The 288,358-nt window shown below is 37.6% G+C and overlaps 2 protein-coding genes and 1 long non-coding RNA gene across 4 annotated transcripts; 1 reads left to right on the forward strand and 2 right to left on the reverse strand.

The window, feature by feature from the left end:
* Positions 1-1,794: 1,794 nt before the first annotated feature.
* Positions 1,795-172,570, reverse strand: SKAP2 (src kinase associated phosphoprotein 2). 2 transcript variants are annotated; one of them, XM_027573528.1, is made up of 13 exons: positions 172,258-172,570; positions 162,735-162,840; positions 162,122-162,147; positions 152,873-152,980; positions 75,947-76,024; positions 74,818-74,901; positions 60,570-60,694; positions 59,636-59,699; positions 59,159-59,296; positions 24,984-25,061; positions 19,307-19,419; positions 4,375-4,476; positions 1,795-4,013 (listed from the first exon to the last, which is right to left on the reverse strand). In XM_027573528.1, the coding sequence occupies exons 1-12, from the start codon at positions 172,322-172,324 to the stop codon at positions 4,384-4,386; spliced, it is 1,080 nt and encodes a 359-aa protein (XP_027429329.1). In that variant the 5' UTR covers positions 172,325-172,570; the 3' UTR covers positions 1,795-4,013; positions 4,375-4,383. The 2 variants fall into 2 exon arrangements, with proteins under 2 accessions (XP_027429329.1, XP_027429328.1); XM_027573527.1 differs by lacking the exon at positions 172,258-172,570 and having other exon boundaries at positions 1,795-4,016.
* LOC113911224 (non-specific lipid-transfer protein-like) lies at positions 16,159-19,294 on the reverse strand. Its single transcript, XM_035723262.1, has one exon. It carries the CDS (start codon positions 16,851-16,853, stop codon positions 16,425-16,427), a length of 429 nt encoding a protein of 142 aa, XP_035579155.1. The 5' UTR covers positions 16,854-19,294; the 3' UTR covers positions 16,159-16,424.
* A 10,205-nt stretch (positions 172,571-182,775) lies between the features above and the next one.
* Positions 182,776-186,325, forward strand: LOC113911225. Its single transcript, XR_003516404.1, has 3 exons — positions 182,776-182,913; positions 183,603-183,712; positions 185,707-186,325. It is a non-coding gene; the product is annotated as an uncharacterized LOC113911225 (long non-coding RNA).
* Positions 186,326-288,358: the final 102,033 nt, after the last annotated feature.

Below are 288,358 nucleotides of genomic sequence, written 5' to 3' on the forward strand. Positions count from 1 at the left end.
CACAGCAGAATGTTATACAATCAGGGGTTCTAACAGATGTTCTAGAACTCAACTATAAGGCGGTGAATGGGAATGTTGAAGCTGGGGATGTCTAGACATTCCTTGTTCCCAAACCAGAGGATGGACTATTTAAATTATGCATTTGAGGGTAGGTTAAGTTTGTAGAAAAATAATAATATACTCCTGATTTGTTTCTCTGTATTTTGGAATACTTGGGATTTTACTCACAAACTAAGCCATTTTAACAGATGTTTTTATGTTCCGTATATTCATTCATTATATTCCTTCAACCTCTGAGCCAAGTTGTGTTTTCTATGGCTTGATCATGTTTTCAACTCCACCACCTCCTTCTTTATCACATAGACTGTTTTTCAATACTCTTCAATCTCTTGAACTCAAGAGAAGAGTCACTTCTATACAGTTTGTGTCTCTAAAATTCTATTCAACTGAAATACAAACGACTTATTTATTAGAAATTAAGAAGTACTTTTCTTGATTTAAAAATTCTCAAAATGCTTCACTCAGTCTCAATGATGGAAGTTCAAACTTTTTTTTTTTTAAAGATTTTATTTATTTATTTGACAGAGACACAGCAAGAGAGCAAGAGCAGGAACACAAGCAGGGGGAGCAGGGGAGGGAGAAGCAGGCTTCCCGCCGAGCAGGGAGCCCGATGCCGGGCTCAATCCCAGGACCTTGGGAACATGACCTGAGCTGAAGGCAGATGCTTAACGACTGAATCACCCAGGCACCCCTGAAGTTCAAACTTTTAAACCATGCATATGCTAAGGTCAGTTTTCTTATAGTGGCTCAACTGCAAATCTGGATCTCTACTATAGAACTCAGTTTTGGGTTCTGTGTTTGATCATGGCCCTGGAAGGTACTAGCCTCTATGAAGTGAACAGCAATCGTTTAGACTGGAGAAATTACAGGAAAGGTAGAAATCATAGGAACTATGAGGGAATCTTGACTGGAAACACTTTAGAAACGAATGAAATCTCTACCCTTTATGAAAGGCTACATTCGACATGTTTGTACACTAATAGCAACCCACCCCCCCACGTATATAGATTTCACTTACAGATGGTTGAAAAGTAATTTTCTATGATCCTATGATACTTTATGTAATTATCTGTAATTAAATTAACACAAGGTAAAAACAGTCAACTTAAAATAATATAAAGTGTTCAAGACAATTACTAGGCTAAGCAACATTGTTTTTTGTAAGAGAAACTGTCACATGCAACAAAGTGGCAAAAACAGAATGGCGTGAGCTGTGGTTAAGTGTAAATCCTATAGCAATGAAAGTCATTTGTATTATCCTTACTTCTTTGAATAAATTCAGATGACAGCTCTATTTCATTTCTTCATTCAGTTTGGAGGCCAGATGGCATTAGAATCATTTACTTCACCTTGTTGTGCTTAATTACTACAATCAACACACTATTTTCCAAATTAATCATAACAAAGTAATTTCATTAGTAACACAGCAGGCTGTTGAATTATTAGCATCATAACAGTTTGCAAACAATTAAACTTTATTTGAACCTTAAAAATTTGCAGAGTGGAACATTATTGTAAGATCTAATGGCAATAGAGTACAAATTCAGTACAGAGCAAATAATCAAGCAAAATGCTATATAAAATATGACTTACAATCACCTTTGAAAAAAATTAGCTCTCTAACTGTTCATAGAAAAACAAATAAAAGCTAAGCAAACATAATGAGAACATAGCAATTAGCATATTTTCTAACAAGCCATGTTGTTTAAATGCACATTAATGATATTATTATGATCTTGAAGAGAGTGTGATATATTGTCAAGGGTGTAAAGAAAACTTTCTCCCTGGTAGTATACAAATGATTTCGCCAAATGAATATAAAGTAGTCAGGAGTTGAAAGTAATGATTATATTTCCCGTCACTCTCATTTTAAATCTTTTGTTTCCTTTCTTATCTCCCACCTATATTCAAGTTAAACAAGAACAAAGGCCAGAGGAGCTCTGGACAGAAGTAACACTTTATATCTGTATTGTCACCATTCACAGAGACTATCTGGCTTGGAATTGTTGGTCATCAGTTGGCAAAGGACTCCCTCTCCTGGATTAACTGTAAAAGGAGGCAAAAATCTTACATGCTTTACATTCTGCTCAAGTTTGTGCCTGAGTGGGGGAGGGGTTGCCCAGGGGTTGAGTATGCAATGAAAAGTTGCTGCCACCTACTGGCCCAGCACTGAAATCTTCACTTAAAGCAGAAGCCTGAAACCTGTATCCATAACCGAAGACTATACGTTCAGGGGAAACCCACAACTGCTTTTTGCTTTTCAATCTCTCAGACTTTGAAAAAAAAAGGCCACTAAATTGATCTCCAGTTGTCTCACTTTCGTCAAGATGATTTCAATCGACCCTAACGGCTCTCTATTAGGAAAAGATTAACGAGTATACAAATTAATTTCTGAAAGCTTTAACTTGACAATGTCTAATTTACGTAAACTAGAGTTTACCCACGATCCCGAAAGCTAAAAAAAATCTATTTCATTACGTTTGAACTCTGATGATCACAGTATTAAGAAGACAATGGTAAAATATAAGTTCTGAAATATTGCTTATAGTTTTCTATAAATAAGGGGGGTTAAATATTATCAGTACGTTCACAGCTAGAATCTTTATAAAGCAAAGATCTGGAAAGTTCAACAAAGGTAGTACCCACTAATTCAATATTAGGTGAACCTATAATGATCCAATCAGCAGTGCATTTATATATATATATCAAGGCCACAGATACCTCGTCAGCACTTACAGTCCCTTTGATTTCAAATATACATGAAAAGGTAATGTTATAATTGCACAAAGCTTGCTCAGGCAGCATAGCATATTCCTCCAAAGTCAGACTCACACTACCTTTCCACTCACCTGTTGGTGTATGGTCCCACCATGATTACTAGGCTGTCCCCTCTGAGCCCTTCCTTTTCTTTTCATTGCTCTGAGAAGCACAGAGGAAACTCACCTCTGGAGTTCTACTGTTTTGTGGTGGGACTTTATTTTATTTATTTATTTATTTATTGTGGTTGGACTTTATTTTATCTTATTGTATTTTATTTTGTGGTGGGACTTTAATAGCCCAGCAATGATCAGGCAGGATAAGACAGCGCTCCATTAGATCTTCTTACTTTGAGAATACACTGAGATTCTTTATGCTGCTGTATGATGCAGAAGGGGCTGTTTTATGAATTTTTTATTTTATTAAATTTAAACAAAACTGTGGTGGAAAATGTTGGCCAGCCCATCACTGAACCGGGCTGTTTGTTACTGATAAAGGGTTTCGCACACACCGTGGTTCTGGGCTACACGTGTGTCCCGGGGACCAGCACGCTACCATCTGCAATTCTGTCATTCTTTCTTTCCTGTGGCTTTCTTTAACATGAAGTAAAAATCAGTAAAAATTCTTTCATGAAAACATGTCACTGTTGTGTGAAAAATCAGTACTATGATCGATCGTCTACAAAGTTTTAACAAAGCCACATTCTTTAGATAGCATCTACCAAAAGCTTGCATGATATATTCAATTAAAATTTCCATGAAATTATATATTACATTCTAATATGTAATTGACATGCACTCTGAAGAGAAATTACAACTCCTACTGAAAGCAGCAGTGACTGTGAGGTACATATAAAATCGGGCTGAATTCTTCACACAAATCAAATGAGTAAATAAAAACTGTATTTACTTCTTCGCAAAACAGCAACAGGTACAACTTTACTGCTTGCCTCTAATTTACATTAGTATTCTTTATTTAATTTTATATCAGAGGAATATTATAGTGAATGCATAAAATAACACTCAAAGACAAATGTTCAACAAAACACAAAAAGGTTTTCAGCTGCCACTCATGCTCTCAAGATGATTCTAAATCCAAAGCATTTACCAGACCAGCAGGAGAATCTTCCTTTTCTGTAGGTAGAAAGGGAAAGCTGCATCTGAATTTTTTTTCTTCAGGCGAAATGTTGATTTTTCCTGCTTAGAAAAAAAAATACACTTTTAGGCAAGGAAAAATGAATATTTACTCAACATTTTGTCAATTCAGCTCCTCAGAAAGGCCAGAAAGAGTGGTATTTTACTCAAGAGGAGAAGGTTTGGGAAAACATCCTGTTATTAGCAAAGGGACTTTCTCTAAATAATCTATTTCCAAGGTAAATTCTATGAAGTTATTTTAAAAATTAAACTAGATTTTTTAAAAAAAGAAGAAGATGATGTGGGAGCATGATCTTTGTGCTATCAGAAAACTACAAAGACTTTTTAAAAGGCAAAGACTCATAACGCAGAGACCAAGAGAACATATGAGCTATTACAGAATATTGGATTAAAATGTACTTACCCAGGACTCTCAAATATCATACATCTCCATTATGTAGGCTTTCGGCACCAAGCCAATGGCTCCCTTCATTTCTCCTACCCACCAGCCATATCTATTGTATTCCTAATTGAAAACAATATGCAATATTAACCTTTAGACTGGTATAAGTACATTGTTGTTCATATGCAACTTCTTAGAAATGTTATTTATTTTTATAAAGTTACAAGAGCTTGAGCTGCAAATTGAAACATTTTAATCTTTTTTTGTTTGTTTCTGGACACTTAAAAATGCTGTTAGGCAAAGATTTAAATTAACATATAAGACAAAGCCTGTTTATTACTCTGTATAGAACACAGAAACAGTCACTTGGGATAAGAACCTAGCAAATGGAACTACATGAAGAAGTCAGCTCCCTAGGCCCATTTCCCTTCTCCCTCCCTCCCTCTCTCCCTTCTCTCTCTCTCTCTCTCTCTCTCTCTCTCTCTCTCTCTCTCTCTCTCTCACACACACACACACACACACACACACACACACACACACACACAGCCTGGGGAGACACCTTTTCTGTGCAAACACCAGTGCCAGATGCTTGCTATAAGGTTACAGCCAAGATCCTTAGGATATGATCTTGGCCTTCAAGAAACTTATCATCTAGCAAGGAAAGAATTATTTTTTCACAATAAACTGATTCCTGGTTATCACGTTCGCCTGACACAATAAACTGATTCCTAGTTAAACTCGTATGACTGAAAATTATTTAGAACGCAGAGCTATGCCCCTTCTTAAGAAAAATCTAATATGTGAGTATAGATATTTTAAACAGATAAATGAGGGACTAAGAAAACACTAATAATATCCAAAAATATTTGCTTTATGAGATAATTTTTAAAGGCTCCTTTTAAAAAGCTTCCCAAAGGCACTTATTTTTAAGCTTTCACTAATCAAAAACTACATTAGATAAAGGATGGGTGGTAGGAATTTGAAGGTGGTGTTAGGTTCACCCTTACAGTGGAAGATCAATAAGAAATAAAGTATCTCAAGTTATAAAGGTGAAATATTAATCTAGCTGTAAAAAAGAGTGATTGATGAGTCACTTTTGCATTTACTTTGCAATGTGAGATAAACCTATACCTGCATTTCTCCCCTTTGCCTCCATTGACAGATGCACCATTGCTTTAGGAATCGTGAACACACTGCAACGGGTCTCATATGTCTGCCAGATTGACTAATGTATTTTTATCTCAAATTTATTTATGTTTAGTGAGATACAAACAAAGTAAAATGAATTACAAGTTTCAAGAATAATATCTTCCAAAAGCAATACTCTGCAAAAGCACTGTAGGACCCAAATTTAATTTTTCATATAAGATAAATTTTTAAAATCAATCCCCAAAGTAATTCAATAGGTTATGATTTTCCAACATCTGAGTCATAGATAAATGTGCATATGCATATTGAGTTACATGTGGGGAGGGAATGTTCATACTGGCACAGACTTAACATCTGTATTGATTAGTATATGCTATTGACCATCAGAAAGGAAAATCATACAATTCCTCAATACAAATGTAGCAATGTTAGCATGTGTGTATTGATATGTAGTCTATCAATAGAGAGAATACCAGGTTAAAATCTATATGTGCTTTTTAAACAGTGGGTTGTACCAGAATCAGGTTTATTGGAAGAATAAGGTGGAAGGAAAGGTTGGGGGGGGGGCGGTGGTCAGGCTAACCTTACACTTCCTATTCTAATGAGGGCACAGCTCTGGCTCATGAGGCAGAGGACTCAAGATTTTAAGTTTTAAAAGTTCAATGTTAGAGTGAATTTTTTTGTGGATAAAACTATCTACGTGATGAAAATAGTCTGACGCCTGAACTCAGCGATGGTGACTATAATCTATGTAGGATCTATTTATCAGAAGAAAACACAAACTTAACTGAAAGCTATGATTAGCAACCATTATATCTTAATAGGTACCTAATAAAACTGCTCTTTTCAATTTTTAAGGCAATGAATACAATTAGGGCCTAATGCTTCACAAAACAAATGTATTTAACCTTCCTGAGGCAAAAGGCCTACACTGTAAGATTTCAAAATGGATGGTTAACAGGGTAAGTCTGATATGAAAGCTCTTAACCAATGCCAGTCTAACATTTTTCAAAAAATTGATTATTTGTAAAGAGTAAAGGAACTGCCCCCGCCCCCAACAGGCAGACAGAACACACTCAGTGTGAGGGTATATGAAGACCCAAATCTGCTTTCCAAGAACAGCCCTCAATCTGGGGCTCGAGGCTTAAATAATGCTCACATCACTTTATAATACTCCGCTTTGGTTATAATCTGTACTCTCAAAGAAGGGCATATTATTGTTCTCAAAAAGCTCACTGACATCCAAATTTAAGAAACTGATTTCCAAAGAATCATTTCACCAAAGGACCAATGACATACTTCACACTTGAGATAATTCTGCCTGACGGTCACTGGTAAGATTTATTAAACAGAAAGGACAGTCGGAAACAGGAGGGAGGAGCTTATTCAGCTGCAAACACATCCCTTAAAAGTAACATTCTAGGAAAACATAAAAGTTTCAGACTAAAATAATCTTAAATGCTTCACTTAATTTAAAATAACTCAAGAGCACAGGAAATTTGCTCATAAAAATACTCTAAAATGTCACAGGTTTAAATCAGAAAAGGGTAAAAAATCAGAATGTTTATTACTTTACATTTGTAAAGAATTCCATAGAATACTCCTGTGTGGAATTAAGAGGTAAGATAAAATAGAGTGAGGTAAAAATCTAGGAGGCAAATTTATGGATTTACACTGCGGCCATTAGAGTATGTCGACAAGATTGCAAACACAGAAGCTTTTACTTTTATCATTACCATCCTCTGTATGAGCCTCCTGAGCAACATGAATCCCAATTAAACCATTTGCAGCCTATAAATTGGAATGAAGATGCTTCTTGGAGCACGGTATTCTAAACTTGAGCCTCAAGATTCAATACCATACAAGCTTTCCCTTTGAAGACGAGAATCGGCCTCTTTGCCTTCCCTGTTTCCTGTGCCCAAATAAATGTGATTGCAAATGACATATTACAGTGGGAAATAATGCAATCCATACAGTGTTTCCTTACCGTCCACATACCAATTATAGTATTGTTCTAAAAGTCACAGGTGGGTCATTAAAAAAAAAAAAAAAGATAAACAGTCCTCAAGCCTTATCTTGTTATTAAACAAAAAAACAAAGAGACAAAACCATACCAGGCTGCCATCTAAATCTCTGAAAGGTTAGGAAGCATCATGTCATCTTTATGGCACAAGAGATCTCAGGTACAAGAAGGTCTGCCATCTGGTATCCTTCACCCTACTCGGCTCTTAACATCAACTAAAACGCTAACACAGGCAAGTGACTGTGCTTCGGGAGGACTGATAAAATAATGAAGAGTCCTTTAATCTACAGGAAACCATTCCAGTCAATTTATAAGAAATATTGCATCCCTTTGTAGGACGTGTAATTATTTTCTATTAATCATGTGCTATAAAGCTACATTATGTGGTTATTCTGTTATCACTAGAAAGAGGCCTGCAGTCAGCTTCTGACAATGTTAGGTAATTACTAACACAAAGCTTCTTTCTCCTCCCATAGTAATGCTATCAAGATCCAGAGGTGTAGTGATGCTTATTGTATAAAAATAATACTCAAAAGAAATTCAATATCTGCAAAATGGATGGCTTCCAGGCAAAATGTAATGTGGCAGTCAAAGAAGCAAAAAAAAAAAGCCAAACTTGCCCAATAATCCGAGAAAATAATCGGAAAGTGGTACGGCACTGTTGTGCTCTAACTCCTCTGTTTTCAATTTTCCTGCCATTAAAATAGTTTTTGTTTTATTTTGTAGTAAAATTTTCGGCCTCAGCTAATAGTTACTAGGCAATAAATGCAAGCGATTATGTAACTGGGGCAGGGAGAAAGGACGAGCCCTGATCATGTGAAACCAGCACAACACCTAAACATATGTCCATCTTTCCTCATTCACTACATCTTTGCTCTCTGCCAGTGTAAGGCCCCGACATTCACTGGAATCCTTCTCAGCACCATGATTCTCATTTCTCACGTGTGTTACTCCACTTTCTGCAAACTGTGGGTAAAAGAATGTTGCCTTAAGAGAAACCTGAAACACTTAAAAAAATTTCCTGATATGTACTACCCCTTCCAGAAACTAGTTACCAACCTGTCTGAATGCAACAGGTGTTAGAAAGGTGGAAAGACTACCTGTCCTTTCTCCAAACATGTATCCGTGCTTTGAAACATACTACCCTTTTGCAGAAATGAAGTTAATTTTATTCACAAAATATAAAATGCAGAGTTTCATAACCAGTGGACTTGACCATTGTTTTCCAAGTATTCACTGTGATAGTCTCAATTTTTCATAAACACTGTGGTAGTATGAAAACTAAATATCTATTTAAAATACAGAAATCCTTTCTTCAAGCCTACCTCTTCAATCTCTTCCTTTTTACTATCTCCAACTAGAAACTTTGTAAGATTCCTTTCATTTCTCATACCTGTCATTTCATCCCTGAAAATGCACAACAGCAACCTGACAACCCCAGTGTTTTACTATTATTATCTACATATTAACGCCTTGAATCTTCGTCTCCTGAGCTGATAAATGAGGAAATCGACACTAATCCTCTCTAAGGTCCTCCATGATGTCTGAATACCATCCTCCATGAACCTGCTTTAAGACACTGAGTCTCTTAGCAGCTTATGGAAATCAACCTCATTACTTTAAAATTCACTGTGCAGGTGTGACTTTGAGTTACGCTAATTCGAAGAATTACTATTTTTTTCCTCTCTGTACTGTGCGCTCCATTTTGCAAGCAAGAAAGACAAAGGACAAGCAAGGAAGCTGATAGTAAGAATTCAGTTATTATAACAAATTTTAGTTTATATTCCAGAGTGAAGACACATTTAACTCAAGTTTCTACACAATCCACATTTATAATACCGCACAGCAAAAACTGCTATTCGGTCTGATGATTCAGACTGCTATTCAGACTGATGGCAGGCAAAGAAAAGATCGAATCATATTCAGTAGAAAGTGGCCTTGGTACTCGGTGTATTTCACTAACCAGTAGGAGACTCCGTTAAACGGTTCTCAGGCTCACCCACCTGTCTATTCCAACTGTCGCCACTCTGCTCCAGCCCTTCACCGCCTGACCCCGGGTTACTGCATCATCAAGTTGGCTTCACTCTTCTTCCCAGAAACCACCCGTGTCCGTTGCAAGCATGGCTCAGGCACTTACCCCAGCTCCCCAGTACAATAACTGTAAATTCCTCTGCTCGGATCTCTCCCCCACTTGCTAGCAACGTTCTCTCACTGCTCTGGTCCACACGGTCCAATCTTTCACGCTACACTCCTTCCCACCTCTGCACATGGTGCCTTCCTCCCCAGGAAATGGCTCTCCTCCCTCACCCAAATCCTAACCAGTAACTATGACCTGACTCAAGTTACCCAGCTGTCATGCATTAGCCTCCAAATTATTTAATCTGCACTTACATCTCTCATTTCAAGCTGAGCATTTATTCCTCAGTGGATTTTATGTATGTTAGTTTTGTCCCTTCAATGAAAATACAGTACAAACTCACTGAGATTAGGGCACTGTCTTACACTTGATCTGTATGCCCCCCACAGCAGATGGATAAAAGGTGTTCAATAAATGGACTGGGTGAGGAAGCATACTCTGTCTTGATTTTTGGATGATGCACCAGTTGACAATCCTAAATATTTTCTTAAGAAGTGTAATTTCCAAAAGGTGTATCTTTTCCTTTGTGTCTATCAGACATATGTGAAGAATTTTAGCAATGACTAAACAAAGTTTGTTCTGAAGTGTGTTTAGCTTCACAATCCGAAGTATGTTGTTCCTACTGGGGGCAGGCTGCTGTCCACCATGTCTCCTAATGCACTGCATAGGACACCTTGTCTGAAGAGTTCAAATCCCATCTGCAGAAAGAAAGGTATCAGTCCCCGACACAACTGGTACCAGATAATCCCAGTTCTTTGAAGAACTGAATTCAGGTGAATTTACTGTATGTACCGAAGAGGTGAAGACAGAACCTTGCAAAGGTGGAAACAGGGTGGCAGGTGTAAAGGACAATCTACTGGGTTTTCAGCTCCTCATTGTTCTTGTGATTATTTTCCCAGAAGTTCCAGAATCTTTTTTTTTAAGATTTTATTTATTTATTTGACAGAGAGAGAGATGGCAAGAGCGGGAACACAAGCGGGGGGTGGGGGGGTGGGAGAGGGAGAAGCAGGGCTTCCCGCCGAGCAGGGAGCCTGATGCAGGGCTCGATCCCAAGACTCTGGGACCATGACCTGAGCCGAAGGCAGACGCTTAATGGACTGAGCCACCCAGGCGCCCCTGGAAGTTCCAGAGTCTTATGCCAGTTCTGTTACTAACTAGATATGCAACCTTGGGCAATCCCCAAGTTCTTTGGGGATGATTTTTTGGGGTTTCTATTTCCAGCACTCTTTGAGACTCCACAACAATCCACTTAACATAAATCAGTAAGTCTCATTATTTTGCATTTGGACTCTTACCCCTTTTGTAGTTGGCTGCTGAGAAGCTCAGGGCTGAACTGGAAGTTCAAGTGCCCAAACTCTAGTCTTTTAAAGTCTCCACAGGGGTAGTCTTTTTCTCCTTGCATCTTTTATTTATTTTCCCCAATTATGTTGAGCCTTGAGATTTCCTCACCTATAAAGCAAACGGTGAGCACTAAGGTTCCCCTAACTCTATGACTCCATCATTCTAAGTTCTTTTAAGCATTCAGGATTATTTCCCATTTTTACCCGTATTTTCACAAACACATATTAACATATATCTGCTATGATATTAGGTATTGGGGATCCAACAATACTTAAGACACAGTGTCTACCTCAAAGAGTTCAGGGTCAAGAGAGAGAAATCGATACTCCTAGTCCCCATGTAGGTGTAGCAAAGTAGAAAGAGTGAAAGCTCTAGGGTCAGATCTGCTCTGATTCCAGAAGAAGGTACTTTCTAGTTGGTATCCTCAGGTGATTTACATAATAACCTTGCTGAGCATCAGTTTTCTCATCTGGAAAATTATCACACCAGAGACTTCATAGGGTTATCTTACGATCGGATGAGTGAAAGCATATCGAGTGCCTAGAAAAGGACACTGCAGGTATGCAACAAACCCTTTTTCATTTCCTCCCTCTCTCTTCCCACTAATTATATAGCAAAATACCAGGGCAACAAAAAGTGTATGTTGGGCTGCACTGCAAGGCAATCTGATTATTACGAGCAGTTCTCCACCCTGCCCTTCCAAAAGGAATCTGGCCTTTAAAGGGATGAGGAGGGAGACATCTCAAAGGAGTAAACGCTGCTATACATACATTAAGGGGGTTCCTGAGTTTTTGGGGTGGGGGACAGAAGGGCATAAGAGATCATGGACTTTTCAATTTCAGATTTTAAAAAACATTATGAACATCATGCTGTCTTTAGAGTCGTTTTGTTCTGCTTCTGGGTTATTCCATGCAGAATGAAACCACACAGGCTTGCAGCCTGTAGCCACCCCTCACTGCCATTTCCATTCTGCCTGCATCTCTGACACCGCTTTCTGGCTTATCCTTGACCTCTTGAGCCACTGCAGGGGCTGAGCCTTCCAGCCTGACTCCCAGAATCACCTTCCCCTTTCAGCTGTCAACATTTTCCTGAAATGCTCATTCCCTTTCATGTAAGAGAAAAGAGGGAAGTCCTGAGACATGTTCATGCATAGATAACAGGAGGGGCCCCATAGCTGAGCCAGAACATCTTCTCGGGAGGGGGAGGGGGGTACTGAGCAGTAGGTCTGCCTGGTATGAACCATTGTACCCAGGACGTTCCCATACTGACAGCGTGGAAACGAAATGCCATCAGACCCACACAAATGCAGTCACAAGCACAGAAAACTCCTTCTACCTTCCCCAAAGGCTGGAAGATAGAATAACACTTTGGGACCTAGCTTAGCATCCACATATGTCCTATATTGAGATGTCCTAGTTACTACTCAGCAGTTGCTCATGCTATTTGTGGCACACTGGGTCAGATGGTCACAAAGGAAAAACTAAGAGACCTGAAAAGTAACTCTGCCAGTAGAGCTCGGCAGGACTTTCATTTTACTTTCCTTCTCTAGGAGGTTTGAAGCCAGAAAAGCCCGAGGAATGGAATCTGTCCATTTTCACAATGAGAAACAAATGGTCAGTGACAGTCACAATTCACCAATCACTGAAAAAAGTCACAAACAGATATAAAGAGAGGCAATGCTTGAACCTCCAGCCAATACACACTAAAAAAAAAAAAAAAAAAAAAAAAAAATGCCCCTTTACTGCACATTAAGTGAACACCGTCATCCTATATGTCCTGTTTTTGACTTAATAAGAAATTTCTCAAAAAGCTGCGGTGCGTGATTCACACGTGTCCTAGACTAGATAAAATATTCCAGGACTCTTAACTTTCTTGTTTTTCTATTACTACCAGACAAAGTAGCGTGCTTCTTTCCTGCTGAAGCATAGCTCCCCTGTCATTAAGTCTCTAAAAATAATTCATTGCTTTAAAAGTAAGAATAGGAATGTGGTTAGCAATTTACCGATGAGTACAGATTGAAAGATAAACTAATAAAGGGTGTAAATCCAGAACAGCAAGTAAAATGACATAACCAAAGAGGTATGCAGGGCAATGGAATATGCCTATAGTTATATAACCTGGATCCTGCTATTAAAATTCTAAAATTTCATAAACATACTTCTACGAAAATACTATTAACTAGGATATTATGTCCATGTTTAAGGTGGTAATAAAAGTGAAATGTAACCTAGTAATGGAATTTGACACAATTTTAAACAAACTGATTCCTTTAAAAAAAAAAGATATTTTTACCTCAAATATGATTTTCCCCCATCAAATTAATCAGAAATCGGGCTGTGTGTTTCAGAATTAATTCACTAACAACACAGGTCTCATTAAAATTACAAATTCCACTTTCATCCATTCCTGTAAATGTGCCCCATTGTTTTAGGGGAGAAAAAAAATTTCCTCAATCTCCGCTGAACTACGAAAGTAACGTTTTAATACATAAAAAACAGCAGTGAGCCTATGTGAAAGGAACTATATGCAAAAAGTTACTGGCTCTCCTTTTTAGGTAAGCAGTACTTAAATTTATTATTAGTGAGCTTCAAAGGTTAAAGCTTAGAAAATGCCACTTTGAAAGAGAGGCTAGCTCAGCCAGGGGTCACATGACAGCTGCTAAGTGCAAAATGTTACAAAGGGAAGGGGGCAGGGCAGGTTATCTGCTTACTCTTCTTTATTGCAACATTGGATTTTCACTAAAAAAAAATTTTTTTAAAGGCTAAGATTTGTATAACTCTCAAAAGAGGCCTGAAATAAATAAATCATCCCCAGGCTGACTGAGCACAGCTGACACCCTATCAAGGCTTCCTTGCAAAAACAGAGAGAGGACTGAATTTTAAAACCAAACTATATTTCGGGGTGCCTGGGCGGCTCAGTTGGTTAAGTGTCTGCCTTCGGCTCAGGTCATGATCCCGGGGTCCTGGGATCGAGCTCCGCGTCGGGCTCCCTGCTCAGCAGGGAGTCTGCTTCTCCCTCTCCCTCTGCCTGCCTCTCTGCCTACCTGTGCTCTCTGTCAAATAAATAAATAAAATCTTTAAAAAAAAACCCAAACTATATTTCTATAGTGAATTTTAATGAAGACAGCCCAATCGTCAAACCAGTTCCATCTTTTTCTGTCATTTCACTTACAAAATTAAGACCCTCTTTATTATAATGCACACCATTTTTAGTCCTTGATTTATCTAAATTTTGTTTATATTTAAATGTATTTTTCTTAAACTATCTTCTGTTGCCTTTTTTAAGAGTATCTTCAGCAATGACAACCTTCTAGAAGGTAAGTTAGATCAGTGGTAATTAAATATTGCAAAATGTAGCTCAGTTAATTTTGAAAAGAAAGTTGTATTTTTTTTTTAAGATTTATTTATTTGAGAGAGAGAGTGCACACATGGGGAGGGGCAGAAGGAGAGGGAGAGAGAAACTGTGGCAGACTCTGAGCTGAGCGCGAAGCCAGACTCAGGCCTGATCCTACAACCCCAAGATCATGACTTGAGCCAAAAACAAGAGTCAGACGCTCAACCAACTGTGCCACCCAGGTGCCCCAGTCATATTTCTTTAAAATCTTCTAAATGGCATTATTTATTAGAAAAGTTGTGACATTAATTTCTCTACAAAGTACACATTTTTTACACCTCTACAAATATTGTTATTAAGATGCCTTTAAAATGTATTCTTCTTTATGTATACAATGTTTACATTTAATTCAGAATGATGAAAAAATTTATGATTAATGCTAATACTTTATTAACATGAGCTAGGAAAGTAATAATCCATAGCTAGATTTAAAGTTGAATTTATGACATCATTTTGATTGTGCACATTAGCTGTAATTACCTGCACCACTCATTCTGAGCCACTAGATGGTGTAAAAAATAAATTAAAATGGTAAAATTTCATTCTATCACCATAAAACCTAATGTAACTCTGAGAAAGATGAAACAGATTTCTAAACTTACAACAATGCTAGTGGCTTCTACACTAATTGTACTTTTTAAAAAAATCTGTCTCTCTACCTTGATCTAGAAACATGTCCTTTTGAGCAATTTTTCACTCTAAGGACCTTGAGTTCCGAATTTACAGTAGTATTAAACATTCAAATTGCTGTCATTCACATATTAAGTGAATTTATGATATTAATTTATGGTCTATTTTGGCCAAAGTTTTGATAAAAACTGGGAGACTAAGCCTATAAAAAATTTATTACAGTCTCCAGAGATTCTTATCTGAAACCATCCCCCCAAAATTGCAGAAGCAAGAATCTTCACAAACATATACTGACTCCCAAAGCAACCTGAAAACCAATAGCCAAGATATCGAATAATGGCCCAGAATTTGTCCACATCCCATCAAGGGAGAGCTAAGTGTCCTTTCTTTTTACCCTCACCAAGATCTACCTGGTTGATTCTACCAGGTCCACCACTGAATAAATACTGGTATTTTTTTTTTTCAGGAAGAGCTATTTTAATTTTCTATTAAACATTCTTCCAAAAGCATTATTTTATCCCGTATCTTACTGAGTTGTAAGAAATAACATTAGCATTAGAAAAAAAACAGGAAGAAAGATAAATCAAATGTGGATAATTAAACTAAACTTATATGGAAAAGGAAAATGAGAAGAAAGGACTGAGAGCTTTACAGATAGATACTTTGAAAACTGTGCATCTCAAAGCAACCTTTATTTGTTCAATTTTTTTAACAACAGCGTTTTACGACCAATACACTGATTTTTTTCAAGAAGGAAAGTCATTTTAAAAACATTTTTATTTTAAGAATAGGCCTGCGTTCAGCTGTAGATTTTTCCCGTCCAAGCTCTGATCAGGTTTATTTTGATTTGGGGAAAAAAAGACCATTTTGATGGCATGAAAAGCAAAATTTAAGTCTTTTTTTTTAAACATCTCAGTACAGAATTTTAAAAACTATTAATGGAAAATATATTAAGGACATTAATTCACAACAGTAATTACTACTGGCCAGTTCCTGGTATTCAGCTTCTCCCCTAGTTCTCCAGAGGAAAATTTAAGTTGAATCTTCAGCAAAATGATCTTTGATTATACTTTATAAGCAAAATGAGAGCTTTTGTTTACATAGTTTTTAGATTTTGCTGTTCCTGATTTTATTCTGAAACTCAAGTTTTACCCCAAACCATAATTACCGCATGAACTTTGTAATGCACAGTTTTGTATGCAATTCAGCAAGCAGTAATACACCATTGGGCCCTGTCTACCCAGAGCTTAGGAGAAACAGGGCCAGGCACACCCATTTAAAAACAAATCTCACACTATTTGCCAATGTGTAGTTTCCGTATAAGTTCGGACAATGAAATATATGGATATGTATCTATATATCTCATCTTAATTTTCAAAGGTAGGCAAAGGGAGTTCTTCACAGCTTAGCTTTGCCTGGCTGAAGCTGAAGATTTTGTAACTTCATAGCCAGACCCATGTTGCCAGTAATTTTCAATTTGCCTTGAAAGAAGGCCGACTGAGGATTCATTTTACCAGTCATTAACGCCAGTAAGTCCGAGTCAGCCATTGTGATTGTGCAGTCAGCCTTCTTATCTGAGTTAGGAAGCACCGATCCTTTGCCATTCTTCACATCCACCACCCAGGTGGCTTCTTTACCCTCAGGGCCGTCCTTCACCTTGAAGGCAAAAATACCACCGATTTTCTTCACAAACTGTTCCCCTTCCTCTTCAAGCTTCTTCTCAGTCTCCTTAAAGACATTTGCCTTAAATCCATCATCTGCAGAGCTAGTTGGAACAGCCTCAATTTGATGAGTTCTAAAAGAACTGGCAGCTTCAGGAAAACCCATCTTATAGATCGTCACAACCACAGCTCCTCCAATGCCTAAATTATGCTGCAGAGCAACCTTTGCACCAGGAACTTGCCTTTTTTCTGGATAAATACTGGTATTAAATCATTCAGCCAACAGTGATAAGGTGCTGGCTAACAATGTCTTGTCTCTTCTTTCAAAAACCAAAATGAGCTCCAGATACAATCATTATTTCTAGGAGGCCCCTCATGAAATGATGCTGCCTGTGGAACTTCGAGCCTTGTGAAGGGCTGATTGAGGAATTATTTTGGGTACACAATACCCAAATAATAGCATTTAGACATTTTAGATGGCACTATACTCTTCCTTTGAGCTGGACCACCACTACCCTCAGCTCTATGATAAAGCTTCACACATAAAATTACAATCTCCACAAAACAGGTTTGGGAACAGAAATTACCTACACTGGGATCCTAGAAGTATGATATACACCTAGGATTGTACTTTTAACTTTATAATAACAGAAAACTCTACTTGTCTGACAGCGTGTCCTAGAGGTCGGTACTCTGAGCTTTTCAGCAACACAGACACCTTGACTCATAAAGAAGGCTTTAAGAACAGACCCACGCTGAAAATAAGTTTCACATTTTACCATAATAATATTAAGACTATAAGCCATTTATCCCTGTAGTTTGGGATTCCAAGTGGAAGCTAATCAACCTTTTAATTTTATACACAATTGCAGCTAAGTTGGTGAAAGTAACTGTGAGCTGAGTAGATTTGAGGAATAATTCCAAGAAACTATCTTGAATGGAAATAAACCAGTTTGGTTTCTATATTAAGTAATTCACTCAAAAAAAAGTGTTGTCTTAGGGGTGCGTAGGTGGCTTAGTCAGTTAGACGTCTGCCTTCAGCTCAGGTCATGATCCCGGGGTCCTGGGATGGAGCCCTGCATCGGGGTCCCTGCTCAGCGGGGAGTCTGCTTCTTCCTCTCCCTCTGCCACTCCCCACTGCTTGTGCTCACTCATGCGCTCTCTCAAAAATAAATAAATAAAATCTTTTTGTTAAATAAGTGTTGCCTTAACTCAGGACAATTAAATGCTCCATAATAGGCTTAATCCAGGAGTTGGCTCCCAAGAACCAAAACCATCTTTCCTTAAAAAACACAAACACACTAAGGAGCAGAGGACAGAGAAAAATAAGTGAGGAGTCTTAGCTCTGAGCACCCTAACTAGCAATCATCACAGCTGGCAATATTTACTTACTAAATATTTCCCACCAATCATCTACAAGTGCTTCCATAGTATTCCTCTTGGATTCCTGGTGCTTGGCATGGGCCCTTTCTGCCCCTTGTAGGTACTTTATAACAGTTTCCAATGAGAAGCAAAAGAGAAAAGGAGAAAACCATGGTCTGGGAGTCAAGATGCCTGGTTAAGTACTGTCTCTGGCCCTTTCTTGACCCAAGTTTCCTTATCTATAAAACCAAGAATAGGTAGACGATCATCACTCAGATTCCTCATTCAAATGCTCTATGATCTTCTATGTTATGATTTTATCCACCAGCCATCTTGTGTTAAGAGTCAATAAGTGACCGTATTTCCAAATTCTCTTCTGCATCTAGCAAGTCATACTATCTTTCTGAAAAGTACAAATTTTTCTCTAATCAAGAAACCACATTAAACTCCTAGACTTATAGAACATCTCCCTACTTATATTTAAATAGTTTTCATACATCATTTGTTTCTAAAATAGCTTCATAATGTAGACTAAGGGAGTTTTTTTTATCCCCATATCATAGTAGGGAAAGTTAAATATGAAAATTAAGGGAGCTCACACATGTCACCACAATAAGAAACATGACTTTTAGATCTAAGGACAGAAAGATTTTCAATCATCCAGTATATTAAGAGGCAGAGACACTGATTTATATATATATAAGGATGAGTTCGTAGCAACAGACTCTGCCATTATGTTTACAAATACAACTATGTTAAACTTAAAAAAAATCACCTAAAACTGTCTGAATAGAAAAAGCATTGCTTTTAAATTGTCGGAACACCAATGTATTTACATAAAGATGAAAAACTTCTACTATAAACAGTGTTTCCAGTAGTGAATGGCAGACAAAACCAGAATAAGCACACAGAAGAATAAAAAGGAAGAGGAAAGAAAAACATAATAAATAACCTAATACCTTACAATGTTAACTTTCACATAAGTATATTGTTTCTGGAGAAGGCAGTATGTGGATGTGAGCCAAAGGCTGAAATGATAGGTAAACACACTGTTAAGTTGAATCCTGTTATCTGATTGTGTTTAAAATTTGATTATATTTCACTTGACAAAATAATTAATTATTGTGAACTCCCAATTGTTAACAAGGACCTAGAGGAATTCCAATTGGCATTTTTCCCCAGTGTTGTAAACCCAGATGCATAAAGATCTAGCTTTGTGTTCACCCTTTACAGTTGTCATCTGGGGCGTCTTCTCACCTTGCTAAGAATGTAAATCACATCACCACGTTTAAATGACAACTCATCAGAAAAAGCTCCTGTGCAGTCCCACAAACCCTGGTAAAAATTCGCATAATCGGTGCTTTTATCTCCTAGGAAGAAGAGAGAGAAAACATGAGTTAGAGCTTTTGTGTAATGGGCCCTTAGTTAAGATGAACCAACAGAAATTAAAGGGCCGCCTCAAACCACCAAAACAGGCGAAAAAAATTCTGTCCTGATTCAAAGAACATTTTATTACATTTATAGACAAATCCTACTTCTTACAGTGACTTAATGAAGGACTGTTTTCAAAAAGACCTCTTTTGGAATGTCCCTTGTTTTCTTTCTCTCCCTCTCTTGTTTTATCTAAAACCTGTACTTGCAATGTGTTCTCATCAAACCAGCACCTAAAAGTTCCTTCCCACTTATTTTTGATAATGGACCTAAACCCACTCGCAACATGTGTTGAAGGTGAGTTGGCCACACTGCACGATGAGCAATATCCGCGACATGTGATACATGCATTGTGAAATAACCACCTTACAGAATTTCTAAAAATTACCAAAAAAGACAGATGAAGGGAAGGAGAAAATAAGTTAGCATTTGGGATGCTTCATAAACAATAATAAATAATCATGAAGGAGCCAATAGGGCACAGATATAACCCAAACTAGGCAACAATTTTTGTTCAATTCTAAAACCGCAAGCTGTTTAGAGGAAGAAGATAAAGTGGGAATGACATAAAGGGTAATTCCAGGTCTTATCTTTGGGGACTTTTGTACCGAAAGCCTCTCAAAGTGATTTCTAAAATATTTGAGCAACTTTGCAATTGCCAATGCTGAAGCTGCATTTTTCAAGATTTCTGTCAGCCCCAGTTTAGGACATTATGCTCTGAATAAACATGCAACATACAGTGGAGTTATCAGCTCATCCTTCTAACAGCATAAGCACAATGGATGTGATGTGCTCAAACTGCCATACAGACCATTAACTGATTGATTATTTAGCGCTCTCCGCTCTGTAATACCACAATAAACCGGGTAATAAATGCTTTGTCACTTATACAATGTGGCTCTCTTGAAACACAGCACAGAGTTAAATACACTGGATGCTTTTGTTACACTGAGAACTGTTTCCTGTTTTTAATTTCATGATAATTGAGTTTTGATGAGTTCACGCAAGAAGAATGCAAGTAATATCAATAAGATGTCCGTGGATTCACTAACCAGGCAGAACATAGATGTGCTGACAACTTCCATCATTGGAATGTCATCTTTGAATTCTGAGGGGATAACTGTGCAGATGCGTGCTGGATCGGGGTTGTCATCTTAGTTTTGTTATATGGCTCTCAAGCAGCAGGCTCCTTGGCAATGCCAACACAAGCAGGCACGTTAGCGGGGCATCTGAGTTACGCACCTGACACCACGCAGTTTGCGATTTATACCAAGTGGTAAAAGTTTATCGGAAGTTCCAAAAATTCTAATATCTGAAACATGTTTTTAAAGCCAAAAAGGAAATCTGAATAATGTGGAGGGCGAAAATGTAGAAAGATGACACTTTTCAATTGTACTTTAAGAAAATAAACAATAACTAGAATGCACAACCTAGCAAAATCCTATTAAAATTTTCCTCTCCTGTTTTCTAAAAATTCAAAGGGGGGGTAGGGAGGGAGAGAAAAATGGAGAAATGAAAGGAAGGAGGGGGGAAGGAGGGGAAGAGAGAGAGACGGACACCTTCCTGACCGCTCCACTCCAGCATCTGAGCACTCATCACTGCTACCAGCGGGGATGTCTATGAGCCTGGGAATCCGACCAAGAACTAACAATGCTTGCGGCCACCCCTCATTACATTTCCCCCCCAAAGCACATATTAAGTAAATTCTATAAATGGACACTAGAGGGCACTCTGGCTGGACAGATCACGCCAAACGTTGTCAATTTTTTCTTTTAGAAAGAATTACTTAATAATAAAGTGACTGATTTCCTTTAAAAACCACTTATTTAGACAAATAGAGATTTAGAAGTTGAGACATTCTAGTCAGATTAAATCAACTGCTAAATGGGTCAAATGTTGCGCCCCATGCAGTCCGTCAGTGTCAGTTTAAAAGTCAAGGAATTAGAGCACAGAGAGGATGACATCATTTCACATGCAAGGCCCTCCCCCACAGTCACTGGCCAGGAGGTAAAAGGATCTAAATAGCTGGTTTCCCCAGTCAAGGCTCCTGTGTGTTCCCCATGCTGCTTAGCCTGAGGCTTGATCCAAAAAGGTTAAAGAAACAAAACTTGGGCTAAAACTGGAGAAGTTTTGGCTGAGCGAGAGCATCCCAGTGCGTTCCCAGCTGTCCAGCCAGCTCCTCTTCTTTCAGATTCTCTCGCAACAGTTTTTCATTCAATAGATTTTCAAGAGGTGGGGGAAGAAAGAAGGAAAGAAAAAGTATATGGTGATTTCTACCACATAATCCTTATCACTTTGGGGGCTCTCTTCCCCTCGATGCGCTTGGTGAAACTCCCATTAACACTAATGGGAGTCAGAGGAGCACATGAGGGGAAAGGGAGACCCCCACCGTGTGCAAGATGCATCTCTCCCTAGATGTGCATCATGAGCATTTCATTAAATCTCACTGCTGTAAAGACGCAAGAGCGCTAGCGATTTGGCAATACTGAGGAAAAGATGCATTTTCTACTGTGCTTTCTACAATCTCGATGATGATGTTACCCAAAGACCAACCTCATTTCTGTGTCCCATATGTGAGCTGTGTTAAAGAATAATAAGTTCTTTATGTCACACGACTATATGTACACACAATTTACCATTCCGTCTATTTCAGAATGCAATACTAGTTACATAAAGCAGAAGAACCACGACTAAAGAGAAAACCTGCCAGCATAGATTTATTAGTCTTACTCTCCTCGGGAAAATAATGTTAAAATTCTGGGTATGAAGTCTAGATACAAAAATTGGGAATTATTTTATTCCTCCGAGAGCAGCAAGCTTCTCTGGTTTACAATTTTTTAAATTTTAAAATTTTAAGTGTGGCTAACCATGCTCAAAAAATTACCCATGGATACAGCCTCAGAAGCACAATGAACTCACAAAAGTTAGCACTGTTTGCCTATACATTGAAAAATAATTCGTGTAAAATATGTTTTTAAAAAACAACACAAAAATGGCACGGAGCATAATGCATAAACCACAGAGAATCATATATTCTGAATACAAATACGTCTGCATCACTGCATGGACTAATCTTACCGCATCATGATCTGTGGTTTCAAAATTACAAAAAAAAAAAGCAAAAAACAAAACCCACCTCATTACATTTCTTGTCCTGGGAGGCGTGAATGGTTAAAAAAGAAGGGAAAGAAAGAAAAAAATAGCCATCCTAAATTAGCCAGGCTGTGAAAGATGTAAACAATGTATTTGCTCCTGCTTTTGAAAACATACAAAAACAGATCTTCGGGCAATAACAGAACTGTCAGGAAAATATAAGCTAAACAATTGAAAATACTTTTGCAAAAACCAAAAGATTTTAAAAATATGATGACAAGCACTGAAACATTCAATAATAAGATAATGGAAAATCTCTGAGTGGTCTTAAAGGTTTAAAAAGTATTTCAGAAAGGTAAGCATATTCTACAGTGTACAAATAAATCAAATGAAATCTTTATTTTGTGTATATATACTAAATATATGTAAGACACATAAGATTGAACGTGAAAGAAGTTATAAGAAATACAAGATTATGTTTTTGTTTATGTATTTTACATTCGTCTGAATTTTTTTCTCTCTTTTTAAGTAAAATCGGTCAATGTGAAAAATATATAACATTCTTGAGTAAGGTTAGAAGTTCATGTCATGTGATGCTCAGCAAGATAGTAATACCCTTGTCAACTCACTGCCCTGCACAGCAAACAAACTTCTAGTGTTACATCTTTGACAGCCTAGAGAGAGCAAAGGTCACTGCGATGCAAAAGCATTAAAACTGTTGCTTGAAAAGAATTTCATGTCACTGAAGATAAGAATTATTGCAGTGCTTTATGGCTATTGCATGGAAAGCTAGATCTACTTACTGCATTCCTTTGAAGAAAAACGGACTTTTTTCTTCCTTCCCTCAAAGGCAAAAATTGGAGAGAGAGTTACTTTAAAAGGATTTTTGAAAAATAGGATTGCTTTAGGCCAAAATACTTATGTTTCTGGAAGGAATATCTGTATATGTCTACCTTCTACACCTGCACTGAAATTTAAAAAAAACCAAAAACCTCTACGCTTTTGGCAGAAGCTTTATGACACATAATAAAACACGCAAATTACTTGAATTACTATTGGGTGGCATCCTCGGGGTTATGCTCAGCCTTTGCGTTTTATAGCTGCATCTTACAGGACCACAGCACTCACATCGAATGCCTTCGTCCTCACTTCCTTTCTGAAAAAAGCAAACCAAAACCTCATGCAGCAACCTGCCCCTGCTTTCCTGTCCAGGCCCGGAAACCAGGCCTGTTTCCTTTCCACGTGTCCCGGTAGGAAGGCCTGGGGAAAGCCACTTCCTGAACACACACTTCCTGTCCGCCCAGCCTCTGACAGCTAGCAAGAGTGATGTATGAACGTATCAGAGGAGGGAAGGTGACCCTCAACGCCAGCTCTTTGCAGGACATGGGATGATATGGCAGACCTTGCCCCAGCTGACACGCGGCTGTGAAGAGGTGTAAAAGGCCCGATAAGAAGGCATTCCCCCTCTCTTCTTTCCGTGTAAAATAATTGCTGGTTTATCAAAGCTAACCTCATGCTTGCACTACAGATACAGTTTATCTCCTGCTATTTGGAAATAACAACCCGCAAAAAAAAAGTTGCCCATATCATGTGATTCTGTACATAGCATGTATAGTTATTTTTCCAGTCTCAGTCATAATTAGTACTTGGGGCCATGTGCCAAGTGGAAATGGATAAGGGGAATATCCTTCCTACCCTTCTAGGCCATCAGTGTCCTTTTCCAATTTTTTAAACTGCTGTCACTGGACTCTGGCATTTCTTACACCCAATTCATTTGCTTTCTGTGTTAATCATATGCAATGAAGATATGCATGGCCAACATTTAAACAGGCTGCAGATCAATTAGCGGTCTTAAGTTTATCTGATTTTTATCAAAGAAGACAGAGCTGTGGGTCGATTGTCAGAGCCTGTGTCAAGTTGACCTTTTCAGAGATGTCTACATTGCCAGTCCCCTGGGCAACTTGTTGTCCCCTGTTCGTCTCTGAATGGCAGAAGTCTGTTCTGCTCAAGCACAAAGTATACACAGATGTCTATATTACATTCTTAGAGGTTTGACAGCAACTGCATGTTGTATCTATAAACTGTCCTTTAGCAGTGACACTTCCTCAATGATGATAAGCTAATTTATGCAACTAAATCTCCTTTGTGCAGAAATGAAAGCTAATTGAGTCATTACAAAGTAATTCAGGAAGGAATACCTTGTATAAATTGGCTTACTTTATAAATCCTTCTCCAGTGGTTTCCCTGCATCCTAAGTGGGACTAAGCAGCTTATCAGCCATAAGATATCCAGATCGAACCAGCCAACTTCGGGGAGCTGTGTAAACATCTTCAGAGCGGTAGGAAAGTGACTGAAGGGAAAGTGAACAAAACCAAAAGAAGCTTCCCCAGGAAGCCACACCAGCCATTACCTGTGGTGGGATGGACACTGTCCTGACTCATCTTCCTTTGTCCCTCCACTTTCGCAGGAACACTGTCCTCTTCGTCTTCTGTAAATAAGCAGAAATGGCACCCTGAAGGGTTTCCTCAGAAAGAACAGAACTCACCCCATCTTATGAGCAAAACTGAAAGTTTAGAACATATAAATATTCCTTCTCAAAGGATGAAACCACTCAACATTCACATTCCTTTTTTTAGTAATCTAAAGCTGAACAAACAAACCTCGAGCTATTTCCAAATAGCAACCCTACCAGTTGGCTTGATAAAATTTAAGATACGTACGAATGCCACACATACTTTAAGTACTTACAGAAACTCATCTGGAACACTCCTAAATCCAGACCGGCCCTGAAATCTGGGGAAGGAACACCCAGCACTATATGGACAGACCCACATTACACTGTGGCAGGAGGACCACGGACAAAACCAGGGTCCCTAAAACACCAGTGTGGCCAAAAGAAAATGTGTGATATAAAATAAAATAAAATACAGTTAACCTGTAAATCATTTCTTGAGTATCAGACACTTCATGTGTTCCCATTTGATCTTCACAGGAGAAGACCAGAAGGATCCTCACCCTTCAAGGCAATTCCCCCCAATTCTACTGAGGATCTACTATGTGCCATAAGCTATCACAGATGTTAAGATTTCACAGATCATTTTAAATCCTCCTTTTACAGATGAGTAAATTGAGGCTCAAAAAGGTAAAGAAACAACCACTGTTTGTGATTCATACTCAGGCTTGTGATCATGAAGTCGGTGTTCTTTATCCTGCAATGTATTCAGGGCCCTATGTTTGTTATTCCCACGCTCTCCTATCACATTCATTTCCTCCCCCCCCACCCCCAGTTACAAGAAGAAATAGGAGAAGACTAAATGAGAAGAGTTTTAAACAGAGTCAACAGACTATATTTAATTATTTTACATTAAAGAACCGTTTATTACATGTCCATTTTCCTCACCTAAGGATTTATACACACTTTGGAAATATTTAAGGCAGGACATAGGAACAAAATGGCATGCCCCCCCAGAAAACAGAGTTCAAAAAGAATACTTTCAAGAAAAATCAAAAATGTTAAAGTAAAATACGCAAAATATATAAATATAGCCATTATGACTATTAAATAATTCAACCAAGAAATCTTCATTGGATATTAGCTACCTGTAAGAGAGAGGTTCTACCAGGGAGGCAAAGACAGTAGGGAGCTTCTGCCCTCAGGAAGCTGACAGCCTACAGGGGACAGAAGACAGTACCTAAAGGAAAATGGGGTAAGGAGCATCGAACCTGACATGGGAAGCACAAGGTTCGGAGGACGGCAGAGAGGAAACCACGCAAGGGGGAGCGCCATGAAGGCTCTGAGGTGTGGAGAAAATCTGAACAGAGAGAAATGGGAGGGAGGAAATATCTAGACAGAGGGAGAGTCATAAGCAAAAGAAAAAGTGCAATAGTATCCATTTGGCTAAAGAACGCAGTACTCAAAGAGGCAGAACAGGATGGCAGCTAATGCTAGTGGTTTGGGCCAGCTGTTGAAGGGCCATAAACATCCAGCTATGGACTTCAGCCTTTTATTTGGTGGGCAGTAAGAGCCCCAGAAGATGTTCGAGCAGAGAAAGGGCAGGACCAAAACTATGCTTGAGGAATGGTCATCTGATCTCATTGTCCCAGATAGCCTGAAGGAGGGCGTGGGGAGAGAGACCACTCAGAGTCTGGCTAGAGGGGAAGGAAGTCCTGAACTGAAGGGGCAGAGGAAATGGAAAGGAGCCAGTTCTAAGAGGGAAAGGAACTAGAATTGATGAACTTTGTGCCTGCCTGGATGTGGAGGGCTAAGGGAAGAAGAGCAATCGAGAAAGGCTCAAGTTTTGAGCTTAGGTAGCAGCAAAATGAGAACATCATTCCTGAGAAAAGAATGGCCAAGATAAGCTATATTACCGAGGGAACACAGGAGCTGTGTTTCTGATGTGAGAGATTTATTTATTTATTTATTAAAGATTTTATTTATTTATTTGACAGAGAGAAAGACAGCAAGAGCAGGAACAGAAGCAGGGGGAGTGGGAGAGGGAGAAGCAGGCCTCCTGTGGAGCAGAGAGCCGGATGCGGGGCTCCATCCCAGGACCCTGGGATCATGACCTGAGCCGAAGGCAGACGCCTAACGACGGAGCCACCCAGGCGCCCCTGATGTGAGAGATTTAAATTTATTTATTTGAGAGAGAGAGTGCACACATGGGGGGAGGGGCTGAGGGAGAAGGAAAGAGAACCTCAAGCAGACTCCCCGCTGAGCACAGAGCCGAATGCAGGACTCCATCCCACAACCCTGAGACATTAACCTGAGCCAAAAACAAGAGTCGGAAGCTTAACCAACTGTGCCACCCAGCGCCCCTCTGATGTGAGAGATTTAATGTACTGGTGGGGCAACCCAGAGGAAATGTCCGGAGGCAACTGGAAAGATTGGTAGAGAGGTCAGGAGTACAGATGCAAAATTAGAAGTCTCATGCAAGTTTTGAAGTGGTGATTAATAAAATTCAACATTTAAATCAAGCTTGAGAGTTACTGTATTTATAAAACCAACATAGAACTGTTTTGAATTTCTGTAACTCAATTCAAACAAAATAATGAAAGCTCCAAAAAAGGGAACCGCTGGAAATATTTGGTACTTTATACATATTAAGTTGACCCTAATGTTGGCAATTTAATATGGTTCGGTCAAATAGTAATTAATACAGAAAGACTTAATAAAAACCTAATACTAAATCCTGTCTTTTTCCTCTTCAACAAGTTATCTCACTTATGCCAAACCACAAGGACCAGTTATCACGTATGAGTGAATAGGATGTTTTCATACAAATTTTAAAGTTCTTAAGGACATTTATAGTAGTCATTTGGTCCAACCTACTTATTTTACAGATGGTTAATTTTTCTTAAAGGAGGAGAAAACTTTCCTTACTTTTCCCACTTTCTCTTTCCCCAGCACTCCCTCTCCTCCAACTGGGTCACAAATCTGACAGTAAGGAGTAAATTCAAAAACAGTGAAGGGTGCTTGCCCTCACATCAAAAGCCATGACCACAACAATTTAGGGAGCACTAATTTTGGCTCTCAAGAAGACACAATGGGATGTAGACTTACCACCCAAAGTTAGTGTCAAGATATCACAAAAACTAATTACAGTAATTGAATGGAAAACTCCACTCTTGGCAAAGTAAACAATGAGCTTTGAAGAATTTATTACTATGACTTTATTCTTATTTTATTTAAATTTAAGTGCCTATAAATGTACACAATGTATTCTTAAATTACCAGAATAATGATATTAAAATGTTTACTTAAGTATCAATATTTACTGAGAAGTATCCAAACTGAAATCCATGTGCGATGCTGAACAAGTAGTATTTTAGAGGAGGAAACGCTCATTAAAGAAACTTCCTTTCTCCATTTCAAACCTATTTTTAGGTCAAAACCTTCTGTATTTCATACATCAGTTTTTCTTAACAATATTCAAACAACTCATTTTATCTTGGGCTAACAATACAAATAGCTTCCATATAAAAGAAAACAAAATCAAATTTGGGGTGTGTGTGTGTGTGTGTGTGTGTGTGTGTGTGTGTGTGTGTGTGTGTGTGTGTGTGTGTGTTTTAATCTTAGGGGGAAAAACTCAGACTGAATCTTGAATAGTCTGGTACAAGGGAGATGTTCAAAAATATGGAGTGAACAAATGGATTCAAAATCATGAAAATAAATCCTACTATGTCCATTTATTACCAGAGAAAAACTCTCCACACCACTCAAAAAATATATAAGGACAAATGAAAATTCTAGGCAATAATCATCTCCACAATATATTAGAAATATACACACATGTTTTATTTAGGTTTATTATTAAATATACTTTATTTTGGTGTTGAGTCACGATGTCATTATACAATACTAATTAATACCTCAAATAGTCAGTGTTTGTGGGTTAATATATTCCATTCAACATTTTAATAACAGTAAACAAAAACAGCTCAGCTATGCGGTAAAATCCATCAAACCACACAGATGGTTATAAGGTTTTCATTATGTGGTTTCCATAGCAATCATATTGCAAATCTGGAAGCTTCTTGCAAATAAGCAGCTTGTATTTACATGCCTCTCAGCTGCAGCGCAAAACTCTTCAACATGTGAAGTTATTATTCCAATCACACATTGTTAGAAGAATCATCAGAAGATTTTGTTGATCAGACAAGATGAAAATAACAGTAAACGAACTGCAGAAGATAATTCAAACACAGTCATACATTTACCAAACTAATCAGTATTAGAAATATTCTGGCAGTCATCAGAAGGTTTTAACATTATACCAGCTCAAAAATATGGAAGTTCCAGGAATAATCAGATCCCGTGGAATCCAAAAGCTGAACTCCACTCTCCCGTTTTCAGAAGATGTTTGGTCTTCCTTCTGAGTCGAGCAGAGAAAGAAGGACTAGCAGAGAACTGAGTCTTCCCAAATCTTTTTAGGATGACTACATTTGAGGAAATGCTTATGTGGGAAAAGTCAAGACCTTTTCTTTTTTTTCCCCCTGCTAGATTAATCAATTTAATTTACAAATTGATCCAGTTCCATAACAGATGGATTATTACCCTAATAAGGATCACAAATCTGTCTAGCTATGCAGTTTTTACAAAATGGCTATTTCTTGCTTACTAATGTTCTTTGTTTAAGGACAAAATAACCCAAAGAGAAAAGTGATAAGCAAATGACACGTACAGCTGACATTGCTTGAAAAAGCATCAAAACAGGGTGTGTGACAATTGCGGAGCGTCTGGAAACTGATCTTATCACGTCTTCCAGGGAGAAGAGGACAACATGAGAAAATCTTTCACTCACACACAATGATTACCTTTCTAAGTACCTTCAGAAAACAGCTCTGCTGAATTACAATGTATTTTAAGAGACATAAAACACAGAATCAAAAGCTATGCTCTGAAATAAAGATTGAGTGTAGATCTCTACCTGCCCTGACTTCATTGGATTACAAGACTGTATGTTTGTCTCACGAAAAAGTTAGTATTTATTGCTTAAATGTTCATGCTGTATGCATTTATATCCATTAGGTAACTAAATCCTCATAACAATTCTATGAGGTAAGAACAGGTACTTTGACCATCATTTTATGGACACAGAAATGAAACTTACAGAGCTTGAAGAACTTGCCCAGGTCCACACAAGCAATTAGAACAGGGATTGAAACTCCAGCATGGGCGGCTTCTCTCTACCGTCTCTTCAGTTTACAGATGGATTGTTTTCTAAAATTTCATTTGAATATTGGCTGTTTGTGGACTTGGAAAACATTTTCACAAAAGTGGGCAAATTCTATTCTACCATTGCATTGTCTGCGAAGGACACCTTAAGGTAAGCAATCCTTGCAGTGATGATTTAGAAACAGAATTTCAAGTTGGAAAGCCCCCAACACACATCTCCTTTCTGTTGCCCCGCTCCCCTTCCCCACCTCTCTTGTCCACACCCTCCAGTGCCCGGAAGGCAGCGCACAGTACTCGGTATTCTGTAAAAGTCTCTAATGCAACTCATAATTGAAATATTTCAGTTATTTCAAAAATATTTCATTTATCTTATTATGAAATAATATTTCATCATTCTTTCTAGGCCAGCCGGCTTTTCTTTCTCGTTGTATTTCAATAACGATTTCAATGTCGACAGTTACGGAAGTCTTTTTACAAAGAAGTTCCCCCGAAAGAAGTTCACCTGCATTCCAGAACGACAGACAATCCTGCACATTTCTCCAAGGGTTTGGGCACCACAGTGTTGCAAGCAAGATGTCCCCGGCTGGGAGAAGACGGGACAGACGTGATAGGGAAAGGAAGACCCCTGTGGCCAGACCCAGCAGTATGGTGTAAAGGACGCAGAAACGCAGGGAGGATTCACACAAAGGGCACCTCAGCCCCTCTTCTCGCTCAGGCCCTGGGGCAAGCCCCGAAGCTGGCAGTAGGGGTGAGACAAGTGGAAGAGTCGAAGCGGTGTGGGCAAGGGAATTCAAACCAAGACAATGTGGGAAAGTGAGTTCCTCAGGGGCCTATAAATCCTGGACCACTGGTAAGTTAAAATATGACCTTCTAAAGGATTTTTCTATTTAATAGACTGACATATATTTTATAGCAATAAAGGATGTATCGTTTTAAAGACAGAAGCATGTGCCTTTTAGTATGATATAAAACTTTAAGAGGAACAGAAAGATAAAGACAACTGAAATGGTATATTTAGAGTCATGTTTACTATTCTGGAAATTGAGGCAAACTGGGGCCTACTGTTAAAGTTCTCCTACCTTGAAACTGTAATTCTCATCTCTGTCAAGTACAAAGAATAATGTCTACCCCATAGCACTCTGAACGGGATCTGGGCAGGACAATGACATAATCAGATTTTTTAGGGGGGAAAAAAAAGGCACAATTGGCATGCAGTAGCTAGGTCATTACCTTAGGAGCTAGGTGTTTTGCATACACTTATGAATTTGGCAACCCAGAAGGTTACTATGATATCAAAGGCAACCAAAATAAGCAATAAGTTATTCAATCATATGATCTAATTTTCAACCTTGACATTTTATTCTTCCAGGGTTTGATAGGAAAAGATTATCATTGCACTTCAAAAGCAAAAATAAAAACCATGAAGATTATAGTACATTTCTGTACTATATTAAAGTTAATGATTTATACGCAAATCTGAAAATGCAAAAATAATAAATTGTCACAGACATTCAACTTGCTAACATCGTGGTTGGGATGTTGGGGGAAAAAAAACCCTCAAATTCAAGCAAGAATCCCATTTGGCAGAATCTGGAGAAAATCTTCAGGAAAGAAACCTTAGATAGAATCTAGTTCAACTTCCTTCTTTCATTAACAGGGAACCAGACTCGGGGTGCCGAATGACTGGACCAAGGTCATGCAAATGGCACTCTGCTCCTCTCTCTCTGCCCTGCCTTTTATGCAACATGCACTGCAGACATTTCTGGAAAAGTCTCTGCTGCTCCCGAGGTACTTCTCTATTCAGAAGCAATCTTACACAGACTTGGTCATCCACAGGCAATGACGGCAAGCAAAGAAAGCACACAGGTTAAAAAACGTTTTAATAGGCCAGATTCTGTCAGTCAGAAGTGACTGTGAGTCAGGAAATGATCCTACTCCCAGAGGGTGCTAGACATGAGGAAACAATGAAATGGGGCTCTTCCTTGTCCCACTATATTATATTCACATACGCCATAATATAAAATTCTCCTAACTACTCTATAAAGTTCAAACTCTTAGCTTTTTAATTAACATTTATAATAAAACCTGCAATATTAAAATTCTTTCAACCCAGGAAATGTCAAATTATTTCTCAGTTACGATAACCTCAATCTGGCTCTGGATTGCTGGCACAATTATAGTTTGCTGTTCATAACAGTTGTTTTTTAATTGAAATAAACCTTTTTTTAGTATTCTTGCTACAAAAGCAGTATCTGTTCATTGCTGGAAGTCAGACAATAGAGATAAGCAAAAATATATACATATTTTTAAATCATCCAGGACTTATCCATAACCACTATTAACACTATTAAACATCTTCTCCTAGACCACCTGCACTCAGTTTCTGGTTTTTCTTCATTCTCATTTTTAATAAGAATATCCAAATATATACATATTTCATTATCCCCCGCATGTTTCTTACCCAAATGTATTTGCATTTTATTATAACCTGATTTGAATCTCTTTTTAGAAAGTAAACTATTTCATCTCAACTTAGATTTTGGCTTAAATTTTATTCTGTGAAAAAAATACTATCTAATGATAAATAGGGTGGTGTTAAGATCATTTCATTGTAACTTGGCTGTTTTGTAAGGATCTATAACTGTCTGTTCTAACCTTAGGAAAAAAGCAGACAGACGAATGCAGAGCTCATTTGTCACAGGCTTTGCGCTGCGTCCTGCTTCCTTATGCAAATACACTCATCTTCTTCCTGTGCATTGCACCTTACCCTCCCCTTTTCAAGAATCTAGGGGAAAAAAAGCACAGGGACGTAAGAGGAACCACCACCCATTAGACTTATTGGTTCCATATCCCTTGTAGCAACAGTGGTTTCAAGGCTCTTCTGGGAGGCGGAGAGTCTATGAGGTCAAAACTATTTTCATAATAAAATGAAGACATTTGCCTTTTTCATCATGTTAACATCGGCACGATTTTGCAAAGCAATAATGGGGAAACTGCTGACACCTCAGCATAAATCACTGCAGGGGCACCAAACTGTCACTGTCTTCTTCACTGCCTTGCACGAGCATTAAAAACAAACAAGCCAGTTTCACCTATGAATGTCCATGATGAAGCCGTACACATTATTATTTTCATGTAATATCAACCCCGAGAACATGTCTTTTTAATACTCTGTGTGACAAAATCAGAAGAGTGCATTAAGCACACTTCTGCATTTCCAGATGTGCAAGAGACTGAGCAGCAAGCTGAACTAGTTGCTTTTTTTCATGGAATACCATTTTGACTTGAAAGAATGAATGACAAACTATGGTTACTCAGACTTGGGAATGTGGCAGATATTTCCTAAGTGAGCTTGTTGTTTCAAAGAAAACAACTGGTGTTTGTTGCCATGATAAAATTTAAGCTTTCAAGCAAAAATCAGAATTTTAGAAACTTAGACCTGCCACTGTGAGCTTGACTGCTCCCCAGTATTTAAAGACTTTTCTAATGAGATTGGTAGTGATATTAATGAATGTAGTTTTTTAATTTTGCCAATTTTTGCCAATATTTGGAAGTTCTGCATAATGCAGTGAACCAATATTTTCCAAATGATCAAGGCACGATGTTATAAAAACATGCATGGTAAGAGATCCATTCAAAGTACAAGACAGATCAGACCCATGAATTTTAATGTAACAAAGAATGGAAAGTTCATTGATACCGTTTTGGATTCCAGCTTGCAACTAACATTTAACTACTACTCCTCCAGTTTGAGTACAGTATCAAAGAAGAGTATCTACAACCTCCTAGGACTATTAAAACACTTCCGATTTCCTACTGGAGAGCTGTATGAGGCTGGGTTTCTCCATATGCTGACTGTACTTACGCCAAAACAACTTATCACAACAGAGTGAATGAAGACGCAGACTTGAGAGTCTAAATGTATTCTATTAAAATAGACATTCAGGCGATCTGCCAAAATGTAAACCATGCCTCTCTTTTCACTGATATCTTGGGGGAAATATAGCAATTTTTCCTAAAAATATTTTATGCTCACATGTAATGGGTTTATCATTGTGATTTTTAGATTCATTAATAAACATTTTTTATATTTCGGGCGCCTGGGTGGCTCAGTTGGTTAAGCAACTGCCTTCGGCTCAGGTCATGATCCTGGAGTCCAGGGATCGAGTCCCACATCGGGCTCCCTCCTCGGCAGGGAGTCTCTTTCTCCCTCTGACCTTCTTCCCTCTCTTGCTCTCTATCTCTCATTCTCTCTCTCTCAAATAAATAAATAAAATCTTTAAAAAAAACATTTTTTATATTTCTCAGTTTTAATTTCTAACATAGTAAATACTGAGAGGCATAATCCACATAAATAAAGCTCTGTGGGTTCCTCAGTAATTTTTAAAATTGTAAAGGGCTCCTGAGACCAAAAAGGTTCGGGAAAACTGCCCTATGTTTTCTTTTTTAAGTTATTATTCAAATTCCAGTTAATATACAGTGTAATATTAGTTTCAGGTGTACAATATAATGATTCAACCCTTCCATACAATGCCCGAGCTCACCACAAGTGTCCTCCTTAATCCCCACCACCTATTTAACCCATCCCCCACCCACCTGCCCTCTGGTAACCATCAGTTTGTTCTCTAAAGTTAAGAGTCTGTTTCTTGGTTTGCCTCTCTCTCTTGCTTTTTTTTTTCCTTTGTTCATTTGTTTTGTTTCTTAAATTCCATCTATAAGTGAAATCATATGGTATCTGTCTTTCTCTGATTTATTTCATTTAGCATCATATACCTTCTAGATCCATCCATGTTGTTGCAAATGGCAAGATCATTTTCAGTGAAATATCTAAACATTGTTGACCGACAACATGAAAAAATTGATAGCCTGCTAACCCAGAACAGTATTTAACAATTATTTTATTTTCCCAAAGCACACAATCTCAGGACTGAATCTCATTATACTGTTGAGTCATATTGAGCTGTTAACCAAAATCCCTATATGTTTTTCCCATTTGCAGTGAAGCCAAGTCTTTCCTTTCTCATACCTGTGCAACTAGATTTTTGGAGCAAATGGGATATCCTATTATATGTCATCTTGTTAGATTTGATCCATAATTTCAGTCTATTGAGAACACAGCCTGTATATCTTCATCTAGGCATTGATGAATATGATGGTACGACAATACTGAGAAGCGCTAAAGCATTCACAAAATTAATTAATCAGCATCCCTTGGTGCTATATAGTCAGTTATCCAATAGTGTTTATACCCATAAAGATTTCATGAAAATCCTGGCCAAATGCCTCACTTAAGTCTAGTTATAGGTCTGTCATTTCCCTGAACACAGGATGGGTTCTAGTGATCATTATTTCATCTTCTAGATGGCAAAGAAGACTCTCTTTGATGCCTTATTTTAGAGTCCACTTCAAAGTTCCTAAACTGTCTACCGTTTGCAGAATCCATCTGTCATGGATAATGTGGTGCTCCTCCTAGATGCACTCTTTATCTGCCAACACAACCATCCTCCAGTTACTGGGACCCAGACTGCTGCTGGCTCACAGCTGTGTCCCTCACTAGGAACTGTCCTCAGCTACAGAGAACTGCCTCTCTCAAGATTACACCCCTCCCAGAAGAGCTAGGAGCCACTGATTAGCTGGTATGGGGACATAAAGACATGCCCCTTTGCCTTAACAACCTTGAAGAATCATCCCAGACCCAGAGCTCCCCAAGAGTTCGGCTGAGGCCTCACTCACAGCTGCATTGTGGGTCAGCTTCTCCCGTCCAATTCTGCCTTCTTCGCTTTCATACTAGGGTATCTCCCAAGATACTTGCCAATAAGTCTTCTACATGCAACCGTCTCAGAGTTTGTTCCAGGAAACCCAACTTAAGATCTACTGCAACTTTCTACTCTTTTTTGAAGAGTTCACTATTTAATTGCTAGACTCCATACTTCTAGCATCTCTCTTTTCCTGCATGTTTCCTTCAAAATCAGTGACAATAGTTCAATTACTTCATTTACAACTTGTCTTGTGATGTAGTCTTACGTAAGCCAGAAGGCAAACTTAACTCCTACTCATCTTTAAGACATGGCTTAAATGTCCCCGAATTTAGGGTGCTTTCCCCAAACTCCTCCAGGCAGCTGGGCATTCCCCCTTTGTGATCTCCCAGCCTTGGTACAGGCCTCCATTATCACTGCTCTCATAGAGAACTGCAAATATTTGTCTACCTGTCTCCTTTTCTTCCGAGTGTGCACTCCCCCACCAGGCCTAACAGAGGAGCTGGAACAAACTCGATCAGCATCAGAATTTGAATCCAGGCAGTCTGCCGCCAGAACCCAAGTTCTGAAGCACTGTGCTTTTTCTTCCCTTTTGACGTTTTCCATGAATGTTTGATGAATGAAAATCAAATGGATTTTGGTTAGCTGGGTATTCTATTAGAATCTCTTTGCCTGTCCTTAGCTTCTGTTACCTGCCATCAATCTTATCAAATGGAGGATAATTCTTGGCAGAAAAGGAGCAAATAAAATAGAAACTGATTGTTTTCTTGGAAATTACTGCCCCAAATAAATTTCAAAAACACAGGGCAATTATACACCTTTTGTTACACCTAGCATAATTTACAAATTTCAGCTCTTTTCATGTTTTCCTTGGTTATTTGGCCACTTCAGTGCTTGGTATATAACCCTGTAAAATTGCATTAGTTGGACAGATTATAGCACAAAGACACTGATAGAGTTTTGTTTCTCCCCCCCCCACCTTTTCCTCACTGCAATCATTTCTCATTAAATGCTATTTTAAAATACTTGTCTTTAATACCATGCATTTGTACCTATTCTTTCTTGGAATTTTCTGGAATCTGCCTTGCTAAAGTCTAGGCAAATACGTCTGGCTGATGGCCAGTTTTTTCCTCATTGGCTATGATGGATTCTAAGATGACAACTGCTTTTGTCTAATTTTTTCCACAGTTAAATCTGGAGATGGCAGCAGTTTCCCTATTTACTTCCTATATCCTTTGGCCTCCATTGTTTCGTCTGCTACTCCATGTTTAAAAGTCTCCCTGAAGAAGGAACAAGATGCAGTGGTAATGACTGCTTCATGCTTTTCCTTCCTCTCTATGTTCTCACTGTGAGCTCCTCTTAGTTGAAGATTACTTGTTGCTAAACACTGAAAAACCCTAACCCTCCAGATCCCTGGCTCTGTGTGTCCCAGGCACAAGCAGCTGAGGATGAGCAGAAAGTCATCCTTGGTCTCTCAGTGCTGTGTGCTCAATTGGCTGAGCTTGCAAGTAATAGTTACCACCTGCTTAGAAGCCCTAAATCCAAGGAATGGAAGAGATTGAGCACACAGTCTTGAATATTTAATATTTATAGGGCAATTATCAAATAACAGCCCCACTTGTATTTTTCTATTACCATCACATGCTCCCTCTGTGATATGTAACTTCCAGTTTGGGACTAGATATTATGAACTACATCAATATCTCTGGCATCCCACCATGGTGTGCTATTCACCTAGAGAAGTGGTTTTCAAACTTCAGAGGGCTTATTAAAACCCAGGTTTGCTGGGGACCCACCCATAGCGTTTCGGGTTCAGTAGATTTGACATGTGCAATTCTAAAAAGTTTCAGCCTGTGCTGCTGGTCCTGGGGCCACATTTTGAGAACCACTGACATAGAGGCATACCTTCTGAGGCTTTCTTTTACATAGGAGTTCAATGGTTTATGTGTTCTATCATAATTTGAATATAAGTTAATTAGAACATTGTATCTTCCAATGTTACTTGCCTTTTAAATTTCAAAATATAGGCACACCTCACTAAATAATTCTAGTGTTAAATTAATTATAATGAAATTAGTCATGCAGAAATTAGTCCCATATCAACCCCAACAGATATAATCGAACTATAGAAATGCAAATAAAATTTGTATTCCAGAAGTTCATTACTCTCTTTTGCTAGCTTGACAAATTTAGCAAACTAATTAAACTCTCTGAACTTCAGTTCTCTCAATCTGGAAAACAGAAATACAAAATTTACTTGAGAGAATTACTGTGAGAATAAAATGAGGTAAAGTGGCCAATATAATGCCCAGTGTGGTGAAGATTTACAATCAAGTGATTATAACAGCAACCTGAGGACTGTCTACATACCAAGCACCACACTAGCCGCTACATGCATAAATGTCATTCAATCCTCAAAACCCTCTGAGGAAGGTATTGCTCTTAGTCCCATTTTGCAGATGAAGAAATGGAGGCATAGAAACATTTAACCAACTTGCTCAGCACTAAGAAGCAGCGTCAGAATTTGAATCCAGGCAGTCTGCCTCAACCCAAGTTCTGAAGCACTGTGCTTTTTCTTCCCTTTTGATGTAAGACCTTGCACAGATCACTTGTTCTTGTGTTTGTTAATTAATTAAACAGCACTTGAACCTATTGCCATAACATGTAACTTATGAGAAAGTTAACATTCATGATGTCATATTGACATATATTTTTTTCTTAAACACTCTTCAATGACAAAATAACTTGGCTAACTCTGACAGCATAAAAAAAATAGCTCCCTTGAAAAATAGTGTACCCTGCTAAACAACAGGAGAAGAGTCATGTTTGTAATGGCCACCGAAAGTGAAAAGCTTGGCATTTGCCCCCTCCATTTTTCTTTCTGTTGGAAGGCAGCTTACAAATGGAAAAATCATCTCCCATCACCTCTCCCTCTCAGAGGCTGAATATGATGAAGAAACAGAGGAAGGCCAAGCCCCCGAAGCAAGCAGAGCCGAGAGCAGCTTCCGTCCTAGCCAGGAGCCGAAGAAGATTGATTAATCCTGAATGAGATAGCTATAGTTTCTCACCAGATTTGACTGCAGGGGGACATGAAAAATGCAGCAAATTAAAGCACTTTACATAATACAAAAGAATGGCACTCTTGAAATAAAAATTTCCATGTACCTAGGAGGGGCTGTGCATGGACTTTCAAAATTATGTTTTTATGGCAGTTTCAATTCTAAGTTAAGAGGTATTTTTTGACACACACATTTATGATAAAACGTTACAGTGTCTAGAAAATGTAAGATCCTGCAGAACTAGTTTATTTCTGTAGAGAGGAGCTGCCAAAAGGAGCAAGATAGAAGCTGCAGGGGGAAGAAGGGGAGGGTAGGCCACAGAGCTCATTGGACGGAGGTCTTGGTGCTCACTCCCGCAAAATAATACCTGATGTTCTTTGAAGTACATAAGAATAAAAATTTGAGCTAAGAAAAAACAGCCTACGGGGTGCCTGGGTGGCTCAGTTGGTTAAGCGACTGCCTTCGGCTCAGGCCATGATAGGATCGAGTCCCGTATCGGGCTCCCTGTTCAGCAGGGAGTCTGCTTCTCCCTCTGACCCTTCCCCCTCTCATGCTCTCTCTATCTCATTCTCTCTCTCAAATAAATAAATAAAATCTTTAAAAAAAAAACAGCCTACTTACAGAACTACTATAAGACCCAGCTATTCCACTTCTGGGTATTTATCCAAAGAATACAAAAACACTAATTCAAAAAGTTACATGCACCCCGATGTTCACTGCAGCATTATTTACAATAGCCAAGATATGGAAAAACCCAAGAGTCCAAAGTGTCCATGGATACATGAATGGACAAGGAAGAGGTGTTCTGTTTGTTTACAACGGAATACTACTCAGCCACAAAAGAGAATAAAATCTTGCATTTGTCACAACATGGATGGACCTTGAAGGTATAATGTAAGTGAAATGAGTCACACAGGGAAAGACAAATGCCATATAATTTCGCTTATACGTGGAATCTTTAAAAAACAACAAAAAACGGGGGTGCCTGGGTGGCTCAGTCAGTTAAGCATCTGCCTTCGACTCAGGTCATGATCCCTGTGTCCTGGGATCAAGTCCTGCATCAGGCTCCCTACTCAGCATGGAGTCTGCTTCTCCTCCCCCTGCTGCTCCCTCTGCTTCTGCTCTCTCTCAAATAAATAAATAAAATCTTAAAAAAAAAAAAAAACGAACAAAGAAAATAAAACAAACAAACTCATAGATACAGGGAATAGACTAGTGGTTACCAAGGGGAAGGAGGTCCACTATATCATGGTGGATGGTAACTAGACTTGTAGCGGTGATCACTTTGTACTGTGAATTATAAAGCTGCACGCCTGAAGCTTATTACATAAGAAAAAAAAGGGGAGGTGAGGAGCTACACTTGCTCAGTTTTGTCTCCCTAAAGGGAGAAACTGAACTCTCATTTGCAAAGTGTCTTTTACTTGGATTCCAGAAACAAGGCCAACACAAACAAAATGTCTGCTCTCATGTAAAAGGGCCCGGGTATTTTTAATGTACATGGCAGGCAAACCTGGTCATACTTTCTTAAGGTCTCACCCAACAGTGGCCCACAGTAACACATGGAGTAAACGTATCCGTTCTGGAAAGACAAATCCTTGCCTCCTCAGGGACCTCTAGTCTACACAGTGTCAGTGCTCTCAAACTAACCCCCAGCTTATTTTCCAGTACGACAAAGCATTCTTGTTTTCCCATCCCAGAATCACAACTGTGATTAAATATGACGTCTTACAAACTTTTCCTGGCATTTTTAGTTAGAATAAAGGTTGTGCTGTAATTGTGTATATTGAAATACAATTTAGGGTTTATTTCTACCTAATTAAATCATGCAATCAAACATGTAAATTTAATGACCTGTCCAATTCTAGTACTTATTTAAGGGTCATCCAATGTTTATTGCCTTTACTTAGAGCAAATCATGGATTTAAAGAGAATACGTGAAATGACATATGAACTTTCCTGAACAGCCTAATTAGGAGAACACTGTTAGCTACCTGAAGTGGTTTAACTGCATGACTTATTTACACCTACTCTAGCTAAAAAAAAAATAGTTATCAACCAGCTACTCTGGAATTCAGATTATAAACAATTTTAGCCTCTATGATCCTTACTTAGCTTTAGAAAATAATTCCTGGATTAAAAAACTCTAAAAGAAAAATGATCTCAATATAGTTCACTTTCATGAGGAAATATAATATACTACTTGGCGTGTGTCCACAGGAAAAGTCTGGCTCCCAGATGCTTCTTGCCAGCCCACAGTGGATTTCACGATGTTTAAACAACTGACAACATACACTCATAGCACTGATGACACAGTGACCAGAAATGCAGCGGGAGCCTGTCTCCTGGGTATTTTCATATACTGAAAAGTAGTATCAAAACAATACAAATCACAGACACACTTCACTAACCCAAAAGATTCAACACAATTCAGTTAGGCTTTTTTTAAGTAGATGTCACCAAAATTACATACAAATTTACTAGTAAAACTTCTACTAGTACAAGAAACACAAATGTATCAATGCTTTTTATTGTATTAGTCTTCTTAAAAATGAAAAATACAAACTCTAGCTTGCTTCCTATATCAAAAATCCAACAGATGAACTGTTTCCATAGCTCATTCATTATAATCGTACAATGTATGTTAATATCCATGATCTCCTAGAAGCTGTAGCTGTTTCAATTAGTATAAACCAAATGAAATTCCCAATATTTTACGACTTCTGACCTCCAAAAACAATAACATGGTAAGACCAAAAGGTAAAGTAAAGCCTCAAATTCTACCACACCCAAGTGGTAGCCTAATTGCCTTACCTATATAAAATGTTCTTCATAACTGGCCTGCAAGTGTATCATTAAACTGGAACAATACGCTTTCTAACCAGGAAGATTCTGAGTAAAATCTACTTCCTACTGGAGCACATTCAAGCATAAACAAAATACTGTTCATATTTAATATGAAATCGGCTGTCACAAATGTAGCCAACAGTGAAAAAGCCATGATACAAATAAAATTACTTTGTGTGATTTTTCCTATTTCCAGATGACAAGTTTCTTGGAGATGATATTCTCTCTCTTAATAACAAACAACTTCTGTCACATAATGTTTATGCCACGTAAGTTTTGCAAATCAATAGTGCAAAAACTGGTTTGACTTTCTGGGATAGAAAATGATTGATCAGCATAGGGAACAAAATATGTTATTTAAATTAGAAGAACTTCATTTGATTGGAATGGCAACCCCATTTTTAAGATATAGTCTCATGTAACCACATTAACCTCATCTGACATAACCTCAAATATAAACACATATTATTCTTCACTTATAAAACCAGAGCATACATTTGGATTTGGATGGGTCTCTATGTTGATATAACTTTTGAGTAATTCTTTGCATATACAAATGTCACTTTTTGTCTAAGTAGTAATCAGCAGCCATTTAAGATCTCTTCTATCACAGATTTAACAAAAATTGTTTTCTTTATCAAGAAGCAATTAATAGAGTATAAAGCCCATCAGTGCTCAGGAGAAAAATATTAGACACCTCACATCTGCCTAGTATATGCTCAAGTTTTTGTTTATTTTACTGAATTAAAGTATATGAATTAAGGACTTATAATTAAGCTAAGTCTCTATGTTGTGTATCTGCAGTTACTAATTACTTATGACTAGGAATTCAGCCTCTAGCAATATGGTCAACCAAGCTGAGACAGACCTGTCTCTCCCCACTTGCTCAAAGGGGAATAATGACCATTTGTAGGGTGGGGTTGAGGCTGGAGTTTTACCATCTTCACAGATACAGGAGACATGGCCTTGGGCCCATGAAAAGCAGAGAGCTGGAAGTAAGACCCCCACCAACCCAGGGAAACCACAAGGAAGCTTTTTGTCTTTCTAGGGCTCTGGATGGTGGTGGTCAGAGGAGGAGGGTAAGGGTTTCCTGTGAGAAATCAAAACCCCAGGCCTGTACAATGTGAGATCCAAATTTATACTATCCTCAAGTGTGTTTTTCCCAAGCCAAGAAATTTAACATAAAAATTGTGAAACTCCTGGGGCTCTGGCAGAAGCAAATGCAAAAGCATTATGCAGGACCATTTCCAGAACCCAGGGCACACAGCACGCCTGCAGGGGCAGGGAGAAAACCTGCTAAGCTCACAGTACTTGGAGCAAGGAGAAGAGAGAGACACCCAAGTAAACAGGCAATTCCTGTGTGGCCAGCTCTAATAGAGGTCAACACAGAATGCTGTGGGACCACAAAGGGGGGCAAGAATAAGGATAAGTCCAAGGAAATGTAAATCTTTATTTTCAGAGCACTGCTAAGCTAGAGATTCAAAGCACAAGTTGCACTGGTCCCTTTGCTTTCGCCCAGTGAAGGATTGATCCCGCGTGAATATTTTCTGGGGCTTTGGACCATCTGGTTTTTAATGTCTCAAGCAATGGGGTTTCTTCCACCATTTCCTTTGGAAAGTCTTTTTTTGTTGTTGTTGGGGCAAAAAAAAAAAAAAAAAAAAAAAAAGGTTTGAATTTTAAAGGGGCTTGGCAGTTGTTTTTAAAAGTCTTTTTCTTTCCTGTTAACTCTTTGTTAAATCCTTTCATGAATACAAATTCCCCTTCTCTCCCTGTGCCGTGAATATGCTATCATCTGGCCTCCTCCAAATACACCCATAGTTACCCCACCTGAATGTTTTTTTGAAAGGGTCTTCATTTAATAAACTCCCTGACCTTGATCATTTCACTTTCATCTTCAGAATGCTCCTTAGGTGGTGTTCACAACCACATTTTGTTCACTGGGTAGGATCCTTTCAGATATATCATCTACGGACAGACACTTGGCTTTGACCACTCTTTCTTATCAGTCTCTCTTCAGTCTCTGATTACTTCTCCAAACTATTTCTTACTGAATATTTTATATTGCTATTTAACAATCTCTGAGTTTTATAGGTGGGTACTGTTTCCCCAGTGCCTAGCACCGTGCTTGACATAGAACAGCTATCTAATAAATATTTGTTGCATGAATAATTAATAATAATTTGTTGCATGCGACGCGGATGGAACTAGAGGGTATTATGCTAAGCGAAATAAATCAGTCAGAGAAAGACAAATACCATATGATTTCACTCATATGTGGAATTTAAGAAACAAAACAAATAATCATAGAGGAAAGAAAGAGAGGCAAACCAAGAAACAGACTCTTAACCACGGAACAAACTGCTGGTTGTCAGAGAGGAGGTGGGTGGGGAGACGGGTGAAATAGGTGATGGGGATGAAGAAGTGTACTTGTGATGAGCATCAGGTGTTCTATGGAGTTGTTGAATCACTATATTGTATATCTGAAACTAATATTACACTGTATGTTAACTGGAATTTAAATAAAAACTTTAAAAAATCATTTGTTGCATGAATAATGAACAGTTGAACTGCTCACAGAGAAGTTAGGCTTTTTTCTCTTTTCTCATTTCATTTTATGTTTCATTTCCTTCACTGCTCCTTTTCCGTTCATTTATTAGAATTTTAAATGATTATTTCACAATACCTTTAAATTAATGCTGGGCTCTCAAGAAATATTAAATAAACAGCTAGGCTCAAAAGCTCACATATTTTCAAGTGTCTAGACATGTATATCTACATGTTTTAGGGTTACTGCCTCTTACAGCTATGCCTTAAGCAATATGTAGAGAGATTACATTTTATTATGAATATGAATGACCTTCACCTTGACCTGCCTAATCAAGCTAGGTTTCCAGGAAGAACTAAGATGTAAGGTGATTTCTGAAAGAAAACACAGGCTGACCAGGGAAGTGAAATGAGGTTATCTGGTATATGAGAGAGTCTAACAGGCAATGTGAAATCAGGAGCAGGACGTAAACAGTGGGCTGAGAAAAGGAGCTTGCTTAATTGAAGGAAAGGGTGTGGAGCGGAGAAGGGAAACAAAGGACTTAATATAAGCCAATGGCTGGTACCAGGAGTGAGCAAACTGAATCTTGACCACAGCCTTCCTCTTTTCTAGACCCTCCAAGGACTCTTCCACGCCCACCGAATCAAAGCAGTGGCTTGAGAGATAATTTTAAACACTTTCCCCAAGCATCTACCTAATCACTGATTCTTGACCTTGGTTTCACTATCCCTTAAGCTGCTTATGCAACTTTCCATATCTGAATTTATTTTTAAACATGAAGCTCATCATTTCCTTACTAGTTACATTAAACGCTGAGTTTTGTCCTTGCAGATGTCAGCTTTAAAAAATCATAGTTATGATCCTGTGCTCTTTAGACCTACCTACTCTACCTGTGGTCTTTAACGAATGAGTGGGAGCAAAGGAGAATGTCATTTCCTGGGAAATGTCTTGCTTGAGATGACTAGCCTACCACAGGGAAATGGTAACTCAAGTTGTTCCTGTTGCTCACAGTAGATGATCTATCTTTAATGGTACAAAAGATTGATGATATTAGAGCTTTTCATCACTCAATGTATTATATTTCACAAATTTATTTATTTGAGACTATGCTCACTGGAACAGTAAGGTTAGATTTTAATGAGGTTTGGGAGATCAGCCATACTTCAATATACCACTGATTGTACACTGGTTAGTATAATCATTCTTTTCAGGATTCTGCAGTAACTCGTGTTATTAGGAAAAGAATCATCATGGAGGGGGAAAAAAAGAGCTTCTCTTAACTAAAAGCCCCCTCTACCTTAAGACTATACTATTCAGATATTATTTATAGACTTCTTATGAGGAGGGCACTTGTCCAAGTATTATTTTAGGGAATACCAAGAAATATAAAGTTTGATCCCTGCCCTCAAGGAGCTTGTAAATATAATAAAGACATAAAGATCCATCCATTTGTTTGCTTGATATATGATGACATGCAAAGTAATACAAGATTTCTAGAACAGTGGATAACAACATTAAAAAATGCCACAAAGCTGTGTGTGGTTCGTTTTCAAATGTATGGTGCTATAGAAGTTAAGAGAAGCAGGGGTCACTTAATGCTGGGATGGGCAGAAGAGGCTTTATGGGAAGATGGGATTTGATCCGAGCCTGAAACGTCCGGAAAATCTGCTTAGAAACTGAACCAAAAGGAGAACATTCCATACAGACGGAAGTATATGAACAAAAAGTAAAGGATGTCTGGGGGAGAATGAAGGGTAAGCCAGCTTGTTGAAACTGGAGAGTTGGTGGTAGTGGAACAGGGACTGGGGTAGAACGTGAGGCTTCAGTCAGCCCATGGAGAACCTCTGGGTGCCAAAGTAAGGGAAGGGGTAAGGGATTTGCCCTTTGGGAGCTGGAGAGCCAGTCAACGTTTTGTAGCAATAGAAGATAGGATTTATGAAACTTCTGATTTCTGTTTTTCTTGAAAATATTTTCCCCATTAAATGAAAAATTAATGTTTATAAAGGAGGTTCTAAATTCTTTTATATATGCTGTCTCCTAGCATCAGCTGAGACATTCTTGATAAAAATGTTAATGCCCAGAAGGGTAGAGGACATGGTATCATAATACTGTATTTAGTACTGTACCATAATACTATATTGTGTTAAGTATTATACCATTCTATATTTATAAAAATACTGTTGTGCCCAATAAATATACAGAATCTTCAAGGGAATTTTGTTTCTTTCTTTTTAAGATTTATTTATTTATTTTAGGGAGGGAGGGGCAGAGGGAGAGGGAGAGAAGAACTCAAATAGACTCCCCACTGAGCTTGGAGCCCCATATGGGGCAGGATCTCAGGACCCTGAGATCAGACCTGGCAGAAACCAAGGGTCGGATGTTTAACCGACTGTGCCACCCAGGAGCCCCAAGGGCATTTTGTTTCTAATGGAAGAACCGCAAAGGTTCTACCTAAGTGGGTTTAGAGAAAATACTATATTTATACCAAAACCATAGAATGGTGTAATAAATATACAGAATCAATAAGAGTGTTTTCATTGTTTCTGATGGGTGAATATAAAGGTTCTACATGGGTGTGGAAAGGGAAAATATGGCCAAGGTGTAGAGTAATACATGTATTACTCTACATGTAGAGTAATTTGGAATAATACTTTGGAATACCATTGGACTTTGGAATTGGTAAGAGTGTGATTAAGATAGGTTGATAGATATATTGACAGATCTACCTATATATCTTTAGTTTGGTTTTTTCTATACTTAGATATTCATATATTTGTTTCTCTGATTAAATTATAGCATATTTGAAGACAGGGGCTATTTATTCATCATCTTGGCTTCCACTCTATATCTTGTGGCTAATGAGATTATATTAGATTATATGGTAGATTTGATTGTGGACTGGGTGGATGGAAAAACGAAAAAAATCAACCAAAAATTTTATCCATATGCTATTTGAGTAAATTTTTGTCTTTTAATTACTTTATTAATTCAACATATTGGTTTAGGACAAGGTACCTAGTGCTATGTAGGTGATGAAGGCATGGAGATGAAGCACAAGGCAGGAATAAAGAATGTTCAAGAATTCAGTTTGTCTGAATAATGGGTCTGAGCAGTGGGAATGGGAATGGAAAGGTAAATGTAAGTCACATCATGGAAGGAGCTCGGGCCTGGCCAGTGAGCTTGGACTTGATTCCCTAGGCAGTGAAGACCCATAAAAGTTACTGAGCAAGGGATTACTTTGACCATGTTATGTTTCAGGAAGTTCAGTCTGCTGGCAAATGTTGAATAGATTATTGGGTTGACTGGTGAGACAGACACACACACAGGAAGTGGCGAGAACTCTTAGGGGCTCCGATAATGCCCCAGGTGAGGAATTACTGAAGCCTGAGTGGAGAGCTGGGGATGGATGATGCTTTGCAGGCAGAATCAGTAGCAACTGGAAACTGACTGGATTAGGGGAGCGGAGATCAAGGAAGGAATCAAGGACGGTTTTGAGTTTTAATTTTTAAAGCCTGCATGACTATTAATGCTGTTAACAGCAATAGAGAAGAAAGGAGGAAGAGCAGTATTAGTAAGTCAGATGCTGAATTTGATCTTAGGTACAAGTTTGACATGATGGCCAAAAGTCACTTGAAATATGAGGCCAAAGCTCAGAGGAGAGGTCAGATGTGAAGATGAGATTTGATTGGTATATTACCCTTTCTGGGGTCTTTTGTACATGTGTGTCAGTAAATGCTCACTTGATAGCTAAGGACATGTTTCTGTTGAGAGGCAGTATAGCTGTGGGCTAAGAGTCAGAATGCCTACATTCTAGTCCTAATTCCACCACTTAGTTTCCTTACCTATAATATAGAGACAGTAATAATACCTAGGCCATAAAATATTTCTACTTATTAAATGAGACAATACTTAGGAAAATACCTGGCACATACTGTTAACCATTATTGTTATAATTACCATACCACCTTTTAATTCTTTTGATGAACTAGCTACTCAGTGAAGACAATTTACTTTGCTCTAAATGTTTAGATGTTAGTCTAGATGTTTTACTTTGCCTGCATTTTCAATCCTATTCTAACCTCTCTCTGAGTGGCTACCAGTGGCCCACCTTGCTGGTTCTTTCTGGTTCTGGTTTTCTTGGGGTCTTTGCACCTGTTCCCAGTGCCTAGAAGGTGCTTCGTTTGCCTTTTTGCTCTTACCAGTTTTATCCAAGAGGTTTCAGTTTAAATGTCACCTCTGCCTTAACCACAGACTGCAAAACAGTTGCTCCTTTCACACCTTCCCCTCATCTTCGTAGCACTTAACTACAATCCGTAATTATCTTAATGGAGACAAAGTCTGCTTTTTTTTAATGCCTAAACCCCCAACAGTTAGAACAGAATCTGGTATGTAACGGGCTTTCAATAAATATTTCTTGAATCTATTAACTGAATGCATTATAAGAAGAATGTATAATGAGAAGACAAAGTACAAATAGCAAAAAGCTCCACTATTAAGGAAATACTGGATAAACAGAAAAATAATTTGAAACAATCAGCAAGCATCAGGAAATGAGGCAATCTAAAAACAGTGCTGAGATGCTTATTTATAAATATTACCTATAACAAGAAAACGAAAGGGAAAAAGCCAGAGGAGGAGACAGTTTCAAGAAGAAAGGGGTGCCCAGCAAAATAAAATTTCTGGAGGTGAATTTGAGGACAGAAACCTAATGACTGGGACAGTACTGGTGACTTTGAGGAAGCTGTTTTAGTTAAGGGATCAGAGAGGGAAATGAACCATGAGGGACTATGGACCCCCGGAAACAAGCTGAGGGTTTCAGAGGGGAGAGGGGTTGAGGGATGGGGTAACCCGGTGATGGGTATTAAGGAGGGCACGTGTTGTGATGAGCACTGGGTGTTACACGCAACTAAAGAATCGTTGAACATTACAACATAAACTAATGATGTACTATACAGTGGCTAACTGAACATAATAAAAAAAATAATTAAAAAATTTAAAAAAAAAAAGGAATACAAAGTCAAATTGCCAGGGGTTAAAGAGTAAGCAGGTGAAGAAACAATGGCTCTCCAATGCATCTTTATGCTAAAGAGAAGCAGAGTTAGGTTGTACATTCTTGCAGCAGGATCAGGAATATGGAAAGAGGCCCAGGCAAGACGCTGAGAAGTTTGGGATCTGGTTCCAAAGAGAGCTCAAAATGCCACTCTGCATCTGAATTTCCTTATGTGTCTATGAGAAAAATTGCCCGCCCCATCTCAACTCCTGTAATAAGAAACAAAGGGGCTAACAGAGACATAAGTATAAGGAGTTGCTATTTCTTTGTAGAAATTCTAATGAAGTTCTAATAAGGAGGGACAAATCTATAGAAGAATGTCTTATTTGAAACAAAATCAAAGTAAAATTTCACTTGAGTTTAAGTTAGACTGGATTTTTTCCCACTTTGTTAAAGGCTTGCATTTATTCAACTGTAGCACTTGCCAAGGCCAGATATGAAGAGTGCTTATATTTATCACTGACATTTTGTTGAACTTGTCCATTCTTATTAATCATTGCTTTAAAGTAAGCAACTGGGTACTCTTAGGAAGTTGATATTCCCAACTGACCTATCTGCAAAAATAGCGAAGACTTGATGATCTCTTGCTGCAGTCTGTCTCTATGGATATGCGTGTTCGTGTGGGTATATGGATGTGTGTATATTTTTTTTCTGGGACCTAACGAAGTAAATACATTTTTGTGAAGCTACTACAAACTTTATCATATTCTATCTTCTGAAAGCATGGAGGAATTAAAAACAAAAGCAGCCTCTTATCTGTTTATATTCTACTTGGGAAGTAAATCATATCTGCAGAATGAAGACTCCAGTTAAAAAGGCTGATACAAAGGTGATTAGAAGCTCTATCTTGAAACTAATTCTCGAGATTTCTTGGTGCTAAAAGATAAAGTACTCAGTTACGTACAGATACAAAACCTACAATGTGAATATTTCACCTTCTGGCACAGTTTTAGAATTCTGCATTTAAGGTTCACAGAAAAATCTTCGGGGCGCCTGGGTGGCTCAGTCAGTTAAGCGTCTGCCTTTGGCTCAGGTCATGATCCCAGGGTCCTGGGATCGAGCCCCACGTAGTGTCAGGCTCCCTGCTCAGAGGGGAGCCTGCTTCTCCCTCTCCCTCTGCCCTTCACCCCGATGCTCTCTCTCTCTCGTTCTCTCTCAAATATACAAATAAAATCTTAAAAAAAAATTCTTAATGGCCGAGGCCCATGAGTGTGATTTTTCTTCTTGCTTTACAAATGTCAGCATTTTAGTCTGATGAGAGTGGCTGACATTTGCATAACTTTTGGGTTCAAAATTTTAAAAAATTCTGATTCTCATAATGATTATATTATATTACTAGGATATTCTAATAATTATTCTAATGGTTCCCGAGGCAATGTAAAAATAAATATGTGTGTCCAAAAATTTAGAATTTGGTGGCTAAATGATTCAAATCATCAATAATTTATAATGAATCTATTTGGTTTTTTAAAAAAGGAATCTGATCTTTTTCCAAAGGGTCCTTATCACTTATTAGATCTTCCTTTCCTTCTTTTGTCTCTTTAATCCTTTCATTTATTTTATAGTCTTTTTCCATCTTTTTTAATAGTGCTCTCATCTCCAGTTCATTAGAGAGTCTCCCATTTGTTTTACTCACCACCATATCCCTCTAAATAGAGTTCAAGACCCACGCCACAAGTTTTTATTTGTACTATTTTCATTGTCTTTCAGAACTACATATTTTGTGATTTTCATTGTGATTTCCTCTTCTAATTCATGAGCTATTCAGAAATTTATTTTTCAGCCTCCAAACACAGGGGCTTGGGTATTTTTAACTACCTTTCTAGTATTGGTTTCTAATTAAATTTTATTGCAGTTAAAGGACACAGTCTGTATGACACAGATTCATAGAAATTTGTTGAGCTTTTGTGAACTTATGTATGGCTAATTTCCATAAATAGTCTACATGTACTGAATATCTTTTTAGACAGATTAGATTGTTCATCAATTCTTTTTGGTTCAAATCTTTCATACACTTACAAATTTTTTACCTCCTTGGTCTACCAGTTTCTAAAAGTGTTATGTTAAAAATCTCCCATTATAACTGAAGATTTGTCAAATCTGTCTTGATAAGTTTTTGCTTTACAGATTTCAAGGTTGCGCAGTTAGGTGCATTTAAACTTTATCTTTTTTTATCATTATTATGTGGTATCAGTCTATAGTCTTACTATTGCTTTATGCCTTAAATTTTACATTGTCTAGTGTTAACATAGATAGTAGCTTTGTTTGAACAGGATTGCCTGGTTTATTTATTTCCATTCCCTTACTTGGAAAATTTCTATGTGGTTTTGTTTCAGAAACAGCTCCTCTAAGAAGATTGCTGCTAGATTTAAAAAAAAAAAAAATTCCAATGAGGATTTTGACTGGGTGGTACTGTCGGTTAAGCGTCCGACTCTTGATTCCAGCTCAGGTCATGATCTCAGGGTCGTGGGACTGAGCCCTGGGCCAGCTTCTGTGCTCAGTGGGGAGTCTGCTTGAGATTCCCTCTCTCCCTCTCCCTCTGCCCCTCCCCACCAAAAATAATACATAAATCTTTTACAAAAAATCCAATGTGATAATTTGTCTTTTACTAGATTGAATTAATCAAGTTCTATTTATTGTAATTACTTTTACATTTAGGCTTATTTTTACCATATTGTCTCTTTGCTCCTTGTTCTTTTTTTCCTGCCTTCTTTTGGATTTAAAATTTTTTTCTGTGATCATCATTTATTTCCCTTCGGCTGCTTTGGGAAATTCAAGATTGCATTCCTATTTATTGAGTACTCACTTGGAAATTTATCATGCATTTCCTAACAAAGACCACACTTCTCAGTACCTCTCTCCTCTAGCGTCCTGAACAACACTTAGCATGCTTTCACTCCCTGTGCCTCTTGCCCCAGCTAAATTTTTTAATTGTTAGCTAACTTTGGTTTTACTTTTTTAAATTGAAAGAAAAGGCTCATATAAAAGTAATCCCTATGTTGGCTAACTGAACATAATAATAAAAATAAATAAATAAAGTAATCCATAGTTAACGGTGCTGACATATTTTACCTACGTCTATGTCCGTTCTTGTTTCCTACATCGCCACTTCCCCTGTATTCACTTTCCTTTTGGCTAAAGTACCGAGTGAGGGGCAGACCTGGGATTCAAATGTATGTTTGCCCTCCAAAGTCCTTGCTCTCTATCATCACAAATTACCTGGCCACAGATATAAGGAAAGGCATTCAGTGCGTGCAGGGCAGGGGCGGAGCCCGAAGAGAAGAGGCAGACAGAGAGGAAGAGGGCAAGTGCAGGATGGCTTGTGCGGAGGCATCACAGGCATGCTGACACGATCCCCGGGGAAGACGGCATTCCTCTCTCCGGAAAGCCAGGACAACAGACTCATGAGTCGTGAAGAGGGTGTATACACACAGGTCACAAACAGGCACAGGAGATCGGGGGTGCAGTGGTAAGTCAAGGCTTGGGCCGGAACGGGAAGGAGCAACCACACCCATTTAGGGCCCGGGTAGGAAGGGCAGCGGCTTCCAGGCACCTGGGCACAGTGCCTAACACAGAACAGGTGCTCAAGAATATTTATGGAAGGGAAGAAATGAAAGCAAGGAAGAAAACAGAGGATGGCAATGGAAAAGGGAAGGAAGGAAATTAAAAGAATGATAAAAGGAAAAAAGTAATAGTGGGAAGAAAATAAAAAGGAAATGAAAGAGTAGAAGCAAGTAAATGAAATAAAGGTTCTCATTTTTAAAATGTTAAAATGTTACATGCATTTGTACATTTGTAAGTGGGCCAAAAAAAGACAACAGATTCATATCAAACTGTTCACATCTACGTAGAATAGAGGGTGACTTGCACTTTCTTTTGTGCACATCAGCAATAATTAAGGTTTTTCCAATGAGCGTGTACTATTTTGAAAATAAAGATTTACATACAAGTTAAAACTCAGCAAGAGCAAAAAGGAAATGGACAGAGAATAAGGAAGCAGCACCCCGCATGGCTTGTTGGGAAGCACACTCAGGTGAGCCATCCACCCTCTGCCTCATGGGGCTGCCTCATCACCTCCCTGCCCACCTCAGGGACAGACGGCCTTCCCGCCATCTCAAGCCCATGAAGCTCTGCAAAGTCCAAGCCCAAGAAGGGAGAAGGGAGAGAAGTCCCAGAGGTGTCAAAATTCAGGTGGCCCTGGAATTGCCGGAGACTACATTCTCCCCGCTTCCCTGAATCCCTTTCAGAAGATCCAAACCTTCACCCGCTGGTCTCACTTCGGCTGTGGCAGAGCAACCTCATCAGAATATTAGAAGCCATGTCTCTGTACAAGGAAGACATACACATACAGTAGCAAAAAAGACTCTTCCTTCACAGAGTGTGTTCATGCAAATAGAGGAAGTGCTTCTTTCCTTTCTCCTCTTTCATGGTTTTCTCATTCCTCTAAGACTGACAGAAGTTCAACCTCTTGAAGGAAAGAGTGACAGGCAAGTCCAGCCCATCCCTATGACCCAGAACCACTGAATGTAATCCTAGTTTTATCTATGTAAGGAAGCCTTTGTTTTGTCCACAAAAATAAACTCATATATGGAGCATGGGTATGGGTTCTTATCACTCCAGAGATATGGTTATAAACCAAAAGCTGTCTATTACATTCCCATGAAGGGTTTTTCAACCTCACCACTACTGACATGTGGGGTCAGATAGTTCTCTGTTGTGGGGCTTGTCCTGTGCACTACAGGATTTTTAGCAGCATCCCTGGCCTCTCCCCACCTGATGCCTGTAACACATATACAACCCAGTTGTGGCGACCAAAATGCCTCCAAACACTAAATTGTTCAATGTACCCTGAGGGCCAAAATTTCTGATGGCTGAGAAACACTGATGTAGCTCCAAGTTGCAAAAACAGTTTAGTCTATCTTCCTACCGACAGTCATATGTTTTTTTGCAAGCACACAGGTATTTTGGGTTTTAATATGTGCCAAACCATCTCTTGGAACAAATTCACTTGCAATGCCAATGATAGAGAAAAGCTACATGACAGGCACAATGTATTCCAAAGCTTCATGCCATATTATGAAACAAACAACATAAACAACATTAAAATCACATTTATATTCAGCAAAGATAAAAATATAAACAATTAGATGTGTGCAGGGACCCTCATTTATAGCTATTTCCCTTATTTTCTAGAGCTTCAGATAACCCTCTTAGCAGAGTTCAGAGCTGAAACCACCCCAGAATTGACTCTAATCTAGTTATATACTTGGGGAAAAATATGTATCATATCATGTATTAGGATACTGTATCACCACACTTAATAACTTTACAATTCAGTACCAGGGTTTAAGAAAAAAGGATGCCAGCCGGCTGCCTGGACTAACAATGTTAAAATGCTGAATATATGTGGTTCTGTGAAAGTCAGCTGGCATCTTTCCACTACATTCCAAAGAAGGAATGAGAAAAATTCTCTGGTGAAACCAGGACCAACCATGACTTACAGTGATGTTAATACCAGAGACTCCAGAGCCCCCTGTAATCTTGATATTAACTTGGTACTACGAGTGATAATGATTCAGTAGGAAAATAAAGCTAAAATGTATTTTGAGGGGGGTTGTGACCACTCACTGACTTAAGTTAGCATTCGTATCCACTTGCCAGAGACTGCTCTAAATATAAGGAATGGAATGCTGTTCTTTTTTACGTATACATAATAGTTTTCATCGAAAAAAATTTACAGCTGCATTTTACTTTATATTCCATTTCGATACAGACAGTTGGAATGAATACATTTAAAATGTATTTGAACGACCAAAGGATAAAAACATCCTTTGTTTCTGGCTCAGAATAGTTCAATCTGTCATTACGGGAAAAAAAAAATGAGTTAACACTTAAAAAATAGGTTAATGGAATTAGAAATTTGTCTTCCTGTTTTATTTTGCCCTCTCTCTTCCAGTCCACTTGACAGAAGAATTTCAAATGCAATTCCCCTAAAAGCTAGAGATTTAAGGGGCTGACAGGCAGTTACTACTACTCTTGTTACGGGGCCGATTCTATTCAGTCTATCTCTTTAAAAAGTCTTATTGTTGTTGCTGCACAATTTCCTGACTTTTGGGTGGGGGGGGTGGAATCAAGTGACGTGGTAACTAGAAGAGAAGAGCAAGCTGGGCTGATTTGTGTAGCCATTCCCCAAGGACCGCTCTCCTCTTTCAAGATTCAAAAATCAAACAAAACCGTTCTTCTGTATTTCTAATGAAAAAATGAGCACCGACTTCTGAAATTTGTGCGAAGCCGAATGAACTCATGACTATTATGAAACCGTCTAACACACTTTGATCAACATATGAGTCGTGCCAACACAAATATGCCACAGTAATATCACTGTGTGAGCAAACCTGAGTGGCCCAGGCGAGGAGGTGCCAAGACATAAAAGATGTCAAAGCATTAGTGTATCTGAAGAAAAGCCAGATGCCTTTCCTACTCCCCAGAAATGGCCCTCTTTCCACTCTTCCGTACATATGCATAAATCCCCTACGCACAAAGAATGTATTCTTATTCTTTGGCGAAGCTACTTAAAAATTAATGAACAAGAAATTAAAGAGAAGCTGCTGTAATCAAGTTCGAAGACCCTCACTGAAAAACAATCACAATGAGACCATTCACACTCCCAGAGAATTCAACACGTTTCAAGGGATATTTTGCAATACGATTTTTTAAGCAATGTTTTCTTCTTATTATTAAGGCTTAAACACATTCAGGTTTATTTACATTCAAAAATATATATTCATTAGGGTAAGAGCTTTACTTTCTCAGAAAAAGAACTCTGTGACTTAAAGTAACACGTTGAATACTTAGATTTTCCTTCAAACACATTTGTATGCTCCATCTTTCAACTAAGAGGCTTAGTTTTCAACTATATAGAATGGACAGAAAATTGTGGTGAAATAGTAGTATTAATTCATTCTTGGAATTTAACCAGTCAGACCTCCGAGATATGTCATTCTTTGTACAGAACTGAAAAAATAGCAACAGTTTGTGAATGTGTTCACTGCTCTTCCACTGCCTTCCCCTCCTCTCAAAATTGTACTCATATCTCACAGAAGTGAAAGCAACTCCCTCCATGCTCATCCTGAGTGAGAGATCCTTTTTTAAAGGAAGAAAAGCAATTTCCTAGTTTCAGATATTTCGTCAAACAAAACCTCAACAAACTCTGAGAGACAGCTTGAGGACTTTCACTAAGAAAAATCCCCTCTGTAGTGGCTGGCTCAGACTCGACAGACTTGAACTGTGCAGATGCTGAAGCGGTTCTTGGGTACACTGGGGAAGAAAGAAGAAGGAGACATTCCACAGCTGCCTAGCCCAGCTTCCTTCCCAAGGGCACAGCTGCAGGCTCTATCAAGCTCAATCACTTTGTACAGCAACTGAGATCCCAGGCAGGGGCAAGGATTCCCAGAGCAGCTTAGATTTCTTCCAGTACCTCAGCAAGAAGTAAGACCACTTAAAGAGCAACCAGATTTCCAACAATTATGTGGCCCCAGGCCAAAAAAAAAAAAAAAAAAAAGGGATGAAGCAGAACATCTGTAGTGAGGGAAAATAAAAGATGTTTCATATTTTTAAGATTTCAAGCTACTTAAAGGAGATCTTCCTTGGGCCTTTGTTAGGAAGAGGACTACGAATATTCAATCCTTACTCCTGACTGATAGTTTTCTGGAGGGTGGGGGGTGGAGTGGTGGATAGAGGATGGTCAAGTTGAAGAAACACAGAACTTAATGAGCAGTCAATTCAACAATTATAATGTAACCCATTCACTGCAGGGTTTTAAAGGAATAAAAGGTGTATGACAATAATACGTTCAAAGGTACCACTTCCCTCCGTTTTATATCGGTATACATTCTCACAAGCTCTTGTGAACATTTTTAAAAATAAAATAAATGTGTTAATGATAGGGTGTGACCAAAAACAAGAGGTCAGAAAATATTCTTCCCAACTTGAGGATAACTAATACTATGGCAGATGCCATTTCCCTAGGATCAATCAGAAAGGAAGGGGCTATAAACATACAGTTCCATTAAAATAATAAAAAGGTACAGATTACTATTCCCCACACAATTATGCTTTTAGACTAATCGTCTCTAGGGTAGTGAAAAACAGTATGTAGATGCATATTTGAGTACTTTTTGTAGTACTTGAATTTATAATACCATTGCAATCATTAATTCTTACTTGATCAGAAAACCATTCTTATAGTTTCATATAAGCACTTGCAAGAATTTACTGGATACAGTAATAATGTTACAATTTATTGTGGGCTTGTCATGATTCGAGCAGTGTAATATTATCATTCCCCCACCATGATATTATCCCCATTTTACTGATTGAAAAAAAAAGAATTTTAATAGATGAATATGAAGAATTACAGATGAAGGAAAAGACAACTTTTAAGGTCACTGAGCTGGTAAATGGGACAGCCAGAATTTAAACTTTTTGACTCTAAATTCCACGTGCTAGTTATTACTATGCTCTACTGACTTCATTGAAAATGATATTTGTATGTTAATTTGGAACATTTTGAGTATTTTTGAAATCAATTTTAAAGGTTTATACTATGTTGTTAAATCATTCTATTCAGCGGCCCCTGCGTGGCTCAGTCAGTTAAGGGTCTGCCTTCGGCTTGGGTATGATCCCAGAGTCCCAGGATCAAGCCCTGCATCAGGCCCCTTGCTCAGTGGGGAGTCTGCTTCTCCCTCTGCCCCTCACCCTGCTCGTGCTCTCTCTCGCAAATAAATAAAAATCTTTTAAAAAATCATTCTATTCAGAGAAAAACAACTTCTCTGCATGAGATGTTGGTTAAATCTCACATTGCTCAGAATCCCTTTTTCTTCTCTAACTACTGATTTTTTAATAGAAAAAAAGTTCATTTCAACCTATAGCATTAGTAAGGCAATGATTCCCTGAATGTGTTCATATTCTAGGTACCCTAAGTTCGTGATACCTCTTCTGTTTTAGCTTGACCCTCAAAAATACAAGTCAAATAGCCAGTAGACAATTAATTTTATGTTATGTAACAGATACTGAGGCATATAAACACTAAACAATGCCTAAAAATGTAGAATAAGAAAACTTATTCATATTGATGATAAAATATCAAGTGAGAAAACTTCAAGCCTCAAAAGGCCTTTGTTTATAGTACAACAATATTTCTCCAAGACAATGCAATATACCGCAGCAAAGAGGAATATATGAGGCAGAAGTTGTTGACATATGGGGTGTGCACAGAACTTCTGGTTAATGAAAGTTCCAAGATATATAAATAAAAAATGATGTGTGAGTTGGTGGAAAAAACTGTAAGGCAAGTCAATTTTTTAATTAAAAAATTATGTAGCATAAACAATGCTAATGAGCCGAAAGTCCCATGAGATTAGGACTGTATCTGCTCCATTTTAACATTCCACTCACTTTTCATAAGTGTACATCCACTCACTTGAAATACCTCAAGCAGAACCCTTTTCATAAAATAGAGTTTTGAGGATTTTCTTTGTCCTTGTTTTTAATAGCTCACCATTTCCACTCAAGTTGTCAACTTGATAATACATGACATTAGGGGGAAAAAAAAAAAGCCCTAAAAATCCTTAAATGAATCACCAGATGATAAATACCTGGAAGTTCTTCATAAATTTCATCATCAATTGGTTGGCTGCTTGCTGGTGGGCTGCTGGTTGGTAGAGGATGGTCAACATCATCATATAATTCTCCTCTTTCATCATCATCTTCAGGAATAACATCAGATCCCATGTCTGAAAAATATGTTGCACAAGGCAAATTTTTTAAGAATGCAAAAGAAATTTTTCAAAACCCTATTTTCTAAACAAATGCAGCCCAATAGAGTCACATGCTATATCCTTAACTTGAAGCAACTGATTATTACATAAATATGCGAATTGCAAAGTTGCCAGTTGGTACTTAACAGAAAAAACACTTTTATAAATACGAAGTGAACAGTCTGTATTAGTACTAGCCACATTCCCTTGGTCATTCTCATAGGAGTCGATAATCTTTTGTACATGCAAATCCAAATTCGTTCAGTTATTCAATATTTAAAGACTGCAATGACTAGTTCGATTGATTGCTCTTACCTTGTAATACAAATTTCAGCTGCTGTACCCATTCTTCGGCATCTTTGGGAGAAGCTGCTGTGAACTAACAAAAAAATAAACAACAACAAGAAAATTCACCACAGTGGAAACAAAAGGTATGTCGCATTCTTATCACTTCTTTAAGACCATTAGTAATTCTTTTCATGTCTAGTACTACTTTTCTTGCAAGGATGCTTCTTATAATGTACAGTTAATTTTGACAAATTTACGTAATTGAAGTAGAGGATGATGGATTTGAAACTCCGTTCAGGAGCTGGCAGCTGTGCAGGAAAAAAAGCTGCTTCCCTTCATCAATGTCAAAGACAGAACTGATGAACAAAATTTGCCCTTGACAATTAGAAGACACCCATGAATTTCTTCAGACTGCCGGGTACAGTCTTCTTAAAAATGTTCTTGTCAGATTCCAACACACTACCTGACAACTTAATTAACTGGCTTTCAACTGCAATCTCAGATATTTAAAACTTATTAAACATACATTCCGTATCGACGCTAGCTGATAGCTCCTGAATCACAGAGCTGATATGTGCCTTTACCTTCATTTTCTCCCACAACCCTAAGCAAGAAAATACGCATTAACATGCTGATATTTTTCTTTTGATAATTTTACTCTTTCTGCTATGTAATTCGTTTAAGAAATCATGTAGTGCTATTAAAAGTTATAAAACGCAACATGTGAAGTAGCTGATAAATTACATATTCGCTTGTTCCCTTTCAAGAGAAGATATCACAACTAATCTGAAATTTTTTTAAAAAAATGTACTTCTTATATGAATGTTCACTGTATAAAATCAGTATCTTTTATTATTATTAACATGTCAGGGAGAGTTGTTTTAACAAAATGTTAATGGCTTTATAAATGAAATCAGAACATTTTATCAACTTAATTTCAAAACAACACAAAAACTCCAACCTGATAGATGCGTTTATCAGGAGCAGAGATTTCAAAACAGCAATCTTTCTTTCCATCCTTCCTGAGAGTGTTATTCATTCTGACGTCGTAACCATCTATTGCAAATTCACCTTTCTGTTGCTTGTCTGTGGAAGATAAAACGAAAGTCAGAATTTCATTTTCTGCAGTGAATATAAATGCCCAGTTGATTATCTTTTATTTAGATTTTCTCTGTCGATTCTTGAACAGGTATTTTTTTTGGTCATATTGTTTTCATAGTATTTAATGTTTAAATCGTTTCTAGATATCACTTCTAGTTCTAAAATTACAGAAGTATTTGGGATGGCTGGGTTCACAAAGGATATCTTAGGGACCAAGAGGAAGTCCACAAATAGCCTGATTCAGAAAGAAGTATGGCAATAGGACACTTTGTTGCAGGGAAAATCCAAGAACTGGAACTCAGAACTTGCTGGACAAACCTACTCCAAATCCATGGCTCTCTCAGATTTATAAGCCAGTGGGAAAACCTGGAGCTGAAAACCCACTGGGCTTTTTTACCACCGTCCCTTCTCATTACCACCTTCCAACACCCCACCTCCAAAAAAGTCTCTAAAACACGGCTCTTCTTTTAAAAAATATCTCCTAAATGGGTACAAACTGAACTGTAAATTTAAAAAGCAAAGCAAAAAAACCCTACTAATTATAAAAAGCTATGAGGGGAAAGCAAAGCACTTGGATGGAAAGGAGAGGTAAAGCAAGCACGGAAGCATTAGTTGCTGAAACAAATCCAAAGAAAAGCAGGTTTCTTAAGCAGTCAGTGAACCGGTAAGCTAGTAAAGCATGGCTGAATCCCACATGATGAGGAGACAAAAGAAAAGACAACTTGAGCTTTAGTCAGATATTATTTTCAAGACAAAGGAGGAATACAACAAAGGATTTAAAACTCTGAGACTGAGATAAAATTAGTCTGCTTTCCGACTTCACCCAGTTACACCATTTTGATAGAAAAGCTACACCACTATAGGTTTACTTCCCAGGTTCACTTGCAATTTCCAAGATCATGAGTAAGGGCAACTGTCTTACTGAGCTCAGGGGAAATCTAGAAATGCTTCCTATCATGGGGTGGAAGGCTCTCTCAGCTCTGTGAACCAATAAAACATCTATCTCCTTTTCTGAATACACTAATTTAATGGCTGAAGTAACATACATTTTTTAAAAAGTTATTGAGGGACACCTGGGTGGCTCAGTCAGTCAAGCACCTGCCTTCGGCTCAGGTCATGATCCCAGGGTCCTGGGATGGAGTCCTGCATTGAGCTCCCTGGCTCAGCAGGGAGGCTGCTTCTCCCCCTGCTGTGTGCACTCTCTCTCTCTCTCTCTCTCTCTCTCTCTCTGACAAATACATAAATAAAATCTTAAAAAAAAGATTCATTTAAAAAGTTATTGAGATTATATCTTGTTCAAAACATCAAATGAGGGGGAAAAATCTGAATTAGAAATTCCTGACTTAAATCTGAACATTCTAATCATATTAAGTCATCATTTTAAAACTCTCCATGATCTAAAAATTAGAAGTTTGCCTTATGGAAAAAGTCTACAATGTACTCTATGATGTTCGGAAAAAAAACAAAACTTAGAGCAGCATTTCCCAAAGTGTGTTTTATGGGAAATAAATAGGGTCTATGATCAAATAAGTTTGGGAAATACTGAATTAAAAAGAGCTAACCAGGCTTTGTTACTCCAGGCCTTCTTGAGGCCCTTAATATATTTACATATTGATTACATTTCTATGAGAAAGATAGTATGCAGCATTTCACAACATGATTTGTCCATGGAACCCTTTTTTCACAGAACTTTTTATGGAACTGGTATTTCCAGGACATATTTTGCAAAATATCTAACTAGAAAAATACTACTGGGGAAAAGTATTAAAATAATAAATGGTTAAGCACTGTTGCTTAACCTTAAATTCTCAAAGAAGACTAAGTCATTCATCCACTCATTGGAAAAAAAAATCTATTATCGAGCATTTAAAACAAGCAAGGGAGCATTACAGGAATGGTGAGATAAACTCTAGTAACACCTTACCATACCTTTCCCACCTTCCCACTGCAACACATACACATAGGATACAAATTTAAGTGCTCCAGGAATATTACTCAGTGATCCGCTAGATGGGCAAAAGATTTAATTTTCATTACAAAAAATGGAAATAATCAGAGGCCAAACAGTAAAGCCACACAGAACAATTTTGAGAGATTTCTTTAAACTTTCCAGGAAAAAAACGGATTTTCAAAGACCAGATGAAAGAAGGTGGCTCCCTTGCTGCACAAGGGCTCAATTGCTCTAATCACTTGGTCCATCTCATCTAAAGCCCATGCTTTCTCTCTTTGCTCTGGGTCTGAAATTCTTGGCAATGTAACATCAGTGGGGATGGAAATGCATAAGGAGTGGTTTACACCTGGAGATGTAAAATTGGCACAAAGACTGAGTTTGGAAGAACTGCAGGGAGCAGGAAACTTTCTTGTGCTAGATTATCTAGAAATCAGACAACCAGGCAGCCAAATGAGGTAACCTCTCCTTAGACTAGCAGATCCACTTTAGATAAAACCTCCAGGATTTATGCTATAGGGCCATGTCCCAGATCTTCTGTTAGAGTCTAAGAGGAGGACATGAGCAGCCTCTAGTCGGATGAACCAGAGAGAGGCCACGAATCCAATCTAGAGGTAAGCGCCCCAATTACAGAGACAAGGATATACAACCTCCAAACATAAGTAAAAGAGGGAAAGCAAACAAAGGAACACATGTGCCATAAAAATACTATGTGATACAAAAACACAGCATTCAAGAAGTAAAAAGCAAGAGCAAAGTAGGAGAAACAGATATAAATGATTGTTCTGTATCCTTTATAACGTAAAAAAAATCTAAAAGAGGTGAAAGATAAAACAATGTAATATAAAAAGAGAAATCGCTGAGACAGAAATTGGAATGGAGCTGATAAAATAAGGGGAAAATACTGTATAAGGAAATGAAAATGCAGCAGCAAAACAAATGACTTATTAAAGTGATAAAAAGTTGAAAATTTTGAACACTGTTGAAAAATCAGATCAGATACCCCTAAAACTTTCTACCCTGGTAGGTAGGAAAAAAAAAGAATAAAGGGGAAGAGAAAAGAGGAATGTGATGGATATGAAAGACTGACAAAAACATAAGAAAAAATGGGTGTTCCAGAAGAGTAACAAATAACACAGAGCCAATAATCAAAGATATAACAGAAGAAAACCTCATTCAGCCAAAGACAGATCTAGGTCTACAAAACAAAAGGTGGTATTTTCTAAACAAGTAAAATTAATAATAAAAAGAAACAAATACCTAGACCTATTCAGCTGATAGTTGAATATTTGGGAATAAATAATCATATATGCATCCAAGTGAGGGTAGAAGTATGGGACCAGAAAGGTTGAAGAGAATGAAGGAAATTCATAACTCTTTCTCAATAGCTTTTGCAAATGCATAACCATTAAGCAGCCTTTTTTCTTATTAGCCAATGTGGGACAGAAAGTTCAAGACATGAAATTGGCGTAGACACAGCTTTGATAAGACTCTGCTCTTCTCTCTTTACATTAGCATCTCCTCCAGATAGAGAAAAGGAAGAAAACCATAGCATTATATGACAATCCATATAGCAGATATTTAATTTAATATGTTATATTTTGAGATTTACATAAAAGTTAATTTATATATAAGTTATATATATAAATTATATATTTATATATAAGTTAATTCCACAGTGCCTTCTAGAATAGTTTCAAGGACACCTGCTGGCTTGAGACAGACTGTTAAAAAAAAATAGTAACATGCCAATCAAATGGGAAATAAAGTCATATAAGTTATTTATCCAAAACTGCAAAAGACTAATAAATATTGCATCTAAGTGAACTTCCCAAATAGCAGAAGCTTATTCCTTTAAGTGCCAAACACTTGTAAATGTTAGTCGTTATAATAGAAATCTTTCTGAAAGATATACTTCCCTGACTTCTCAAACAATTCCCTTAAACATAATATAACATTTTCTTGATGATTTAGTATTAATTTGAGTATTTAGCTTTTATATTATGTTATAACACATTGATGCCCTCAGGATTTTTGAGGTGTTTGTCCCTCTATTAATTTCCCTCATCTTCTGTTTCACACTTTAACCTTGTCTATATCATGCTGTTCGGATTTAATGTCTACAGAACTGAAGTCTGCCAGGAGAAACTAGATAATAAAATCTATTAAATCAGTAACTTAATTTTACACAATTCTAACTCAGTAGGTTCAAGGTAAAAAGGAGCTGGCTCTAATCTCTTACAAAACAAAATGCGTGAGATTAATGATAGCTATTTCCTTCTACTTTTTCACTGCCTTTTAGGTTTGCAGCTGTTTTAGGTCTCTTAAGTACACAAAGACAACTCACATTTCCTGAGCTCCTTCTGTAGGCCCAGAAATTTAAACATATCTCATATATACCATGAAATAATTCTAAGAGAAAGAAGGTATTTATTATATCCCAGCACTGGTGGAAAAACGAACCTTAAAACAACCAATTTGCTCATGGCCACATCACGAGTAGACTGTAAAAGCCAGGACCCTAACATAAGGGATTCCAAAGACTTGCTTTTTTTCAACCATTTCACCCTGTCTCCTAGAAAGATGTTTCTCAAAGTATATTTGAAGAATCACCAACTATGTTAGATCTTGCATGCCAATTAAAAATACAGAAATGGCTACTACTTTGCACTCGCTGTATGGAAATCTCTGGGAGTGGCTCCAGGAAACAAAGTTTCAGTAAGCATCCTGGGTAATTTTGTTGTTTTTTTTTTTTAAAGATTTTATTTATTTATTCATGAGAGACAGAGAGAGAGAGAGGCAGAGGGAGAAGCAGGCTCCCCACTGAGCAGGGAGCCCGATGTGGGACTCGATCCCAGGACCCTGGGATCATGACCTGAGCCGAAGGCAGACGCTTAACCATCTGAGCCACCCGGGTAATTTTGTTACACACTAATGTCTGAAAAACCACTGTTCTAGAACATGCAGTTTATGAAATCTTCATAGAGATGAACGTTATCTTGCATTTCCTCCTGCAACTTGGGTCCAACCTTCTCAGCTTGCTTTATGGGCTCCTCTACCTTTGCCTATCTCTTAAATAGCCACGATGCATTGTATTTTTTTTCTCATTTTTTTAATTATGTTATGTTAATCACCACACATTACATCATTAGTTTTTGATGTAGTGTTCCATGATTCATTGTTTGTGCATAACACCCAGTGCTCCACACAGAACGTGCCCTCTTTAATACCCATCACCAGACTAACCCATCCCCCCAGCCCCCTCCCCTCTAGAACCCTCAGTTTGTTTCTCAGAGTCCATAGTCTCTCATGGTTCATCTCCCCCTCTGATGTCCCCCCCTTCATTCTTCCCCTCCTGCTATCTTCTTTTTTTTTTTTTTTAACATATAATGTATTATTTGTTTCAGAGGTACAGGTCTGTGATTCAACAGTCTTACACAATTCACAGCGCTCACCATAGCACATACCCTCCCCAATGTCTATCACCCAGCCACCCCATCCCTCCCACCCCCCCACCACTCCAGCAACCCTCAGTTTGTTTCTTGAGATTAAGAATTCCTCATATCAGTGAGGTCATATGATACATGTCTTTCTGATTGACTTATTTCGCTCAGCATAATACCCTCCAGTTCCATCCACGTTGTTGCAAATGGCAAGATTTCATTCCTTTTGATGGCTGCATAATATTCCATTGTATATATATACCACATCTTCTTTATCCATTCATCTGTCGATGGACATCTTGGCTCTTTCCACAGTTTGGCTCTTGTGGACATTGCTGCTATAAACATCGGGGTGCATGTAGCCCTTCGGGTCCCTATATTTGTATCAGGAACACAGCAGGGATGTCCACTATCACCACTGCTATTTAACATGGTATTAGAAGTCCTAGCCACAGCAGTCAGACAACAAAAAGAAATAAAAGGCATCCAAATCGGCAAAGAAGTCAAACTCTCACTCTCTGCAGATGATATGATATTTTATGTGGAAAACCCAAAAGACTCCACCCCCAAACTGCTAGAACTCATACAGGAATTCAGTAAAGTGGAAGGATATAAAATCAATGCACAGAAATCAGTGGCATTCCTATACACCAACAACAAGACAGAAGAAAGAGAAATTAAGGAGTCGATCCCATTTACAACTGCACCCAAAACCATAAGATACCTAGGAATAAATCTAACCAAAGAGGCAAAGAATCTGTACTCAGAAAACTATAAAATACTCATGAAAGAAATTGAGGGTTCTGGGGGGGGGGATGGGTTAGCCTGGTGATGGATATTAAAGAAGGCACGTTCTGCACGGAGCACTGGGCGTTATACGCAAAGAAAGAAATGGAAAAACATTCCATGCTCATGGATTGGAAGAACAAATATTGTGAAGATGTCAATGCTACCTAGAGCAATCTACACATTCAATGCAATCCCTATCAAAATACCATCAACTTTTCTCAAAGAAATGGAAGAAATAATCCTAAAATTTGTATGGAACCAGAAAAGACCCCGAATAGCCAGAGGAATGTTGAAAAAGAAAAGCAAAGCTGGCGGCATCACAATTCCAGACTTCAAACTTTATTACAAAGCTGTAATCATCAAGACAGTATGGTACTGGCACAAAAACAGACACATAGATCAATGGAACGGAATCAAGAGCCCAGAAATGGACCCTCAACTCTATGGTCAACTAATCTTCGACAAAGCAGGGAAGAATGTCCGATGGAAAAAAAACAGTCTCTTCCACAAATGGTGCTGGGAAAATTGGACAGCCACATGTAGAAGAATGAAACTGGACCATTTCCTTACACAACACACAAAAATAGACTCCAAATGGTTGAAAGACCTAAATGTGAGACAGGAGTCCATCAAAATCCTAAAGGAGAACACAGGCAGCAACTTCTTCGACCTCAGCCACAGCAACTTCTTCCTAGAAACATCACCAAAGACAAGGGAAGCAAGGGCAGAAATGAACTATTGGGACTTCATCAAGATAAAAAGCTTTTGCACCGCAAAAGAAACAGTCCACAAAACCAAAAGACAACTGACAGAATGGGAGAAGATATTTGCAAATGACATATCAGATAAAGGGCTAGTATCCAAAATCTATAAAGAACTTATTAAACTCAACACCCAAAGAACAAATGATCCAAACAAGAAATGGGCAGAAGACATGAACAGACATTTTTCCAAAGAAGACATGCGAATGGCCAACAGACACATGAAAAAGTCCTCAACATTGCTTGGCATCAGGGAAATCCAAATCAAAATCTCAATGAGATACCACCTCACACCAGTCAGAATGGCTAAAATTAACAAGTCAGGAAACGACAGATGTTGGCGGGGTTGCGGAGAAAGGGGAACCCTCCTACACTGTTGGTGGGAATGCAAGCTGATGAGCCACTCTGGAAAACAGTAGCGAGGTTCCTCAAAAAGTTGAAAATAGAGCTAGCATACAACCCAGCAATTGCACTACTGGGTATTTACCCCAAAGATCCATTATATTCTAAATCTTCCTCTCTTCCTGCTTCATAGTTTTCTCTGGGCAACCTCGCCCAATCCTAAGGATTAAACTTCTATCAGTATCTTGTGATTCATAATTCCATATTTTTAGTCTAGCTTCAGGATTTTATATCCAAATCTCCATTTGCTCACTATACATGTTTCACTTCTTTAATGTCTTATGGGCACAATAAATATAACACTCCCACAATGGAGAGCATCTTATCCCAACTCCCACAATGCTTGTGATCTTTTTCGTGTCCTCCATCTCAATCAATGGCACCGCCATTAACTGAAGGCTCCAACCCAGAAAACTGAGCATCATTCTTGATTTCTTCCTTTCTCTTCTTCAACCACCCCTACATTCTCTCCCTCCCCCCATTGCCACCTATTTTTCCAATCAGTCCTATTTTTCTTACAAATACGCTTGCTTTTTTCTCTTTTTCACTGGCTCTCAGAAAATATGCTTGAGGGGCGCCTGGGTGGCTCAGTCAGTTAAGCGTCTGCCTTGGGTTCAGGTCATGATCCAATGGTCCTGGGATCGAGCCCCACATAGGGCTCCCTGCTCAGCGGGAGGCCTGCTTCTCCCTCTCCCTCTCTCACTTGCTCATTTGCTCACTCTTTCTCTCAAATGAATAAATAAAATCTTTAAAAAAATTTTTTTGGCAACATCTGCTTCTTATATTTAAGAAGGCCTTTCTCCTTAGTGAATAACTCTTGTTATTTCCATAAGTATTAATGCTTATTAGTAGGAAAAAGGAAAATATGCCCCTTAATACTAAACCTTTCCATTAAACTTCATCAAACTGATTAACAACTTGCTTTAGGCCCTCAGGTAAAGATATATGAACACTTTTCCTTGTTTGTACAGCTCACAGAAATACAGATGCCAATGCTAATTCAGCCACTTGAAATATACTTCTGATATTTTGAGTTATACTGCGAGGAAATATCAAATTATTACTATTTTAAGTGAAAAATACTATATGCTATATATATATATATTTGTTACTTGAGGGCCCCAAGTGGTTCTGAGTAATAAACACAGGCAATATTTATGAGTCCAAAGGGAAACACTTTAGTGAGAATTAACAGTGTGGCTCATATGGTATGGTAGCAGGAAATTTTAGGTATTTCCAAAACCTTTTTTTCCCCCCTTTAAAATAAAAGTACACCGCAAGCATAAAAATCAAGTGGTGTTTGTACATATTTTCAACCACAGGTATAAACTTGGTTAAAAAAATAAGGTAGCATGAGGTAGCAGTGAATGGGGAATAAATAAATTACAGGCATTTTTGTAGAATGGGAATTTAAAGCCCTGTTTCTCCTCTTTTTGGCTATACCTACTATTTTCCTTTACAACCGAAAATCAGATCATTATGATATGGTCTGTTAGACTAACATAACAGAGAGCTATTGTTAAGATAAACATTACACAAAGAGGATCTTACTATCCTATACATATGATCCTCTTGGAGCCTCCTATGATAATTAGAGAAAAAATGGAGCTCCTGCTATTTATGCAAATGACAGGAGCTAAAAGCATGTGCGAGAAACCGCAGCTCCGTCATGTACATAAGGTGTTAAACAACCTCTCTGGACTCTCAGCTTCAGCACACATCTTGCCTCCAGTTCACCTTCTCCTGACAACTGTCAACATGATCTTTTTTTTTTTAAGATTTTATTTATTTTTTTATTTATTTTTTTATTTTTATTTTATTTTTTATTTATTTATTTCTTAAATAAATCTAAGATTGTATTTATTATCTGCAGTGCAGAGGGAGAAGCAGGCTCCCCACTGAGCAGGGATCCTCATGCGGGGCTTGCCGGGACCATGACCTGAGCCAAAGGCAGATGCCCAACTGACTGAGCCACCTAGGAGCCCCTCCACATGATCTTTCCAACATCCAAGCGGAGTTTGTCATTCCATCTGCTCACCTCCCATGCTCACAAACATTCACTGTCTCTCACACACAGGAAAGGACAAACTTCTGCCTGGGGCACATAACAACCTGACCCCTCCCTTCACAAGCCCTCATTCACCTACTGCCCCAGTGAGCTGGCTCCCACATATCATCCCATTTTATGGGTCCCCTGTGCCCATTCCTCTGAGCCAATGTACTGATGGGTATTAAAGAGGGCATGTACTGAATGGAGCACTGGGTGTTATTCGCAAACAATGAATCATGGAACACTACATCAAAAACTAATGATGAAATGTATGGTGACTAACATAACATAATAATAAAAAAAAGAATACCTGACACATATGTGTTCAAAGAAAATCTACCATCTATAGATTTATGTAGATATATAGCAGTACACAGTTTGACTTGAAATGTGTCTACCTTCAATCTATACATATCTTCAATCTATAGATATATTTTTAAATCAAACTGTGTCATCATTGCAAGCCAACCTGACTTGTCATATATATATATACATACATATGTAAAAATGTCATATATATATATACACACACACACACATCACAGTTCGTTTTTTTTTGACAGGCATCCATGCTAGCTTATTTTATTTTTTTATTTAAATTCAATTAGCCAACATATATAACATTAGTTTCAGATGTAGAGTTCAGTAATTCATCAATTGCATATTAACACCCAGTGCTCATCACATCACATGCCCTCCTTAATGCCCATCACCCAGTTACCTCATCCCCCCACCCCCCTCCCCTCCAGCAACCCTCAGTTTCTTTCCCATAGTCAAGAGTCTCTCATGGTTTGTCTCCCTGATTTCTTCCCATTCAGTTTTCCCTCCCTTCCCCTATGATCCTGTGTACTGTTTCTTATATTCCTCATATGAGCAAAACCATATATATCACAGTTTCTTTATCCATTCATCTATCAATAGACACTTAGGTTGTTTCCATGTCTTGGCTATTGTAAATAATGCTGCTGTGAATATGTGGTGAGTATATCTTTTCAAGTTAGTGCTTTCATTTTCTGCAGATAAACACCCAAAAGTTGGATTGCTGGATCATATGGTAGTTCTACTTTTAGTTTTTTGAGGAACCTCCATACTGTTTTCCGTAGTGGCTGCACCAATTTACATGGTATAATAAATAACTTTTGATGTACATTTTAAAAGACTTGATAAGACCAAAGCTACATGCAGCTGCTACATACTGTATGGCAACTAGAATTTTCTTTAATTGGGGAGTGGAGGTAGGGGCAAAAAAGCCTGCTGAGTGGGAATAAAAGAGAGATACTACAAACTAACCACTTCTCTCTTAAAAGTGGGAAGAGATAAGGTTCATAATCCTGATTCAAGATCATATAGAAGTTAAATAGAAAAAATACAAACAAAAAAATACAAAATCCTTAATATGACTCTCAGTAGCCCTGTGAGGACCTTTCTGGCCGAGCCTAGTTTAGTGTCCTCCTAAATGATCCTGTTGATCCAGTCTCTATTCATTCCAATTCATCCTCCTCAATCCTATCACGATTACTTCCTAAAACCCAAATCTGGTCATAGAGCCCTATGCTTAAAGGTCATGTTTAAGATAAAATACTCAGCAAGGCCCTTATTCTCATAAGGCTCTTGTCAGTCTGATTCAAACCCACTTCTTTAAACCTGTGGGCTCCCTTCCCTCACTCACTCTGTGCTCTAACTTGATTCCAACTCTGGCATCATCTGAGGCCTTTTACAGCTCAGAATCTCTACTGTTCCCCTGCCCGGAATGCCCATTTTATCCTTCTTTATCACAAACTCCTACTTGTGCTCACTTTGGCAGCACATATACTATCACAAACTCCTACTCATTCTCTAAGGCCCAATGAAGAGTCCTCTCCATGAGGAAGTATTCCCTAAGTCCCCTAGGCAGTTAGCCATCCCTCCCTTGTTAGCCAAAGATATATTTAAATCACTTACTGTACTGCATTGAAATGAGCAGTTTACCTACTCAGGCCCCTCCTCGAGTCCCAGGACTTCCTCTTCCTCTCCCCGACTGTGAGTATCTCTAAGGCAGGATTATCTCTGAATCCCCAGTGCCGAGTATCTACCAAGTATCCAATAAATATTTATTCAACAAAAAAATGAATAAATGAGTGAGTGAATGAATGACTACCTTGATGGCACCCTGAATAGCTAAAATCTAAGAAGTTTGATGACTAGAATTTGTGACAGTCGAAGGAAGAAGAAAGAGATAAAAGGATGGATGTGATTTCATAAAGTGATAAAAGATATACATATATATTACTTAAGGACTACAAATGACCATGAATAATAAATACAAATATTATTTATGGGTACAAAGGTAAGTGCATTATTTACCCTAGAGGCTGGAACTATTCTTTCTAAGCCATTACTATCCTGATGGGTCAAACGTTTTTTGGCACATATAGTAAGATAAAATGTGAACTATGCATCTGTCAAACAGTAACAAAGAACAGTTTAACCTAGAGTAAGTGGTATCAACTCCTACTGTGCCTCTATAATCCATTTATCTAAATCCTACTTAGTTGGAGGATTACAGTTCTCATATATCTAAATAGCTCTAAAGTTTAGCCAAATGGTTCATATATATCTATCGTAAACCAGGCTGTACAAATCAGCTATCTGGTTTCACAAAAGAAAGTAAAAGTTTCGTGTGACACATACATTTTCCTAGAAAGAAAAGGATACAAAGGAAGGAAATTAGGATCATGCCAAACAAGCAATTAAAAAAGTGTCCAAAGACAGATTTTTTTTCTGAGTCCCCAAAAGAAGAACTGGCCAAAAATTCTAAAGGAAGCAGCCAAAAGAACCACTAAAAACAAACCTAAACTCTCAAGGGAGACTTCAGAGTAACAGGGAAAAGTTTTATGGAAATATACACCAGATCCTCAAATATCTACATAAAAAAAGAACACTAGAATAGTAACTTTTAAGAAGCGGTGGTGGTACAAGTGGTTAAATGTACCACAAAATAATTAAAATACAAATTACAAAGAACATTCTTACCATAAGTTCTCATCAAGTAAGAACAGAAATAGGAATTTAACTAATAACCCCACAAAATAACTAGAATTTATTTACTGAAATAAATATACTTATTTGAAATAACTATAAACATCCCTTAGGTTTTGGGAAAACTCTTGCTAATCTTTGACCTAACAGTTGGTATATATCAGTGAGGACTAGGAGTAGATGAAACAAACAGTATTCATTGAGGCTTAAAGAAATTAGAAAGGAGAAACCTAACTGAACCAGAGTCACAAATATGTGAAACCTGCCTCCCCTAGTCTTATGAAATAGAGGATATTTCTTTGTGGAAAAGTAAGATCGTGCTCTCAATTCACAATGGTGTACCAAATTATATTTGTCATAATAATGTATGTTTATGACCTATGGTAATCATAACCAAACTCAGGCTTAAATATTCTGACAAAATCACCTACCTACCCTTAGCAGAAGAAAGAAGGCTGCCTGATGACAGTTGTTCCTAGTTTACACTTCACTGATGCCATTATTACATTTGAACATATTGTAAGTTAGTGACAGACTGCAAACTAGCCACTTAATTCTTAATTTGTTAACTCCATTAGCCAAAAGGTGAGCCCAACTTCTAGCATCACCTACATAATTCAAATTTATCTGAAATGTGTACAATAATCATATCTATATAGTTTTATAATAAGGAAAAAGCCTAAAAACTGCAAGTGATAGCAAATGAAACATAAATTTCCAAACAACGCTGATAAGTAAACAATTCCACGGGAAAGCTGATATTCAGTGATATTGGACTTCTATGCCTTTTTTCTCCTTAAGTGTCCTTTCTGGAAATGAATGCTATTTCTATATTACCTTTACTTTATGATATTCAACTTCTGACCTGCTTTTCCTAGAAAAAAGCAAAACTAAGAAAGCTTACATTCTTTAAATTTCAATATTTTATGGCTTTATCTGTTCAAATACTGAGCTTAAAATTATGTGGGCTGTAAGAGATGTATTAATTAGCAGGTAAAGTTGCAAAATGTATCTTATTGTTTCCAAATTAATGGTTAGAGCATGGACTCCACCATTATGCCTAGGCTCAAATCCCACATCTGCCACTTACCAGATCTGTGACCTTGACCAAGTTACTTAACCTCTCTGTCCTCAGTTTTCCAAACAGTAAAATAAATAGAGCTAATAACAGTACCTCCCTCACAGAGTTGTAATTAGACCAGTTAATGTCACCAAAGTGCTTAGAACAGGAATCTCTATAGAGGTGTTTGCTGTTGTTACTTAAATCTGTGAAAGAAGCTGAGCAAGGTGTCACACAGATTTCATTTTATCTGAAGTTTTCTTTTAAAAATATTTGAAAGAATAAAATTCCTTTTCCTCCCTTCTGAACTCTCACAGCCCTAATGATCTTAACTTTTCTAGAAATTCTACAATAACCTGGATGATAAATATTTCCTAAAATGGAAAAGCCACAGAGATTTTCATCTCTTTCGTAATTCAATAAAACACAATTGTGTTAACTTTGAAGGCATTCTAGAATTTGGAGCATTTGGCAAAGAGTGAAATAGAATTATAAATTAGTCTCAGACTATAATTATTAAAATTCTCAGTTACTCTTTCTCCCATTGTCTTCAGTTTACTTTGTTATTAAAATGGGGGTATAAAATGGCCCCTAAAACCCTCCAACAGAAGTTGATATGACTTAATACCAATACTACCTTTATCACTTCCATAATAATAGAATACTGTTTTACTAAGAGCACACCAGCGTTTCTGCCATTCAAATCCCAGGAAGCTGTGATCTACAATAAAGGGGGAAAAGGAACAGTTTAGATAATACACATTACACATACAGCATAAATGTAATGCCATTTCCTTATTATAAAGGAAACGTTTGTTGACATGATTTCTAAGATTTCTGTTAGCTCTAAAATTCTATGACTAATTAACTTGTATCTTCTTCTCCAAGAGACAAACAAAAACAAAGCTCAAAGGAATAAAGTGATCAGGAGACAGGACCGCTACACTTGCGGCTAACACAGTTTCCTGACAGGACTGTCCAAAGGGCATGGGACAACATAGTTTTGAGACAACAGATTCATCTGGGTCTCATTTTCTTATCTGTTATAAAAAGGCGGGGAGGTTGGGGGGACACGAGGAGTTGACCTAGATTATTTCTATTATCTCTTTCAGCTTTAAAATTCAGCTAAGAAAACCAAGGAAAGCAAATGGAATATAAATAGAAAGGCCCAAAGGGACTACCTGTGAGAAAAGCAAAATGGTAATGAAGATACTTTCTGCTTTCTGTTTCCCATATAATAACAACACCTCCCTCCATATTTAATTTCCATTATATATTGGTGCTGAAAGAGTGAGACCATATGGTCAACTCCTGATTATCATAGCCAACGGAGAGGAACACTGAATGGATAACAAAAATGGCAGAAAATATGGCAGGCTTGATCTGAACCACAGCAGACATGGTGTGCGCCAGGTCAGGTGCAGGATAACCTGCTGCTCAGCTGGGTGGCAGAAGGGTGAGAAATCCCAACCTTGAGAATACTGTCATGGCCCGCAGCCTTCCTCTAAGAGGCAGGAAACAGCTCCTGAATCATTTACAAATAACCAAGATTGGCAACTAAAAACCTGACCAAATGTTTCGTTATCAAAAATTATTTAGAGCTAAAAACTATATTTTGTGGTTGGGATAATGTTATCAGATTTTCCTACAGTTTTAAAACTCTTCAATCCCCTAAAGAGAATACTGGCTCCACATGTATACTGCACACATGTTTTACGTAAGGGTAAAGCCATTTTTAGATTTTTCATTAGAATCTTACAGTTTACCTTTTCTGCGTTTTTCAAGGTAGCCAGCCTTTAAAACAAAAGGAAGGTCCTGTGCTGCAATTGGAGGAAACTGGTTTCCTGTGTGAAGTAGAGGAGGAAAAAAAAGTAGTGAGCAATCCATCTTAGAAAAACCAAATACCAGATCTCATTAGGTTCAGTGTACTTGCAGTTACCCAAATTAATTAAATTCAAGTCTATTAGCTTTGTTTCAGATCCATTCCATAAACTTGTCTCTCTCCTGGAAATCTCAAGAGAAAAAAAGTGTTCTGAATTCCTATATCTTAATATATTATAATCCCCAAACACAGTAATATTATGTAACTAGATGATCTATCTCTACAGGGCAATACTTTACGATCTACATTCTCCAGGGAAAGGATCAGGAAACTATTATCAATAAATGCTATAAATCCCTGAAAGAGAAGTTAGGAATTTCAAATAAATCACATAAGCTTCTTTCCACTTACATTAACTCTTAAAGTATTTTAATGCTTGTTGACTCTTAACCTGCATATCTCTATTCCTTCCAAGTAAAACATAAAATGATTTTTTCCCCAAAAAATCAAATGCTAAAATTTGTTTCTATGGGTACACAGCAAATACAGAGAAATCTTGTAGACGTTCAACTGAATGCTTTAGGTTTTTCTAGGACATTTCAGAGTCCAAAATTAAGTAAAACGATCTAATAGAGGGATGCCTGGGTGGCTCAGTCAGTTAAGTGCCCAACTCTTGATTTCGGCTCAGGTCATGATATTGAGGTCCTGCGATTGAGCCCAGTGTTGGGCTCTGTGCTCAGTGCAGAGTCTGCTTGTCCCTCTCCCCCGGCCTTTCCCCTACTTGCGCAAGCGCTCTCTCTCTCTCAAAGAAATAAATATTTTTTTTAAAAAGCTAATAGATCTATCATAAACAAATATTAGATACCTACAAAAAATTGAAAGATTAAGGCAAAAGTCAAGCCAGTTAGAAATCATATATTTATGGTCATGAATAATAGATTATTCATTAATTTCCCAGTGTTCAATATTTTTACAAATGTCATTAGAACTATAATACAGTTATCTCAGCATTTTACTGGAACTCTAACAAGTGAAAACAACCAACCTAATGAAAATTTTTATGGAATATACCCAATGGAAATAGCGTCAATATAGTTTATAATTTTTTAGAAGTGTTTTGATAAATTTACTATATACAAATTCATCACAGAATTACCAGGTAAGTTTCTTTTTAATAATATTATAGGAATCACAGTAATTATAAAATCACAGATATTTTTCCTTAATAAACTTTAGAATTAAAGCACCAATTTCAGTTCCATGGTAGACCAATCTTACCCAATAAACAAAACAATATCATTAAAATATATTTTAAATAGTGCACTGATTTCGAAATGTATATAAAAATTTTAGGGAGAGCTAATATAAACATTTGACTAGTTGTTCAGCAAATGTATCCATGTGTCTTTTTTCAGAATAAACTTGATCCATACAAAGGTAAAAATTTTTTACATAAAATATTTTATTACAATATTTTGTATTTAATATTTTGTACATATGTCAGTATTCCATGCATTATAATTCTGTATAAAGGTAGGAAATGCTTTCTGTTTTGTTTCCTGTGTCTTTCCAGATGATGTCCAGTATCTTGTAGACATTTCTGGCTGCCTAAAGGGTACATTGAGTACTTAGCTTTAGGAAACAGTCTATAAATGAGCTTCAGTTCCCAGAGCTATTACTGGCTCAGAACTCATTATTCCACAAGTACAATTTAATTACATTTTACTTAACATTTGCACAAACAAAGTTAGATGTCATTTTCTCTGTTTCTAGAGAATATATAATAGATACAAACACACAGAGTTGCAGACACTTTTTTTTTCCTTATTCTAAAAAATTTTAAGTACAAAAATTCACTAGTATACCTGGAAACTAAAACAAAACAAAACAAAACAAAAAGACTGTGTCCTAGCAAGGCAGAGAAACCTAAACTTAACTGGGATATAAATATTAAATAAAATGGTTTTGTGCTATAACAGATACCTAGACAATGAGTTTTACACTGATACTGACTTTAAGATGCATGGTATAGGTTACAGAGGTCTGTGATGACATCCCAGCACTGCAAATCTGTGACTTTCCTTAGGTCACTAAGCCTCTTTGGGTATCAGTTTCCTCTTCTAAAACATGAAAAACTTCATTTCTAAGGCCCTCTCAATCCTAGGATTCCATGAAACATAGCCACATTCCTGTTTCTCCTGTACTTTCAGTAACAAATGGCCAAGATCTAAGACGGATTCAGTTTTCAAAGATATCAAATATGGAATCTGTACACAACATATTTTTGGTAGAGCAACTGATAACTCCCTTTAGATCTAGCAAAGAATTGTTTTCTGTCCTTTCAAAGGTTGATTCCTAGCTAGAATCTTGGCCTGGAAGATCTGTGAAAGAAATATATAAATTAAATATTTTCCATATCCTAATAATTCTCCCCTCCACATGGAAAATTTGGAATTTCAAATCTTTTTTGTTTTTTTTTTACTGGCAAAAATTATTATGTATTCAATGGATATATCAAACAACAATAACCTTTAAGAAACTAATCACTACAGTAACTAAAAGATTGCTAATGATGTTAGCTTAGCATACTCCTTTCACAGAGCTTATTTTCTCACTTCCCATTATTACTCTTTTCAGAAAGTACTGACCAATGATTTGCAAGTTCTAGTGATCTCTAAGGCTAATATGACATTTCCTTTTTTAAAAAAAAAATAGGCTCATATCATGCTTAGACACAAAAATGGTCAGCTTCCTATTAGTAGGACCACAGAATTCCCAGGGCAATGAAGCCTTGGGGACAAGGCTTTAAAGACTGATACAGTGACTCATGTGATGACACTGGGGGCAAAAGCAGAGGTTGCAATTCACAGGTTTACCATCTGTTGGTCTCTCTGCTCCTTTGCAGAATGGCAAGTCACTATGAAAGCCACCAAGCAAAAACTGAATAACCATTAGGGTAATTCGAGTTTGCCTTTATTAACTCTACTTCTTGAAATGGAAATTCCAATAGCCTCATGAGAGTTCCACCATGTCTTCAATAGGTCTATCTGAAACCAAAGAAGACAACAGCTATATTCATGCAGGAAATGCTTCATGAATATGACCCAAAAGATACCTAAGGTTCTTGAGTCCAATCAAAAGCTTCTATTTTATATCAAAAAACATATACATATAAAAAAACCATATATATATATATGTTTTTATATATATATATATGTATATATATAACCATATATATACATATATATATATGTAACTGTGGCTTCTACTAATTATCTTAGAAATCTACCAAAATATGTAAAATTCAAATGGCAATCATAGAATAATTAAGGGAATAATTAAGAATCAGAATTAAGAAAAATCTGAAATCAAGTATGTTCATCAATATCCACTAAAATAATAGTCAAAATGCCATAGAACAAAAGTATGTGGATTACAAAGATACAAAAGTAGGGATCCAAAGGGGTACGTGCACCCCGCTGTTTATAGCAGCAATGTCCACAATAGCCAAACTGTGGAAAGAGCCAAGATGTCCATCGACACATGAATGGATAAAGAAGATGTGGTATATATACACAATGGAATAGTATGCAGCCATCAAAAGGAATGAGAGCTTGCCATTTGCAACGACGTGGATGGAACTGGAAGGTGTTATGCTGAGTGAAATAATCAGAGAAAGACATGTATCATATGACCTCAATGATATGAGGAATTCTTAATCTCAGGAAACAAACTGAGGGTTGCTGGAGTGGTGGGGGGTGGGAGGGATGGGGTGGCTGGGTGATAGACATTGGGGAGGGTATGTGCTATGGCGAGTGCTGTGAATTGTGCAAGACTGTTGAATCACAGATCTGTACCTCTGAAACAAATAATGCAATATATGTTAAGAAAAAAAAAAGAAGATAGCAGGAGGGGAAGAATGAAGGGGGGGAAATCGGAGGGGGAGATGAACCATGAGAGACGATGGATTCTGAAAAACAAACTGAGGGTTCTAGAGGGGAGGGGGGTGGGGGGATGGGTTAGCCTGGTGATGGGTATTAAAGAGGGCATGTTCTGCATGGAGCACTGGGTGTTATGCACAAACAATGAATCATGGAACACTACATCAAAAACTAATGATGTAATATATGGTGATTAACATAACAATAAAAATTTTTTTTAAAAGTATGTGGATTATATTATCCATAGAATTATACTATCCTTACCATTCACTTAAAAAGTGCTTCTTTTAATTATCTGGATTGGGTAAAATTGAATATGTATTGAATTTTAAATTTAGCTGATTAAGTTCTAAAATAATTTTTACAGGAAGTCTTAATAAAAAATGTTACTTACATTAAAAAAAAAGGTGCTTCTTTTACTTTGGATTACAAATCAAAATTTGAACTACCTAAGTACATGTCTGAAGACTGCTTTTTTAGATAAATTTTTAATATAGGAGTACTGTTCCTAGCTCATAAAATTAGATGGAAAGAAAAGCTCTTTAAGATTTTTGATTCTTTGGACTAATTTTTTAGACCATGACATACCACATTTTTATAATATATTAAAATTATTTTAAAAAATTATTTCTAATGGAATTAAAAAATGTTTTATCTAAAAATTCCAGAGTTACTGATTTGTGGAAACCCTTGCAAGACTCCCTCAACTATTTATAAGGATGAAAGCATAACAATATGTTGAATCAGTCATTTAAAAATAAGGTTCAATATGAGACATTTCACTTGGCAACAAGACTATTTCATATAGTATTTATATGGGCACCCTTAATGCTTTTATATTTTGGTAAAGGCTGTTTTTAATAATATATCATTAAATAAAAGATTTTATTTCTTTTAAATAGAGATGGTAACTATTTCATATGATTGGTTTTTTATTTTTTATTTTTTAAGTAATCTCTACACCCAAGATGGGGCTCAAACTAGATCAAGCGTCTTATGCTCGAGGGACTGAGCCAGCCAGGCATTCCATATTTCACAGAAAGATTTTAAATCAAATTTTATCTCCTATATAGAGTAACTTCTCTGTGTCTGCCTATATTGTTTTTGTTTTTTGGTTTGGTTTGGTTTGTTTTAGTGGCTTAAAACAAAGCAAATTTATTATCTCATAGTTCTAGAAGTCAGAAGTCCAAAAAGCATCTCCCTGGGCCAAAATCAAGATGTCAGCAGGGCTGTGTTCCTCCTGGAGGCTCTAAGGAAGAATCTATTTCCTTGCCTTTCCAGCTCCCAATGTCTGACCTATTTCACTGGCTATTGTCCCCCTTCCATCTTCAAAGCCAGCAATGGCCAGCTGAGTCTTTCTCACAATGCCCTCTCTGGTTCTGATTCTTTTGCCTCCTTCTTGAGGATTCTTGTATTTACTTTGGGCTCACCTGGATAATCTCCTTATGTTAAGGTCAGCTGACTGGCAACCTTATTCCACCTGCAACCTTAATTCCCCCTTGCCAGGTAACAACATATTCACAGGCTCCAAAAATAAGAATGTGGACTTTTTGGGGGGGGCTGTTATAGTGTCGACTGCATCCCTGATTATACATACCAATTGGCTACTGGTTTTGTGTGTGTGTGTGTGTGTGTGTGTGTGTGTGTGTGTCTGCCTCTATCTTAATCATCTTTTCTGTCACAAGAAAAAAATTAAATTTAGAAAAAAAACACCTTTTTATAAAGTCCGTGATACACAAATATTTTGAGAAAATGGATACAAGCTTAAAATGGAAATACTTTTTACTTCAGTTAAAAATAAAATTCTAGGGCGCCTGGGTGGCTCAGCTGGTTAAGCGACTGCCTTCGGCTCAGGTCATGATCCTGGAGTCCCGGGATTGAGTCCCGCATCGGGATCCCTGCTCAGCAGGGAGTCTGCTTCTCCCTCTGACCCTCCCCCCGTCATGTGCTCTCTCTCTCTCTCACTCTCTCTCTCAAATAAGTAAAATCTTTAAAAAATAAATAAATAAAATCTAAATATACCCAATTTTCACAGATACTCTAAATAATATAAAACATATACAAGTATGAACTGAATTTTAATGTTCATCTTTAACACAAAAAGGTGCCCCCAATCTGATTCTGCATCTTAGAATTGTGGTTAAAACCCTGGGTCTTGGATTCAAATTGCAGCTTGACTACTAGCTCTGTGATGTAAATAAGTTACTTAATTTCATTAACTTTACTTTTCAAATCCTTGAATGTAAGTAATAATGGAGAATTACTGTGTGGATTTAGGAGGGTAGTACTTAAGATTAAGAAATGTGAGTTCCTATTATTACTATGGCAATTCAAATTTGCCAAGTCCAGTGTTCCATACATAAGAAAACAAGAAAGCTGAAAAAATAAACAACTACAATAAACCCTGAAAGCCAAGCACCTTTTAACAATGCAAATTCCTTTCCAGCTATAGATATTTGACAAAAAAAAAAAAAAAAATCTGATGCATGAAAAAAATATTTGGTGGTACTGTACATAGTAAAAATTAGTATAAATGAAAAGGAACACTTAATTCATTTATTAAATAAATATTTATTAGTGTATATTATGTGCCAGGCCCTTTTCTAAATATTATCTAAGATAGGTAGCCAGTAAAAATAAACTCAACCTATTGAAATTTGTTGAAAGCATTTTAAAAGTAAAGTCAAATAACTCATGTATAAAATTTAATGAATAACCAATAATTGGTCTTCCTCCTTCCCTACCTGTACTACCTCTGTATGAAACACAACCTTTTCATATCCCTAGACTATAAGTTCTAAGCATTCTTTTTTAAAAGCATCATAATTTAAATAACAAATATATATAAACAAATATTAGCATGGTTCAGTAAGGTAATAATAACTGCAACAGCTAACATTTATTAAGCCTTTACCACAGGTTAAACATGATACAAGTCATTATCTCATGTCCCTCTCACATAGCCCCAAGAAGTAAGCATTATTAGTTGCATGTTACCAATGGCAAATCAAGGTCACACACAGTAAGTGGTGGAACCAGGACCCCACATCTGTCCAACAAAGCCCACTGTCAAAATGCTATGTACTATCGTTGAGGAAATAAGTGAATGTCATCTACAGAAACTAAAAGACAACAATATTGAATTACTACTCTGTGGCATTAATCACAATTATTTAAAATTAATTCCTTAACAGAATGATATATTTAAAATATTTAATTTAAAATTTAAAATTCTAGGATGTTTGTTTCACTTTCTACAAGATTTTAGTGAAGTCAATTTTGCTTCCTAAACATGTCTTTCAAAAGACTTCCATTTTGGTTTAAACACACACACACACAAACATGCAACAAATCAGTAAAGGGAAAACAGATATTTATGGAAGGAAAAGGAGGCTCTTTTTGCATGAAGTTTCCTTTAGCAAATTAGAATAAAATAAGAAATGAATATAATTTAGACTGAAATTTTTAGCTCCTTTCAATTCAACTATGTTTTACTTTCCCATAGGTTGTAGGACAACTTTTTTTGCAACCTGATTTATGTTGTGAGCTTTAAAGTATAAATTTTTACAATTATTTTCAGAATATGAACATTTTTCTAATTTGCAATATTCTAAGTTCATTTTTATTCATTTATTTTTCCTATTTTGTGTATAAAAAATAGAACCATTAATAATATAAGATCATATCTTAAGTGTCTGAAATAGGAGTATGCAGAGTTAGAATGTCTCCCAAATCACACAATAAGGCATATGTTTTTGTTTTACCTTGAAGAAAGAGAACACATATATAAACAATTGTTATTCTACTCCCATCTCCCAAAAGAATATTACTGAGGGGTGGTTAAAATAAATGAAAATTATCTAGTATGAAAACTATCAAATATGAAATTATTCTGAATTAACATTCTGCTTACAACCCTATTCTGATTACTTGATTACCAAAATGGGCTTGGTTACTAAAGTAAATACATTCCCAAACATTCGTCATGCAGGTATTTATTACCTATTTCTATTTAAGAAAACTCTCTAATTTTTATTTAAATCAAAAAGCCTTTGGCATTTCACTTCTTCTGCCAAAGTGCTAAAGTATCCTCTTAAAACACATGGATGTTTTTCCTTCCTTTCTCTCTCTCCCTCTCACTCTTTCTCTCTCTCACAAACACAGACAATTTATCCTCCTTCTGTCTGAAACAGGTCTTTCCACAGGTCTCTTTTTTCAATATAGGTATGAAATTAACACATTCTTATCTATTATTATTGTTCATTTAGTAATACACTGCTTCATTACCCCCCCCCAAAAAGCATCTTACATGCATTTGTACAGATACATTTGGTATGGAAATTAAAACAAATAGGAGAAAATTGTGTGTATACATAGAGAAAGCAAATACCTGAATTTAAAAAATGTTAATGCTAAGTTTCTGTTGAAAAATCTCCTGCTGGCCTTATGGGTTTTTCCCTTGTAAGTTAATGACTTAAGAAATCTAAATGAAGGATATAATAGGAATTATTTGTATTATTCTTGAAACTTTTCTATAAATGACATTATTTTAAATTTTAAAAAATAAAAGTAATCAATCAAGGCAAAACTAGGAGTCAGGGTAGAACATAAAACAAGTTGGAACTACAAAGTTATTTACATTTAGTGGGAGTGGGCCAAAAATTGTTATAAGCTTTATAACAACCAACATGAAAGAAGAAATAATAAATTATGTAATTCATTACCCATAAGATAAATATAGATCATTGCTCAGGGAGGAATATATAACAACTATTCCTGGTTCCTGGTACTGAAATGAGAAAAAAATCTTTCCCATGTGTTTTCAATGTCCTCAATAACATTGTTACAGTAAGTAAAATAAAAGTTTCACAGGGCTGCTTTGTATACCATTACTCATGTCAAGCCAACAGCACAATACCAAAGCAAAATTTACTAAAAGCAATTCTACAGAGCACAAAACCTGGTAGCCCAAATATACAGCTCCCAAACAGCTTTGTTAAACTCAAGGATAAGACCTAGAATACCTACAGGAATAGACACCTTGCACATTTTTCAGACAATCCTTCCAAAATACTATTTGTCTTCATCAAACTTTTGGTAAATATTAAATCCCAAGCAGAAGATATGTTCCCTGCAAGAAACCAGCACAGCCCTTTTATGTTACTACTTCTGAGCCATATCCCTTAACAATCACCCAAGCTGGGGATGATGTTGAGATGCTCTTATTTATAAATTTATATGTAAATTTATAAAGTATAATAGCTTTACAGGGACATATGTCTGGATGAAGATCACCTTAACACAAAACAAATCAGCAATTGCTCATAAAAGTTCTAACTCAGGGCCAGAACAATACTAGCTTGCAAAAAGTTTAAGTATATGCCTACTTCACATAAACAAAACATCCACAGAGCAACATGTTACTGAGAATGATAAAATGCCCATCTACTTTTTAGTATAAACTGGTAATAATATGTACACCTGGGTAATTGAAAGAATTAGAAAGCATTGTTATCTGTGTAACAGAGTAAATTACTAAAGAATAAACATTAAAACTTCAATATTAGAAGAGTTGATATATCACATTTTTTTCTAGTGTCTGAAAATAAAAGCACATCACATGCTTAATCCTCTTTATGATCCTTAGCTTCAGAGGGGAATAACTGTTAACAGCCATATGTGAGACTGGCCAGGGAAACATTCATGTGGCACCACCCATGATATTAGGCTAAAATCATGGATTCATAAGTTTGTCTTTTTCACTAGACTTTGAGCAAGTGATCATAAGATGGTGCTTCTCAAACTTAAGTGTGCATCAACATCACCAAGGGTACTTATTTAAAAGGCTGAAGCACAGGGGCGCCTGGGTGGCAGAGTTGGTTAAGCGTCTGCCTTCGGCTCAGGTCATGATCCCACAGTCCTGGGATCAGGCCTCGTGTCGGGCCCCCTGCTCGGAGGGAGCCTGCTTCTCCCTCTCCTCCTGCTTGTGCTCTCTCTCACTATCTCTTTCACTATCTGTCTCTCTCTCTCAAATAAATAAATAAAAATCTAAAAAAAAATTAAAAATAAAAAAATAAAATAAAATGCCGAAGTACAATTTTGAAGTAAAACGCCTACATTGCTCTTAGTGGTATGTTTTTAAAACTTCATTTCATACTTATAGGATTTTTAAAAATATGCTCTAAGATAATGTTCAATGCAAAATCAAAAAAATGTCAGTAAGTCAATAAAATACAGTTCTGCAACCAGCATAACGCTGAAAACAGAAGGGAAATGTCAGATACATAAATGACCATGAGGAGGGTGATTTTTATTTACAGAATATCTAACTTCTGAGTCATTAAAATAATTTTATAAAAATGTAATACCTCTTTCACCATAGCTGGCGCGGACCCCACAGATGAGGAGTAGGGGCAGAAAGAACGTACGAGGAAACCGAGAGAGAGAGGCAAGAGAGCAGGAAAGGGCCATCACAACTGAGGGCAAAGAGGTCATCCTCCTTTCTCCTCCCCACCCTAATGCCTCCTTAATAACACTCCAATTTAGTCCTGAACTTTGTAACAACCAACATAAAGTAAGAATTACAATAAAAAAGAGAAAAAGAAATTGGAACGGATTAGTATGAGAAGTGCCCATTTTCAGGCACATGATTTCAGCATATTTTTCAAAAATGAGTACCCATGATATAAAAAAATTGACTGCCAAATATAGAAACTGATATTTACCCTGAGTTAGACGTCATAAGGCAATCCAGGAATCTGCTCGCTGTGTGCATTATCCCGAGCCCAGCCCGGCTGTCCCTGGTCTCCTTTCCTTCCCGTTAAGAGTCGTCATTACCAGAACAATTTCACCACTGAAGTTTAAGTTCTTGACTCAAATTAAAAATGTCAAATTAAAACTCTGGGAAGGAACCTCATTGAATAAAATGTGTGCTAGCAACACGCAACAACTGATGCGACTCTGTGAAAACAGACGGCCTCTCCACCCACCTTGAGCACCAGCCTAGGGCGGGTGGGCTGTGGACTTTCACTGCAATGAGGCTGCCAGTAGTTACCTCAGGGGCGTGTAAGGCTGTAAAACAGTCTGACTTGGGATCTGTAGTTTGTTCATGACTATCTGAAACACAACGACCTCTTAAAAACATGGGAAAAGACTTAAAATCCAAAAAATATACATCCCACTCCGACTCCATATGAATAAATGCTATGATACAACTTATTCAAAATCAATGCAGATATGGTAGGCTCTTATGATAAGATATTCCATTACACGTTTTCTACAAAATCAGCCTGTAATTAAATCATGGATGAATAGACCATGATGTGTATTCTCACCACAAAAAAAATTTCTACATACATAATGTTACATCTATCTTCCTAATAATGAGATAATAGTTATTATACAAATCAATGAATTCAATTAAGTTCCCTTCATCTGGATATCCTCAAGTCTCATGCAAGGAAGTTTTAATGTATTTTTTTGAATATCAAAATACATTAAATTAGAGAAAAGAAAGAACTCTTGGGGCGCCTGGCTGGCTCAGTAGAACCTGCAACTCTTGATCTCGGGGTTGAGAGTTCTAGCCCCATGTTGGGCATAGAACCTACTTAAAAAAAAAAAAAAAGAACTCCTCTAAATTCCTCACAGGATGGAAAATTATGGAAATTTGACACTTGGTCCAATGATCTCTCACCAACCATTAGAAATCAGGTATGGTATTAAAATTCCATACACGGATAAGAATTAGTACAATCATTAATTTGTCAAATGATGATTTTTTTCAAGGGGTAAATAGCAAAAAATATTTCAAGCACGTCACAATAGACAATGAATTCTCACAAATCAATAAGAAAAAGATAAACAGTTTAACAGAAAAATAGGTGAAGAATATAAACTAGGCAATTCATAGAATAAGTATAAAAGCCAATAAACATGAGAAAAGATAGTGTTTACTGATTTACTGTCTCTTCACCAGCTCTCCTCACCTTTACTAGAATGTAAGTCCCATGAACTCAGAGACTACACTGTCTCGTCCACTGTGTATCCCCAGCACCAAATAAGTGCCTGGACACACAGTAAGTGCTCATTAAATTTTGCTGAATGAATAAACAAACTTCACTAAAAACTAAAAAAAACAAAGTAAAACAGGATACTGCTTTTTAACTCTGTGAGACATGAAAACTAAAAAGATTAATAACACCAAACAGTGGGGAGGAAGGGAAGAGATGATACTCTCATGCATTACTTTTGGGAATGTTAACTTCCTACAGTTCTGTGCATGAGAATTTGACAATATCCTAAGAATTCAACTCCCAAGAATCTATCCTACAAAAATCAAGCACAGGTTCATTAACAGTGTATTTGCCAGAATAGATACTAAAACACAATTTGTGATAGAAAAATGGAACATGTCCAGCAAGATAGACGTAATGAAACCATTTTAAATAATGCTTGCTGTTTAAATATGCATGTGTAGATCTATGTGTATTAATGTGAAAAGGTATGGACTAACATAGAAAGATGATCATGATAAGTAAAAAACATAAGGTATAAAATAATATGTAGAGTGATAGCCCATTTTTAATTTCAAAAAATCTGATCTGATATTCTGCACACACACATTTGTACAATTCAGGAAAAAATGTCTAGAAGGACATATCCAGAACAATTAATAGTTCTTACTTCTAGGGATTTTTGTAATACAAGCATGTATTATATTTATACATTTACACAATAGAATTTTTTAAGTGAAAAAGAAAAAAAGAATGTGTACAGGTTTTTAAGTAATTTAAATTAAATCAATTTATATTATTTAAATCACAGCTAGAAAAGCTTTAACCACTAAACTAAAAGATTCAGTTTCATCAATATGTGTAGTTTTATGATAAAATAATACAGCTTGAAAACAATCCTCTCAACTCATATGAAGGTATTACACTTTGAGAACGTTCACATACCTGGCTTTTCTTCAAATAGGCCAACTCTCATGTATCCATACAAGCTTTCCCAATGCCTAGAATGTGCTACCCCTCAGTTTTCTTCTCTATACCATGCCTGGCCATCCTCACTGCCTAGATAGCTTCCAGCTCACCCCTCAAGATCTAACTCAACTCTGAAAAGTCTTCCCATTGGGACATAAGGAAACATTTGCAAGAAAACAGATTTATTAAAAAAGATTAAATGAGGGGTGCCTGCGTGGATCAGCTGGTTAAGCATCTGCCTTCGGCTCAGGTCACTCTCCCCCTGCTTGTGCTCTCTCTCGCTACCTCTCTCTCTCTCAAATAAATTTTAAAAATCTTTAAAAAAAAAAAAGAAAACAAGATTGAAGGAAGATATATTCTCTGATATTAGATCATTCTAATTCTTACTACTGATTTTTAGCGTAAAAAGTCACTTACGTGAAACAAAATACTCATTGATTGTTAATTACCCAGATATTTGTGTTTTTCCTAAAAATCTCAAATTGATTATAGAAATGTAACAAAACAAAGGCTTCAAGACAAACTCTGTTCTGGGAAAAATACTGATGGATTTTCAGAAGTCCACATGTACTAAGCATGTTCTTGGTTGGAAAACAAGCATTTATAATGAATTTAAATTTTTTTCCAAAATGAAATAATCTAAGTTTTTTGATATTACAAAAATAACACAATAATGTATTTTGTGTTCTGTTCAACTTCAGTGTCTTCAAACTGATTCATGTAAAAATATGCACAAAAATAATTGTGCCAGGCTATAACTGGTATTCCAAATTCCACCTGGAAAATGAATTTTATGGCTATCCTATAAACTCCTAAAATCCTGAAGTTTTAATAGATATGCTGACACAACCTTAACCATAACAGTTCTAGCAACTGCTGCTATAATAAATCTGTCAGTTTCTGTAATGCCTATGACAAATCCATTAATATGAATGATGTACATTTCACACAGCACACCGCACAGCAACTGCACACGTTATGTCATTTCCATTCTGAGTAGCAAATCAGTAATCAATATTTGTAAAAGCAGCAGCTAATCCTTTGTAAAATCACTGGTTCAGTGATTGAAGAGTTTGCTCAATCTACACAGTTAATCCCTCTTCATCTGCTGAGCCCTCTATTTATCCCAGTCCCTCACAGTGCTAGCTATGGCAGATTAATACATCTCCACACGTTAAACATGACCTGACAATTGACACAGGATATTGCTGACAGGATAAGCTCTACAAACACTGGCCTTTTCAAAAGGAAGCTTAAAATTAACATTCAGAAACCCAAAGTTTACAAATAGGCTCACCAAGACCCCTTCCCAGCTCCAGTCACCTGATTTATTGAGCTCACACTCGGCAGGAAATATATCCCTATTTTTGGTTTGAAAAGTCTTCTGGCTGATTCCAGAATGCCTATTCATAAAGCATGCCACATGTTATTAATTTTTTAAGTCAAGGCAAATAGAAGTTTTCTGGCCAGGAAAAGAGGATCTTACGTACAGAAGTATTTGGAGAATTCTTATATATGAAGTAGAGGTTCTCAGCTAATGGTATTTCAAAGTTCTACACTTGAAGAAAATCTCAAAAAAAAAATATCGTCATACTTACAGCTTTGGATAGAAAGAAAGATGCATTTTCATAGTGAAAACTGATGGACAATATTAAAAATAAAGTGTTCTGCGCTAGATGAATTAGATGAATAGATGAATATAACAAATTCCTCTTTAGGAATATATTAAATTTTATTTAGAGACCAAACATAAATTTCCTTAATGAAGTAACTGCAATTCTGATAGTCTATGCATCCTTAATTGAAATGACTTGAAGGAAAAGAAAATGCAAATTCACATCAAATTAAGAGTAAAAAGTACAGAGAAAAATGATTTCCTAATCCAATATATTGAATGAAATTATTTTTTAAAGATAACATGAATAACTCCTTCACACGTACAACATCTGCTTACTTGTGTCTAATAAGGAATACCCAACACGCTATTAAGTCTTACACTTTTCATGCCTCCGGAGGGCAAGCCACAGAAAGGCTGAGAAGAAACAGCAGGAGATCAGCAAAGAGTACAGATTTTTGGGAGAGGAATGAATGAGTGGTGAGTAATATCAGTAATATCAGTTGCTTCAGAAAGGCCAAGAAAGAGAAGTACTAGAAATTGTTCACTGAATATGGAAGTTAGGAGGCTACAGTCATTTTGCTCATCTTGCTGAGGTATCAGGGAAGTGGATAGAAGCCAGTCGTCATTAAGGAATGAAACAGAGAAAGCAGAACCAAAAAAAGATCACTGGCCTTTAAAAAAAAAAAAAAGAAAGAAAAAAACACCTCAGTAGTGAGGGGAAGAAGAGAGGGAATGACAGCCAGGGAGTAAAGCATTTCCAATTTATTTTCTAATTCAGTATCTGTAGCAATAGTCCCTTTCCAAACCAAATTCCACTTTAATGCAACAACTGGTCTTCAAATTACTAAAAGCCGATATTGCAATTTTACAAATCGGATCATTTTAAACCATACTTAATAGTAATACATTCACATGTAATGTTAAAAAGTGAATTTAATAGGTTAAAAATGATGACTAGCATTTGAAAATTTAGGGTGACATCTGTAATGTAATGCAAAAATGTCTTATGTGGTATATTGCACATTTTTAAAATGCAATCTTAAAATCTAATCACTTTTCAGATATTAAGCAAAATAATTTGCTAGTCAGTTGAATTTGCTAAAAGAAGAATTATACACATCACCAAATCTTACAAGACAACTGGTTCTAATTAGCCTTACTGAAAGAAACACATTCTATGTAGAGTGAATAAAAAGACAGCAATCCTAGTTCAATAATATAGGTAATCTGTCCATGTCAAAAATATGGCACATTAGAGAAGTAAAGATGTTTGCCAACAGTTAAGAAAAATAAATTTCAAAATTCTTTTAACCATAAAAATTACTTAGAGGCTGCAGTCACCAAGGCTACTCCACACCATCTTGAAATAGTGATACTTCTCTAGTACATTTAAATTATGATACTACAAAGTTCAGTTTATGTATAACTTTGAAAAAACACATCTATTGTACAAACTATATATTTATTCATTGTACTCTTTTAGGCTAACTGTTAGTTGTCTTTGAACTCAAAGCCTCTGGACATAGGATTATTTCAGTGTTCTCTCTCATGCAAACACATACATAAAGTGTGTGGGAAGTGCACACACACACACACAATGCCACCCAATAAATCCTAGAAAAGATGTTTGACTTACTTTTAAAATCACCGTGATGTTCATAAACAGCCTATATTTTTAAATACAACAAAAATAATTTTGCAAGAAACAGTAAAAAATACCTACTGTTTAAAATGAAGGCAAATGAATGTTTCAAAGGAGAGCAATTTATCAAGTTTTTCAAAAGTTTTTCATACTCTTACATAAGACACCCAAGTAACCAAAATCATAAATTTTCAAGTCAGTTTGCCCATGTTAACATGCATAGCCAGAGAACAAAATAATACCCATATATGATCAAACATGTAACACTGGCCTCCTTAACAACAAATATTAACTGAACTAACTTGCTAGTCAAGATTTAGTAAGGAGGCCTACATCCTATAGGATATAAGGAGGAAGGAGCATTGTATGTCATTGACCACTTGAAGTTACCTGTTCTGAAGAAAACGTTATCTTCAATATGAATAGACATTTTTCCTAAGAAGACATACAAGTAGCTAACAGACACATGAAATGATGCTCAACATCACTCATCACTGGGGAGATACAATGTAAAACTACAATGAGGTATCACCTCACATCAGTCAGAATGGCTAAAATTAACAACACAGGAAACAACAGGTATTGGTGAGGATGTGGAGAAAGGGAAACCCTCATACACTGTTCGTGGGAATGCAAACTGGTGCAGCCACTCCAGAAAACAATATGGAGGTTCCGGAAAAAGTTAAAAATAGAACTACCCTATGACCCAGCAATTGCACTACCAGGTATTTACCCAGAGGATACAAAAATACTGATTTGAAGGGATACATGCACCCTGATGCTTATAGCAGCATTATCAATAATGGCCAAATTATGGAAACAGCCAAATGTTGATGAATGGATAAAGAAGATGTGGTACATATATACAATGGAATATTACTCAGCCATAAAAAAAGAATGAAATCTTGCCATTTGCAATGACAGGGATAGAGCTAGAGAGTATTATGTTAAGCAAAATCAGTCAGTCAGAGAAGGACAAATACCATGTGATTTCTCTCATATGTGGAATTTAAGAAGCATAACAAATGAACATGGGGGGGAGACGCAAACCAAGAAACAGACTCTTAACTACATAGAACAAACTGATGGTTACTGGAGGAAAGGTCAGTGGGGGATGGGTAAAATAGGTGGTGGGGATTAAGGAGGGCACTTGTTGTGATGAGCACTGGGTGTTGTATGTAAGTGATGAATCACTAAATTCTACATCTGTAACTAATATTATTCTATATTTTAACTGGAATTTAATAAAAACTTGAAAAAGAAAAGAAATGTTATCTTTAAGTCTGAGACTTCAGATTTCTACAAATATTTTCATTTACATTTTAACAAATACCAAATATTTACTTGCTGAAGTATCAATAAAGCCAGTTTTCTTGTGTTTTTTAGTCACATTAATAAGATCAAAAGTATTAAGATTTTCCATATTAGAAAATCTCAAAAAAAGGAAAATTAGTGGTTACACTGAAAGTGATCTAGCAATGCCACACATTTCTTTGTAGATTCAGACAAAAAGATATAAAGCTTGAGGGTGCCTGGGTGGCTCAGCTGGTTAAGCGACTGCCTTTGGCTCAGGTCATGATCCTGGAGTCCCGGGATTGAGTCCCACATCGGGCTCCCTGCTCAGCAGGGAGTCTGCTTCTCCCTCTGACCCTCTTCCCTCTTGTGCTCTCTATCTCTCATTCTCTCTCTCTCAAATAAATAAAATCTTTAAAAAAGATATAAAGCTTGAATTTTTTATTCTAAAGAATTATAAAAATACAAAGGCAAAAATTTTTTTCTTTCAAAATTCATCGCATTATTATGGTTCAACACACCATATCAGGAGGCATATGATGTCAATTTTTCCCAGCACAATGATGCTAACTTTCATCACCTGCTTAAGGTGGTACCTGCCAATTTCTCCCTTTCCCATTATTATTTTTCACTTTATAGTTAGTATTTTATGAGGAGATTCTTTAAGATAATATAAATATCCTGCTATTCCTCTTTCACCCACTAAGTTTCAGCATCCACTGATGATTCTTGTCTGAATTGTTTCTATCATGACTGCAAATGGCAATTTCCAAATTTTTTTTCTAATAAATGAAGATGTCAAATACTCTTTATATTGAAAAAGCAGAAAGCTAGAAAAACAACTATGATTTGGGAACTGAATATTTAGGAAACAGAAACAGCCGATTCTTGCCCTGGTAAATTCCGCAAACATGATTTGGTGTGTGTGTGTGTGTGTGTGTGTGTGTGTACATACACATGCATGCAATTCAGTATAATATCTCATAATGCATCTATCAAGAACAATTATGCAATAAAAAATAATAATAGCATAGTCATCTTTAAGGGAAGAAAAATAAAACATAGATTAGAAGTCAGAAGACTGCTAATGTCAGCCCCTAAACTTAATTGTAGGTACCTAAATGATTCAACCTTTCTAGACTTCACTTGTAAAATAAGAGACGTAGGCTAGATAATCTGTAAGCTTCCTTACAAGCAGTATTCTACATTCTGATAATACTAAAATATGTTGATTTACACAAGGATGTTTTCAAAAATTTTATCTTTATCAAATACCTTTTATGCCCATCAGAAAAAAAAATAACACTACAACTGGAAGAAAGTGTAATAACTGTTTAGGTAAGCTTACCTAATAATACTACAAAGGAAATAAAATGATAATTCCTCTCAGGAACCTTCTCATTATGATTTATAACACAGCAGTCATTATTCTATTGTTCCTGTTAGATAGTATAAATGTCCTCCAACACAGAGAAAGAAGGCACTGTTTCTGCAAAATAAGTGTTATAACTAGTTAATATGCCAACTTACCCCTAGGTATGCTAGCCGGTGATAATAAGGTTTTTAAATGATAATGAGTCTGGGACCTGAGGACTCAAACCAAAGGGTACACCAGCCTATTCTAATCAAAGAGCTTGGTTTCTAAAGCTCTTCTCCCAGACTCAACAAAGAAAACAAATCTGAACTCTTGTCCAAACCTGCCTTGATGGTTTAAAGGAGAGGAAGCCAAAAAGTAGAATTGAAGAATAAAACAGCACTAGCGTACGTTTAAGGATAAGGAGGGGATGCAATTGATTTGGACAACATTTTAGTGACCTTGCAATTAGAGAGCATAAGTACACTATCCAGGCTGGAGCCAGCTATACATATGTACATTTTACATAGACTATATAAGAATATGCATGCTTATGTATAAATATTTATAGCATAAATATTTACTAAAATGTAATAAATAATACAGCTGGATTTCTCTGTATTTGTGACTTAATATTTACTTTCTTCACCTATGAAGTAGAAATCAACAAGCTGGTTGTCAAAAAACGTACAGACCTGACAAAGTACCACAGATTTAGTAAATTCTAATGAATAAGTAAGTAATGCATATAAAACAAAAGTTGGTATCTTTATAAAAATATAAAAATAATTTAAATAATCGAAAGAAAAGCTGAAGCACTTTTATGCAGGTCACTCTTTCAATATGCGGCAAAAAAGATGACACCAGAAAAGCAGCAAAAAGAAAGTTATATTCAATAATGTCCAAGTTTGGGCAGATGCATAAGGTACTTAAAATCTAGACCATTCGAGTTTTATTCATCTTCTATTTCCACTGGACAGTGCCTGGAACATAATCATTTAATAAATGCATGTTGAATAAATAAGGGTTATTAAATAAAGATATATATTACAGGGATCATCCATTACACCAAAAGATTAGCTTTACTTTTTACGTTCAACTACAGTAACAATGGTGGACCATAAAGTCAAATTATGCCTTCTCCAAAGGAAATAAAACTTACAGTTAAGTCATTATGCACTATGTATATATCAGAAAAACCAAGGCCTACTGGTTTTTTTGTATGCAGCACTTTACAAAAGCACTTGGCAAACATTCAGCCAGCCAGAGGAAATTCCAAGTGAAACTCAATCCATGTGTGTGTTTGTTTTGTGGGAGTCAATTTTTACGGCATGTTAACTTTAATTGGTGGCAGATACAAAATACTTTATAGTTACACTACATGTTGATTTCGTTATGCATAGAGCCTAGAATATTTAACCAATAAACTTTTAACAGTAACGGGAAATCGTGCATACTTATGATAATGGTGGGTTCAGTGACAACACTTAGCCTGTTCTATAGGCTTTCAAGTAGTTTTATTAGATAAATCCACTGCTGATCTTGATGACTCAGTCTGTCATCTACAAAACACATGCCCATGTGGGATGATGATAACATTCTTCAGAAATATATTTTGTATGATTTGGAGTTTAGACTTATTTTAAGCTCCCCCAAAACAAAGGGGCCAATTCAGGTATGAATTATGTAGGCCCACAACTGGCAGCCATAAACGTCCCCTCCTACCCACTTACTATGACTGTTACTCACAGATTGGCTGAGGGCACCGAAGAATAGAATGAGATGCCCTTTTACATTTTCCTCTTCCTGTCTCCCCACTGAGGATATAAAGGTAAAAACCCTCCTTTTTTCCATTTCAGGCTATATGAACTGAGATTTATTGCCCTCCTGAGGATGAAGACAAGATAATTTGTATTAAGTTAGCATTTTCCTTAGGCATTTCTTGGCATGCTACAGGCTTTTCTCAGTTGGATTTACTCAGCATCTTCTAGCTAATACATTTCCAAAGGAGCATGAACAAACACCAATTTAATACAGTGATTCTGCAACTGGATAGCAGGATGAAGTGCTGGGCACCTTGCCACAATTTCTCCCTTTTCCTTCTCCATCTAAACCTCATAACTTCAATTATGAGCTTTATTTCAGAATAAAATATAATATTTTTCACAGTCTCTATTCCATGTCAACAATGCATGACAGTCATTATTCAATGAGCAATAAATATTTATTATGAACCTGGCCTATGTCACAAACGATGTTAGATCCTGGAGAGACAAAGACAAAGTCAACACAGGTTCTGCCTTTAACGGGCTCATACCTTGCAAGTGAACAACAGGTGATGAAACAATAAGGGTAAGTGTTCCATAAGCTTAATACAAAAGCCAAATCAAATACAACCGCAATGGTAAGACGGGGATAAGGCTACTGTAAGGTAGGACACGGGAAGCCCAGTACTGTCAGGAAAGAAGGGGTCTCCATGTCCTTTCACCTTTCATACATTTGTATCCTATGCTCTCACATTCCAAACTACTTGCAATTCTCCAATGTTCTGTCTTACAAACCAGTGATTCAGGTCTCCAAATGTGGAATCTGGAATGCTCTCTGAGGGAACCAAAATGATTGCTGGGACTTCTAGGAAGTCAAGAGTTGAAATCATTAATTGATTTGATATTTAGAAAAAAAGAAATTGTAAATGTTTAAGAATATTCTAAATTTAAAGAAAATAAATATTTCAAATTTTAACATAAAATACAGCTTGCCTGGAGATGGTAGCCATTTGGTTCCTTCAACTGAAGAGGATGAAATTCAAATACCCTCCTAAACAGGGCAGAAAAAGAAGTGAGGTGGTCGATACACTCTTCCAGATACTTGAATATAACACAAAATAAATCTAAACTATGGATTTTTCAGAGGTATTATACGATATTTTGCTCTCCAAAGAACCTAATGGGTGACAAAACTAAATTTAAAAAATTAGGGAAATAAAATTTGCTTCTGACAAAACTTGCTAAATATTAAACAAGTACACTTTAAGAGTTTTTGAATATTTGACATTTCCTCAGATGTACAGCACTTCTGAAGATTTAAATTTTTTAAAATGTTTTTATTGTTATGTTAATCACCATACATTCCATCATTAGTTTTTGATGCAGTGTTCCATGATTCATTGTTTGTGCATAACACCCAGTGCTCCATGCAGAACGTGCCCTCTTTAATACCCATCACCAGACTAACCCATCCCCCCACCCCCCTCCCCTCTAGAACCCTCAGTTTGTTTTTCAGAGTCCATCGGCTGTCATGGTTCGTCTCCCCCTCCGACTTACTCCCCTTCATTCTTCCCTGAAGATTTAATTTTAGTCTTCTTTCATCATTCTTGCCATGCCTCTAGGCACTGATAACAGAATGATCAGTCCATACCCCCAGGCAGTGTATTCTTCTGCTTATCCACAGGGTAGCAGTGTGTTTCCAAATAAGATCACCACTGTGGGAAAATAATGAGTACCCAAAATGTCTGTAGAAAGAAGCTGTTCCTTTTTTGTATACAAACCTAAGAATACTAAATAATGAGGATAACAGGCTGTTGCAGAAATCCAGAGTGCGGTGTCGAGACTAACAAACAACAAAATACTTGAAGGGAGGAGTAATAAGAAAACATGTCAAAGAGAAGCATGGATGGTATTTTGAGGTAAAAACAGGAAAACAGACTATGTTCTTGGTAAAATACTACACAGTCATTGTTTTACAATTCAGAATCTAGAAATGAACTGATTTGTATGTATTTAAACTAAAATCCTAGAAATATATCTTTATGAGCTGTAAATCTGACATGGCAATCCCAGTAATTATATTTTACATAGGTTCTACTACAACAAAGGTAGTACAGAATCCTTTTGATGACATTGAATTGATTTCTGACCACTGAGACCAAAGTCAAAACACTGCCATGCTGTAAGAATTATAGTGACAAGTCTAAAAGTTGTTATAGGAAAATCATTACTGGTGAATAAGAAAGCAGTTACTTTTAAGGGCTGGGAAAAAAACATTTCAGGGAGGCAAAATTCATAGTACTTAACAGTACAGAGCTGGGTTTAGTGTAAGCTCCCTTGGGAACATAAGTTATTTAACCTCTATTGAGCCTCAGTTTCCCCAGCTGCAGAAACAGATAGTAAGAGCACAAATCTCATAAGATTATTTTGAAGATTAAATGAAGCAAATTATGTAAAGCAAAGAATAGTATTTGACAGTTTTCCAGGCCCTTTTGTTTCCATATTCTATAATTCTGCTAATAATCAGTGCTATACACATACTTAGACTTTTAAGTACTGAGATCATCTGTATGTCTCTAAAGAGCATAGCATACTGGTCAAAGTCATGGGCTCAGGAGTCAGAGAGGGCTGGTTTCCCAGTTCAACTTCTTCCACTCAATAGCTGGATGACCTCAGGCAAGTCACTTTTCTGGGAAGGCAAATAACACCTTATACCAGGACATATATTTCTTAATGGGTCTAAAAGGAATATATTTTCTGATTAAGTAATGTAAACATAATACCAACATTACATATATACTACAGCATATATAAAATAAATTTAAAACAAAAATAAATTTATTTTCTCTCCAAATATTTCATACAATTAAAAAAACAAATGAATTACAATGATTTTTATTGTCAACATTAAAAGCAGCTAAAAAGATAATTTTTTTTAGACAATGTAATGTCTGCCTATTAAATTCTAAACTTAAGTCTAGAATTTCAAAGGACTCAGGAAGTTAAGTCCACTAATTAAAATGAACTAGGAAGCAATAAATTTGAATGGGTGACAAAATTAAATTTAAAAACAGTTTCATAAAACACAGTCATGTTGTGTTCTTAATTTTATTGTGAATAGAAATTTGAATCTATCAATAACTCCAAATAAAGTTGTGCGGGGGGGTAATAAGTTTGTAAAAACTTATTAAGAATGACTTACAATTGGTCATTAAATATCTGTTTATAAAATACAAGAATGATTCTAATAAGATATTTTCTCTACAACCTTTTTTGGCACCGTGAGTAAACCCATTTTTTCTTACAGGGAGAATACAGCCTCCTGCCGTTATTACCACAAATTCTGAACTAAGATTCCATTAATTTTATACGCAGTTCTCTATATGCCATAGATCAGAAAAATCTGAAGCCTAACTATATTCGATGAAATGTAATAAAGATAAACTGCAACTTTGTTCAGTGACATAGAATATCCCAATTAATATCCAAGACAGAAACAGTATCATTTTAGTCTTTCTCTGATCCCCAAATTGATAGCCATACAACAAAACGCCTCCATTCATATCAGTTATAAAATATACTCTGAAGTTAGGATTAGCTTCTTATTGGATAGTGAGGCAAAACTTTCACAACGGACATTGGATATCACTGCACAAACGAGATTTATACTGGAGAATCTATCCAAGTATACAACCAAGATCTAAGTTCTAAGGGTTGGTCAGGCAATTGTTACAATGGGAATTTCAGAGTGAAAGGTTGGATTTATAGGAGAAGACATGGAAGCTGTAGGCCTCTTATGAATGTTGGAAGATAGTAAGCATAAAGGACAAATGCTGATGGCTTGTGAAGAGGCCAGCCTAATAAAAGTAAAGAGCCTTAAAACACAAGCCAAGGAATTTGGACTTGATTCAGTAGGCAATCTGCAACTGCTGTAGGATCTTGAGAAAGGGAACAATTCTATCAAAGTAGTATTTTATAAAATCAATCTGGCAGGATGGAATTGGAAGCATAAAATGAATTTAAGATCTCTTTTAGTTTAGGAGGCAGCCATAGTAAGTCTTTGTGATGAGGCTCCAGACAAAATAGTAGCATTGAAAGTAGCTCTTTTTCATTCACTCTTTCCATAGCAAGAGCCTATTATATGTTGGGTCCTGTGCCGAGCATGAAGATTACAATGGGAAACAAGACTCACGGCTCTTTCTTTCATGGAGTATACAATACAGTGTGGGAGGTGGACAGAGGAACAAATAACAAACACAAATACTACAAATTGTGTTAAGTGCAATTTACAAAAGAAACAGGGATGCAAGGGGCAGAGAAGGAGACTCTTTTTAGAAAGGATGATCAAGAAGGCCTCTCTGAGGAGATGAATTTTAAGTTGAGACCCAAACTATGTGAAGGAACCAAAAGTAAGACTAAGAATGTTTTTTGGCAGAAAGAACAGCATGCATAAAAGCAGGAAAAAGGGGCGCCTGGGTGGCTCAGTTGGTTAAGCAACTGCCTTCGGCTCAGGTCATGATCCTGGAGTCCCAGGATCGAGTCCCACGTCGGGCTCCCTGCTGGGCGGGGAGTCTGCTTCTCCCTCTGGCCCTCTTCCCTCTCGTGCTCTCTGGCTCTCATTCTCTCGCTCTCAAATAAATAAATAAAATCTTTGAAAAAAAAAAAGCAGGAAAAAGTTTGGTTTGTTCAAGAAACTTAAATATGGCCAGTGTAGCTACAGCACAGTGAGGGAAGAGAAGTACAGCATAGGATGGGACTAGAGAGGAGGCAGAGACTCATCATGCAAGATAATATACATTGGCCTTGTTAAGAAACTGGAAGTTCATTTTTCAGTGTAATGGGAAACCACTTGAGGATTCTGATATGGAAAATGACATAAAATGTAAAAAACTAAAAAAGAGAAAAAACAGAAAATTTTTAAAAATTAGATATAAACAATCTACACATTCAATGCAATCCCCATTAAAATACCATCCACTTTTTTCAAAGAAATGGAACAAATAATCCTAAAATTTGTATGGAACCAGAAGAGACCCCGAATAGCCAGAGGAATATTGAAAAAGAAAAGCAAAGCTGGCGGCATCACAATTCCAGACTTCCAGCTCTATTACAAAGCTGTCATCATCAAGACAGTATGGTACTGGCACAAAAACAGACACATAGATCAATGGAACAGAATCGAGAGCCCAGAAATGGACCCTCAATTCTATGGTCAACTTATCTTTGACAAAGCAGGAAAGAATGTCCAATGGAAAAAAGACAGTCTCTTCAACAAATGGTGCTGGGAAAATTGGACAGCCACATGCAGAAGAATGAAACTGGACCATTTCCTTACACCACACACAAAAATAGACTCCAAATGGTTGAAAGACCTAAACGTGAGACAGGAGTCCATCAAAATCCTAAAGGAGAACACAGGTAGCAACCTCTTCGACCTCAGCCGCAGCAACTTCTTCCTAGAAACATCGCCAAAGGCACGGGAAGCCAGGGCAAAAATGAACTATTGGGATTTCATCAAGATCAAAAGCTTTTGCACAGCAAAAGAAACAGTCCACAAAACCAAAAGACAACCGACAGAATGGGAGAAAATATTTGCAAATGACATATCAGATAAAGGGCTAGTATCCAAAATCTATAAAGAACTTATCAAACTCAATACCCAAAGAACAAATAATCCAATCAAGAAATGGGCAGAAAACATGAACAGACATTTTTCCAAAGAAGACATCCAAATGGCCAACAGGCACATGAAAAAGTGCTCAACATCGCTCGGCATCAGGGAAATCCAAATCAAAACCTCAATGAGATACCACCTCACACCAGTCAGAATGGCTAAAATTAACAAGTCAGGGAATGACCGATGTTGGCAGGGATGTGGAGAAAGGGGAACCCTCCTACACTGTTGGTGGGAATGCAAGCTGGTGCAACCCCTCTGGAAAACAGTATGGAGGTTCCTCAAACAGTTGAAATTAGAGCTACCATTCGATCCAGCAATTGCACTACTGGGTATTTACCACAAAGATACAAATGTAGGGACCCGAAGGGGTACGTGCACCCCAATGTTTATAGCAGCAATGTCCACAATAGCCAAACTGTGGAAAGAGCCAAGATGTCCATCGACAGATGAATGGATAAAGAAGATGTGGTATATATACACAATGGAATATTATGCAGCCATCAAAAAGGAATGAGATCTTGCCATTTGCAACAACGTGGATGGAACTGGAGGGTGTTATGCTGAGTGAAATAAGTCAATCAGAGAAAGACATGTATCATATGACCTCACTGATATGAGGAATTCTTAATCTCAGGAACAAACTGAGGGTTGCTGGAGTGGTCGGGGGTGGGAGGGATGGGGTGGCTGGGTGATAGACATTGGGGAGGGTATGTGCTACGGTGAGCGCTGTGAATTGTGCAAGACTGTTGAATCACAGATCTGTACTTCTGAAACAAATAACGCAACATATTTTAAGAAAAAAGAAAAAGAAGATAGCAGGAGAGGAAGAATGAAGGGGAGTAAGTCAGAGGGGGAGACGAACCAGGAGAGATGATGGACTCTCTGAAAAACAAACTGAGGGTTCTAGAGGGCGGAGGGTAGGGGGATGGGTTAGCCTGGTGATGGGTATTAAAGAGGGCACATTCTGCATGGAGCACTGGGTGTTATGAACAAACAATGAATCATGGAACACTACACCAAAACAAATGATGTAATATATGGTGATTAACATAACAATAAAAAATTTAAAAAAGTTAGATATAAACAATTGATATAAAACACTTGAAGTCCAATTTTTTGAAAGAGAGAGAGAGAGCTTGCAAGGAGTGGGGAGGGCAGAAGGAGAGGGAGAGAGAGAAGCTTAAGCAGGCTCTATGCTCAGCACAGAGCCCAACATGGGCCTCAATCCTATGACCCTGAGATCATGACCCCAGCTGAAATCAAGAGTTGGGCGCTTAACCAACTGAGCCACCCAGGCGTACCCACTTGAAGTCCATTTTAAAAAAACAAGTAATTGACTGGAGAATCTGTTGTACAATAATCCAATCTACTAAAGTCATCACTAAAAACAGGTTGAAATAATTTCACTCTGAAGGTAACTGAACTGTACTGATTAAGCCCTAACTAGTACAAACATAACCCAGGAGTGCCAGAAGTGAGAACCAAAGGAACACACACGTACCTCTTATTCAAGAATTGTAACACCAGTAGAAAGTACTTATAAGGTACAGACTTGTGAGAAAACCACAAGATAAATTTGAAAGCTCAACTAGCCTATTTTCAGCAATGACTGACTTTGGACAAGTTGCTTAACCTCTATGTGCTGTCTCCTGTAAAATAAGACAAACTTATAGCCCAGAGTTGTTGTGTGGCTTAAATGAGTTAATGCATGTAAAATACTGAAAAGCAAGTGCTCAATAAATGTTAGCTGCTGCTTTTATTTGGTAGAGATGTTTTATCCTGCTTAGTTCAATCCATACTTCTATCATGCCTCTGAAAACCACACAATGGGTTCTGGATGACCTAAATACTTTCCATTCTTGCATAGAGGCAATCTAGACCAGGGTGGATAGTAAATATTTTTGACTTTTGGGCCATAAAGAGTCTTATCACAACTACTCAATCTATTGCTATAGCCTAAAAGTAGCCACAGGTAATACAATAATTAATGACCATGGCTGGGTCCCACAAACTGGGCACTGAAATTTGAATTTCATATTATTTTCATGTGTCACAAAATATTATTCTTTTGATTTTTTCAATCATTTAAAATACAAAAACCACTCTGAACTTACTATGTAAAACAGACTATATAAAACAGGTGGAAGGCCATGGTTTGCCAACCTAGACACTTATAATATAAATATATAACTCTTTCAGTCATAATTTCTCCATATATAAAACCAAAGTGAATGTAATAAGCTTTCCTAACTTCTAAATGTTCAAAGAGCAAAATTTATTTTCACATAAGGAATAATATCTAGCTCATGGGCTCAATTTTTTCTCCAATTTGCTGCAGTGCAACATACCAATAAAAAACCATGGCTAAAACAGTGCAAAAGGCTATGATACTAGGTTTCCTTTGGGTCTGAAGCTGTGCTACCATATGAAGGAGATGGCTACACAACTGAAATCTTACAGAGTTAACTGCAACATAAAAATTTCTATTGTGATACTAACATTGTTTACCAATGCTTATTGTACAAGATAACTAGAACTGTTGCCAGGTTTCATTAACACAACAAAAGAAGATATTTATCCAATCTCACTAAACCCCTGCCAACAGATATACTTTTAATAAAAGGGGAAGATGGAAGCTTATCCCTCAGCACATACAATCAATACAAATGTGATACAAGACAGTCTGTCAAACAGTGTGTCTTACATAACATTACCTCTGAACAGAGCAGGGTGCATCTAAAACCCAGTGGAAAAAATAATGTTTTGTGGGACTTTTCTCCTAGTAAAAAAGATGAAGTCTTTCTGTAAAAATAAAGGCATATTCGCTCACTTTGCATATAATTACAATTCGTTAGAGTAAAAATTCCATATATCTGTCAAAAGAAGATGGAACTGCAAATGCCAACCTGGGTACTCCTGCTCCTGGCAGAGATATTTGCACATTTACCTGCTACTAAACAGTCAATGAATCAATTTTGCAACAAATCCTTAGTTCAAAAAGAGGCATATTAATGGGGACCTTTTATAAGGAAGTTAGGTATGATCTCTGGGCTTTGTGTAGCTGCCATTTTTATTTCACTTAAACACTGAATCAATGACAACTCCTAAATAAAAACACAGGACTTTAAATCAAAAGCTAAGACTCAACTTTTGATAAGTCCCTTTCTGCTCATCCATCACCAAGTCCCGTGACTTGACCTCCTTAAGGATCTCCATCACAATTGTCTTGGTCATCACCTCCATCACTCCTCTGGATCAAGCTACTGTCAGCTCTTCCCCAGACCTCAGAAACAGCCCCTTGGCAGCACCCACTCTGACCACTGTCCTGCACACTGTTCTTTAGCCTCTCTTCAAACCTCAGCCCGACTATTTCTTTCTCCAAGAAGCCTTCCTGACTAGATCAGATTCCCCTGTTAGTATCATGTACCTCTCCTTTATGTCATGTGAACTTGTAAATAATCTTCTTTCTAAATGCTTCTATGCCTGTGTGATTAATGTCTAGTTTCTCCAGTAGACTTTAAGCTTCAATGGGGGCAGAGTTGATGTATTCCCAATACCTGGCACAATCCATGCACCTAACAAGAGTTTGATGATTTTACTGATTGCTATAAATGCTATAAGACATTATATCATTTGTATACATGTTGAGGAATTTTTTTTTAAAGATTTTATTTACTTATTTGATAGAGAGAGAGAGAGACAGCGAGAGAGGGAACACAAGCAAGGGGAGTGGGAGAGGGAGAAGCAGGCTTCCCACGGAGCAGGGAGCCCGATGCGGGACTCGATCCCAGGACCCCAGGACCATGACCTGAGCCGAAGGCAGACGCTCAACGACTGAGCCACCCAGGCGCCCAAGAAATTTTTTGTTGGCACTGAAGAATCACCGTAACCTGGTAGTTACGTAACTGATAATTAATATAAGGTAGTGATAAGTCTCAATCAGCCAAACGTTGGACTTACCAGAACAAAATCAGATATAAATTACCCTATGGTAAATCAAATTATAATCAATAAATATTATCTTGGGCATCTTCTAAAGAGATTGGTTAGTTGTCTTTGTTTTTATTTTAAAAAGGTAACTAAAAAAGATTATATTAAAAAATGCATTTTAGAAACATGCACAAAAAGAACACCACAATGTATCAAATTCTGCCTTTCCTGAAATACATATATTCTTATTCTAGATTGCTTTCCTGCACTCCAGACCCAAATCAAACTGCTGACATTGCCACTCGCATGTCCACAAAGCAGTCTCAAAGTAATATTTTTTAGCTCTCCCCAATCATTCCTCCTCCTCGAATTGCCATGGTGAAATGTATATTCTCCATTCATTTACCAATGGCCAACATCTAGGAGTTATCGTTGACTTTATCCTCTCCAAGTCAGTCACCAAGTCTTATCTACTCAGGTTCCTAAATAGCTCTTGTTTTCCCTCTCTTCTCCATCCTTACTGCCTTTATTCTGGTCTTCCTCCAGCGCATACTGATACTAGGTTGATGCTTTGGGGGTAAAAAAATGCCACTGCCCTAACTTGGTATCCTCCAATATTTATTTCCCTCATGACTTCTAAACTCCTTGGCAATACATATAAGAACCTATTAGGATCTGAACATGCTATTAACCCAGCATTAACTTGCCCATTCTCCCACTCTTCATCATTTAACTTTTACTCATCCTTCAAGAGTCAGCTTAAGTACCATCTCTTCCAGACGTCTCCCTCTGGATTGAAGATCTCTTCTGTAGACACCCCTCTGTTAGAAAACTTCTGGTGGTGTGCTGGCGCAGCAGGAGCTGAATCACAAGCCAGCTGTTACCATCTCTTCATAACTCTGCAGTGACATCACATTGGCTGCTTGAAACTGGCTAAAGGGACCAAAAACCCAACAGCAGATGCAGAAAGAAATCTTAAAGACACTGCCCTTATCTGACGACAACAAGCTTTACAAGAGTCCACTACCACAACTCAACTCCCTTACCCCATCTACTCCAGAAGTCTCCAGCCAGGGAGGAGACTAACCTTGGGCACCAGGACATTTCAAAAATATTGTGTAACCAAGCCTCATTGGAACCTTCCATGCTTTGAAGCCCTAAACCCCCTCCTTTAAGTTGGTATATAAACGTTTACCTCTGGCTATTCAGGGAGTTCCTTAGTACTGAGTGCTCCCACACAAATGGGAATGAACTTTGTCTTTTCTCCTCTTAATCTGTCTGTCAGTTAATACACAACCCTCCATCACCACCACCATTCAGATTTAAGTTGATAAAGGAAAGGTTTTTTTCCTCCCAACATGGCCATGGTGGGAGTATTTATACAATGAAAATCAGCAAATGTTAAAAATCAGAGTGCCCCCTCCCCGCAAGAGCCAGTGATTAAACATTGACCAGAAAATTCCTATTTATCACTCTGCTCTATAATGCTCCACGTTGCTGTCTGTGGTCCTCTGCTAGAATTTGTTTCTGAAGGGCATGGGCCATTCATAATCACCTTTGCACTCTCAAAGTCAGATTTACCTGAACAAAATCAGATGTAAATCACCATGTGCCATGTCAAGCTACAATAAAGTTACCAACATAGGCAGCTTCTAACAAAGACTAACGCTTGGTGGGAGCTCACTCCTGATAATTGAACATAACAAAGTTTATCAAATTATAGGGAAAATTTATTTTAAAAATGTTAAGTGTCTACATATTGAATGGAGTACTGGGTGTTATATGCAAACAATGAATCATGGAACACTACATCAAAAACTAATGATGTAATGTATGGCGATTAACATAACATAATAAAATAAAATGTAAAAAAATGTTAAGTGTCTAGAGTGAGTTTTTTTTTACTTAGTTTCCTATTAAAAAATGAATTCCCGTGCTTAAGTATTCGGGCAGAAATATACTCGTGTATGCAATTTACTTTGAAATCCATCAAAAAATAAGATGAGTTGAATGAATGAACGGAGGGGTGGAAGCTGATACATGATAAAGCAAAATTAGAAAAATGTTAATGATAAAATCTTAGTGGTAAATAGATATTCACTGTAAAATTCTTTCAATTCCCTGCAGTATGTTTGAAACTTTTCATAATAAAATGTTGGAGCAATGGGGCGCCTGTGTGGCTCAGTCGTTAAGTGTCTGCCTTCAGCTCAGGTCATGATCCTGAGGTCCTGGGATCGAGGCCCACATCGGGCTCCCTGCTCAGCTGCTTCTCCCTCTCCCACTCCCCCTGCTTGTGTTCCCTCTCTCGCTGTGTCTCTCTCTGTCAAATAAATAAAATCTTTAAAAAAAAATGTTGGAACAAAACCAAATTGTCATTTTTTGCTCATAGGGTGTACACAAATATTTTTCACCTACATTTACAACCTGCTAAACACTTTCAGTACACTCAAGTTCTGCATAAAGGACCATGCCCTTAGGATCTTGAGGAAGCTAAGTTTTAGATACAACATTCAAACCTTCCCCTGGTATCTGTGGGCCTGGAATGAATGGAGGCCTACATAGCATATACCTAATACTAAATATTAAGAAATGATATATCAAGCTAACAAAACTATTAATTAAAACATAGTTTATCCTTCAAACTTGACAAATACACACCATCATGATAATGTGGAAGACCAGGGTCATATTTAGAATCTTGTTTCCTGAGAGTTCCAAATCTCTTTTCTTCCTCCCCCTGACTCCATCCCATACCTCCAAGGAGCCTTGGACACATGCCCACCTTTCCATGATCTCTCCACACTCCCCTACACAAAACCCATGGTGACTCCCTATGCCTATGGGTATACATACCAGTAATATGGTCTACCTACCAGAGAACAACCCAGGGAAGAGGCCCACACAGACCTTGAGAGCAAGCTTGGGGTCATCTGGGCAGGAGTTTCAGGGACCCTGGCAGAGCACAGTTCAGAAGGTAAGGTGAGGTGACACTTATACATGAGTTGGGCACCTCCTCTTTATTCCAATGACTGGACCTGTGGGAATGGGTACAACTAGAAAAGGACCCAATCAGGGTCCCTTCTTACCTAGTGTAGAGGCTATACAGGCAATACCATACAAACAATTGATAATCACAAGAGAAAATGCCCCTCCCTCAAATTTTTCTTTTTAACTTAGAATCAGCCCCTCCAAGAGAGAAACATAGCATAAAAACTACTGACTTAATTCCATGCCATTCCCATCTACAAGTATAGAAGTGAAAAAAATATACATTAAAATGTTGTTAAAGTTAAATTCATTCATTTTCAACCAATTTTTACTAAGGACTCACCATTCTAGAACTGGGAATATAATGTTGAACAAGACAAACAAGATCTCTACTCTCACAGAAATTACACTCTAGTGAGAAAAAAACAAGTGAAGAAACAGAAATAAGATAAGTTCAGATAAGGGAGAGTGCCATGGAGAATGTAAAACAGACTAGTGGGGTAGAGAATGATGGCAGAGGTCAGGGGACTACTTTAGAAAGGGTGGTCCAGGAAGAGTGTGCTAAAGAAGTGACCATAGAACTGAAGGGTATAAAAGAACCAGTCATGTCAAGATGGCAGGATGTGGAAGGGAGTAGGGGAGAGCACCAGGCAAAGTACTAGGCAGGACAAAGTACTAGGCACCAGGCAAAGTATTAGGAACCAAGGCAGAAGTGAGCCTGGCACCTTCAAAGGGTACGTGTGTGTGCACACACACGTGTACACAGGCATATGTCAGGTAAAGGGAAAAGTCCTTAATGTAATAAACAAGTGCCTTAGCCAGACTTGGGCTATGGCCTCTGTACTACATAAATTATTTGTCTCTATCTAAACAAATACTTTCTCCCCAGAGTGACAGTTCTAGAATACTTGTTTCTCTCAGCATATAATTCTTTGACTCCATTCTAACTATGGAGTTCCCCAGGTTTCTTTTAAAGATAAGAAAATTTTATCTCTCCTCCTTCCACAGATCATTCTTTTTTAGGGAGCCACTATCTAATCTGTAATTAACTCAACACATTGCATCTCTTTTACCCATAAATAATTTTTAATCATGTGAATATATCCACATGAGATAAGAAATGAAGTAAACATAGAAATCCAAGGCCTTCAAGTAATCAGTTAAGCTCATTTTTGTTTTTATGCATTCAATGTCCAGCTATCTCTGATTAGCACATAAGTAAGAATAAAGCCAAGTTCCTTGGTTCGGGCTCAAAATTTTGCTCTAATTCACAGCCATAAATGACTTTTAACTACCTCTTTTCAAACTCCCACCAACTCAGGAATTTATATTAATCAAGACAGAATAAATATCATGTGTGGACAGATAAGAACAGAATCACCACAGCTTCAAGAAACAAAAAGTGGGTCTGATATTTATAAAACACTATGAAAAACGTTTTATTAGATTTCATGAAATGTGACTTCATATCGTTACCAAGTCATAGTAACGAAAGAGTAGGTAGATAATTAGAAGCAAGTCCTACTTTCTTATAACAGCTGTGTCATGGGCTGTGATCTTGAATAAGCCACAGAACTTTTGTATCCCTCAGTCTTCCCAGTGGTTAAGAGAAAATTGGAAAAGAAAAGATGTTACAAGAGAAGTCAGAAAGCACTTAGAGTCTTAAAAAAAAAAAAAGCTAATATATAAATCCAGGTAAAATTAGCATATCTTTCTGACACTTCAGATTAAGAAATGTCAACATGTCATAAATTAAATGATTAACCCCAAACTGCCAAAAGTTAAATTGGCCCTATGTGTTTCTAACTATAAATAAAGGGACATACAAATATCAAATACCATATTAGTCTTAGATCTCTTTTTAATGATTTAGAAGAAAAATCAAGTAAGAAAATGGATTTTTTGTTTCCATAAGTACAAAATTCAACTCTAGCTCTAATTAAATGTGGAAGTTGGAAAAGTGAAATTCTATTCATACAAATTTCTTGGAGTTTCTTCCAAATTGTAAATTCTCACACCCCTCAAAGCATATGCTTAATATCATATATAAATATACACACACATATATATGCAAATATCTTAGAAATAATCATAAAATGATATGGTATACTCCACAGACCTTCTCAACCTTCTGAATGTAGCCTCTTTGGAATCATTATGAACAGAATGTAAAACGACTCAGCACTATCTAGTACTGGTGTTGGGAATGGCAAAATACACTGCAAACTATAAACGCCAGCACTTCAAATGCAACGTGAACCACTATGAGCTACGCACTATTATTGAAATCAAAGACCACAATATGTAGGTTCTACTCTCTTAGAGTATATAGACTTTAATTTATGAAAGATCTGGAAGGCTGAGAATTATCTTTTTCCCATTATACTGACATAATTAACACAAGGGAGCTGAATTTACCTATCATTTCAAGGTAAAGGGTTTAGATTAAAGAATTTTTTAACTCAAACATTTTTACTACATAGTAAAGTTTTTAATGGTATTTCATGTCCAACAAAACTTCTATGCTAGCAGCGTTTATAAGAGCCACTAAAAGTAAGCTAAGCCCCAACACAGGTCATAAAATAACACCATGTCCTATTAAAGTAACCCTCATGTAACCAACTTTGTTTTTAAAACAGGATGTGCTTTAAATGGATGTATACTATGTTAATAACAAGGATCATTCACACACAGATACTCAATTGCTTCTGCTACATTTTCCAGAGTTGTCACACTGAATGTGCTAACATTCCAGGGTATTTTCAATGTGCACTTTGCATCATATTACCTACTCTTTTTTTAAGTGGCCACTGTTCACTTTCAAGCTTTTTCATTTTCTCAGCAAAATAATAACTCTTGGTCATCACAGGCAGCCAAATATCAGGCCTTAACCATCTGTCAACTGGCTTGAATTCAGCAAGCATGCTCCTGTAGTTTTAGTTCTAATTGTGTTTAATGCTGCACTAATTATTTCAATGGGGAATAATTTTGTACAGTCAAAGTTGACTCATTTTATAAACTGGAAGCTCCTCAGCTATAAATTGGCAGGTCTCATCCTTCATTCCTCCTAAGCGTTGTGCCAAAGGGGAATAAGTATATGGTTGCTCTGTGACCAAATGTCATGTGCTGGGCAGAAAACATTGATCCTGGCTATTAATCACTCTGCAAGCCCTCCCAGTAATCAAAGGGCACAGCTGCAATGATATATGACCAGTGTCAGAGCAGAAAGCCCTTTACAAGACTGCGTGGCTTACCAGCTGATGGCCAGTATGTACTACGGCAATGCACACTGGCCGGTCCAAAGTGCCCAGGCTAATTAATCATCACTCTAACTGTTCATTCTATCATTAAACACCTTTATTGGCTGAATTATTGGAGGATTCTTACCCCCTTAATTACTTAGGTTGGAAAAAAGAACCTTCTCACCTGGATACAAAAAGCTGCCTATTACCTGTTTCAGACCAGTGTGCCCTTTCATTCTCTTCTCCATACAGGTTTTGCTGACCCAGCAGTGAACTAGAGACTGGGAGAAAATCGAATGTTGTTGCGACTGATTTTGGTGAGGTTCACATCAAATGACTGTGGAAGAGCTGCGTAACATGAAATCATCTGAATTTAATAACATGAACTTTTCGAAATCTTACATGTGAGTTTTACATCAGGAGTTATGAAACATTTTGATACAGGAAAATATGAGGTACAGTTATTTAAGAGCAAACCAGCTTTCAGAGGAAATACTGAGAAAAGGTGTTACCAGTCATAATTCAATCAGTGATATGATTGAATCTACTGCTCTATTTGGTGCTATCTTCTACCTCAGTAAGAGCCTTCATGTATTAGTTATTTTAATAAGGCATTTTATGTTTTGATACTAATATCCTGGCATTTCTAATTTTTTTAAGGTATCCAAGACAAAACAATTAATGCTTTGGAGATTGTAAAGAAAACTTAGGACAGCATTCACTCACCCTTAACCTATATGTAAACAATTATCCCCCTTTCAAAACAATGCTAATCCAAGTAGAAAAGCATATATACAGTTGCCAAGGAAACTCAATAAGATCCTTCATAACAGGACAAACTCCAAGAGATGAAGAGTCATGTGTTGCTTCAACCAGCATTATTATGATGCATATTTAGGAATATGACCGGTATACTTGATGATAATGGCTTTAGTCCTGTAATAAAAAAAGTGATTAGGATGCACTGAATTCAACAGAAATCTTTATTTAACTGGGATGATTCTAATCAGTTTTAGAATCATGAATGAAACCAATCCAGTATCTTTAAAACAGGTTTCAACTAATAATCAGGCAGATACCATGCTTTGGGTTGTTTCTGATTTTAAATTCTTAGAATTCAAGGGTTAAAATTATGATAAGAAAGTAGTAGAATTAAAAGGCAGCACAATCATTAACACACCTACTTGAAGGATTAAAATGAAAAGACAGACAATACCAAGCACTGGTGAAGGTACAAAGCAACTGCTATTCTGATTGCTGGCAGGAATGCAAAATGGTGCGGGGATGAAAATGGTACTGAAACTTGGTATAACAATTTGGGAGTTTCCTTACAAAGTTAAACACACATTTATCATATTGACCCAACAATCCCACTCCTAAGAGAAATAAAACATAAGCCCTCACAAAAACTTGTCTGAAACATTTACAGTGGTTTTATTTATATTAGTCAAAGTATCCATCATTCGTGCATGGATAAACAAGTTGTGGTATATCCATACAATGGAAGACTACTCAACAATAAAAAGAAATGAAGTGAATATACGCAACAACATGGATAAATTGTAAGAAGCTAAACTTCCCTGGCTACAAACTATATCATGCCACTCATAGGACCTTCTGGAAAAGACAAAACTATACAGCAGAAATTAGATCAGTGGTTGCCAGGAGTTGGAAATGGAAACAAGGGATTGACTGCAACGGGGCATGAGGAAACTCTTCATAGTGATGGCAATGTTCTGCATCTGGACTCTGATTGTGGTCATGGTTACCCAGCCACCTACATCTGTCAAAACTCATCAAACTATACATATAAAAGGATGAGTTTTACTGTATGTAAATGATACCTCAATAAACCTTACTTAAAAACAAAACAAAAAAGACAGCAAAAGTAAAGAAAGATCTCAGAGCAAAATTACTTGACTCATTTCTATAGAAGTCACAAACATTTATTTTGAGACCACTGACCTGTATAATGCAAGTGCATAAATAACTTAGTCTAATGAACTAAAACACTTTTTATCTGAAAATAAGAGTTTAGTCTACATTTTAAGAACATCAATTCTAACTCTGATATAAATGAAAAACTATGAAACACCAAAATACCTTAAAACGGAGATTACTTTTCTCAACATTTTATCATTCATAGAGTTGAAAAAATTATCTGCTATAAATTATCTAATCTGAAGATAAGAGTGAGCGAGCTGCTCCCAGATCTACAGAAATAAGGCACTTTAGTTCAATTAAATGATTTCCCTGCAGGCAATGTCTTTTCAATCTGAGCTAATGACATCATTTAAGGAGGATGGTCCATTTAACTAAAATGATCTTTTACAAGGCAGACAGACAGAAGGCAATCTAAGAATATTTGCAAGGACTTTCCATATTTCAAAATCATAATGGTGAAATGGCCTACATAAAATTCTTAAAGTTACATATTAATCAATACGTTGCAGAAATAATTTCATGAAAAAAGAATGTAATAAAGCTCTTAAGAATTTTCCCCATTATTTTTCCTTTTAAGAAACCAATTCTTTCCCTAATGCAATTAGGCTACTCCAGACTAGCAGTGACATGGAGTTTGCTAGAAATGAGGGATCTTATTTCTGAAATGCAAACTTCTTTACCTACTGCTGTTTCTAGGATAACTCCCCCCGCCAGGGTCCGATAAGCTTACTTTCCCCTGACTCGAACCTTCTGCATGTGAAGTAGGCACAATTGCCAACTATCCTTAACTAGACTAGCTTGACCAGAAATTAAACTTTAATTCTCCAAGATGAGACAAAGGTATCAGGGAATCCTCCAGAGTGCTCTTTCCTTAACCCTGTGCCCTAGAATCAGAAATTGAAAGTCTTAGGGGTGCCTGGGGTGGCCCAGTTGGTTAAGTGACTGCCTTCGGCTCAGGTCATATCCTGGAGTTCCGGGATCAAGTCCCACATCGGGCTCCCTGCTCAGCAGGGAGCCTGCTTCTCCCTCCACCCTCCTCCCTCTCACGCTCTCTGTCCCTCATTCTCCTCTCTCTCTCTCTCAAATAAATAAATAATCTTTAAAAAAAAAAAAAAAGGAAATTGAAAGTCTTAATTGAACTATCCTTATATAAAAAGTCCTCACAGCTCAGTATCCAGAAAAGAGACGCCACTTCACCACCATAGACTGGGGAGAAGACCAGCAACTCTTAAATCATACATTACATGAAATCACACCACATCCTCAACAAAAGACTTCTTTTTCCTAATTCTGAGTTTTAAAATTATTTTTTACTTAACAGTATAAACAGTGACTACTATTGTATATGACCTGGCAAGGAAGTTAGGCCAATATGGGCAAGAGACAGAAAGTCTTAACCCTAAGTGAGAGACACATCATTAAGTTATAGAAGCATTTCTGCCACTAACAGGCTGTGCACGTTGGATGAGTTATTAGCACATCAGTCCTTCAGTTTCCTCATCTGTTAAATAATCTGAGAGCACTTTTCTTCTCAGAGTCAATGATTCTCACACACAGCAAAATAAGCATTCTTCATTTCTACAAGCAGATGAATGAATTATAGAGCTATTAAATGAGTCAAACTTTGCACTTGCTTATATTGACAGACTTTTTTTCTCCTTAAATTTTTTTGTTATGTTAATCACCATACATTACATCATTAGTTCTTGATGTAGTGTTCCATGATTCATCGTTTGTGCATAACACCCAGTGCTCCACGCAGAACGGGCCCTCTTTCATACCCATCATCAGGTTAACCCATCCCCCCACCCCCTCCCCTCTACAACCCTCAGTTTGTTTTTCAGAGTCCATCGTCTCTCATGGTTCGTCTCCCCCTCTGATTTACCCCCCCTCATTCTTCCCCTCCTGCTATCTTCTTTTTTTTTTTCCTTAACATATATTGCATTATTTGTTTCAGAGGTACAGATCTGTGATTCAGCAGCCTTGCACAATTCACAGCACTCACCATAGCACATCCCCTCCCCAATATCTATCACCCAGACACCCCATCCCTCCCACCCCACCCCCACTCCAGCAACCCTCAGTTTGTTTCCTGAGATTAAGAATTCCTCATATCAGTGAGATCATATGATACATGTCTTTCTCTGATTGACTTATTTCACTCAGCATAACACCCTCCAGTTCCAACCACGTCATTGCAAATGGCAATATCTCATTCCTTTTGATGGCTGCATAATATTCCATTGTGTATATATACCACATCTTCTTTATCCATTCATCTGTCGATGGACATCTTGGCTTTCTACAGTTTGGCTATTGTGGACATTGCTGCTATAAACATTGGGGTGCACATACCCCTTCGGATCCCTACATTTGTATCTTTGGGGTAAATACCCAGTAGTGCAATTGCTGGATCATATATGGTAGCTCTATTTTCAACTTTTTGAGGAACCTCCCTACTGTTTTCCAGAGTGGCTCACCAGCTTGCATTCCCACCAACAGTGTAGGAGGGTTCCCCTTTCTCCGCATCCCCGCCAACATCTGTCGTTTCCTGACTTGTTAATTTTAGCCATTCTGACTGGTATGAGGTGGTAAATCATTGAGGTTTTGATTTGGATTTCCCTGATGCCAAGTGATGTTGAGCACTTTTTCATGTGTCGGTTGGCCATTTGGATGTCTTTGGAAAAATGTCTGTTCATGTCTTCTGCCCATTTCTTGATTGGATTATTTGTTCTTTGGGTGTTGAGTTTGATAAGTTCTTTATAGATTTTGGATACTAGCCCTTTATCTGATATGTCATTTGCAAATATTTTCTCCCATTCTGTTGGTTGTCTTTTGGTTTTGTGGACTGTTTCTTTTGCTGTGCAAAAGCTTTTGATTGATGAAATCCAATAGTTCATTTTTGCCCTTGCTTCCCTTGCCTTTGGCGAGTTTCTAGGAAGAAGTTACTGTGGTTGAGGTCGAAGAGTTGCTGCCTGTGATCTCCTTTAGCATTTTGATGGACTCCTGTCTCACATTTAGGTCTTTCAACCATTTGGAGTCGATTTTTGTGTGTGGTGTAAGGAAATGGTCCAGTTTAATTCTTCTGCATGTGGCTGTCCAATTTTCCCAACACCATTTGTTGAAGAGACTGTATCTTTTACGTTGGACATTCTTTCCTGCTTTGTCAAAAATTAGTTGACCATAGAGTTGAGGGTCCATTTCTGGGCTCTCTATTCTGTTCCACTGATCTATGTTTGACAGACTTTTTAAAGCAGCAAGATCCAGGTTTGAAAAACAATGAATTTGCCTGGCTGTCAAGAAATATACCTATCCTAGGAAATTAAAACTCGAAAGAAACTAAGAACAGAGTAAGAGATTAGGTAAGTATCTATGAAGATTCTGATATATTAGCTGAAGCTGCTTAATCCAATCCTATTTGAAAATGATCATAAATTAAAAGCAAAGAAGAAAATTCCCTAAAGTCACGTGGCTCTGTAATCAATTGAGCTGCTATCCCCAGCAGGAGCCCAATTTTTTTTTTTTTTATGTGCAAAGATGTTCATCACTGTTATTTGTTTTTTGTTTGTTTTTATTTTTTAATTTATTTTATTTTATTACGTTATATTAGTCACCATACAGTACATCATTAGTTTTTGACGTAGTGTTCCACGATTCATTGTTTGCATATAATACCCAGTGCTCCATGCAATACATGCCCTCCTTAATACTCATCACCAGGCTAACCCCTCCCCCTGCCCCCTCCCCTCTAAAACCCTCAGTTTGTTCCTCAGAGTCCATAGCCTCTCATGGTTCATCTCCCCCCTTGGATTTCCCCCCTTCTTTTTCCCTTCCTACTATCTTCTTCTTCTTCATCGTCTTTTTAACATATAATGTATTATTTGTTTCAGAGGTACAGCTCTGTGATTCATCAGTCTTACACAATTCACAGTGAGGAGCCCAATTTTTTAAAGTTCACTCCCATTTTTTTGACAATGGTATAACTCATGGTCTTTTATATATTTTAGTACAGGGATTAGTAAAATTTCAACTTTTATTTATAGAAAGTGCAAAGCCTGGGGCACCTGGGTGGCTCAGTCAATTGAGCATCTGACTCGGTTTCAGCTCAGGTCATGATCTCATGGTCCTGGGATCAAGCCCCTGGTCGGACTTTGCCCTCAGCGGGGAGTCTGCTTTGAGATTCTCTCCTTCTTCCTCTGCCCCCACCCCATGTTTGCTTGCTCACACTCCCTCTCTCTCTAAAGTAAATAAATAAATCTTTAAAAAAAAAGAAAGTATAGAGCCAATATATCATCTATAATATTTGCCTCATATAATGGGGTAGAGAGAAATGTTTAACAGAGTAGACAAAACAAGGTTGATCATAAGTAGATAAATGTTTGTGTCCAATTAAAGACATTTGATCACATAAACAGAAAAAGTCCTAACAGTGTATAAGGTAAGAGCCACAGAAATTCAGTAATACTCTTGCTGCACAGTATTTCCTTCAGTTTACACAATCAAATTCCCCATCTTTTAAACTTGGCCCAAGTTCCTTATCACTTGTGATAGATACACTTAAGTAATTATACACAGCCAAAGAAGAATGTAAAAGATTCAGATGTTGGTCCTTCCCAGTAAATAATTTATTCCTTTTGATGAATATCCTAATATTAAGTCATACCACTTTTTCCCACCAGAAATCTCTAAGCTTTTTAATAAGATTGAATTATCTAAGTATTAAATATTTTAACCTTGTCTTAGATCAAAGGATGGATAAACTCTTAAGTAGACTTTTAAATTTTTCTTCTTACTAAAAGTACCTCATTTTAATAACTTTAGAAGTGGGGTGAATTTAATCCAATCAACATTTATTAGCAAGGTATAATTCTCAGCACTGTAAGTTAAATAATAAAAGTTTAGTCACCTCAACTCCATTTGGGAAGAAATGAAATATAAACAGTGGTGTTTCATTTAAGCCTCAATATTCTGTTTAGACTTGCTAAGCAACAAACACATGATTGAAACATGGTCTTATGAAAAAATACAGGAAGCATACAGAATACCATTGAAGAAGCCTAGCAAGTTGCTTAAATTTTTTTTTTAAGATTTTTTTCTACAGCCAACATGGGGCTTGAACTCACAACTCTGAGATCAAGAGTCACATGTTCTACCAACTGAGCCAGCCAGAGGCCCCACAAGTTGCTTAATTCTTAAAAAACCAGAATCTCTCCCACAACCTGGTGGCTCTTACTAATAGATCATCAGTGGTTACTTGTTTGGGGTTATTAAGGAATGCTTCTTTGTTAAATGCAAATAGCAACAAATCAATTCTATTCTCTAGTGAGCAGAGCATAGTATATCTGGGCAAGTGAGTATAATAGATTAAGATTTGGCGGAAGAAGGATAGAAAGAGATCTGGAGAAAGAGAGAGAAAATAAGTCATCTTCATCTATAAGTCAGAAGTGTTGGACTAGATTTCCTTCGTTACCCTAACTCTAAAATTCTACACTTTTTCTTAAACCAGTAATACAAATGATAAGCAAGGAAGACATATTTACAAGAAATATTTACATGATAATATTTTAGAATCCTTAACATGTAATGGATATTTGATAATGAAAAATAACAAGCCAAATTCTTAAATGAGCAAATATATGAAAAGGCAATTCCCAAAAAGTACAAATAACATGAAAACATTTGTCATTACTAATAAAAGAAATTCAACAATGTTATATGTCAGTTATATCTCAAAAGTGAGACAAAAATAAATGTAGATTAAAACAACAATGAAAGACCATTTGGGGCAAATATTTGAAAAATTAACAACCAGAGTATAGAAAAACACAATACTATAGAAAGATGTTTCTAGCATATAATATGGAAAATCAGAATATAAAACAGTATATAGAATATGAGGTCCAATACACACCAAAAATGTCTCTAGACTATATACCACAATTTTAGAAGGGATCACTTCTGTTACCAATGACTATTTTCTTCCTTATGCTTACCAGTTGTGGTGATTTTAAAATATGTTCACAAATTCCTTGACACTCTTCCCTTCAAAAGATAAAGACTAATCCCTTTCCCCTTGAATGCAAGTCAGCTTCAGTGATCTGCACCTAATGAATAGCATGTAGCTCAAGTGATGCTATACAACTTCTGAGGATAGGTCATAAAAAGGATATGCCTCTACTTGGCTCTTTCTTGGATCACTGGCTCTGGGGAAAGTGGGCCACCATGTCAGGAGGACAATCAAGCAGCCAGAAGAAAGGCCCCTGTGAGGAGGAACAAGCTTCAGCACCAACTTGTAGCCATGGGAGTGAGTCACTCTGGCAGTGGATTCTCCACCTCCAGTCAGACTTTCAGATGAACGTGGCCCCAGCTAACATATTGACTGCAGTCTCATGAGAGACCCCACGCCAGAACCATACTGCTAAACTGTTCACAAATTCCTAACACAGAAATGTGAGAATAATAAAATGTTTATGATTTACTAACAAATAAATAAGCATAAAATAATATGTTGGTTTTAGGTAATTTGCTGGGCAGCAATAAATACTATACATCTGTAGAGGGTTGTGGTTAAAAGTGCAGCCTATTCATTATTCATAAATAGCCAAAAGGTGGAAATAATCCAAGTATCCATCAACAAATGAATGAATAAACAGATTGCGGTAGATACATATAGTGGAATATGATTCAGCCTTGAAAAGGAATGACATTCTGATGCCTGCTATAACATGGATAAACCTTGAAGACACTATGTCTAAGTGAAATAAGCCAGACACAAAAAGACAAGTATTGTATGATTCCATTTATATGAGGTACCTAGAAAAGGCAAATTCATAGAGACAGAAAGTAGAATAGAAGTTACCAGGGCCTGGGGGAGGGGAGATGGGGATTAGTGTTCCCCACTGTATCCCAAATGGGTACAGAGTTTCTATCTGGAATGATGAAAAAGTTCTGGAAATAGCAGTGGTTACTCAACATTGTGAATGTACTCAGGACCACTGAATTGTACACTTAAAAGTGGTAAAAAAAAAAAAAAAGGTAAATTTTATGTTATGTGTATTGTATCACAATAGGAAAAAAAAAAGAAAGAAAAGGCAGGCAGGTCCTGGAGTAAAACTGCTCAGGTCTGATGAATGTTAGTTCCAACATTTACTAGCCATGTGACCTAGCCTCTTTATATCAGAGAGAAAAGGAACTCATTTTCAAAGAAAGAGGTAGACAAAAAATATTTATGGCTTAAAAGTAAAATTGGGAAAATTATTGGTAAGTATATTAAGAGAAAAATAAACATGAATGAAGACCCTGTGAAATCATAATGATAGTTAAGTATTAGTGGGACAATTTAGAAGTCTGAAACATTTCCTATTTGAAATAGGAAGGTTATTGTAGATTTCTGAATACAGATTCAAAATGGCGCACTTGAGGAACATAACTGCTGCTATAAAATATGGGACAAAGTAGTAGAAGGAGAAAAAGAGGCAGGCAGGTTGGTTACAGACTGTAGAACTAGTTCGAGGACAAGATCACTAAAGCCTAGGCCAAGACCACAGGAAAAAAATAAAAGGGTATAACCAAGATTTTATTCTAGAAAAAGAAATGACATTGTTGACAACAGACCAGATATCCCTAACATTTAGATTTTTTTATGTTTGATTAAAGCCAATCCAAAGCACATTCTCAATGTTTACTGAACTAGAGAGGAAATACAACAAAGGAGACCACCGTACTGGAAGTCCCTAGAATTAGGTTCTCTTCAAGTTCTGAAACAAATTAAGTGCCTCCCAAACTTGGCTGCATATCAGAGTTTCCCAGGGAGCTTTTAAAAGTTCCAATGCCCAGGTGACAGCCATCCCACCTAAATCAAAATATCTGGAGTATGTAATACTAATGGGGAGACAAGTTTAGAAACCAATCAATTAAATTGTAAGCAGAGAGATTTTTAGAAGCCAAAAGGGTAAAAAATTATGGTGTCTTAGAATACGGTAGTACTGGTGAAGGAGGTAACGAGTATTAAGAATATTCTAAAGCAGGTTAAAACTAACCTATGGTAAAGAAAAATCAGAAAAGCAGGAGGCTCAGCTTAGGGTGGGATGGGGCAGGGGCTGGGCACTGACTGGAAAAAACATGAAGAAATTTTCTGGGGCAATAGAAATATTCTATATTTTGATAGTGGTATAGGTTACATGAAGTATATGCATTTTCAAAAGTCATTGAACTGCACACTTTAAAATTTATGCATTTTGTTGTATGTAATATTTATCTAAAAAACTATAAACACTTAACTCTAATTATAAATGTGCTTTTCATAGTGGTAGAGGTTAGCAATTCTGAAACTACTTTCTTTGAATTAAAGGTTTGAACAAATGAGTAAGTAAGTTGAGAATGATGGCAGCTTATTTTTTCACTGATGAAGAAGAGTTACCAAAATGGAAAGGAAAAAGATCAGAATGTAGCCTGGGTGTTAGATTGGAATTGGGGTTACCAAAGTGAAATAATAGTTATTGGTAGGCAGGCAGGTAGATAGGTACCTAGGTAGGTAGGTAGGTAGGTGGGTGGGTCGGTGGATGAGTAGATGGGCGGATAAATAGATGTTTTAGATACATAAGCTGCATAACAAACTATCGCAAAACTTAGTAGTAGCTTAAAACAACAACCATTTCGTTATCTCTCATAATTGTGTTAATCATGCCTTTTTTAATTTTCTATATTTTCTAATGTTTTGACACCTGGGACCTTGCTGATCCTTAACAGAGTATCTTTAGGGCTAGCCAATTCCACTCCCAAGTGTGCCTTTCATATGCAAAGTAACTAATCCAAAGCCCACACCCCACCCCCCAACCACCTCTTCATCTGCTCTTATACTCCAGGCCACTAGCTACCTGCCTTAATCTTTACAGAGCTACTAGAAAAATAGGAACTGCTCCTGTGCCCAAGAGCTTGCTGAAATCATTCAAACTAGCCAATCTTAAACCGGCTTATCAGGCCTTTCTCACAGAAACTACAATAAAATCTCTTGCCTAAATCTTCCCCTCACTCCCTCTGCCTCCTGAATAATCCTCGTGCTTCCCCCATGTGGCCCTGCATAGTATGGTGTGCCTGCCCCCCTTAGGAACTGTAAGGAACTATCTTTTCAATGGCAGTCACCTCCTGATCCTTTGACCTCACCATACCTGAATAATAATAAAACCTACACTTAAAAATAGTCTAGTGGGTTGACTAGTTAGGCTGATCACTATTCTGCCATGTGATCCTGGTCGAGGTGCAGTCAACCAGAGACTCAACTGGGCTCGAACATCCAAGATGGCTTAGTCATATGGCAAAGAGTTGATGCCGGGAGCTCATCAGGAGCTACCAACCAAAGTACATGTACATGGACTTTTCAAAGGGCCTGGCCTTTTCACAGTGTAACAGCCGGGTTCCAAGAGAAGGCATTCCAAGAGTGAGCATTCTGAGAGGCCCAGAACAAAGCTGCAAGGCTTCTCATGTCCTAGCCTTAGAAATCACATGGCATCACTTCCATCGCACACTATTGGTAAGAAGCAAGTCACTGCCTCCTGATACAAAATACTGAAAAGAACAGAACATCACATCTGTAGGAAGTCTGGCCAAAAATGCACAACCCAAATCTTATCATAAGGATACATCAGGCAAACCCAGATTGAGGGGCATTCAATAAAATAACTGGTCTGTCCTCTGTTATGGTCAAGAAAGACAAAGAAAAGCTGAGCAATTGTCTCGGAGTAAAAGATACCAAAGAGGCATGATAACTAAAGGCAATCTGTGATCCTGGATGGGATCATGAACTCGTAATTGAAACAGCTGTAAAGACATTATTAGAATAAGTAATAAAATTTGACTAAGGACTATGGATAGATAATATAGTAATAATCAATGTGAAATTTCCTGATGATAATCACGCAGTGGTTATGTAAGAGAAATGTTCTTGTACTTAGGAAATACATAACTATTTAGAAATAAAAGGGCACAAAGTCACCAACTTGCTTTCAGATAGTTCAGAACAAAAGAAAAAAAGTATATATATGGAGAGAGAGATAAACACTTGGTGAATCTAAGTAGAGGGTATAAAGGAATTCCTTGTACTATTATTGTAACTTTCCTATAAACAGAAATTATATCAAAATTTAACAGGTTAAAAATAATTAAAATAGGGGAGAAAAGAGTAACTTTACAGTGCAGAAACCTGACTCACACTACATCTCAGATAGGAGATGAAGATTAACACCAACAGTGATAAGTCATAATGATAGCATATACCTCCATACGAATGATGAAAACAGCACTTTACTTTGGTGATCTTCTCCAAAAATCCAGAACCCTAGTCTAATCATGAGGAAAATATCAGACAAATCCAAATTGAGGGAAATTCTACAAAATAGATGACTCCTACTCCTCAAAACTGTTAAGACCATTAAAAACAAAGGAAGCCTGAGAAATTGTTCCAGCTAAGTGCAACCTAAGGAGACATACTGACTAATTATAATGCAATATCCTGGATAGGATCCTGGAACAGAAAAAGGACATTAGGTAAAAACTAAGGAAATCTGAATTAGGTACGGGCTTTAGTGAGTAATAATGTATCAGAAATAATTCAAATTGCTTTAAGATCAACATAACCTTCTCCTGGTCAAATGTAATCATTTTTTTCAGTTCTCATATCCAGTGACTAACCTGTTTCTTCTGTTATTCTCTAAATGTAAGCTCTCTTTCTTCTCTCTGACTTCTGCCATACTATTCCCCATCAAACCACTCTCAACTCTGTTGCGGATTTTTCTTGCTTTCTCATTCAGACCCCTTGTTCACACATTTCTATGTCTTTGATGAGTTCACAGTGTAACCTCACATGTTACAAAGATGGATTCATGTTTTGTATCTCTACTCCTGTCTTCTCATCTTCTCTCTAATTTCACACCAGAGTTCCAGGCCTCCAACAAACATCTCTACCTGGATACACTACGAATGTCTCACCACCTTTCCCATGCTCTAATAATTCTACCCAACATCCCCATTACTGCCAAGAACTGTTTATCCTTTCAAAATTGGGCCTCTAGCACTTATAATAGGAATTATTGAGCAGAGTAGATGCTCCCTAAATATTTGTGAATGAATAAATGCCAAAATCAACTTCCTTGTCATTGGACCTAAATTGAGTTCTCTCTGATCCCTCCTTTTTCTGTGTCCGTTACCTAGTCCATTCGGCTTCCTCTGACTTGTTTTTAAGATTTGACACTTTGCCCTCCAATTTCAAAATGCAAAAACCAGGACTTTTTCATCTTGGTTCTTATTTTAAGAGCCTCTCAAGTGATGACCAGATCACTTTTATGTTCTCCCCATTGACAAATCGACAAAAGCACCATATCAGCTTAAAGTGTACAGCATAATGACTTGACATATGTATCATGCAAAATGACCACCACAATAAATTTAGTTAACGTCCATCACCTCATACAGTTACAACCACAAAAAGAAAATGGTTTTCTTTTCCTTGCGATGAGAACTCTTAGGATCTACTCTCTTGGCAACTTTCAAATATACCACACAGCAGTGTTAACTATAGTCATCATGTCGTATATTATATCCCAGTACTTATTTACCTTTCAACTGGAAGTATGTACCTTTTGACCATCTTCATCCAATTTCCCCACCATCTACCCCTGCCTCTGATAACCACAAATCTGATCTCTTTTTCATACCTATCCTCGAAAAAGAAGTCCATTAAAAAAAAAATAGGGGGGCCTCCTGGGAGGCTTAGTCGGTTGAATATCGGACTCTTGATTTTGGCAGTGGTCATTGATCTCAGGGTCCTGGGACTGAGCTCCACTCCACTGAGTCCCTCATCAGCATGGAGTCTGCTTGAGATTCTCTCTCGCTCCCTCTCCCTCTGCCCCTCCCCGCTCACACACACACAAACACCCTCTCTCAACAACAACAACAACATAGGAACCCTATCATCTTGGAATTCTCTCACATAACTAGAAAAAAAGATTCACTTTTTTAAAAGCAGATGAATAAAAGGCTACTTTAAGTGATTCAAATTTTACACTTGCAAAGACTAACAAATTCTTTAAAGAAAATACAAATGTGGTGTGAGGCATTCATGTTTCACTAATTGGAGTCAGAGGCTGAAGTTTGAGTCCTGGCGTTTGGGAGGCAGGTTACATTGTACTAGGAACATGGACGCTGCAGTCAGATAGATTCCAGTTCAAATCCTGGCTTTTCCACTTTAGGAAGTGTGATCATCCTAAATCTCCCTTTTTTTATTGGCAAAATGGTATAACACTTCCTATTTAAGGATATTATGAAGACTCAAAAGTAATACATGGGAAATACCCAGCACAGTGCTTGGTACATAAAAGTCTAATAAATGGTGCTAGTAGTGGTGGTTTGCCATTAATTTGATATGTAACCTAAAGAAGCCAACTAACCACTGTAAGTCATAAATGTTCACCTATAAGATGAGGAAACAGCATGCTAAGTGGCTTTCTAAGTCCCTTCCAGAACTAAAAAGATTATAATTCCCACGGTGCTGTTAAATTAGGACAATAATAATCTCTTACTACAAAGTTTTTCAGATTCACAAAATCTGCATCGATTATCTCATTTGATCCTCAACCCCATGCAAATGGATATTCTTATCCTTATGTTAATCTAACTAGAAAGTGAACTTTAAAGAAGTCAAATTGTTTGGCCAGGTCACAAAGCTAGTATCAGGGGTTTCATCTCCTGCTTGTCAGCATCCAAAGCACATGTTCCTAAATACTCCACGGACAGGTATTAGTGCTCTAAAAAAGAAAGACCAAAGGTTTTGGTGGTGGGGCGGGGGTGGGGAGGAGACTTAAATTTCTACCTCATCTCCATCATTACTTGCTGTGTGGCTTTGAACAAATCACCTAATCTTTCTGGGCCATAGCTTCTCCAATAATATGTATGTATGCCGCTGAAATTTATTCTGATATATTTCTCTAGAGAGACCTAAGGAAGCCATGTGTACTGAAGTTTCTTTTTTTTTTGTTTTTTTTTTATCCGAGTATAGTTGACACACAATGTTACATTAGTTTCAGGTGTACAACATAGTGATTAAACTTCTCATACATTATGCTATCCTCACCAATATAGCCTTTTATTCCCATGACTTATTCATTCCCTAACTAGAAGCCTATATCTCCCACTCCCCTTCACTCATTTTGCTCACCACCCCCCACCTCTGGCAAACATTAGCTTGTTCTCTGTATTTATAGGTTGATTCTGCTTTTTGCTTATCTATTCATTTATTTTGTTTTAAGATTCCACATATGAGTAAAATCATATGATATCTGTCTTAGCCTGGCTCATTTCACTTGGCATAATACCCTCTAGATCCATCCACATTATGCAAATGGCAGGATCTCAACCTTTTTTATGGCTGCATAATATCCCATTGTGTATATATGTGATATGTGCATGTCTGTGTACAAACACACACACACACTCACATATCACATCTTCTTTATCCATTCGTCTGTCGATGGGCACTTAGGTTGCTTACATATTTGGGGGAAAAGTCAGTCTCTTCAATAAATGGTATTAGGAAAACTGTACAGCGACATGCAAAAGAATGAAACTGGACCACTTTCTAACACCATACAGAACAATAAACTCAAAATGGATTAAAGACCTAAATGTGATGTGAAACCTGCAACCATAAAAATCCTAGAAGAGGGTGCCTGGGTGGCTCAGTCAGTTAAGCATCTGCCTTCGGCTCAGGTCATAATCCCAGGGTCCCAGGATCAACTCCCGCATCGGGCTCCTCGCTCAGCGAGGAACCTGCTTCTCCCTCTGCCTGCCACTACCCCTGCTTGTACACGCTCACTCTCTCTCTCTCTCTTTCCCTCACTAATAAATAAAATCTTTAAAAAAAAAATCCTGGAAGAGAACATAAGCAGTAATGTCTCTGACATCACTTGTACCAACATTTTTCTATATATGCCTCCTGGCGGCAAGGAAAACAAAACGAAAATAAACTATTGGACTGCATCAAAGTAAAAATCTTTTGAACAGTGAAGGAAACCAACAACAAAACAAAAAGGCAACCTACTGAATGGGAGAAGATATTTGCAAATGATATATTCAATAAGGGGTTAATATCCAAAATATATAAAGAAATTATACAACTGAACAACAACAAAAAAAACAAAAATAAACAATCTGACTAAAAAGTGGGCAGAGGATCTGAATAGACATTCTTCCAAAGAAGACATACAGACGGCCAACAAATACATGAAAAGACACTCAACATCACTATGCACTGAAATCTCTGATGAACATTTAATAAAATCCCATCGGCTCCCTCAACCCCACTTGCTCCTCCCCTACTCTTGTATCCTTCTTCCCTAGAAGAAGAGAGCCAGAAACCTCTATTTGTCCCTGTTTCTCTTCTCCCCCAACAAATGGACCTATGTGTAAAAACTGAAGTTCAAAAGGACATCATTTTGTACATTACTTTGTACTTACGGTCACAATGGAAGGTGGAGGGAAGAACATAGTTAATGATAAAATAGATCTCCCTATCTGCAGATGACAATTGTTATAAAGTCCCACTAAGAAAACTGCCTTTTACCATGTACCCCAAAATAAGAAATCATTAATAGGGAAAGGACATTTGGCAATAAATGCCACCTAATGATATAGACTAATAAATACTAGTAATTTTAATGTAGTAGATTAGAGTTTTTTAAATGCCATTTCTACTATTCACAAGAGAGTTTAGCAATTTAAAGAACATTTTCCTTAATACATCAAATTCCCATAATTTACCTTATAAATAAAATGTTCGTCAAAGCCATAATCTTAATTTCAATAACGTCAAACTCACATCCTAACTTTGGCAATTTACTTGCAGGCATGTTAATTTTTAAACAATTCAAAACCATTCTTAAAAGTATTTTCCATTTCCTCCTGGAGGTCCAATTGGTTCTTAAAGGAATTGTTTCAAAGATGTTAACTGAAATTGCAAAGGGACAGCTGCTTGATACGATGGGGAATGTTACTGCCTTGGAATATCAAATCACTCAGCCTCACTCCTTTTCCCTTTTTTGGGCTCTAGGTTGCCACTAAAGTGGCTATTTATTAGAAAGTAAATACAGTGATGGTCATATTATGCATACTGATATGCCCCAACGTCCTTTTATTGGGAATTGAGAGTATTTGCCCATATACACTTTATGTCTGTGTTTAAGTCTGCACTTGCTTTAACTTTCCCTAAATCCCGAAACACGTTTCATGATTTGTTAACCGGAAAATTCACACCAATGCACTTTTTGTTGTTCATTTTAAATCATGGAAACTCTCATATCTGTCGTGAAGCTTTTGAGACAAAAGTAGAAAAAACACCCCTTAAGTTGGAAAAAAAACAAGTCATATATTCTAAATATAACATCATAGAAGAATATAAAAAATTCAACCTTGTATTAATCTTATACATGCAATTTCATTTTACCAGAAATTATGTCAACAATTTATACAAAAGAATGGATTTAAATTATATACATCAAAATATATGGGGTCGAATAGTTTTTACTTTATTGTTCTAAGGTATAGTAGGTATTCTTTTGAATTATCAAAAACTAATGCAAGAGTAAAATTAACATCATCTATGCTCATATCACTTTCTATGCCATCTTCCTTAAAATCTTGAAACTCAAGTCCTAACCATAGAGTTTGAATGAGAAAAGCCATAAAACCATGAAGAAAAAAAAAGAAAACCACCAAAAACCTGTTTTTTTCGGTACTGGCTTCCCAGGATCATAAAACTCAGATTGTCCTTCCCAAATTTATCTTTTCTCACTTGTTTCTTAACTGCTGGGTTATAAATACCTTTGTCTTCTATTAAAGACACATGTTTTCTTCTGCAGATTCATTTCTGTAGAAATATGTTCCAAATTCTATACCCACATTGTATTAGAATTTAAAATGTGACTTCTAATCTTGTATAAAGACTAGTTCCTAAATTTGACAAAGCCATAGAACAACTCCACTAACATTAATTTTCCTTTCAATATTTCTAGTTAAATTTTCTCTAGCATTAATTCTAGCTAGAAGATACAAACACCCAGAGCAGGAATATATGTACAAACGTACACTGGGGTCAGAAATGACTTCCTATCATTGAACCTGCTGGGCAAAAAGTAACAGTATGCAATTGTATTCATGCTGTGCAAAGCTTCTTGCTAATATGCATATTAAAATTCTAACCGTTGGGGTTTTCCATGCCTATTTACACTATACATACATTTATTCTATACTTTTTCAAAAAATGTTATGTGTAGGTGAAAATTTTTAAAGCCAACAACAACAACGAAAATGGCTGTAAGCCTGCTTGTATTAGAACCTCTTTGTCTATCAATCAACAATAAAGTATTATTCTACCATCACAAAAGGAAAACCTTTGGAGGCAGTAGAGGACTATGGGTTGTGCAAATGTGCAGTTGCTAAGAAGCAAATATGCCTCTCTTCTAATCAAATAGCCCAGCTCAGCAATGCCGCTGGCTTGGGGCAAGAAGCAAATTCCACCAGCCACAAACTTAGAAACAGTCTTGAATTATTTGTTGCTGACCGCTGGCTGAACCCTTCCTGATGAGCACCATCACCATTAGCCACTACTCAGTGTATTCCATCAACCAATGGCAATAGCAGCATGCTACAGCTCAGGCTACAAGAAATTGATCAAACAGGGTAATGAGACTATTTCTTCACGGAGGTTATTTTAAATGAATATAAATATTTTCTTTCTACATAATTTGCCACAGAAAGGTCACTGAACTCTCTGTGATTCCAAAGAAAAATGCTCTACTGTCCCCTTTACATATTTGAGTTAAGATAAAGACAACAAACAATTCAGAGCATTTTTGATATTAGGGCAAATTCTAATGAGCTGGCATTTGAGACAACAGATTAGCTGCAATATTTCAGCATCACATTAAGTTATCGCTAAGAACTGATCAAATGATGCTATTCTATAGAGATAAAACTAATCATGATTTACCAATTAAAAACATTTATAAGAGTACATTTTTGTTTAAAGAAAGTACAATTAATCTCTAATGTAGGTGATTGTGAGAACATGAATCATATGTGTGCCTTCTTAGCTGAAGTTATTAAAATTTGATATAATTGTTGTAAATTATTTAGTGAAGAATTCATTTTTCTATAGCCCACCTCCTCCTGCTAGACAGTAGAATAAAATGCATGTTAACTAGTCCAGTTAGCACATGAATCATTTCACTGACATCTGATTTAGCTCTTCTTACACAGTGACATTTATTGCTCCTTTTCTCTATGTACTTAAACCCAAACAATTAAACAACTGGATTTAACATCACAACATGACCAAATTACAGCAATTTAGCTGTATATGTTATCTGACATAAAATGAAAATGTTCTACAGTCCAGTTTTCAGTAGGTTTATAGATTTTAGTTTTTCAGTTTTTAGAATGTTTCCAGCATAGTGGTATTAAAATAATCCAAGCTAACTCACTGTTGAAGAACTTCAAGCATCCACATTCCAATAAGGATATGAAATAAATATTTCTAACATATCAGTATCTTGTCACTATTATAACCAATGTAGATTAATAACATCTAATATAAACTTAGCAGAAACACTTTTGTATGACTGAGCTCCCCTAAAACTTTCTAAAAGTGGTATCTTGTTTGAAAAATGAATGCAATCTAATGATAAATAAATACTTGTCAAAATGAACTGCTTTATACACAGCTGCTTTTAAGAGTTTAAGCAATAATTTTTGCTTATAATCTTTACTTTAGAAACAAATAGGTCAAATCAAATAATTCTGTGCTTTTATCAAAAATGTGTAGTTTACTGTGTAATATGAAAAAAACTGCTTGTGTATGGAAATATGTACTTCAGCAATTTTTTTAATTACTGAAACTCAGAAGTGCTTTTTCACAACTATTCCTCCAAATTGTTTATGGATGTTATTAGGCATGACAGTAAAACACCTCATCTACAAAATAAAACACAAGGTATACACAAATGGTCATTTTTCTTAATGGGATAAAGTATTGCTGGATGTTAGAAGGTTATTTTTGCCACTGAGCAGAATTTCTAAATATTCATTATTGGGAAATGACAGCAATCGTAACAGGATTTTAAATACACATTGAAATAATTTTTAAACAGAGATACAAAGCTTTGAATGAAACAAAAAAAAAAAACCCACAATTAACTTTAAATTAATCTCTCTTGAAAGGGAGGGCTGCTAAAGAACTAGCTAGAACACAATACAGAGGAGAATCTCAAGAATGACATATAGCATTTATTTAGGTACATTCTATTCTTTTCACCATAAAATTCTACCATGCTCTCAAAATGGCTAAAGAAGATTCTCTAAATAAAAATCAATAATTAGTTAAAAGAAAATCAGGATCAAGTAGCAAGAAACATCCCATCAGCTGTCTAACAATATGACAAATTCAGCAGCAACCACAAAGAACCAATGTAACTTCTGGTGCCAAGGAGCCAGATGGTACTGCTGGAAAAAATTAAGTCTACAGATTGGCAGCTCGACCCTGTGATTATTGCCCAAGGGAGGACAAAGTGGAAGAGGAGCGGGAGGTTCAGTATGATGGGGATAAATCAATTACCACCAACTCACTACATCCTTCCTATCATACCCTACCAGCAGATTTTAAATATCATACCAGTGAATTGTTCAAGGTTTAAATAGTCCCAATATTAGTTGGGAATGATAAACTAATAGGTAGTGAAAGTAAAAGATAATCTTAGTCTTCCATCACAGGCCCTAGCAGAGACCTTAACAACCTGACACAACTGCCTAAGATCCACATGCAATAAGTACTATGGTATTGTGAAAAATAAAGCTGTCTTTTTTTTTTCTATTTTTTTCTTTTGCTTGTCATTCATTGATGGCATGGGTTAAACTTCTAGATCATTTTCCAAAAAGAGAATTATGTGTAGATAATGGTTACGTATGATGGTCTCATGACTAAACAACTGACTAACATGTTTAGTAAACAAATATTTCATTTACTTTTTGTACACACAAAAAAGGCACCTCCCACTTTGTGATATCTAAAGAATGCCAAAGAAACAATAACATCTCAAGGTATGTTCAAAGTCAAATCAGGGTAGGAGAAAGATAATGTATATTGTTATTTATGCAATTATGAGAAATTTAATATGAGTTTTCGTCATACTTTTGAAATGTAAGAGGTTATACACTCAGCAGTGACTGGCAAAGTTTATGCTGAGGGAGAATTTGGGGGGTTTTTTATTACTACCCTTTTCTTGGCCTACCATCGCCTATGACTGTATACAGCCGTTTTGTATTACTCTCGCTTAAGTCGGTCAAAAATAAGATAAGGAAAATTAAGATATTAAGATACTAAAGATAAAAAATTCAGAGTATTAATTTTTTAAATCCTAAGAATATATAATTTCACAATAAAAATTGTGTTAATTCATTTAATACATGAGCAATTACATTGACAGATGGACTTTGGATGTAGTCTCAAAAACCAATCAGCAACAGATTAATTACTTTTCATCAATAAATAAATGTGATAAGACAAAAAAGTTTTTTGGTTAATTAGTTTTGTAAGTGTAAAAAAGCAAGGACTGAATTTACAAGGCTTCTAGAAAAGGATTAGTCAAATCAGTGGTACACACACTAATTTGATCGATGTTCACTGAAACCTTTTTCTATACATTTTCTAGCATATTGCAGAAGGACAGGAAATGAATTGCTAACATGAGTTGCTCAATGCACTATCTGAATCCCTGTTGTGGGCACTGACAGCCACAGTGATGGAAAAATTAATCTCCGAGGATATGCTTTATCTAAACTATACATAACTCACTTTTCCTTATCTAACTAAAATTGTGTATGTATACTTCAAATAGCTTGTTTCAAACGCTGTTATAAAACTTAAAATGGACATCAGCATTTCAACTTCTTAGGACACATTCCCTCACCATAATTTTGGGATAAATAGCCTTCAACCTTCATATTCTGGACTAAATAATAGACTAGCAATGTTTTTATAGTCTCGGGGAACAGCCAGTTTACAGAAGTGCCTGTATTCACACACTGTATTAAAATGTATTTTAATGTTGGATGAAAATCAGACAGAACAGAGAGTACTGCAGAGAATTTAAAATAATGTCAACAGAGAAGAAATAGTTCATGATACCAGACACTTCATAAAAGCTCAATGGGTAGTAAAACAGAGCAAGAAAAAAATATATTGAGGAATAATTATTAACTAAAGGAGCTACTATTAAATAAAATTCAAATATTATGCATATAAAGAACAACACTAATTTATATTTCATATATTTCTACCATCTAAAGGACAACTTTGCAGATATCAGTATCAGAATTCTAGCTGATTAGATTCAAGACAACCATAGTAAGACGTTTTATTTAATCATGAAACACATAATCATATGATACAGGGTAATTTCTTTAAAAAGAATCAAATATTTGAGAACCTGATTTTAAAAATAGGAAATGATTATTACAAAGAATAATTCTTCCTTTTACAAAATAGGATCCACTAATAGGTTCTCTTAAAAGTTACCTCTTAGTACATTTTAAAAATGAACTTGATGTATAAAATGTTGTCTTAATATATAAGTCTATAGTCACTATATATCTTGGTTTTTTGGTCATCAAGTATGCAAATATCCAACAAAGAATGGAGCCATTTAGACTTTCAAAATTATACACATTTTGATTGCACTGCTATCTCTCTGTCAAGATAATCCTGTTAATGGTTCTCAGCGTTAAGGCTCATTTTGATCAAATTCGTATGCTGTTGTTTCATTACTTCCCTATTATCTGACAGAGACAGGAAGCTAAATACAATTCACCCAAATAAAAAAGAAACAGATCACTGAAATTTAACACAGATTGTGACATGTGTGAACCACCACATTAAAGTGCCTGCCATATTCATAGGAAAAAGTTGAATATTAAATCATAAAAACAATCCTAGAGCTATCAACTCATCTTTTAGTTGTTTAACAATATGACAAGGTTAAATGAAATATTGTCAAACACAATGTAACTACCTAAGCTCAAACACAGGTTAAATTCCAAGTAATTTTGCAGCATATACAAATATTGAACCATTATATTATACAACTGAAACTAATATAATGTTTTCTATCAATCATACCTCAATTTTTTTAAATTCCAAAGAAAATTATATTAAAACCAAGTTAATCATCCAATCCCTTGGTCAACTTGTGACATTGTAATAGCCAAGAGCTAACAACGGGCAAGTCCTATGTGTGAGCAGTCATTTATCCTTGCAACAATCCTAAGAGATGCTACAAGTATCCCCTATTTTTATCAACTAAGAAATGCCAAAGAAAATTATCAAGATAAAATATATCCCCATATCTATATAATCATACTAAGGAAACAAAGTAATTAATGGCTTCTAAAATTCTATAAATTAGGATCATATGTTTAGAAGCAGAAGCAGGAAGTCTGGTGTACCTGTGAGAAAAGGTGGAGCAGGTGTCTCTATTCTGAACCCTCTAATCTAGCTCCTTCTACGATTTCTGGCAAGTCTTATCTTTCTCATGACATTCAACATGTTTAGGCAAATAAATCAATGATTCTCTATATCTCTATCCCATATCTCAGACTCCCTCTGAAATATCTTTGACTAAATTTTTCAATACTCCCTCAAGTTCAACAGGCTTGATCTTTCTAATCCACTTTCCCATTTTCTTTATAGATGGTATCACTTCCTCAAGAAAAGAATCTGAGTGTCACAGTTTGCCTTACGTCTAATCACGAAGTCTACCTTTGGTTCCTCTCTATGTTCCCTCTCTGTACTGCCTCTCCCTTGTTCCTTGTCTTCACCCTCAAGCAGACCACAGTCCTCCAGCCAGGTCCTTTTCAGACCTGTACTCCTCAGAAGTGCACCAATCCCTGTCTCTTTCCTCCACCTCCAGCTCCCCTTCCATGAAAGATTAAATTTTTACTTGTCTTATGATACATTCCTTGCAACCCCTATCTCTACTTGCTTATCTGCTATCCACTTGCTTTCTCCATTATTACCTTGGTTATATATGGTAACTGATGAGCCAAAGCAGTAAATATAAGAGATAAACCATTGGTCCTCAACTACCCAACTACCCAAGAGTCTTTGAATTAGGATAAAACTAGAATTATTTTTCTAAGGAAAATTTAGTCTGCCTCTGGTCCAAATCCCTTAGCCCACCTTCACGTATAGGTATCCTGGTCTTCTACGTAGGCACATATCCTTGATAAGCTCCTCATCTTCTTAAGAGAACATCAATCCTACCTCTCATTCTGCTGGCTAAAAACATATGACTATAAGTACCACAGAATAACTACACTCCAAGTAGTCAAAGAATATATCTTGGGGTGCTTGGCTGGCTCAGTCCAGTAGAGCATAGGACTCTTGATCTTGTTATTGTGAGTTTGAGCCCCACGTTGGGTGTAGAGATTATTTAAAAATAGAATCTCAAAAAATATATATATCCTAAATTTCTCTGCTGTCCAATACCATTCTAAGAAATATATTTGAACACAGCTGAAGAATGTACAGCTTGGCTATTCTAATTCAGGGGTCAAAAACGAAATCTCTCCAGTCACCAAAAAAGTATATGAAAGAGACCAGAACTGGGAGGGAACAGAGTGGTATGGAATGCAAATTGGAAAGAGATGGTGCATCTAAAGGGAATAACAAACACAATTCAAGTCCAGTGTTGCAGCTTATCCAATTTTTCCAGGGAAGGCAGAAATATGAATTTTCTGGGTTAGTGGAAATTTTCCAAAAAACTAACTACTGATTTGGCCAAAGTACATCGATAGGCCCAATTTGGAACTTGAGACCTCTGTTCTTGATACTTTTTATGCTATCTTAACTTTAAACTAATCTATCAGGGAGTTATGTATGTGAATCAGGGCTGACATTTTCAGTAAAGGATCAGATAGGAAACATTCTAGGCTTTGCAGGACATTTGGTCTCTGTCGCAACTATTTACTGCTGCTGTTGTAACATAAAAGCCATAGACAATATATAAGCAAATGGGTGTGGCTGTACTCCAATAAAATATTATTTATAAAAATAACAGCAGGCCAGATTTGGCCCTTGAACTGTAGACCGCCAATCCCTGTCCTAGACTGTGATTTTGGCTCCATATAAAATGACCTGGCCTAAACTGTGTTTTGATCTATCTAACACCTACGTTGATAGATCTTTTAAGGAAGAACTCCAGAGTATTACTGAGATATTATGGAAGGTTTTATCACATCAAATGGCAACTTTTTTTTAGCCTCTCTGAAATTTCATAGGTTCAAGTATTAGTAAGACCTATACTATTTTTAGGTATCTTATTTATTTTTTATATCAAAGATGGTATAAGTCAACTGATCAGTTTTCCTTCTTTGCATTGTTGGTTGATAGAAAGCTAAGGGCCAAGGTAAGTGGATGGTCTCCAGCAAAAGTCTAGAGTATGGACGGTATGCATTTGAGATATAAACACTAATCCTAGTATCATTTATTTTTCCTACCTACCCTTCTTTTCCCCATCCATGATTTCCTAACTTGTTTTATACTTTTTTTAAAGATTATTTATTTATTTATTTGACAGAGAGAGACACAGCGAGAGAGGGAACACAAGCAGGGGGAGTGGGAGAGGGAGAAACAGGCTCTCCGCGGAGCAGGGAGCCCAATGCAGGGCACGATCCCAGGACCCCGGGATCATGACTGAGCTGAAGGCAGACGCTTAACAACTGAGCCACCCAGGTGCCCACTAATTGTTTTATATTAACCTATGTGTAATATGTTTATCTTTGTTAACTTCCACCCTATTTTTGGTAAAATAATACAAATTAGAAAAAAGTAATAAAAATAAAAGGCAGATTTATTAAGGACAAATTAAATTCAAAAAACATAAAATTTTAATTTTTGTTTAGCTATGTATACAATCCTACCTTTTTATATATACGCTTAAAGTAGGCAATTGTTGGGGCACCCTGGGTAACTCAGTCAGTTAAGTGTCCGCCTTTGGCTCAGGTCATGATCCCAGTGTCCTGGGATCAAGCCCCATGTCGGAGGGCTCCCTGCTCAGCAAGGAGTCTGCTTCTCCCTTTCCCTCTGCCCTTCCCCACCGCTTACACTCTTTCTCTCTGTCTCAAATAATCTTTTTTTTAAGATTTTATTTATTTATTTGACAAAGAGAGAGAGACCGCGCGCAAGCAGGGGAGCGGGAGAGGGAGAAGCAGGCTTCCCGCTGAGCCAGGAGCCTGATGTGGGGTTCGATCTCAGCCCCTGGGATCATGACCTGAGCTGAAGGCAGACATATAGCCGTCTGAGTCACCCAGGCACCCTCAAATAATCTTTAAAAAAAAAAAAAAGTAGGAAATTGTTTCACCTACTTAATCCTTTATTTTGTAATAGTTTATATTTTTCATATTTGTAAGCCTTTATATTTTTAATAGTTTTTTTCATCTATTTAATCCTTTCTACACATACACTGCTAAAAAGAGATAAAGAATAGGACAGCCAAAGAGCAAACAGGTTAAAAGCAAAAAACAAAAAAACTTCACTAACAGGAAAGTCAGCCCTAGAGAAAGGTTGGAGATTTAAAAAAAAAAAAAAGTTAACCAGTCTAGACAGTTAATCTTCTTAACATTTTTTTTGCCTCCAGCTATAAGTCAATTCAAAATTTAGCAAGCTAAATAAAGACTTTAACCTACCACTTTAATGACATTCCTCTCCTCTAAGCAGCTACCTACTGTTGACTATGTTTCTAAGAATACTGTCTACCCCAACCCTTCATTTTCCTACCTCCCTACACATGCGTGTACAGCACTAAAGTTTAGTCATACCTTCAGAATATCCTCCCTTATTAGGTATCTGGCTTTGCCTGCCCTGACTTGCTTCACTCCTTCAGTCAAATTATCTCAGTTTTCCTTTGGAGAATGACACCTCTCCCCAGCTCCATGTAGTTTGGGTGGGACTGACCTCACCCCCACCCCACCCCCGTTTTTGGGCATATGACCCAGTTCTGGCCAATTGCAGCACCACATCCCCATGTCTCCCACCTCCCACCCACCCAAACCATAGAGATTGATTCAGAATAAGTATGACCCAAGCCAAGGACTTCTGTTACTACTATTCAGCAATCTCGCCTTCCATTAGGGTTGCTGAGTTGACAGAAAATAACTAAGACGCTGCCGGTGGCTGGTGGCCATCTTAAAGGAAGCTACACACAGGAAAGCAGGATGTGAGTGAGAATGCTCATTACAGTTTGAATGCTCACCTGGATCCAGGTGGGCACGAAGCGAGACCCCAACTCTATCTCTCTCATAGGTGAACCAATAAATTCCCCTTTCTGTTTTTTGCTTAAACCAGTTGGAGGGGCGCCGGGGTGGCTCAGTCAGTTAAGTGTCTGACTCTTGATTTCAGCTCAGGTCTTGATCTCAGGGTTGTGAGTTCAAGCCCCGCACTGGGCTCCACGCCCCAGAATAAAATGTGCTTAAACCAGTTTGAGCTGGGTTCTGTCCCACGCACTGAAAGAGTTTGAACCAATACATCCCTTTACCAGGCTGTTTCACAAACCGGAAACGCTACTCCCTCCATGTTCCACGTATCAGAAGCCTCCTTGTTCTCCCAGACCTGGCTGAAGTGCCACCTCCACTATCAAGACTGTCGTCATTCCGATCATAATGATCATCTTTTTTCTCCCTCTATGTCTTGCAGCAGTGAGTACACCAATCTGCCTTGAATTAGAGTTGATATTTACATCTTTCTTTCCTCTACTAATCCATCCTTAAAGGCAATGACATGTCTTATTAATCATTTTATTTCCCTCAAGTCTAACAAAACAAACAGTAAAATCTGTTGAATTAAACTTTTATTCCATCTAGCACTCTGCCTAAAACATACAACATTGTTACCCTTTCTTCCTACTTATATTTTAAAAAATCAATTCTTTACTTCCTATAAGACCTATTTTCTTTCAGCAAAGAAATTCTATTCTAAGCATATTAGAGGCTTATAGCATACATAGATCCCAGGATACCAATACCAAAACAAGTCCTATTCAATAAAAGAAATATATATGTGTGTTTCTTTGTTCCATGGTAAGAATTTTACTATTTTTTTATATTAAAATATTATTTTTATTAACCTCCTTTAGTGTTAAAGTAAGTGATAGTCATGTTCAAAATAGTAAAGCTTACAGCTAGTATTAAAAAGTGAGGAGAAACTTTTAAAGACATTTAAACAAAATGACACAAAAGCACATCTCTGAGATGAAATTACTTCTCTGACAAAGTCTTTTTTTTTAATATTTTATTTGTTTATTTGACAGAGAGAGAGAGAGCACAAGCAGGGGGAGCAGGCAGAGTGAGAGAGAGAAGCAGGCTCCCTACCAAGTAAGGAGCCCGATGTGGGGCTCGATCCCAGGACCCTGGGATCATGACCTGAGCCGAAGGCAGATGCTTAACCGACTGAGCCACCCAGGCGCCCCTGATGAAGTCCTTAAGATGACACTATCTGTTTCTGCTTTTTAGGCATGGAAAAGAACTAGACGGTATTCAAGCTACATTAACATTTTCCCTGGTTATTCCAACTGCAAAGCTTTGAGGTTGCACCATTGCTTCATAACAACTAAACTTGGAGACTTCCACATGAAAAAGTATAATTAAATATCTGATGAGCACACTGGAACTTGTGAGTATATTTAGACAAGAAATACGGAATTAGAATCCCTAAAATTTCTCCATGGTGAAAACTAATCTAATATTTAAATTAAAGGTGACTATGAGTGTATACAGATGAAGATACAGAGAAAGATACAGGGCTCCTGAGAAAATAACCAAAAATCAAAAATTAAGCATCCTGAGACTACTGTAATTCATTCTCTCTCCGACTCTGGATCAATGCTTCTAGCTGAGGTGAAGAGTTTTTAATAAATAAGTAATAAATACATAAATAAATAAGAATTACTAGGAAAAAATAATGGCCACATATGTGGAAAATGCAGAATGTCAAAATGTTATAAACATTTCTAAGTTTCTACTCTCAATTTCTGTACTGATGTTGTTGCAGACCAGTAACAAACAGATCACAGACCCAGATCAATCTGCAGACCACACATTGAGTAGCACTCCTTGGATAACTCACACAGCTTCTTTGTGTCTCAGTTCCCTTATCTGGCAAGACTGCTCAGTTTGGTGGCTGACACATGGTAGGGGCCAAAGAGGGGAGCCAGGAAGGAGAAGAGATGAATTCAAAGAAACAAACCAACTTTCCTTTTGAAAGCCAAAAATAGTAACCATTTTTCTAGCAATGATCCCAGCACCCCTTAGATCCTGCCCCTATAACTACACATTGAAAAGCCTAGAAAATAGGCTTAACGAAAAGCCAGTAAATCAACAAAATATCTACTTTGACTCCATGTTCTCTGAAATAATTTGTTAAAGTGAAATTAAAGAAGATCCATGTGATTATACATTTATATTTGTGATACAACAAAAACATTGCTAGAAATGAGAGGAGTGGCATTATATGCAACAACACAAAGCAAGAATTCTTTTTTTAAAGGATGCTAAAGGCTGCAGAATTCAAGATTTCGCTGAGCTGAAAAGGCACAACAAGAAAATCACTTTTTGCTATTTGCACAATTTTTAAAATATGCACTAAGCAACAATAACATTAAAGGTGAGCTAGAATATGTCCCTGTTTTAACTAGTATATTAATCTCATAACTCTTTAGAGTAAAAGAACTCAGTATTTTAAAAAATAATTTAGCCTTGAGTTAAGAATAGTTTAAGAATCTTTAGTTAGGTAAAGACTTCTTAAACATGACAGCAAAAACACAGGCAACAAAAGAAAAAATAGACAAATTAGACTTCATCAAAATTAAAAACTTTTGTGCTTCAAAGGACACCATCAAGAAAGTGAAATTGACAACCCACAGAACTGGAGAAAATATGCACAAATCATGTATCTAATAAGAGATCAGTAGCTAGAATACATAAAGAACTCTTAGAGCTGAAAAAGACAGTCCAATTGGAAAATGAAAAAGGGCTTTGAGTAGGCATTCTCTGAAGAAGATATACAAATGACCAGTATGTCCATGAAAAGATGATCGACATCATCAGTCATCAGAGAAATGCAAATCAAAACCATACTGAGACACCCTCTAATATCCACTAGGATGACTAAAGCAAAGACAGACGATAACAAGTGCTGAAGAGGATAGTGAGAGACGGAAACCTCCTTGCACTGCTGGTAGGAACACAAGATGGTACAGAGCTTCGGGAAGCAGTTTGACCATACCTCAAAAAGTGAAACTCGGAGTGACCATAGGACCCAGCAATTCCACTCCTAGGTATATCCCCAGGAGAAATGAAAACATATTCATTCACATAAAAGCTTACACATACGTGTTCATAGCAGCATTATTAATAATAGTCAAAAAAGAAAAAAAAAAACTCAAAACTCTATCAACTGATGAATGGACAAATAAAATAGGGTATATATAACCCTTTTGGGTTATAAAAGGGAATGAAGTATGATACATGCTACCCTACAGATGAACTTCGAAAACATTATACTAAGTAAAAAAAAGAAGCCAGACATAGAAGGCCACATATATTGTTGCTCCATTTAAATAAAATGTCCAGATTAGGCAAATCTATATAAAAGTAGATTCATGGTTGCTTAAGCCCATGGGGCGCGGGGGAAGAGAGGAAAAATGGAGAGTATCTGCTTAGAGAATAGGGTTTCTTTTTTGTGACAATGAAAATGTTCTAAAATTGATTGGAGTAATGCTTGAACAGTTCTGTGAACTTATTTAAAACTACTGAATTAGATACTTTAATGGGTAAATTCTATGGTTATGTTAATTATACCTCAATAAGATTACTTTTTTAAAAATAGAATACTTTAAGAATCCTAGGCTCTACCCCCAAACTGTTGATGGACTCTATAAAATCAGTCATCCCTTTTAACTTAATAACTGTATATCTTCCCAAAAGCCATAATTTCAGGAGGATTAATAAAGGAATTATTTCAATCTCATCCCCAATTCTGCACTACAAGGCACCTCTCATATGTAGGAAAAAGCCCCTCAAAAAAATAATTTATTCAAGTTGATTCTTATACTTTCCTTACAGAGACATTTTCTTTAATAGTATCTCCATTATTTTTAAATGTACAGCAGGTGTATCCCACTTTCCCTTAAGTACTGAAGCAAGGACCCTATATCAACTCTCGATTTTGAAAAAATACTTTGATAAGCAGATACCAAAGACTGTATTCCATGTTTAATCTTTGTAAAAATTTAAAAAACAATTTTTGCTTTAATCCAGTCTGTGTCTATTTATTAACAAAGCATTTATTTGCTCTTAATGACTTTCCAGGCTTGTTATCTGAGTTGTGTGTACTATTCTTTCTATTTGGACCTGTTATGGTCTTTAACCTTATCCCATTTGACTCTGAAATGAGAATAATGAGACACTGATTAGTACCCTTGTTTCATAATAATTTCAGGCCACTTTTTTCCCCACTGTTTTTTTCCAGGTATAGCTTTATGAATCTTCCAATATAGTTCAAATTCATTCAAATATTCTCAAAAGTTTGCAAGTTTTTTAGTCACTGACTATTGAGTTCATGTACAAAATGAGTGACTCCTTCCATGGGCTCATGATGCTTAGCCACAAAATTTTCCCAAGTGTAATATTTCTTTATTCTCATATTCTCATTATTTGCTCAACAGAGAAAAGTTAAGGCACAGAGAGGTAGAATGGTTCCTAGAAAAGGCATTATTCATTTATTATAAAAAACTGAACTAGTAACTGTTTTCAACATGGAGTAATCAATTCAAAAAAATGATCTACTATGAATCTCTAAAACTTCCAACTGCAAATCCTACAAAATCCAGTGAAACATATGAGTTAAACAGTACAAAAGATAGACAACACCTCAGGTACATAGCTGTGTCAAACACAGAAAGAAACATTTATCTAAGGCAATCCTTAGATAAATAGGCTGGACAGCAATAATACCTTGATTTAACATGTCCTTACTATGGGCCAGGAAGTGTTCTAAGCTCTGTGTATGTTTATCCTACTTAATCCTCATAACAACCATAGGACATGGGTGGTGTTACTATCCTCAGTTTCTTAGATGAGGAAACTCAGATAGGTCAAACAACTTTGCTGGAGGTCACAAAGATGAATAATGAGCCAGTATTTTAACCCAGACAATATGATCACAGAAGCTGTTCTCAACCACTGTGCTTCATTTTTAGGGTGACTGGAGTATATCTCATCCCATATCTGCCCCCAAAAGAATGAAACTGGAAAAAGAAAGGCAAAATAAGGCTCACTTAAGCTCTATATCCATATATCTGGATAATTACCAGGCGGACTGGATGTTCACTGTCATCATGAACTCAACTGTTCAGACCCAAACTCATCAACATTTGCAACTTCCTCCTGACCTGTTCTTCTCTCAATGTTCATATCTCAGTCGATTCTTCTAGTCATCCAATTTAGAATTTTGTCATTTTCTTTAGCTTCTCTTTTTAAAATTCTACACAACTCCACTTACCTTGTCCTGTCCATTCTCCCTCAGATGCATCTTTTCCTTTCCAGTTTCACTATCCTCATCTAGTCTCTGTTCAATTCACATCTGGCTTAATGGAATGGTCCCTTACCTCACAGACCAAGGTTTTTGTCCCCTTCAACCCATCTATATCCCACCACTAGCTAAATGCTTCTAGAATACTTTTCATCGTTAACATTCCCTTGCTCAAAAAGCCTAAAATGGATACTCATTTTGCTTACTGATCCAACTCCTTATGACAACCATTTAAAGTCCTCAATAATTAAGTTCTCCCTTGCCTAAAATAATGGAATTCTCTGTGAAGAAATAGAAACAAATTCACAAAGGTAGTGCCTTAGCCAGAGTAACTTGGTTAGTGGCCAAATTGGGACCTGAGGCAAGAGCCAATGCTTGTTCCGTGCTCCCCTTGTCCATCCACATCTCCCAATCCTCTTCAATCTCTCTAAGCCATGTCGGCCTTTGCACAATTCCTCAAACGACACTCAGTTCCAACCCCATTTCCTATTGTCTCCACTTCCTCGGCTTATCTGAAAAGCATGCTCCCCTCCATTCTTTACTAATTAAAACTTTACCTATCCTTGTTAAGTTCTGGTTCAAACTCCAATTTTTTCCATAAAACGTTCATTGAGACCAGTCTGCAATCGTTTCTTCCTTTTCTGACCTCCTAGGGTATTTAATGTCAATGCCACACATTTCTGTATTTGAACAAAGTTGATAAAGTTTCCAAATATTAGATATGGATGTATTGTACCCACAATTAGACTATAATTTTTTTAGGAAAAGGGACAGTTCTTTTCCACTGCTTATAGTTCTTCTAGAAAGCTAGCACTCACTCTAATTGAATATCTAAGATTTGCTGACACTTTCTGGACTATCTTTGACCTGTAGCCAGGGAGCATACTTCTTCCCCAAGGAATGATTTCAGCAGATCAATTGTGAAAATGTTTTAGGACAAAGCACCCTCTTGATATTTTTAGAAAAGGAACATAGATAGCACCAACCTTTCCTCCTAAAAGTTCCCTCTGAAATTCTTTGTTTGTTTTTAAAGAATAAAACCTTAATAACATTGGTAATGAAGAAAGAGTATCTTCCGTGGATCAAAAATTTTGAGTAATTCCTAGCAAGTGGAAGGCAGATGAGACTAAAGTGAGGAAGTCATAGTAGAGGACACCAGAGCCCAGGAGGACACCAAGGAAAGTGCTAGTTTCCCCAAAGGAGCCTCAGAAATCTACAAACAGAATTACAGGATGGTGAAAAGGGACACTCATTAAAGAACTATAATCAAAGCAGCTAAAACCACTGGGTCTGTCCTCAAAAGCATGCAGCATTTAAGGCATTTGAGTTGGATGTTCTGGTCAAGAGACCAAAACCTTACTGAGTCTCCATTTCCACAAGAAAATAGGGAAAATGTCTTCCACACAGGGTCATTCTGAGCCGATTAAAGGAAAATATGCATGAAAGAATCTAGTTCAGAGCCAGATTAATTTCTCAATAAATATTAATGTATTCCTTCCTTAAAGATGCTACCCCGACCAGCAGCACAGTCACCTCTAAGGAAGGAAGGAAGAGGCAGGAGGCTTCCTCTAGAATCCTGAGCAGGCTGGCATGCCTTCCTCTGAAATCAAACTGATCAGCCCATTGTCTTTTTCTTTTAAGATTTTATTTTTAAGGTATCTCTATACCCAATGTGGGGCTCAAACTTACAACCCCAAGATCAAGAGTCATATGCTCTACCAACTAAGCCATCTGGGTACTCCTGCCAGGCCACTGTCTTGAAGAACCTTTGCTTTTAGATTTCTAAACTCTAAATTCATCCTTTAGCTTGAGTTACAAACAGGAAAAACAACTGGAAACAGGAAGTCATATGCTGCAACTTCTCCAAACTCAGACAGCAAGGAAGAAAAGCCAGTTATGTGCCTAAGTCTTATGAGATACGGTGTTCTGCAAGAGCCAAAAACTTCTTTACCACGGCCTGGTGCTGACACCTGAAGGTCTGTGAGTGGGGCCCAAACTCCTTTGGGTTAAGGCATTGCCCCTATAAATATGCAGTTACTGATAAAAACCGGTTTTTGGACTTCTGCTCCAAATGTTCTTTTTAGCACCTTTTCCCACTTTCTCTCCAGAAAACTTCAGGAACCATGCGAAACTCACTTAAATAACCCTCCTCTCCACAATTTACTCCACAACCTCTCAGAATATAGACACAAAGTTTATGCTTTGGTTAATTCAATATAATGCCAAAACATATGACTGACTTCAGTCAACAAATTACTGAGGAAAACCAATGAAACCAGTTTGGTTTTTTTTTTTTCTTTTTTTTGCCTAGGTACAGACCAAACCAACTGAACAGCGTAACACATACTAGTTACTATTTTTGGAATCTGCCTTACTAGAAACTTAGATTGCTAATTACCACCTTATTTTAGGTGATTGTTTTCTCCTTCCATCTAGATTACATGTCTCTTGAAAACAGGAACTTCGTCTTAGTCATCTTTGAATTCCCCATTGCCCTGTCAGGGTATCTTGCACCCTTCCTCAAAGACTGTGTAAACAACTGCTAATTTACTGTATTAAAGATGCATTATTTTCATAATGCTGAGGATTACTACCTTTCTGATCATTCTAGTCCACTTTGTTATAGTCTTATTGGTCCTCACTGTTTTATTTTGATGTATGTTCCCATTCAATGGCATAAAGCTTAGGTGATTCTCAATAATTATGTGTTTTTATTTACTCATATATATCTTTGTATCATAAAAATATTTCACATCTGTGTACTTTATATTTCCAATCACACAATATATTATCTTGAATGTTAAAAATGTTTTCTACTTTTTATTATTTCCTCAAACTATAACCCCTCACTTCTACCAAAATACTTGAAACTTGCTATATACATTACAGAAGGACTAAAGTAATCACCTTTCTTATATTGTTATAACACACACAAGGTAACAACTGGTATACTGAAGGAACAGAAAGGTACAAAAAAAAAAAACCTCAAGTGCAACACTAATGTATGTTATGTACACAAAGATATGTGCAAATTGCAAACTAGTCTAAATTCTCAGAATAAAATTTAAAAATATGAGTTTAAGTATCAAAAATCACATGATACTATGGTAGAAAAACCCTTACCCTAAATGGTAAGTTATTAAACAATCTTTTTTCCCCTGGTTCTAAACACTGTTTCATATTCTACTGGAACCCAGAGAAAAGTAAAGCATCTCTTCCGTGGCTTTTACAAGAACAGATAAGTGCTAAACCTAATTTTACACAAAAAGGTATCTTCCTCAAAAGTTTGGTATGCAATGTGTAGAAATTTACACATTAAATGTATGTGTGCACGCTTCGATGGATTTATATCTAAGCTTGTTTTAGATGCATTGTGAGAGCTCATTATTTATAGGCATCCCAGAGATAATCTTTTTTAAAGCAATCCTTTGGAATAAGTGATTTATATGTTTTATGAATCCAAATTTTCATACACTAGATTTTCTTAAAGAAAATTACACCAAAAAAGAAAAAAAAATCATTATTTACTCTTATATATTATGATCAAGACAGCTTAGCCCTTTTCCTTAATCCCCAAGCTTTAAAAAAAATAGTTCCATGCCTAAACCAAGATTTTTTTTCATATAAACCTATGTCCTTGCAATGCCTACAGTTTTCAGTAACCTATACTTGGGAATTTTCAGTTAGGAAGATACCAGGACAGGGCGCCTGGGTGGCTCAGTTGGTTAAGCGACTGCCTTCGGCTCAGGTCATGATCCTGGAGTCCCGGGATTGAGTCCCACATCGGGCTCCCTGCTCAGCAGGGAGTCTGCTTCTCCCTCTGACCCTTTTCCCTCTCGTGCTTTCTATCTCTCATTCTCTCTCTCTCAAATAAATAAAATCTTAAAAAAAAATAATAAAAATAAAAGGAAGATACCAGGACAATAAATGACTGTTTTATATCTTTAGCTTCATTTTAGTCTTCCTATATTCACACCCTAGAGGTTCCAGATTCTTATCCACAAAGTGATTATGGTTTAGGACTGAATCAGATTTGTAACAAATGTCCACTGGGATTCTTCGACCTATCATCGACGGGTAGAGCCGATATATGTCTTCTAGCTCATCGAATCCGTTCACCTTACCTCAGGGACTTCCCACAATGCTACGTGGTTAGAAGCCTTCTTTCACAAATGACGAAAATGAATGAAAAATGATTTCAGAATAGAAAAATGGAAACCCAAGTCATTATATAGTGTCTAAAGGCTACCCTGCATCTCCCACCTTAGTGCCCAAGCAAGCATTCTAACATATGTACAATAAGGGATATTCTTCTTTAAGGTTTTGCGTTCCATTTTCTCTAATTTTATCTGATTGCTGACATGCATCATTTATACTAACACTTCCATATATCCAGCCACACAATACAATAAAACTTCTAACAGCGATCTAGTTTGGAAACCATTATGATTTGTTTTATTTTTCCCAGAAAAACATAAGGCACAAAGTTAATAAAAGGAAATTTCTAGTAAGTATGGGTTTTTATAAATATTACCACATCAAAATGAAACTAACAGCAGTCATGCAATCATGCATAAATAAAATACAGGCTCTTACTGTTTTTCTTAAAAGCTAATTGAGCATGTCACTCTCTCCTTTTTTGCTATTGTCTTAAAATGTATTTCCCCTCAAAAAATAAAAATAAAAAGTGCTTCCAAAGAGAGAGAAGAAAAAATTACAAACTACAGTATTTTTTATGCTACAAGCTATACAAAAATCTGTCACCATCTATGTTACAATTCTAGTCATCAATAAGGTACTTTTTTTCAATGCACCACTCAAAAATCAATTATATCAACTCTTTTGTATAGAGAAGCAGCACACCTTTCAGGCAACTAGTATTAATGAGTAGACATGACTATAGAATCTCCATCTGTTTCTCTGACAAAGCTGTGGCTACTCTAGTCTCTCATTGAAATTCCATTAATCTGGTGTACCAAGGCCCAATGCGAAAATCAAAACTCCATCTAACCCTTTATCAGCTCACAATAACCTACAAGTGAACTCTGCCTGTTAGCATGCAGCAAGTTATGATTTTGCTATCAATCAGGCAGTTGGCCAATAAAAAAAAAAAAAAGGCAGGCTGGAAACAGTGTGTCTGGCAGGGTTTGAAGACTTTGTTTTTGTTTTCTGTTTTCATCCCCTTTCAATTTCTATAGGGTGTCTGGACCTTGTGAGATTATGCATTATTCTCCTTGGCTGTGATTTAATTGCTACCAGCAATCAAGTCGAAGCATCACTGAAGTGTGCTTGAATTTCATTAGAAGATATAACTTATGCTACTTTCCTACAGTACCTAATAAACCATAAAGAAACCAAAACACATATGGCTTGAGGGAATAACTGGAAAATTAGGTAGCCATTTGGGAACTGAGTGAACTTTTGAACCAGAGGAACAGAGAAAAAGAAATATTAAAGGAAAAGACAGACTTAGAATGCACACAAAGATGTGCAGGTTTGACCTTTTCAGTACCTTGAAAATTACATTAGCATTATGAAAAATACATATCATGTTTAGAGTTTATAATCCATCAAGGCTCAGATACTTTGTTAGTGCCTACCATAAGGTAAAAGTCAAAAGGACAAAACAACAATCTGATTTGACAAAAGGCCTTTTGGTGACCTGTGCTAATTTAGTTATACTTATTGTTAAATGCATTATCCTTTTATAATTAATATATCATTAGACTGAGGTCCCATAATGAAGGAAAATTTATTCAGCAAGGGAAAGAGACCACATACCAAATCTATGTTGAAGGGAGAGAGATTGATATGACTAGATGACTTTCAGAGTGGAAATTAAAAATCCAATTGGTAGTTTTAAAATTAATTTATAATATTCTTAGAAGAAAATGTAAAACTATCATATATGGTATTATTTTATATACCCAAAATGAGTAATACTAAAACTTAAATTTTCAATCTGCTTAAGAATTGCTTACACCAACACTAATGAAAATGCACCTATATTTAACAAAAAACTTAATGCTATACATAAATATGTTATTAAATAATATTCAAATACTGATAATGTAATCTTTTAACAATAAATCTTTTTCATGCTATTAATGTATTTCCTATATATTTGGTTATGAAAACAAACATGATAAATTATTTACTCATAATAAAGAAAATATGATAATTATGTAAATGCATTATAATTTAATAACAATTCACTTTTTCTAACAAAACACTGGCTCTCATAGGTATTTAATTGTTGGATTTCTTAGGTTACAATTTTTTAAAGAATGTAAATACTGCTCCCTTGTAATTCAAATTATTTATGCTATCTTTTTAAAACTCAGAGCATATATACTCTATGAACATTTTGTGTGTGTGCATGTATATTCTCCTGAGTATAAATATTCTGTCTGTGTATATGTATACCCACATACTCATTTCTATCTACCAACACTTAACAGAGAAGCAAAACAAATCATTGTAATGTGTCTGAAAAACAGCTCAACTCAAACAATAATTCACTGTTTTGCCTGAAAATATTATTTATCAATTATAAAACATTTTCTAGTAGAAATGCTTTTGAAGACCAGATTAGGAAAGGTAATGCTCTGTTTCAGATAAGAAGTGTAACTGAAGAGAAATGTGCATCTTTTTAAAAAATAGGGAATATGAGAGAAAGAAATCTCTTCCTTTAAAAATAGAAATTAAATGTTTGCCAAAATGTAAAATTCAACATAAAATGGATATGATTATTATTGCTACATATTGTACAAAGTTCTGAATATAAAAAAAAAGATTGTGTTGTTCTGAATCAGTGGTTAGAATGTTTATCACTTATGCATGTACTTGACTTATCCCTGTTCTGCAATAGACATAATTTTATACCTCATAAAAGCAATTTATGTTTCCAAAGGGAATAATCTGGGTAACATAAAATGTGGAGTGCTCTGTTGCAGGAAGCATATTTTCATTCAGCAATTGTATTTAGAGATGGAACTGCACAGTTTGATCATCATACAGTGGCAGAAGGCATTATTCATTTCTGTGTCTCTGTGAAACTTTGAGTGCCACGAATTAATATGCATGGCTAATTTATCGATACACATTCTTAATTTATAACTATCTATCACCCTTATAAGGTCTCTAGAATGCAGATGCACTCAACTGGCTATAACAGAGAAAGCACACGCTACACTAAAAGCAAGTTTCATAACTTTGGCGAGTTTTTAAAAATTACAAAGAGATAATCGACTTTATTACCCATTCAATTAATACAAAACATTATAATACTACTGTATAATGTGGGGTATCTTTAGGTGACAATCAGGAAAATGAGAATGTGTATTAAAAGAAGCATCTGATGAAAACCTGTCTTAATGTGAGAAGGCAATGTAAGAATGATTAATTTAATATTTTATGAACTCATTTTATATGAAGTTTTCAAAAAAAAGATCAAAAATCTTTTTCATTATTTATAAAATAAATAATACAAGAAGCCATTTAGCAGCACAATAAAATTAAGTAAGAATCTGATAATATTAAATTAACCAACAAACTAACTAATAATATTCATACAATGATGTAAACACTCTCTTAAAAATTCTAGTCAAGAAATTTCCTAGAAAAAGAAGAAACTACATACTTAAGAAAACCACTAGAGAGAGCTCTTCTGTTCCTTAAAATGTTCTGGTAAAGGTAAGTTAACTGAAGCCTCCGCATTTACTGCTTTCTGACAAGACCACCACCTCTATGCACTGCATTGTCTTGTGTTGGAATATCTAGAGGTATATTTGATGGCAAAATATCACATACCTTCAGAGTGGGCTTCATCATCTTTATCATATCTTTCTGAGGCTAATGACATAGTATCTGGAGGACCAGCAAAAGGGTCATCATATTCTTCCCCATCTTCTGCATCACCTATAGAAGAATCACAGAAAAGCCTTTTATAGATTAGTTATCTTTTAAAAATGTTACTTTGTCAAGAGAGGTAAATTTTACTATTAAACCTAGTCACTGTCATGGAAAAACAGAGTAAAAACAGGTCCTATTTTAATGTATATCTACTGTAACTTAAATAAAGTAAGAGTTTCTGGAAGTCAGTGGACAACTGCTTATTTCTGATACAAAAGGATACAAGTTCCAAAATTATGATGGTCTCTACAAAGATGAATACAAAAAAAGTAGAAGCAGGGTAAAACAGAGTGTGTATCCAAAACAAACAAAAAAAGAAACAGAACCAAAATAATGATAACAAATAACACACAAAAAATTGGAAAGCACAACAGAGAAAATAATTCAAGTTAATTCCATTTACGTACTCAATTATTTGAAAATTTATGATGAGAAATTGATAAATCAAAGCCATATGCACATTTTATGTTTTCATGAAAAATCACAGGGTTACATTAGAGTAGATTAAAAATACTCAGTTGCATTTTCAAGAGCAGGAATCCTTTATGGGAAAAACTACTTTAAAACTCATATAACCCTTTTAAGTTCAAAGTGATTTACAACTTGACACCTTCAATTTTCATTCAGTAATATATTACCATTTTTTTTTAATCTTCTAGCCAGTTTTTCATGATTTCCAAATCCTAGGTTGGTTGGTTGGTTCGTTTGAAGTCATTGAATCCCCACAATAAAATCTTGTGGTTTGGGTTTTTTCCACATACCCATTTAGAATAATTAAAAAAAAAAAAAGAGTGAATCAGGTATTTGCTAGCTTGGTTACATATAAGCACTCATTTTTCAACCATATTCAACCACATCCAAAGAAAATTCAATAAAATTCAAAAAACTACATGCTTTATACTGTAGCAATTATCTGTTAATTCAAGAGAAAACCAGCTACCTCAAGGATTCCCAAAAAGCACAATGAAAACCTCCATGGGAATCCTAAAGAACCTACAGTATTACTTTAAGACCATGGTTGTGGAGCAGATCGAGATTAAAGCTACCAGTCTCTCCAAAAAAATATCTGTAACCTCTAAAATCCATTTAATAGGTGACACCCTATTTCTCAACATATTTTTGGTAGAGGAAATAGCCCCTTTGAAAACACCATGAAAGCGGGGCGCTTGAGTGGCTCAGTCGTTAAGCGTCTGCCTTTGGCTCAGGTCATGATCCCAGGGTCCTCGGATCGAGCCCCGCATCGAGCCCCGCATCGAGCCCCACATCGAGCCCCACATCGAGCCCCGCATCAGGCTCCCTGCTCGGCGGGAAGCCTGCTTCTCCCTCTCCCACTTCCCCTGCTTGTGTTCCCTCTCTCGCTGTGTCTCTCTCTGTCAAATAAACAAATAAAATCTTAAAAGAAAAAGAAAACACCATGAAAGTAATAAGAATAAATCAATATTCATCTCTATTTCTTTATAATTTTGGCATTTCATCAGCATCCATCATCCTTATTCTGAAAAAGATAGGGCTATCTCCCATCAAGGCAGTAAGAGCAGAAGACAGAGGACTATCTTACTGCCCCTGATGAATCCACCACCATGTGCACCATATAGGGATGTTTCTTCCCCAAATAAAATTCCAAGGACCACATGTAAATACTATTCATTCCTTAGATCTTAATTTCTTTTTCTTTTAAAATGTTCAAAGTAGGGCGCCTGGGTGGCTCAGTCGCTTCAGCATCTGCCTTCCGCTCAGGTCATGATCCCAGGGTCCTGGGACTGAGCCCTGCATCAGGCTCCTTGCTCAGCAGGTAGTCGGCTTCTCCCTCTACCCTTCATCCCGCTCATGCTCCCTTTTTCAAATAAATAAGTAAAGTCTTAAAAAAGAAGAAGAAGAAGACTAAAATGTTCAAAGTACTTTTCGGAACATTCCGTGATCCCTTACAATACTTCTCTTATGGAAAGTATGTTCTGATTTTAAATATGAGGTAAGAGAGAACCTCATAAAGTGCTAGTAAAAATATGTTCAGGCATGGAATGACAGCTCATGGAATATATAGTAGTAAAGATCACAAAATTCTCAATTGCTCTTAGTTGCTAGAGTATCCTTATATTGTCAATAAAGTAAGAATTGCTAAGGTATGAATTTGCAAAGGATATTTCATAACGTGAACTATAAAATAAATCTTGCTGTGAAAAAAAAAAGTATCAGGATACCTCAAATATACTGCCCCAACTTAGCACTTAGCATATTACACTATTATGAATATGAAAACACAAGAGTAAAACCAACGAACACATGGAAATGATTTTGAAAAAGATTCAGATGCTCAGGCTTAAATCTATTTAACTCTACATGGAAAAAAATTAAAAGTTAAAAAGTTTAGAAAATCAGGATTTGTTATCTTTTGATAATATCCATTATATGTTTTTATGTGTATATCCACGTATATACACATACACACATGCACACACTGATCTATATTTATATATGTATGCACACAGCAAAAAGATCATTATTAAAGCTATAAAATAATATTTAATGAGTTAAGAATATTTTCCACAAATTGGTTACTAACATGTTGAAGACTTCTGTGGTTTCTGTGTTAAAAAAAACTTTTTGTATTATTTACTAAAATAAAATTGTCTTCAGCTTACCATTCTAAGAACTGCAGCTCATTTCAAATGTTTTTTTATAAGTAATGTGATAATTTATATTTATCCAAAACAAAACAAATTAAATACTGCTACTGGCTTCTTTTCTTCCCCTACCCCCTTTTCTCTCCTTTTTTAAGCTCCCTTGAATTAACCCAGAAATTTAAAAAAAAAATTTTTTTTTAATCTCTGTGGTATCTATATAGGGTTATTCGCTTTTCAACCCGCATTAAATTGAAAGGACACATCATTTTTCAAGATGATCTTCTTCATTTTACTGCTGTTCCAGGGGTGATCCATCCCTTTTCCTCCTTCCCAATTACTTTTTTCCAACCCAATGAAGAGCTGTATTATAAGGACCTTAAACTGAACACAGGGGTCGCTGTTGAGTAGTGCAAAGCTTTTTTTTTTTTCCTCCCCAGGGGCGGAGAATTTGCAGCTATACCTGCAAAGACTTCTATAAATTAAAAGGTAAATGTTCAACTTGTGTTTATATAATAGAAAACTGAACTCCAAAGCAACAATGGGCATCAGGTAAACGTATCCAATACAATTTACAGACATAATTGAAAGCATTACAGCCTAATCAGACATCTAAAAGAAAAGGATGCTCAAATGAAATGTCTACAGAATCATTAGTTGGCAGCCATTCTATTACAATCACACATAATGTCAGTGGTGCCTTGAGCCTGTGCCAATGACAACAGCATAAATTTTGCATCTCATTTCTGTGGTCATAAAATTAATGATCAGTTTAAAAATACTTCTTTGTAAAAGTTATTGCGCAAAGAAAAGACATGAATGTGTCCCTGTTATGTACTCACAAGGATAATTATGGGGCTGTTGCTCATTAATACTGTTTCTTGTTTCCCTAGAAAACCATCTGATTTATCCCACAACTTTTAAAAGTTTAATTAACGATACAAAGTTAACAGTCTAAAAGACAATGATCCAAGACTTCCCTTCCTATAATTTCAGTGGCAACTTAAATATCATGGCAAAAATCAAAGCTGAGTCTTACCACAGCAGCATATTTCTCTGATAAACATTTTTAAGTTTATAATAGTTGAGTTCAAATCACTATTATCCCTTCCTCATTATATTGTTCATCATCAGTTAACACTTTCCTAAATGCCTAGAGATGGAGCCCACCAGCAGCTGAATAGTCATGATCTCTACCACCGCAGAAGGTGATTGAACCAATTTACTGCTTGTTTTATCAAACAAGTCCTACCTGAAACACAACTGGGTAAACGTTAAATTAAATAATATACCTAAAACTTAGGTGACAGTCATTCCCCCTTTACAGCATGAAAGGCAAACTTGAGGAGAAAAAGGACTTGAGTGAAAACAAATTAATTTCTAATTCTCTACTCCGTTCACTTGTCCAAATTAATGTCTCAAGTAATAACATACAACCAAATTGACAGCGTTAAGCATTTAAGGTGTCATTTCTTAAGGGAATCTGTGGTTTCATTCTTAAGGCTTTGAAAGATTTAGGTCACCACAAGGAGATTCTGTTCATAACTCCTCTGCAATCGGAGAGCTTAATAGCAAGCGTATATGAGGCGGAGCTTTAACATAAGGATATCATTTCTCAAGCACGACCTCTGAAATATACTTCTACTACTGTAGGCCCCATCATTTCAGACATACGTAACACATTTGTATAAGGCCGGAGATGGGCGGGGGGGCAGGGAGGGAGCTCAAGTTATTTGCTCAGCCTTCATTGGTGGGATTGGTTTCCAACCAAACACGCACTATATTTAAAAGGATAAAGGAAAGGAAATTAAACATCATCCAAACTTTTGACTTCTCTGTGTTCTTAAGGATTCCATCAGAGCAAACTAAAATGAATCCCTTCTTACCTAACCTTACCTTACCTAATACCTCCGGATATTTAAAAAAAGCACGTTAGTCCATTAATAAACTTAGTAACACAAATGAGGTCAAAGGAAATTGCTAAGTAAATCTATGCATATTTAACAATATCAATGAAGTCTCAAGGAGAAAATCGATTACATAATTTTTTTAATTAGAGGAAAAATATTTTACAGAAGAAAATGAGAGCTTTTTTTTTTTCAAGATTTTATTTATTTGAGAGAGAGAGAGCACAGAGGGAGAGGGAGAAGTAGACTCCCCGCTGAGCAGGGAGCCCGATGCAGGACTCGATCCCAGGACCCTGAGATCATGACTCGAGCCGAAGGCAGATGCTTAACCCAGGTGCCCCGAAAACGAGAGCTTTTTAGCTATGGCATCTAAAGGGAACTGAAAACAGTATATTCACATATTTAAGCTACAGACACCAATATTTTGCAAATTTGAAAATATTCTCTTGAAATATTTGTCTGTTAATATGTCCTTCTTTCAATAATTTGTAATTTCCTCAAAAAGTATTTGAAAACTGAATTATAAATCAAGATTTACTTAAATCAAGATTTACTTAAATTCTCTTGATAAATGAAGTTGAATCTGAGAATACACATTAATATAATATTTATTGAATGTCAGTAGACATATGTGTCATGCATAGGTATCTTCACATTATCTTAATCATTCTATAAAGATATTAATATCTAAATTACACTGGAGTAAAAAAAAAGACTAATATGCGGGCAAGATACAAGTAAAACTTTTTTATCATATACCTAATGTATATTAGAAAATTCTGTCTTATACTTAGTAACAGTCTTTACTCAATTAGTAATATATTTTCATTAGAAAAATAATTACTTTGGGGCACCTGGATGGCTCGGTTGGTTAAGCATCTGCCTTCAGCTCAGGTGATGATCCCAGGGTCCTGGGATTGAGCCCCACATCGGGCTCCCTGCTCAGCACGGGGCCTGCTTCTCCCTCTCTCCCCTGCTCGTGCTCTATCTCTCGCTCTCTCTCCCTCTCTCTCAAATAAATAAAATATTAAAGAAAAATAATTACTTCAGGTCACATTTAAGGGACTTATGACCATGTCATATGACAGGAACAAATTCTAAAATAATCCTAATTCTATTCTAAAATAATTCTAAAAATAGCATAATTTTAGTGCATGAAGCCTAATTCAGGAGTACACTCTATACTATTAGGCTATATTGCAACCAAGAAGAGGAAACTAGGGATAATTACTCCATCATGTACAATATTTCAAGGATATAAGGAGCTCTCTCTGGGGCACCTTGGTAGCTCAATCTGTTAAACGTCTGACTCTTAATTTTAGCTCAGGTCATGATCTCAGGGTCATGAGATCGAGCCCTAAGTTGCACTTCATGCTCAGCGTGGAGTCTGCCTGAGATTCTCTCTCTCCCTCTGTCCCACACCCACCCCCACAAATAAAATCTTCAAAAAAAAAAAAAAGATTCCGTCCCCCTCTCCCTCTACCCCTCCCCCTCTCTCATGCAAGTGTGCGCTCTCTCTCACTCTCTCAAATAAATTAATTAATTAAAATTTTTTTTAAAAAAGGTGTGCTCTATTCTAGATAGAATAAGCAAAATTTCAAATAAGTAACAGGGACTAGACTAAGCAAGATGGGTTCTAGTTGCTTAGATTCAAATCTTTCTTATATACAAGTAAAACTGAGGAGTTTAGAAAATCAACTGATAATTTATTCTTTTTTTAATAAATTTTTTTAAGATTTTATTTATTTATTTGAAAGAGAGAGAGAGAAAGTGAGAGAGAGAGCACGAGAGGGGGGAGGGTCAGAGGGAGAAGCAGACTCCCCGCTGAGCAGGGAGCCCGATGCGGGACTCGATCCTGGGACTCCAGGATCATGACCTGAGCCGAAGGCAGGGCTTAACCAACTGAGCCACCCACGCGCCCCTGGTAATTTATTCGAAAGTCACAATTTATCAGACCTCAATGGAGAATCTAAACTTGAGTACAGAAGGAGATATAATCAAGAATCCTTAATAAATTAAAGAAATGAAAAGGGCAGTTTTCAGACAACAGCTGAAAATGAATATAAACAGCAAATAGAAAATTAACTTAATGAACAAGCTTCAATATCTAGGAGCCACTGTAATAAAATATTTCTACAAGTTCAAATTATTCTTGCCAAAAAAAAAAAAGGAAATACTTTTTAAAAATCCTCTAAGATCTATGCAGCTCAGTGTTTCAACAACTGTATCAATTCAACTAGTTTTAAGAATTGAAAAACATCAAACTATAAATTCTATATTGTTAAATCTCAGGATAAGGGGGTAGTACCTATAGTGTAAGGGGAGGGAAGAGATATGGAGGGAGTAAGGAAGGATGATAAACATCCATGTATATTAGACAAACTAATAATTCACTAATTAGAAATGAATAACTGAATTAATTCATTTTATTTAAGAATTGTTCACCTGGTCCTTTTCTCTTCCATTAATGATATTAAAATGGTATTTAACTGCCATTTTAAAAAGATAAAATAGGTGAAATAGGAATATAAAAGTAAAAAGGAGGAAAACATCCTCTGTTTACTTCATTGTGACCCCATATTGACCTGAGAGAGAGTGAGAGAGAAGGGAGAAAAAGAGAGAAAGAGCAGGAAAACAGCCAAAAGGAATTCTGCCCAGGTCTGCTTGGATGAAGACAACCCAAAACCCCAAAGAGAAAATGTAAGAAGAAAAAGAAAAGCAGCACTATTCAAAACATACTTAGATGAATTTACTCAATGTAGAGGTCTGATACTTACTAATTTCCCATTTAAAAAAAAATATGTATCTTGAATAATCACTTTGTAACTATGAAGTCTGTACTAACTTTGCTACTCCTAACTACAGGAATAATTCTTTTTAGAAGAAATCTGAATATACTTTGAGGGTATAATGGTGTAAAATTACTCAGCTTCTCATATTTCTCCAAGGTATACATCTAATTTATCCATAGGCTTACTTTTAAGCAGGGACTCTTGGTGATTAGTTAACTCAATACTGGAGCATTGAACTACAAATGACTTGTTCAGAGAAAGATGGTGATGGGGAATCTCTGAATTCTGTTGTATTTGAACTCTTATTCCAGGCTCATTTTTCGCTTTCTATCAAATACTACAAATTTGCATTCTCTTTAGAGAAAAAGACTGTACCTCAGCAATATAATTTTAATATCTACATGTCTGAACGAGTCCTAAACCAAAATACCAAAGGCAAAGTTCCTACCCTATTATTGAATCATATACAATTATACAATGACTTCATTATCACGCTTTCTTAGCTTACAATTTTTTAATGTACAAGTAATTAAGTCACAACAAGAGCTTGATAAATAATCACTGGAACAGAGTATGTCTTTTAAGACAGAACCTATAATCTAGTATTCCTCTATAAACAGAGCATTGTATAGAAGTTACAGTAAGAATGCATAAATTCATTATTTCCATATTCAACTAAGCAAAATGCAGTATGATTAAACCCACCGTTCAGGATTAGTTGTCAAGTACAAAGAAGTGGGTATTTGTGGGGAAGAAGAGTTTCCTGCTCTTCTCTTTATTTAATAGTGCTAAAAATTTCCATATGGAAAAAAAATCTCATTCCCTCAAATCACAATGATCTTGATGATTTAATGCGAAAAGAAACTATTAAGTGAAGTTAAGTACTTGGTTTATTGAAACTGTCATTACTCTCTCACTTATCAGTTGGCAGAGACATGAATTACTCTGTGGAACTGCTAACCCCAGTTAGAAGATGCCATACTGTTTTTCCCCAAACCCAGATCCTAACTCCACATAGGTTAGCTGACCTTATGTTGTGACCCTCATACCAGCATCCACAGGCTTCAGGTCATGACCTTTGAATTAGCATCCTGGAAGTAAGGGCCATACCCAGTTTCCCTCATAGAACTGAAGACATGAAATAGTAGGAACTTCCTATGCCCTTCTCGATTTGGTTTTCCATACGCTAAACAACCATCCCCCAAATCTAAAGGAAGTCAATCAGGTTACCAGCACTCTCACATATTTTGAAAAAATTAAATTGAACTCCTCTGAAAATTTCTATAGCATACATTTATTCATATCAAAAGAATCACAGTAATAAAAACCAGCCATTGAGAGAGATTTCACTCATGTTTTCAAACAAAAATTGATACTGTTTTAAGACAATGACTCTTGAAAAACGTTACCTATGAGCAGCCAGCCACAGGCCCTCCTGACCCCACCACAGCTATAAAATCATCTCAGCTGTGTTAAATGGTGTTAGTTTGGTATCTCGCCTCTGCTTTACCGAATTATTCCATCTGTAGCTGCAAGCGTATACTTTTCTCAACAAACTTCTGTCACAGTGTGAAAAAACATTAAAACACCTAACAATGTTAAACACACGAGATTTCTGCATCAGGAGACAGTGCCGAGTAGATTCGGGATATGCTTCTTAATTTTTTTCTCAGCAGGGGGAGCTAGCACTCTCATCTTGAAAGTCTAAGTATACAATCTGGAAATTTAAATTTTGATCCCAACTATCAAATTTCAGTATGTTTTACATTACCCTATTGAACATCTCTACAAGGATAAAAAATTTCAAGGTGGACAAACTTGAGAATTTACCTTTGTCTTGGAAGTCCTGAAGATAGCTGGAAAATAAAGCAAGAATATTATATTCTAAGATGAGGGGTTGACAAATCAAAACAAGGTCTATTCATTGGCAATAATTCACACCTATTTTAAAATCTATATCATAAATACACATTTAGAGAAAAAAGTACTTCCTATCCTGAAATAACAATTCCAAAAGGCTTATGGATTTATAATAAAAGTATTTTTAAAGACCTAAGATACGGTAGTAGAATCAAAATCTTTAGTATCCATGATATACATTTATTCATTTTCATATCTACAGGTATTTATATTAAAATTCTCAATCTACCTTTGTCCTATTATTTAAACCACATACATCCTCAAATAATCAAAATAAACAGATGGATTTTGCTAGAATGCTTAGAAAAAAAATATAATCAAGAACCTTCACAAAAAAGGATAATATGATAAGCGTGTCCGTTTTTAAAAACTATTATAGAGGACATATACTTTGTCCTTTAAAACATTTAACACCAATTAAATTAGGACATAAAAAAGTAATTCTGTTATAATTCTTTATTAAAATGTTAACTACAAAGTTGCTTCTAAGTAAGAAATAATAAACAGCAAGAAAGTGACTTACGTAGACTTTACATCTTTTATCTTCTTAATAAGGGATTCTCTCTTTTCCTTTGCTTTCTTGGATAAATTTTCCCCTCTCAGTGTGTCTGCCACAAATGTTTCAACATCTAAACCATGAAATATAAGAAACAGGATACAAATTATAGGAAAGAATCATTTTTTGTGAAGACAAATAGGACAATGATTGTTTCTACCCATAAGTGTTAATATCTGCACAATTTGTTACAGTTATTTATCAATCCAAAGCATAACAGTTGAAATATGTTTCAAATACTAAGTTGGACAAATCTGCACACCACTTAGCTAATAAAATTTGTATGCTCTACTTATGCTTAGCACAGCAAATGCTATTTGGATGTTTGGCATCATTAAACCAGAGAGAAGCTCACAAGTTTTAATAAACTATGGTGCCCCATAAAACAAATTCTCTCATATAAAAGCAAGCACAGAGCTTTTACGCGTGTGTTACTATCATTTTATAGTATTTTGTAAGCTCCTGTATGAACGGGTCATTCACAATATTATATCAATATGAGCTAATGTCTCTGGCAAGGTCCTGTTTTTCCCAGTGTAATCCATTTTCAGGTATGTGCAATATTTAATGTTTTAAAGGAAAAAATAAATCCCTTCTTCTAGCCAAGATTCCAAATCAAACGCTCCTCCTTCCTACCTGCCCCACCCATTCTACCAGCCACCTTCAAAAAGAAAGGATAATCTGCTGTGTGGTTTTGTGTGTTCTTGCTTTCTGCCTTGGTATTACCACCCAGAAATATTTCTTTAAATAAAGGAAGAAGTGGCAAAAATAGATTCATCCACTATTTTAAAATATAGTAACCAAGGAATAAGACTTTCATGGCTTCATATAGCATTTCCACAAGGCCTCTTTTTTTTTTTAAATTTAGTAAACTTGTAAATTATTCTGCTTTCTAATTCTCTCTAGTACAAAATTCCAACTTGTCCTTACTGGTTTGATTTTATAATAGCCCCATTCATACTGTTCATGAACCACTGTGCAACTTTAAGTTAATTTTATATTCAGAAGTTCAAATCTTGCTTTGAGATATATAAAGGATACCATAAAAAATTTTAAAGTAGGTATGACTGTAAACATCCATATTTCAACTGAAGAGATGTATGTATGTTTTACTTTCTTTTTATTTAACTACTTTGTCTCCTAACTCACACTGATAAAAAGACAGTATCAAAGCATACGATAGATAATACTATATGTAATTAATTCAAAGCACTATAATAGTCTTTCAACTGTACTTATAATTAACCATTTAAAACCTAGTATTTGAAGTAAAACATTGTAATAGATTTTAAATTCTTGATTACAATAGTATCTTGATCCAATAAGCAAAGGTGATTAAACTGTTATCCCATACATTCATAATAAATGTATAAAGATAATTTTTCACTAAATCAATATGATAAATGAAAGAATTAAAATTTAATCTTGGAATAATTTTTTTTAAATAGCTTTCTGGTTTGAAGTCCCTTAATGACTGTTACAAGCAAGTATCAAAACGAAATGAAAGCAAAATGCCACAGCTTCTTTTTACTCAAGCTGTCCATATTTTGAAGAGGAGGACATATAGACATAATCCATAACCAGTGCAAATTAGACCCAGACTTCTAAAGTGAGTTCAAAATAATGAAACTTATTTAAAAACACACACACACAAAAGCACTCTCCCCTAAACTCTTTAAATTTTGTACCCAGAGAAACAAGCAACCTTTGGACATTCAGACATTAGCTGAAATGGAAAAGATCACTGGCTTCTCTGAGATGGTTATAATAAATCTACTTAAAAAAAGTGGAATAAGGGAAGGAGTAGCATCTCTACTGCTGATTCTTTCTTTCAACCAGACTCAGTTCTTGGGAGAATCTCTGGTACAATAATTGGTGAATAGTCTGCTTAATGTTACTTTCACTCAGTGTTTGTCTTTAATTCCCTCATCCACAAGTATTTAATTGCCTATTTTACATTTTCATTACACAATCCAAATTTAAACAAACAGGATCTATTTTCTATCTCCAGAAGCAATAACAGAAGGAATTACAGCCCAAGAGTTATTTCTTTAAAAGGTCCTTTCAGTTCTATAAAAACTCAGAAAACATAAAAAGCTGCAATGCTCTATATAGGGTTTCCTAACACTCCCAAAAAATATTTTTAAAATTCTGACCCATGCTATTTTATGAGGAAATCCTTGTTGAAAGAGTGTGAGACTGCTGGAAGAATCGTGTTGTTTGTTTGTTGAGGGGGAGGAGATTCAGAGATCTGGCAAGAGAAAAAAATCTATAGTTTTAGAGTAGTCTTGATGTATTTATTCTTAAACTAATCCCAGAAAGGGGGTTTAAGGCAACTAAAAAGATTTAATAAACGCTGATTTTTTTTATAAATTATTTCCTAGGAGACAAGAAAAGTGTAAGAACTGTTTTTGCTGTTTTCTTGTGCTTTCTCTTTTTTAACAAATAAGTTAGGAACTCTAAAGTGGAATTGATTCCTGAAATCTTAGTTTGTTGGTGCCCACAGATTTAGTCGGTTTTGAAGTTTTTGAAATCTGGGTTATTTCTTAAAATCCACACGGTGCCCATTTATTTTCGAATTGAACAGAAACGGCCTCTCCCAGGCACCGGACACCCTCTGGATGCGCGGGAGACCCTTCAGCCGTGTCCCTGCGCAAAGCAGGGACCCTGCTCGCCCAGCGCAAAGACCCGGTGAGCGCTGAGAAGTTACTCCGGGCTTTCCTGGGAGACACTTAGGTTCTGCGGTCCTCGAACACTCGACACTTGGAGTGTTAAATCCCGGGGTTCCTGTCACAGGAGCTCTGACTAGAGAGCACGGGTTTGGGGCAGCGCCCTCACCAGACAAATGGGACTGGATCTGTGGCTTTGTAGCTCAGAGCCAGGGTAATATTTCAAAAGCGGGCAATAAAAGTCCTAGACGAATCAAGCGCTCCTCTGGCTGGTTGGAAAAGAGATTTGAAGCTTTTTATTGTGCTCTGAGTAGCCCTGCAAACGATAAACTAGTGAGCGCGTTAGCCCCATTCTATCTTTCTTTAGGGGTTGTGTCCCTCGGTTAATATGTAGATTTCACTGACTCCAGACTGCCTGTAATTCGGAGAACAGCAGTAATTCGATTGCAAGAAAAGATCAGCCCGCTCCTCCCTAGCCTCTCGGCCTGGCGAGTGAGAATGCCTCTTCCTCAGAGGGAGGGGTCTCCACTCACGCACGCACGCATCGAAGCTTGGGGACCCGCTCGGCCCGCGCGGAGAAAGCACAGCTCCCGGGAGCCCCAACGCAGCAGGTCTAACCCCCAACACCACCTCGCCCGCAGCCACACAGACTGCGGGTCAGCGCCGCTGTCATTTAACCCCAGAATTAGCTCCATCTCCATCAGCCTCTGCCCCCGAGGCATCACCAAGGAAAAAAGTTATCCCAGAGACTGCAAATGTGGTGGTGAGTTTTGCTCCTTTTACACCTTAACACTGTCGAGAATAAACCTTATCTCCCGGTACAACTGTAAAGATCTGCGGCAGAGGGCCCTGAGAAGATCAGACTTACAACTGCTCTGTAGATAACTGTTAAGGTCTGAAAACAAAATTAAAAGATGACATCATGTCTTGGCTCAGCAATCTCAAGCAGTTTAAGTTAGAAACCTCTCAAAAGCCATCACAACCCCTAAGAGGCAAACACAGCACACACCAAACCACCGAATGGTATTCCAATTTCCTCTTTTCTTCTTCTTCTGTAGGAATGGACCCCCAGAAAAACTGGCCACCCCCTATATCTTCCCCCGTAGTTCAAGTGGCTAGGACAGGTATTTAATACACACACACACACACACACACACACACACACACACACACACACACACACAGAGGGGGGGGGGGTGCTAACTGCTTTCTACCACCTTCCATATGGATCACACAGTGAAAAACCTGAAACCACAAAAGGTTAGAACGGTTTTTAAATTCCTGCAAACGAAAAAATAAAATGCCACCCTTTCAAAGCTCAGTACACAGGTTCCCACTCTTGAAGAAAGCTGAGGTTTGGCCACTTGCCCTCACCATCCTTCACCAGCCAGCAGCCTAGAAAATGACTTGCTGTGAGATTGTAAATAAGTCACAAAGGTCACACCTGATGTCTTCTGCCTCCTCTCCCAACCACCCAATACCACCCTGAGAAGGCGGCTTGCCTACACACACACACACACACACACACACAGCCTCTGTGATGGCCTAAATTGTATAGGAGAGGGGAAGAATTGGACTGAATCCACTACCATTTGCTCAGCTCCAGATCAATAACATAAGTGTAAAACCAATTACACTTCACCCCTAAATGGCTTTACTTACTTAATTCCACATCCTTCTCTACTTTATGAATTGGGCCAGGTTTTACTATGTATTCACTAAGGTACTATTACCAAACTTAATATGGTGAGAAACCCAGCCAAACTTTAAGACGACATCAGAAAAAAAATAATAAGCTTTTCTTCTCTGTTACAGGGGGTACAGTCTGATCAAACACCTACTGGTAAAAACATAAAAATCAATTAAACTGGGCACATGTAGATCAATGGAGCCAATGCCCAAAGTTGGAAAGTGGCTAAGTGAAAAGTTATTGATTCTCTAATCAATGTCTTCCCTTGATTACTTAGCACTTTTACCGGTTATGGTTGAACTGTGGATTTTCCAAACATGGAAGAAGAGGAGCCAAGGAGTTCTCATAGTACAATAAGTAAAACATTCCTGAGTCTTACAATCCAATCATCTGACAAAATTTTCAAAATTGGCTTTGGAGGCGAAATGACTTATTTTGATAGAAAACTGGGCTGTTGAAGAATATAGATGAACATCTTTCACCTCTAAAAGATGACTCTTGATAAATAACACCTTATAATAATCAAAATCTTTTTACCACACATTTTCAAAGAAGCCACAGTGAATAACACATTAGTCTGAGATTTACACTATATTCACTGTTAGGCAGCATCTATTGTAATGTGCTCAGTATGTGATTGAAAAAGAAATGTAAACTCAGTGGAATGAAAAAGATAGACTTGGCTTTAATTGAAAAAGACAAACTAAGTGAATAATGAGTATATAAAAACTAGCCTATGCCACTTTTATCACCCATATATGACACTTAATCTTAAATTTATGAGAGACAACTGAAGTGTGTTTCAAATCACCAGAGGCTTTTCCTACGCTGTTGTTTCTATCTTCCTTCTAGTAATACTTTAATGCTGATAATGTAGAGATAAACCCATTTGGAAATTTTTTTCTCATTTTTTAATATATTTAGATTCCTTTCTTTTTAAAGAAATCCAGTGATAACCTGGATTGAGTAACTATAAAAACTGTACATATTATCAAGAGCCTTATTTAGTAATCTGAGACGAAAATACTTTCAATGGAAAGTGATGTTGGAAAACAAACCAAAGATCCCCTCCCAAGAAAAAGTAGGATATTATACGCTTAATATAGGCAAATAATTTTCTTAACATCACATCTTAATTCATCTATGTTATTTAAACCATAACAAGAAATTATAAATTTTTGATCCTTTGATTTACAAACACATATTCCTGTTTCTAGAAGAGAAAACCTTAGAAGCATCATAGACTGATTTCATTTTGAGTTCAAATGTCCTCATAGCAACTTTATGCTCATTAGTTATTACTGCCAAAATGGGGCAGGCTTGTTCTTGCTCTGTAGGAAAATCCAGGTGCTAAAGAAGTAGGTGACTACTGGTGACTCAGTAGGTGGCACTCTTCCCTTTACATACTCAGCCAATGCCCCAGAAGCAAATTATGGGACCCTAGATGTACCATAAATAATTCTCATAGGAAAAATAAACCCAAAATGTTGACCAAATTATAAATGGAACTTAGGAAAGGTGGAAATCAAACCATACTATTCTTAGCATTGAAAAAATTCTCCCTCTATTTCAACTGAATTGCATTCTTTACCTTGTGCCCCTAAAGGGATTATCAATTTTAATGTGTGAAGTTTAAAAAAAAAAAAAATGTTCTAGAAATCCCCAGTAGGGAAAGATGCAATATTTCTAATCAAGACTGCCCTGTGAAAAAAAACCTCAAAGTCACTTTGCAGAAACCATATAGCCACTTTGTTTATTGTTGGTTTGGTTTGGTTTGGTTTTGATTTTTCAGAGTACTGACAACCACTATTTTCTCCTGTTAGTGTTGGTTTCATTTTCTAACTTAATAAAAAGAAACTTACATCCTCTTAGAGCTTTTCTCTTCAAACATGTTGTCCTAAAACAAATTAATGAGAATGAATGAGAATATCTGATTGCAAACTACCAACATCCAGTATTCAAAGAATGATTAAACAAATGAAGGGGGTTGAGAGCCCGTAGTTCTAGTTCCTCTCACTTTCTCGCCTGCCCAGAGAAAAAACTCACATAAATCAAGATTATTCTTGCTGTTAGTCCTAGTCAAAATATTTGGATGTAGGAAAAGATTAAATGGACAAGATTCAGAATTATCCATTGATTCTAATTATCCAGGCTAAACTTGTTCTTCCATTGTTGTGAAAAAAAATGAAAGGTTGCCTGTAGTGCATAGGCAGTTCAAAATTTGCTTTTAACAAAAATCTATAACCTTTTTTCTATTCATGTAACAGAAGAAAAATACAACACTTTTATAAGAAGTATAGGCTTTCAAGATTTAATATACTGATCCCAGAGAAATATGTATCACTAACAGTCAAAACTATAAGCCCCTTTTTCAAGAGTATCATTAAATGTACTTAAGAATGATAGCATCTATGGGTTTTTGCATTTCTAGAGAATGTTTTAGAGGGGAAGGAATGAGAAGAGAGAGGAACAAATATTGAAGGGAAGCCTAAAACTGCTATAATCAGAAAGAAAAATAAAGAGAAAGAAAATAATATAAACTGATAAGAATACATTGAGCACCTATCTCTATCAAGCAGTCGAAATGTCAAACATTTAACACGTATGACATACAATGATTTGGATAATAGGCACATGGAACACAAAGGGAACTGTCTGAGCAATGTTATTTTGATAGGCATTATCTTTTGACTTTATATCCTTTTTTTCTGTAGGCAAGGATTTTAAGTGCCTGAAAAGTTTAGGTCCTTATCTTCTCTACATGGGAATTCTAGCATGGTGTCAAACATTCTCAGAGGGCTCAACTGTTAACTACAACCACCACTACTAATATCTCCTCTTAGTTTCAGAAAGTACTAGGTAATCCAGCATTCAAACCAATGCTCTCCCTCTATAGTTTTAGTAATTTTAAATCTAACCATGTACTATTACCCAACACACTTGAATTATGCAAATAATCATGCACAATCCCAACAGAATTTTTTGGATGCAAAATGTGAAAAAGCTGCTGAGAACCTTTATTCTTGAAACCTTTCCAGAAAGATTTTAATTACAGTCAAACACAAAATGTTAACATCTTTCTTTGAATAAGTTAAAAAAGAAAACTGAAAAACACTAGTTCTCGTTTCATTTCTTTAAAAAGTATAGATAGATAATCCCTCAAATCCATACCTCTTGAAAATGTCCTCTGAAAATAAAGTGTAAGCCAAAGTTTAATATTAATTTTAATTTTTTTTCGTATTTTTAATTTTCATATTTTCATATTTGTTTTTAATACTTCATGTGTTTTGATATGTGATTTGTTTAATAATATGAAATATTGAAAACATCAGTAAGATGACTTTTAAAACACTCATTTCAGACATTATGCAGGCATATTAACTGACTAAAGAGAGAGAAATGGCTAAATAGGAAGTTAGCATTGGTAGATAATTTAAATATTATGTAATTCTAAGCTTTCAACAAATTATATACATAAGGGCCAAATGAAATATTTGTTATCTATGGGAATCAGAGAATAATGTCCCATAACCTATATGTCATACTATCTGCAAAAGTATGATTATGGACCCAAACAGCAAACTGCCTCCTGTTGGAGCTCTCAAGCTTTAAAGGTGTGCACCCAAAGGTCTGAACTTTATTTCTTAAAGTCAAAAATTCAGAATTAGAATATCCTGAAAGTGGTGCCATCTACTTCTGGAGTAATGATAAACACTTCTCTGGTCTGGTTATTAAAATAGTATTCTAAACACGCAATTCCAGCATTGTAACAATGAAAACGTTAACTGTAGTAAAACAAAATCAGCACTAATGAGAAACTCTCACATAATGGAATAAAAGCTGCCTTAAATCAGTCTTTATAGTTCCTTATATTTCTCTTAGTGGTACCCATTAATGACAATAAGCATTCTTAGAGTAAAATACTATCCCACCACAAATGCATTTATCACACTGTAATCGTGTTCAGACAAACTTAAGTCTGCATCCATTCGCTCTCGGTTTTATTCTCTTGATCATATTCATGATGCTAACCAGCAAAACAGCATATTAGGAGATTTGGTCTCATAAGCAACTTACTATTTAAAATGTCACATTTTAGATACTAATTTTTGAGAGTTAAAATAAGCAACTTGTAATAGACATCTAAAAGAAACTCCTTTAATCCAGCTATTCAGGACCAATACTTAAAGGTAAATACTTGAGACAACTAAAGTAAAACAGTCAAAATTCAGTTTCTAGAATTCTGATGTCCCTATAACAAAGTGAATGATAGTAAGAATTCCAGAGCATCAGGATAGGTAAGATTTGCGCTACCCTAAAAGGACGTGTTTTCTACTTCGTGCAGAAATATACATCTCCAGATATCTAGTAATGAACTAGTAGTGGATTCGTAATATCCTCGAAGAACCGCATCTTTAACTCCTAACGTAAGTTCCTATAAATGGTCATTTAAAACTGAAAAGGGGAAGATGAGGGTGCAAAGATGAAGTACTTTCATCGTGTGACACAGGAAGTTGGACCTTAACACATACTTCCTTTTTTGTTTTCTTATGTTACTCAGGCCAAGACAAGTGGCCATTTGAGACTCAGGCCCTCTTTGAAAGTCTTAAATATGAGCGCAATGAATGTTCAAGAAAAAAAGAGAGTTTTAGAAATGACAATACCTTGCGTCCCACAACCTCTAACACCTGTAGCTCTGACATCTTTTTGCATCTTTACACCCTTCTCCTCCATTGGCCAGGCCACCGAAGAAGTACTTCTTTGACTTCTGATCCCTTCCCAGTTCTCACACACGCATTCATTATCATTTCCTCTCTCCCTCCCTCTCTCTTCTCTCTTTCTCACACATACACGCACATGACGTCCTCACGATGCATACAGAAATGTCCTGATCCCATTAGTGTAGTCCATCAAGGAGGGCTTCCCCACCATCCTCGAACCCCATTTCAACACACGCCCACTCCCCTTCTCAGACCCCTCTTCCCCATTCCCAGTCCTGCTCCCACTGGCCAGGAGACAGGGAAGCGTGGGGAGGGAGGGCAGACTCGCTGAACGCTTCTGTCCCCACCGGCTCGCCGTCCCCTCGCCCCCGGCCCAGCAGCGTCGCCCGCCCCCTTCCCCAGATCTTTACCTGCCAACAGGTTCCTAATTTCCTCAGGGAGGGGGTAGGGAGAGGAGGTGCTGCTGGGGTTGGGCATGTTAGGAAGCGCGGGGCGTGCGGGGAAAAGACCTGTGCTGAAAGGGGGACCGACGGGCTGAGGTTGCGGCTGCGACCTAGACTCAGGCTAGCGGTCCCGGTCAGGACAGCGGTGCTACGAGTCCGGACACTGCCGGGCTGGGGCTCACAACAAGGAAGTCACTGAAGCCCCAGCTAGCAGCTGCTGGACTCTCTGCCCAGCCCCGCCCGGCAGATGGGGGCGGGGCGATGGGCTGGGAGAAGACCCGAAGCGCCTGAGGGGCTCAACTGCGCATGCGTATCCTATGGTTTTCCTACCCTCGGAGAAGAGCCTCGGCACAGACCACACCCACCCCTACGTCAGGGAGCGGGAGGAGCGGCTGGTGGGAAGGGAGCCGACTGGGGCTGCGTCACCTGATCTGGAGTCTGAAGCGCCTTGCAGCCATTTTAGTTACTGGTGCGTCCACAACTGCTGACCGTTTCGCCAGGATCCCGAAAAAATAAGGTATCCGTAGTGCCCTTAAGTTTTCCGCTTAAGGGACCTCTAGCCAAAGGTTAGCCCCGCCGAAGTTTAACACCTCGCGTGGTAACCCGCAAGGACTTTTCGGCCGCCCTAAACTAGTATGGCCTTCTTTGTCCGATTGAATGAGGTAACCAAGTCCCATCTTCCGCCAGTCTTCCCTGAGAGGCCAGTCTGGAGCTGCTCCAGAGAGCTATCTCATTGGCTCTTAAATTACTTTTCTACCTAATTCTTATTGTTGGGCGACTTCCCCCACTACGAACGAGGAGTGAGAAGTTCTAGTCACTATCCTTTTGCGTTAAAAAAGAAAAAAACAGTTAAATAGCCATAGATATTACCGTCCCATCTATAAGCATCAAAAAGAAAACTGCTGGTGATTAGTAGAATGGAATTATAAAATGTGTTCACTACAACCTGATCGGCAAATATTTATTCCATGTCTTCTATCTGTAAATCTTACAGATTTTCTGTAAAACCCAAAAGACACGTTCTGGTGCCTTTAAAGTGTGTTTGTGTGTGTGTGTGTGCATGCTATATACTGTATATGTGTGTGTAACTATATGTGTGTGTATATATATATATTTATGTTCTGAATGTGTGTGTGTATTCGCCCCACCTCATATGGGAACTGCTGCCCTGATAAAGCTCTTTCCTCATGCTACTATTGTATTTTGAAGATTGTATTGTGGTATGTGGTGTGTAAATTGTTTATTCCTCTACCCTCCGACCCTCACTGGATCAATAGTCCTTAAACTTCAGTTTGCATTAGAATGACCCAGAGAATTTATTAACAATGCAGATTCTCAAGTTCCACTCCCAGAGATTCTAATTCTGTCTGTTTAGGGTGGGACCTGATTATTTCCATTTTAAACAAGCCCTCAGGTAGTTCTGATTCTAGACATCCTAAAATTTGATTTGATCACTTTAACACTTTATAGCTCCTATAGGGCACAAAATTTGTCATAACTTATCTTTCATCCCCACCTGGAGTCCTAAATTTGACATAAGTAATGGCTCTAGTAATATTTCATACAAAAAAGTCTCAGACAGTAATAGTAAAAAATTAAGTGGTCAGATGCAATGACATTTTTGTATAATTCTGTAAGAGATAAACAACAAACGCTAATTGGAAAAGGAAAAATTAGAACACGTTGAAGTCCTCTCAAAACAAAAAGTAGGGGCTCCTGGCTGGCTCAGTCAGAAGAACATGTGACTTTTGATCTGGGGGTTGTGAGCCCCATATTGGGTGTGGAGATTACTAAAATAAACTTTAAAAAACGCAAAAACAAGACAAAAACTTTATAATAGAAGTAAGACACAAAGTAACTACAAAAAACACCCCCCAGAAAACAAACCCATTCCCTAAAATGGAATCTGAAATTCCTACTCAGATTTAGAAATATGATGAATTACAGAAAGAGTGCTAGAAATTAGATTTATTTTTGGTGGAGGTAAAAGTAAATAGTCATTTTACAACGTAGGTGCTCCAACTTCTAAGAGAATTATTATTCTTAAACTACAAAATTATCTTCCTCCTTAAAGAAAGAAGAAACTATTTCATGGACATTTTATGTTAGTGAGGATTCTACCTTCCTTTAGAGTTATCCCATATAATTCTTTCTCTTGTCACATTTTTTATTAAAGCAGGCCTCCAAATGTTCCTATCCTTTGTTTCCTTCTGATAGAACTGACCACATTTTTTTCTTTATTCTTGTGTCTCATTTATTTATTTATACTCCACTCATTCCACAAAGGAATTGAAGTGATTTACTCTTGTATCATATAGACAGTTTTCTGGAGTGGATCAAATGGACAGTGTCTACACTGCTCATTATGACAAGTCATTCTTGTTAGTGAGAGACAGGAAACTATTAAGATTGCCTTAAAATACATAGCATCTAGTCCAAATAAAAAAGGCAATAACAGAAAATGGGCTTTTTGTATGAAACACATTTCCTCTACTTAGGAAGCCATTCTCAGACACAGGTTTGTGATGGATTCACTTGGGCAATGCTTTGTATACTCTATCATTTTTACTGTTTATTGTTAAAGTTACTGAAATTGATTATAAGACAGAGAAATAAAGAGAGGCTAAAAGAAATACATTCTTATTTCTCTTGTTTCCAAATGTTTCCATAACAAAAACTAGGAAGGAAATCAAATCATACTTTTCATTCTTTAAACTACTCATATTAGGTAAGAAAGAATAATAAACGAAATTTTAAATCTCAACCTGTAAGAGGAGTAACAGCTTCCCTACCATTCCACAAAGAAGAGACTAGACTCCGGGAAAAATCTCATGATTTGTCTTCTCAAAAGGAGATCCTTCAATTCAAAGAAGATGTATATAGAGATATATCGAGAGATATATAGGTATATATCCCTGGAACTAAAGCTAACCCGCTTCCTTACATTTTTCAAATTTAGTTTAGCTGAGTCAAGTATTTGCCCACAGGCCTAGGGTTAAAAGAATTTAAATGAGCATTGAAGAAGAACAATGAGCTAAAACACAATTTACTTTTTTTTCTCTGCACCTCTTATCTTCCTTTAGTTTGGCATTCTTAGTCATGTGAAAGAAAGATTATATTTTATACTTAGGCATTGTATAGTTATTTGTTTCCATATAACAAAACTTAGCTTTAAACACTAGCATCTCACATAGTTTCTGATGGTCAGGAATCCATGAGCGGTTTAGCTGAATGGCCCCTGCTCAGTCTCTCACGAGGTTACAGTCAGGCTGTAGGCTGGGTTGCGATCATCTGAAGACTTGACCATAGCTAAAGGATTAGCTTTGAAGAAAATGCAACCACAGGACTGTTGGCTGCAGTCCTCCATTCCTCTCTGGCTGTTGGCAAAAGACTCACTTCCTCACTACATAGACTTCTCCCCAGGGCTGCTCAAATGTCCCTTTGACAGGGCACCTAGCTTCCCCTGGAGCAAGTGATCCAAGAGATAGCCCAACCAAGACAGAAGCTGCAGTGTCTTAATCTCAGATGTGGCATCACTTTGCTGCTGCCATATTGTATTGGTCCCACAGACTAAGCCTGGTATGTAGAGGGAAGGGACTATACGAGGCTGGAGCTTGAAGTTCACAAGGCAGGGAGTCAGGAAGGGAAGATAGAGGAGATTCGTGACAAGCTGGAATGCGGAAGCACAAGCCGTGTTCACGAGGACCGTCTGAAACCACAGCTAGCTTTTGCTGCCTCTCATCCTGGTGGTATGGATGCCCTGCTGAAGTCAGGGTCCTTGCTTACAGAGTTAACACACACTTGCCCCAGCAGTCAGAATTGAAAGGAGGATCCAACAGAAGACAGAGCAGTTTGTCCTATCTGGCTTTTTGGCCTGGTAGCTGCTGCAGGCCAATGAGGTGAACCAGCAGACAAGTGACAACATACGGGAGCCACAAAGTGACTACTGTGTCACGTGTGTAAATCTCACACAAGAATCTCTTTTGTGACTAATGATGTTCTATATGCTGGCTAACCGACAATAATAGAAAAATAAACAAAAATTAAAACAAACTAATTAATAAGAATCTCTTTTGTGGCCCACGCCAGCCAGAAACAGACATAAAAGGGAATTCCAGGAAAAGTAGGTTGACAGATTGCAAAGCCACCAACCACACACTTGTACTAGTATATGTAAAGAGTGGATTAGACAAAAGAAGCAATTGAAATCTTGCATTTGTTTTGCAGCCTAATACATTTTTAAAACTTTTTATTTATTTATTTGACAGAGAGAGAGAGGGAGCACAAGCAGAGGGAGTGGAATAGGGAGAAGCAGGCTTCCCGCGGAGCAGGGAGCCCGATGCGGGACTCGATCCCAGGACCCCGGGATCATGACCTGAGCCGAAGGCAGTCGCTTAGCCAACTGAGCCACCCAGGTGCCTCTACCTTTTTTAAAACTTTTTAAAGCCATTGTGTCTTTCAAGTCATCTAGTAAGGGCTCTTTTAAGAATTTTCAGAAATGAAACTTTGCTTTTATTTTCTAGATTCTTATTCCTCTCTTCATTTGAATCATCTAGGGCTAGTAGGTATGAGTTTATCATTGTGTGGTGCCAGCAAGAAAAAAATTATATTCTCACTGGAATTAGCCTTCAAAGATATGACACAGAAGCCCACCAAAACCAACAGGTTCTAATAGATGCAGCTCACTAACTTGTCTTTTCAGTTTTTAGGTCGTAATTATTATTAATCGTGTTAGTATCATTTATTAACAAGATAAGGAAACACATTCATTCTCCTTTGCTCTCCATCTCATTTGCATATACACAAACATGTGCTCAGGCACTTTGCTGCCCTGGCCAATCATTTTAATATGAGAATAATAAGCAACTTAATATGGACCAGATTTGAGTTCTTAACAAGATGTTGTATGTCTTTAGGATTCCACAGATTAGGAATAAGGTAAGAGAATGTCCATTCCATTCCAGACTTGTTAGGGGCTGCCTGGTTCTCTCCCCAGGTAACATCCCTCTTCTCCCTTTAAGTGAAGTTAATTTCCCCTATCTAGAATCTCAGTGCTAGAGATCTCACCATTGTAACATCAGCTCTGATGGTAATCTGGCTCTGGCCTTATATCCTAGTTCTAGTAACTAAGTTTCTCCTGCCTGGGTTCTGAAACCAAGTCTTTTACTTTGCCTACTTTCAGTAAAGGGACTTTTTTTGTTTGTTTGTTTACTTCTAGCCCTCTTGGACTATGGCTCTGTCTTTCTCTCACAATCTTGATTTATAGTCTGGTGTTATATTCTAGGTGGATCTCCAGAACCCATATCCCTGGGTTGCATTCTGCTAATCAGGCTTGATCCCCAGAGTATGTACCCTAAGAACATGCCAAGAAAATGCTCATTCTTTATACTATATAAAGTTGAATGCAGACCCCCTTCTCTCCATGTAAACTGTTTTATTCCTCTATGGTTTGGTGAGGTTACCTTGAGCTGTGAACAGGTGCATAAAAAGATAAGAACTTTTGATTTTCCCCCTCAATTCTTTCCTCAAAATCTTTACTTTCTACCTCAGAGTCCCAATTGAGTGACCTTGAAGATTCCATTTTATTTTTGGCTCAGAAGAGACTTAACAGAGAATTATCCTTGAACTTAACCTAAGAGATAATTTGCAAGGCCACTGGTGTAATTTAAGCATTTCCAGGGTTGTCTGGCTGGCTCAGTCAGTAGAGCACACGACGCTTGATCTCGGGGTCATGAGTTTGAGCCCCACGTCAGGTGTTCAGATTACTTTAAAAAAATATTCAGTATAGGGGCACCTGGGTGGCTCAGTCGTTAAGCATCTGCCTTCGGCTCAGGTCTTGATCCCAGGGTCCTGGGATCAAGCCCTGCATTGGGCTCCCTGCTCCGCAGGAAGTCTGCTTCTCCCTCTCCCACTCCCCCTGCTTGTGCTCTCTCTCTCACTGTGTCTCTCTCTGTCAAATAAATAAATAAAATCTTCTAAAAAAATATTCAGTATAATATAAGCCTTTCCAATCCACCCCACTCTCAAGGATGACTCTGACCTGCACTCCCTGAAGTTCTATCAACCAGAGACTTAAGAGAGTGGCTGGGTAACTATCTCCCTGTGCACCTCAGTCTAGACTGATTTGAGCAATCAGGTCTTCTAATACCTGGATTAAGCACCCCTGTGGCTCTGGATGAAAGATAACTAAAACAGTGGTTTGGAATTTAAAACACCCTGAGAGAAGGCAGGTTGCATAGACCTTCCAAGGAATGGTTTCAGGACTAGCTGTGTAAAGCAAGCAAAGTCTTTATGGGTATATTTTATGCTGTGTGCCCCACTCTTTCTTTAGGATAGCCCTGGTCCCCACAACATCCTTACCAACATTTAATGAGAAGATAGTCTTCTAGAAGAATGAAACTGAAGAACATGACTGCCTTACTAATTAAACTTTGGAAGACTCACATTTGGGCTCTGAGTCTTAATTGGCTCAATATGAACTATTTATTCAATTATTTTTGTTACAGTTTTATTTTGTTTTTGTTTTGTTATTGTAGCTCTTTTCAAAAACCACGAATTTAGAGGAAAGATAATTTTCATATATACTTCTAGAATCATTTTATAGCTAAGTTGGCAGAGATTTTAGAACATTAAATAATTAGAAACAGGCCAAAATTTCTTTCTATATACAAAGACAAAACAGTAAATTGTGATCAGAGTCCTTCTTATTATTATACTACATCTATTCTCACTAGGCAATTTGAAAATACCAAGCTGTCTTCAGCAACAGTAATTCAGTGGGTTTGTGCCTAATATATTCATGAAGGGCTTTGATGGATTTGATAACCATAAGCAGCTGTTAACATTAAATTGCCATTTAATTTTTTTCAGTGACTTTCAAAGTTGTCAATATTAAACAGTAGTGTTTTACAAATGACTACTCTAAGACCAATAAGAGTAAAATTAAATAAAATTTAAAAGTCTCAACCAAATTCCCCCTTTTCTCCATAGTGTCCCACTACTAAGCAAACAGAAAGGGACAAAGAATTTTACAGGGCTTGAAGCACTGCTTTGTTATATTTGCCTATAATTTCTCCCATCCCTTCCCCACCCCACCCCAATTAATTTTTGTCCTTTTTTTCATATCTCTCATCTTTGGTTGAAAAAAAAATGAACTGAGAAAACTACTGGGCAGGTCCACTTAAATATAAGCAACCATAACTGCAGTGACAAAAAAATGAAGCATGTTTGTCCTCATCCTCCCACAAGGAGGTGAGGCATGTACTTTCTGATTGTGATTATCATTACTTTTTATTTTTCCAGGTTTTTTGAGATACAGTTGACATACAATGCGGTGTGGGTTTAAAGTGCACAATGTTATGATTTGGTATATGTGTATAATACACAATGTTTACTACAATAAGGTTATTAACACATTGAGGTGCGTGCTTCTTAATAATCTAGGTGCACCAAAAAAAGTAATGGACCACAAGAATATCTTATATTTTATGCTGATACCTTACTCTTCAAGAATTAAATAAGAACTCTAGCTCTCATATTAAAATTATTTAATTTTATTTCCTCACATGAAATAAACTTAATCTATTATGTATTATGTTTTAGAAAGCATAAATACAACACTGAAGCTATGGCATTTGCTTTGAGAAAATGGAAGTAAGCAGTTTCAAAAACTACATTAATAGTAAGATTCTTTACAGTACTGTAAACATGGTCTGTTAATAATTGCTCATAGAGGGGCACCTAGATGGCTCAGACAGTTAAGCATCTGCCTTCGACTGCCTGCCCAGGGTCCTGGGATCGAGTCCCTCATCATTCTCCGCAGGGAGCCTGCTTCTCCCTCTTCCTCTGCCTCTCTCTCTCATGAGTAAATAAATAAAATCTTAAAAAACATAATATAAAATAAAAAAATAATAATTGCTCATAGAGTAGATACATTTCAGCCAGGACCAAAGCAGAAGACTGGACAAGAAATAATTCAGTGCATGATTAAGAAGAGGCAAATATTAACTCAAAAGATTAAATGGGTGAAGGGGGTCAAAAAGTAAAAAACAAAAAAACTCCTACAAACCAATAATAAAAACACAAACTCAAGAAAACATGGAGAAGAAAAGGTTAAATAGGAAAAAGATGGAGAAGATAGTATAATATAGAAAAAAGAAACATATTTACATATGTAAAAATGCAGGGTATTATATATATGTATAAATATATACATCCATCAAATCCATGTTCAATCCCATTTCATAATATAAAATTTTGAGGGTAATTTTTTACCTTCATCCCCAAAAGCATAATTTTATGAAATTTTACTTAATAATCTGGATCTCGATTCTTGCCCTTTTATTTTTTCCTGTTTGGATGACTACTTTAATGTGATTTTATGGACTAAATTTTGGTAAGCAAAGAAAGTCAGTACTGTTGACATCTAATCCAGCCTTCACAGTTTGTGGCCTGCCACAGATATGACAATGGCACAATGAAGGACAGCAAGAATTACGCAGTTTACCATATTGCTGGACTTTGCTGTGCCTCAGTCCCTTCGTTCAGCATTCTGAAGATACATTGCTGTCTGTTGGCAACTTGCTTCTTCCTTGTGCTCATTCTTTCGTTTGACCCTGAGACCATAGTATTCCTTTAAACATTGTGCCTCCCCTAAGAACCATCTATAAGAGGAAGAAGGACTGCCAGAACAGATTCCTCTCCAGCCAGTTTGCTTTATATTGCCATGAGCATTTGATTTTTGTAATAGCCATTTTAATTTTTCTCAGAGAGGTAAAAGAAATTCTTATATTAAATAAAGTACTATTAAAATGTATACTTTTTAAAATCTAGAAAAATTAACTTGCCAGAGCACAAAAAAGGACTTCCTGAAGCATCCCCAAATTACGTGCTTTCTTTTATTATGTTTCCTCATTTTTGTATTTTCAAATAAAATACAGCCATGTACTTGCTGGGGAACAATGTTCATATGGAACATTTTCAGGGAAATATTTGTTTTTTCTGTATGGAAAAATAAATTCTGCATCTGTGATTACTGTCATGCCATTAAGAAATCTTTGTACCACACATCAACATGGCAAGGTTAAATATTTTCAAAGTCATGCAAATAACAAAAAAAGTTACTTGTCTAAAACAAAATATTATACTTTTAAAGGTAAAACTATATCTTAGTTTATTTAATATATTTGTAAAAAAAATTGTATAGCACATTGATTGCAAAAGAATACACACATATATAAAATCACTGTTAATTGGGCAAACTTGACAAAATACATTCAGCATATAATCTGCAAATAGGCCAATTTTGGATAATATCTGAAATGATTTTCTCTGGCAGATAACAAAACAAAGGTCTTTGGCTCCTCTAGATATTTTTGTGGTTCACTTTTTTTTTTTAAGATTTATTTACTTATTTGAGAAAGAGAGCGTGAGTGCAAGTGGGAGAGGGGCAGAGGGCTTGAGAGAAACTTAAGCAGACTCCCCGCTGAGCGCAGAGCTGCAGCGCTGGATCCCACAGCCCTGAGATCATGACCTGAGCAGAAACCAAGAGTTGGACACCTAACCGACTGAGCCACCCAGGCACCCCTTGTGGTTCACTTTACTGTTGTGGTTGTGTTTTTATTTTGTTTGGGTTTTTTTTTTTCTCAATTGAAAATATTTGAAAACCATTTTTCATAATTTAAAGTTTCAGTTACTTAGAAATTTTTGGTCATTTCAGTCATTTTAGCCTCAGTCAAAAGACATGACATGTAAATACAAGAAGCCAGAACTGAATGAATTAATAGAAAGCATATTTTCCTTTTCATATATCATCTCAATTTTAAAAAAGCTAATATAGAAAAACAAATTTGCCTCATGAATTATTAGTAAAAATTCTTAAGTTTGTACACTCAAATATATTCGTGTTCTTGATCTGTCATAGTGAAAGACAGTATCAGTGTTACTCAAAGTATAGTCTACTGACAGGTGCCAGTCCACAAACTGTTACCAGTGCATGGAAAGATGAACATAAGATGTGAGAGTATTTAGAAATTTTCTAGCAATTTGACACTGCCTTAATACCTCTTTTATTGTATCTTACTAAAATATCAGTCAACATGGATTAGAAATTTAATAACAAAAAAAATGTTCTGAATGTGTGATGAGTTAGGAAGGGTCACTATGATTAAACTGGATGGTTTTCATTTAACCCACACATGGTAAGTCTTAAGTGGCATTTTTTCAGAGAATCAGCACCACATAGGTACTGCATTCAAAGGCCTGCATCATCAAAAATAAATAATTGAATATAATTTTCAATGATAATTCACTCTAAAAAAGCTAAGCCTTTCCAAAGACTGAAGCTTGGGTTGCTTTTATGCATTTTATAGAACCACAACATAATTTTAAAAGTCCCAAACAAGCACCAGGCAATTCAGTTTTTAAAATTATATACAAATACAAATATTCATTGTAGTTCTATTACAGATGTATTGTTAACTTTTTTTAAGATTTTATTTTTAAGTAACCTGTACACCCAATGTGGAGCTTGAACCTGCAACCTGGAGATCAAGAGTCACATGCTCTACCGACTGAGTCATCCAGGCGCCCCATATTGTGAACTTCTGTGGCAATGGGTTCTATGTAAGTAGCTAAATGCTGATTTGCAAAATAGGAAATCTTGATAAACTTTTGATGTAAATTCTAATTATTTCAATAAAGTGTCTTAGAAATAACTTCATTTTTTTCATTAGAACTATTCAATTAATATTGCACTTCTTAGTTTTATATATGAAATTTGAAGACCATAAGATCAAAATCTGCTATTATCCATGTAGTGAAAGCATGTATACTGGGTTTGAGGAATTCCTTTATTTAGAAAAATACTCTGAACTAGCACTGTATATTTGGTAGCCATGGTGAGGTCTTCTCTAGGAATAAGGAAACTGGGAAAATAGATTGCCCTCTGAGAATTAAACCAGGAAATCAACATATAAAGGGGGTAGGAGCAGATATATGCAACCACTTAAAAGAAACAGGATATCTGTCTCCTCAGTCCAGAAGACTTGGCTGCAGCCTGATTAAATACAGAAGCCTGTCTGTCAGCCTTGCGGTCAGCCATGCAGGTACAGAAAAGAGAACCACAGAGGCAAGCATTGACAGTGATCACCCAGACACGATGGAGGAGAGAGCCTTTGCCAGGAAACTTTCATTTAGTGGGTGAACCAGGCTTGTTTATGAACAGATGGGAATAATCCAGTTGAGAAGACATTTAAAATATTTAAGATACAGGAGAGAGAAGTAATAATCTATAGCATATGTTTCTTGAGAAGGCAGGAAGTGCTGGGACTCAAAGCACAGGTGGAGAAACTGACCTTGGATAGGAAGAGAGACATCTCTTCTATTGCAACAAGAGGAAAAGAGGCCAGGATGATAGACATAGGTGAGTTTGGAGATCTGATATTAGAAAATTGAGGAACAATTCCATTTGAAGGCTTCTATTTTCTCTGAGAACAAGGCATGATCATCTATTGAGTGTGTGTGTGTGTGTGTGTGTGTGTGTGTGTGTGTGTGTGTGTAGTGAGGCAGGCGAGGATGTGGTCAGGTAGGAAAGGGGAGGAATTTCAGGTTTGATATTTTTTTTAACGTTTAATGAAGATCAGTAGCAGAATGTCTTCTTCAGCTAGCTTTTGGCTAGCATTCAATTTGACTTTAAAAATCTGGAATAGGAATATTTTTATATCTATATAAATAAAAGTCAGTGTGCTCTTAGGACATCACACAACGAAATGACTATTCACACACTCTTGAGAACAAATCATGATAATTTGTATGTATTATGATTTATGTATTTATTTTATTTCATTAGACTATAGTAGAAATTAGTGATACAACTGGGATAAGAACTCTGGCCTCACTTTACATTTCAACTGACTTGTAGAAAATGTTTTCCACTGCAATGTCTATTTGTGTTTGCTTTGCTTTTTTATCTGTTATCCACAACAAACAAAGACAGTCGTGTCTTTTTAACTGGATTTTAAATAGGTAGTGGTTTGCTCCCAGTGTGGACTCAGTGAACCCAAAAGCTGGTGTATTCGGTAGAGTTAGATTTGACTGGGAATGACAGAAAGCCCCAAGTACAGTGGCTTAATCAGAACACATGTTTCTCTCTCTGTCGTTTGAAAGTCTAGCCAGACCGTCCAGGGTGGTGTGGTGCTCAGGCTGCCACGGGACAGTTCCACTCTTATTGGCCAGACTTGGTTACATGGCAACACAAAGTCAAAGGGGTCTGGGAAGTATTTATCTGGGGGCGGTCCCACGCTCAGGTAAAAATTCTGTTAGTCTAGAAGAAGAGGAAAACAGATATTAAGAAGAGACTAGCAGTCTGCCATGGATGTTGAATATGTTTCTTCTTGCTGAATAACAGCAAGACATAATCAATGCCAGCACCAAGTTCTGAAATCCTGCAGAATGTTTAAAAAAAACAACTTTTAGGCAATTGCTCTGTCTTCTGTTTGTCACACGCTGCTAGCACCTTTACTCCTGTCTCCTGGGTGAATGTTCTTGTATGCTACAAAGTCTCAATTCCCTTGTTTCTCTGTTTGGGTTTGAGAAAACTTTTCTTCTTAATTCTTGCATTTTCTGAATTTGAAAGATTAACCATCTGTTTCAACCTCCAAGCAATGAGAAAGTTCATCTACATCTGTTTTACTTCACATATGCCAGAAATGGGTTTGCAGTATTTAAAAAATGAAATAGTAATTGTTATTAATATATTCTCATGGGCTCAGCTATAGAATCCACTGCCTGTTAGCTAAAAGCAGAGCATTATCTGAACTAACTTAACAAAGAAAAGTGTATTATTGATCATAAATTTAACTGAAATTGAACTTTCACATCTTGTTAATACAATCTAACTTTGCGTTTTGGACGTACTATGCAAAATAAGTAAATTAGAGTGTTGGTAAAAATACCTTGTTTTAAAATAGAAAGAAGTTGGGTGCCTGGGTGGCTCAGTTGGTTGGGCGACTGCCTTCGGCTCGGGTCATGATCATGGGGTCCCGGGATCGAGTCCCACATCGGGCTTCCTGCTTAGCGGGGAGTCTGCTTCTCCCTCTGACCCTCTTCCCTCTCGTGCTTTCTGTTTCTCATTCTCTCTCTCTCTGAAATAAATAAATAAATCTTTAAAAAAAAATAAAATAGAAAAGAGTTACAAAGCTTTTTATATGAAAAATTGATTTCAGTGCTCACTAATACAGGATGATTTAAGCCTTCAGTAAATTCAAAGTTAAAGCAGAATTTTCCAGCATAAAGTATTTTCAGAGAACAAAATTAAAGCAGAGATTTAAAACATTTTATTATTGCCATGTTGCTAAGGCTGTTCCTTTCTTAGGTTGGTTTCAATTTTTTCTTTTCTTTTTTTTCTCTTCCCTCAAGATTTTCCAGCACTTCCTGTAACAGTAAAAACTTTAGGAAGGTTCCTTACCACCTTATTGATGAAGATTTGGAAGTAGTCTTTGTTCTGGTTCTTCTTGCTGCTCTCCCTGACATTAACAGCTAGAGTACACTTTGAAGAAATTTGAGATGGAAATTGGGTTTCTCAAAAGTGCTTTGAGGCTGGCCAGAAGCATTTTTACTTGAGCTGCTATGTCCTATGCTCAGAATACAGCACATGATGGCCTATGATGAAGCTGTCATCCATAGCATGCTCAGCCATTAATATGTCACCATTCTAAAATAAAAATCAAACCTGAACTCTGTAACTGATTGGTCTTCATCTCCTCTAAGGAATAAAGACAAACATTAATGATTCACTTCCATTTACAGCATTCCTACATTGTAAAAAGGCACAGTAGTCTTTAAAGTATTTAATTAAAAGTGATAATGTAACACATTCTCATGCAAAAAAAAAATCAAACTGGTGTAAAGTGGGAAAAAAAAGTAAAAGTACCTTTCCCCTTCCCCAATATTATTACTCTGAATTTTAATAGGTATTTCCAAAATGCCTTCTAAAAGCTTTGTACTTATTTACATCCCACTATTCTTGAAACCTGTTTATAAATAAATGTACTTAATAACTTCTTATTCATTTGCTCAGAGCCTTTCCATATTTATTGGTTATTAATCTAATTTAGTCTCACAGCTTTCCTATGAGATGAAGATATTAATCTCCCAATTTTATAAATCAAAAAACAAAAATAAGGAGACTTTAAGTTGCTCAACAGTAACTCCATGGTGTGCTAGGAATTGAACTTTAACTTCCTACTTTGTGGTAACATTATCTAGCCACTGACCTATACTCTCAGGCTAATTGGGAAAGACAAAAGTAAAGCCTACAGAAAATTCTTAAAAAGATGTAAATATTGAGAACCTAGTAAGCATCAAGTATCAGCCTATTATTCTGGCCACCTAATTTTTTCTCTGACTTAAAGTAAAAAAGTAAAACATTTATGACCAATTTGATATTGTTTCTATATATATATGTCAATTGGGACTCATTAGCCAACAGTTATGGAGACTAATACAGGTGTCCACTAATAAAAGGCACAGCACACTGCAAACAATGCAGTTCCTGTATTTTAGAGATTCTTGGAAATGCTTTATCTTTAGTTTCACATCTCATCACAAAATCTCTGTGGTACCTGGGTAGCCACTGTGTCTAGTTGTGTATTATTACTTGAGAGACAAAAAAGCATCTCTGATACAGAGTGGTTCTAACTCTGCAAGGCTTAGTCTTGACCTCAGCTGTGACAGTCACTCTATAGAGCATCCAGAAAGTAGATGAAGCTTATGGGAGGATTAAAGTTAGAGCTCTCCTCTACAAAAAATCTGTTGGCAAAAACTGTCTCTCCCAATCTCCCATAGGCTGTCAAATCAAATTGGTGCCCAGAGATCTGGCTCAGATGTTTAAAAAAGAGGCTCTTTCCCTGCTGCTCTTACCTCTTGGGTTCACACTTGGCCTTCACATGAGTGACTCAGGATAGGAATTTGTAGTTGCAGGACACTTTTGAGTAAGAAAAATGATGTCCTCCTCTCTGTTGAACTAAATAATAACCCTATTCTAGTAAAAGCTTTAGAACTAGGTTGTCAAATTCCTATTAAATTTCATTCTCTAGGCCTTACTCTGTAGGACTAGAATTGTGTTTATTCTGATGTTCATAGTTTCTTGGAAGGTTGTCTCTGGATGAGAAGTGAAAATGTTAAGTAAACATCTTGAAGACTAAAAACAAATCATTTATTTTTGGAATCGTCAGGTAACAAATTCAAATTCAAGTTCACTTTGAAACTGAAAGTTTGAGGTCATGTGGGAACAACCTTTATGTCCTATGAATATGTAAGAAGCGAGAGAGAGGCTGAATACATAGGCTGAGCTCTCATACCAATTTTGTTTACCCCATGAAATTCCATCTCTCATCAGCAGCTCTGTATTCTCTCATTTCGATGCCTCTCGGTCCCTATTATTAAATCCTAATGGTTTCTGATGGTTTCTGCAGGATTGGATTGGGCTAGATTCAAGGTATCTAATGCAGATTTGGCTTTTCTTTGTTTAATTGTGCATTTGGATGAGAAGTAGCTTTCCTAGTAGACCTGGGAATAGAGTCAGAATAGACTTGATGTGTGAATGAGCAGATAGGAACCTGACCTTGTCTGGATGTGCTGGGGCGGGGGGAATCAGTAGCCTGATACCTAGCCACCATTTCTGTTTTCAGCTTTAACCCTGTACTGTATAGTTTTGGAGAGAAACAGAGCAAGTCCGGAATTTCAGCTCTGTCAATTTATGCCAGAACTTGGGCAAGTTATTTACTCTGAGTACCAGTGTACTCATCTGAAAGATGAGAATCAGATCATTGTCATGGGAATTGTAGATTACCTCTGTCTGCCTGGCACACACACAACAGGCATTCAGTAGTCACTATAGAGGGGCGCCTGGCTGGCTTGGTCAGAAGGGCATGCGGCTCTCGAGGTTGTGAGCTCAAGGCCCACACGGGGTATAGAGATTTCTTAAATAAATAAGTAAACAAAAACTTAAAAAAAAAAAACTGTATCTATAGGGCTAGTCAGAAAATAGTAAACATTACCAAGGTGCCAGCCAAGACATGAGACATTTTTATCACCAGTCTTTCCTATTAAACTCATTCAAATGGTCTGGAACAATAGAAACATGCAGAACTAGTCTAAAGTTCATAAGTAGAAGAAACTGGAAAGTTCACTCATCCATTCAACAAATATAAGCAAAGAAGACACCCCAGAGCAAAGGGACACCGTATTAGTACTGTGGGGCCTCAGAAAGAGATGCTCACTCAAACCCACAGAACAAATTAAATCAGTTAAGCAAAACAGAACTGACTGGAGTTCAAGTGGAATGTTAAAAAATCAGAAAGATAAAAGGTATTCTGCAAGGACAAGATGTCAGTCTGTAAGGTAAGTCATGTACACACATCACTATATTGCACAGTAGAACAAGATACATGCCACAAAATAAAGTGAGTTAAACTGCTATGGGCCTTTGAGAAAGAAAATATTTCTTTCAATTGAATTACCAGACAATATTATATGGAAAAGGTAAGTTTAAACAGGGTGCTATAGGCAGAGTGGGTAAATAGGATGTGTTTATGATATAGTGTCTAATTCAGTTTGACTAAAGCATGGAGTAAACGAAAGGGAAAAGTGTGAGATAAGACAAAAAAGGCAGGTTTGGACCATACCATAGAGGCCAGGCTAAAGAATTGGAGACTTTTTTCAGCAGAGGGGTAATATGATTGATAATGATAATAGCATTATTAATCATTGATCTAGAAGCTTTGTGAAAGAAAGAGTGGAAAGAAGAAATACCAAATCCAATGAGGAGATTGCACAGTGAGATGGGGGGAAAATCGTGATGGGCTGATTTCAGGTAAGAGCAATGGGATTAGAGGGGAAGGAGTGGACTCAAGAGTTGGGGGAACTTGCAAGTATGCTGTTAATTAGTAAAGAAAGGAGGGTAATGTATTTCTAACTTATTTTTGTTATCAAAATAAAAACATTGTTTGATTCTGTCTTTATTTTCATTAGAATAATGGACTGTTTTTAGCTTTATTGTTAATTAAGTACCTAATAAATGTGGGATGTTTGACAACCAGTTTTATCATCTGCCAATATTTTTGCATTAAGAATTAAAATAAAACACCTATGAAAAATAAATAATAAAACAACACTGTTTGACTTCTGTTTTATTCTTCCTAAGAACACTAGTCTTCTCTCGTTCTTAGAAGACGGTTCTCAATCCTGGCTGCTCAGTAGAATCCCCAGGAGAACATTTTAAAAATTCTAATATCTGGGCTCCAGCCCTGGACAAATGAATCAGAACCTCTGGGAAGTGGACTTGAGCATCACTATTTTCAAAAGTAGTCTCCCCAGTGATTCCAGTGTACAGCCTCAGTTGAGAACTGCTGACCTTGAACAAGATACATTGTAGTCTCTATAAGCACACTTGCTCACATGCTCTTTATCCATTCATTGCAAAACTCACTGAGCACATTCATGGTGGTTCATTCTTGAGTCTCAACTGAGGGATGGTTCCCCAGAATTTCTGGATGTTCAGCATTCCTGGTGTTCTCTCCCCACTCTACACCACTCCATTTTGGGAGAATAAATAATCCCAATTCCTACTTGTAAGTAGAAATATGAGAAAAATTAGCCTGAAAATAAAGTAGACACCATTGATGATAGAGAGCAAAGACAGAACACAGGTCCTTGGTGAATTGAACTACTATATCAATCAGTCCAGAAGCCCAATCTTCTACTGGACTTCAGGTTTATAAGAACCAAGAAATTTATCTATCATTCAAGCCACTTTGATTTGGAGTTTCTGTTGCCTCCAAAAGAATATATTTTCAGCGCTCTATGCTCTTAAAATAAATGGCTTTAGATCTTGTTGATCCCAAATAAAAAATGGCAAGGTACAAACCTGAAATGTGACATCTTTTATAAGATACCCAGCAACAATATTGTTGTCTTAGTGACATAAACACTTGGGCTATAAGTGCTGCACAGCTGTGAAAACCTGGACTTTGAAATCTGATGCGTTTTCCAGTGTACTCTGGCCATTTAACTGTGTTCTTTTTTTTTTTTAGCAGCATAAATTACATGAAATTTACTTATAGTGTTATTTCAGTGAATTTTCTTTTTTTCTTTTTTAAAGATTTTACTTAATTATTAGCATGAGCAGGGGAAGGACGGAGGGAGTAGGAGAAGCAGACTCCCTGCTGAGCAGGGAGCCTGATGCTGGGCTCAACCAGGACCCTGGGATCACGACCTGATCTGAAGGCAGACACTTACTAACTGAGCCACCCAGGCGCCCCTCAGTGATCAAAAAAGAAAAGCTCTAGGCTCTGAATATGCCCTTGAAATTTAATCACACCCATAATATTACCAGAAAATACTATCAAATTGTTGAAAATATACTAAAAATCCATTTCTTCAAAACATACTTCTTAAGATATAGAAGAATATAGAAGAATGTGAAAAAAAAGGGAAAATAGAACCTACATTTATATTTGCTTATATGTCCATCAGGAACCTCTGAAAGGAAGAAGTTATGAACAAGTGGTTAATTTCGAGGGGAGTGGGGACCAGGCAGAGGAGGATGTTGGGGGAGACGTGTCGCTGTATGCTTCCTACACTTTATGGCCTGTGAAGTGATGTGATTATATCACCTGTATGCAATTTTAGTTAAAACGCAACTTTAGTAAAAATGAATTTTAAAATTCTAAAATATACTTTTTACTAGAAGTACAGCCAAATGAGAACCCTACCATCTCCACTCAATGCCATATTAGACCTTTACTTATTTTTTTTAAATATGATACATTTATTTATTTTTTTTAAAGATTTTCTTTTTGACAGAGAGCACAAGCAGGGGGAACAGCAGAGAAAGAGGGAGGAGCAAACTCCCGCTGTTCAGAGAGCCCGATGCGGGGCTCGATCCCAGGACCCTGCGATCATGACCTGAGCTGAAGGCCAACGCTTAACCATCTGAGCCACCCAGGTGCCCCCATATTAGACCTTTATCTATAACAATACTAAATTAGAGATTTCAAAGTCAATTTGTGGAATGCTCTTCTTAGTGATTCAATTCTATTAGGACATCCAAAACATTAAGGTCACAAGTGACCCTGAAAGCATACAAAATGGGGTAAAGCAGTCAGAGTAAAGGGAGAGAAGACATGTTTAAAGATGAACAGAAGAGGCCGAGTGGGCATTCCAGCCCAGAATATCTGAAGAATAAGCACAACTCACAAATCTTATATCTAACAACTAGATGTCTTACAAATAGTACATGAGGATTGATTTGTTACAGCTCATTTAAGGTTTTCTGCATCATTGTCCTCCAGCATGCCCCAGCTACCATTTCAAACCAGATCTTGTTCTCTACTTTCCCATCTCTAGGGATAGACAATGGAGTCCAGTCCTAATAACAAAAATAATGATGCCAGCTAACATTAATCGATGATCTGTTATACTCAACTCCTACCAAGTATGTATTTCAAACTCATGCTGAGCATTTAGGAGACACTCATAGACCCAACCAGATTAGAAAATCAACAACAAAAAATCAACAACCAGATCACTAATAAATCTTTTTTTTTTTAATTTTTAAGTAGGCTCCACACCCAACATGGGGCTTGAACTCACAACCCTGAAATTAAGAGTCGCATGCTCCACCAACTGAACCAGCCAGGCACCCCAGTAAACCTAATTTTTTAAAAAATTTGCCCCTTGAATAGATTCTTAAGTTATATAGTACAACAACACTTTATAATGATATAAAGCTGCTAAAAATAACTGGCCAAAACTATATTAAAACATAGACTATGTAACAGGGGCACCTGGGTGGCTCAGTAGGTTAAGCATCCAACTCTTGGTTTTGGCTCAAGTCATGATCCGGTCATGAGATCGAGCCCTATGTGGGGCTCCGCTTTTGGTACAGAATCTACCTGAGATTCTTTCCCCCTCTGCTCCTCACTAGCCCCCTCTAAAATAAATAAAATCTTAAAAAAAGAATATGTAACATGATTAAAAATCTTTAAGAAGCATGATGTCAAATGGTATGTAAACACATTAACAATTACATTAAAAAAAACATGCATGAGGATGAGGCACAGACGATAACACAGAAATTTGAAGATAGGGACACCTGGGTGGCTCAGTCAGTTAAGCGTCTGCCTTCGGTTCAGGTCATGATCTCAGGCTCCTGGGATCGAGTCCTGCATCCGGCTCCCCACTCAGTGGAGAGCCTGCTTCTCCCTCTGCCTGCCACTCCCCCTGCTTGTGCTCTCTCCCTCTCTGGCAAATAAATAAATAAAATCTTTAAAAAAAAGAAAAATTTGAAGATAGTTGTATTAGAAAAGTGGGATTACAGGTGGTCTTTTTTTCCTTTCTCAAAACTTTCAATCTTGTTGTTACCCCATGTATTATTTTAACCTACATTAGCATATAGAGTCAGCTGCATCACAAGATCCAACATGCTGGCAAATTAAATAAGATTGCAGCTTATTTCTCTCTCATATGACAGTCCAAATATAAGCCATGCAGTGCTGATACAGTGCTTCTAAACAGTGTGTCTAGGGCACCTGGGTGGCTCAGATGGTTGAGCGACTGCCTTCAGCTCGGGTCGTGATCCCAGAGTCCTGGGATCGAGTCCCGCGTCGGGCTCCCTGCTCAGCGGGGAGTCTGCTTCTCCCTCTGACCCTCTTCCCTCTCATGCTCTCTATCTCTCATTCTCTCTCTCTCAAATAAATAAATAAAATCTTAAAAAATAAATAAATAAACAGTGTGTCTATTTAGAAATACTGTTACTAAGAGGGAGAGAAGGCATTTGGAAGTCAACTAGCAGTTTTTTGCCTCACTACTCCCTTCTTTTCCTAAGGGTATGAAAACCAGTTTCCAGTTGTTTATGCTTTTAAAACTGTATTAACTGCAAATTCTCCACTCACCCTTATCTAGTAACTAGTTCCTTAAATCAATGATGCTGTACCTCCTAACCGAGCACATAGTACTGCTCTTGTCACCAGACTAAGTTTTATGTTTCCCTGGACCCTCATCTGGCCGGCTCCTGCTTCTCATTCAGGTCTCTGCTCACATGGTGCTTCCTCAGAATTGCCATTCCTGAGCTCCCCTACTCAGAGCAGCCTCTCATTTAGTCATTATGTCTTACTTTGGTTGTTTTCCAGTTTATCACTACTTAAAATAATCTGTCCTTAGGATTTGCCTTCCCGCAATAGAATTGAAGTTCCATGAGAGCAAAGACCTTGTTTACCTCAGCATCCAGTATACAGCATCAAGCACAGTGCCTGACACACAGGAAGAAGACCAAAAAAAATGTTGAATGAATGAATAAATGCCCAACCCTGCAGTAACTGTAGTACTGAAAGCGCCCAGCAGGGAAATAATAAGAAACAACTCAACAATGGGGCGCCTGGCTGGCTCAGTCGGAAGAACATGGGACTCTTGATCTCAGGGTCATGAGTTTGAGCCCCATGTTGGGTGTAGAGATTGCTTAAATAAGTGAAACTTAAAAAAAAAACAACAACAACGATAACAAGATACTTGACAATGACTAGATAAAGTCCTCTGATGTTTTCTCATTGACCTGAAAAATATCAGGGGGAGAAAAAGATGTTCTGCAAGCTAGTGGGAAAATACCTGAGTGTTACCTAAATCTATTTACTCTTGTAGGACTGATTCAAGGTGCAGGCACATGCTTCTCAATAAGAATGGGATACCACCCAGCTCCATTAAACCCACTCGTCCAAACTCCTGCCCAACTCATCTTCCTGTAACCTTCAGAGTTCAAGGCAACAGGTGATGGTGTTAACAGAAATCACCCTAACTGGGACTGTAATAATGAATATCAAAAAGAATTCTAAGTGAATTGTTACTTCCCTTCCTTCCCGTCGGAGGCAAGTACAATACCCACTGAATTCAACGGTACATCTCAGTGAGAATCTGTGGGTGAGGAGAATAAAAGCACTGCCATCCGTCTTTTTTTTTTTTTTTAAGATTCTATTTATTTAGGGCGCCTGGGTGGCTCAGTTGGTTAAGCGACTGCCTTCGGCTCAGGTCATGATCCTGGAGTCCCGGGATCGAGTCCCGCATCGGGCTCCCTGCTCGGCAGGGAGTCTGCTTCTGCCTCTGACCCTCCCCCCTCTCGTGTTCTCTCTCTCATTCCCTCTCAGATAAATAAATAAAATCTTAAAAAAAAAAAAAAGATTCTATTTATTTATTTGCTAGAGAGAGAGCACAAGCAGGGGGAGCGGGAGAGGGAGAAGCAGGCTCCCCACTGAGCAGGGAGCCCAAAGCAGGCCTCAATCCCAGGACCCCGGGATCATGACCTGAGCCAAAGGCAAGACGCTTAACAGACTGAGCCACCCAGGCGCCCAGAAGCACTGCCATCCAAAAGGGTGATCTTGTTCTAAATTCAGTTTGCTGACTTTTCAACTAAATTTAGCATTATATGAATTTCAATAACAGCTCTTGAAGCATGCCTTATAGATAAGCCAGTAATAAATCCTTTAAATATGCATAGGACGTATTTGCATTGCTATACTTGCATTGCTAGCAAATGCAAAGTTAAATAAACACAAATGTGAAGAGATATTCCTCCTCCTAAATTATCAGTAATCATTCCTTAGATACTAAGATCCTAAGAGCTTACCTTAAATACGAAGATCCCACCAAGGTGTGAGGAGACATTGAGAGATTATAGAAAGTATCCAGCATAATGTTGCTAATGGATTCTTGTGCTGAAAGCATAAAATATAATTCATTACATATTTTTGACTTCCAAACATGGCACATAGGAAGCCACTTAAAAATCAAATTGTTCATATGTTATTGCCTCTGACGCTCCACAAAGCTTTGGTTTTCATAGAATCATTGATTTAAGAAATCTTTTCTTGAGAAAATAATTTTTTAAGAAGCTTGAGAACTAAAACGATCACCAGTTTCCAAAAGAGAAGTCATTATTTTCCTTGTAAACCAGACCCTCTCTTGGGTTGCACATTTGTGAACGGTGACACGGTCTTCCCAGGCACTTGGAGGTATCTCTTTTCCCCACACTCCCGGTGTCCACAGAGAAGCTCACAGAGCCCTCCTCATCTCCTCTCAACTAGGTAACAACTAATAGCTTCTTCACAGTCCCCTCTACCGACAGCATAAAATTTGAGCTCCTTTCCTATGACATTCCAGGTGCACCCCAATTTGGATTCATTTCACTTTCCCGCATCACCTCTCACTACAAACCCCCAAGCATACCTGATCCCTAAATAAGTTAAAAACCCTCAACTCTCTGTGTCATCGTCCATACCATTTGTTGAGTCTGAAACGCTGAAATACTGTTCCCTTCCTTTATTCCTTCTTCCTGTTCATCTTCTAGTGCTCAGCTCCATTGCCACTTTGTCAGTTAACTTTATCCCTATACGATCGGTAGGAACTCCTTCCACCTTGCTCCAATGACATTTTGCTTGTTTATAATAAAATTTAAAATAACTATGATTATTATTATTACGATTATTGAGGCCTTACTATGTGCCAGACACTTTGCTAAGCAAGCATTAACTCATTCAGTCATCACCATTACTATTCCATCTTATAGTGGCCTCTACAAGATTAATTCATTTAATTTTTTTTCAAGATTAACTCACTGAAAGCCATGCAGTTAGGAAGCAGGGAATCAAAATCAAGATACTCCGACTCCAGAGAGGATGTTCTCCTAGAGCGTTCCACCTGATACTATAATTAGTATTCATGCCTCTGTCTCTCCATTGATACTGTAAGCTCCTTGAGATGTGGGGTTGTATCTTTGTAGCTCCGTATCCCCACAGTGTCTAGCACTGTGTTTTGTGCATAATAGTTTTGTGCTCAGATTCTTTACTAAATAAACAGAAAAGAAGGTGTGGAAGCTTGACAACTCTTTTTTTTTTGTAAGGAAAGGACTATTTTTTTTTTAAAGATTTTTATTTATCTGACAGAGAGAGAGCACGTGCACGCACAAGCAGGGGGAGCGGCAGGCAGAGGGAGAGAGAGAAACAATCTCCTCGCTGAGTAAGGGGCCCAACGTGGGGCTCGATCCCAGGACCCCAGGATCATGAACTGAGCCAAAGGCAGATGCTTAACCAACTGAGACACCCAGGAGCACCATTGACAACTCTACTATAGTTTTCTTACACCACTCCTTTCCTACCATCCACCTCTCCACCTTATCAGACAGTTTTCACCCCAAACTGCACATAATCCATAAAGCAGAAGCTGTGGCTCTCACAGAGTTCTGAAACCCATATTAGCTGAACTGTCCTGAGAAGTGAAGCCATGCAAGTAGCACATGATAAGAAGCTTAGCAGAGCTTCGACATTTGAGAGTCCGCTAGAAATATGACAGCAGTTCAAGTTAATTTCCACACAGTCGGCAACTGTTTTGTCTAAGCTGCAAGCCTCCCAGCCCTCCAAGCATTACTAGCATAATGTTTATTGAGCAATACCAATTGCCAGATGCAGCTCAGAAAGTTGAATCAGAAGTCATCTTTACCTAGGAGACTGCTAGTTTAGATTCTAGACCTACAGAAACCTAAGAATGGGTTCATCACCTGCTCTCCCCCATACATGTATGCAATAAGCAATGCAGCAATATTCCTCCAGTGAGTCAGAGGACCCATGGATACCGCATGAGGCATTCAACAGAGATGCATTAACTTAATCAGGCTGAGATGATAGCATTTACTGAGCTGCAATACTGACTTGCCATAAAGACTTTGGTGTCCTGCACAAGTTAATAGAGTTTTTAAATGTGATTAATGTCCTAACATAGTTTATGATGTGAGATCAAAGATGTTGCCCAGGTTCGCCCTAGGAAAAAAATGTAAGAGAGGCAGAAATATAATTCTCACCTCTCCTAATAGCATCACCTTCTGCTTGTGGTATGTGCCCCCTTTATTCCACGAGGCTCCATCCCATTTCTAATTGCAACTAATCTCTGCTAAACATTTCACTGGCAATAGGCCAGTGAATACATTACATTGTTAATTTTAATTTTGATCAAAGTAATACATGCACTTCATTTAAAAACGAAAACTTGACAAAAAGCAGTCCTCTTGCTCACGCTTCCGCAGCCCCTATTTCTGTTTCCCTGTGGTAACCGCTTTCAGTTCTTTTAGCTGTGTCTTTCAGTGTTTACGTCCATTTGACAAATAATGTGCTTAGACTGTTATTTCTTAATTTTTGTATTTTAAACATTATTTGCTTCCTTCTATGGGAGGTGAGGAATTACCTCTCTTAACACATCCCCACACACACCCAAAGACATACATATATTTCCCATTCTCCATCTTCCCAATGTTAATTACAGCATACTTTTAAGCTAAACCCATAATTGTAGATTACATTATTATGAATCTATCAATATTGTTTACAGCTCAGTCATGCAATATATTATATTTCTTGTACAACTTTTCATTTCCTAAAAGTTTATATTTTCCTCTATTTTTTTTGTTGTTGTTGTTGCCTGATTTTCTATATACTTATCATCAACTCATTTCAGACTCTCCATTAGAACTGAAAACTCCTCGGGGCGCCTGGGTGGCTTAGTCGTTCGTTAAGCATCTGCCTTCGGCTCGGGTCATGGTCCCAGGGTCCTAGGATTGAGCCCCGCATCGGGGTCCCTGCTCTTTGGGAAGCCTGCTTCTCCCTCTCCCACTCCCCCTGCTTGTGTTCCCTCTCTCGCTGTGTCTCTCTCTGTCAAATAAATAAAAAAATCTTTAAAAAAAGAAAAAAAGAAAGAACTGAAAACTCTTCTCAATGTGGTTCAACACCTCATATAACCCTTCAGTTTAATTTGTTTCCTGGAGACTTCTCTAACAATTCCTCTGTTCTTCCATTACAATCTGGACGAATTGTTTTCTAGGTTTCTTGATACCTACCACTGTGGGGCTTCCTTCTGCAACATCTTGGAAATTCCCTTTGCCTCCATCCTGTGTTAGATCCCTTATCTTTTTTTATTTCATGCCTTCTTCTTTCTTATTTTACTTGTTCATTTTCATGGAGCATATCCTTCCATATTTTTCTGAAAAAGGATGCAGGGGCAGTAACTCTGTTGAGACCTCACATATCTGAAAACACATTTACCCTCATGTTTAGACAGGTATAGATTTTTTGTTTGGTAAGCATCTCTCAGAATTTTTAAAGTATTTCTCCATGGTTTTCTAGTTTTTAATATTTAACAGACAGAGAAACTGAGGGCCAAAGCACTCAGTGCCAAACAAAGCCTCAAGATCACATCTCTTTTTTTAAGATGTTACTTTTAGTTAATCTTTACACTCAGTGTGGGGCTTGAACTCACAAATCTGAGACCAAGAGGTGCATGCTCCACTGACTGAGCCAGCCAAGTGCCCCAAGATCACATCTCTTTAATTCAAGTGTCAGGAATATTCTTCCCTTATAAAACCCAGCCTTTATTTACTAAAGTGTGGAGGGAACTACTTACAGCAGTATTTGTAATTAGGTAAAGGGCTCATTTGTAGATCTAAAGCTTGAGTCAAAGGATTGAAATTATAATGGTAAAATAACGAATGATATATAGTTGATTTGAGGGATAGGACCACTCAAGTTATAGGGCACAACTTTTATTTCTACCTAATGTATCAAGCTGGTAGCATGTCCTGAAGTTTCTTGGGACTCCAGAAATTGAGTGTTTTTGTTTTGTTTTTAACGATTTTTTTTAAGATTTTATTTATTTGTCAGAGAGAGAGAGAGCACAAGCAGGGGGAGCAGCAGGCAGAGGGAGACTCGATGTGGGACTTGACCCCGGGAGCCTGGGATCATGACCTGAGCTGAAGGTAGATGCTTAACTGACTGAGCCACCCAGGTGTCCCTTTAAAGATTTTTTAAAGTAATCTCTACTCCCAACATGGGGCTCGAACTTACAACCCAAGACCAAGAGTTGCAAGCTCCACCAACTGAGCCAGCCAGGAGCCCCCAAAAATTGAGTGTTGAGAGAAAATTCTCCATGAGTTTCTCACATTTGTGCACATCTTATAAGCAGAAGCACTGACTTGCCTTTTTTCTGAACTATCCTTTCTAGGATGTATGTGTAGCAAACAGCCATGGGAGAATCTGATGTCTTGCACTGAAGCAAAGGGCAGGTTTGCTTTCAGCCCTGGAAGATAGAGATAGTGTTTCCCTCTGGAGGCAAAGGCGGACATGCTTACTGCCCATTATGAACAACTTGGGTTCCCTCACTCAAGGTTCCTCACCAGTAATACTCCTCACTGCATGTGTAGGTGTCACCTGATCCTCTTCACATTGCCCAGCAGGAGTTGAGGCTCAGGGGCCTGGCACAAATGCTGATACTCTGGCTACTGCTAGTGCTGTGAGTAATAAACTGTCCTTGGTTTCTAACCTAGGAGTATCATGTCTTCTGCCAGCACCCATGAAACTGTGGCAGGCTAACTTGTTGGCTTGCAAGTAGAATAAAATGTCAGACCCTTTGCAGTTCTTGAAAGAGGTATATAGAAAAATATATAGGAGAAACATTTTGGGGGATATATGGGTTAAAAAAGAGTTTCCTATGAAAATAATTTTTTTGGCTTGGAAATACAGATTTCAAATCCAACCATAGTCTAGAAGTCTAAAAGTAAATATACGTGAAATTTGGCTTCAACAAGTTAAATATTTTTGCAATGCATCTAAGGTGCCTATGTTTCTTGTAAGCAATATTTCTATGATTAGCATTCTCTATTTTTGCAGAGCTCCTCACAAAACGTTTATCCTCTAAGATGCGACACTTAAGAGGTAGCAAGAAGAAGGATCTCTTACAATTAACTCAAGCCTTCAAGAACTATTTCAACTATTCCTGTGGAGCCAAAACATAACAAAATCTTTCAAATGTCTTAGAAACCCTTAACTTAAACTAAGCCATAACACCAGGAAATATCTTTGCATACATGGCCTGTGATTCGTTCCTGCTTTTGGCATCCTTGGCAACACCATTGAATGCACTAAAGTCTGTGAACTCTGACCTTGTCAAGTGCTTCATGTTCAGTACTACTGCAAGTAATCTTCATAATCACATCACACTTTAAACACCAAGAATAAAACACCGTGTCAAGAAGAAAACACCTGTTTACCATCATGGACCATGTACTTCTGACCCAATGAGAAAGACCAGTTCAGAGCCCAGCATATATGAGAGTAAGTCTCTAGAACCCTATAATTCTAAAAAGTTCATTTATTGTACTGTCACCTCCCAAAGTCATCCTGGTGGAGAGGTCACTTAAGAAAAGCTCACTTAAGAAGGCTCCAGGATGGACCGAAACAGCACTCTGATGAACTTTCCTGCTAGAGCTGCAGTAAAGGGGAAAGAACACAGGCTATGGATTCAGAAGACTGCTATTCAAATTCCAGCTCCACTCCGATCAGTCAGGAAGCTTTGGGCATCGTTTTTCACCTTTTCTGAGCTCAACTTCCCTGTCTGGACCCTGGCTCTGGTAATACCCAACAAGATTGTCTTGATGGTCACAAGTTAATGTTATGTGGAAATTTCTGGCACATACAGGACTCCTAATAAATAGTTGTTGATAATAAATTGCAGATTAGGCCTGGAGCAGTGCTTGGCTTTCCAGATTAAAATGATACAGAATCCTTAGACCCATTAAAAACCTGATGTCTCTGGGGCACCTGGGTGGCTCAGTTGTTAAGCATCTGCCTTTGGCTCCAGTCATGATCCCAGGGTCCTGGGATGGCTCCGCAGGAAGCCTGCTTCTCCCTCTCCCACTCCCCCTCTTGTGTTCCCTCTCTGGCTGTGTCTCTCTGTCAAATAAATAAATAAAATCTTTAAAAAATAAAAATAAATAAAAATAAAAACCTGATGTCTCTATGTAAAGTAAGAGACATTTTCTTCCTTCTGTAAAGTGCTTCTTCTTAAAGTTAAGGAAAGATAACCCCTTTCCTAAGATTATTGTATTAAGATGAAGGTGGAAAATAGATGTGATACCAGCTAATAGACAGCCTTGAATGCCAAGTAGGGAATTTCGGCTTTATTCCATGAGGAAATCGTTAATGTTTCTACACTAGGGAGTGACAGCTTAAGGCAAATTACTCCAATAGCAATGAATGAAATGATTTGGTGGTGGTTAAAGAGTGCAGAAGAAAGATTGGTTAGGAGGCAATTTAAATATTCCAGAGCAGAGGTATCAGACATTCAGATAATGATGGTAGTATGGACGGACCTGACATGAGGTCTAAAAAATCTCTTACTGGCTACAAACTGTTCATGGAAAATGAGTAGCATTTACCCTTCTGATGATAATGTTTTTATCATACAGTTTTCCCAGTAACCACTTCACAAAATAATTCCTTCAGGTAGTTGATATTTTTACATATTAATCTTAATAACATGAATATAAAAATGTGTCTTGGCCTAAAACAGACACTTTTTAAAAAGAGTTTATTTATTTATTTATTTGAGAGAGAGAGCACGAGTGAGGGGGAGGGGCAGAGGAGAAGGAGAAGCAGACTCCCCACTGAGCAGGGACCCCCCCACGTGGGGCTCCATCCCAAGACCCTGAGATCATGACCTGAGCTGAAGGCAGACGCCGAACCGACTAAGCCAGCCAGGTGCCCCCAAAACAGACACTTTTAAGTAAAGTTTATTTATTTATTCTAACACAAACTCTTCAGTCTTGAGGAAGGAGGATAGAAGAATTATCTCAAAAAGACAAGACATGAATTTAAGAGTTCAGTGAAACAAAGTCAAAATGTAGGCTTAAGCTTTTAGTTTAACATGTTAATAAGCTTTTTATACAATGAGACTAGGAAATAGACTAATAACAGGAATGCACTGAGCATCCTATTGCAGAAGGCTCACCAGTTGCGAGGAATTGCAGCTAACATTTCAGGTTATGCAGGGCAGAAGAAATCATCTCATTATTTGTGTTCCTTTTACGACTGGAAACTCATCCTCTCAAATATTGCCATGGTTTTCAGCAAGCAAGATCATTTAGGTTCGCCATCTCAGGGGCTATTAAGAAATATTGGGTAGACATTACTAGGTTCATGTGCTTGTTTACTTCTTTCATTTTTCTCTTTGCTGACCAAAGGAAATTACAAACCATTATGTGCAACTGTGCCATCATTACAGATTTATGAGAGAAATAAATGACTCCTTTGATGGATTTAAGAATGCAGAAGGCTTAAGTAGATGCTTTCCTCAAAACATAATTCCATTTCCCATTGCTAAATCTGACCTCTCGCAAACTCCCTCCTTCTTTATAACTACTAATCCTGATGTAGAGAAAACAGAATATTGAAGAAAAATAAGTTTCTTACAACCCACCACTATAATATTCAATTCTTCAAACAAATTCGTAATTGTCAGTATCTATCTACTTAAGGGCAAGGTAAGTTTCATGGAAAAGGTTAGTTCCCTAATGATAAAGAATGGTATATAAAAGCTCATCAGTGCTAAACCATGCCCCTCAAAGTCTGACAGTTTTAATCAACTACATCTCAAATAGGAATAACTAAACATTTTTGAGTATGGAATTCTGAAATAGAAATTGGTAAGAGTTAAACTTGCCAAGAAGATGCAAAGCAACGTAGTTCCGTGAAGTATTGAACAACTGTGATGCCAAATGCATAGTTTTAATAAATCTTCACTCAGTCCTGATCAGGGAGCAGTAAGAAAGCCAATGATTGGTAAGGCAACCAATCAAGCTGTGAACAAAGCCAAGTCCTCTCAGTACTAGAGTAAAGATGAGAGAAATTGAAGTGAAAGGAGAAGGAATGTGATAGATTGCAAAAGGGGCCCACCAATGCCTCCCATTCCTGTATGTGTGCCCCATATGCACTACGCCTTTGTATCATGTGGATGAGCCTGGGCAAGCCTCCTGATGCTGACAGGCATGTGGCTCTCACTCGAGCAGACACAGAGCCACCACCAGACATAGGTAGAGCCTTCCAGCACCAGCTGAGCCAGTTTCAATGAGAGAAAACACCCAGCCAACCCACAAAACTGTAAGAAACATAGCTACTGTTGTTTTAATCCAAAGCTTTTGGACAGTGCTTTGTGCAGCCAGAGCTGATACAGAAAGTGGTCTGAGAACTGGAGAACTGGAGGGCTGCTGTGACAGCAACTTAGAATAGGCAGCACTGTCTTTGGGACGAGGTGGGAGACAGAGGCTAGAAAGGCAGCAAAAATAAATGGTAGCCAAAATTGGGAAAATGGTGCATACACTGTTGGCCGAAGCCAGACAACGGATGCATATAGTAGTGAAATAGTGAAACAATCCCAAAGCTCATGTCTATGATAATTTGGAAGACAGAAAATTTACCTAATGCATCTGTGGATTTGGCTAAGGAGCGTCCCTGGCAAAATGTTAAAGGAGTGGTTTTATTTTGATTTTTTAATTGCATAAGATAAGGTACAAAACAGAGAGATGAGCTAAGGAGGGAACTGTAGCTTTCCTGCAGAATTCTATAGGCATTATAAAGGAGCCAGGGGTTGAGAGCTTAGAAAATAAAACTATTTCATATCTCTGGTCTCTCTAGCCATTAAAGATTCTCAGAGTAAGAACTGATGTCAGGGTAAAGATCCAAATCGAGGGTGTGGCTGAAAGACCCCTCGTTAAACCACTGAATGGTGTAGGGTAGTACCTAGAATCTTCAGGATGCTGTATCCCAGCAGCCTGCCATGCAGCCTGAAGCTGAAAATAGCCCTCTCAGAAAGAGTTGGGTGATGTGCCTGTAGACTCCTAGGAACCCCACAAGTTTTTGAGAGAATTGCACTAACTGAATTCTGGCCAGCGTGGACTAAAACAGAAAGGACTGGAAATAAAAAGATTTCTCTGGGCCCCCAATTTCCTACATGCAAGAAGCAAGCTGAGAAAGCAACCCAACTAGGAACATGAGCTATTCTTTATTGAAGTGGAAGGGTGTCTCAGAAGGAGAGGAAAGAGCCCAGCAGGCATTAAACCCCCTTTCTTGGCAAAGAGCCTGGAAAGACAAGAAGCCAGAGAGTCGATTTTAGGAAAAACAACTGGCCCTAATCAAGAAACGCTACCTGCTTCTTGAGTAGAGGGAACCTAGCAACATGTGCCTGGCTTTGGACAATTTTTTTTCAAGTGTTAGCAAAAGTTTATTATTCTGAGTTATTACTTTTTTTTTTCTTTTAAAGTCATCTCTACACCCAACATGGGGCTCGAACTCATTACTCCAAGGTCAAGAGTTGCATGCTCCACCAACTGAGCCAGCCAGGCACCCCTCTGATGATTACTCCTTAAGACCTTTAGTATATACATACACGGTCCAGGGGTGAGAGCTTCGTTCCCTGGTGATTGAAGCTAGAACCACAACAAAGTAGCCCGCCCAAAATAGCAGTTATATTCTTTCTCGGATCTTAGGAAGTTGGTAATTTTGCACATTAGAAACTGTGTGAGGTTACCCATTTTAATTAGTAACCCTTGAATTCCTGATTATCAGAACAATAAGCCTGGATTAAAATTGTGCCAGTTTCACTAATTTGAACTGCAGTTTTTTTTTTTTTCCCCGATCTAATCTATACATGCTAGATGTTTTGATCCCAAATCCTCCTCAGAGCGTCCTACTTCATTTTTTATGTTGAATAGAAAGGGATTTGTGTTAGTAGTTCCTGGCGGAGAATAATAGGCTCTCTGAAATTAGTATTTATTAACTATAAACAGAAATATCACAGTTCTTCCTGGAATGATAGTTCCCTAATTGTTCTAAGTCACATCCGTTGTACACTTCAAAGGGCCACTGAGAAAGAAGCAGCAAATCATGTTAATCTGGCCCAAGTACAAGACCACAAGTTCAGGCCCAGTGTCCTTGGCCATATGATGAAGGATACAAGAAATGAAGAAGGTAGGACTTCACCTGGGAGTGTTGATTGGGTTACCTGGTCCCTATTTTACTCTGGGTGTGAGGTCAGATAACTTTAAGAGAAACTGTACCTGAAGAAGCCGCATCCAGAGAGCCTCATCCATATCTGAACCAGTTGCATAGCATAAGATCCTGGACTTCAATCCTGATACCTTAGGATAAACTTACCGGGGGGAAGGGTCCTATGACAGGAATAAGATTTTACAAGTAGGAGAAATGTGAATGATTTGTGGCCAGAAGGCAGACTGGTAAACTGTAAAAAAGAGCCACATATTCTTCCCATTCCTGAACGCAAGCCCTCTTCCCATATGACTTTACAACTCAGCCCATCAAGAGCCAGACTTTATTTTTCTACCCCTCAGATCTGAACTTGATCATATGATTTTGCTTGAGCTGATAGCACACTGCCAGCATGACATGAATAGAGGCTTAGAAAGTGCTAGTACATTGGGACTTGCCCTCTGTTGCTGCTTGGAGTCTTTCTGCCGCCATGTGGGGGAGTCTGGGCCGGCCTGCTGGGTGATGAGAGGCACCCGGCTGTCATGCCAGCTGACGCAGGCCACCTCCCATCCAGAGAGGGAAGCTCTCCCAGACCACATCCAGCTTGGCCAAGCCAGTCCAGACCAGAAGAGCTCCCCAACCCCATACAACCATGAGAAATAATAGATGTTGTATAATCCACTAAGTTCAGGTATGGCTTTTAGCCAGAAAAATTCCATGGATAAAAGAGGTTCTTCCTAAAAAAGTTTGTTCTTTGGGATTATAGCAAGAGCAGAAAAGATAAAGGAAGCTGTAACACAGAGCAAGATTTTACAGAAAAGTTTCTAAAAGAAAATGGGAAGAGTAAAGCAAAGGGCATATAATGGAGAGGAAAACAAAAGACAGTATCATTGACGCACCCAGAATTTCATTTTTAAAATAAAAGCCAGAGGGCGCCTGGGTGGCTCAGTCGTTAAGCGTCTGCCTTCGGCTCAGGTCATGATCCCAGGGTCCTGGGATCGAGTCCCGCATCAGGCTCCCTGCTCAGCAGGAAGCCTGCTTCTCCCTCTCCCACTCCCCCTGCTTGTGTTCCTGCTCTCGCTGTCTCTCTCTGTCCAATAAATAAAATCTTTAAAAAAATAAAATAAAATAAAATAAAATAAAATAAAATAAAATAAAAGCCAGAGTCCACCAAGGAATCTACACATATTCAGTTCATACATCAATAGCCTTACATGCCACGGTAGTGGGCAACTGGAATTTTCCTCCCCAGTTTAGGTGAGTAGATCATGAAATTGTGCGCATTGTTCTATAATACTAAGGCAGGAAAATTATCTCATATTTTTAGAAAAATTTTCACCAAGGAGAGAGATAAAAAGGATTGTAGCATTTTATTTTATTTTTTTTTTAAGATTTTATTTATTTATTTGACAGAGAGAGAGGCAGCGAGAGAGGGAACATAAGCAGGGGGAGTGGGAGAGGGAGAAGCAGGCTTCCCGCCGAGCAGGGAGCCTGATGTGGGGCTTGATATCAGGACCCTGGGATCATGACCTGAGCCGAAGGCAGACGCTTAACGACTGAGTCACCCAGGCACCCCAGGATGTAGCATTTTAAACAACAAACATTAATCAGATTATTTTATCCCTCTGAGTCTTCTCATTAATCAAGAACATATGTAATTAATAGATTACTTTCAACACGTCTCAGGACCTTTCTACTTGCTCTTCTGTCTGTCTGGAACACTCTTCCCTTGTGTATTTCCATGTTTTAAATGTCACCCTCCGGTGATGCCTTTCCTGACCACCCTTTTGGAATTGTAAACTGTTTCCTATTTCCCTTCCCTGCTTTATTCTTCTTTGTACTTAAAAACCTCTCATGTACTATATAACTTACTCGTTTGGCTTATGACCTCTCTCCCACTAGAATGTAAATTTCGTAAACACAGGGACTTTTTTCTGTTTCTCATTGTTGTATCCCAAACACCCCAAAAACTGACAGGCTCATGGTAGGCCCTCAATAAATATTCACTGAATGGAAGAATTGATTCTTTGGTCATTAAATTGTTCTTTGGTATTGTATTAGAAGACGCTTGTGATTTTCATTGCCAAAACAAAACAAAACACTGTGTGACCTAAATGTGGTATCCTGTTCACAGCAGTAGTCGATACTTTCAAAAGAAGGTAAAACTTCAGTATGAATTGAGCCACTTGCCCAGAGCATCTTCAGGAAATAAAGAACTGCAAAACTTCCACAATGATCTGTTTGTGCCCTGAGGCATGAGATTCTATTACCTTTATCTTAATATTCATAACTGCAGTATTATGACTGGTCATAAAATTATCTAGCCCTTTCTAATTCATCCATTGACTAAATCTATGACCTCCCAGGGTAGTAAATTCCACAGGTTGGCCATACACTGGGTGAAGAAATATTTTCCTTATGCATTTTTTTTATTCTGACTTTATATCAGCCATTAATTTTGCAAAATGAGTGACCCTTGTCTTAATATTTGGAAGACACAGATAGACCACATTAATTAGAGAAGAGAGAAGAACCATATGGTCCTCTCAATTGATGCTGAAAAAACATTTGACAAAATACAGCATCCTTTCCTGATTAAAACTCTTCAGAGTATACGGATAGAAGGAACATTCCTCAATCATAAAATCCATCTATGAAAAACCCACAGTGACTATCATCCTCAATGGGGAAAAGCTAAGAGCCTTTCCCTTAAGATCAGGAACACATCAAGGATGCCCGCTCACGCCATTATTGTTCAACATAGTACTAGAAGTCCTAGCAACAGCAATCAGACAACAAAAAGAAATAAAAGTATTCAAATTGGCAAGGAAGAAGTCAAACTCTCTCTTTTCACAGATGACATACTTTATGTGGAAAACCCTAAAGATTCCACCCCCAAATTACTAGAACTCATACAGCAATTCAGTAATGTGGCAGGATACAAAATCAATGCACAGAAATCAGTTGCTTTCTTATACACTAACAATGCAAGTATAGAAAGAGAAATTAGAGAAACAATTCCATTTACAATAGCACTAAAAACCATAGGATACCTCAGAATAAACCTAACCAAAGAGGTAAAAGATCTATACTCTAGGAACTACAGAACACTCATGAAAGAAATTGAAGAAGACACAAAAAGATGGAAAAACATTCCATGCTCATGGATTGGAAGAATAAACATTGTTAAAATGTCTATGCTACCCAGAGTAAACTATATCTTCAACGCCATCCCGGTCAAAATTCCAATGACATTTTTCAAAGTGCTGGAACAATCCTAAAATTTGTGTGGAATCAGAAAAGACCCTGAATCACCAAGGAAATGTTGAAAAAGAAAAACAAAGGGGGCATCATGTTGCCCAGTTTCAAGCTATATTACAAAGCAGTGATCACCAAGACAGCATGGTACTGGCACAAAAACAGACATATAGACCAATGGAACAGAATAGAAAGCCCAGATATGCACCCTCAAATCTATGGTCAAATAATCTTTGACAAAGCAAGAAAAAATATGCAATGGAAAAAAGACAGTCTCTTCAATAAATGGTGCTGGGAAAATTGGACAGCCACATGCAGAAGAATGAAACTCGACCATTCTCTAACACCATACACAAAGAAAATGGATGAAAGACCTCAACGTGAGACAGGAATCCATCAAAATCCTAGAGGAGAACATAGGCAGTAACCACTTTGACATCGGCCACAGCAACTTCTTTCAAGACACATCTCCAAAGGCTAGTGAAAAAAAGCAAACATGAACTCTTGGGACTTCATCAAGATAAAAAGCTTCTGCACAGCAAAGGATACAGTCAACAAAACAAAGAGGGAACCCACAGAATGGGAGAAGATATTTGCATATGACACTACAGATAAAGGGCTGGTATCCAAGATCTGTAAAGAACTTCTCAAACTCAGCACCCAAAAAACAAATAATCAAGTCAAAAAATGGGCAGAAGACATGAGCAGACACTTCTCCAAAGTTATTACTCAGCCATCAGAAAGGATGAATACCCAACTTTTACATCAACATGGATGGGACTGGAGGAGATTATGCTAAGTGAAATCAGTCAAGCGGAGAAAGTCAATTATCATATGGTTTCACTTATTTGTGGAACATAAGGAATAGCCTGGAGGACATTAGGAGAAGGAAGGGAAAAATGAAGCGGGGGGGGGGGGGGGGTGGAAATCGGAGGGAGAGATGCACCATGAGAGACGATGGACTCTGAGAAACAAACTGAGGGTTCTAGAGGGGAGGGGGTGGGGGGATGGGTTAGCCCTGTGATGGGTATTAAAGAGAGCACGTACTGCATGGAGCACTGGATGTTATACGCAAACAATGAATCATGGATCACTACATCAAAAACTAATGATGTATTGTATGGTGACTAACATAACATAATAAAATAAAATTTAAAAAAAAGGAAAATACAAAATTACATAAATTGAGCTTGCAATAAGGATGTCATTTTGGTTGTTCTGTATGGTCATGTTCCATTTATCATGTGAATGTGTGGCTGTGTTCGAAGGGTAGGAATAGCTAATTGTTTTCCTTTTAGGTTTTTACTCTCATAGGAGGAAAGAAAGGACATGTCAGGATAGAGATAAAGGGAAAAGGAGAAAAGGAAAACAAACAAGGGCCATGTGAGACCATCCAGACTGTAGGTCACTATCATTCTACTCCGGTTTTTTAAAATTGCTATGGTCTAAGATGATAAGGAAAATTGATTCAATCAGTTTTAAAGCTGAATTTTTCCTGGTAACAAGCATTTGACTACTTCTATCCCTTAGGTTAGAAGCAAAGAAGAAGGATTTGCTCTTGACAGGATCTTATTCTTAAGGCTAAGATTATCTTTAAAACCTATTAACAAAGTATTTTCTAATAGAATGCCTGCATGGGATTTGGGTGTGTGTGTCGTTTTTCATTGAAATGTGTAAGGTCAGCTAATAAGGGGCAGTCTGCTGCCTGCTGCATGATTAATCAGGTTGGGGGCCTCAGTGGGGATTAAGCCTTGGAATACACAGGGATTGTTTATTTGTTTATGTATTTACTTATTTATCTTTTAGCTTTGGCAATTCAGAACTTTACTCACTGTACTAATTACAAATTTTTGTAAGAACACAAGATCCTCATTTATATAAGGTTAGACTTTCAATTAAGTCTTTTAAGGATTACATACAGTTTTAATACAGAGCAAGAAATGGTTGGACATACCGGTGTGAAACGGTGAAGCATTTTAGCACTTGGGGTTTTTAGGTGATGAAAAGTGTGCACATGAAAAACAGTTATGATTGCAGATTATAAGATACTGTATATTAACATCTATGTGGGTTAGCACACATGCATTAGAAAAAAACCATCATAGGCTGGAAAGGATTTTACAATCTGGTCCAATGCGAACATTTTACAAAAGAAGAAATGAGTGCTTGAGAAGTGATGTATTCAAGATAACAGAGCTACTTAGTGGAAGGCAGAAAGGTCAGGCAATCGTGCTGACTTTCATCAAAGGCCAACAATTCTGCCTGTCATAACATCTTCGATAGGATGACCTTTCGACATGTGACCAAAGGCTGGTCACCTGGATGTCATTCCAGGCCTTGTCTGCTCAAGGTCAGAGAAATCTGCTCCTCTTTCTCAAGATCTGGAACACCAGAAAGACTACTGCACCTTGGGCATAATCAGTGGGAAAAGCAACTTATAAATAAATGTACAAGGAAAGAGTTGCCATGATGCTCCTTCCTCTCCGAACGCCTCCCTCCCACCGCCCCCCAAAAGATGAGTAAAGTAACTAAAGCCTTTTCAGTCATGCACCGGCAATGCATCTGACAACACTGATGAGTATGTTGATCTAATACATACTAAAATATTACTTCTGAATCTGTGATTCCAGTTTTCTTTACAGTATGGCACATAATTATAACTTTAGGTCACATGTTATGGGTCTGGCCAGAGGCTTGGAGTCATGCCACTATTGCTTCTACGATTACTAATTCTCTATTCTTGGGAGATATTTTTATGCTTTGTGTGTCATTCTGTCACATGGAATATGTTGTAATGAGTATATTTATGAGTTCAGCCATTGGGAGTGGGAACTGATGTATTATGTAGCCTTGCACCTCATGTGCAGCTGAATTATAACGCAGACCTTAACAGCCAACAAGTCTGTGTTCAGAGAAAAAAAGAATTTCCAAACATAAACCATGTTCTTGGCACTAGCCTCGAATACTGGACATTCATAATCCACAAATGCCCAGACTATAAATTTGCAAGTTGCATTAATATGGCAGTAAAAGTCACTCTTCTGAAAGCTGCACTTGTAAAATATTTATAAATTCACATGGTTGTTCCTGGCAAATAACTACATCTGTCAGCTCTGTCTTTTTGCTCCAAAAGCAGCAGGGTTGGTGTCCTGTGTAATTCACAATATGTTCACAAAAAATTATTTTGGAAAAATCAAGATCGAAGACATCTTGTTCTAAGGGGAAATATATCTGCTCCTTCAACGGTTTGGTGTTACTGTTGGATCTCCTGAGATTTTTTTTCTCATCAAGGCTTTTTCTCTGAACAAGTTTTCATTTTATTGGACTTATCTAGTTTCCAAATTAGCAAGCTAACTCCTGTGGGGTTGTCTTAAAAATCCCATATTAATACATACAACACAGTGGACTTTCTTAGTCCCGAGGTCAATATGTATCAATGCCATATGGTGAAGAAATTTTCTATGTATATTATCATTTCCTTACAGTATTTAGGAGACATTTACATAGGGAGCTGTCTATACAGATCTGTCTAAATAGTTGTCTGCAGGAGGGGAAGAACAAAAGGGGGGAAATTGGAGGGGGAGACGAACCATGAGAGACGATGGACTCTGAAAAACAAACTGAGGGTTCTAGAGGGGAGGGGGGTGGGGGGATGGGTTAGCCTGGTGATGGGTATTAAAGAGGGCACATTCTGCATGGAGCACTGGGTGTTATACGCAAACAATGAATCATGGAACACTACATCAAAAATTAATGATGTAATGTATGGTGATTAACATAACATAATAAAAAAAATTTTTAAATCAAAATAAAAAATAAATAGTTGTCTGCTTGTTTATCTTTAAGATAGGAGAAAAATAAAAAGAGAAGACACCAGATTACATTTGCACACAGATGTATGCCATCTCGGTTTATTCTTTTCAGCCCACTGTTTCTGAAAAACACAAACAAACAAACAAAAAAATTTCCTCTGAAATCATACCTACTAAGAGGCTGAGTACTTGACAACAAAATGTACTCTTGTATTTACATTTATATAATTTTTACAGATATCTAGCTTTTCCTTCCCTCTCCTCCAAGAAAAAAAAAACAATTTAGATTGTTTATAATTGAAATATACTTGTTAGACAGAACAGTTAAAGGTGAGATCAAAATTTTAAAACACCATATAGTATCATGGTCCTTAATTTTTTCTGGATAATGCATCCCCTTAAGAATCTGGTGAAACCTTTGGGCTCTTCCTACAGAAAAATGCAAGTGAGTAAACACACACACTCTACACACACATCTGCATACAAATTCAGGTGTTCACAGACCACAATACCATTTCACAGACCACCATAGAAGAAGGAGAAAGAAACTGTGTATCGGGAAGTTAGAATCAAATTATCAGTACAGCTAAGCACAGAATTTATCTCTCATCTTTGCAGCCAAAGCAAAAAGAAAAATTCAATGGGTTGTATAGGTATAGATGGCCATGTGCGTAAAGGAATACGCACCAGGTTTTCAGGAGACATATTTTAAGAGGAATTTGTCAGGTAGATGGATCTTTGATTAATAATTAAACATTCAATGAACAATGTCTTTAACAGCAGTTTTACAAAGGTGTAAACCTATTTTTCACATGGCCGTTTTCACATTGTTCCCTTAATAAATCCTGGGGATATCCTTATTAAATAGTAATTTTTATGAGCAGTTATACCAACGGAGCCTAGGTAATCCGGCTTCTGTATCTGACCTGACACAGCAGCGCGTGATTTTCCTCCCAAGAAAGCTCCAGTATCCATAAGGCACAATGTGCCTGCAGTGGCCTTTCCTCAACTACACCCAGGTCAGTGGGCCCTTCTGGGGAAACTGCGCAGATTCGCTGCCTCACACACCTGGTGGGCCTCTGGGGAAAGAAGGTAACTCTAAGCAAGGCACCAACAGATACATGAGTTAAAGAGGTAGAGCTAAAAACTACAAATAGATTAGAGTGGGACTGAAGTCTTGTCTGTCTTGATTTCTGCACATTGTGAAGAACTGTATGGTTTATGTGTTGATCTTTTTTTAGCCATAAAGCTGTTCCAGTCAGGCATATCACCTGGGAATGAGAGAGAACTGACTTTAGACCAACTCATCCATCACTGAGGAAAAGAGATACTGGTCAGGGAAACACAAAGCTAAGGAAGGAGGAGTATTATTAGATCACTAGATAGAAATGGATTGCCTGATTATATTGATCCATCAAACGCTATTCTGGTGATTAGCAGCTCAAATCATATACATATACGTATAATTTTTTTCAGAGAAATTATCACGTAGCTTCTTTAAGGCATGATAGCATGATGTCTTATCAAGTCAGAAGAGCAAAATTTCTTGATAAGATGCTTAAGACAGAAAGCCCTGGTATCATCTGTGTAAATAAGGTCAGAATAGCCATCGTTTCCCTCCACAAATGGAGGGTGGGGTTGGGGATTTACTTTGTGGGATTCAGTCAATTTTGTATGGGGCACAGTTTATGAAAAGAGGTTCCAACATTTGGGCCTGGAGGGCCTGGGCTGCATATCCATAGCAGTGCCTGGGGCAAATTCAGGGGCTAGAAAATCCTAAAATCAGCAGCCTTCTCCAGAACTTTCTTATGAGTGACATCTGGGGTGAATTACGTTTCTGTTTAGTCTTGGCCTTAGCTACAGATGTGAAGGTGTAAATGTGCTTTCCAGGAACTGTAGATTATATGGTCATGATGTAGACCACTTTTATTAGGAGCTCAAGTACCACATTTCCAGAAATATGAAGAATGACAGCAAGGAAAAAAGCCTTTAGAGCTTAAATTACAGCCACATCTAATGAACTCAGAGGTGTTTTTCACTTACCAGGGTATTGCTTTTCAACTCCTGTAGCTTAAATGAATCTAGTGATCATAACAGTAAATATGGGTTCCAAAGTTATCCCAAGAGGTATCATTAGTCACATATTACATCCTTTTCTAATTTGTACACTTTCCATGTTTCAGGGTTTCACAGGACTGCTGAAACCTCCAGAATTTCATGTTTCCCTCAGCAGTCTACAATAACCCTTAGTCTGAATGACATGTATTATTTCCTCCGCAAACATGTGATGTGGGAAGCTTAGTAAAAGATTTATTATAAGAAACGGCTCGATGTTTTATTTCCTCCCTTAATTGAATACATTATTGCTCTGTGTTTAGAAATGCTGTGTTGATGTATTACACCTTGGAACAACTATGCACATGCCATCTGCGGCAGGAAGGTTTATTAGACTACAAATCAGGATACAGATGTTGGAGGGAAAGCTATGTATGCTAAGTCATAATACATCACGGCACATTTTAAATCTGTAAATCATGGTGGTCCAGCAGGTTTTTACTTTTAAAAAATTAGATATTGGTTCTTATGAAAATGAAGGAACTAGAAACCCTCTCCTTCATCATACACACAATAGGTAAAGTGATAAGCCACTGAGGTGGTTGCTCTGTCCCTGTAGATGGGAAAAAGGACTAACTAACTTCAAAAGAAAAATCTCACCGTCTCATTCCTTAATACTAGCTTAAAGATCCATATTTAAAGTCAGCACTCAGAAGCAAAGGAGCAGATACATCTTCTGGGAGTGTAAATGATCACATATTTATTGATCCATTTCACAAATTTAAATTTTCATCCATTTATTCCAAAGAGCATTTATTGAGTACCTGTAACTTGCTAGGTGATACTGTGCTCTAGGGTTTTATTAAAATGAGACTCACTTGTATTATTCTGATGCAGGAGGAGCTGTTGGATTTCTTTTTCTCTCTAACTATTTCAAGTTCAGGCCTAATAATGGGCAAACTGCCTCCAGAAAGTTTACAAGAATATACCAACTGTTTCATTGGTCAAAAGGATTAACGGGATGAAGCTTGGCCAGTGCAGCTAGAGGATTGCTTTCCTGAGAGATGATGTGATTCTCTTCCATTAGATTCTCAAAAATATAACTAAATTGTACCAATCTTAAATAAATAAAATCCAGGATGCTCACACTTTCAAGAGGGATTCGTGTTCTGTAGATCTATTGATCTTCTGCACTCTTCTTCAAGTATCTGGGGGAATCATTAACAATACTTTGTTCTGATCTACTCACCTGTCATCCGAGGCTCTTCCAGCTCTCTACAAATACATTTGGCTTTATTCATCATATTTATTCTATAATAAAGACCTAACATTACTGGCATTTACAATTGGGAGGCTTAAGACTTTTAAAAATTAGATTATATATGCCTTTTAAGTAGGGTGTAGATTTTCAAGACACAGTGGTCTTCTCTTTCCCTGGAACTATTCAGAAGAGAGTCTGCCTTTGGTTGGGCAGCACAGGCAAGTGCAACAATTCAAGAAACCACTGTGAAAATGCACATGTCACCACGAAAAGGAGAACATCTTACTTTCTCTTAAGCAGAGTCAAACAGGTGATTATTATTAACCATCTATCACATTTGTGTAACAAGTAAGTTTCATGGCACTGTCGTGTACACTGTCTCATTTGCCATATGGAGGATGGTATGTATTCATTCATTCCTCAAATTTTCATGAATACCTACTGGTGCCAGGTATCTTACTCTGTACTGGGGACACTATGGTGAATAAGACACATTCTCAGCAAGCTTACTTTCTAGTTGAAGAGTAAGATGTAAGCCATTAGTTCATTCTAATATGTTATAATGCAGATATGATGAAGTATTGAAGCAACACAGAGTTACTGGTATCATAGTCTCATTTTACAGAAAAGCAAACTGTTCAGTAGTATTAATAGTATAGGATAGTTTTAAATATTAAGTGAGAAACTGTATTAAAGTACCTAATACAATGCCAATCCATAGTAAGGACTCCCTGAGTGTTATTACTAAAGAGGTAGCATGAGGGGCACCTGGGTGCTCAGCCGGTTAATCATCTGCCTTCAGCTCAGGTCATGATCTCAGGGTCCTGGGATGGAGCCCAGCATTAGGCTCCCTGCTCAGTGGGGAGCCTGCTTCTCCCTCTTCCACTGCCCCTCCCCCAACTCGTGCTTGTGCTCTCTCTCAAATAAATTAATAAAATCTTTTTTTTTAAGAGGTAACATGAGTAATAGGAGTGTGGGCTCTATCAAACTTTTTGTCTTGAATCCCAACCCTAATACTTAGTTGTGTGGCCTTGGGAGATAATAGAATCAATCTAGATCTCAGTTTCCCCAGGCCTAAGATGGGAATACCAAATGTAACCATTTCCTAGGGTTGTTATCATGAGGATTAATTTGACATAAATGCTCAAAAAATGTTATCTATAGTAAAGATCAAAGCTGGGAGGAGGTCTGAAAACTTTCAATCACACCAAACTCCTAGTTGGCTTCTCACAAAATACAGAGAGTATGGACCTGAAGAGCGGCATGCCCTTAAGTTTTACTGTGGCAGAGCAGAGTCTCCTGCAAAGAGTTCCAGGTGGGAGGAGGCAGCAAAGGATATTTGGCATCTTGGAGCTTTAAGGAAAAACTGCCCAAAAGAGGAGGAGAGCATGGAACTAGTGGGGATGGGGTAACTGGGCTTCAGTGGGAGTTGGAGCAGACACAACAGAGGGAAATGGCTTTAAGAAGAGAGAAGGGAGGGGCGCCGGGGGGGCTCAGTTGGTTAAGCATCTGCCTTCAGCTCAGGTCATGATCCCGGGGTCCTGGGATCAAGCTCTGCATCCAGCTCTCTGCTCAGCGGGGAATCTTCTTCTCCCTCTCCCTCTGCCTGCCACTCCTCCTGCTTGTGCGTTCTCTCTCTCTCTCTCTCTCTCTCAAATAAATAAATAAATAAATAGGAAGAGAGGAAGGATACATCATGCACACACTTTGCATTTTTTCTACCACTAGGTAAGAGATAATCTTTCCAGTATGTCTGATCCATATTTTGTAAGTGAGGGCATTATTTTTTATTAAACAACTTCTAAAATGTAATGAATAGAACTTAACTAAGTAAGAGTATCCAAAACACACCTTTGAAGATGTCTGATAGAAATATATGCTCCTTTCTCTCATTTGGATTCCCAGAAGAAAATTGTTGGACATGAAGTAGAGGCAAATATTACTCCATAATATGTGTCATGCTACTTTTCATTTTCTTTTTTTGAATGAGTGATTTAAATTTCTTTCTGTACATAATGGATAGAGAGTGGCTGAAAATAAAGTCCATAAATGGTCCTATAGTGAACATGACCTAAAAACATTAACTGTAAGAGCAATAGTAATACAACTAAGAGGCCTGCATTGTCTCCTCAGCAGAAGCCCCTACGACAAACCCCTCCAGAGAACCTATTATGTTATTTTTGAAATACATCTTCTCTTGGTCACTGAGCTGCAAAGAATCATAGAGTTTGGGGGCTGAAAGGGAAGTTCAAATAATTTAATCCAATCCTCTAGGGTTGACAAAACTAAGGCCTTTAGACAACTACTGACTTGACAGTATTTAACAGCCAGTTATAGTAAGGGCATTTCTGTCTTAATTCAGAAACAAGAGAACAATGATAGCTGCAAATTTTTACTGAACATTTATAAGGGGCTCAGCACTAGTTGTTCTATATGTACTATTTCTTTCTTCCCTCGAAATAACCCTGTAAGAAAAGTCCTATTGTAAGAAAAGTCCCCATTTTGCCAAGAAGAAGATATGAGCCTTCGAGAGGTTATTTAACTCACCCTAGGTTACACAGCTAAAAGAGCCAGAAATTAATAAAAACCCTTGGGTCTGCATGAAATCAAGGTCGAGGTCCTTAGTTATTAATATTGCCTGTGGTGACTCTGTGGAAAGGATGCTTGGGCTCTAGTGTCAACTTTATTAATAACCTGAAACATGGCCTTGGAGAGTCACCACCTCTCTGGTTCTCAATTTCCTGATACTAGAAAGAAGAATCATTTTCATCCTGTTTGCCCCACAGGATAATTGTGTGGGCAAGATGAGATGATAAATATTACACTTGTTTTTCTTTTTGTTTTTTAGTGAACTCTACCTCCAATGTGGGGTTTGAACTCACGACCCCAAGATCAAGAATTGCATACTCTAACGACTGAGCCAGCCAGGCGCCCCCATATTACAGTTATTTTAAAAGTATTTTACAAATGTAAGGAGATATCTAAAGCAGGAGAATAAAACAGTAGGGTACAAAGAGTCACTACTTTCTCTATAAGCAAGAAGGTATATGGCTGGGTTAATAGAAGACAATCAATCCATTCGCTCGTTAACATTTTTACTCACCAGTGGGCATGGAAATATCAGCTGTGACCCCAATATAAAAGCTGTTGTCAAATGTAGACAGGGAGCTTGGTTTTCTGGATAACTAAGCTGCTTCACGACAGAGTTCAGAATTAGGCCGCAGTTTCTCCACAAGGCAAACAACACACATTCACAGCATGTCGCCCAGTTTTGCTACAGTAGTGTTTCTCCAGCTCAGCATATTTGGGGTCAGATAATTCTTTGTTGTGGGAGGCTGTCCTGTGCATTGCAGGATGTGTAGCAGCATCCTTGACGTATACCCCACTCAATGCAACAGCACCCCCACAAACCAATTGGGACAATCAAAAATATCTTCAGATATTGCCAAATGCCCTGCCCCACCGCAGTGGAGAACCACTGCACTAGGACATGATTTTAAAGTAATTCATGAATGTGAACTGAGGAAATAAAAGAACTAAGCACATTGTTTTAAGTATTAAGAAATAATAAAGAGAAAAAATATGCCCCAAGCAGCCGTTATCACTTCCAAATAGCACATTACCAACTTCCAAGGTGATGCCAGTCAGTACAGAATTACACAGCAGCAAAATTAATTTGTAGAGATCTGAGGAGAAAAAGGGAATAGGGGACCCCCAAAAAAAGTAGTGACTTCCACTTTCTGAAAATGAAGGAAGGTATTTAAGTAAATTTATTGAGATGCAATTAACATACCATACAATTCACCCATTTAAAATATACAATTCAATGGGAGACACCTGACTGGCTCAGTCAGAAGAGAAGAGGGTGTGACTCTTGATCTCAGGGTTGTGAGTTTGAACCCCACATTGGGCACAGAGATTAGTTAAATTGATAAATAGATAAAAACTACAAAATATACAATTCGATGGTTTTGTTTATTTGTAGGGTTGTACAACCATCACGACAACCCAATTTTAGGACGGTTTCAGAGAATGAAGGAGTTTTAACCTGTGATTTAAATGCTGCCAGTTTAATGGGTCTCTGTTCTTGTACTAGAGATTACTGGAAGCCTCCTCTCCAGAAGTAAACATCCAAACTAGCAATCACCAAGTGGCTGATTAAAACAAGACTATATTTTATTCTTTGAGTAGTTAGCTTCCTGTCAAAGAATACATACATTGTCTCTCCTCTTTCATCACTCTCTAATAATACTGGTTATGTTATAGGCCACCATATTACATTTGAGAACATTTGAAGCAAAAAGTGCCTTAAATGAAAACTCTTTACATATAATTATGAATTTCTGCTATACATAACTATCACTAAAACGACTCATAACTAGTGTAGCATGTCTAGGCCAGTTCAGATCCTTGGCAGTAATAGCACAATTCTTTTAACAGCCAAGATCCAATAAGTAACCCTTGACAAAGCATTATTGTTTATTCTGTTAGCTATTAAACCACTCTTTGCATACTTGGATGCATAAGCATGCAAAATGGAAATTTTTATTCTAAGTTATGTGCCACACTTTGCGTATAGAACAAAAGTTGTTTAAATATATGTGGGAAACTCCAATGTGTTTTCTCCATAAGGAAAATTTATCTGTGAACAAGGGTCTAATTTAAAATTGTATAGAAAAGCCAAATATACACCCTCTGATATGCAGCTCAGTCCTGTTTCCCAACCCACCCCACCCCACCCCAATCTCCCTCATTAACAAAAAGTTGTCACAGTTCTTTAATATGACAGAATAAGAATAGTATTTCAACAAAAGATGAAATGCTAAGAAATTTCCTCCCAAAAAACAGGTTATTCATTTATTCCTGAATCAATAAGCCAGCAAAAACAGGATCCTATTTGATCTGGCAAAACCTCCTGTGCTTTTAGATTCTGTGAAAATGGAAAAGGAAAAAAGAATTTCTTCCATATTCTTTATGCATAACAAGAGTACTCATTAAATGATGTTTATATATGATGATGACAGAATGTTTAGATTTGCTTCATTGCGTGGCATTGCAAAGGCAGTGCTCTGGAGTCTTCCCCCAGTTCAATCTTAAATAAACAACAGTCCTTTTAGTTTTCAATGTACTGACTTGGCTCAAACCATGCCATGAATTAGTTTTGTATGAAGACTGCCATAAAAAAAATTAGGACAGAATGCTCCACTGGCAGTTAGAGCCAGTACAAGCTAATGCAAGCAAGTTATGCAAGTTAAAATAAACAACAGAGAATTGGGTGTGAAAAAAATATTAATCAGGTATGTCCATCTGACCGCTTTCACTGTAAAACTTCTGCGGCACAAAGCCAGTTTTTGTCAAGGTCACTTACTGTTCAGAAAAAGCTTTTCAGCTTCAACAAAAATATCCAAGAAACAAAATGAGGGCAAACAATAACATTCAAATACTGTAGGTGTGTTTTGTTTTATGCCACTCGTATGAGGCGGAGTTTTCAACCTAATGTGAGATTCCCAGATCTTTATTCCTGTCTAGAGGTTCTGTTCTGATAAGTTCAAGGGCTTCAAACAAAGAAGAGATTTAAAAAATGAATGATCACCCATATCATCAACATTTCTTTGAGGCTGTTGTTGGAGGCAGTCACAAGAACCTGTTTGTCCCCCAGACAGTTGCCCCACAAGCATTCCTCAGAATATAAAGATTCTCCTATTAGCATTAAATTGGGGCATTATTTCTTCAGAAAGCTCTTGTTAATTGCACACATGCGTCTGTCAGGATTAACACCACATTCGAGATATTTAGATCAGCCTTTTCAATCTCCATTTTATTCACCTTCTATTTGGACAGATTAGAAAAACTAAACACATTCACTCAGAGCACAGATGCTGAAGTCAAAACTTGGTCCCATCACTTACTAGTTATGTGACTCTGGTCAGTTTACACTGATATAGTAGCCTCTTCCAGGACAGTCTGAAAAATACTATAAAAGCGACATTCACAGAAAGTGAGTCTATTGGAAGTGGGAGAGCGAAATGGTAGGCTGGTAGATCCTGAACAGGGAACTGGAGCAGTCCATGCTTTCTGGGTTGTTGCAGCCCCAGGCTAGGAAGATCAACCTATAGTTTCTCAACTACAAAATAAGATTGATACTAATAGTACCACCTTCAAAGGGCTTTTAGGGGGGTTAAATGAGATAAAGAATATAAAGTGCTCAGCACATGCCTGGCACATAAGAAGAGCCTGACAGATGTTAGCAATTTTTTTCCTTCGGTCCTTAAGAGGCTCTGCAGGCAGAGAGAAGAATGATAAAAGAGGTAGGAGACCACCCAAGGCACAAGTGGGGTATGTACTGGTTGAAGAATCCTTTATCTTTGATTTACAGTGAGAATGAGAAGAACCACATAGGAGTCTGCAGTATAAGCACTAGAGCCACGAGATGAGCCAGGGACACCCTTCTAGCTTCATGTGACAATGTTCTGTGGATCTGGTTGCACTAAGTGTCCAGGAGTCCCCCACTCCCAATGTGGGTGGGCAGCCACTTTTGGATCCACATGAGCACACGGGCCAGACACTGAGCCGTGCCTAAGGTACAACTGTTTCTCTCTTCTCTAGTAACAAAACTCTTTCTTGTGTTCAGGCTGTTGGCAGAGATTCCTTGATTTCAAGAAGGTTAGGCCCCTATTTCAGTCACAGGGAATGAGCTGAAATTGTCTAAACTGATCATAGTAATCTCCCTCCCTTCTTTAGGGACTGGCCAGAGAATGGGCACATGACAGCCTGGCCAACAAGGCATAGGATAAGTCCACGAGGACAGGTTCTTTTCCCAAAGAAAAAGATAAAACTTCTCAGGAGGGTCTCCACCTGTCCATTTGCTTCCTGTCCTGAACATGCACAGGCTGACTAGAAACAAAGCAGCTCTATTCCGGCCAGGAAAATGATGCCCTGAAATCATTAGATCAACACGGTAGATCTCAGTAAAAATAAACACATGGACAATTATAAAAGCTAGTATTATTGTAACAATGGTGTGTAACTCCACTTTTTGCTTTCTTCACTATTTAAGAAACTCATACATTTAAAAAAAAGCTATTAGTCTAAAAGCTAGTATTATTGTAAATTTAATTGTTAATTCCACATTTCTTTTTCTATATAATTTAGGAGAGTAATACATTAAAAAATGATTAGTTTATGGTTTGGGTCACAAAATGTATACAGATATAATTTTGTGATATCAACAACTGAAAGGAGTGGGCACAGACCTGTTGAAGGAGCAGAGTTTTTGCAAATTATTGACGTTAAACTGGTGTTAATTCAAATTTGAGTGTTATAAATTTAGGATGTTAAATGTAATCCCTATGGTCACTACAAAGAAAATAGCTGAAGAATATACACAAAAGGAAATGAAAAAGAGATTTAAACATTTTGCTACAAAAAAATCAACTAAACACAAAAGAAGACAGTAATACAAGAAATGAGGGGGGGAAAGCCCATAAGCCATATAGAAAATAAATAGCAAAATGACAGAAGTAATTTCAGTAATTACTTTACATATAAATAAACTCTCCAATCTGAGGACAGAAATTGGCAGAATAGATTAAAAAAATTAAAATATTAAAAAAATGGTCCAACTATAAGCTATCTATAAGACACAATGGAGTTATTGTTTAATGAGTATAGAGTTCCATTTTTGCAAAATGAAAAGAGTTCTGGAGATGGATGGTGGTGATGATTGCTCAACCAGATAAATGTACTTAATATCACCAAAATGTATAATTAAAAATGGTTAAGATACTAAATTTTAGGGGTGCCTGGGTGGCTCAGTCATTAAGCGTCTGCCTTTGGCTCAGGTCATGATCCCAGAGTCCTGGGATTGAGCCCCGCATCGGGCTCCCCGCTCTGCGGGAGGCCTGCTTCTCCCTCTCCCACTCCCCCTGCTTGTGTTCCCTCTCTGTATCTCTCTCTGTCAAATAAATAAATAAAATCTTTAAAAACATACTAAATTTTATATCGTGTATCACAATAAAATTGGGGAAAAAAAGGAATGAAGTTCTGATACATAATAACGCAACATGAATAAACCCTAAAAACACTACACTAAATGAAAAAAGTCAGACACAAAAGACCACAGCTTATGTGATTCTATTCATATGAAATGTCCCGAATAGGCAAATCCATAGAGACAGGAAATAAATTAGTGGCTCCCAGCGGCTGGAGGGAAGGGTAATGGTGAATGACGGCTAATGGATACAAGGTTTCTTTTGGAGATAACAAAAATGTTCTAAAACTAGATAGTGGTGGTAGTTGCACAATTCTGTGAATATACCAAATACCACTAATTATACATTTTAATGAATTTTTAAAAATTTTTTTTAAATTTATTTGAGAGAGAGAGAAATCACAGGCAGGAGGGAGGGACAGAGAGAGAAGGGGAAGCAGACTCCCCACTGAGTGCAGAACTCGATCCCAGGACCTGAGCCGAAGGTAGACACCCAACCGACTGAGCCATCCAGGTGCCCCCACTTGAATGAATTTTATGGTATGTGAATTATATCTCAATAAAGCTGTTAAATTAAAACAAAAAAAAACTAACAACAATAAACATTCTCCCTTTACAATGTTTTTAGGACTAAAAGACTAATTTAAGATGGGTCCAAGATGAAAACTTGGTCTTCTACTTCCTCCCCCATAGTCTCCCACTACTCAATCCTCTGTCACTGCGGCCACCAGGCACTCACCTGCTCTATTGGCACATAGAAACAGTAACAGTTGAAGCAGCATAAAAACACTTTCCCAGGTTCCCACTCCCGGAGCCCAAAAAAGTTAGAGACAAACTCTTGCCCCCAGAACTGCCGCCTCTGCCTTAGCTTTGTCTAGGACAGCATTCTGCTCATAAATCACAGTAATGCAAATAGGAAACGTACAATGTTTTATCTTTTCTATGAACTAAACCAAAAAACAAAACAAAACAAAAAATTTTCCTTTGACCTTTAATATATATATATTTTTTAAGATTTTATTTACTTATTTGTTAGAGAGACAGAGCGTGGGCGAGAGTGAGTGAGAGTACAAGCAGGGGGAACCGCAGGCAAAGGGAGAAGCAGGCTCCCTGCTGAGCAAGGAGCCCAATGCAGGGCTTGATCCCAGGGCACTGGGATCATGACCTGAGCCGAAGGCAGCTGCTTAACCGACTGAGCCACCCAGGCGTCCCGACCTTTAATATATTCTTAAAGATAATGGCAATTGGGAGATGCCTGGGTGGCTCAGTCGGTTAAGTATCTGCCTTTGGCTCAGGTCATGATCCCAGGGTCCTGGAATCAAGTCCTGCATCGGGCTCCCTGCTCAGTGAAGGGCCTGCTTCTCCCTCTGCCTGCTGCTCCCCCGCTTGCGCTCTCTCTCTCTCTCTGACAAATAAAATCTTTTAAAAAGAAAGATAATGGCAATCTGAATTATGGATTTTTAACTTTCTCCCCATTTAAACCATCTTGCTTCCATTTCTCTTCCCTCTTGTTGCTAAACAGTGAAAATTCCTTTCTTAAAAAATATAAATAAGTATCATTGCAATGTTCCTTGGACATTCTAACTTTCAAAGCCACTATGTACTCCATCTTTGCTTTTCAACAACTAATCCTCAGTCTAAAAGGGGAAAACAAGATAATCCCTTATTTAAATGATCAATGGAAGGGAATTAGTACGGCAAAGCAGACAACTCTCACAACTTTATCACTCAGAAATTGCAGGATTTTTTAAAACAGCACTTCGGAAATAGAAACATGTTCATATTTTTCCAGCAAATTTTCCTGCCTCTCCTAGGCTTCTGGCATCTATGTGTCTGTTGTGGGGGCCTTACTGTATGCAGGGCACTGTACAGACACTTCACCATTATCTTGGTTCATTCTCATTACAATTCTTGTGTCTGTCAACTTAGGAGACTTCCAGTTTGGGAAGAGCAGAAAAAGAAGGTGGCCAGCTGGGAAACTGAGTTAAGGGTGCCTGCTCCAAAATACCTTCCTTTTGGTTTGCTATACTCGCTGAAATTCCATAATTAGGTTTTGAAGACTTTTCTGTCTGGTTTTAGAAGGTGGAACCTCCTTAAGCCATAATCAAACATGACCTCAGTGTCAGAGATTCCAGGAGCTCAGACTTAAAACAAGTGGACTAAGGACAAGCAGGAGATTCCAGAGAACACAATGCCAAATCTAGTGGTTTGACCCAAGAGGCTGTCCCCACAGTGAGGATCATTGGTCACAACTATTTCTTAGGAGACCCTAGTAGGCCTGCTTTCTACAATGATGGAGGGTGTTTTTCAGAGTCCCTGACTTCTTGGCTAGTTCATCTACCTGCTATTTCACTGCTTCTGACAAAAAGATTGTTTGTTAAAATTCTGTCCACCCTGTACTAAGGCTCAGAATGTTTAAGTGATGGGCCCAATACCACAGAGTAAATGGTTAGAACCAGGATTTGACCCCTCACAAAGTTGCTGTTCCTAATAACTACCCAGTGTTTTTTCCCACTATACTAACAAAATTTCAAGCAGAGCTGGGAAGTAGCCCAAAAACATTTTGTTTTGGGGATCCTCGACTACTGACTTTACTTTCCAAATATACTTCCCTAGTGTCTTCTCAAGCCCGACTTTCAGATTTTTTATTTATACAAGGGTGAAAAATGGCTCAATTGCTGGCTTTCCCAGAATAGCTGCAGTTTAATAATAAATAAACCAATAATTTAAACTAAAACAATGAAGTTTTAACCTTAGAATTTCAGGCATTATTGAGGATGGAAGCTAGTCCCAAGATTGACTAAGTGGATCGAGAAGAAATATCTTAAGTTTGGAACATATGAAAGGCACACTAAAACATGTTGTCAGCATCATATTACTATAAATAGGACCGTGGCTTAAAGAGTATTTTTTTCCAAGATCCTAATTTAAATCAGCAAATGAATGGTTTCAAGCCCCCATAACACCAGACCATTTGGTGGGATATTTTATCAGCAAATATGAAAAAAAACATTGCTATGGTGCTTCAAAGGGGGAGATAAAAAGAAAGGTTGCCGGCTGAAGTCCTTTATTCTTGATTTAAAGAAAGGAGAGGTGGGGGGAGAAAGCTCTGCTTTTTAAATTCTTCTCTGTCTAGTGTCCCTGACAAACCTGTTTGATGGGCATCAGGGACCTGAAGCAGAGCTCCCAGGGAAAAAGTAGCCATCATTCATGCTTCATTGGATTTCTATGACAGAATGATCACATCCTGTAGAACCCGGCATAAGCACATCATTATTAAGCCTTGCTTTAGCATTTCTTAACTGATCACGGATGCTGGGGTCCTTCGTGGCTCCTCTCTGCTGGCACTGTTTGTAGTTATTTGACCTTTTCTCAGTGGATAATCCACACAAAAAAGCCCTAATTACTTCCCCAGCTTTGACCAGCCAGCAGTGTGAATAATCAATGACACTCATTTCGGTATATTGCACAATCAGATGCTTGTGGTGTTTAAAGAACATTTTTCCATTGACCTGCCACAGCTGTAGGACAATTGCAAGCAGTAAAGCTGCTGTTGTAATCACAGGATGACCAAGCGACCTTGTGGGTTTAAAGTTGATGACTGGGGCCTTGACTGGGGCATCATCATGATACAAAACATATTTTGGGAGAGAAAGGAGGCTTCATTGTATGTTAATGGGACATGCTGAGCCCCAAGAGTGATGCTCTGAAATATTGACAAATCAGGAGACTCATATTGGCAAGTAAAAGTCAGTATTTGTATCTAGGGCCGTAGCTACTTCTTACTATTGTCTATAAAATAGTAAACAAATAAGATCAGGGGGGAAAATTGAACTCCAGCCACACTTCCTCTTAAGGTAAACATGAAACTAAAATTGAAGCAAGGTTTCCTGTCTAAATAGATATTGAAAAATTCCTAAGATGTTAAAATATTGTAATATACTCAAATCCCAATAAATCCCTACCCAGTCTCAGGCCAAACTTTCCCCACAAAGATCATTATTAAAAAGATATGAAGTCTGGGGCGCCTGGGTGGCTCAGTCGTTAAGCGGCTGCCTTCGGCTCAGGTCATGATCCCAGGGTCCTGGGATGGAGCCCCACATCGGGCTCCCTGCTCCACGGGAAGCCTGCTTCTCCCTCTCCCTCTCCCCCTGCTTGTGTTCCCTCTCTCGCTGTGTCTTTCTCTGTCAAATAAATAAATAAAATCTTAAAAAAAAAAGATATGAAGTCTGTGGTTCTTTGAAATTATGATTAGTTACCAAATTACATATAAAGCTGAATTATAAAATAAATTATAGGAAAATGGAATATGGCAACATTTCCAAGAGTGTGTTCCTAGGCACATTACTCCACTGAAAATCCTTTGGAGAACAGGAACCAACATCTAATAAGTTTGTAAAATGCAGCATAGATATCCTCCTTTTGGAGATATGCCCCGCATATTAGCATATCAAAGGTTCTGGAATGTGTTCCTCAAAACTACGTTGGATAGTACTATATATAGGTCTTTCTTTCCTTATTTCCATCTCATATGAAAACTGAATTTGTAAATATTGGTTCTCGACTCATAATGTCAATAAATAGACTCTTGACTCTACTTTTGAAATGCCTTAACATTTTCATAAGGTCGTATACTTACTTATTAAAAGGAACACAAAGTAAAATCAGTAAAAACAAACAAGAAAACACACAAGCAGGACAGAAACAGTTATGTCCCTGATAGAAAAGATGAAGGAAAGGAAGTATCCTAAATTAAGAGCATAACAAAAGAATTTAGGAGTGGAAAATTCCCAGATAAAAGAAAAGGAAGGAAAAGTCAGAAATAATGGCACAGACCATCCTCTCCTTTTCCAAATTCGAAGGCTGTCTTGATCTAATCTGGGAAAAGAAGGCAAATCAGCTCATTAGCATGCACTTGATGACTTACCCAGCCTGCTGTCAGAGACAGCACTGTCTAAAGACACAGTAGAGAATGAGGAAAAACAGGCAAAACCCAGTGGGTAAGCCAAGAAGGCAAATCACTGAAAAAAACATACACAGCAAAAAGACTGCACATTTGAAGGTATGATCTTGATTAATCCCAAAACAGCTGAAGCCGTCATGTTGGGGGCTCCTGGGATGTGAAACCCAAGTTTTTCCTGATACTGGCAAAGTCCAATTCATATGTGTAGAGAATGAGCTGTTCTTTAAATGTTACTTTTAGTTTCAGCAGGCATCACTGTATTTTCCTTTAGCTTAAGGCATGTTTGGGTGATATTTTTAACTCCTTCCTTTTACATGTTTATTGCTTTGTTAGAAACTGAGCTGTTCTTTAAATGTTATTTTTAGTTTCAGCAGGCATCACTGTATTTTCCTTTAGCGTAAGGCATGCTTGGGTGGTATTTTTTTTTTAAGATTTTTATTTTTATTTATTTGAGAGAGAGAGAATGAGAGATAGCACGAGAGGGAAGAGGGTCAGAGGGAGAAGCAGACTCCCTGCTGAGCAGGGAGCCCGATGCGGGGGGACTCGATCCCGGGACTCCAGGATCATGACCTGAGCCGAAGGTAGTCGCTTAACCAACTGAGCCACCCAGGCGCCCCTTGGGTGATATTTTTAACTCCTTCCTTATACATGTTTATTGCTTTGTTAGAAACTGAGACCCCAATTTTTCTGGGTCCTGAAGTACCTGGGAATTATAGTAGATCTTGTCCCTCACAGACCTTTGCAGCAGTCTCTTTCAAAGACCCTACTAGTAGGCACTTGGGTGGCTCAATCAGATAAGAGTCTGACTCTTGATCTCAGCTCAGGTCTTGATTTCTGAGTTGTGAGTTCAAGCCCTGTGTGGAACAAACAAAACAAACAGGCAGCCAATTTTTAATGCTTTGTGGATGAGGAAACTGAGGCACAGGAAAGTTAAATACTTGACAAAGATCATAGCTAGTCTGTAGCACAGTAGATCATAAAGGGCTGACTTTCTAAATTTAGTGCTTTTTAATTTCACTGAAACATATTTCTCCAAAAAAATGTCTATACAGGGGTGTCTGGGTAGCTCAGTCATTAAGCGTCTGCCTTCGGCTCAGGTCATGATCTCAGGGTCCTGGGATCGAGCCCCGCATTGGGCTCCCTGCTCCGTGGGAAGCCTGCTTCTCCCTCTCCCCCTCCCCCTGCTTGTGTTCCCTCTCTCACTGTCTCTCTGTCAAATAAATAAATAAAATGTTTTTAAAAAAAATAAAAAATAAATGTCTATCCAATATAGGGTATATAAACATGCTACACGTGTAACAAGGTATTTGCAGATATATCAATTAAACTTTCCTGAATCATTCTCTTTGTATGGGAAAATACCAGGCTTACTGTAGGTATCAAAGAAACACACACCTCACAGGAAAATACTAAAATAGTTAGAAGTGACAAATATCATCTGAACCCTATTTGTGCATAATAAAAATTACTCTTAGCCACACTGATTCAGTTAAGAAAAGATGCTTCTTTTTTCAGACCCCAAAGCCCCAGCCCAGAATCAAAACGGCAAGCTGGTCATGTTGAAAGCATTTGCCCTTAGGTTTGCACCATACAGCTCTGCTGGGAATTGTTTGGATAATCTGCACAAGGACACCTAATTTTCTTGTTTCTTGTTTGATAAAACTGCTGTACACAAGAGAGCAGCTTCCCCATTGAGGATTAGCTCCCGCATGATTGAGAAACCAATTCAAAGGAATGCTTCTCAAACTTGCAGCAACTTAGCAACTCGTTATTACTAAGATTGTCATGAAACCATTCAAAGCTTTCTTTACATAAACAAAATTTCCTTTTTCTAATCAGTCAGCATATCTGAACATTAAAGCTTGTTTGATTTTCGCAGAGTTTTGGTTGTTGTTTGCTCTGGGGCAGTTGGCCACTTTTATAAAGTTAATAGGGTTGAGAAAGATGCCATAATAAAGCTTCCGATGATGCAATGGGCTTGCTTACTAAGTATTTCCAAGAAAAGATTTTGGTCATTCACTTGGGTGTTTTATCTACAGAATGTCAAAATTCTGAATGTCACAAATATATTCTCACACATTTGATAAATGCTAAAAATTGGACTGGTTCAACAATATCAAAGTGCTCATAACATTGTTCTTTATGAAAACGTATTCCAAGTTCCAGTTTAGCCTGCCAGGAACAACTCTCTGCTCAGTCCCTTGGCTGACAATCTAGCTGATGACCCAGTAAGACAGCTCCCTCAGCAAGAAGTAGATTTTTCTTAAGAGCCAGGAACCTAACTCTAAATTTGAAAATAGGAAGGAAAATCTTTAAGGCACATACTTCCCTAAGGTAATACAAATTGTGATCCAAGAGTGGTCTGCAGATTTCCCACACATTCTTGTATAAGAGTAATGACACCCGGCTGTCCTTACTCTTCAGAGCACATGCCAGCCTTGGGGCACCTGGGTGGCTCAGTCAGTTGAGTGTCTGACTCTTGATCTCAGCTTAGGTCATGATCTCAGGGTTGTGAGATGGAGCCCAGCCTCGGGCTCCATGCTCAGTGTGGAGTCTGCTTGTCCCTTCCCACCCCACCCCCACCACCACTTATGTTCTCTCTCTCTCAAAATAAATAAATAAATAGATAGATAAATAAATAATTAAATAAAATCTTAAAAAAAAAAAAAGAATACATAGCAGCCCCACCTACTCCTCTGAGTCACAACCTCCAGCCTTCTCAACCCTACAACATTGAGGTCCCAGGACATCAACCTATTAACCACATGTTAGGGATGGTTCTAGGGCTGGAACATGTCATAGAATGAGGAACATCTTCAAGATTATATAGTGCCAGAGGTGCCCAAATTTTCTCAGTTCATGATGCTATGAGTGTGTTAGTAATTTTTTTCATAGTATCTGTAGGCCAAAAGCAATAAACAACAGCCCCATTTATTAAGTAGTTAGGCCCAAACACAAGTGTTTATGTCCTAACAACTTAGTAGCTGATTTGTTAAATGCATAGGTTAAAAGAAAATCATATTTTTCTGTTTTTTTTAAGATTTATTTATTCATTTGAGAGAGAGAGAGAAAGCACGGGGTGGGGAGGGGCACAGGAAGAAGGAGAGAGAGTCTCAAACAGACTCTACGCTGAGTGGGAGCCCAACAGAGGGCTCAATCTCATGACCCCAAGATCAGCACCTGAGCCAAAACCAAGAATTGGATGCTTAACCGACTATACCACCTCTTAAACAACCATAGTTACTTCCTAATGAGATGTGTGTGCCTGTTTGGCACTGCACATCTTAAAACTTGTAATCAAATTGGACACCACCACCTTCTTATCCTGTTCTACAGTGACCTTCAAAGCAATGGACAAAAACCCAGCTTTACAAAGATATGACATCAAAAGAAAAGTAGCATGAGCTAATGTGTGAACTCTGTCAAGCTAGTAGTTTCCTGGTATCTGAAAGATGTCAAGTATCACTGCCTTTCCCTTGAAAATTTAAGATATCCTGCAACCCCCCTGTGAGTTCACTGAAGCATCCTAAGGCACCTTAGCACATAGTTTGCTAACTGTGTCTAGACTAGTAGACCATTTCATGGATTCACAAAATGACACCAAGAATAAAGAAGTTTTCCAAGGTTATCCAGCTAATAATAAGCTAAGTCAAAACAAGAAATTGTGTTGAAAGTACTGAGAATTTACCTATGTTCTTAAATTTAACTAGATGCCACAGACCTTAAATCTGCAGAGGAAAGCTACAGATATGGAACTACCTCTCAGGGCATTCCCATCTCTGCATTTATTACTAGATGGTCTTCAACACACTGATAAGGAAACAAGGTGCAAAGAGCTAAGGGACTTGCCTAAGAGAACAGAATTAATTATAGGATGAAGAGTAGCACCTTGTCTCTGGACTGTCTATCCAGGTCTTTCTTCACCACATCACAGTGTCCTTTGCCCCCTTATCTAGATACCCTCCTCACCCCCTCCTCAAACACTACTTTCTTTCTCCTTGTTACCCCTCTTTTTGTTCTTTAGTACATTCTACTTTCAGGGACCCTATGCCTTATTAGGCCCAGTTTCTACATATAAGATCTTAGATATTGTCGTAGAAGCTGGTAGTTACCTCCCAGTGTTCATTCTTCCCTTCTTTGCATTCGAACACAAAAGTTTTTATTGGGCTATCTAGAATAAAGGTTATATTTTCCAGACTCCTTTGCAAATAGATAAAACCATATGACTAATTTCTGACCAATGGAATATAAGTAGAAGGAATGCATGAAATTTCTGGAAAGTGTCCCTAAAAAGAGGGGATGTGCTCCTTCTTCCCCTTCCTTCTACCTACTGGCTAAACTAAGAACATGATGCTTGGAGTTCAAGCTCCCGTCTTAGACCATAAGGAGGAAGTCGTATATGGAGGATGATGGAGCAACAATACAGAAGGATGTAGGTTCCTATTGATCTTGGGGCTGCTGACAAACCCTAGTTTGTTTACCTTTGGATGGCATTTATATAAGAAATAAATACATTCATATATTAGTCAAGCCACGGTTATTTGAGAATTTTTGTCAATACCAGCTAAACCTAGTACTAACACACTACTAGACTAATCTTTGTAACAATACAATAACACGTAATGTACTTTAGAACAATTCCTATAGATTTCCACTATTTTCATTTAAAATATGTAAAAACTTAGAATGCATTAACTCCAGGTACCTGTCAGAAGTATATGCAACCACTCACTGATTACCCTCTTGAGAATTAACCTATTTCTTCATGTCCTATGTTTCACATGGACATATATTTTATAAACCAAATGGTATCTGACTAAAATATATAAAGAAGTTAATAAATTTTCATAAGGGGAGAAATTCTCACATAAAATCTGTCCAGTTTAAAATCACAAATTGAACACCTCATTTATCTCCATTCCCTCCCCCAAACCCACTAATGATGGTAGAAAGTTTTTAAGACAAACCCACAAGAAGAACAACAATGAAAGAAGGGATGAAGTCACAACATTCTGGAAACTAAAGGGCAGCTGAACAAGCAATAAGACTCCAAAGAGCTGAATCCTAAACTGGCAGTGGGAATAGCTTGGAAGCAACCTAATTTGCTTATAAGAACTCCCAGAAAGCCCAGGGATTGACATCACAAATCGCTATGGCAGTCGAGAGGTGAATGTAGAGCTATTCCTTCCTCAAGTCCATGCAGCTGGACAACTGCTCCTTCCCAATCTCACCAGGAGGTTACTTCTCTGAAGCAGGTAAAACAGAGGGATTCTGGACGAGAAGAATCACGGCACAAGTGAGACAAAAGTATCGTGCTAAAAATAGGGAAATTAAATGAAAATTTATCAACAGAACTTTAAAACCCCCAGCCCTCTTGCCTATTCCACTGCTTAGAACTTGGCAGCCACATTTATATCTTCTAAGAAGAAAATGTATGATTACTTTTTGGGGAATATGACCAGCCCAACATGACAGACTTAAAGATTCTGACACTGGGGTGTTCCCCTACAAACAGCCCACAGACATCAACCCACAGTAAAGCTCAAAGTCAACAAGCTCTCTCATGTGCTTACAGCTTTCAACCGGCTTTTTAATCTCACTGTACTCACTCACCAATAGATAGGCAAGACATACCAAAAAAAAAAAAAAAAAAAAACCTCTAATGTTAAAGTCACTACCAAAACAAAGAGAAAAAAGCAAGTTGGAGGAAATAGAGACTATGCGTAGAGAAGAAAACTTCCAAAACACAAACAAGCTATCTTCTCTTATCATGCCTCAGAATGATATAAGAAGTTAACAGCCATGAAAGAAGAACAGGGTGTTCTTTTTTTTGAAATAGGGAATAAGAATGAGATCTTGGGAATTAAAAATCAAAAATCCATGGAGGAGTTGAGATCTCACTAAGAAAGGAGAGAGGAAAAAAATAGATTCATTTTTAATTTAGAAAAGATGAAATATGGAAGAGGATCAATCTGGAAAGTCCAAAGTGCACCAACAGAAGCTCCAAAAAGAGACTGGAGAAAATCACTGAAGAACTAATTCAAGAAATTCCTCAACACTGAAATATATGTTTCCATAATGAAAAGATCCATGTAGTATCTAGCCCAATAGATAAAAATGGTCCCATACCTATATACATAAATCATCATCAAAGTTCAGAATCCTAGCACAAAGAAAAGATTTTAAAAGATTTCAGATCAAAAAGGAAAACCACAAGCACACAAGATTAAGAATCAAAATGGTATCAGACTTCTCAGTAACAATAATGGAAGCTAACAGACAATGGAGAAATGTCTTCAAAATTTTAAAATTTTAGACAATTAAATGTGAAGGTAGAATAATGGATTTCAGTAATTCAAGATCTCAAAAATTTCTCAGGAAGCTGTTGGAAGATATGATCTATCAAAATAAGAATGTGAAATAGGAAAAAGAAAGATGTAAAATCCAGGAAACGAGGGGATCCAACACGGAAGCGGAGCAAAGAGAATCCCCTGAGTCAGGGGTCAGCACACTATAGCCCAAAGGCTGTGTCCATCCTGACACCTGTTTTGATATGGCCCATGACCTAAGAATGGTTCTTACTTTTTAAAGTGGTTTTCTAGAAGTCAAAAAAGAGTATTTTGTGACACATGAAAATTACATAAAATTCAAATTTTAGTATCCATAAATAAAGTTTTATTGGAAAAAGACACACTCATTCATGTATTGTCTATGCCCACTTTCGTTTTATAACAGCAAAGGTGAATAAATGTGCCCAAGACTACATGGCATAGGAAACCCAAAATATTTTTCATATATGTATCTGTCCCTCTATAGAAAAAGTTTGCTTTGCCCTGGAGGATGGTGAAGGATGATCCCAAAATAGCTATACGGTAAACACGGAGAGCAAATGGCCCAAACTAGAACAAATTGGAAGAGAAGTGGTCTCCAAAAAATAAAATTAATATAATTGCTGAAAAGTCTGAATGCATTGAAGAGATTTGTACGACTTGGTTAGGACTGAGAGATAAATTGGTTTTAACTGCACAGAAAATTAAATGAAAAATAAGAGCATTATTAAATTATTTTTTAAGTTGTAGTACAGGAAAAATAATCATTACAGTATAGTACATGGTTCAGCTGTGAATAGCATTTATGTACTCATAAGAATCATAGGGGAAGGGAGGGAAAAATGAAACAAGATGAAACCAGAGAGGGAGACAAACCATAAAAGACTCTCAATCTCAGGAAACAAACCGAGGGTTGCTGGGGAGGGGAGGGATGGGGGGGCTGGGTGATGGACATCGGGGAGGGTATGTGCTATGGTGAGCGCTGTGAATTGTGTAAGACTGATGAATCACAGACCTGTACCCCTGAAACAAATAATACATTATATGTTAATTTTAAAAATTTTTTTAAGAATATAAGCAATGAATATTAAACAAAATTACAATATAGTTATATGAAGAAAATGGGGAAACTAGAAATGTTCTAGGCTGGAATAAGAATACTGGTGACAGCCAGAGGGAAAGAAAGATAAGTTCTTATTTTCCATAGGGGGACGTCAATAGATAGTGCCTAAAAATAAAAAGTCAAGAAGTATCAGTATAAGAACATTTAGTGACATAGAGGTAAAAACCAAGAAAAACAGCCCAAAGAGTTAAAAATGACTTCCTTCAGTAATTGGAATATGGCATTATGATGGTTGAGAGGGAGGGACAGGCCTGCCATTTATCAAAGTAAGTCTTGCAGAACTATTTCATTTTTAAAACTATACGCATGTATAACCTTGATTTAAATAAAAACTAAATTTGGGACTCCTGGGTGGCTCAGTAAGTTAAGTGGCTGCCTTCAGCTCAGGTCATGATCCCAGGGTCTTGGGATCGAGTCCTGCATTGAGCTCCCAGCTTAGCAGGGAGCCTGCTTCTCCCTCTGCCTGCCACTCCCCCTGCTTGTGCGTGCACTCTCTCTGACAAATAAACAAATAAAAAATATTTTTAAAAAATTAATGTTTTAAAAAGATTAAAAAAAATAAAAGCTAAATTTGATATGTAAGCCACAAAAGAAAATTACATAGATTTCTGATTGTATGGTATGCTTCACCAGCTAAGTTTTTCAAATAATGTTTATAAACACAGTTGATTTGAGAATTTTAAACTGTTTAAGAAATAGAGATCTTACTTTACTTACCAACGTAGGGTTGGTAAATAAAAGTGAAAACATTTAAAAACTGACTATTTTTAGGGGCACCTGGGTGGGTCATTCAGTTAAGGGTCTGCCTTCAGCTCAGGTCATGATCTCAGGGTCCTGGGACAGAGCCCCGAGTAGGGCTCTCTGCTCAGCAGGGAGTCTACTTCTCCCTCTGCCCCTCCCCCATTCATGCTCGCCCGCGCGCGCGCGCTCTCTCTCTCTCACTTTTAAATAAAATATTTTTTAAAAACTGACTATTTTTAAAGTACTCAAAATTCCTTTATGCTGTTCTTCTCTGTTTAGGTCATTACTATGGAGAAGAACTTATCTAACTACTAACCCTTTCACTTGATCACATAAAACTACTTAAAAAATCTAATGGGGGCGCCTGGGTGGCTCAGTCGTTAAGCGTCTGCCTTCGGCTCAGGTCATGATCCCAGGGTCCTGGGATGGAGTCCCGCATCGGGCTCCCTGCTCAGGGGGAAGCCTGCTTCTCCCTCTCCCACTCCCCCTGCCTGTGTTCCTGCTCTCACTGTCTCTCTCTGTCAAATAAATAAATAAAATCTTTAAAAAAAAAAAAGATCTAATGGAAGGGTGTTTATATTATGAAAGATAATATGGTAAGATAGTAAATGTAAGAATAAACTATCTTATTAAATAGGTCTTCCAAAGAAGGGTATGTGCTAAGTACTTCTGGTTTCTAGCTAAAAAAATATAAACAAATACAAAATGAACACACTACTGTTACAATTATAAATAAATAAAACAATGAAAACATTGCTAGTAAGTAGACATTCAATACAAACCAAATTTGTTTTTCAGTATATTATCTTTCAAAGTCACTTAAACCTGGCACCTATTTTTTATTTTTTTTATTTTTTTAAATTTTTTATTGTTATGTTAATCACCATATATTACACCATTAGTTTTTGGTGCAGTGTTCCATGATTCATTGTTTGTTCATAACACCCAGCGCTCCATGCAGAACGTGAAACCTGGCACCTATTTTTTAAATGTCCTAGATTTTAATGAATTGTATGCAGGGCTTTTATCTGACGATATATACTGATATTTGGCAACCAATTTAAAGCTGATTTAATTTGCAATTTTATTCCCTAACACACCTACCTTGGTATTCTCTGTTTGTCAGTTTTAACATTCTTCATCTAAATGATGATGTTTGTAGCAACTAGCTTTTTAGTCAGGGAAATGGCTTACAAACTATTCCCTTTTGCATCCATTTTCTAAAGAGGAAAAAAATGCTATTTAGTTTAATACTAACTGTATTTTAAAATTGTGCCTTGAAATTCATTTAGAAAATAACTTTGAAAAATCAGAATGGCTAGGAGTATTTACCTGCATCCCTAATTAGACTAGAATGGCTTTTTCTAAGAAGACTGTAGGCATTCTCCCTGTTCTAAATGAAATGTAGCAATTGCTTCTCAAATCACCATCATGAGAGCATTATGCAATTTAATCTGTCTATATTCTATTTCTGCTTTACGTTGTTATATGGGAACTGTACAGGAGTGTGTCTTCTATCACTGCAAAGGCCAGATAAAGTAGTTTAACTACTACATCAAATTGCGAATTATACATATAAATTGTCTGCTGCTGTCTATAGATTGTGTCTGTAAAAGATAAAAGCATTTTTCTCCTTTTAGAGAGAACACTCCCATGCCTTCTTTGCCTCACATATAAATTATCTTTTAAGGGACCAGGTGCAATGGGCAAAGAATTGGCTGTCTTCCCAACCCAGCTCTGAGTTTTGATTTCTAAATGTACTTATCGAGTTAGGAATCACAGAAATGCAGAATTTACTATTTAAAGACACCAACAAGAACTATTTTCCTGCACCTTTTGCCTTAAGGGGGAGAAAAAGGTGGGGGGGGTGGCACGTTGGGAGAAGTCATCTGAATTGAAATGAACTTAATTGCTTTTCCTGTGGATCTCTCTCTGCCTAGACAGGTGGTTGTGAGAGTCCTCTGTGTCCTCACTGATCCATGTCAGTGAAAACGTAAGAGGAACCTAGAATTTAGAAAGCAGGTTAGACATCCAGGCAGCTCTCCAGCTTTGGTCCAGATGCAGGATGAACATGCTTCCTTTGGAAGCATTTGTGTGACGTGATTAAATTATTAATATCCAACCGAAACCAGGGCAATAGTGACGCATTCCTCTCAAACCATTTCAAAGCCAACCCCTGGAAGTATAGATCTACACTGGGCATGGGACCTTGGGTATTGTTGACACTCTACAAGTATTGCTTCGTTGATATAATTTTGAAACTAGAGGCCTGCTCCAGAGTACTGTTGGGAGGACAAGAGTTTTCTAACCAGCTCACTAGGAAATGGCTAGCAAGGTGGCAGGTTAGAGTAGTGCACAGAGAGAAAGTAAAACCACCCTGTACTCTGGGTTTGTGCATTTGCCCCCATTATCCCTTCTAGAATCCTATGTCCATCATGTTATAACCAATCAGAAGATGCTTTTTAGATTCTGCTTTATTTAAGGAAGCAGTGCAACCCCATGTATTTCTGATGGATTAAACTCAGGTCTAACTCCTGAAGCGGTTTATACCATAATCTCTCAGAATGCTATTATTATCTGTTAGACACTGATCAAGCTGGAAGTTGAAGAAAGACACAGAGCCTCTGCATTTGTTGTCCCCTGACCTAGAATACTTTCCATATGGCCAGCCTCTTATTCTGCAAGTCTTTGTTGGAATGTCACTTTCTTAAAGATATCTATTGTTAACATTCTATATAAAGTAGATTTTTTTCAACTTCTATCTCCAGTTATTATGCATCACAGCACTCTGTTTCTCTCCTTCACGAAATTACTACAGCCATGATTATTTTAATTGTGCACTTCTTTTTCATCGCCTGTCTCTCTCTCTCTCTCCCACTGAAATCTTCCCCACTGGAAGCTTCATCAAGTATTGTATTGACAGGACATAGCAAATATCCTGAACATAGAAGGTGCTCAGTTACATTTATGAATGAGTGAGTACTGAAGATTACAAAGGGACTTTACTTAAACATTTAAAACCTTTTATTTTTGATAAGTATATCAGTGAGCTCTTAACTATATTGTTCAACAATAACAAACAACTCCAAAAAAATCTCAGGACTTAAGAGAAAAAGACTGTTTCTTGCTCACTTTTTACACGAACTGCAGATTAGCTGTGGCTTTGCACCAGAGATCTTCCTTCCGAGGCCCAGGCTGAGGCAGTGGCTGCTCCCTGCTACATGCCCTGGGTCATCTCATCCTCATGGCAGAGGGCAAAGAGCAAGAGCCGTCGGAAACATATAGCGTGCCTTTTTTTTTTTTTTTGTAAGATTTTATTTATTCATTTGAGAGAGAGAGCGCACGCACGCGCAAGCTGGGGGGACGGGCAGAGGGAGAGGGAGACGCAGACTCCCAGCTGAGCAGGGAGCCCGATGTGGAGCTCGATCCCAAGACCCCGGGATCATGACCTGAGCTGAAGGCAGACACTTAACCAACTAAGCCCCTCAGGCGCCCCAGCTGGAAGTGTATCTTAAACTAGGATCTGACACATCGGATTTTTGCTTTCAGGAAGATATTCTTTTATAGTAGAAGTTACTGGGGAAAATAATACAATCGACCACAATAGGATATTGCTCCGAAACTGTTACCCACTAATAATTTATAAATTAAATTCGTTTATACTGTTGTCCACTCACTCTTTAGTCACTGGGTTTCTTGAATTACAAACAGTTTTATCAGCAATCCCTTATGTGGTAAAAATTAAGACTTGTAGATGAGTGGTACTTTTATGCTGTTCCCTTGCCTGATCATACCTTTGCAATTCCAGGGTCGTGGCCTGAGTATTTCCTGGAAACTTAGAGGTCTTCATCCTGTTTGAGTCAAGGGCCTCAAATTCCTGTATGAGTACAGTTCTACCAGTATCAGAGGATGCTGGTGTGAGAAGTTCTTGTCCCAGAAAAAAGTTCTTCCCCAAAGTAAATGACTGAAATGAATGAGGAGAGGTCATATCTGGCTTAAATCCTTAGGGTGACATTTAAGTAATAACCCTCATCTTATATACAATGTATTAAATGGGGCTCATTATTTAGTCATAAACTATTATGTCTTGAATTTTAAATGCTAACTTAGGCATATAGCTGCCTTTATTCTCTAATTCCAATATTTACAACAGATTCCTCTAAAAATTTTCAGCATTATATATCAGTGAATTGTTGGGAATGCCTATTTAAGATGAAAGTTTTGAACTACAGTCTTAGCCAAGGTTACAAAAAAAATTAAATCAAAAACAACCTTCAACTGAGAGCTTCTATGTTGAGTTTTGTGACTTGTGACCTTTCCCAATCTAGTATCATATGGAATTATATCCTGTAGTGTATACTGCAGATGGTACTTTTTGTGATTTATAAGAAATTTTCTTCTAGAAACAATTTACAGTGTAAATCAACATTGCAAGGTTTTATGTGTACATTTTTGAAGACTGAAGGTATATGTATGGATGGGCAAAAAAAAATTTTAATGTGAATTCTGTTTTTCTCTGTATTATCAATCATGTCACCCAGAAGAGTAGGTACAGAACTTGAGATCAAAGTCTCTCTAGTTCTATAGATATCTCCCAGAGGCTCAAGCCAAAGAGTGTGATTACCATCTCATTAAGAATTTCCCTGTTTATGCTTCTGGCCTCTTCTTAGATATTATCCTCAGTTGCCTTGTTATTTCCTTATAAATCTCAATTTTCCATATTTTCAGTCATTTTTTTTTACCCACCACTGAGCCTGGGCAAGTCTTCATTTCAGTTTAGACATCAAGGCCTATAGAAGACAATAAAAGTATGCATCCAGCATATGAACAAAATATGCTCCTTTTTACAGGATTTTTATGCTGAAATTAAAGAAATTTCTCAAGTTTCACATATGCAGATTTGTATAAATTCCATGGGGAACTCCAAGGAGAAACTATCACTTCACTCAATTTCATTTTCCTCTGTATTTAAAACATGCAAGGAAAGAAAGCAATGATATCCACTAGCCTAAAAAAAAATAGAATCGGGTTCATTTTCTGTTCCTCTTCTTTAGAGACAACTACAACCATTTCTGATCATTTTAGCACCTGCTATGGTTCAATCAACTTCTCTAATAGTTGTGGAATGTGAAATGTCTACACAAGATTGTGGGAGACCTTTTTTTCTTCCTAGAGCTGCTACCAGATGCAAACAAGGTGATATGTCCCTGCATGCTACTGTTGCTAAACTGTGAGCAAAGTAAAGGAAAAAGAAAGACTGATTTAGATAATACGTCTAAGATGCTTGTTGAGTGAAATGTCAAGTAGATTCATGTCCTGCCTTGTCCATCATCAGCCAATCAATGACACTTGAACCTGGGATGACCAGGTCAACTTGCTACCACTGCTACCAAGTGGGAGAGGGAAAGCATAGATCACCTCTCAGAATGACAATGACTATGTGGAGCTATGGTAATTCCACAGGCCCCAGTCATTGTCCTGCTTAGCAAGAGGCTTCCTCTGCTCCCACAGCTAAATACCAGCTCACTCAGATCTTGACACAAGGGAAACAAAAAGGCCTTTGGGATATCAGCTCCCTGGTGACCCAGGTCTTGATCAGAATTGAATTTCACTCTGCTTAGAACAAGTTTGAAAAAAAAAAAGAAAGAAAGAAAGAAAAAGGATTAAAGTAAATGAAACCTTTGAGTGAGCTGTGTTCTTTCTTTTGCATATAAATGAATATGAATACGGTCAATAGACAGACTTTTGCCATCTTCCTCCCACTCCCACCCATCCCAGTGACATTTATTTTTTTAGTGACTCAGACTAGAATGTCATAAGAAATAAATCCATCATATTCCTGTTTTGGGATCAATACTACATATTTACTGTTAATTTGTCATGCTTTCATATGTGTACTTGTTGTAGCCTGTAATCCTTAAATTTGCTCTGGAGATTTGGAGATTTCATCAAATCCCCAAGATCAAAAGCCTTAAAATTTTTGTTTGCATTTACATGCAAAGCTTACAAAGTTCTCCAGGGGAAATGGTGGTAAGAGCATTCTTCAAACCCTTGTTAATTGTTAACTGTCAAAGCCTGAGGGTGAAATCTCAGAGGTTTGTTTTAACAGGGGGGAGAAACATGACATTAATTTTAAGTTTTCTTAAAACTCAATGGTGAACATGAACAATATTTTTTCTCATCAGCTCTCTTAAAATATAAATGTAATTGTTAGTCAGAGCTAAAAGGGCATATAAAAACATCAACTTGTTTTTTCTCTCTGAAAGACGGATGTGGAGCCTGCCCGGAGGATCATAACCGAGGGAAACTAAGTGGGAAAGCTGGTATTTTAGGTACATTATTTTAAATCACTCAAGTCCCCAAAGAAACTTTCTGTAACAGCTGTTACTTTGATCATCCCAATACTGTTGAAAAATAATGTGTAAAATTAGACTACTGTATATTTATCCTTAAAATTAGCAATGAGCTGAAAGACAGAGATAAAAATCACATTTTTAAATCTGCCTGTCTTACTAAAGAATGACTCAATTACCAGTGATACCGTCTGAAAAGACAACACTAAATGAGCTCCATAAAGAGACCTACCATTTCAGCATTTGAGATCACAAGTTCAAGTATATCAGATACTGCATGTGTGTATTAAAATATCATTTACTGGGGTGCCTGGGTGGCTCAGTCGGTTAAGTGTCTGCCTTTGGCTCAGGTCATGATCCCAGGGTCCTGGGATGGAGCCCCACATGGGGCTCCCTGCTCAGCAGGGGAGTCTGCTTCTCCCTTTCCCTCTACTGCTCCCCCTGCTTGTGCGCTCTCTCACTCTCTCTCTCTCTCTCAAATAAATAAATAAAAATCTTTTTAAAAAATCGTTTACAAAAAGAATCCAAATTCACTTCACCTGGCTGGTTTTCTAAATAACTATTTTTTTAAACCTCATTCAAATGATAGAAGATAAGAATTATTATAGGGGACTGTTACAGGAACACCTCTCAAAAATACTCAGACTTTTTAATGGGTCTAATGTTAGAGGTCATGCATGGTCTCCACCTCCCAAAATGATCCTACATATGGCTAACTTTCTCTGTACACACAGGTTTCAGAACTGACAGGATTTTCACAGCAACAACATTTTCTGCCTTGAAATCTTCAATGATAGTGATAGCTATACTATTTTTTACCACCAGATCAAGCTACTTAAAAAAATAACACTACCAAAGAAGAAAAACATAAAGACGATTTTTTAAAATGCAAGTCTTGTTTTGTTTTGTCTAAATAGTATACCCAGAAACAATCCCTTCCGTTCAGGAGATAATAAAAAGTGACAGAGAATTTTGCCTAGATAGTTTACTTTCTAATATTTCCTGTATCTAATATGTACTACTTATCCTCATGTTTCCCATTTTATATTTCCTGAAGAGATTGACTCAGTGCAATTTCATGCCTGCAAATTTTTAGTTTCCAACACTCGATGACTCAATGATTGGTGACTGAAGGATACTAAATTATGCTTTTAGGAGGAATAACTGTCCAAAAGAAACGCATTTAGCGGTTCACTTTCTGCGTGAGCATTTGTCATACACTTTCCTTATGTTTTCTTTAACTGTTTATTGCAATTAGTAGAAATACTTTTACCATTTCCGTTTGTTTTTCTCTGATTGGCCAGAGCTGTAACATTATTCTTGGAAATGCCAGTCAAGGGAATGAGAGCACTTCCAGGAATATAACCACAATGAAGTGATTTGGCCTAAATGCAGGCATTTAATTGAGTATGTGTAGGCACAGAACATTTCTTAAAAGCAGTGTGAATATTAGTCTTCTCAAGCTGCAATTTCAAATTAAGACGCGAGTGAAAATTTACAAGGGTATTCCCTTAGCTCAACTATACCATTTCAACCCTCTGTGGGGAATGAAATGGGAGGAGAAGTCATACACAAACTCTGAAAAGGCTAATCATTTTATTCCAACTGTTCTTTTCTTCCAGAATTTTCTATAACCCACATATACCCTTCTCTGAGGAAAGGTAACTACATTGATTTAAATTTATAACAATGACAATAAGGAAATACTTTTCACCATTTAGGATTCTTCAGGGCCAACAGGCACTAAATTTGCTACTAGTGGTGGTGAGGGGCCAAAATGTAAAGACAGACCCTTTGTTCTGTATCTCTACACCTCAGTGATACTTCAGGTGCATAACATAATCCTGTATAAAATCCAAATCACTGGAGTTTGAATAAATTATGTACAATTTAGCTTCAGTATTAACTGAATTTTAATCTATTATATTCTTCGAAAATCAATTGTTTATGTAGAGCTACTCTCAATCATATGAATATTGTAATAACCAGAACATTCTATTTCCTAACTGCCTATTATGGTTGATCCTAGCAACAAAATGCTCCTTAAATTTTGGTAGTTGAGGGGCACCTGGGTGACTCAGTCTGTTAACTGGCCAACTCTTGATTTCGGCTCCAGTCATGATCTCAGGGTGGTAAGATCTAGCCCCATGTCCACAGAAATGCCTCTTTTTCCTCTATCATTTTAATGTATTTCTTGAGATGCTGCTTCTAATTGAGGGGCACCTGGCTGGCTCAGTGAGTAGAGCGTGTGATCTTGGGGTCATGAGTTCAAGCCCCATGTTGGGGATAGAGATTACTTAAAAAATAAAAATAAAATAAAAATTTTTGAAATAAAATCTAATTGAGATTATCACTCTCCTTGTACCACAATGCCTGGGATCCTTCTTTGATTAACCATAGAATTTACCACAGCCTTTTATGCAGCTCCTGATTGTAAAACTTGCAGATAGTATTAAATATCAAGCACTCCAAAGTTTCACTCGTAAAAATGCACCAAGGGTAACCAAATTAATTACTTTTACTACACTAAGCTAACAAAAGACAAATAAAGAGGTCTTCCTTTCTAAAGCTTACCCTTGGCACCCCAGCTCTCTATTTTGAATGAATCCCTCAGAACGCAACAAGTGAAGACAAAGCGGGCTATGAGAGCCACTGAGATTAAATCAAAGATATTTTTTTCGTTCCAAGACCCCCCTTGAAAACAATGTAAAATAATTCTTGTTCTGAGAATGAAAACTAACCACCCAGAGGAAAGCTGTTTTGTTCCTGTGTGTGCACTTCAGGGAAGACTGCGAAGTGCCCGCAGTGGTAAGGGAGGGTGAGGACAAGAAGTCCCGTAGCGGGTGCTGCCCAATGACATCTAATCTTGAGCCCTCAGGACTGTGGTGTCCTCTGCTCTGCACTGTGTGCACATCAATTTCTACAGCTGCTCCATATAATTGCTGTCTCACAGCCTTACACTTTACGCTCACTGCATGTATTAGTTTCCTACTGCCGCTATAACAAATTACCACAAATGAAGTCACATAAAACAATACACATTTACTCTCTTACAAGTCTGGAGGTCTTAAATCTTAAATCAATTTCACTGGGCTAAAGTCAAGGTGTCAGCCAGGCTGGCTCCTTTTGGAGACTCTGAGGAAGAATCCGTTTCCTTGATTTTTCAGCTTTTGGAGGTCACTTGTATTCCTTGGGTTGTGGTTCCTTTCTCCATCTTCAGAGCAAATCACTCTAGCCTGTGCTTCTGTCATCGCCACATGGCCTTCTCCCTGCCCCACCTTCTCTCTCTGTTTCCTGCATCCATCTGAAGGACCACTGTGATTATAATGGGCTCCTCATCTCAAAACCCTTAATTTTTTTTAAAAGTTTTATTTATTTATTTGACAGAGAGAGAGAGACAGTGAGAGAGGGAACACAAGCAGGGGGTGTGGAAGAGGGAGAAGCAGGCTTCCCTCTGAGCAGGGAGCCCGACACAGGGCTCAATCCCAGGACCCTGGGATCATGACCTGAGCCGAAGGCAGATGCTTGATGACTGAGGCACCCAGGTGCCCCTCAAAACCCTTAATTTAATCACATCTACAAAGTCTCTTTTTCTATATAGGGTAAGAGTCACAGGTTCCCTGAATTAGGGTGTGGACATACATGTCTTCAACATACAGGTCTTCAACACTCGGTTAGGTGTGTCTGGACTAATGATGAGGCTATGGAAGTGAGCTGCATTTGTGTAGCTCTGAAGTCCTACCAACCACACATACACAGTTCCAAGGGTGCAAGAGGCAGAGACCAGAATAGGCATTTTCTGTCTTCATAATTCATGATAATAAACAATGGGGTAAGAGGAACTGTGCCGAAAAATAAAGCATATTTGAACTTAAATGAAACTCAGGTCAGAGACAGAATATTTTATAATGTGTTACAATTATTATAAAATATAGGTCAGAGACAAAAATGTAACTTTAAATAAGTAGTATTTTAATCACAATGTCCACTAAAGGAAAAAGCTAATCTTGGGAGACAAATGAGGTGTGGCTCTGATTATTTTGAGAATTAAATGAGACAATTTATTGTAAGACACTAAGCATGGTTCTAAGAGTAAATCCTCAAACATGTTAATTACCATGATTTCTTCCAATACTCTGAGATAAAAATTATTTTCCTTCTTAGCTTGCAGTGATGAATCCACACGTAATTTATTCCTTGTCAGATAAGCACTTGCGTTACTGTCCCCAAAGAGGGTGCTGACAGTGAGCTGAAGGAAATCTAAGAAGACGGCCATCCCAGCAGACCACGGTCTTCCCCAGCAGACCACCAGCATGATCCCTGACATGCTTTTCTTTCCTACGTTGACCTCCTTCCCCCAGGTTAAAGTTGAGTAGCAGGGCATCAGCTGCTACTTGGAAAAGTGCTGAGTGGCTGATGTGTCCTGTCAGCATTGTCCAAGGACAGCCGGAGAATGTCCCCGTGGCTCCTTCCTTTCCGTTTGCATCTGGCAAAGACTTACATTGTGATGCTTATGAAGGTGGGAAGTGATGAAAATGCATAGCTCTTTCCAGCCACATCATACACCCACTTAAAATGCCATCTCCTCAATAGTTTGTTGAGCGAGTAGAAACAATCATGAAAATAACAACAGGAAACCATCAACTGAAGGGAAGTTTAGTCATTTTGCAGACAAATTTAAGAATCAGTCTGTCGGTTTCCTATTCTCCTACTAACTGACCTATAAAAGGCTAAATGGTACTTATTCCCCATCTGTAAAAAATGGGGGTACTCATAATTATTAAATAAAAACTGCATTAAAATATACCTATATCAACAAGGAGCATAAATAATGAGTGATCTACCTTTAGGAATCCTCCGTTTGTCTTCCTGACCTGACACACTTTAAATTCATCACTGGGCTTGGTGGACTTGACTTTCTCCTTCTCCCCTCACCACTTTGAACCTCCAAAAAGTCTTCTGGCCTAACTATTCAGTTTTCATTTTTGTAAACTTCGTGACATTTTCCAGCAAAGGAAGGAAGGGGCAACCAACCCTCAAGTCAGAATGACCCATCACTCTTGTTCTTCCAAAATCCTTTTTTCTTCTCTCAGAAGTCACCTCTGCTTCCCTGTAATTTTGGCAGCCAAGTCCTTTGGTGCTCTGGTTTGCCTTCAGGACATTACTTCTCCCCCTTGGTTTTAATCTGATTTGTTGGGTTTTTTTTTTTAAGATTTTATTTATTCATTTGAGAGAGAGAGAACACAAGCAGGGCGAGAGGCAGAGGGAGAGGGAGAAGCAAACTCCCCACGGAGCAAGGAGCCTAATGTGGGGCTTGATCCCAGGATCCTGGGATCATGACCTGAGCCAAAGGCAGATGCTTAACCGACTGAGCCACCCAGGCATCCCAATCCGATTTGTTTTTATGTGAGATACAATACAGGCAGAATGAGGTGTTTTTTTGTGGTTTTTTGACCCCACTGTGATATGCTCTTAAAATATTTGATAAATGAGACTAGCCTCATTAAAATGTTTTTGTCCTCTAAATGGTATTGAGGGAAACATCTAAGTATCCACATCTCAATAAGCAAGAATTATAGAATGGATCAAAAACCTAAGACTTGGTCCTCTTAGGGAAAATCATTATCCGCTGTTATCTGAACAACTATCACTTGCAGAAGGTCATTATAAACATTCAGATTAAAGGTTAGATGAAAGTAGTTAATTATGGAGCTAAGAAAAGAAAGGGAAGATGAGGTCATAAAATGCTAAAAAAAAATTAAAAAGTGAGGGTTAGAGTTCCCTCTTCAAGGTTATCAATTCAGTGGAGGTTTGGGGTAAGGTAAACTGCTTCTGTGTAAATTATTTTCCTTTCAGAGAGTGATTACCCCATTAAATAGGTTAACCACCTAATCCAAACTCAGATACAGAAGGATAAATCATAAGGGAGATGAGGGGAAATATATATATATATATATATATATATATATATATATATATATATATATATGAATATTTACATACATATAAATATCAAAGTTCAGGGTACAAAGGGATGGGGGAATTAAGAAGTAACACAAACTCAGAAGGAAAAGGTAAGTGGGACAATATTTATTATGTCAGTTTAAAGACTAAGATCTATTAATATTTCCCGCCCAAGGCTTCAAAATTGTTCTCACTCTCCCATAATCGTCTAGCCTCAGACAATGAGATTATATGTACACATACAATCATCCAGTGAGACAATTGGGTTACATATACCACTTTCCTACTTCCTCTAGGGCTTCCTAGCATTGCTTGAAATCTAATAGGAACAGAATGTTATGAAAGAAAATGAGTCTGTACAGTCCATTTCAGGCTTACTTTCATACAATATATTTAAATGCTCCCCTAATTTACTTGAATATCCATGTCCACGAGGTAATAAAGAGAATGATTAATATGTAATGACTAAAGAACAGAAAAGGAATTGGCACACCCAGCCATGAGTCCTAGTAATTTGCATGGCAAATCATTAATATCTCCCTGCCCTTGTGGGGCCAACCTCACACTGAATAACCTTTACCTTATGTATATTACAAATCATTATACATATAAACCTAGCTTCTTAAATAAAATGACCACCACAGCCTATAGACTGTAGCCTGGCATTTCAGGGCCCCTGTACACAGGCGTTCCAATCTTCTTTGCCAACATCTCCCAGCACTTTGCTTATAAGAGCTCTCCACTCCAGACAGACTAGCACATTCCCTGTCTCCATGCACACTCCCATCTCACTCATCTTGTGCCACCTGGAAAACCAACGGAATGTCCTCTTACCTCAAACCATTAAAATAAGATATCTTAGAACCTTGGGGCGCCTGGGTGGCTCAGTTGGTTGGGCGACTGCCTTCGGCTCAGGTCATGATCTTGGAGTCCCGGGATCGAGTCCCACATCGGGCTCCCTGCTCAGCAGGGAGTCTGCTTCTCCCTCTGACCCTCTTCCCTCTCGTGCTATCTCTCATTCTCTCTCTCTCTAATAAATAAATTAAAAAAAAAAAAGATATCTTAGAACCTTGGCACTGGATGTGATTTTTCAGATCATTTGATCTAATCTCCTAATTTATGAAGTTTCCAGAAGTGACCCAACCTAGACCTAAACACCCACTTTTTCTGCTTTTTCATCCTGAACTCTATTGCTGTGCAAATTACCTTCAGGAGTGAAAGAAACCTGGAGCTTTGTGTTGAAGAATTACTAGTTAACCATGCGAATGGGCAGAAGTAAGAGTGGAGACATCCAGGTTGCAATAAGCATACCCAGAGCCCAGATCTTGGTTTCTCAAATAAAATTTTACCTTATTCTTTCTCAAAAGGAGATAAGGAAGGAGACAAGATATGGAACGGAAGGAAGGAGGGAGGGAGGGAGGGAGAAAAGGAAGGGGGAAAGGCCTTCTCAAATAAAAGGAACCAGGGCCCCTTGGAGAAATGGCTGATTCTAGGACTGGGTCAGGAAATATACAAGATGAGCGGGGATAAGGAAGTGCTCAAAAAAGCCTACAATGATTAGATATGCCAAAGGGCCACAGGAACCAACTGAGAGTCCCCAGTAACCAAAGCTAGAACAATTTGAGCAACAAAGTAAATAAAGTAGTATTGGATTATAACCCTCAAAATAAAATAAATATCCATGAGTCCATACTAATATAAATCAATGATTAAATAAAGGAGAATAGGCACATCTTTTGATTAGAAGAATTCCCAATAGTTTATATAAATACTCCACCCTCAAAGAAGGATAACTCCCTACTCCTTAAGTGTGGACTGCACACGATGACTTTACTTCCAGGAAATACACTACAGAAAGGGGAAAAAGAGAGTAACTTTACAGCAGAGAAACCTGACGAATGCTACCTCAGCCAGGAAACGAAGGCTCTCGTCAACAGTGATAAGTCACGTTGACAGTATGTACCCTTGATATAATGTGATGAAAATAGTACTTTACCTCTATGATCTTCCCTGAGAACCACATAACCCCAGTCTAACATGAGAAAAATATCAGACTAATCCTAACTGAGGGACATTCTACAAAATGTCCCACAAGTACTCCTCCAAACTGTCAAGATCATCAGAAACAAAGAAAAACAAGGAAAGTCCGAGAAACTTGTCCAGCCAAGAAGAGTCTAAGGAGGAGAATGACAAACGTAATATGGTATCCTGGATGGAATCCTGAACAGCAAAAGGATATTATGGGAAAACTAAGAAAATCTGAATAAAGTAGGGACTTTAGTTAATAATAATCTACCAATGTCCATTCATTAACTGTGACAAATGTACCATATTAATGTAAAATGCTAATAGCGGGGGAAGCTGGATGTGGGATACTTGGGAACTCTGTACCACCTTTGCAATTTTTCTATAAATCTGAACTATTCTCAAAGTAAAGCTTTATTTAAAAGAATGTAGTAGGGGCAGTGAAAAGTTTGGAGGGGTGAGTGGGCAGAGGGATGGAAAAGAAATAAGGGGATGAACATATGGAGCCATCAGGGAGGAGCCTGAATCTAGCTGCAAGTCAGAGGGGCCCCAGGTCCAGAGTAACCTGGCTTCACCTAGGATCCTTCTATGACCGAGCAAGGCGGGCAAGGGGAAAAGGTCAAAAAGAAACTCACCCTGAAGGCAAGGCCTTTCCCCCTTCCTTTTCTCCCTCCCTCCCTCCCTCCTTCCTTCCTTTCCGTATCTTGTCTCCTTCCTTATCTCCTTTTGAAAAATAAGGTAAAATTATTATTCTTAATATTACAGCTATGCAAATTGGAGTTTACTCAGGTCAACAAGCTACTAAGTCTTTGAAACAGAGGAAATTGGTAGCCCCGGGGATAAAAGAGCTAAAACACAAGCTGGAGAACAGTGAGGAGCCTGAGAGAGGCAGAAGCAGGAAGCCACTGCATCACCACCCCTAACCTAGAAGGCCAAGGGAGAAGGCGGTTACTGGAGCCTGGGAATGGGGTCACCTCCCAGCAACTAGAACCACAGCGGGAGAGAATCGCTGCCAGAGGCAGAGGGGAAGAGAGAAATACAGTGGCTTCTTCCTTCCTCTTGCCCGTTTGGCCTCCCACTTCTGTTCAGAAGCCAGAGAAATGCAGCCTGCATTTCTTTTTTTTTTTTTTTTTTTTGAAGTCAATGTAGACGTCTGCCCTCCTGTAATGCCGGCCAAAGGGAAAGGGTGGGGATGAATCTGGGGCGATCAGGTCTACACAGTAAGCCACCTCTGTAGAACTATTTCTAGTTTGATGCACAATTACGCCTGGGCAAAAGCAGAGGATTGTTGAGGATGTTTTTACTTGGAGTTTTTAGAACACTCTTTTATAAGCACCTTCCACAATAAATGAATAATCATTCCCAGTTTCTAACTGGCAGGTTGAAACAGAGCTGTTTGTATGAGAGCTCAAAGAAGGTCGGTCATGGGGCCGGGGGAAGACCAAGGGTCTGTTTTGCTCGCAACACTATTTTCTGTTGCTAGACCTTCTCTCCATTTTAATTATGCACAGGGTTCCTGACAGAGTAGAAGCTAAAACTGGGAGCCTAGTGCCTTGTCCAAAAAAACTATTCTGCCAAACTTAGCTTTGGAAAAGAGTGGTTTGATTGTTTCCTTTAAAGCCAGGATTTGCTCTGAACAAAGCTATAGGTCTACACATTTTAAGAAAACAAACAAAAGTTACAAGCAGAGGAACCAACATTTTGTAGCTTCTCCTAGTGATCAGTCAGCCACTCTAGAGGCAGGCAGCCAAGACTCAAGTGGGAAGATGCCACAAATAGGCAGGTAGAAAAACAGAAACAGTTAGTAGCTTTTGAGACCATGTCTTGTCTTTCTAAGAGTCTTGTAGCATCTTGAAGGTATATTTATTGCAAAGGTCCTCTAGAAATTCGGTGGAGCCCAGGGAATGCCACAGCCTCTCATTCTAGGTCTTTCTCGTGTTACTGGGTCAACTGGATTCCGGCTGTCTTAGCAACACTCTGAGAATCTGGAGAAGTTTGGAAGCTCTGTTATTTTGGGTTGAAATAGCAGATCTTACATTACAGCTCTTGTATGCAGCCTCCCTGGAGGTTTCATATAGGACCTTTCCTCTGCTCGCCTTGGGATCTTGGGGAGCTGGACAAAGGGGGATTTGACTGTTCCAAGGACACTGAGACATGTAAACTCATCACAGAGGCTTGAATGGCTCTTAGATTCCTGGAGTGCGAAACCAGTGAGTGAGAAGTAATGGTGGGTGAAAAGAACATAACCTCTGGCAAGACAGGGAGCAGGTTTTACAGTTCCTAAGGTCTCTTCCTGAGGTGATAAATACTTATATCTGAAAGAATTTAAAATGAAATAACAGTGATGTGGCAAACCCAAGCCATGAGCTGATGTAGTATTACTAAAGTTTTACTACCCAAGATTCAGTCTTCTCAATACTTTGTACTCAGAACATAAAGTTAGGGAGAAAATGATGATGAAAACTTAATAAGGAGGTATGAATGAGCTTTATGCCTCTCAAGATATTTTTCAGTTTCACTTCATTATCCCTAAACATCAGCGCAAGTTCTATAGGACTTGAGCTCCATAGATGCAAATAGCGATCCTGTTGACTACAAGCATTCATTCAAATTACGCTGGAGTAGAGCATACAAATTTTCCCTCTTATTATGTACAGATGTGGATTAATTTTATTTCATCTAGGCAAGGGTAATTTATTACATTTATCAATGTTATTATTATTGTTTTTATAAAATTCATCCAACTGCACATCAACCACTTTAACAAGCCGTTTCTTTGGTAATGTAAACTTAAATCAAAAGTAAAGCCGCCTTTGAACTTAAAATAAAAGCTTTATTAATAAAAGTCCTTTGAAGTGATATAAAAATCACCACTACTTCATTATCTTTTTTTCCTGGGAACTTCCTAAAATGGGTAACAGCTTCATTTGCATTTGCAAACAGGAAACTCTGCAAGCTGTACCAAGAGCAAAGCTTCGTTATTAGGTCAGTTGCTTACAAATATTTTAGAACAAGCATTACTTCAGCATTTCAATATTGGCTGAAACAGCTTTAATATGCAAGACAGGATGTAAGATGCTTAGCTGATCCAAATGCCAGTCTATGGATTTGAAAGACTAAAGATCACATCACTAGAAGGTTGACAGAAGTGACACTTTGCAAAGTGCCAATGATTTATGCCAATGTCGTGCTTGATGATACTGTTATAGACAGCACTGTCATTAAAAAGTCCCCGCTGACTGCCTTCTACATTTATGGTGCACAAATTATAGGTGAGCCCAAAGATCGAAACCTCCCTGCCTTTTAGATTTCAATGACCATGTATTTCTCTGCTAGGTTAGTTAATGCATGTACCCTCCTTTCTACCTGCTTCTTTATTTCATCTATAAACACAATGAGAAGGCAAGAGATGAAATTTATCCTGCTAAGAAATGTAAAAGTTATAAATGCATTTCCTTCAAGCTCCCACAACCATAAATTGGAAAGGGATATTTTTCAAATACCAAAAGTCTTTCACAATGCGCTCTCATTATGGATAAAGACACCAAATGCAGAGCTCTGGAGTAAACTGTCAGGATTACTACAGCTTGACCTTTAGCAATGTTTATGATATTCTATCACTGTAGGGTGACTTGGGCATTTCCAAAACAACTCTTAAAACTGCAAGGAGTGGCGGAAATTATCCTCTTAAATAAATTCCTTTAAAAAATCATCTGCTAAACTTCTGCCTCAAATATACAAATATTTATTGTGTAAATAGAATTGAGTTTTTAGAAATCCTCTAAAGGCAATTTTTACTTTTATTTTTCATTTTTTTAAGTTTTTATTTAATTCCAGTTAGTTAACATACAGTGTGATATTAGTTTCAGGTGTGCAATATAATGATTCAACACTTCCATACATCACTCAGTGCTCATCACAATCTACAAGTCAATGTTTAAATGGCATTGTTCTAAAATCCCATTTATAGACACCAAGTATTTTATCTTGTACGTGGAAAAATACTCCAAATTTTATTAGCTAATCTCAACTTACTAAAGTGAAATGGAGATGAAAGGAACTGACTGTTGTTTCTTTTTAACAAAGATTACAACAGAATTACAATTTTTTTTTCTGAAAAAAAAATCTCAGACAAACCCGGAGACATTTATATGTGCTTAATTTGTTTGAGTAGACTACTTTCAGTTTCTTTGTATCTTTACCTCACAAGAAAATAGACGACTTTGAAAATACAGTGTAAAAAAAAAAATCCCAAAAGATTTAATTGCAATTCTAATATTTAGCATTTATAGTGTTGGTAATGTTCTTTCCTTAGTATGCTATTAAACATAGACTTATACTAAATCAAATTCATAGAATACTTTATTTTTTTTAAAGATTTTATTTTTAAGAAATCTCTACACCCAACATGGGGCTCAAACACAACCCTGAGATCAAGAGTCACATACTCTACTGACTGAGCCAGCCAGGTGCCCACACAGAATAAAGACCAAAATTTTCTAAATGAAAAGCATCAAAGATAAAATTTATGTTGAAAATGAAAAAATTTATTGGGGCATCTGGGTGGCTCAGTCGTTAAGCGTCTGCCTTCAGCTCAGGTCATGATCCCAGGGTGCTGGGATCCAGCCCCGCATCGGACTCCCTGCTCCGCGGGAAGCCTGATTCTCCTTCTCCCGCTCCCCCTGCTTGTGTTCCCTCTTTCGCTGTGTCTCTCTCTGTCAAATAAATAGGTAAAATCTTTAAAAATAAAATTAAAATTAAAAAAGAAAACTTAAAAATTTATAAAACAAGAACTACCTTTTAGTTTAGTTTTTTTTTTTTTTTTTTAAAGGAGATGAAATAGAAAGCTCAACCTAAAATAACAATATGACAAGGGCACATGGGTGGCTCAGTGGGTTTAGCATGGGAATCTTGATTTCTGCTCTGGTCGTGATCTCAGGGTTGTGAGATAGAGCCCTGCATCAGGTGCTGGGCTCAGCAGGGAATCTGCTGGAGATTCTCTCTCTTTCTCTCCCTCTCCCTCTGCCCTTCCCCCCAGCTTGCATGTACTCTCTTTCTCTCTCTCTCTCAAATAAATAAATAAATCTTAAAATAAAATAACCTTATGACAGTATTAAACCAAGATTTACTTCTCAGAAAACCAACCACATTGAGAATTGAAATACATATCGCCTCCTCTGTTTGTGGAGGCAGCAGAGGCTGACAGCAAGGAGCCATGGGAATCAAAGCTTCAGGAGAAGGGACTAGAATTTAGGGATAGCTTCAATTCCAGTGCATACCAGTGCCCAGTGGAAAGCTGAGACACCCCTCCAAGCTGGCTGATTGGCTATACATATCAGAGGTAGGGCCAGTAGACCAGCATGTCATAGGGATGATGGGTGTGGGGGCAAATATTAAATGGTTGCCCCCCAAAAAATGTTATTAAAACTTTAAAATTTTAGGGGCGCCTGGGTGGCTCAGTTAGTTTAAGCTCCCGACTCTTGATTTCGGCTCAGGTCATGATCTCAGGGTCCTGGGATTGACCCCCACAACTAGCTCCACATTCATCAGGGAGTCTGCTTGAGATTCTGTCTGCCTCTCTCTCTGCCCTTCCCTGCACTCATGTGCTCTCATTCTCTCTCTCCCTCTCTCGAAATAAATAAATAAAAACAAATAAATAAATCTTTTCAAAAAATTTTAGAAGTTTAATTTTACAAATAGTACGTTAATATATCCTCCTTATTTTAAAAATTAAACATAACAGATAGGGACACCTGGGTGGCTCAGTCAGTTAAGCACCTGTTCAGCTCGGGTCATGAAACCAGGGTCCTGGGATCAAGTCCTGCATTGGGCTCCTTGCTCAGGGGGGAGACTGCTTCTCCCACTGCCTGCCACTCCCCCTGCTCATGCTCTCTCTCTCTTTGACAAATAAATAAATAAAATCTTAAAAAAATAATAAAAATAATAAATATAACAGATAAAGGTAAAATTTATTTCCACCCACTGGATGCTCCAGACCTATTCAAGTTCATTTACATATTAGAAATGATCTAAATGCTAACCAACATAGGAGGATAGCTAAACAGACTATGATATATACATATCCAGAAGTACTATGCAACTTTGGATTAACATAAATATTTTTATGCATTAACATGGAACGATCTCTAAGACATACTGCTGAGTCAAAAAACAAATTACAGAATGACATACACCTTTTGATATCATTTATGTAAAATATGTCACTTATGTAAATAATATTAACACTCATCTTTGGGAATCATCCTGTGGATCCTACCACATATGTCTGTCCCCATCTTTGGCACATAATCATGGATCATCTTGTGACTTGTTTTCTAGTGTTTATTAGTTAATTTTTATTTGAGTATAGTTTAAGGAACCCTCCATAGCACCAAGTATGCCCAGAATAAGCAGTCAGGAATACTATTTAGACAAGTACTTTTATGCCTAATAAGACTGGTGATAAAAGGTGACAGCTAAAATTCTTACAAGTTTATTTTAATAGGCTTAAGGAAGACTCTTAACTATAGAGAACAAACTGAGGGTTGATGGAGGAGGTGGGTGGGTGATGGGCTAAATGCGTGATGGGTATTAAGGAGGGCACTTGTTGGGATGAGCACCGGGTGTTATATGTAAGTTCTAAATCACTAAATTCTACTCCTGAAACCAATATTACCCTATATGTTAACTAACTAGGATTTAAATAAAAACTTGAAACCAAAAAAAAAAAAAAAAAGAATTGGCTTAAGGAAAACGTGAGGTTCGGTGTAAATGTTTATTTTCTTTTAATAAGAGAAAAGCAATGACATTTTTGTTTTACAACTTTCAGAGTTTTCATGAATACAGAAAGGCTACTGATCCATTTCCCACTTACTGATAATTAGTAACCCCTTACAGTACTTAGTAAAAACTATTTTAGTGTCTTTTACTCATTTTACTCTCCATGTTGCATATTCACTACGCAGCTTGGGAGAAAACAGGACCAGTTTAAGAATTCTCAGACTAGGGACACCTGGGCGGCTCAGTCAGTTAAACCCCTGCCTTCAGCTCAGTTCATGATCTCAGGGTCCTGGGATTGAGTCCTGCCATTGGGCTCCTTGCTCAGCGGAGAGCATGCTTCTCCCTCTGCCTGGAGCTCCCCCTGCTTGTTCTCTCTCTCTCTAACAAATAAATAAAAATCTTAAAAAAAAAAAAAAAAGAATTCTCAGACTAGTAATTTGTACCTCCTTATAAGTATTTGTCTGGTTAAAAAAAAAAAAACAACAACAACCCTTTATCTAAGCTAAAGTACAATTTCACTGGATCTATCAATAAATGGCATCCAATCTAATAGAGAACTTGAATTAAGTCATTGGGTGAGATTTTTTTGCCTTAACAAAATATACTGCCTTTTCAAAACCTCCCTGCTTGCTCCCTGTTACTGTAACAATCATAATTACTCTTCTCACCTAAAGGAAGACATGAGAATGTTGTGTTTTTTCTCTTGGGTCTATAAAGGCTACAGCCAATATGTTTCACATTGTAATAACTACAGATAATCTCAAAGCATGCAATGAAATTATTTGTTTTGTTTTGCTTTGCTTTTTATTTGAGAGAGAGAAAGCACCAGCGGAGGGAGGAGCAGCGGGAGGGAGAGGGAGAAGCAGACTCCCCACTGAGCAGGGAGCCACGACCCCAAGATTACAACTGGAGCCAAAGGCAGATGCCCAAATGACTGAGCCACCCAGGCGCCCCTGAAATTATTTGTTTTAATCCAGAAGCATCATGTAAAGTTTACATTGTTTAAGTGACTAAATATTAGTTCTGAGGATCAGAACTGAATGGATCGTGTGCAAGCAAATCTTTAAAAATAATCTTCAAGTTTATATTTTCTCTGCCTTTCACGCTGTATTATTTCACACAATCAATTCGAACCTTCTTAGTTATAGTCAGCATCAATATAACTTCCCCATTGTATCTCCAGCTATTCCCCCAAATACACCACATGTTCCTGTTATGCCACATTTCTCACTTTCTGGGGCACTTTTCCAGGAAAGGGGTCTTAGCACATGTTCTTCCTCCTACCTAGAATTTCTTACCTACAATGCCTTATCTATAGTTTTTGCAAACTCCCATGGAGCATTTCAGACCCAGCTTTGATGATACCACCACAGTTGAAGCCTTCCCTATTGCCACCAGGCAAGGAAAGTTATTACATGCTTTGCACTTTTCTCAATAGGATTTCTCTTATAATACTGTGTTTATCTATTTAATAGAGTCTAAGTTTCTTGATAGCAGAGACTGCCTTCTTCATATCTGCATTTCCAGAAACTACAGCACCTACCTCAAATAAGTGTTCAATGTTTATGAAATTAGTGAATTCCTTTTCATTTCTTTTCAATGTTAACTGTCCCAGATGACTTTGCATAAGTCATTTGATGGCTACAGACAGAAGGATAGAGAAGAGCCCTACAAGAGGCCTAAATGGACTCTAGTTGGAAGCCTGTGTTGGTCAGCGAGCAGGAAGTTCACAAAAATAATTTGTTTCTTCCAAAATGCAACATTTCTTCATAACACAAAGGGTCTCAGTTAGTTGATAGCCTTAAAGACAGAAGTTCTTTATTCTGTATTACATAATTGGCATTGAAAGAAAAATGACCTTAGAATCTTAACTTTAAAAAAAATGTAACTTTTCCTTTGTTTAAAAAGAAAATAATGAAGAAAGCTAAACTGAGGAAGGGAGCCAAGAAAAAGAAGTTATCTGGGAATTAAACAAGCTATTTCAACTTTTCAGACTGTCTAAGAATAAACAAAATGCAACAGAAACAGCACCCCCCTTTCTCTCATATGTAGCACATTCTTAATAAGAATATAAATAAGTAGTCTTCTACACTAGTTCAGACGAAACCTTTTAGTAGCTTGAGTGCAAACAGACAGCTAAGAGTTCACTGCCTACTTTATTCTTGCATATCACCTATAGGCTCAGATGGTTTTGTTTACAAGCGTACTCTAAGATCTTCAGAAACATCAGGTGTTTAAAGAGCACTTCAGGAAAAAGCACTTCATGAATTTATAGAAAGGGAATTAACATCAGGGTCATGAGCAAGTTAATTTACCATAACATTAATGAAACAAGCTTCTGGCAATGTATTTACACAGTCATATGTTTTTGTAAAATTTGCAAAAATAAAATACATTTATCCTTAATAAGCTGAAACCACTGTCTCTTTGATTCTGACTTTCCTTCCACCACAATTTCTCTCTTAAGCAGGCATCTTAAAGTACCCACAAACATTTTGAAGTCCAAGTGGAAGGTAAGTTGGTACACATTTAGACTGGGCTTAGTGAGATAGTTATGTGGTGTGCAGTTACTTCCAGGAAGAAGTAAATTATGACCAGCTGTTCCCAACACAAGAATGACTTTCAGGAATATATCTACCAGCCATTGTGCAAACTAACCCAATGTCAGGATTTGAAGGTGCAGGGACAGATCTCGTTTTGTCATATGTTTGGAGAATAGGATGGAGGTTCCTACTCACTGTTCCCCAGGTATACTTGTCCTATGTCCTCTGTGCCTCTGCTCTTCTTATTTCTCCCACCTAGCCCTGCCTTCCTACTTCTTCTAGTGAAAATCTGACACAAGATCTGATCAAATGCCATTTCCTCAGTGAAGCCTTCCCAAGTATAGAATAAATTTCTCCATCTGTTTTCCATTCTGTTGCTTTTGTTTGTGTCTCTCTTTAAAAACAAACACTAGTTGTATTTTAGTTATTTGTGAACATGACTATTTCTTCCACTAAACTGTAAACTCTTAAAATGTCTTCTTTAACTTTGAACTTCCCATCGTGTCAACCATGGTGTCAAACGATGGCACCTAGAAAATGCTGATGTGAACTTAATTTTCTAAATTGGTCTCTTCTTTTGTTAACATGATGCTGAACATATTTATTTGCCTCATGCACTGTTTCTTCTGTTAGAACAGGGTTCCTGCACAAAGATATAAAGATTGAGACACAGATATACATACATATTGATATGTAAACAATTAAAAATCTAGTAATCTAAGTCCTAGTGGCTTCATAAAATGAAGTTCTAGGTAGTAAATTAATCTTTGCAAGACTAAGGGCTTAAAAGAAGACAGAAAAGACCACTGAAGGTCACAATTTGCATATTGATCTAACTGTATGCTTATTCTCTTACAAACACATAATTAACTTTGCTTTTATTGAATTTTGGTTCTAAACCAATTTTATTAGTCATAGTTTCACTAGTAATTTCAGTGAAGTATGAGAGACAAATGTTAGTTAAGAAGGTAGCACGTATACTAATGTATCTGGATATTAGATTTAATACATACCAAATGTACTCTTTGGTAGATATTGGATTTGATCAATAACTGTGTTCCATTCTTACAGTATTTCTTAGGGCAGGAAATATTTCACAGTTAGGACTAAATTGAGTCTTAAGGTTATAATACAGAGGAGATATACAAGTAAGCCATAATTAGAACCACCAGTTATCTGGTGTGAGAGCAGGAGAATTAATTGCAGTAATATGATCTCTCCCTAAGTACTGGAGTTTTTTTTTTTTTTTTAAAGATTTTATTTATTTATTTGACAGAGAGAGACATAGCGAAAGAGGGAACACAAGCAGGGGGAGTAGGAGAGGGAGAAGCAGGCTTCCCCACGGAGCAGGGAGCCCAAAGTGAGGCTCGATCCCAGGACCCCGGGATCATGACCCGAGCCAAAGGCAGACACTTAACGACTGAGCCACCCAGGCGCCCCAGTACTGGAGTTTTTTTAATGTCTTTCCTGTGATCAGAGGTAGTAGTAGCAAGTGCACTGATTTGGGAACCAGAAGATTGAAGCTGAGTCCTGGCTGTGCCATTTATTAGTTGTAGGACTCTGAACGAGCCGGTTTAACTCAATAGCTCTCACTTTCCTCTTGTGTGAAATGGGAATAATTATATTTAATATTAATACTTGTTCTGCATATCTTATAGGTCTGTATTGTGGAGTCGATGGGATTCATCTGTTGATTCATCAGCAAGAATTTATTACCTATGCCAGATAAAGAATATTAAAAAGATCTGTAAATTTCAAAGCCCTATAGAAATAAAGGGGATTATTTAATAGAGAAAATATTTTAAAACCATTTTTTTAAAAGATTTTATTTATTTATTTGAGAGAGAGAATGAGATAGATAGAGAGTATGAGGGGGGAGAGGGTCAGAGGGAGAAGCAGACTCCCTGCTGAGCAGGGAGCCTGATGTGGGACTCCATCCCAGGACTCCAGGATCATGACCTGAGCCGAAGGCAGTCGCTTAACCAACTGAGCCACCCAGGCGCCGCTAATAGAGAAAATATTTTATTTGGGCACTGAATATTAGAGTAAGAAACATAAACGTGGAACTTTTAAGATATCTTACTGAACAGAAAAAATGACATTTTAATAGGTACAAAGCCCTACCTCCATGGCTTAGGCAAAAGACAAAGATTTCAGCATTTTTCTCCCTAACCTAACAGCAATGCTAAACTCATCCTATATATGTAGGAAATTCTAAGTGTGTGTGTGTGTGTGTGTGTATACACACATAGACATACAACACATACTATATGTATAGTGTACATATACTATATGGAGAGGCTACATGATGAAGAAGAAAATCAGAAAACCTGGGTTATAGTTCTAACTCTGCAGTACATACATACAACACGTACTATGTATATACTATACATAGTATCTGTGTGTATGTGTATATATGTGTGTAAATACCTGCATATATACAAGCACACACACACATACACAAATATCTGAATGTCATCCTCCAAAGCCTCAGGATTTGCACGTGGTTGAATTCTAAAGCAGCTGCTGCCATAGATTAAATTTGTACCAGTATAGCTCCAGTGGGAGAGCAAAGGTCAGAGTCACAACCAGGATGCCCTGGGAAGTCCAGGATATCAGCTAATCAAAAATATTTATATGGCTCACTCCTTTGTACAGTCAGTCCTACTGCTCTAGAAAGAAAACAAACAGAAGAAAAAACAGTCCTTAACCTTAAACTGCTCAAAGTCAGCTGAAAATCAGAAAAGAAATGTCTTCAGAAATATTCACAGAACAGTTCACATGCAAATGAATACCATAGTGTGCGGCTTTTCTCTTTCTTCCTAATCTCACTTGGGCCCTCTAAGAATAGTCCAGAAAAGCCACTTTTCTGAGGGGGGGGCGGGGGGGCGGGGGCGGGGGGAGATAACAATATGCTGGTCACTGAACTGAATGCTTTACTTGAAGAAACAAACTCATAGATTTTAAGTAAATATCCCAAACAGTGTCATAAATCTAGTAAATAACAATCAGGTTGCACAACAAAGTCTGATTCCAATGCTCTTTTTATTTTTTAAGATTTTATTTATTTATTTGACAGAGAGAGAGAGACAGTGAGAGAGGGAACGCAAGCAGTGGGAGGGGGAGAGGGAGAAGCAGGCTTCCCGCAGAGCAGGGAGCCCGATGCAGGGCTCGATCCCAGGACCTTGGGATCACAACCTGAGCCAAAGGCAGACACTTAACCAACTGAGCCACCCAGGCACCCCAGATTCCAATGCTCTTAACCGTGACACTATATGATAACTTGTAAGAATGCTGAAAACTATAATAATGTTATTGGACTTTTTTTTTTTTTAGAATTCTTAGTAGTTGTGAAGAAAATTCTATTTAGACTACCTCTATGTTCTACCCATAATACATGAAAACCACTGTGGTAGATTGACTGCAAAGGGACAAGACAATGAATATGGATTTGAACACCATCCAACTGACACCAACTTGAAGGAATGTCAAGATGCTTGTTGGTTGAGAGCTACCCAAGACTCCCCATCTGTTCTTTTAGAAAACCAAGCAGGAAGTGTAGGAAAGAATGCTGGGCAGGCTGATATGATGAGGAAGAGGGGTCTTAGTGATAGGTATGCACTATTCCATCTAGAACAGATCCAAACTCTAAGAGTGCCCCAAACCAACTGATGTTCTTAGCGTCGAAGGATTCGCTTTCTGAACAAAATATGTCTTTGCACATGCTCTTTCCTCTTCCTGGAATACTCTTCTCCACATATTCGTGGCAAAATACTTCTTTCAAGACTCAGCTCCAATGTCAGGTCCATGGCACTCCCTTTCCTGACTCTCCCAGATAGACAGAATCACTGGTAGTTAACATCTTTATTATAGAGCTTGTTCGCTCTTGCTCTTGCACGCACATGTGCTCTCTCTCCGTGTGTGTGTGTGTGTGTGTGTGTGTGTGTGTGTGTGTCCTAGCATTCTGCTAGCTAAATTCACTTACACACTGCTTGGTCCATGCAATAGTCAGTGTTGCATAAAAGTGCAGTTGTGCAAACCCTTCTTACAGTAAAGTAAGTCAGCCTGCCTCCCTAAAAAGTCTGAAATTATATGCACATTTATAAAGACATCAGTACCACAAGTGAGCCGCACCATTACTTGAAATGATGGAATATTCTGTCCCTCACATTAGGCCAGGTGGAATGTTCATTCTACTCATTTTGAAGTGCTGGTCTAGAAAACTCTTTACACATTTGAGGCCCCAGAGAGTTATCTCATTTACCTTAAGACTGAACTACCTCTGAATATGAAACTATACAGAGATGCTACTTTCTACAAGTAGAAAGCAGAAAATCAGAAAATCAGAAAACCTGGATTATAGTCCTAACTTTGCAGGCTTGCAAGTCACTGAAACTTGGGCCTTGGTATTCTTTCTCTAAAACAAGTGAGTCAGTTAGACCACATGTTTTCTCGGGTCTTTTCTGCTTGATAATATATTATATGATTCTATTATAAAATAAGGGCTTAGAGGGGCACCTGGCTGGCTCAGTTGGTGGAGCATGCAACTCTTGATTTCAGGGTTGTGAGTTCAGGCCCCACATTGGGTATAAAGATCACTTAAATATAAAAACTTAAAAAAAAATGAGGGAGAATTCAAGGAGCAATGCAAACCCAGAAATAGGTTTTGCATGCAAGTATGACAGTGCAGTGAACCCGTCCATGGGCTCGTCCCAGGACATGATGGAAGCACATCAGAGGATGAGCAAACAGGGCCCTCTTCTTCTACCTTTACCCTTAAAAGTCACCTAATTGAGTTGAATCTTGCTTGAGTCTCTGCTTCATTGTCTTTTCCTGATTGCCTCCAATCAAACCATTCTTGATTTTATTTCAGGCTCATACGTTCATCATAAAGTGATAAATTGTATAGGAATTCTGCATTATTATTATTCCTAGAGTTCACAAAGAATATTATGTGATTAAAAGACCTATGGACTGTTTCCCCATTCCATATGTGTGTGTGTGTCTTAAATTTAATGCTGTTCCCTTCACACACATACACACACACACACACACACACACACACATATCCTCATAAAAACCATAACCTACTACTATTTAAAATAATATATTGATGGATACTTTGTAATCCAAGTTCTATGAAAATGCTTATTATTAACATTTCATCATTTTATACCTCAGGGAAACATATAATACTACACACACACACACACACACACACACACACACACACACATGCTCTATATATAGTGTATATATATATATATATAATACATATAATACTATTCCAAACTATTCAACCTTGTTATGGACCAACTATCTTGATTAAATAGTTCATTTATTTACTTATTTGAGAGAGAGAGAGAAAGACTGTGCATGCATGCTCTAGTTGGGGGAGGGGCAGAGGGAGAGGAAAAGAGAGCATCTCAAGCAGATTCCCCACTGAATGCAGAGCCCAATGCCCAGCTCGACCCCATGACCCCACGATCATGATCCGAGCTGAAATCAAGAATTGGATGCCTAACCGACTGAGCCACTCAGGCGCCCCTGGACCAACTTTTTATTTTTTTAAAGATTTTATTTATTCATTTGAGAGAGAGAATGAGAGAGAGAGAGAGAGAGCACATGAAAGGGGGGAGGGTCAGAGGGAGAAGCAGACTCCCTGCAGAGAAGGGAGCCCAATGCGGGACTCGATCCTGGGACTCCAGGATCATGACCTGAGCTGAAGGCAGTCGCTTAACCAACTGAGTCACCCAGGCGCCCTGGACCAACTATTTTTATTAAATGAATATGGGTCAATGATAAAGCACTATCTGTAGGGTTTGGGTCTTTTATTTATTTATTTTTTTAAAGATTTTATTTATTTACTTAATTGACAGAGAGAGAGAGAGAGAGACAGTGTGAGAGGGAACACAAGCAGGGGGAGTGGGAGAGCGAGAAGCAGGCTTCCAGCCAAGCAGGGAGCCCAATGCAGGGCTCGATCCCAGGACCCTGGGATCATGACCTGAGCTGAAGGCAGTCGCTTAACCAACTGAGACACCCAGGCGCCCCAGGTCTTTTATTTATTTTTTTAAAGATTTTATTTTTCAGTAATCTCTATACCCAAAGTGGGGACTGAACTTGCAACCCTGAGATCAAGTCACATTCTCTACCAACTGAGTCAGCCAGGTACCCCAGGTCTGAATCTTTTAAAGTTACTAATCTATCTTTAGTCAAAATGTTCTAGAAATCCAAACTTCATAGTCTTCATAAAACTTCACAGTCTAATGCAAAATCTAATTCACAGAAGTATTTATATATAAATGTCCCTACATTTAGATTTATTTAGATTCTAGCTGGTGAAATTCTGATATTAGAATATTAGAATTAATAGAAATACTAATATCTGGGACTTGCTCTAAAATACTTCATCACCACCCCTCCCAAATAGTGAAAAGGATAGGTGAATCCAGATTGGCAAAATATTATGATGGAGTGAAGCTGAATGAAGGGTACACAGGGATCCATTATATTATTCTCTCTACTTTCATGTGTGTTTGAATTTTTCCATATAAAATTTTTTTAAATGTAATGCCTCTACGCAGGGCCTGGCACATCAAAAATTCTTAACAAACATATGCTGAATAAAGTATATTAATAAATGCAAATGTTTTTGAATTCCAATGTGAATTACTGTAACCATTGAAAAATTACATTATCTTCCTGGGTCCCTTTAATGTTTATTTCCCTTGTACATCACCTAATTCTTCAATCCTGTTGCCTTCTTTTGTGGTCTAGAAATTACATCAAAGGGTGAAGGGATGGGGCACCTGGGTGGCTCAGTTGTTAAGCGTCTGCCTTCGGCTCAGGTCATGATCCAGGGTCCTGGGATCGAGCCCCACATCAGGCTCCCTGCTCAGGGGGAAGCCCACTTCTCCCTTACCCCCTCCCCCTGCTTGTGTTCCCTCTCTCTCGCTGTGTCTCTCTCTTTCAAATAAATAAATAAAATCTTAAAAAGAAAAAAAGGGTGAAGGGATGCCTGTATATCATCAACAATTAACATTTATAGAATGCTCACTATGTAAACATCCAGCACTCTACTGGACTCTTTTTAATATATAAGACAATAGCATTGAGTGTTATTTACTGAGAAACATCTTTATGAAACCACAGGAAGACCACGGATGACAAACAAAGGTCACTCCCATACATAGAGAATGAATTTTATCACATTTGTGTTAATTACTACATGCTCTAATTCTAATATACTTGCCATCACTTGCTTACTATATTAATCCAAATGAGCCTGCTGCCACAACCATACTGACTAAACTCACTATGTACTGAGGCGCCTTGCTGGCCTAGGTGGTGGACCATGAGACTCTTGATCTTGGGGTTGTGAGTTTGAGCCCCATGTTGGGTGTAGAGATTACTTAAAAAAATAAAATAAAATCTGGGATGCCTGGGTGGCTCAGTTGGCTAATCCCACTCCCCCTCCCCCTGCTTGTGTTCCCTCTCTCGCTGTGTCTCTCTCTCTCAAATAAATAAATAAAATATTTTTTAAAAATAAATAAATAAAATCCTAATAAATAAATAAATAAATAAAATCTTAAAAAAAGATAAAATAAACTCATTATGTATTAACTTTAGTACAAATACTACCTTTGAAATAATCTGTCACTCACAACTATGACTTTTTACCATATTCATAATGTTTTCATTGCACCAATGTGGCCATTCAATTTTCCCTGACACTTAAGATCTATTCTCTCAGCAAATTTCAAGCATACAATACATTATTATTAACTGTAGTCATCTTGCCATATACATTAGGTCCCCAGATATTATTCATCTTATAACTGATATGGGTATTGTATGCTTGAATTTACTATGAGAGTAGATCTCAAGTGTTCTCATGGAAAAAAAAAGTTAACTATGGAAGACTACAGATATATTAGTTTGATTACAATAATCATTTCACCACGTATACATACATAAAAACATCATGTTGTATACCTTAAACATCATTTTTACTTGTCAAAAATAGATTTTTAAAAACCTATATAAAGGCAGAATTTCAAGAATAACTTCTTGTCACAATGCACAGATTGAAAAAGAGGCTTGTCCCCAAAAGAAAAATCATTCTCTCCTGAGAGAGTGGTCACAGAGCCTTAGTCTAACACTTAAACTTGGTAAGAATTTCACCAGCTAGAATCTAAATTGCTTTAGACTTTAGGGGGTAGAACGTGTGTGAATAAAACACTTTAATTATCTATTTCTACCTATAATAGAACCTCACACCAGTACATCTCTCTTCGCTTTTGCCATGCTTTTTGAACATTAAAAAGGAATTCTTTTGACTTAAGAAACAGATGTAATACATTAATCATGAATGGATCCTAGTTTTAAAAAACATTATAAGCATTTGGGGGAACAAATGAGGTAATTTGAATATGGATAGTTTATTAGATGATATTTGGGAATTATTATTAATTTTCTTAGATATAATACTAGTATTGTGGATAGGTGGGAAAATTTCCTTACTTTTAGGAAGTGTTTGCTGAAGTATTTGGGGTTGAACTGTCATGATATCTGAAACTTTATTTAGTCTTAAGTAATCTCTACACCCAACATGGGGCTCAAACTTACAACCCTGAGATCAAGAGTCTCGTGCTCCACCTGACTGAGCCAGCCAGGCACCCCTCTGAAACTGTATTTGAAATGGTTCAGACAGGTAAGTAGATAAAGGCAATACGGCAAATTATTAAAAATTTGTGAATCTAGGAGAGTGTAAATTCCTGTATGCTTTTAAATCTTTCAAAATAAAAACTTAAAAAGAAGCTCTTTTTTGTACTTTACTGAGACATGCTAAAGGGTGACCTAGGAGAATAATGTATGAGGACTGATGTACCCTTTTGACCCAGAAGAGTACTTTTAAAACCAGGTTACTTACTGCCCAAGGGTTCCATAGCTGGGGAACACACAATGAGAAATCAGGCTCATCACAAAGGTATCAGTGATGGTTATCAACACCTCAGCAAACTGCCATGTCCTCAGTACACAGTGCCTTCAGCCACCATCTCCAGATCAATATGGCTATCAATGACAGATGGTCAAAGCATCCCTATCCACTCAGGTCATTCTTAGTTCACATGGTCCAACAGGATTTAGGAGTCTTGTGTCATTAGACTGTCTTTAGAAAACAACTTAGCCATTAAAGGCGGAAGCAGAGCAATGTTGTATGTCAGACAGCACATTGTTGACAGTTTAAATATACTCAGAAAGCTTAAAATGTGTTGATTTTCTGTGTGTTACAATTACATTTTTACTGGAGAAGAATGTATCATTAAAACATAAATGCGTGTTGAAAGCAAAGCTATAAAAAGACTTTCTGTCACAAACCATTTCTAGACACACCATAGCTCGGAAGAAAAAGTAATATTTTTCAGCACTGATTTGATCAAAATTATAATTTCTGTGGAAAGGAGAAGGGGCTTTGGTCCAAATATAATTTTTAATGTGCTTTATACTTCACAGAATCTGATTTGGATCCATTTAGTTTGGAGACAGCACATAAACAGGTCACCTCTCTCAAAAGAACCTTTGCAGTAACATTTCATGGGGACGCCAACAATTTTCTAGTCAACACAGTATTACCATCCCTTTACTACATAACCTAATATTTTCACTATTAATCACTCAGTCTGTCCCCTGAGTTACCTAAGGGGAGGTATCACCACTTCTGCCCCATAAGGCATAAATACTCAAACAACACAAGGAAATACTGACAAGCCTCTACATTTACTACAAATGAATCTCCCTTCCCTGTTTTAGTACTTAAATAAAGCATACTCACTAGTACTTAAGATTTAAGGAAAAATAATTCTATAAATAGTCACAAAATTAGTTATGGATGCATCAGAAAATCCATTTCACTAATTTAAGCAAGACCTTGGAATACATTTAGGCATTTACGTTCATGACATACAAATAACAGATTTATTACTATCAGGGGGCAAATTACTTCTTGCACAAGTACTACCGACTTCGTTATTTGAGGCTTGGACTTGGCCCAAAGTGTATTGACTCACAATATTTTCCTTCATGGCAGGATTTCCATGAACAGTTGCTTTAAATTGAAAAACAGACCCAGATTGTTGAGAGAGGCAGAGGAAGAGGAGAGTCCAGCTTTGGGGAGCGATGCGGTCACTGAACACAATGACCTAGTTCTGGTCAAGGAAAAGCCATAAATACTCCATTTAGAAAGAGAACTCAAAGATTTTTGAGGAAGAAAAAAAAATAATTTCTTTAGGGAGAAACTTCCTTCAGGCAAATCTCAAAAATAAATGGTAACATTTATATAGTAAGTTGCTAGAATGCTTCCTCGCTGACAAGAGAGAATTCAAAAAGAAAAGAATCTTGGCCTCTAGAAAAGCAGTGGGAAACCTCTGGCCCTTAGTTTAATTTCTTCTAGCTAGACCATGAAAAGTTTTCTAAAACCAAGTGTCTTTTGAGCCTCCCTTCTCTACCATTAAGAGCAACAAATACAGCTGTGCAAACAGCAGGAATGTGTGTTCCTGTGGTAAGATGCATGCCCTGGCTCCTCCTGGGGGAATTCTCTTTCAGACATGTGCATGATCCTCTGAGTCAGCAGCCTCAAAGAGGGACCAGGAGATGTTGGCAAAGGTGAATTCCAGCCTGAACCAGTAAGAGGAGATACAAGACAGATGGGTGGGGATTCTTGGACAACAAACAGGGAAGATTTGACAGCTGACAAGAAGGAAGGAAAAGATTGAAAGCCTTGCAATTGGAGCTGCAGAGAACACAAGAGGAGAAGGCGAGAAATGCTCCTTTTTCTCTCTTATCCATTTTTAGATCTCTCTCTCTCTCTCTCTTTTTTTTTTTTTTAGTCCTCTTGCTACCTTCTTTGTTTGCTTGGTGAGAACATGGGGGCTTTGGAACTGACGTCAGGGTTTGAATCTCAGCGCATCATATATTAGCCGTGTGGTTCTGGTAGTTTCACTAACATCCCTCAACTCCGGCTTCCTCATCTGTAAAACAGACAGAAGGATGCTCACCTCGTGGAGTTGCTGTAAGGAGGGAATAAGAGGGCATAAAATACACAGCAGGTGTCTGGCTCATAGCGGGTGCTTAAAAAATGTGTTAGCACCTTTCTTCTCCTCCCTCTTTGATGCTTTTAGTCTACATTTCTTCTTCTTTTAACTTTCTTTCACATCTACTAGAACTTTGGGCCCTTCACTTCATTATTCATTTTCTGTGGGTCAGTGACCGCGGATGGAAAGATTTCCCAACCCCTAGAGTAAATGGGATGTTCAGTCGCAAGGGTTGATAACCTTCATGGTTGTCTGAATCCCAAAAGACCGAGTTTCCTGCTGATCAGAGAAAAAGCAATTTTCAATACAGGAAGTTTCGAGGAATCTGGGAATTAGAATAGAAGAATGCCTGGCCCCTCTTAATCAGAGGATGTTATACTTGGATTCCTTCTCAAATATTGATCCAGCAGTTAGGCAGAGACCCCAAAGCACTGAAAAGCCTGAGCCCTGGTCTAGGCCTGTGCCCCCTTCCTATGCAACAGTGAAACCTGGGCTTTATATGAAGCAGTATAGTAAGTCTGAACTAAACCCTAGAGAAGAATAAATTCTGTATTCAAAGTAAAATGAGTCATAGCTCAAATTCCAGCATTTGTTGGTTCTGAACTAGCAAAGCAAGTACTATGAGTTGTTTTGGGGGGCATGGAAGGAACCCCCAATTCATTTCAGGAAGCCACCATGACTTTTTTAAAAAAGGAGTGAAGGGGGGGGTGCCTTCAGCTCAGGTCATGATCCCTGGGTCCTGTGATGGAGCCCTGTGCAGGGCTCCCTGCTCAGTGGGGAGCCTTCCTCTCCCTCTGCCCCTCCCCATGCCCCCGCCGCTGCTCATGTTCTCTCTCTCTCTCCCTCACCCAAATAATTAAATAAGATATTTTTTAAAAAAAGGAGTGAAAGGGTAGGAGAGAGCAAGTAAGTAAGAGAAGGAGGAGAGAGAAAGAAACATCTCAATAAGTAGTTTCTCTTTCTTCCTAGCCTCTAAGAGAGTGCCCCTTCTATGGGCAGCCTGGAGAAAAGCACTTCTAAGTGGGTTGCCTACAGTGGGCAGCACTGTGGACTGCTCCTTCCTTCTTGGAGCTCCTCAGCTCCCTAGCTTTCTGGACACATCTCTATTCTATTCCTCATGTGCCCCTGCCACCCACACCCTCCCTGATTAGTCCCCAAATTCACTCCTTGGAGCTCTCACTCCAGAAAGTGCTCCTTTTTCCCAGAGAGAGCTCTTCAGGCCCATGGAGCCTTACTCTATGTATCAGCCCATACTTGGAATAAGATCAGAATATTTTCCTTCAGCTTAAAAGAGGGACAGAGAGGGGGTAGGAGACATAGAGAGAGAAGGAGGAAAAGAGGGATAGATGACCACCCCTTTAATGATTCAGTGCACTTTTTCTACGTAGAGAGAACTTATTTCTTGTTTACAAAGTTGAGGACTCAACAGAACCTTCCCACAGTACTCTGTATTTAGTAGATACTTACAAAGCACTTGAATAAATTAATCCACAGGCAAATGCTATCTAGTTGGTAGGAAGTTTGCACTAGAGATAAAGAAAACTCAGCTTCTCACTCACTTTAGATTTTCTTTCACAAGTCTCTCTCTCTCTCTCAATCTTTATGTACCCCTGTCTCTCTTTCTCTCTTTTTCTTTATTTAGCTGAGTTCATTTCTGACAAGCAGAGAAAAGTTAAAGTGGCCACCAGGAAATTTTTCTAGCCTCTATCCTCGAATACCCTCTGGAAAAATACACTTGATTTACAACCACAACACACACAACTGGGTATCTTAACTGTAAATCTAATGTAATGATTGTTCCTTTAGATATTTCCTTAATTTTATGAGAGTAATAAATACACCCTTTAACGACTGTAGGTTCAAATCATTTCCAAATGACTGATTTTCACTGCATTGCTACCGTATGTTTCCGTGGGGTAAATAACTAAATATTTCTAAATTGCTCCATTAACATATAGAAAAACCATTCACTATTTATTTTTAAATGGCTGAGGGGCAGGTTATAAGCATATTGCCAAAAAAATGAGTTTTATAACAATTCTCTAAGCATATTATGTTTGAAAATGCAATATTTATACCGTAGAAACTATAATAGTAAAACCCAACAAGCTTCTATAAATTTGTCTTTTTAAAATATAAACTATTAAAACATTTTAAGAAATATGAAGAGAAATCTTTGAACACCAATTCCATATCAAAGTTCTCAGGATTTTGCATTTATACAGAGCAGAGTTCATGAACTCCTGCTAACCATGTTAACAATCTACCAGGTTTCTAAAGACTCAGCAGGGGTTAGAATTAGAAGACTCTGCCATCAGCATCAATAACAGGAGCAGTGACACTCAGAGTTTTCCACCGTGCTCTCCAAGGAGGGTTCAGCACATTCAGGGACCATAGCCCATAAAGGAAAGAGGACTATAGTTAGTAATGCCAAATAAAATCTAGAGGGACATATTATTTCAGATTTTGTTTTTAAACAGTGAGAGTCTTTAAAATTCCATGTATGCGCGCGCGCACGCGCGCGTGTGTGTGTGTGTGTGTGTGTGTGTGTGTGTATTGCCACAACATGGGTACTTCTCATTTTAAAGAGCCTTTCCACTTAAAAGGAATTTTGATTTCAAATTTTTGTTTTGATTCACAGGGGGAAAGATGTGAACAAAATCACAAAGGTTTCTCTGCTAGGCAAGAAAACAGCTTGACCCTAATTCAAGATGGAAGCCTATTGGACATATGACAACCCAAGCAATTTGGTGTGTCCTACAACCAAGGCAGGTGGCAGATCAATTCAGAAACACATAAAAACAAAGGGAATATAGCTGAGTTTTCAAATATACATTAGAAACTAATTTCAGGGGCACCTGGGTGGCTCAGTCGTTAAGCGTCTGCCTTTGGCTCAGGTCATGATCCCAGGGTCCTGGGATCCAGCCCCGAATTGGGCTCCCTGCTCAGCGGGAAGCCTGCTTCTCCCTCTCCCACTCCCTCTGCTTGTGTTCCCTCTCTCTCGCTGTGTCTCTCTCTGTCAAATAAATAAATAAAATCTTGGGGGAAAAAAGAAACTAATTTCAATGCATTTTTTGAAATAAAACTTTGTGCAATATGAATTCATTACCTGTGGATTTTTCACTAGCAAGAAAACATATTTCCCCTCTTTAAAACAGTTCTCACCCAATTCCCCTTCTTCAATCCCTTCTCCATGACTGATTTTTTTTTGAACTAGGTGATTGGGGCTTGGTTAAAAAAAAAGCTCAGGAAAGGGGCAATATTCAAATTTTAAAGCTGAGTTAACCATTAATCTTTTGGTATTTTCTCTTCTTTTTGGAAGCCCAAGCAGTGTAAACTATCTGTATTTTCTGCTGCTGCCTGTGGCAGGAAGACTGTATCACATTCTATCAATTCGTTTTGAAGCTAAAGGAAACATGACAATGATCTCTAAAGCAGTGTTTATTCTGTGGTGCAGTCAACACTAAAAGTATCCATATACACAATTTGCATTCTGGTCTTCTGGATCTTTAATTTTTAGAAAGCTCTAACATTATAAATCCACATTTTTATAATGCCGAAATTTCTTTTCCGTTCAGCTCATCATTATTGTAGCAGTTAGTGCACACTAAACAAAGACTTTTGTGAGACTTTATGGGGTTTTTGTTAACTGTACTCCAATTAGGCTAAATAATAAACTCAATTGTGGATCCTTACAGATAAAGCTAATTCAATAAGGCCAAATCTAGGGATTTCGTAATAATCTCAATCTTATCTGTCCCTAATTCCAGGAAACATATCCGTGGTAATCATGGCAATTTACATAAGAGAGCTAAATTGTCTCTTTTTTGTCTCTCTAAATTACCATATGCACAAATTCTGCCTTTGGGGAAAGTGCTATGTTATTTGCATCCACGGACAAGCTATTTATATCTGAGCACATTTGAAGTGACAAAAGGAAATTAAAAAAAGAAAGAAAGAAAAGAAAAAGAAAGGGATAGGTTAATGGGAATATACAGGAAAAATTTAACAGTCAGCAAATTTTCCCCATTACTTTCTTTCTACATTCATTTCACCATAGCAAATGGTCAGAGATTAAACAGAACTGTTGTCTGACTCAGTTATTTGACAATTCCATTTCTGGTGCAATGTCTTCTTTGAAAGGAAGCAATATATTTTTCTCTTTTAATTTGCTTTAAAAATTGAGTCATTCCACTTCTTTTATTATTTTATTATTTTTTTAAAGTAATCTCTACAGTCAACGTGGGGCTCAAATTTACAACCCCAAGATCAAGAGTCACGTGCTCCACCAACTGAGGCAGCAAGGCGCCCCTCCTTCTTTTCATATTTTAACAAATAAATTTGCTTTAGTCAGTCATGAATATTTGCTCAACATTTCTTTTTCCCCCCTTAATTTTTTATTGTTATGTTAATCACCATACATTACATCATTAGTTTTTGATGTAATGTTCCATGATTCATTGCACATAATACCCAGTGCTCCACGAAGAACGTGCCCTCTTTCATACCCATCACCAGGCTAACCCATCCCCCCCAGCCCCTCCCCTCTAGAACCCTCAGTTTGTTTTTCAGAGTCCATTGTCTCTCACGGTTCGTCTCCCCCTCCGATTTCCCCCCCTTCATTCTTCCCTTCCTGCCATCTTCTTCTTTTTTTTTCTTAACATGTATTGCATTATTTGTTTCAGAGGTACAGATCTGTGATTCAACAGTCTTGCACAATTCACAGCGCTCACCGTAGCACATACCCTCCCCAATGTCTATCACCCAGCCACCCCGTCCCTCCCACCCCACCCCCACTCCAGCAACCCTCAGTTTGTTTCCTGAGATTAAGAATTCCTCATATCAGTGAGGTCATATGATACATGTCTTTCTCTGATTGAGTTATTTCACTCAGCATAACACCCTCCAGTTCCATCCACGTCGTTGCAAATGGCAAGATCTCATTCCTTTTGATGGCTGCATAATATTCCATTGTGTGTGTGTGTGTGTGTGTGTGTGTGTGTGTGTATCACTTCTTCTTTATCCATTCATCTGTCGAAGGACATCTTGGGTCTTTCCACAGTTTGGCTATTGTGGACATTGCTGCTATAAACATCGGGGTGCACATACCCCTTCGGATCCCTACATTTGTATCTTTGTGGTAAATACCCAGTAGTGCAATTGCTGGATCGTATGGTAGCTCTATTTTCAACTGTTTGAGGACCCTCCCTACTGTTTTCCAGAGTGGCTGCACCAGCCTGCATTCCCACCAACAGTGTAGGAGGGTTCCCCTTTCTCCGCATCCCCACCAACACCTGTCCTTTCCTGACTTGTTAATTTTAGCCGTTCTGACCGTTGTGAGGTGGTATCTCATTGAGGTTTTGATTTGGATTTCCCTGATGCCGTTGCTCAACATTTCTAAAACAGCACTTTTACAGGGCGCCTGGGTGGCTCAGTCATTAAGTGTCTGCTTCGGCTTGGGTCATGATCCCAGGGTCCTGGGATCAAGCCCCGCGTCGGGCTCCCTGCTCACCGGGAAGCCTGCTTCTCCCTCTTCCACTCACCCTACTTGTGTTTCCTCTCTCGCTGTGTCTCTCTCCGTCAAATAAATAAATAAACAAATAAACAGCACTTTTTTATTGTGGTAAAAATATTTAACGTAAGACTTACCATTTTAACCATTGTTGAGTGCACAGTTCAGTGACATTAAATACATTCATATCGCTGTGCCGCCCGCACCACCATTCATCTCTAGAACTCTTTTCATCTCCCAAACTGAAATTATCCATTAAATAGTAACTCTTCAGTCCTCCCTACCCACCTAGCCCCTGGCAACCACAATTCTCGCTGCTGTCTCTATGAACTGACAACTCTGTGTACCTCATGTAAGTGGAATCATGTAGTATTTGTCCTTTTATGGTGTGACTGGCTCATTTCAGTCAGCATAATCTTTTCAAGGTTCATGCACATTGTATAGCATATATCAGAATGTCTTCCCTCTTTAAGGCTGAATAATATTCCGTTGTATGTAAACACCGCCCTTTGTTTATCCATTCATCTGCCAATGGACAGTTGAGTAGCTGCCACCTTTTGGCTATTGTGAAGAACTGCCATGAACATGGGGGTACAAATAGCTATTTGAATCTTGGAAGTAGAATCCTGAATCATATGGCAATTCTCTGTTTAATTTATTTGGCAATGCCACACTATTGTCCACAGTGGCCACACCATTTTACATTTCTACCAGCGAGGCACAAGGATTCCGATCTTTTCACGACCTCATCAAGTTTTGTTATTTTGGGGTTTTTTGTCTTTTGTTTTTATAATAACCATCCGAATAACTGTGAAGTGGGATCACGTTGTGGTTTTGATTTGCATTCCCCTAATAATTAATGATGTTGAGCATCTCTTCATGTGCTTATTGGTCATATGCATAACTTCTTCAGAGAAATATCCAAGTCCTTGACCCATTTTTTAATTGTTTTGTTGCTATTGTCAAGTTGTAGGAATTCTTCATATATTCTATATATATATAGATTCATATACTCATATATTCAATATATATTCAATATGAAGATATATGACTTGCAAATATTTTCTCCCTGTGCCATGTGTCACCTTTTCACTCTGTTGATTATGTCCTTAGTGTAATTTCAAGCTTCAGTAACTTTCAAGTTTTAAGAATTTAATGCTAGATTTTTATCCTTTAAAAGTTTAATTATTCACATTTTTAGACTTAAAGTTTAGCTTTATAAATTTCAACTTACAAATTTTTAATTTTAATTTTCTCCTTCAGTGCCTCTGAAGATGCAAAACAAAATGAAATTAAAATATTAAAATTCACAAAATCAAATATAAAATCAAATAAATGTTTACATGATATTTTTATAATTTTTAGCGTGTATACTGCTGAGATTATTAAAGCTTAAAACTTCACTAAGACTTTCTGAACACCCCGTTTTAATTATAGAATTCAGGCGGTGGATATATGGGTACACTATATAATTCTTTTGACTCATATATTTGAAAATTTTCACAAAAAAATTGGGGTCAAGAGATGTAATTTAATTATGGTAAATTAATAAGTACGTATGCAAAAACGTAAGCACAGAAGCAAAGTGATTATAAACGTTGTTGTCGTATCTAAGAGAAAGATTCTTGGTGCAATCTTTGCCTCCTTCTGGGGAACCTTTGTTCAAGATCTGTATTTATGCCCAAGGAATGCTTTCCAGAGAGGTCTTCTTCCTTAAAGGACAACTATAACACTTCCTAAGACTTTTCAGCATGTTAGAAAACAGCACCAAGATATTTTTTTGACTCGTTCAGTTATTCACCAAATACTTATTCAGTAATTATTTCCCACATGCCCCGCCCAGTGCTCAGCAGTGCAGATACACTCACAAACAAAATACAATCCTGAACCAATAGAAATGTATGGTCTAGTGGAGGAGAGAGAAGAGGGCAGGTAACTAGAGCCTTATAACAAAGTGCAAAGTGCCATGACAGTGTGTTCGGCATTATCCACTACAGTATTATAGCAGACTGGGGAACTACAAAGTCCACAGTACCTCATCCTCCTTAGACATACAATAAAGGCTTTTCCTGTGTAGGACACAACCTTGGCAATGGGGTGGGGCAAAGTTATAGAAATCAAGAGAGGATTGAGGAATGTTTCAGTCAAAGAGAACCCCATACGTAAAGTCTTAGAGGTGCCAGGTAACATGGTACATTTCAGAAAAAGCAAGAAACTACTGTGAAGAGCAAGTAGAAGTCTGGGATAGGATGTTAATGCCCTGGTAAGAGAAGAAATATAAGACATTCGTAAAAAACAATCCATTCTCAGTTGAAAGTGAAAGAAAGCTAACCTAGTTGCCTGAATATTTATTTCAGTTCGAAGCAGATGTATTTTGGTTTTATTTTGTTTCACTTTATAAATTCTTTTTTTTTTAAAGATTTTATTTACTTATTTGACAGAGAGAGAGAGAGGGAACACAGGCGGGGGGGGCGGTGTGAGAGGGAGAAGCAGGCTTCCCACTGAGCAGGCAGCTCGATGCGGGGCTGGATCCCAGGACCCTGGGATCATGATCTGAGCCAAAGGCAGATGCTTAACGACTGAGCCACCCAGGTGCCCATCCCTTTATAAATTCTTTGAAACTAAACTTTAAAGTGTCAATTACCCAAATACAATAATTGCTTTAATTTGCGATTGTGTTCTGTGAATTGAAATGGGCTAATGTGTGGAAAACAGGAAATGCATGTGTGGATGTCACAAATACAGTGAATCAGATGCACAAAGTAACCTTCCATCAGCAGTCTGCAAACTTCAGTGAGCAAAAGCAGGCTACATAACATGTCTTATCTATTGTCTCACCCCTGAGACTCTCACTCAGGAGATCTTGGGTGGAATCCAGGAACCTGAATTTTTAACAAGACCACAAGAGATTCTTGTTTTAATTGTTTGCAACGGAAATTTTAAACCGTACAAAATTAGAGAAAGTAGTATACGATTACCCACATTCCCATCACCCAGCTTCAACAGACAACACCGAACCAGTCTTAGTTCATCTATATGCCACTACTTCCCTTTCAACACTAATTTATTTTGAAGATAATCCCAGATCTTAGTATTTTATCCATTACTACTCCAATTTGGGTCTCTAAAAGAAAATGACTTTATTTTTTTAACATGGCTACAATACAATAATCATACCTAAAGACCCCAGGGATCCCAATATAACTGGTTCACATCTTCAGAAAAACTGAACTGGTAGACTGTAGAAGAGGGTAATAAGTCAGTGTCCAAGTGGACTACTGAGGAAGATCTGACTTGATTTATTTCATCATGAGTTCAACATTTTTGGTTCAAATAATAAGCAACTTATGGGCCTGTAGCTGGCTCAGTTGGTAGAGCATGCAGTTCTTGATCTTGAGGTTGTGAGTTTGAGCCCCACTTTGAGTGTAGAGATTACTTAAATAAACTTAAAAAAAAAAGAAGCAACTAAGGATTCATGCTGGAAATATTCATTGATTCTTCCTTCTTTTTTAATATGTCCAGTTCTTACCCAGTTAACATGAAGAAACCACTGTGTCTCTAGAAGAAAGATTGTTTTGCAGTATTAGTGAATCACTGAATAAATAGCTTCAGTATGAATATCTAAGTTATAAGTTAGTCTCAGTGGATTTGAAATAGTTTTTCTGACCCTTCTGAAAAGTAATTACATAAGTGCTTCTTATTGCTGGGTGAGAAATACTACTTTATATACAGTTTTGGTTTTCTATTTGCAGATATGATTGATGTATTATACCTTAAAAAAGGTATTTTTAAGTTTATAAAATGTCATTTTAGGTTCACTTAGAATATATTTTATTTAATAAATTAAAATTCTTTTGGCACACTATTAAATGCAGAAACTCCTTAAAAATAGTTTTTCTGACCCTTTTGAAAAGTAATTATGTAAGTGCTTCTTATTGCTGTGTGAGAAATACTACTTTATATATAGTTTTGGTTTTCTATTTGCAGATATGATTGATGTATTATACCTTAAAAAAGGTATTTTTAAGTTTATAAAATGTTATTTTTAGGTTCACTTAGAATATATTTTATTTAATAAGTTAAAATTCTTCTGGCACACTATTAAATGCAGAAACTCCTTAAAAAAAAAAGAACTCCTTTATATTAACTGTTTAATGTTCCTGGTCACTGCTTTCATGTCTATACAACATGCGGAGTACAGTGTGCCCTGTGTAAATAGACAGCCACATTCCTTTCAGGAGCGGGGACTGATTCCTGATTACAGACGCCCATTATTAGTTAGGCTTCTGGGTTTGCAATCATATTTATGGAGAATGAAAAAAATGAAAACCTTGTTTTTGTACAGTTTCGAAGTTTACACTGAGAACCGACTAAGGAGAATGAAATAAAATGAAAACCTTATTTTTGTACGGTTTTGAAGTTTACACTGAGAACCGACTACCTCCGGGCCACATGGAGAGCTGTTCAGTGTGGAAATCTGTCTTTACCTTAGGTTGGTTGGTGCAGTATTTTTGCAACTGGGGGACCTATCTTTTCATTCAGTAGTTTGAACTATATATAATAAACTGTCCAATCTGTAAAGTTTTTATAGAATAAATATTCAACTGTGAAAACTGGTCAAATAGAACTAGTATTTCTTAACACACACAAAAAAAGAATAAGCAAGATATTTGGTGATGTTTCTGAAATTGTCACCTTTAATCTTCAAAAAAATATTTTTCAAAAGCATAAGGTTATTAAACTGGAATTAAAATGAAACTTTTCCAAGATTATTTCAAATTTTTTAGAGAAAAAATTCCTTTGGTTAAATGATATTTTTTTACCTTATCAGTCTTCACAGATGAGAAAACAAGTTACTCAATTTGCTTTTCCTTCCAGAGTTCTTGTATTTCACAGTTATTTAGAATTTAAAAATGTTTTTCTCAATGAACCTCAGAAAAGTTCCCCAAAGTAACAAAGAATACAATATGAGTCCTGATAAGTTCCTTACAATTTAATTAACCCCAAATGTTAAAGAACCTTACCTTTTTCTTTTTCTTTTTCTTTTTTTTTTAGATCTTATTTATTTGTCAGAGAGAAAGAGGGAGAGAGGGAGGGAGGGAGAGAGAACCACAGGGGGAACTGCAGGCAGAGGGAGAAGCAGGCTTCCTGCTGAGCAAGAAGCCTGATGTGGGACTCAATCCCAGGACCCTGGGATCATGACCTGAGCCGAAGGCAGACGCTTAACGACTGAGCCACGCAGGTGTCCCTGACCCTTGCTATTCCTGATACAGTAATTATACCCATAGAATGTACCTCTTGAAAAGGTACAAGTTTAGAGAAATCTGATTTTATGGCTTGATACTTAAGCTTCTTTTTTGTAACTTCCTTATTATCATCCACTCGGGACAAATATTTATAAAGATGAAATTGATATTTCTTTGACATTTCTGTCTCCTTTCATCTGGCCCCTTAAAAAAAAGAGAATAATCCAAAGGAAGGAAGGAAAGGAAAGGAAAGGATGGAAGGGAAGGAAGGGCAGAAGGACGGAAAGAAAAGAAAAAAGAAGAGAAAAGAATAAACGAACAATCTTTGGGTTTACACCTGAACATCAGTAGTAATACTAACTTTTCTTCCTTAACCATGCAAATCATGATATTCTCTATAGCAAAATAAATTAAAAGTATCTTCCATTTCACTATCTATCCATAAAACAGTGTTTGTGTAACACTGATCTAAATTATATAGTTGCATATTTCTGGTATATTTCTTTTTTTTTTAAGATTTTATTTATTTTTGTGAGAGAGAGACAGAGCCCGCATGCACACGCACGTAGCATGAAAAGAGGGAAGGGCAAAGGGAGAAGCAGGCTCCCCACTGAGCCGGGAGCCCAATGCAGGACTCAATCCCAGGACCCTGGGATCATGACCTGAGCCGAAGGCAGATGCTTAACCGACTGAGCCATCCAGGCGCTCTATATTTCATTTTTTTAAGTACAATGATAATCTGTTATATTAGCTTGCAACTATCCCTTATTTATTAACAGAGGGAAAACCATGGATCCATATCAAAACTATGACATAAAATCCCACATATATAATTACTAACCTTGGAAAGCTTAAGATTAAACTGCTTCTTGATCTTGTCATTCAACTAAGCCTTTAATAAACTGCTAAATATTGTATGTTTAAGATAAGTCATTTGTATTTTAAATACTTTATCCTTTACTGGGGTTTTTATTTGACATGTGTCCAAGATACAAAGATAAATCTTCTCTCTTGCTCTTTGATAAGGTGTCAGAGCTCACTTAAAGGTTTAAGAATAGAGCTGTTGAACCAATTTTTTTTCTATTGCAAGTTACATATGAGAATTGGTAGCAGCCTGTTGAAAGAACTTTACCTGTGCATAATAGTCCTTATCTCACCTCGATCTATCATGCTATCAATTTCTTTATTACAGGAGTTTACCTTTGGACAGCTCATACACCAGCTGTCAATCTATCCTCACCTTGAGACTTTGCAGCAAACCAAACTCAGGTGTATTGAAGCTTCACAAGAATTGACTGTTTTCCTTCTTCCTCCGACTAGGACAGGTGTAGTCAGAATGCAAGCCTCTGGCACTCCAGATGTGCACCAGCACAGTGCAGAGCCAGGTCACAACTTATCTGGAGATTTTCTAGATTTTCCTGTCCTCATTTTACCTGTGCCCCCTACATTCCCTTACTAAGGCATTTAAAATGGCAGCTTTGAAAAGACAACTCAAAAGTCCATCAAATACATTATGGTACTCCATAAGATGAATTACTATGTATTGTTAAAAAAAAGAAAAGAAGGAAGGAAGGAAATGAGGATGTTCTCTGAGTACCAATATGGAGAGATTTCCAAGATATATTAAGTAAAAAAAGGAAGATAAGAATAGTATTACCTTTTGCATTAAAGAAGTTGAAAAACATTCAAAATTGCTTCTGCATTCATAAAGGAACTCTGAAAAGATACAGTGAAAACTTAACACTGCTTACTGGAGTTGAAGTGTGTGGGAAGTAGGCATGATGGGGACAGGAGAGCAGGAAGGACAATTTTCATGATATACCTTCTTATATTTTTTCATTTAGTTATGAACTATATGATTATAGTGCCTATTTAAATTTTTAAAAAGAAATAGTAGCTTTCTTCAGTGCAAGGAAGCTAAGAGAAAGAAAGAAAAAGAGAGGAAATACTAAGAAAGTCTCCACTCTGGTAGAGAGAATAAGTTATCAGGAAATAGAGAAATAAAATTTAGAAAAGTATCAGTGAAAGAAGCTACAACTGATTCTGGTTGAAGAACAGGCTAAAAGACCTCCAAATTATTATTTACAATAATAATTACAAAAAGTTATTTACAAATCCTATACCTTTACCAATTTGCATCTGTGTTTTAAAAGTGAGCAAAAAGTATTTTGAAGAGGAATTATAGCAGGATTGAATGCACTTGCCTCAATTTACAAAAGACATCCCATGTGCTGTCTTCACACCTCTGATTCCAAAGGCAGAAGGTGAAGTGTGAGGGCCTGAGCCCTGCAGCAACTGACCAGCCCCAAGGTCTGCTCTACCATTTAGTGGCTGTACGGTCTGTGCACATTATTTAAGTCCTTATTTCATCATCTAGACAGTGCTCATAAGGTCACCATGAGGATTAATTAATACCCAAGAAGCATGGAAAACATGCCCTGGCTCACATTAAGAACTGCGTAATATTTGCTATTTTACCTGCTCTTCAACTGTCTTGCTGTTTATCTTTCTTTAAAAGTGCTGCCTCCCTGGGCTAACACTTAAACCCTTCCCATTAAGCCCTGTTCTTTTTTTTTCTCTCTCTCTCTCTTTCCTTTCCTTCTTCCTTTCTTTTTAAAAAGAAGTATGCAGTTAGTCACTAAAATACTCCCACAGAGCTTCTGAGACAAGATCATCCCAAAGAAAGATATCCATAAAGGAAACAGAAGTATGGAGTTTGCCAGCGAAATTCAGATTTAAAATAATGGCATAAAGTTAATTCCTTATATTTCTATATCACTCTGTAAAGCTGTATATTCATCTCATTTGATGCCTACAACAACCCTCTGAGACCATCAGGGCAGATAAAGAATGAAGGGCAAAGGAGGTTAAAAGGGTGGCCTGAGGCTAAACTGCATACTGCAAGTTAGTGACAATGTCTGACTAGCTTTAGGGCAACAATTTATAGGACACCTGCTAAGGCCTGGGCACTATGCTGACCTCCACATTCCAAAATGCTCTCCACTACAAAGACTTTCCATGGTACGAAGCATCTCTCAGGGTTTCACTCAACTTGATGATCATGCTACTTAAAAGTTACTGTGACCAAAAAAAAAAAAAAAAAGCTACTGTGACATCATATAGTAGAAAGGACCAGAATTCCCTGGCAAAAGATCTTGGCCTTCATGATCCTGTCTCTCTAAGCCAGTTTTCTCAACCCTCAGTGTGTGAATAACACTTGCCACCAGGTGGTTGTAAAGGTTAAATGAGAGACTGAATAAAAAAGAAGTTTGTGAACTGTAAAGTTCCATAGCAGGTATTAGTGTTGTTACCTTATTTAGCAATGGAATGCAAGATCAAACCTAGGTAGGGGGAAAAAAAAAGAAGGCCTGATAGAAAAACATCCCTAGGTCCCCAGCCCTTAAAAGACCTCCCAAGGAGAGTAGCAAGATTACAAAAACTCACACTGTCTCCCCTGCAGAGGGTACCCACGGAGCCAACAGGGGTGGGCCGCCTGGGTCAGTCCCATTTTAGCAAATGTGTTCCTTTCCATTTGCTCCAATTGGTGGTAGGAGGTGAAGGGGGGCAAATCAGACAGCTGCTGTAACATGAAACAGAAAGATCTATGTTTTACCTTTGAAAAAAAAAAAAAAACTGTGGGAAATAGTGGGAAAACGAAAGAAGCAGGCAAGTGCTTGGGGCATTTCAGCTGGTAAGTGAGAAAGAGAGAGAAGAAAGAAGCTGCCCAAGACAGATGCAATCCACACCCTCCATCTGCAATCAGAGAGAGGCTCACATGTCAGAAAAAAGTTTGTCCTCCCTCAGGGGAATTGTGAAGGATGTCAATGTTCTAGCCATGAGAAAACAAAAATCCATATAGAACATTCCAACATGTGGAGGCCTGAGAGAGCTCAGAGCTATGTTCTATGGGCCCCTGCCTCCTGCAGACTTCTCACTTGGATGGGGAATGTCAGCATGAGGCATGCTTCCCAGGGGAGGGGAACTGGTGTCTGAACCTGCTCTGAGATAGGCCCACTGCTTGTGATTTAGGAAAGCAGTGGAGTGAGGCAGTTAAGTAAGCTGATTGTTGGTCAAACTACCTGGGTTCAAATCCCAACTGCTCTGCTTCTGGACTTAACCTATGTGATTGTGAGTTGCTCACCTTTGGTAATGTGCTTAACTTTGTTAAGCTTCAGTTTCCTGATCTATAAAATGGAGGCTAATAATAGTACCTTCCTTAGGATACTGCAATGATTAAATAAGATAATGTTTATACAGCGGTAAGAAAGTGCCTTGTCGGGGCGCCTGGGTGGCTCAGTTGGTTAAGCGAGTGCCTTCGGCTCAGGTCATGATCCTGGAGTCCCAGGATTGAGTCCCGAATCGGGCTCCCTGCTCAGCAGGGAGTCTGCTTCTCCCTCTGACCCTCCCCCCTCTTGTGCTCTCTCTCTTTCATTCTCTCTCTCAAATAAATAAATGAAATCTTTAAAAAAAAAAAAAAGTGCCTTGTCAGTTGGTTAAGCATCTGCCTTCGGCTCAGGTCGTGATCCCAGGGTCCTGAGATCAAGTCCTGCATTGGGCCCCTTGCTCAGCGGGGAGTCTGCTTCTCCCTCTCCCACTCCCCCTGCTTGTGCGCTCTCTCTCTGTCAAATAAATAAATAAAATCTTTTTTAAAAAATAAAATAAATAAAATCTTAAAAAATAAAAAAAAAGGGATGCCTTGGTGGCTCAGTTGGTTAAGCTTCTGCCTTCAGCTCAGGTCATGACCCCAGGGTCATGGGATGGAGTCCCTTATTGGGCTCCTTGCTCAGCAGGGAGCCTGCTTCTCCCTCTGCCTGCCTCTCCCCCTGCTTGTGCTCACGCCCTTTCTCTCTCTGACAAATAAATAAATAAAATCTTAAAAAAAAGAAGAAGGTGCCTGGCACACAGTAAGCAGCCAGTAAATGTTGGCTATTATGGCATTGTTCCAAAAGGCAAGTTTATTAGCTTACCTCCATTCCAAAGGCTTAGAGAATAGGAAGTCAGGGTGAAAGAAAGTGAAAACTTGCCTGTAGCATCAAACATAGGAACAGAACTTACATACTCACTGGCAACAGAGGAAAGTTTCAAGTGTCTCTATTTCATGAGTTATTGAAGATAACAGGTTCAACACGTGTATGGAAAGGCAGCAAACCCCAGTTACTAAATACCTGGAATCAGAGCTGGATTTGGATCCCAGGTCCACCTCTCCCTAGCTCTGAGACCTTGCACAAGTCACGTAAACTTTATGCCTCTGTTCCACATTTGTAAAATGAGGGTGATAATAATAGTGTCTACCTCATAATGTTGGAGTGAGGATAAAATGAGACCACACATGTCTTATTACAGCTCTTGGTACAATCCCTGGCCCATGAGAAGTGCTTAATAACTGATAGCTATTATTGTTTTCTTCACTGCAAAAAAAAGAAACAGAGAGTTGTTTGTTAATTACACTCTGAGTAGAGAAAGCAAAATATACTGTCTGTTGGATATCTCCATTTTTTTTTGTTTTGTTTGTTTTTCTTAAGTAGGCTCCATGCCCAACGTGGAGCCCAACGTGGAACTTGAACTCACAACCTGGAGTTCAAGACCTGAGCTGAGATCAAGAGTCAGACACTTAATACTTAACTGAGCTGTCCAGGCGCCCCAAAATATACTGTCTTTTGAAATCAGTTCTTGCTCTCATCAGAAATAACTTTCTCTTTTAAGACAATGATTAGTCTTTCCTAGGAAGTAATTTACTCAGGGCATCAGAATAGTTTTAGATTGGTCTACCACATGATCTGGTTCTCAGTGTTGTGGTTTAACTAAACTAAGCAGAAAATTTATCTGAGGTAATTGAAAAATTTGAATTGTCTCTGAGAGCTATGATTAATATTCTGCCCGTATTTAGGTATTGTATTTTATAATTGAGGCATAGTCATAAAAGCAATAAGACAACTGTCTCAAAAATTCTAGCAAAAATAAAGCAAAACACATTCGCTTTTAGGTGTATCAGCCTTAATAATAATCCACTCTGTATATTTTAAGTTTGCCAGTTCAGTAAAAATCAGTAGTATCAGAATTGTAAAATGTATATTAAGCTGTTGTGATGAGCACAGAATGATACATGGAAGTGCT

Source organism: Zalophus californianus, chromosome 12 (genome assembly GCF_009762305.2).
Source record: "Zalophus californianus isolate mZalCal1 chromosome 12, mZalCal1.pri.v2, whole genome shotgun sequence".
Lineage (NCBI taxonomy): Eukaryota > Metazoa > Chordata > Mammalia > Carnivora > Otariidae > Zalophus > Zalophus californianus.

Excerpts from the sequence above, each read along its gene's own strand:
- LOC113911224 (XM_035723262.1), bottom strand. The coding sequence starts at position 16,853 with ATGGGTTTTCCTGAAGCTGCCAGTTCTTTTAGAACTCATCAAATTGAG.
- SKAP2 (XM_027573528.1), bottom strand. The coding sequence starts at position 172,324 with ATGCCCAACCCCAGCAGCACCTCCTCTCCCTACCCCCTCCCTGAGGAA. Across the intron at positions 152,981-162,121 it reads TCAGGACTTCCAAGACAAAG|GTGATGCAGAAGATGGGGAA; the intron begins GTAAATTCTCAA and ends ATTCTTCTATAG. Across the intron at positions 74,902-75,946 it reads CCTTGAAAAACGCAGAAAAG|ATCACAGCTTCCTGGGATTT; the intron begins GTAAACTGTAAG and ends CCTTTATTGTAG.